This window comes from Haliotis cracherodii, unplaced genomic scaffold (assembly GCF_022045235.1).
Source record: "Haliotis cracherodii isolate W230 unplaced genomic scaffold, xgHalCrac1.p SCAF_3, whole genome shotgun sequence".
In the NCBI taxonomy this organism is placed as follows: domain Eukaryota; kingdom Metazoa; phylum Mollusca; class Gastropoda; order Lepetellida; family Haliotidae; genus Haliotis; species Haliotis cracherodii.
In genome coordinates this window covers 54,345,653-54,627,150 of record NW_027266286.1, presented here as the reverse complement: position 1 = coordinate 54,627,150, position 281,498 = coordinate 54,345,653, and the positions used below count along the sequence as shown (strand labels likewise).

General features: G+C 40.2%; 7 protein-coding genes and 2 pseudogenes across 8 annotated transcripts in view; 5 read left to right on the top strand and 4 right to left on the bottom strand.

The window, feature by feature from the left end:
* The first annotated feature begins 76,695 nt into the window (after positions 1–76,695).
* Positions 76,696–78,719, top strand: LOC139476106 (uncharacterized). Its single transcript, XM_071259364.1, has 2 exons — positions 76,696–77,338; positions 78,172–78,719. Exons 1-2 carry the CDS (start codon positions 76,696–76,698, stop codon positions 78,717–78,719), a joined length of 1,191 nt encoding a protein of 396 aa, XP_071115465.1.
* Positions 78,720–104,281: 25,562 nt separating this feature from the next.
* LOC139476012 (glycerol-3-phosphate phosphatase-like) lies at positions 104,282–105,417 on the bottom strand (annotated as a pseudogene).
* Positions 105,418–117,525: 12,108 nt separating this feature from the next.
* On the top strand, positions 117,526–120,478 carry LOC139475053 (uncharacterized). Its single transcript, XM_071258281.1, has 2 exons — positions 117,526–118,632; positions 119,506–120,478. Exons 1-2 carry the CDS (start codon positions 117,990–117,992, stop codon positions 120,051–120,053), a joined length of 1,191 nt encoding a protein of 396 aa, XP_071114382.1. The 5' UTR covers positions 117,526–117,989; the 3' UTR covers positions 120,054–120,478.
* A 7,481-nt stretch (positions 120,479–127,959) lies between these two features.
* On the bottom strand, positions 127,960–129,533 carry LOC139475015 (glycerol-3-phosphate phosphatase-like). Its single transcript, XM_071258231.1, has one exon. The coding sequence runs from the start codon at positions 129,381–129,383 to the stop codon at positions 128,307–128,309; it is 1,077 nt and encodes a 358-aa protein (XP_071114332.1). The 5' UTR covers positions 129,384–129,533; the 3' UTR covers positions 127,960–128,306.
* Positions 129,534–129,828: 295 nt separating this feature from the next.
* On the top strand, positions 129,829–144,459 carry LOC139474398 (nucleolar protein dao-5-like). 2 transcript variants are annotated; one of them, XM_071257390.1, is made up of 9 exons: positions 129,829–129,907; positions 132,959–133,071; positions 136,220–136,324; positions 137,785–137,849; positions 138,443–138,535; positions 138,969–139,202; positions 139,896–139,949; positions 141,066–141,133; positions 141,570–144,459. In XM_071257390.1, exons 1-9 carry the CDS (start codon positions 129,900–129,902, stop codon positions 144,007–144,009), a joined length of 3,180 nt encoding a protein of 1,059 aa, XP_071113491.1. In that variant the 5' UTR covers positions 129,829–129,899; the 3' UTR covers positions 144,010–144,459. The 2 variants fall into 2 exon arrangements, with proteins under 2 accessions (XP_071113491.1, XP_071113490.1); XM_071257389.1 differs by having other exon boundaries at positions 139,893–139,949.
* Positions 144,460–148,870: 4,411 nt separating this feature from the next.
* On the bottom strand, positions 148,871–188,317 carry LOC139474764 (WD repeat-containing protein 3-like). Its single transcript, XM_071257886.1, has 26 exons — positions 188,240–188,317; positions 187,580–187,761; positions 186,159–186,368; positions 185,478–185,596; positions 184,803–184,881; positions 183,839–183,934; positions 182,887–182,976; positions 181,247–181,348; positions 180,247–180,344; positions 178,551–178,686; positions 177,282–177,472; positions 176,648–176,741; positions 175,834–175,935; positions 175,031–175,116; positions 172,802–172,870; positions 171,183–171,255; positions 170,363–170,520; positions 157,964–158,075; positions 157,619–157,753; positions 157,349–157,399; positions 154,346–154,411; positions 154,110–154,202; positions 152,728–152,822; positions 150,823–150,951; positions 150,233–150,326; positions 148,871–149,052 (listed from the first exon to the last, which is right to left on the bottom strand). The coding sequence occupies exons 2-26, from the start codon at positions 187,748–187,750 to the stop codon at positions 148,900–148,902; spliced, it is 2,802 nt and encodes a 933-aa protein (XP_071113987.1). The 5' UTR covers positions 187,751–187,761; positions 188,240–188,317; the 3' UTR covers positions 148,871–148,899.
* On the bottom strand, positions 162,071–162,994 carry LOC139474029 (tigger transposable element derived 5-like; annotated as a pseudogene).
* A 10,173-nt stretch (positions 188,318–198,490) lies between the features above and the next one.
* Positions 198,491–258,465, top strand: LOC139475093 (protein DOP1A-like). The gene is made up of 27 exons (XM_071258340.1): positions 198,491–198,824; positions 210,702–210,874; positions 211,527–211,879; positions 212,983–213,172; positions 214,883–215,695; positions 217,081–218,044; positions 218,753–219,021; positions 219,125–219,277; positions 220,295–220,398; positions 221,668–221,820; positions 222,665–224,428; positions 225,981–226,194; positions 226,847–227,032; positions 228,906–229,031; positions 229,504–229,644; positions 230,347–230,507; positions 231,083–231,300; positions 233,660–233,760; positions 234,490–234,599; positions 235,226–235,437; positions 235,933–236,085; positions 238,190–238,326; positions 239,167–239,222; positions 241,173–241,229; positions 249,301–249,465; positions 250,969–251,092; positions 252,302–258,465. Exons 2-27 carry the CDS (start codon positions 210,728–210,730, stop codon positions 252,617–252,619), a joined length of 7,389 nt encoding a protein of 2,462 aa, XP_071114441.1. The 5' UTR covers positions 198,491–198,824; positions 210,702–210,727; the 3' UTR covers positions 252,620–258,465.
* An 18,001-nt stretch (positions 258,466–276,466) lies between these two features.
* The window catches only part of LOC139475530 (glycine N-acyltransferase-like), a 6,646-nt gene continuing 1,614 nt past the window's right edge, over positions 276,467–281,498 (top strand). The window contains exons 1-4 of the mRNA XM_071258720.1: positions 276,467–276,535; positions 277,440–277,556; positions 278,842–278,956; positions 280,705–280,792. Of these exons, the coding sequence (XP_071114821.1) occupies positions 276,467–276,535; positions 277,440–277,556; positions 278,842–278,956; positions 280,705–280,792 (389 nt within the window). The remainder of the gene's footprint in view (positions 276,536–277,439; positions 277,557–278,841; positions 278,957–280,704; positions 280,793–281,498) is intronic.

Sequence of the window (281,498 nt, the reverse complement as noted above, 5' to 3'; positions counted from 1 at the left end):
TTCTGCATCCAAGGTGTCTTCGTGAAAGTGAAGTGTCACTGAATGTTTTCTTAGCAATCGATGAATCGAAATGTCCTGATGGACTTCTTCTGCCTCCAGGGTGTCTACGTGACAGTCAAATGTCACTAAACGTATCCTCAGCAATGAATGAATAGAAATATCCTCTTCAAACTCTTCTGTCTCAAATGTCTCTTCGTGGCAATGAAGTGCCACTCAATATAATCATGGCAATTAATGACTCGAGATGTCATAGAATACCTTTGCCTCTAGTGTGTCTTCGTGACAGTGAAACGTCACTTGTTATATTCTGAGCAATACATGCCTAGAAATATCCTCTTCAAACTCTTCTGTCTCAAGGGTGTCTTCGTGACAGTGAAGTGCCACTCAATATAAACTTGGCAATCAATGCCTCGAAATATCATGGAACTCTTCTGCATCCAAGGTGTCTTCGTGACAGTGAAGTGTCACTAAATGTTTTCTTAGCAATCGATGAATCGAAATGTCCTGATGGACTTCTTCTGCCTCCAGGGTGTCTACGTGACAGTCAAATGTCACTAAACGTATCCTCAGCAATGAATGAATAGAAATATTCTCTTCAAACTCTTCTGTCTCAAATGTCTCTTCGTGGCAATGAAGTGTCACTCAATATAATCATGGCAATTAATGACTCGAGATGTCATAGAATTCTTCTGCCTCCAGGGTGTCTTCGTGACATTGAAACGTTACTGATAATATTCTGGGCAATACATGACTAGAAATATCCTCTTCAAACTCTTCTGTCTCAAGGGTGACTTCGTGACAGTGAAGTGCCACTCAATATAAACTTGGCAATCAATGCCTCGAAATATCAAGGAACTCTTCTGCATCCAAGGTGTCTTCGTGACAGTGAAGTGTCACTGAATGTTTTCTTAGCAATCGATGAATCGAAATGTCCTCATGGAATTCTTCTGCCTCCAGGGTGTCGTGTGACTTTGAAATGTGACTAAACGTATCCTCAGCAATGAATGAATAGAAATATCCTCTTCAAACTCTTCTGTCTCAAATGTCTCTTCGTGGCAATGAAGTGCCACTCAATAATATCATGGCAATTAATGACTCGAGATGTCATAGAATTCTTCTGCATCAGAGGTGTCTTCGTGACAGTGAAGTGTCACTGAATGTATTCTCAGCAATCAATGCCTCGAAATGTCCTCATCGAATTCTTCTGCCTCTAGTGGGTCTTCGTGACAGTGAAACGTCACTGATTATATTCTGAGCAATACATGCCTAGAAATATCCTCTTCAAACTCTTCTGTCTCAAGGGTGTCTTCGTGACAGTGAAGTGCCACTCAATATAAACTTGGCAATCAATGCCTCGAAATATCATGGAACTCTTCTGCATCCAAGGTGTCTTCGTGACAATGAAGTGTCACTAAATGTTTTCTTAGCAATCGATGAATCGAAATGTCCTCATGGAATTCTTCTGCCTCCAGGGTGTCTTGTGACGTTGAAATGTGACTAAACGTATCCTCAGCAATGAATGAATAGAAATATCCTCTTCAAACTCTTCTGTCTCAAATGTCTCTTCGTGGCAATGAAGTGCCACTCAATATAATCATGGCAATTAATGACTCGAGATGTTATAGAATTCTTCTGCCTCCAGGGTGTCTTCGTGACAGTTAAACGTCACTGATTATATTCTGAGCAATACATGCCTAGAAATATCCTCTTCAAACTCTTCTGTCTCAAGGGTGTCTTCGTGACAGTGAAGTGCCACTCAATATAATCGTGGCAATCAATGCCTCGAAATATCATGGAACTCTTCTGCATCCAAGGTGTCTTCGTGACAGTGAAGTGTCACAAAATGTATTCTTAGCAATCGATGAATCGAAATGTCCTCATGGACTTCTTCTGCCTCCAGGGTGTCTACGTGACAGTGAAATGTCACTAAACGTATCCTCAACAATGAATGAATAGAAATATCCTCTTCAAACTTTTCTGTCTCTAATGTCTCTTCGTGGCAATGAAGTGCCACTCAATATAAACATGGCAATTAATGACCGAGATGTTATAGAATCCTTCTGCCTCTAGTGAGTCTTCGTGACAGTGAAACGTCACTGATTATATTCTGGGCAATACATGCCTAGAAATATCCTCTTCAAACTCTTCTGTCTCAAGGGTGTCTTCGTGACAGTGAAGTGCCACTCAATATAATCTTGGCAATCAATGCCTCGAAATATCATGGAACTCCTCTGCATCCAAGGTGTCTTCGTGACAGTGAAGTATCACTGAATGTTTTCTTAGCAATCAATAAAGCGAAATGTCCTCATGGAATTCTTCTACCTCCAAGGTGTCTTGTGACGGTGAAATCTCACTGAACGTATCCTTAGCATTGAATGAATAGAAATATCCTCTTCAAACTCTTCTTTCTCAACGGTGTCTTCGTCACAGTGAAGAGCCACTCAATCTTGACAGTCAATGCCTCGAGATTACCTCCTGCAGCTCTTTGTCATCCAAGGTGTCTTCGAGAAATGTCGTTGAATATATTCTTGACATTCATTGCCTCAAGATGCTTCATGTCACTGTTTTCCCTCCAGGGTATGTTCGTGCGAGAGAAGTGCCACTTAATAATTCTTGGCAATCAATGCCTCGAAATGTGCACTTTGATCTCTTCTGCCTCCATAGTGCCTTCGTGACAGTCAATTTCCACTGAATATCTTATTTGCAGCATCACTGCATTCATAAGTCTTCTTGACCCCCTTTTGCCTCCAGTGTGTGACCGTCGTTATCCAGTGGTCAGGTATGCTTCAGGCGGATACAAAGAGGCTGACACTGCCTCTGACAACCAAACAATCCCAGATTTTGAACCTAAATCTAAAGAATTTGGAAGTGTCTTTCTATAAAGTAACGCGCCTACGTGCAGGTTGTTAGTGCGTGTTAGTGCGAGTTTGTGCAGTGTTAAGTCTCTGAACCTAACTTGCCTCAGAAGCATACCCGACCCTTAGATCGAGGTCTCCAGAGGTCTTATTTGGGTACCAGTGACCATGGAAGGTGGGAAACCTGGTCCTGGCGAGAGTCTCCTGGTGATGCCTTTTGCCTAAGGGATGTCTTATTGGCAGACATATTCCTATAGGTCTTCTTGGTCATTTTCTGCCCCCAGAAGTCTTGTTTGGCACTCTGATGCTTCCAGTGTTTCTTCGTGACAGTCAATTGCCACTGAACAGCTTCTTGGCAAACATTACCTCCAGACGTCTCCTTGCAACTCGACTGTGTTTCTTCTGTCTCAAGGGTGTCTTCGGGACAATGAAGTGACACTCAATATATCCTTGGCAATAAATGCCTCGAGATGTCATGGAACTCTTCTGCATCCAAGGTGTCTTCCTGAAAGTGAAGTGTCACTGAATGTATTCATAGCAATCAATGCCTCGAAATATCCTCCTCAAACGCTTCTGTATCAAGGATGTCTTCGTGACAGTGAAGTGCCAATCAATATAATCTTGGCAATCAATGCCTCGAAATATCATGGAACTCTTCTGCATCCAAAGTGTCACTGAATGTTTTCTTAGCAGTCGATGAATCGAAATGTCCTTTTCAAATTCTTCTGCCTTCATGGTGTCTTCGTGACAGTGAAGTGTCACTGAATGTTTTCTTAGCAATCAATGAATCGAAATGTCATCATCGCATTCTTCTACCACTGGGGTGTCTTCGTAATGGTGAAGTGTAACTAAATGTATTCTTAAAAATCAATGAATAAAAATACCCTCTTCAAACTCTTCTATCTCAAAGGTGTCTTCTTGACAATGAAGTGTCACTCAAGATAATCTTGGCAATCAATACCTCGAGATGTCATAGAATTCGTCTGCCTCTAGGGTGTCTTCGTGACAGTGAAATGTCAAGGAATATATTCTTAACAATCCATGCCACGTAATCTCCTCTTTAATCTAATCTTTTGCAAAGATGTCTTCGTGATAGTGAAGTGCTACTCAATAAGCTCTTGTCAATCAATGCATCGAGATGTCATAGTACCCTTCTGCATCCAAGGAGTCTTCGTGACAGTGAAGTGTCACTGAATGTATTCTTAGCAATCAATGCATCGAAATGTCCTCAATGAATGAATAGAAATATCCTCTTCAAACTCTTCTGTCTCAAATGTCTCTTTGTGGCAATGAAGTGCCACTCAATATAATCTTGGCAATTAATGACTCGAGATGTCATAGAATTCTTCTGCCTCCAGGGTGTTTTCGTGACAGTGAAACGTCACTGATTATATTCTGAGCAATACATGCCTAGAAATATCCTCTTCAAAACTCTTCTGTCTCAAGGGTGTCTTCGTGACAGTGAAGTGCCACTCAATATAAACTTGGCAATCAATGCCTCGAAATATCATGGAACTCTTCTGCATCCAAGGTGTCTTCGTGACAGTGAAGTGTCACTGAATGTTTTCTTAGCAATCGATGAATCGAAATGTCCTCATGGAATTCTTCTGCCTTCAGGGTGTCTACGTGACAGTGAAATGTCACTAAACGTATCCTCAGCAATGAATGAATAGAAATATCCTCTTCAAACTCCTCTGTCTCAAATGTCTCTTCGTGGCAATGAAGTGCCACTCAATATAATCTTGGCAATTAATGACTCGAGATGTCATAGAATTCTTCTGCCTCCAGGGTGTCTTCGTGACAGTGAAACGTCACTGATTATATTCTGAGCAATACATGCCTAGAAATATCCTCTTCAAACTCTTCTGTCTCAAATGTTTCTTCGTGACAGTGAAGTGCCACTCAATATAATCTTGGCAATCAATGCCTCGAGATGTCAGAGAACTCTTCTGCATCCAATGTGTCTTCGTGACAGTGAAGTGTCACTGAATGTATTCTTAGCAATCAATGCCTCATAATGTCCTTTTAGACCTCTTCTGCCTCCGAAGTGTCTCCTTGACCTTGAAGTATCACTGAATGTATTTTTAGCAATAAATGAATCGAAATGTCCTCTCCGAAACCTTCTGCCTCCAGGCTTTCTTGTGACAGTGAAGTGCCACTCAATATAATCTTGGCAATCAGTGCTTTGAGACATCATGGAACCCTTCTGCATCCAAGGTGTTTCGTGACAGTGAAGTGTCACTGAATGTTTTCTTAGCAATCGATGCCTCAAAATATCCTCATGGAATTCTTCTGCCTCAAGGGTGTCTTTGTGACAGTGAAGTGTTCTTGGGAATCAATGCCTCGAAATATCCTCTTCAAACTCTTCTATCTCAAGGGTGTCTAAGTGACAGTGAAGTGCCACTCAATGTAATCTTGGCAATCAGTGACTCGAGATGTCATCGAACTCTTCTGCATCCAAGGTGTCTTCGTGACAGTGAAGTGTCTCTGAATGTATTCATAGCAATCAATGCCTCGAAAGGTCCTCCTCAAATTCTTTTGTGTCAAGGGTGTCTTTGTGACAGTGAAGTGCCACTTAATATAATCTTGGCAATCAATGACACGAGATGTCATGGAACTCTTCTGCATCCAAGGTGTCTTCATGACAGTGAAGTGCCACTGAATATTTTTCTTAGCAACCAATGCCTTGAAATGTCCCCTTGGAACCTTTCTGCCTCCAGGGTGTTTTTTGTGACAGTGAAGTGTCACTGAATAGATTCTCAACAATCAATGCCACGAAATGTCCTCTTAGAAATCGAATGCCTCCAGGATGCCTTCGTGACAGTGACGAGTCACTGAATATCATTTTAGCAATCAATACCTCGAAATGTCCTCTAAGATCTCTTCTGGGGTGTATTCGTGCCACTGAAGTGCCACGTGTCACTGAATATCATCTCAGATGTCAATGCCTCGAAATGTTATGTGAGAAATCGTCTGCCGGTGTCTTCGTGACAGTCCTATTGGAGCTCTACAATCCCCAGGGTGTCTTCGTGACAGAGAAGTGCCACTTAATACATTCTTTGCAATCATTGCATCGAAATGTCCTTTTAGATCTCTTCTGGGCATTCTTCCTCCCAGTGAGGTTTCACTGAATATCTTCTCAGCAGTCAATGCCTCGAAATGTTCTCTTAGAAATCTTCTGCCTTCAGGATGTCTTCGTTACAGTCCTAATGGAACTCTTCTGCCTCTAGGGTGTCTTCGTGACAGTGAAATGTCATTCAATATATTCTTAGTAATCATTGCCTCGAAATCCCTTTTGAACGGTGTCTTCGTGGCAGAGAAGTGTCACTTAGTATACTCTTGGCAATCAATGCTTCTAAATGTCCTCTTAGAATTCTTAAGTCTCCAGGTTGTCTTCGTGACTGTGAAGTGCCACTCAAGATATTTTTCAGAAGCAATGCCTCGAGATGTCCTCACAGAACTCTTCTGCCTCCAGGGTGTCTTCGTGCCAGAGAAGTGCCACTAAATATATTCTTGGCAATCAATGCCTCGAGTTGTCCTCTTGAAACTTTTCTGCAGCTTTCTAAGTATCAAAACTGTAATAAGTTTATTTATAATCTGAACTTAACAAAACGATAGCAGCATAATGCAGATTATGTAAAATAATCCTTCCTGAAATCGGCAGCACATACAGCATCGTACATATCGAAGTCTACGTTTTGAAGCCGAAACCGGAAATAGTTATGGATTCTACGCTCGATGGTTTTCGAATTATTTTCTGAAACAGGGCGGCAGGGAGAGATATATAGCATATTGATGTGACACAATTGTGGCCATATAATGGTGTTATTGGTCTATCATTGCAAGAAGGAAAATTTTGAATGTCTTTGCAATTTTTTTCTGAGAATCTCCCGTTCTCAGAACGGATGGGTGGGTGAGTGAGTATGGTTTTACACCGCTTTATTCAATATTCAATCAATATCACGGTGGAGAACACCAGAAATTGGCTTCACACATTTGTCAGGAATCTACCCCGGGTATTTGGCGTGACGAGAGAACGCTTTAACCACTATGCTATCCGTCAGCCCCTCTCAGAACGGATGAAACAAGATACACGTGATGTTTGTGATGTACCGTAAAAATATTTTCTACCCAAAATGCTACGTGATTTTGTACCCATGAATATATAACAATCGATCTATATAATTATATTTCTTTTTACATGTATATTGCAAACAATAGTAAATGGCCAGAACATGTAAAAGAACATATTATCAATTTCATGATGACTGACTGTGATACTTGAGTGAGGGCAGTCCAATTGGCAAAACTCAAACTGAGTGTTTGGTTCTGATAGGACAGTGAAATTGATTAAACCTTAGTTGATTGTAATGTTTTAATAGGAAAATGATTGTAAATAAACAAGTATAATACATATATTTTCGTATATCTTTGAAACTAATGCAAACCTATTCTGGGTATACAATCAACAGAAATTATGGGTACAAAATCCCTACATTTCAACTGGATTTCGTGGAGTGATGGGATAGTAAAAAGGAGATATATCGCCTGTAGGTTTCCTTTTCACATTTTAAAGCAAGAATGTTTATTTATTCCATGTTTGTGCTACCTTTTACTTGAGAGCTGCAACATGGATTCTTTCCAAATGTAGGAAACTTATTCTATTCTAATAAAAAGAGGTGCAGTCCAAATGTTGATTTTGATATGTGTATTTTATGAAACTATATAATTTTTACAAGTTTTGAATGTTTTTTTTTAATTCAACATTGTGCGACTTTAACGTGAGAACTGCTGCATGGGTTCTCTTCAAATTTAAGGAAAACTTTTTTATATTAATTGGAGAGTTGCAGTGCAAAGGTTGATTTAGATATATGTATTTTATGAAACTATTGTGCGACCTTTAAGTTAAGAACTACTTCTTTCCAAATTTGAGGAACACTTTCTATACAAAAAGAAGAGGAGCAGTGCAAATGTTGATTTTGATATGTGTATTTTATGAAACAATATGATTTTTTATATGTTTTGAACTTAGAATGTGTTTTTTAATTCAACATTGTGCGACCTTTAACTTGAGATATTAATTGGAAAGATGTAGTGCAAAGGTGGATTTTGATATGTTTATTTTATGAAACAATATGAAATTTGTCCATGTTTTGAACATAGAATGTTTTTCTATTATTACAAAAAGAAGAGGTGCAGTGCAAATGTTGATTTTGATATGTGTATTTTATGAAACAATATGATTTTGTACATGTTTTGAACTTTGAAAATGTATGGGTCGAGGTTACCCTTGCTCATTTTAGTGTTAAAAGCTTTTCTACCAATGTATGATCCAAGAGCATCATAGTATTACTGTCCATGCCACCTTCCCAGTTTTAGCAGTTTTTAACAGTTTAATGACTTGGACGGGTGGAGGTAGCACTTCTGAGACTTTTTTTCAGACATCAAATTATTATTTGGGGGAAGGCAACATTTTTTATGTCAAAATATGTCCCTTACCTTGAAATTTTATAATATTTGTGTCATTGTTTTATTCAGTTACTAAGGCAAAAGGAGTGACCATGAATAAGGTTGAAGATCATCCCTGTGATAAGTTCGTCTGATTCCTCAATTGAGGACTGAAAAGGCTCCTCAGCCAATCAGCCTAAGTTCTGACTTTTAACAAATGAATTAAGGTCACCTAAACCAGAATTCGATTGTCATTTTGTTTCTGTCATCATATTTTTTAATGGATCAAGGCAATCAATCATAGGACATCCAATGCATGGACTATTTTGCCTGTCTCAGTGTTGCTCTCAATGCTGAATGAATGGGGTAAGGCCAAGGAAAATTAAATGTTTCATTTGTGCCAGGCTTATTGCCTGATGGTTTTTAATTTGCAAACTTGTGGGAATATCATATATCTTTTAAAAGTGTTGAAACATTTGTGTTATATATCACGAAATTGTGCATATAATTAAATACATTTTGAATTTTGTCTTGGCCGCATTTGTATGCCGAGGTACCCTGCCAGAAGAGAGCACATTTAATTTACATGCTCTTCCTCGTATAGAGTTCAGACTGAATTCAGCTTGCAGAATGTAGTGCTTGTTAGCTGATATTTTAACCAGATTGGTACAAACATTTCAAGCTGCCTAGGAGGTAATGTGTCATGTATCCTGTGATCTGCGTCGTGTAATATGTTTTGTGGTATATGTTGTGATTAATTGCATATTTGTATATGCGTGATGTGCCATGTGACATATGTGTCATGTATCCTGTGATCTGTGTCATGGAATGTTGTTGTTTTTCTTTATGCGATGTAATTATTTGTATATGTGTGATGTATGATGTGTCATGTACCATATGTGTCATGTATCCAGTGATCTGTGTCATGTAATGTTTTTGTTGGGTGATATGTGATGTGTACATGCGTGATGTGCCATGTGACCTATGTGGCATGTATCCTGTGATATGTGTCATATAATGTTTTTTGCGATATGTGATGTGATTAATGTGCGATGTACCCTGCAGTAATACGTACAAACATCTTCAATAAATAGAAAATTAGATGTTTCTTCTTTAATTATACCCCCAATCTAAAAGGGCGGGTTTATAAAGTCATACCAAGGATATCCGTCTGTCCTTCCTTCAAAAGTCATTTTTTTACTGTGAGTGCAGTGCAAAGTTTGATTATGATGTGTATATTTTCGGAAAAATATGATTCTTTACATGTTTTTAACTTCGAATATTTCTTTTTATTTCAACTCTTTCATGGATAGAGTTCAAAGTGAATTCAACTTGCAAAATGAAGAGCTTGTTACCTGATGTGTTAACTAGATTGGTATAAACATTTCAGGCTGACTGGGCGGTATTGAGAAATAAAACAGGCATAATCTAACGTTGAGCTATCGTTGGCTATTTACGTTGGGCCAACGTTGGCTATCAACGTTGGACCAACGTTATTTTGATCGGCGGTCCTACGTTGGGCCAATGTTGGTGCAAAGTTTGATTATGATATGTATATTTTCGGAAATAAATATGATTCTTTACATGTTTTTAACTTCGAATATTTCTTTTTATTTCAACTCTTTCACGGATATAGTTCAAAGTTAATTCAGCTTGCAAAATGTAGTGCTTGTCATATCATGTCTCAAATAGATTGGTACAAACATTTCAGGCTGACTGGGCGGTATTGAGAAATAAAACAGGAGTAATCTAACGTTGGCTGTCAACGTTGGGCCAACGTTATTTTGATCGGCGGTCCTACGTTGGACCAACGTTGGTGCAATGGTTGATTTTGACCTGTATATTTTCGGAAAAAATATGATTCTTTACATTTTTTTAACTTCGATTATTTCTCTTTATTTCAACTCTGTCATGGTCAGAGTTCAAAGGGAATTCACCTTGCAGAATTAAGTGCTTGTTACGTCATGTCTCAAATAGATTGTACAAACATTTCAGGCTGACTGGGTGGTATTGAGGAATAGAACAGGCGTAATCTAACATTGGGCCAACGTTGGCTATCAACGTTGGGCCAACGTTATTTTGATCGGCGGTCCTACGTTTGGCCCACTTTGGTGCAATGTTTGATTATGATGTGTATATTTTCTGAAAAAATATAATTCTTTACATGTTTTAAACTTCGAATATTTCTTTTTATTTCAACTCTTTCATGGTCAGAGTTCAAAGTGAATTCAACTTGCAAAATGAAGAGCTTGTTACCTGATGTGTTAACTAGATTGGTACAAACATTTCAGGCTGACTGGGCGGTATTGAGGAATAAAACAGGCATAATCTAACATTGGGCCAACGTTGGCTATTTACTTTTGGCCAACGTTATATTGATCAGCGGTCCTACGTTGGGCCAACGTTGGTGCAAAGTTTGATTATGATGTGTATTTATTCGAAAAAAATATGATTCTTTACATGTTTTAAACTTCAAATATTTCTTTTATTTCAACTCTTTCATGATTAGAGTTCAAAGTGAATTCAACTAGCAAAATGAAGTGCTTGTTACCTGATGTGTTAACTAGATTGGTACAAACATTTCAGGCTGACTGGGCGGTATTGAGGAATAAAACAGGCGTAATCTAACATTGGGCCAGCGTTGGCTATCAACATGATTTTTTTTTCAATATGATTTTTTACATGCTTCTGCCTGAAGCTGTCTTCGTGAACGTGAAGTGTCACTGAACGTATCATTAGCAATCATTGTCCCGAAATGTCCTCATGGAATTCTTCTGCCTCCATGGTGTCTCCGTGACAGTGAAGTGTCACTGAATATCTTCTTAGCCATCAAGGTCTCGAAATGTCCTCTTAGAACTCTTCTGCCTAAAAGATGTCTTCGTAACCGTGAAGTGTCAATGAATGTATTCTTGGCAATCAGTGCATCGAAATGTCCTCTCAGAAATCTACTCTTGGCAATCAATGCCTCGACTCTTCCTTAAGGAATTATTTTGCTTCAAGTGTGTGTCAATCGCCACCCAATATAATCTTGGCAATCAATGCCTCGAGATGTCCTCCTGGAACTCTTCTGTCTCCAGGGTGTCTTCGTGACAGTGAAGAGTCACTGAATCTATTCTTGGCAGTCAATGCCACGAAAAATAGATCGATGCCTCGAGTTGCCCCCATGGAATTATTCTGCCTCCATATTAAAATGCTACTGAATATATTCTTGGCAGTAGTTGCCTCGAGGTGTACTCTTGGCACTTTTCCGCCTCCAGGGTGTCTTTGTTACAGAGATGTGCCACTTAATAAATTCTTGGCTATCAATGCCTCGAGATGTACTCTTTGATCTCTCCTGCCTCCAGGATGTCTTCGCAGTCGTTCTTGGTAGTCGTTGCCTCGAGGTGTACTCTTGGCACTATTCCGCCTCCAGGGTGTCTTTGTTACAGAAAAGTGTCACTTGATATATTCTTGACAATCAGTGCCTCGAGATGTATTCTTGTAACTCTTCTGCCTCCAGAGTGTCTATGTGACAGTGAAGTGTCACTTGATATTTTCTTGGCAATCAATGCCTCGGGATGTCTTCTTGGAACTTTCGTGCCCCCAGAGGGTCTTCGTGACAGTGAAGTGTCTTTAAATATATTTTTAGCAATCGATGCCTCGAAATATCCTCTTAGATCTCTTCTTCGGTGTCTTCGTGACAGAGAAGTGTCACTTGATATTTTCTTGGCAATCAATGCCTCGAGACGTCTTCTTGAAACAATTGTGCCTCCAGAGTGTCTTCGTGGGAGGGAAGTGTCACTGAATATATTTTTAGCAATCGATGCCTCGAAAAATCCTCTTAGATCTCTTCTTCGGTGTCTTCGTGACAGAGAAGTGTCACTTGATATATTCTTGGCAATCAATGCCTTATGTCTCGAAATGTCCTCTTGGATCTTTCTGCCTCCAGGGTGTCTTCGTGACAGTGAGGTGTCACTAAATATATTATTCATTCCCTCAAGATGCGTTATGTCACTGTTTCTCTCCAGGATGTCTCCGTGACAGTGAGGTGTTACTGAATAACTTTTCAGCAATCAATGTTTCGAAATGACCTCTTAGAAATATTCTGCCTCCAGGTTGTCTTCGTGAAGAAGAAATACGACTTAATACATTCTTGGCAATCAATTCCTCGAAATATGCACTTTGATCTTTTCTTCCCCCAGAAAGTCCCTGTGACAGTGAAGTGTCACTTAATACATTCTTCGCAACCAATGCCTCGAAATGTCCTCTTGGAACTTCCCTTTCTCCAGGTTGTCTTCGTGACAGCAAAGCGTCACTTGATATATTCTTGGCAATCAATGCCTTGGGATGTCTTCTCAGAAATCCTCTGCCTCCACGGTGTCTTCGTGACAGAGAAGTGCCACTAAATACAGTCCTCCAAATCAATGACTTGAAATGTGCACTTTCATTTCTTCCGCCTCCAGGATGTCTTCGTGACAGTGAAATGTCACTTGAAATGTTCTTGGCAATCAATGCCTCAACATGTCCTCTTGTCTTCGTTACAGTGAAGTGTCAATGAATATCTTCTTAGCAATTAACGCCTCGAAATGTTCTCTAAGAAATCTTCTGCCTTCAGGATGTCTTCGTGACAATCCTAATGGAACTTTTCTGCCTCTAGGGTGTCTTTGTGACAGTGAAGTGTCCTTGAATATATTCTTAGCAATCAATGCCTCGAAATGTCCTCTTGGAACTCTTTTGCCTCCAGGGAGTCTTCGTGACAGAGAAGTTCCACTCAATATATTCTTGGCAATCATTGCCTCGAAATGTCCTTATGGAATTCTTCTGCATCTAGGGTGTCTTCGTGACTGTGATGTGTCACTGAACATCTTCTTGGCATTCATTGCCTCGAGATGCTTCATGTCACTGTTTTCCGTCCAGGGTGTGTTCGTGCCAGAGAAGTGCCACTTAATACTTATTGGCAATCAATGCCTCGAAATGTGCACTTTGGTCTCTTCTGCCTCCATAGTGCTTCCGTGACAGTCAATTTCCACTGAATATCTTATTTGCAGCATCACTGCATTCATAAGTCTTCTTGACCCCCATTTGCCTCCAGTGTGTGACCGTCGTTATCCAGTGGTCAGGTATGCTTCAGGCGGATACAAAGAGGCTGACACTGCCTCTGACAACCAAACAATCCCAGATTTTGAACCTAAAAACTAAAGAATTTGGAAGTGTCTTTCTATAAAGTAACGCGCCTACGTGCAGGTTGTTAGTGCGGGTTAGTGCAGTGTTAAGTCTCTGAACCTAACTTGCCTCAGAAGCATACCCGACCCTTAGATCGAGGTCTCCAGAGGTCTTATTTGGGTATCAGTGACCATGGAAGGTGGGAAACCTGGTCCTGGCGAGAGTCTCCTGGTGATACCTTGTGCTTCAAGGATGTCTTATTGGCAGACATATTCCTATAGGTCTTCTTGGTCATTTTCTGCCCCCAGAAGTCTTGTTTGGCACTCTGATGCTTCCAGTGTTTCTTCGTGACAGTCAATTGCCACTGAACAGCTTCTTGGCAAACATTGCCTCCAGACGTCTCCTTGCAACTCGTCTGTGTCTCTTCTGGGATTTGTTACAGACTATCCTCTTGGACATCCATGTTTCCAGAAGAAACCAAGGCACCTTGCAGCCTCAATGGTGTCGTCGTGACAGTGAAGTGCCAGTGAATATCTTCTTGGCAATCATTGGTTCAAGAGTTCTAGGATGCCTTCTTGACAATGAATTGTCACCGAATATCTTCTAGGAAATAATTGCTTCATGAGCTGCAGGACGTCGTCGTGAAAGTGAATTTTCAATGAAAATCTTTTTGGCAATCATAACTCATAAATGACTTATTGGCCCTGTCCTGCCTCCAGGGTGTCTTCGTGACAGTGAAGTGTCACTGAATATCTTTTCAGCAACCAATGCCTCGAAATGTCCTCTTAGCACACTTCTGCCTTCACTTTGTCTTCGTGAAAGTGAATTATCACTGAATTTCTTCTTAGCAATCAACCCCTCGACATGTCCTCTTGAAACGTTTGTGCTTCCAGGGTGTCTTCGTGACAGTGAAGTGTAAACTAAATGTATTCTCAGCAATCAATGCCTCGAAATGTTCTCAACCGATTCTTCTGCTTCCAGGGTGTCTTCGTGACAGTGAAGTGTCAGTGAATATATTCTTAGCAATAAATGCCTCAAAATGTCCTCTTAAAACTCTTCTGCATCCAAGGAGTCTTCGTGACAGAGAAGTGGCACTTGATACATTCTTGGCGATCAATGCCTCTTCTGTCTCAAGTCTTCTGCCTCAAGTGTGTCTTCGTGACGGTGAAGTGTCATTGAATATATTCATGGCAATCAATGCCTCGAAATGTCTTCTTGGATCTCTTGTGCCTCCAGGGCGTCTTCGTGTCAATGAAATGTCACTGACTATCTTCTTAGCAATCAATGCCTCAACAGTGCCTTAAAGTGTCTTCATGACAGTGAGGTGTCATTGAATATATTCTTAGGAATCATTGCCTCGAAATGGCCTATTAGATCTTTTCTGTTGTCTCTTCATGACAGAGAAGTGTCAATGAATATCTTCTTAGCTATCAATGCCTCGAAATGTCCTCTTAGAAATCTTCTACCTCCAGGATGTCTTCATGACCGTCCTAAGGGAATTCTTCTGCCCCTAGGGTGTCTTTGTGACAGTGGTTGGTTGGTTGGTTTTTTAACGCCGCACTGAGCAATATTCCAGCTATATGACGGCTATCTGTAAATAATCGAGTCTGGACCAGACCAGACCAGTGATTAATATCATGAGCATCGATCCACGCCATTGGGATCGATGACATGCATCAACCAAGTCAGCGAACCTGACCACTCGATCTCGTTAGTCGCCTTTTACGACAAGCAGAGTCACCTTTTACGGCTAGCGTGGGTTGCTGAAGACCTATTCTACCCCGGAATCTTCACGGGTCTTTTGTGACAGTGAAGTACCATTGAATATATTCTTAGCAATCATTGCCTCGAAATGTCCTATTAGATCTCTTCTACAGTGTCTTCGTGACAGAGAAGTGTCACTTGGTATATTCTTGTCAATCAATGCCTCGAGATGTCTTCCTGGATCTCTTGTGCCTCCAGAGTGTCTCAGTGGCAGTGACATATCACTGACTATCTTCTTAGCAATCAATGCCTCGTAATGTCTTCTCAGAAACCTACTGCCTGTAGGGTGTCTTCGTGACAGTGAAGTGTCATTGGAACATATTCTTAGCAATCATTGCCTCGAAATGCCTCTTGTACGGTGTCTTCGTGGCAGAGAAGTGTCACTTAGTATACTCTTGGCAATCAATGCTTATAAATGTCCTCTTAGAATTATTCAGTCTCCAGGTTGTCTTCGTGATTTCGAAGTGCCACTCAAATTATTTTTCAGAATCAATGCCTCGAAATGTCCTCTCAGAAATCTTCTGCCTCCAGGGCGTCTTCGTGACAGTGTCATTGGAACATATTCATAGCAATCATTGCCTCGAAATGCCTCTTGTACGGTGTCTTCGTGGCAGAGAAGTGTCACTTGGTATACCCTTGGCAATCAATGCCTCGAGATGTCCTCATAGACTTCTTCTGCCTCCAGGGTGTCTTCGTGCCGGAGAAGTGCCACTAAATATATTCTTGGCAATCAATGCCTCGAGTTGTCCTCTTGAAACTTTTCTGCAGCTTTCTAAGTATCAAAACTGTAATAAGTTTATTTATAATCTGAACTTAACAAAACGATAGCAGCATAATGCAGATTATGTAAAATAATCTTTCCTGAAATCGGCAGCACATACAGCATCGCACATATCGAAGTCTACGTTTTGAAGCCGAAACCGGAAATAGTTATGGATTCTACGCTCGATGATTTTCGAATTATTTTCCGAAACAGGTCGGCGGGGAGAGATATATAACATATTGATGTGACATAATTGTGGCCATATAATGGTGTTATTAGTCTATCATTGCAAGAAGGAAAATTTTGAATGTCTTTACAAACCTTTTCTGAGAATCTCCCGTTCTCAGAACGGATGGGTGGGTGAGTGAGTATGGTTTTACACCGCTTTATTCAATATTCAATCAATATCACGGTGGAGAACACCAGAAATTGGCTTCACACATTTGTACTCATGTCAGGAATATACCCCGGGTATTCAGCGTGACGAGGGAATGCTTTAACCACTATGCTATCCGTCAGCCCCTCTCAGAACGGATGAAACAAGATATACGTGATGTTTGTGATGTACCGTAAAAATATTTTCTACCCAAAATGCTACGTGATTTTATACCCATGAATATATAACAATCGATCTATATAATTATATTTCTTTTTACATGTAAAGTGCAAACAATAGTAAATGAGCAGAACATGTAAAAAAAATTATCATCAATTTCATGATATGACTCTATGATTATGACTGACTGTGATCCTTGAGTGAGGGCAGTCCAATTGGCAAAACTCGAACTGAGTGTTTGGTTCTGATAGGACAGTGAAATTGATTAACCCTTAGTTGATTATAATGTTTTAATAGGAAAATGATTGTAAATAAACAAGTATAATACATATATTTTCGTATATCTTTGAAACTAATGCAAACCTATTCTGGATATACAATCAACAGAAATTATGGGTACAAAATCCCTACATTTCAACTGGATTTCTTGGAGTGATGGGATAGTAAAAAGGAGATATATCGCCTGTGGGTTTCCTTTTCACATTTTAAAGCAAGAATGTTTTTTTATTCCATGTTTGTGGGACCTTTTACTTGAGAGCTGCAACATGGATTCTTTCCAAATGTAAGAAACACATTTTAATAAATAAAGGTGCAGTCCAAATGCTGATTTTGATATGTGTATTTTATGAAACAATATTATTTTTTCACAAGTTTTGAATGTTGTTTTTTTTAATTCAACATTGTGCGACTTTAACGTGAGAACTGCTGCATGGGTTCTCTTCAAATTTAAGGAACACTTTTTTATATTAATTGGCGAGTTGCAGTGCAAAGTTTGATTTAGATATATGTATTTTATGAAACAATATGAAATTTTGCATGTTTTGAACTGAGAATGTTTTTGATTTTTTAATTTAACATTGTGCGACCTTTAAGTTAAGAAATACTTCTTTACAAATTTGAGGAACACCTTCTATACAAAAAGAAGAGGTGCAGTGCAAATGTTGATTTTGATATGTGTATTTTATGAAACAATATGATTTTGTACATGTTTTGAACAAAGAATGTTTTGAACTTTTAAAATGTATGGTTTGAGGTTACCCTTGCATATTTTAGTGTTAAAAGCATTTCTGCCAATGTATGATCCGAGAGCATCATAGTATCACTGTCCATGCCACCTTCATGTAATGTTTTTTTGTGATATGCGATGTGATTGATTTTATATGTGTGATGTGCCATGTACCACATGTGTCATGTACCCTTTGGTCTGTGTCAAGAATCTTTTTTTTTTATGCGATATGTGATGTGATTAAGTGTTAATGTGTGATGAACCCTGCAATGATATATAGAAACATCTTTAATAATGAATATTTAGATTTTTCTTATTTAATGATATCCCAAATCTAAAGGGGGGTGGGGGGGGGGGGGGGGGGGGGTCATAAAGCCATACCAAGGATATCCGTCTGTCCGTCCTTCCAAAGACATTTTTTTGTGAGTGCAGTGGAAAGGTTGATTTTGATATGTATATCTTATGAAACAATATGATTTATTACATGTTTTGAACATAGGATGTTGTTTTTTTCATTCAACATTGTGCGACCTTTAAGTTAAGAGCTACTACATGGATTCTTTCCAAATTTGAGGAACACTTTTTATACAAATAGGAGAGATGCAGTGCAAAGATTGATTTTGTTATGTGTATTTTATGAAACAATATGATTTTTTATATGTTTTGAACTTAGAATGTGTTTTTTAATTCAACATTGTGCGACCTTTAACTTGAGATATTAATTGGAGAGATGTAGTGCAAAGGTGGTTTTTGATATGTTTATTTTATGAAACAATATGAAATTTGTCAATGTTTTGACCATAGAATGTTTTCTTTAATTATTCTTCTATGTTTGTGCTACCTTTTACTTGAGAGCTGCCACATGGTTTCTTTCCAAAAGTAAGAAACACTTTCTATACATTTGATTTTGATATGTGTATTTTATGAAACAATATGATTTTTTAAATGTTTTGAACTGAGAATGTTTTTGTTTTTTTAATTTAACATTGTGCGACCTCTAAGTTAAAACTACTTCTTTCCAAATTCGAGGAACACTTTCTATACAAATAGGAGTGGTTTAGTGTAAAGGTTGATTTTGATATGTGTATTTTATGAAACAATATGATTTTGTACATGTTTTGAAACAGAATGTTTTGAATTTTGAAAATGTATGGGTCGAGGTTACCCTTGCTCTTTTTAGTGTTAAAAACTTTTCTACCAATGTATGATCCAAGAGCATCATAGTATTACTGTTTATGCCACCTTACCAGTTTTAGCAGTTTTTAACAGTTTAATGACTTGGACGGGTGGAGGTAGCGCTTCTGAGACTTTTTTCAGACATCAAATTATTATTTGGGGGAAGGCAACATTTTTTATGTCAAAATATGTCCCTTACCTTGGAATTTTATAATATGTGTGTCATTGTTTTATTCAGTTACCAAGGCAAAAGAAGTGACCATAAATAAGGTTGAATATCATCCCTGTGATAAGTTCGTCTGATTCCTCATTTGAGGACTGAAAAGGCTCCTCAGCCACTCAGCCCAAGTTCTGACTTTAACTTTCTCATTTAACAAATAAATAAAGGTCACCTAAACCAGAATTCGATTGTCATTTTATTGCTGTCATCATATTTTTTAATGGATCAAGGCAATCAATCATAGGACATCCAATGCATGGACTATTTTGCCTGTCTCAGTGTTGCTCTCAATGCTGAATGAATGGTTAAGGCCAAGGAAAATTAAATGTTTCAATTTGTGCCAGGCTTATTGTCTGATGGTTTTTAATTTGCAAACTCTTGGGAATATCATATATATTTTAATAGTGTTGAAACATTTGTGAACAATTTGTGCATAGTTTTGAAAGTTGTTTTGGAAAGTAAATATTATATCACGAAATTGTGCAAGTAATTAAATACATTTTGAATTTTGTCTTGGCCGTATTTGAAACTATGTATGCAGAGGTACCCTGCCAGAAGACAGTACATTTCATGTATCCTGTCATATGTGTCATGGAATGTTGTTTTTTTTCTTTATGCGATGTGATTATTTGTATATGTGTGATGTACATGTGTCATGTACCATATGTGTCATGTATCCGGTGATCTGTGTCATGTAATGTTTTTGTTGTGTGATATGTGATGTGACTATTTGTACATGCGTGATGTGCCATGTGACCTATGTGGCATGTATCCTGTGATCTGTGTCATATAATGTATTTTGCAATATGTGATGTGATTAATGTGCGATGTGCCCTGCATTAATACGTACAAACATCTTCAATAAATAGAAAATTAGATGTTTCTTATTTAATTATACCCCCAGTCTAAAAGGGCGGGTTTATAAAGTCATCCCAAGGATATCCTTCTGTCCTTCCTTCAAAAGACATTTTTTACTGTGAGTGCAGTGCAAAGTTTGATTATGATGTGTATATTTTCGGAAACATGTGATTCTTTACATGTTTTTGACTTCGATTATTTCTTCTTTTTTTTCAACTCTTTCATGGTCAGAGTTCAAAGTGAATTAATTCAACTTGCAAAATGTAGTGCTTGTTATATCATGTCTCAAATAGATTGGTACAAACATTTCAGGCTGACTGGGCGGTATTGAGGAATAAAACAGGCATAATCTTACATTGGGCCAACGTTGGGTCAACGTAATTTTGATCAGCGGTCCTACGTTGGTCCAACGTTGGTGCAAAGTTTGATTATGATGTGTATTTTTTCGGAAAAAAATTGATTCTTTACATGTTTTTAACTTCGATTATTTCTTTTTATTTTAACTCTGTCATGGTCAGAGTTCAAAGGGAATTCAGCTTGCAGAATTAAGTGCTTGTTACGTCATGTCTCAAATAGATTGGTACAAACATTTCAGGCTGACTGGGCGGTATTGAGGAATAAAACAGGAGTAATCTAACATCGCCGGTCCTGCGTTTGGCCAACGTTGGTGCAAAGTTTTATTATGATGTGTATTTTTTCGGAAAAAATATGATTTTTACATGTTTTAAACTTCGAATATTTCTTTTTATTTCAACTCTTTCATGGTCAGAGTTCAAAGTTAATTCAACTTGCAAAATGAAGTGCTTGTTACCTGATGTGTTAACTAGATTGGTACAAACATTTCAGGCTGTCTGGGCGGTATTGAGGAATAAAACAGGCCTAATCTAACATTGGGCCAACGTTGGCTATCAACGTGAAGTGCCACTCACGGTGTCTTCGTGACAGAGAAGTGCCACTCAATATATTCTTGGCAATCAATGTCTCGAGATGTCCTCATGGAACTCTTCTGTCTCAAGGTTTTCTTCGTTAGCAGTCAATGCCTCGTGAAGGAGATCAATGCCTCGAGATGTCTTCAAGGAATTTTTCTGCCTCCCGGGTCTTTTTGACAGTGAAGTGTCACTGATTCTATTCCTGGTAATTAATGCCTTCAAAAAACCTCTTCCATCTCTTCTGCCTCTGGAGTGTTTTCGTGACAAAAAAGTGCCACTTAATACATTCTTAGCAATCAATGCCTCGAGATGTCATGGATCTCTTCTGCCTCCAATGTGTCTTCGTGACAGTGATGTGTCACTGAATGTAATCATATCAATCAATGCATCGAAATGTCCTCTTAAAACCCTTCTGCCTCCAGGGTTTCTTTAGGTCAGAGAAGTGTCATTGAATATATTCTTAGCAATCAATGCCTCGAAATGGCCTCTTAGAACTCTTCTCCCTCCAGGGTGTCTTCGTCACAGTGAAGTGCAACTCAGTATAATCTTGGCAGTCTTAAACGTAATAAATTCTTGGCTATCAATACCTCCAGTTATCCTCTTAAAACTCGTGATATTAAAGTGCTACTCAATATATTCTTGGCAGTCGTTGCCTCGAGGTGTACTCTTGGCACTTTTCCGCCTCCAGGGTGTCTTTGTTACAGAGATGTGCCACTTAATAAATTCTTGTCTATCAATGCCCCGAGATGTACTTTTTGATCTCTCCTGCCTCCAGGGTGTCTTCGCAGTCGTTCTTGGTAGTAAATGCCTCCAGGTGTACTCAATATATTCTTGGCAGTCGTTGCCTCGAGGTGTACTCTTGGCACTTTTCCGCCTCCAGGGTGTCTTTGTTACAGAGATGTGCCACTTAATAAATTCTTGTCTATCAATGCCCCGAGATGTACTTTTTGATCTCTCCTGCCTCCAGGGTGTCTTCGCAGTCGTTCTTGGTAGTAAATGCCTCCAGGTGTACTCAATATATTCTTGGCAGTCGTTGCCTCGAGGTGTACTCTTGGCACTTTTCCGCCTCCAGGGTGTCTTTGTTACAGAGATGTGCCACTTAATAAATTCTTGTCTATCAATGCCCCGAGATGTACTTTTTGATCTCTCCTGCCTCCATGGTGTCTTCGCAGTCGTTCTTGGTAGTAAATGCCTCCAGGTGTACTCTTGGCACTTTTCTGATATATTCTTGACAATCAGTGCCTCGAGATGTATTCTTGTAACTCTTCTGTCTCCAGAGTGTCTATGTGACAGTGAAGTGTCACTTGATATTTTCTTGGCAATCAATGACTCGGGATGTCTTCTTGGAACTTTCGTGCCCCCAGAGTGTCTTCGTGACAGTGAAGTCTCTTTAAATATATTTTTAGCAATCGATGCCTCGAAATATCCTCTTAGATCTCTTCTTCGGTGTCTTCGTGACAGAGAAGTGTCACTTGATATTTTCTTGGCAATCAATGCCTCGGGATGTCTTCTTGGAACAATTGTGCCTCCAGAGTGTCTTCGTGGGAGGGAAGTGTCACTGAATATCTTTTTAGCAATCAATGCATCGAAATGTCCTACTGGAAGCTTTCTGCCTCAAGTGTCACTAAATGTATTATTCATTCCCTCAAGATGCGTTATGTCACCGTTTCTCTCCAGGATGTCTTCGTGACAGTGAGGTGTTACTGAATATCTTAGCAAACAATGCTTCGAAATGACCTCTTAGAAATATTTTGCCTCCAGGTTGTCTTCGTGAAGGAGAAATGCGACTTAATACATTCTTGGCAATCAATTCCTCGAAATATGCACTTGGATCCTTTCATCCCCCAGAAAGTCCTTGTGACAGTGAAGTGTCACTTAATACATTCTTCGCAACCAATGCCTCGAAATGTCCTCTTGGAACTTCCCTTTCTCCAGGTTGTCTTCGTGACAGCAAAGCGTCACTTGATATATTCTTGGCAATCAATGCCTTGGGATGTCTTCTCGGAAATCCTCTGCCTCCACGGTGTCTTCGTGACTGTGATGTGTCACTGAATATCTTCTTGGCATTCATTGCCTCGAGATCCTTCATGTCACTGTTTTCCCTCCAGGGTGTGTTCGTGCCAGAGTAGTGCGACTTAATACTTATTGGCAATCAATGCCTCGAAATGTGCACTTTGGTGTCTTCTGCCTCCATAGTGCCTTCGTGACAGTCAATTTCCACTGAATATCTTATTAGCAGCATCACTGCCTTCATAAGTCTTCTTGACCCCATTTTGCCTCCAGTGTGTGACCGTCGTTATCCAGTGGTCAGGTATGCTTCAGGCGGATACAAAGAGGCAGACACTGCCTCTGACAACCAAACAATCCCAGATTTTGAACCTAAATCTAAAGAATTTGGAAGTGTCTTTCTATAAAGTAACGCGCCTACGTGCAGGTTGTTAGTGCGGGTTAGTGCAGGTTAGTGCAGTGTTAAGTCTCTGTACCTAACGTGCCTCAGAAGCATACCCGACCCTTAGGTCGAGGTCTCCAGAGGTCTTATTTGGGTACCAGTGACCATGGAAGGTGGGAAACCTGGTCCTGGCGAGAGTCTCCTGGTGATGCCTTTTGCCTAAGGGGTGTCTTATTGTCAGACATATTCCTATAGAGGTCTTCTTGCTCATGATCTGCCCCAAGAAGTCTTGTTGGCACTCTAATGCTTCCAGTGACAGTCAATTGCCACTGAACAGCTTCTTGGCAAACATTGCCTCCAACGTCTCCTTGCAACTTGTCTGTGTCTCTTCTGTGATTTGTTATAGACTATCCTCTTGGACATCAATTTCTGCTTCCAGGGTGTCTTCGTGACAGTGAAGTGTCAGTGAATATATTCTTAGCAGTCAATGCCTCGAAATGTCCTCTTAAAACTCTTCTGCATCCAAGGAGTCTTTGTGACAGAGAAGTGCCACTTGATACATTCTTGGCAATCAATGCATCGAGATGTGAAGTTTGATCTCTTCTGCCTCCAGTGTGTCTTCGTGACTGCGAAGTGTCATTGAATATATTCATGACAATCAATACCTCGAAATGACTTCTTGGATCTCCTGTGCCTCCAGAGCGTCTTCGTGTTAGTAAAATGTCACTTACTATCTACTTAGTAATGCCTCAACATGTCCTCCAGTGCCTGTAAAGTGTCTTCATGACAGTGAGGTGTCATTGAATATAATCTTAGCAATCATTGCCTCGAAATGTCCTATTAGATCTCTTCTGTTGTCTCTTCATGACAGAGAAGTGTCACTTTGTTAATTCTTGGCAATCAATGCATCGAAATATGCACTTTGATCTCTTCTGCCCCCAGGGTGTCTTCGTGACAGTGAAGCGTCATTGAATACATTCTTAGCAATCAATGCCTCGAAATGTTCTCTTAGAAAACTTCTACCTTCAGGATGTCTTCGTGACCGTCCTAATGGAAATCTTCTGCCCCTAGGGTGTCTTTGTGACAGTGGTTGGTTGGTTGGTTTTTTAACGCCGCACTGAGCAATATTCCAGCTATATGACGGCTGTCTGTAAATAATCGAGTCTGGACCAGACCAGACCAGTGATTAATATCATGAGCATCGATACAAGCAATTGGGATCGATGACATGTATCAACCAAGTCAGCGAGCCTGACCACTCGATCCCGTTAGTCGCCTTTTACGACAAGCAGATAGAGTCACCTTTTACGGCAAGCATGGGTTGCTGAGGACCTATTCTACCCCGGAATCTTCACGTGTCTTTTGTGACAGTGAAGTATCATTGAATATATTCTTAGCAATCATTGCCTCGGGATGTCCTATTAGATCTCTTCTACAGTGTCTTCGTGACAGAGAAGTGTCACTTGGTATATTCTTGTCAATCAATGCCTCGAGATGTCTTCCTGGATCTCTTGTGCCTCCAGAGTGTCTTCTTGGCAGTGAAATATCACTGACTATCTTCTCAGCAACCTATGCCTCGAAATGTCTTCTCAGAAACCTACTGCCTGTAGGGTGTCTTCGTGACAGTGAAGTATCATTGAATATATTCTTAGCAATCATTGCCTCTAAATGTCCACTTAGAAATCTTATGCTTCCAGGGTGTATTCGTGTCAGAAAAGTGCCACTTAATACATTCTTTGCAATCAATGCCTCGAGATGTGCAGTTTCATCTCTTCTGCCTCTCGTGTGTCTTCGTGACATTGAAGTGTCATTGAATATCTTTTTAGCAATCAATGCATCGACATGTCCTCTTGGAAACTTTCTGCCTCTAAAGTGTCTTCGTGGCAGTGAAGTGACAATGAATATTTTCTTAGCAACCAATGCCTTGAAATGTTCTCTTGGAAGCTTTCTGCCTCCAGCGTGTCTTCGTGACAATGAAGTGTCACTGAATAGCTTCTTAACAATCAATGCCTCGAAATGTCCTCTTAGAAATCGAATGCCTCCAGGATGCCTTCGTGACAGTGACGAGTCACTGAATATCTTTTTAGCAATCAATACCTCGAAATGTCCTCTTAGATCTCTTCTGGGGTGCATCCGTGCCAGTGAGGTGTCACGTGTCACTAAATATCATCTCAGCTGTCAGCTGAGAAATCGTCTGCCTTCAGGGTGTCTTCGTGACAGTCAGATTGGAACTCTTCAACCCCCCAGGGTGTCTTCGTGACAGAGAAGTGCCACTTAATACATTCTTTGCAATCATTGCTTCGAAATGTCCTCTTAGATCTCTTCTGGGCATTCTTCCTCCCAGTGAGGTTTCACTGACTATCATTGTCATTCAATATATTCTTAGCAATCAATGCCTCGAAATGTCCTCTCAGAAATCTTCTGCCTCCAGGGCGTCTTCGTGACAGTGAAGTGTCATTGGAACATATTCTTAGCAATTATCGCCTCGAAATGTCTCTTGTTCGGTGTCTTCGTGGCAGAGAAGTGTCACTTGGTATACCCTTGGCAATAAATGCCTCGAGATGTCCTCAAAGACTTCTTCTGCCTCCAGGGTGTCTTCGTGCCAGAGAAGTGCCACTAAATATATTCTTGGCAATCAATGCCTCGAGTTGTCCTCTTGAAACTTTTCTGCAGCTTTCTAAGTATCAAAACTTTAATAAGTATTTATAATCTGAACTTAGCAAAACGATATCAGCATAATGCAGATTATGTAAACTAATCAAACTATTTTAATTTTATGACTCCTTGCTGAAATCGGAAGCACATACAGCATCGTACATATCGAAGTCTACGTTTTGAGTGAGTGAGTATGGTTTTACGCCGCTTTTAGCAATATTCCAGCAATAACACGGCGGGGGGACACCAGAAATGGGCTTCACACATTGTACCCATGTCAGTAATCGAACCCGGGTCTTCGGCGTGAAGAGCGAACGCTTTAACCACTAGGCTACCCGATCGCCCCTATACGTTTTGAAGCCGAAACCGGAAATAGTTATGGATTCTACGCTCGATGATTTTCGAATTATTTTCTGAAACAGGTCGGCGGGGAGAGATATATAACATAATGATGTGATATAAATGTGGCCAAATAATGGTGTTATTGGTCTATCATTGCAATAGTCAATCAATATCACGGTGGAGAACACCAGAAATTGGCTTCACACATTTGTACTCATGTCGGGAATCTACCCCTAGTCTTCGGCGTGACGAGAGAACGCTTTAACCACTATGCTATCCGTCAGCCCCTCTCTGAACGGATGAAACAAGATACACGTGATGTTTGTGATGTACCGTAAAAATATTTTCTACCCAAAATGCTACGTGATTTTGTACCCATGAATATATAACAATCGATCTATATAATTATATTTCTTTTTACATGTATATTGCAAACAATAGTAAATGAGCAGAACATGTAAAAAACCATATTATCAATTTCATGATATGACTCTATGATTATGACTGACTGTGATCCTTGAGTGAGGGCAGTCAAATTGGCAATTTTGTTTATTCTATGTTTGTGCTACCTTTTACTTGAGAGCTGCAACATGGATTCTTTCCAAATGTAAGAAACACATTCTATTCTTATAAAAAAGAGGTGCAGTCCAAATGTTGATTTTGATATGTGTATTTTATGAAACAATATTATTTGTTACAAGTTTTGAATGGGGTTTTTTTTAATTCAACATTGTGCGACTTTAACGTGAGAACTGCTACATGGGTTCTTTTCAAATTTAAGGAACACTTTTTTATATTAATTGGAGAGATGCAGTGCAAAGGTTGATTTAGATATATGTATTTTATGAAACAATATGAATTTTTGCATGTTTTGAACTGAGAATGTTTTTGTTTTTTTTAATTTAACATTGTGCGACCTTTAAGTTAAGAACTACTTCTTTCCAAATTTGAGGAACACTTTCTATACAAAAAGAAGACGAGCAGTGCAAATGTTGATTTTGATATGTGTATTTTATGAAACAATATAATTATTACATGTTTTGAACTGAGAATGTTTTGGGGGTTTTTAATTTAACATTGTGCGACCTTTAAGTTAAGAACTACTTCTTTCCAAATTTGAGGAACACTTCTATACAATAGGATTGGTGTGGTGCACATTGTGATGTGTGATGTGTCATGTACCATATGATTCATGTATCCTGTGATCCGTGTCATGTTATGGGTTTTATTTGGTGATGTCTGATGTGATTATTTGTATATCCGTGATGTGCCATGTGACATATGTGTCATGTATGCTGTGATATGTGTCATGGAATGTTTTTGTTTTTTTAATTTTTTATATGCAATGTGATTAATTTCATGTGTTACGCGTGACGTGTGATGTCTGATGTGCCACGTACCATATGTGTCATGTATCCTGTGATCTGTGTCATGTACTGTTTTTGTTTGGTGATTTGTGATGTGATATTTGTATATCCGTGATGTGCCATATGACATATGTGCCATTGTATCCTGTGATATGTGTCATGGAATGTTTTTGTTGTTTGGGTTTTTATTATATGCAAAGTGATAATTTTATTATGTGAGATGTGTCATGTGTGATCTGTCATGTGTCATATGTGTCATGTATCCAGTGATCCAGTGATCTGTGACATGTAATGTTTCTGTTTGTGATATGTGATGTGATTATACGCATATGCGTGATTTGACATCTGACATATGTGTCATGTATCCTGTGATATGTGTCATGGAATGTTTTTAACTTCTTTATATGCAATGTGATTAATTTTATATCTGTGATGTGTGATGTGTGATGTGTGATGTGCCATGTACCATATGTGTCATGTATCCTGTGATCTGTGTCATGTAATGTTTTTCTTTGTGATATGCTATGTGATTGAGTTTATATGGGTGATGTGCCATGTACCATATGTGTCATGTATCCAGTGATCTGTGTCATGAAATGTTTTTTTCGTGATATGTGATGAATTGTGCATTTATAATATGCCATGTGCTATATGTGTCGTGCATCCTGTGATCTCTGTCATGTAATATTTTGGACGTTCAGTTCATGCGTAGAGTTCAGAGTGAATTAAGCTTGCAGAATGTAGTGCTTGTTAGCTGATATTTTAACCAGATTGGTACAAACATGTCAAGCTGCCTGGGAGGTATTGAGGAATAAAACAGGGGTAATCTAACGTTGGACCAACGTTGTCTATCACATATGTGTGACGTGTCATGTGCCCTGTGATATGTGTCATGGAATGTTTTTGTTGGGTGATATGTGATGTGATTATTTGTACATGCGTGATGTGCCATGTGACCTATGTGGCATGTATCCTGGTATGTAATGTTTTTTTGCGATATGTGATGTGATTAATGTGTGATGTGCCCTGCAGTAATATTTACAAACATCTTCAATAATAGAAAATTAGATGTTTCTTATTTAATTATACCTAAAAGGGCGGGTTTATAAAGTCATACCAAGGATATCCGTCTGTCCTTCCTTCCAAAATCATTTTTCTGTGAGTGCAGTGCAAAGTTTGATTGTTGATATGTATATTTTCTTTAAAATATTATACTTTACGTGTTTTAAACTTCGAATATTTATTTTTATTTCGTTGGGCCAACATTGGTGCAAAGTTTGATTATGATGTGTATATTTTCGGAAAAAATATGATTCTTTACATGTTTTTAACTTCGAATATTTCTTTTTATTTCAACTCTTTCATGGTCAAAGTTCAAAATGAATTCAACTTTCAAAATGAAGAGCTTGTTACCTGATGTGTTAACTAGATTGGTACAAACATTTCAGGCTGACTGGGCGGTATTGAGAATTAAAACAGGCGTAATCTAACATTGGGCCAACGTTGGCTATCAACGTTGGGCCAACGTTATTTTGATCGGCGGTCCTAAGTTGGTCCAACGTTGGTAAAAAGTTTGATTTTGATATGAATATTTTCTGAAAAATTATATTTCTTTACATGTTTTTATTTTCGATTATTTCTTTTTATTTCAACTCTTCCAAGATTAGAGTTCAAAGTGAATTCAACTTGCAGAATGAAGTGCTTGTAACCTGATGTGTTAACTAGATTGGTACAAACATTTCAGGCTGACTGGGCGGTATTGAGAAATAAAACAGGCGTAATCTAACATTGGGCCAACGTTGGGTCAACGTAATTTTGATCAGCGGTCCTACGTTGGGCCAACGTTGGTGTAATGGTTGATTATGATGTGTATTTTTTCGGAAAAAATATGATTTTTTACATGTTTTAAACTTCGAATATTTCTTTGTATTTCAACTCTTTCATGGTCAGAGTTCAAAGTGAATTCAGCTTACAGAATTTAGTGCATTTTACATCACGTCTCAAATAGATTGGTACAAACATTTCAAGCTGACTGGGCGATATTGAGGAATAAAACAGGCGTAATCTTACATTGGGCCAACGTTGGCTATCAACGTTAGGCCAACGTTATTTTGATCGGCGGTCCTACGTTTGGCCCACGTTGGTGCAAAGTTTGATTATGATGTGTATTTTTTCGGAAAAAATATGATTCTTTACATGTTTCAAACTTCGAATATTTATTTTATTTCAACTCTTTCATGATTAGAGTTCAAAGTGAATTCAACTTGCAGAATGAAGTGCTTGTTACCTGATGTGTTAACTAGATTGGTACAAACATTTCAGGCTGACTGGGCGGTATTGAGGAATAAAACAGGCGTAATCTAACATTGGGCCAGCGTTGGCTATCAACGTTGGGCCAACGTTATTTTGATCGTCGATACTACGTTTGGCCAACGTTGGTACAATGGTTGATAATGATGTGTATTGTTTCGGAAAAAATATGATTCTTTACATGTTTTTAACTTGGAATATTTCTTTGTATTTCAACTCTTTCATGGTCAGAGGTCAAAGTGAATTCAACTTGCAAAATGAAGTGCTTGTTACCTGATGTGTTAACTAGATTGGTACAAACATTTCAGGATGACTGGGCGGTATTGAGGAATAAAACAGGCGTAATCTCTTTTTATTTCAACTCTTTCATGGTCAGAGTTCAAAGTGAATTCAGCTTACAGAATTTAGTGCATGTTACATCATGTCTCAAATAGATTGGTTCAAACATTTCAGGCTGACTGGGCGGTATTGAGGAATAAAACAGGCGCAATCTAACATTGGGCCAACGTTGGATATTTTGATCGGCGGTCCTATGTTGGTCCAACGTTGGTAAAAAGTTTGATTATGATGTGTATTTTTTCGGAAAAAATATGATTCTTTACATGTTTTTAACTTGGAATATTTCTTTTTATTTCAACTCTTTCATGGTCAGAGTTCAAAGTGAATTCAACTTGCAAAATGAAGAGCTTGTTACCTGATGTGTTAACTAGATTGGTATAAACATTTCAGGATGACTGGGCGGTATTGAGGAATTAAACAGGCGTAATCTAACGTTGGGCCAACGTTATTTTGATCGTCGATCCTGATTTTGATATCCATATTTTCTGAAAAATGTGATTCTTTACATGTTTTTAACTTTGAATGTTTCTTTTCATTTCAATATTTTCACAGCTAGAGTTCAAAGTGAATTCAGCTTGCAGAAAGTAGGACGTGTTACCTGATGTGTTAACTAGATTGGTACAAACATTTCAGGCTGACTGGGCGGTATTGAGGAATAAAACATGTGTAATCTAACATTGGGCCAACGTTGGCTATCAACTTTGGGCCAACGTTATTTTGATCGTCGATACTACGTTGGGCCAACGTTGGTGCAAAGTTTAAAACATGTAAAGAATCATATTTTTTCCGAAAAAATACACATCATAATCAATGTTTTAAACTTCGAATATTTCTTTTTTTTCAACTCTTCGTCGGTCCTAAGTTGGGCCAACGTTGGTGCAATGTTTGATTTTGATATGAATATTTTCTGAAAAATTATATTTCTTTACATGTTTTTATTTTCGATTATTTCTTTTTATTTCAACTCTTCCAAGATTAGAGTTCAAAGTGAATTCAACTTGCAGAATGAAGTGCTTGTAACCTGATGTGTTAACTAGATTGGTACAAACATTTCAGGCTGACTGGGCGGTATTGAGAAATAAAACAGGCGTAATCTAACATTGGGCCAACGTTGGGTCAACGTAATTTTGATCAGCGGTCCTACGTTGGGCCAACGTTGGTGTAATGGTTGATTATGATGTGTATTTTTTCGGAAAAAATATGATTTTTTACATGTTTTAAACTTTGAATATTTCTTTTTATTTCAACTCTTTCATGGTCAGAGTTCAAAGAGAATTCAGCTTACAGAATTAAGTGCATGTTACATCATCTCTCAAATAGATTGGTACAAACATTTCAGGCTGACTGGGCGTTATTGAGGAATAAAACAGGCGCAATCTAACATTGGGCCAACGTTGATTCTTTACATGTTTTTAACTTTGAATGTTTCTTTTCATTTCAATTTTTCACGGCTAGAGTTCAAAGTGAATTCAGCTTGCAGAAAGTAGGGCGTGTTACCTGATATTTTAACCAGATTGGTACAAACATTTCTGGCTGCCAGGGAGGTATTGAGGAATAAAACAGGCGTAATCTAACATTGGGCCCAGTGATCTGTGTCATGGAATGTTGTTTGTGATATGTGATAGGAGTAATTTTATATGTGTGATATGCCATATGCGTCATGTATCCTGTGCTATATGGTTTTTGTGACAAGTAATGTGTGTAACTGTATATATGTGATGTGTAATATATGTAATGCATCATGTGATCTGTCATGCAATGTTGTTTGTGATATGTCATGTGAGTCATTGTATATGTGTGATGTGGCATGTGTCATATCTTTCATGTATCCTGTGATATGTATAATGTATTTTTTGTGTTATGTGAGTAATTGTATATGTGCGATGTGCCATGTGCCATATGTGTCATGTGTCCTGTGATCTGTAGCATGCAATGTTTTTTTGTTGTAATATGTGATGTGATCAATTGATATTTGTGATGTGCCATATTTGTCATGTATGCACTCCATATGCGTCATATCATATGTGCTATATTTCATTTCATATATCATTTGTCATTGTATATGTGAGGTGAGATATATGTAATACGATTTTATATGCAATGTGCCCCGTGTCTTGCGATATAGATCAGGAGATATGTTTCATGTGACATTTGTCATGAGTTCGTGTATATGTGTCCTGTGCCGTGCGTCATGTATTAAGTAATGTGCCATATATATCATGTATCCTGTGATATGTGTTCTGTAATGTATTGTGTGATATGTGATCAATTGTATATGCGTGATGTGTCTTGTTTCATGTGATTAGTGATATGTTTATGATACGTATCATTTTACCTCTGATATGTTTCATGTATTCTGTTTTGACCCAGGAAAAGTTTTTTCGTAATATGTGGCGTCCGGTATCTGTCATGTGGCATATGATGTGTGCAGTGTCATTCCTGTTTTGTCATGTGTCATGTCATAGGTGATATATGTCGTATCATGTGAAATGTTATTTGTGTGATATATCATGTGTTGTGTCACGCGAAATATGTCATGGTATACATTGAATGTTATGTAATATGTTATAGTGAGTGAGAGAATATTGTTTTACGCAGCTTTTAGCATTATTCTAGCAATATCACGGCAGGGACACCAGAAATTGGCTTCACACATTGTGTCCATGTGGGGAATCGAACCCGGGTCTGAAGCGTGTCGAGCGAACGCTTTGACCACAAGGCTACTCCATTGCCCCTTATGTTATATGTGTCATGTGATATTTGATATTTGTCATTCCTCGTGGATACATGTGATATGCGTTATGTGTCATCTCATGTGTGTCATGCGATAGATAACGGGTAGTGTGTATGAAATGTAATATGTGATGCGTGATGTGTGACGTGTAATTTGATATTTGATATTTGATATTTGATATTAAATATTTTTCATACCCCACTTCATCATGGATAATGTGATATCATGTCATGTATCACGTCATGTGTGATAGATGATGGGTAATTGGCGAATATAGATGTGCCAGGTGTTAAGTGATATATGACATGTGTCATGTGATATGTGTCATGAGAAGTTTGATGTGTCAAGTTGAATGTGGCACGTGTCATGTGTCATGTGATATATCATATATGTGATATGTCATACGATATGTGATATGGCATATGACATTTGATATGTGTCATGCGCCATGTGATATGCGTTATATTTGACATGTATTATGTGGTATATGTCATGGGACATGTGATATGTCATAAATGTGATATGTGTCAGGTGATATGTGTAGTGCGTCACGTGTCATGTGATGTGGGAAATGTGTCATGCACCCTGTGATATGTGTCATCTAAAATCTAATATGTGTGAAGTGATATGTGATATGCGTTGCGTGATGTGTCTGATGATATGTGTCATTTGATATGTGATATGTGTCATCTAATATGTACGATGTGATCTATGATTTGTGTTGTGTTTTGTTGTGTGATGTGTCATTTGATGGTATTTGGCAAGTGGTATATGATGTGTGATGTGTTATTTTGCCATATATCATGCGATATTTGATATTTGGAATTCATGTGTGTGTGTGTGTGTGTGTGTGTGTGTGTGTGTGTGTGTGTGTGTGTGTGTGTGTGTGTGTGTGTGTGTGTGTGTGTGTGTGTGTGTGTGTGTGTGTGTGTGTGTGTGTGTGTGTGTGTGTGTGTGTGTGTGTGTGGTGGTATGTGACATGTGTCATGGTACGTTTAATCCGTCAAGTTAAATGTGGTATATATCGTGCATGTTGTGATATGTCATACATGTGATATGTTTTATGATATATGTGTCGTGCATCATGTGATATGTCATACATGTGATATGTGTTATGATATGTCACACATGTGATATGTGTTTTGAGATATGTTTCGTGCACCATGTGATATGTCATATATGTGATATGTGTTATGAGATTTGTGTCGTGCATGATGTGATACGTCATAAATGTGATAAGTGTTATGAGAGATGTGCCGTGCATCATGTGATATGTCATACATGTCATATGTGTTATGAGATTTGTGTCGTGCATCATGTGATATGTCATAAATGTGATATGTGTTATGAGGTTTGTGTCGTGCATCATGTGGTGTGTCAGTTGATATGTTATATGTGATGTGTGATGTGATATGTGATATGTGTGATATGCGGCATGTGGCAAGAGAGTAGAGTAAAGTAACATGTTTTTTAAAGTATCATCTTAACATCTAATAAAAAGTACATAAGATGAAATGCATTAAACCATTTAGCCGTTCCATACGGAACTACGAAACAGTATTTTGTATAAAATTTTAATCAAAGTAAAATTACGCTTAAGTAAAAATACATAACCAATGTTACTCAGTAGGCTTACTCAATATTCGCATGATAGAGTAACCCTGAAACATCGCTACAAACATTAAAGTTGCTATCCATAACCGTTTTATGTCCCCATGTTCCTACACCTTCTAAATGGCTAACAAAGAGTACTTGACAATTAAATGAGCATTAGACCGCTGTATACAAAGTAGTATCTTGATGTTTAAAAGAGGAATACTGGCTTGACAGTGAACTCATCTCAGTCCAATGTTATGCAACAAACGGACACCGAGTTATGTTCGGGGTGGTGAGTGAAATGTGTCGACCATATCCGACACTAGTCGGGAAAACACCAGAGATTATGTCATAGAGTTCACAGAGTAATAGTTCATTACTTCCTGTTCAAAAGGTCACGGCAAGACCTTTTTGTCTCCAGCATTAAGACTTGAAATAACGTATAAATTACTCTGGCATTAAAACTTTAAATTACGTACATACTTTGTTAATAAAGATTTTTAATAGGCGCTCGTGACCATCTGTTTCGCTATGTTATTTTGTCAGCGTTGTATGCTAATCGGTAAACACACGGAAGTAACAGCTGTAAATACGAAAACTATGCCATTTCATTTCAAAACGATGTTTAATGCAATTTAATTAGGTTTACACGTTTGAAGTAGTCGAACTTGAGAATGTAAAGCTTTTGGAAGCACGTGAGTAAAGATGAATATCGTCAAAGAAACATCTATGTGCTATACTAGTCAGTAACAATGAATGTTGACAAACTGCAGCAATTACTTGAAAATGAATTTACAGGGTTTCTGTCGCGAAATCGTAATATGACAGCTTTTTTTATTAGTAAACATTCAATATTTGTAGAGACATCGTATTTAGAAACTGCAGACATGTTACATTGCGGCGCATGTGCATGTTGTAAAGTGAATCTGGTGTTGCGGTAATGTCATAGCCTTATTCTGTTAAAGTGACACACCAAGCTATCACTAACAGGTCAGGTGACCCTCCTAACACAAGTATCCCACCCCTACGCTCATTGTTTTTACCAATCACCACACCTGACTGATCATAAATATCCAACGGTAGGTGTTGACAAGTGCGCAGGTTTTATCACACGGTTGTTTTACAAGATGTATTTTTTGTGAAATCACAGTGTCTATTTTATTATATTTAATAAAAGCATAACTTACGTTTGGTGATATTTGTATTTACACGGTTGTGTTTCTTCAAAACAAAGAATGATTTTTGAGTGAAGGAACACGTGCTGGTTCATGGGACAAACGTTTTCATGACGCTAAACATTGAATTATATTAGACCTCGGTTGCGTTATATGTCTTTACTGCAAAAGTATCAATCTTGTGCAAAGGAAAATTGGTTTGTCGACAGCATATTGCTGCGCTTTTCATACCTTAGGTTGTCTCCGTGGAAACAACACGACCAACTGTGTAAAACCGGCCACAATGCTTTGAGTTTCTGAACAACAGATTTTTAAAGAATGAAAATTGGACGTGTATAGATAAGGGTAGAAAAATCTTTACCTCGTTGTTTGTCCATTGAACTGTCTCCATGTGGGTCGGGCTGGGGTCGGGCTTGCAATTGCTGAGTGCTTGTTTTTTTTCCAGTGTGTGGGAGGGGGTTGTGTTTGTGAAAAAAAGTCTATATAGACGCACATTTCTCAATCACCGACTTCCTGGAATGCTCTCTGTGAACACGTTTTGGCGGACGTCCATTTTAGGGGATCACGTCGACTATTCTTATCTACTCTTCCTCTCTTCGTTCCGTTTTCTTTATTATCAGTGTATGTTTCAAACAGTTCATTTTCAAAATATATTCCATCACGTTGTCCAAGCCGTCTGTGTATTGCTTTGAAAATGTCAATGCGTGTATCCCCCACACTAACGTAGGCCATCTTCCTTGCTGTGAGAACTGGTCAGTGCTTCAATGACCCTGCTCGGGCTGCCCATTGTTTGTTGATTGGCTGGACGCTGGGTCAGTCAGCAGTGACAATGCTTGTGTAAATTCGCCTTCACATTTGTTTACATTTAGGACACTTGAAGCAAAACGCTCAATAATGTTGATGATTCACTCACATATACCCATTCCGGGTTGCTTCAAGGTCACATTACATTATTTTTGCACAACATCATCTCATAATTAACGCGTTTGTGACGGGGCATTCTTTTCAGCGACATGCTATTCAGGCGCATGCGCATCCTGCTATGATCTACACTAACACCCAATGTGAATACAAACCAATATACATGTTGCACTCAATGTGTTTAATCTGATTCATTTAGGCAATTTCTAAAATGTCTAAATATTTTAGTCAGTTTACAAATTAAGTGAAAAATCTGTTCATTGTCCATTGACACGCTGACTGATTATACACATTGTCTGAAGCATAATGTTCTGTGTTGACAACCGGGCTGTGCACATGTAGCACTTTATGTAGCTACGATGCATACTCGCATCCAGGGTGTACATGTGCCACCGTATAAAGCTCCGTTGTATACTGATATCCTGGACGTACATGTAACTCTTTATATAGCTAAGATGTATACTGACATCCAGGGTGTACATGTGTCACTATATATAGCTACGTTGTATACTAACATCCTGGGTGTACATGTGTCACTACATATAGCTACTTTGTATACTGACACCCAGGGTGTACATGTGTCACTATATGTAGCTACGTTGTATACTGACATCCAGGGTGTACATGTGTCACTATATATAGCTACTTTCCAAACTGACATCCTGGGTGTTCATGTACCACTATATATAGATACGTTATATACTAACAACCTGGGTGTGCATGTGTCACTATATGTAGCTACGTTGTATACTGACATCCAGGGTGTACATGTGTCACTATATATAGCTACTTTCCAAACTGACATCCTGGGTGTTCATGTACCACTATATATAGATACGTTATATACTAACAACCTGGGTGTGCATGTGTCACTATATGTAGCTACGTTGTATACTGATATCCAGGGTGTACATGTATCACTATATATAGCTACTTTTCAAACTGACATCCTGGGTGTTCATGTACCACTATATATAGATACGTTATATACTAACAACCTGGGTGTGCATGTGTCACTATATGTAGCTACGTTGTATACTGACATCCTGGGTGTACATGTATCACTATATATAGCTACTTTCCAAACTGATATCCTGGGTGTTCATGTACCACTATATATAGATACGTTATATACTAACAACCTGGGTCTGCATGTGTCACTATATGTAGCTACGTTGTATACTGACACCCAGAGTGTGCATGTGTCACTATATAGAGCTAGGTTGTATACTGACATCTTCGGTGTGCATGTGTCACTATATGTAGCTACGTTGTATACTGACATCCAGGGTGTACATGTGTCACTATATATAGCTACTTTCCAAACTGACATCCTGGGTGTTCATGTACCACAATATATAGATACGTTATATACTAACAACCTGGGTGTGCATGTGTCACTATATGTAGCTACGTTGTATACTGACACCCAGGGTGTGCATGTGTCACTATATAGAACTAGGTTGTATACTGACATCTTCGGTGTGCATGTGTCACTACATAGAGCTAGGTTGTATACTGACATCTTCGGTGTGCATGTGTCACTATATATAGCTACGTTGTGTACTGACATCCTGGGTGTGCATGTGTCACTATATATAGCTACGTTGTATACTGACACCCAGGGTGTGCATGTGTCACTATATAGAGCTAGGTTGTATACTGACATCTTCGGTGTGCATGTGTCACTATATGTAGCTACGTTGTATACTTACATCCTGGGTGTTCATGTACCACTAAATATAGCTAGGTCGTACACTGACATCCTGGGTGTGCATTTGTCATTATATATAGCTACGTTGTATACCGACATCCTGGGTGTGCATGTGACACTATATATAGCTACGTTGTATACTGACTTCCTGGGTGTGCACCTTTCACTATATATAGCTACGTTGTATACTGACATCCTGGGTGTACATGTGTCACTATATATAGCTACGTTGTATAATGACATCCTGGGTATGCACCTTTCACTATATATAGCTACGTTGTATACTGACATCCAGGGTGTGCATGTGTCACTATATATACCTACGTTGTATACTAACAACCTGGGTGTTCATTTGTCACTATATATAGCTACGTTGTGTACTGACATCCTGGGTGTGCATGTGTCACTATATATAGCTACGTTGTATACTCACATCTTGGGTGTACATGTGTCACTATATAGAGCTACGTTGTGTACTGACATTTTCGGTGTGCATGTGTCACTATATGTAGCTACGTTGTATACTGACATCCAGGGTGTTCATGTACCACTATATATAGCTACGTTGTACACTGACATCTTGGGTGTGCATGCATCACTATATATAGCTACGTTGTACACTGACATCCTGGGTGTATATGTGTCACTATATGTAGCTACGTTGTATACTGACATCCAGGGTGTTCATGTACCACTATATATAGCTACGTTGTACACTGACATCTTGGGTGTACATGTGTCACTATATATAGCTACGTTGTATACTGACATCTTCGTTGTTCATGTACCACTATATATAGCTACGTTGTACACTGACATCCTGGGTGTTCATGTGTCACAATTAACAACAATTAATGAACAATTAACCCTAAATTTCTGGGCGGCGTCTCAATCCAACCCCCTAATCTAAAACCTAATAAACAAAAATATCAGCCCCAAAAAACAAGCCCTAGCTCGAAAACACCCTCTACTTACTCCAATATCCCAAAGAATAACCAATTACTTAAATGAACACCAAATAAACGATCTTAAACAAAAGTGTAAAAAATCAAATATCTTCACCCCAAAACTTATAACGCCCTAAATAGACATAACACTAGCTAGCACAATAAATCAACAAACCGACCCAAACATAGCTAAAACCACCACACTAGCATACATACATGAAAATTGGCCAAATTGGTGTCACATTTACACAGACAGATCCTCAGATCCGATCTCCAAACACACAGGTTTCAGAGTCCACATCACACAACCAACTAAAGCCACACAATCCTACCGACTCCCAAACAATCAATCAACATTCACGGCAGAACTAATGGGCATGGCCTCAGCCCTTCCTAATCAACAATCTAAAAAACAACGAAAAATCCTAATACTTACCGACTCGCTCAGTGGACTACAAGCCCTCCAAAATAAAAACACCAAAAACAGCCCTGAACTAATAAATCAAATACTAAAAAGCTCAAACCATTTAACTAAGGCAGGCAAACAAATGGTATTCATTTGGATCCCCGCCTACGTAGGAATATACGGCAATGAAAACGCCGATAAAGCAGCTAAACTATCCCTCAAAAACCCAGAAATAAGCTTAAACCTACCCATCTTCAAATCAGAAATTAAAAGTGTCACAAAAAAATGGCATTACCTATATCTAAACTCAAATAGCCAAAATCAAAAAGGTTCTAAAACAAACCTAACCAAACCAAAAATTCTACATCCGTCCAAAAAAATTGACAGAGTAATCACTAAACTCCAAACAGGACATACCAACCTAAATAACCACCTCAAAATAATTTAAAAAAACACGCAACAGGAACCTGCACACATTGCAAACAACAAGAAACCCCAGAACACGCACTCATACACTGCACCCACTACCTAACACACCGAACTACACTACAAACCACCCTAAATCTAAATAAGGCTCTTACTCTAGAAGCAATCCTAAACCCACAAAATAAAATAGAAAAATTCAAAGCCTTAGGCGTATACTTAATCAAAACAGGACTAATAAATCGCATTTAAAACCCCAATAAACTAGCAAAACCAAACCACATAATCAAACTAACAAACTGCCATACTCAGCCCCCTTAGTTCGCCCCCCAAACCCTCTTGGCATTTTTTCCAAATCTCAAAATTTCCAAAATTCTATATAAGCAACCACTAAAACACCCCTACTGGATTGCCAAACAACTTTTTCCCCTTTTCGGAAACACATTAAATGGCCTGGCCGGGCCCGTATGCGAAATACGCTGCAGTCGGAAAGCGCACGTAAAATCTCCAATATAAGTAAGTAAGCAAGTCAGTCAGTCAGGAGACAAACAGAAGGTGAGTGACAGAACGGTTCTCCCACCCGGGAAGATTGGCCACTCGGTCCCGGTGTGCGTTCTGTCGCGTTATTATTAACATGTACCTTTTCGATTTATTCCAAACCAGTAACAATAATCATGGCTGCTGTCGTCTTAAACTTCACCCCTGAGTTTTGTCTTCCGTCATCACCCTGAGCTACCATCCGAGGGCCGAAACTTACGCCCTTGGACAATACCATAGCCGCGGCTAATTTTTGTATTGCTCCTATACCTTTCCAATATCCTCGTGGGCGAAAGAAACATTTATCCATTATTAATTAATGTTAATGTTTCTTTTAATACGAATCATGACGATCGTTGAATCGCATTGTCATTTTTGCACAAAAAATTCCCTCTGTAGTAGCAGTATAGGTATATAAATCTGGCTCCAGTGGAAGTGGTCCAGAACTGTCATTGTCTATGCTACTCCCTTGGAACAAAGAATTAACAAATAAAGTTGTTTGTTTGTTGTTTAACGCAATAGTCCAGCTATATGACGGCGGTCTGTAAATAATTGAGTCTGGGCCAGACAATCCAGTGATTAATATCATGATCATCGATCCACGCAATAGAGATCGATGACATGCATCAACCAAGTCAGCAAGCCTGACCACCCGATCCCGTTAGTCGCCTTTTACGACAAGCATAGTCGCCTTTTACGGCAAGCATGGGTTGCTGAAGACCTATTCTACCCCGTATCTTCACGGGTCGTAACAAATAAAGACAAACACAAGAAGTACACAGCATGTCCAAATTCTCCAACATACTACAATACAATTCTATATTCTCCAACATTCTGCAATATCATTCCATAATTCTCCTTCACCAGCTGTGCAGATATATGTCAGATATAAAATTGTGTCGGGTTTTTCCAAACTGGGAACCACCTCCGTGGTCTAGTGGAGAGAGGAAGGTCCGGGGTTCGATCCCCGACCGCGTCATACCAAAAGACGTTAAAAGATGGTACTTGTTGTTACCCTGTCTGGCGCTCGGAGTATATTGTGTCTGAGTGGGGTATTCATGTTAAACTGCGGCATGGTATCTACGTGAGCTAGCACTATAAATCGGCATCAGTCCGGACTAGTACAAGCAGCCACACAAACACACACACGTACATGCATGTCGCTATATAAGTGCAATAAACTTTGACGCGACGTTAAACCCCATTTCACCCCATTTCACCTCACCTCAGTGGGAAACTTTATAGATGAGTGCTCTAAATACAATGTGTGTAGGTGAAGTGAAGTGAGTATTGTTTTACGCCGCTTTTAGCAATATTCCAGCAATATCACGGCGGGGGACACCAGAAATTGGCTTCACACATTGTACCCATGTCGGGAATTGAACCCAGGTCTTCGGCCTGACGAGCGAACGCTTCAACCACTAGGCTACCCGACCGCCCCTTGTGTAGGTAGTGTTGTTGACTTAAATGTGAGAAAAAACTGTCTTTTCGGTCGTCCTGCCGGGATGGGTGTGCGGTTGTTTATGTTTTTTTTAAATTTATGATTTAAGGTTGGGATGGAATTTTGTTGGCTATGTGTATGTACTCTGCCATGTCGTCCTGTGTGTCCCTGTGCTCTGTGTGTATAACCCCCCTGTATTTGTGTGAACCATTTGGGCACCAGCCATGTAATGTTTAGTCCGTCTATTATTGGTTGTCTGCTTGCTTGGCTGAGTGTTTTTTGTTGGGGGAATGTGATTTGAAACCCTCTGCCGCATTTGTTTACGAATTTGTGTATAATGTTTGCTTTTTGCAAGCAGAGAGCAGATTTGCTGATGGGGTATGTGTCGTTAAGTCGGGTGGCTATTGTGGAGAAAGCTAGCAGAATATGTTTTGTAGTTGGTGTTGTTTTTTTGTTTTTGTTTTGTTTGGGGTTTTTTGGGGGGGTGGGGGTTTCTTTTTTTTCTTTCTTTTTTTTCTTTCTATTTTTTTAGGGGGGGGGGGGGGGGGGAGTGAGAATGTTATTTTGCTTGTTCTGCCTCTAGTGGTATTGGTCTCTATGTATTGGGCGTTTAGTTTCCTTGGGGGAGGTTTTTTGGTGGTTTGGGGTTGTTGTTTGGTGCTTGGTTGTGGGGGTTGTTGGATGATGATCTGAGGTTCGATATGTTGGGATGTGTGGTTTGTTGAGTGTGTGTGTCGGGGGTGGGGGGGGGGGGGCATGTTGATGCGGTGGTGGGGGAGGATGAGGTCTTCCAGGTCTATTCCGAAGTCATTTGGGACAGGGTTTATGAGCAAACAAAAAAACAACAATAAATGTAGAATGGGGAAGGGGGGGGGGGGGGATACTATACATGCAGCTTAGGGTGAGGGGTGAAGGGTAGGAGTAATTAACTGAAAGAGTAGAAGAGCCGCTAGCCGGAAGCCACGCGAGAATCTGTGAGGGGTAGCGCTTAGGGGAGGGAGGGGGGGGAGCAAGCCTCAAGGCTATGGAGGTAGGGCATTCGGATAATCTGATAGTTCGATCCCACTTATATCTTTCTTCTGGTTGAGATGTTGTTTGATTTCATATGGTTCGTTAGATAGGATTGTGCTCTGTGGCAAGATGGCGTTCTTCCATTGCAGAAGTAAACAAAAAGGGGACTGAATGAGCTCGAGGTTACTTACTTACACTGGAGATTTAACGTGCGCTTTCCGACTGCAATACGTATGTCGCACACGGAGAATGAGGTACATAGTACAGAATATATATAGTAGGAAAAGGATTAACAGTAACTAACAATTGCATACATGAGTAGGATAACATGACTAAATAATGACAACAGAATGATAATACTGTCACAACATGACGGACGTTCACATGTATTTACGACAGAAATGAATACAATTTGTAAGGAGATTTAGAAAATTTTACACCGTTAAGTTGTGAGCAATCATCAGTCTAACTGAGGCAACACTGAAACTGTCTCACAATCGTGTGCATATTTTACCTCGACATCATACAATAAAATCATCTGCAAATAATGACCCATCAACATTCTCTTCAAACTTTAGATAGACTAAGTTTTGATACTAGACAACGTGCCTGATTATATGCTACCTCTCGGGTCATTTTGATCGACAAAATGAGACAAACATCCCACACGTACCTGGAAATGCATATCTGTTTAAAAAGTGCGATATAAAATGAGTCAAGTGACCTCTCAATCCTGTGACATGAAGGTCCTTCAAAATTCTGCTTCCAGGTCGTATGGTACGCTTTTTCTATATAGAAATATACACACACTGTGTTAATTATTGACAAATGTTTCCAATCTAACAAACTAGTCAATAGTACGTCTATTTTACTGAAACCACTCAATAGTACTATTATAGTGCATATATTTCATTATACTTTTTATATTTTTCACAAATTCAACTTAAACTAGGAAATTCTAAAATTTGAAAGTCGCTAGACCAGTATTTCTCGTTTTTATCGCCACTGGTCGACCATGACGGCTGCTCCTTGGCAAGCTCATTCACGCGATCAGTAAATTAGTAATCACAGATAAAGTCCGCGCGTTCGTCTCTTGATAAATGTTTTGTTACCAGGTGGCGCAGGTTTTGACCATCATCTTAAACTGTAATAAAAATGAACTCTTGTTAGGCAATACTGATACTATTCTATAACCACCTGCTTTTGAGTAGTCAACTTTGACAGCCTAGGGCAAATAACAGAGACCGACATTACAACTTCCAAGTAATTGTGAATGTGATACGAGTAGATCAGTAGTATAGGTAATGATGGTTCTGGACCCCTTCTACTGGAGCTGGATTTATATACCTATACTGCTACTACTTTTATGCCAAAATAATGATGCGATTCAATGATAGTAATGAGATTAAGTTAAATTGGCTCTAGCTCACCAATACCTTGGGCCAGTCATTGCTTTAGATAAGCCTAAATGGTAATAAAAATATTCTTTATTATTTTTATCAATAAAGCGATATTGAACATTTTTATTAAGTTCTTCGTTCATTTTACTAGGAGACCAGACTATTTAACTACACTCCTCTTGTAAATTGATAAGAAACAATTGATAACCGTATTTGGTTGGTTTGACATCACTGATATAATAAAAACCTTGTGGTAATTCTCTCCATTTAATAGCTTTTTCGATCTCCATTATTATATATATTTATGTAAGCATTTGTCTAAATGAGATCAAACGATAGTAAGCAATCTATTTTTAATCTCCAACCAGTTCTTTGGTTTTGGCACGGAATAATTGACGTGCTTGTTGCCTCCCCTGTTCTATGAACTTTTTTTTCTTGTCTTCGCTAATACCACTGGTCTTACGAGATTTTGATCGAATCTCCTGCTTCATTGCATTGTATTTGGTGAGTTCTGACAGCACTAAACGAAACTCATCCTCAGATATCTTACAATCGACCATTGCTGTCGAAATATGATCCTCAATGCTGTTCAACTTTGCTTCGGCGAGTATCCGAATACTACGTGTTTTCATGCCTTCTTTTGTAACCTGGGGCGGTCGGGTAGCCCAGTGGTTAAAGCGTTTGCTCGTCACGCCGAAGACCCGGGTTCGATTCCCGACATGGGTACAATGTGTGAAGCCCATTTCTGGTGTCCCCCGCCGTGATATTGCTGGAATATTGCTAAAAGCGGCGTAAAACCATACTCACTCACTCACTCACTCTTTTGTAACCTACGAGAAATGAATTTTATCACTATTCCTGCCAGTCCCGAGACTCCAGCGGCTATTTCCATGCCGAGCACGATAGGCGCGGCGATTATAGTTGATAGTAAACCGACACCAGCTACACCGAGTCCCATGCCAGCTGCTACAAGCGCGGTGTCAACTCCGTCCAGAGCATTCACGGCTCTGTGATACTTTTTATACAATCCAAGTCTCAACTCCCTATCCTTCTCTATTTGATGTTTTATGTCGCTTATTTGATGTAATCGAAATCCATCAACAGTTTCCATCTTTTCAATTGCTTCATCGAGTGCTGGATATAAACTCATAGTGTATATTACGAATATATAATAGTCTTTAATTGGTCTTGCTTAAATGTTTTGAGAGTATACATCAACCTGATCAAATGTATATTATATGGCAAGAATATCTTAGTAAGAGAAATACTACCACTTTTAATAATTTGGACCCCCTTGAGGGTTGCAATGGGCGATGCTCCGATATGAATAATACTGCAACGTTGACGCTCGTGTTTCTTGAGCCATTTAATCGATAGACCTGGTAATATTTTGAAGGCATCTACCGGTACATCTCCGAACAAGACTTCAATAATAAGAGTAGAAATATTAGGTTTTGCACTCAAGTTAACTTTGATATCATCGAATTCAGTAACCAAATTTAAACTAACATTTTGTAAGGCCGGACGACTATATAACATATGACCTGGGTTTTCTGGCAGGGGAGTGACTAACACACTTTTTCGTTTTGATGGGATATAAGTCGCGAGTACGATGCCACTATTTATTATCTTAGTTAAATTATGTCCCTTACCCATCATCACATAGGGTGGGGTAATGACGATATTCACTAGCCACTCGATGTTTGCTTCGACCATAGTCCATTTATTCTCGCCGTTGCGAGTAATATTGTACGAAGTGTTTTAAGGAGTCTACTAACGTCGACATCGCTTAAATCTTCTAGATTACACGTGAATGTAACTTCTTTCCACTTGTATACATTATCATGTAAGTGTAAAGCGTATAACTTACCATCGGTACCGGGTTTATCGAATCCTTCTGTGTCTCCGAGATCGGAAAGCGCAATTGTATTACATTTTCTGAGCGTTCCAGGGCCTGTTGCATATGTTAATATGGAGTGTTACACTTAAGTATCCTATATGTACAGGTTGGTGTTTTACATCTAACACAGAAATTTTAAGTTCTGAAATAATACCCCGCTTTAATTTTTTATATTGTAATGTTGAGAAAGATTCCGTTCTACCGCTATTATATTTTTCATTTTTCACTGGAACAGATCTGAGCAGAGTTGAAGGACTTTCTAGTTGAACATTATCCGTCATGCTTATTTGATCAAGATGGATGCACAACTCTTTATAGGGAACTAAATCAGGCAATGTCTCTCCATCAAATGTTGACCTGAATATTGATAAAATTCCGCGTGTAAATCCAAGCATAGCTGATAAGTTCCCTAAAATCTGTACACCTTTTTCTCCAGTGTTGATTTTCACTGTCCCATTCGACTCATCTTGTGTTAGACTAATTCCATTAGGCTTAAAAATTTCATCATTGAGTGAGCATATGCTGTAATACCCATCAGGTATAATAATGAATTTTTCAATTAGATTTTTTTCATCTAATATCCATATCTTATTACCTCTCACAGCACTTATATTGGTCCACAGCGGGTAATACGTTACGTCACAGATAGCGACTTGTCCAGCCGAGTTATCGATAGTACGAAGCAGTTGAATAGACTGACCATTTGTAATTCCCGGTAGTGTAACATACATATTAAATATACAATGATACTATATCATAACTTAAATATGGAATCAACCATTATTTATAATATGGAGTGTTACACTTAAGTATCCTATATGTACAGGTTGGTGTTTTACATCTAATATAGAAATTTTAAGGTCTGAAATAATACCCCGCTTTAATTTGTTATATTGTAATGATGCAAAAGATTCCGTTCTACAGCTACTATATTTTTCATCTTTCACTGGAACAGATCTGAGCAGAGTTGAAGGACTTTCGAGTTGAATATTAACCGTCGTGCTTATTTGATCAAGATGGATGCACAACTCTTTATAGGGAACTAAATCGGGTAATTTAACCCCCTGATCTGATGACTTGTATATTGTGTTAATTACGCCTGCAAATCCAAGTGTAGCTGATAAGTTAATTAAAATCTGTACACCTTTTTCTCCAGAGTCGAATTTCAACATCCCGTTCGACTCATTTTGTGTGACACTAGCTCCATTAGGCTTAAAATCTTCATCATTGAGTGAGCATACGCTGTAATACCCATCAGGTATAATAATGGATTTGTCAATAACATATTTTTCATTTTTTTAAAATACTGTGAAAATCTCATGATTTCTTTTTGCAGCAATTATATTGATCCACCGTGGGTAATACGTTACATCGCATAGGGCGACTTGGAGTTGACCATCCGAGTTATCGATAGTATGAAGCAGTTGAATAGACTGACCATTTGTTATTTCCGGGAGTGTTACATACATATTAAATATACAATGATACTATATCATAACTTAAATATGAAATCAACTTACATTACTAATCAATAGATTATAGTAACTGCCTCTGGTGCTGCCTCTGGCAATTCTCGGTGCACAACCGCAAACACGAACGTCCATTATCGGTACTGGGACGGCGTTCGATGCGCAAAAACAGTTTGTCGCAAACGTGGAGGACGCCATTAATTCACCAGTTGACATACCATCATCTATAAAGCGTTTTCAAGATGTATTACAGTACGCTCAATCCAAAGTGGACTTCGTTTATGCGCCAGGATTATACATGTCTCCGAGTAATATGGAACTTAAGATCAGTCAAGTGATAGGCTATAATAATAAAATTGCTATTGCTACCGATCAACAAAAACCAGGTATAAATTCAGATATTAACGTCGAATTAATAACGCAAACAATTCACAGGTGAAAAGGGAATAGTCAAGCCACAAACACCAACTGTCGCTCAACCATCTACTAACGCACAACCATCTACTGACGCACAACCAAAAGTACCACCGCATATTGCGGCTAAAAATCACCAACATATCGATGAAAAAACAGCGTTTGTATTAGGTGGAGTCGCGGCTGGTTTACTCATGATTTGGTTAGCGAACTGATTTGGTTAAATAGTTCTTAGTGGAAACGTACAACAGCCCTGCAATTGCTACGATCAATGCCCACAAGTTTTGACTAAGCCAAGTGGTGGTCTTAGCTAATAAATTCAAGAGCCAGGAAACAATACTCCCTATTATACCGGGAAGTGCGGCCGCGGCTTTCTCAGCGAGCTTTCCCAGTGCTGAACCTAATGCTTTTAAATGCTTTTTTATCCATTCTTTTATACCATCCGACCTAGGCAGTGATCCGCTACCACCTGTACCACCTGTGCCACCGGTTAACGCGAGAGTCAAAGTCGATATAATCAATCCCAACGCGGTTAAAATACTGGCAATTGTTATTCCCTGTTCTCTGAACAATGTTTTAATTTTATCGGCTAGTGTAGTGTCATCGTTGAGGACTTGATCAATAGTTTCTCGAATTCGACTGATTTGCGAACGAAGTGCCTTTCTATTACTGGAAGCTGCTTCTTTCGTCTTCTAAGTTACGCAATCTTTCCGCTATGCGGCGTCTACTGAACTCATCGCCCGCCTGTTCAAGTTTTGTTTTCTCGTAAGCTATATGCTTGTCGATTTCGGATATCTTGGCTGTATTATTCATGAGTTCTCCCCGCATTGTTCGCATTGCCTTGTCAAGACCTCGTAATTCCCTAATACTAAACTCCGAGGATGGTACCTGTAATGTGGAATTATCGTAATAGGTATCTAAGATTTCTCCGAGTCCGTCCGAGGCCACCATCGAGGAAGCTTCCAAATTATCTGTGTTGTTAACGAGTTTATCACGCACAGTCCTAAGAACCTTAGTTGTCTTCGCGGAAAGCCGCGAGTAGTCCACAAAACCTAATTTATCATGAACAGTTCCGACACCGTGTTTTTCGGCTATCGTAGACAAGGCTAGGGGCTTATGAGTACGATAATGCAGAACGTTCAGAAAATCGCCATTAAAATAAGCGGTAATGAGGTTTTGAGTATCGATGATAGCGATGTATACTATTGTTACATGGATCTCTGGAGAACGGATAAAGAGCGTGAAAACTTACAGTACCAAGGTATTTGTAATCGGAACACATTGAGACTGCGTGTAGGTGCTGAAAATGGTGATGGTACCTCCGTAAAAGATGAGACCGTTGCCGACGCATTGGGTAACCGATTCTATATTCCCGTAGACTTTGAATTACTAGATTCCCACATGCCCTTTTATCACGCATCCCTAGGCGATAGGTTAGAATACGAACTCACTTTTAATGACTACGGTAGAGTAATCAGAGCTGGTGAAGATGCTAGCTATTCCATTGACAATATCTCGCTGGAACACGATATGATAACAGATCCCAAATTAGCCAGACAAATTCGTAACCATTATACCGGAAGTTTAGCCATTTTGTACGATCGCGTGCTGCGACATCGAAAGATCACGAGGGACAAAAAAGATACGATGTGGAATATCAATCTAAACGTCCCCACGAGGTCGTTGAAGGGTATTTTAATGTTGTTCGAGGACCCCTCCAATGAAATACCGAGAAGTTCTATAATCCCAAGATTACAAAAGTAGAATTGACTATCGAGGGCGTTCCTAATCAACTACATAGCCAAGGAATGCTAGCGTATCACCAGTGGGATGAGATTAAAAAACCTCCTTCTATAAAACGTTCCCCGGAAGTTATCGCGGTCGTGAAAGATCTGTCTCTCGGGAGTGTATCGATGGGTGAATACTTCACCACGAAGTACAAGCTATGGCTCGACATGCGAACAACGGACGATGACCAACTACACGGCAGTGGGAGGAGAATAGAAAATGCTAGCGAGGGTGTCACTATACAGATAACGAAGCTCCAGGAAACGGCTGGTAAATTAAACATATATTTGACGTGATTATGGATGCGCAACTTAATATACAGAATGGCAGATTCGTGTAAGCAGTCTATTAATAATCTTTTACCTAAAGATCCGCACTGTGCTATCATATGTAAAGAACTCACAAAAAAGAAAGATATGCTTTCGCCAGACGGCATACTCAACATAGCGTTTGGGTACTTACTAAAAAATACAACTCTGTCCTGAAAGATCTCAGAGAGCAAACCAAATGGGTAACACTGTTTCATTGCAAAGATCGAGATTCATTCAAGAAATGTTTCCGCGAAAATGATGTTTTTTATACCAAGCTCGAACGAGATAAAATCAGAAAACTGTTATTGGAAACGAAGCACTGTAAACTCGTATTAAAAACCGATCAACCAGCTGCTTATGCAATTGATTAGCAAAATGTAGCAAAAATGTGGCCAAATTATAGCAAAATGTAGCAAATATAGCAAAATTATAGCAAATATAGCAAATTGAACATCAGCGGTTAATATGACATAATGTGGTTCGAAATCATCATTCTTTCACAACAGTTCATTATTACGGGATGTATTGGATATGCCATATTATATTATGTTAGACTTAAATATCTCCTTAGGTATTACATTATGGAATGCGACGAACTCATCGAACAAATGCTCAAAGAATCTGATGCAGATCAACAAGTTACAGATAAATCTTTAGATAAACATAGAGAAAGACTCGCGGCTTTGGTAGCCGGTGGAAAATGTTCCCAATATTTGGGAGAAAATTATACCATCGTAAAAATTGATAACATGATCGACGAAGAGATTAAAAAACGGTACGCGCGTTACGAGTCTAGACTGCGAGCTACCATGACTAAAACGATAGGGTCGGCTATATTACAACTATACACAGTCGTAGCTAATACGTTTCTCCCTATCACAGCAGAACATTGCATGTATTTATGCGAATCTCTCGAGAAAGACCCATTCATCGAACACGCTCTAAGCTCAGTGAGCTGTGAGTTATATCATAGATACGGAATGTTCTTAGCTCCGTTCACCACAGCTTTAATAACGGCTAGGTATTGTCAATTTAAACATACGTGCCCACTTAATGATATAAAGAATGAAGTTCAAATAAATAATGGAGACTCAAGTGACACCACAACAGATTGTGAACGAAACTGCACAACAGATTGCGGAAACGCAACAACAAGTGACACCACAACAGATTGAGGAACCACCACCACATGTGAATGAGAAAATACTAAAAGCCAGAGTTACTAAGAACCCCCCAAAAATAGCTGCAGGAAGAAAGGGAGGACTCGCGAGGAAAGCGAAATTAATAAATAATTCAAATATTAATCCAATTAAAACATGGGCACTAGTAGGAGTTGCTGGTATAGCCGCAGTATATGGTTCTTTTATAAGACCGGAGAAGAGAAAACGTCACCCCCAATGCAACAACAAGTTCAATTAGAGGTTAGCCCACATATAATGCTATAAGAAGCATGACTACTCCAGTTACAGACGGTAAAATGTTGGTAAACACAACGTATCATTCATCAGTGGTCACCGGCTTGGTATAGCTAAAATGATTACTAAAGCCACACCTCCCAAGCTAGATTTTAATGGATTTGATATAGGTATGATGGTTCTGGATACTGGATTGGCTATGGCAACGAAGGATATGCTCATCAAACAAGGGCTTATCCTGGAAGACATAATGAAGTAATTAAACATTTGGATATTTTATATTCATATACTATGGCAACAATTGCGATGATGGTCAGTGGAGCTATTGTTAATGCTCTAGCTTTTTCGGGGAGTAATTATTTATTTTCTACTTTGAGGGAATTAAACGCTTAAGAAGTTGAAGAGGAACGTAAACGACATAACAATGCTTTAGAACAACTTGAAGCAGCTCAGTCACAATATATGCGGCAGAGAATGAAGAGATTAGATTTTATTCATGAAGAAATGCTTAAGGAAGGACATTCAATTCAAACGTTTAAGGATGTCAAATCTGCCATGCACGAATACTTCCTCGTTTATGGGAAAAAACTTGACCCAATACCGAGACCCACAATGAGTCGGTTTTATACACCGTCAGAGGCTCAGAAAAACCGCGAGGTCACATTTGTGACAATGGGGTTATCTGCTGTATTGATTTTCAGCTATACCATGACCTAGTTAGGGGAGTCAGAGTGACAGCTAATCTATAAATTGCGTTGGCTGACTGCCTAATCAATATCTCACCAGTGTAGATGGGATTTGCATTTAGACAAATGATATGATAGATGTATAAACCATGAATCATTGCAGATTTACATTCATGGGTAAAAAAACTCTATGTAACTGACGCTGTGTTGAAATTTACTGAATTGATGTATCTAATGATGCGTTTATAGTATCGGAATTACACAATTATTACATCAGGCGCGGAAACATAAACTATACGTGTTCTGTATGCGGGATAGGGGTCAAAGGTCGTTATTATTTATGTAAGGAACACGGTGCTGATAGGGTCAGGAACCAGATTATTTATGCTAGGAAGAGAGATTACATCACTGAGAGGAATAGGTTGGGGAGAATACGTATTTAGATATATGAAAAACAACCAATTAGACATTTGTCTCATTTTGCATATACCATGGTCACAATGGTCGAATGAGAAAAGCTGAATTGATTACCTTACTCGGTTTGGAATACAACAAACCCCAGACTGTTAGAGAACTCAAAGCTCAAGCAAGAAACAGTGGGCTGAGAGGTTATTCTCGAATGAAAAGAGCTGAATTGATCGCTTTACTAGATAATAATCAACCTAATGATGTTGATAATGATGTTGAGAATAAACAACAAGAATTAATATTTGTATCCACATCCGCCGGCGTTGGTAAATATCTAAGAGTTCCAACATGGATGTTAACGATATTAAGCCCATCATATCGAGTAAAATTAATGAGGAGTTAGATGATTTACATAGTATAAAATACCAGCTGACGATTAAAATGTTATTGAGTAAAAGTAGCGCAGACGATAGCAACGAATATACCAAACCATATTTCCGTAGCAATCAAGAAGTTATAACCGAATCCGATACTATAAACGCATCATTAGATACATCAATTCAGAGGATACAGGAAACTTTAGAACGTTGGACTAATAGAAGTTCGGGTTGGGGTGTGGATAAAATCAATAGTTTATATTTAGATATAGCAAATTATATGCCTTTCAAAGGTGGATCTTATATAGATTTACCCCCGTATTATAAGAAGAAGAAAGCCATAATTGATGTAAAAAATAAATCCGATGACTGTTTAAGAATGATGATAAGATCTACATTGTTCCCCGTAGACAAGCATCCGGATAGACCTTCTAGTTATCCCCAAAATGATGGACTCAACTTCGATGGTATAGACGAACCTACACCAATATCACAAACTGATAAGGTGGAAAAGCAAAATAATTTAGCTATAAATGTTTTCGGACATTCTAAAGGAATTGTTGTACACAGGATAAGCTCCACTCCAGAACATATACCCAGAATCAATTCATTTCTGATCGAAAAAGATGGAAAATATCATTATACGTGGATAAAGAGTTTAAACAGGTTATTATACGATCAAACAAAACATGCTAGAAAGAAATATTTCTGCGAAGGATGCCTACATGGGTACAGCAGACAAGATCTATTAGAAGTGCATAAAGAAGACTGCAGAGGTGTTAGACAGACCGCTATCAGGATCGATATGCCTTAAGAGGGAAAAAATACATTAACATTTGAACATTATTGTAATCAAATGCCAGTACCGCACGTAATTTACGCCGACTTCGAAGCACTTATCAAACCCATAGAAAATAATCAAGATAATAATCAAGATAGTTGTTTTACGTACAAAACTCAAGAACATATTCCTTGTGGGTTTGGATATATAGTTGTAAGGTATGATGGGAAAACAAACACTCCCGTGATGTACAGAGGTCCCGATACAGCAGTAAAGTTCCTAGAATATCTACAAAATGAAGAGAGAATAATCAGGGAAAAATTATTGTGTAAGAAACCCATGTGTATGACGAGGGATGATTGGAGGGCCCATAAGAAGTCAACGAGTTGTCATGTTTGTAATAAACCCCTCGATGGGGATTCCGTAAGAGATCATTGTCACGTCACGGGTAATTATCGGGCGGCCACACATAACGAGTGTAACTTGTAACTAAAAATGAATTCTCAAACAATACCCATCCCCGTTGTGTTTCATAACCTTAGGGGAAACGATTCACATCTCATTATGCAAGCTATCTCAAAGACCGACGGCGGTTTAACCTGCATTCCTAACAATATGGAAAAATACATATCGTTCTCGTTGACTAAACCTATACATTATAGGGACAAGGATGGGAAATCTAGAATAAAGCAAAGTAATGGGCTTAGATTCATAGACTCCGTACAGTTTCTGTTATCTTCCCTGGACAATTTATCTAATGCGAACAATCCCGATGACTTCACGATAACAAATCAATATACCGATAAGATAACATGTCATTTGTTGCTGAGAAAAGGTGTATATCCTTACGAATATATGGATGATTGGTCTAGATTCGAAGAAACTGAATTACCACCCCTTGAATCATTCTATAGTAACTTAACAGAATCTAAAATAACAGATGCCGATTATGAACACGCTCTGACGGTGTGGGATAAATTAGGTTTTAAGAATTTAGGTGATTATCACGATCTGTACTTAAAAACCGATGTACTGTTACTCGCCGATATATTCGAGATATTTAGAAAGACATGTTTAAAACAGTACGGCTTGGACCCGGCATGGTACTATTCCAGTCCCGGACTATCGTGGGATGCATTGTTGAAGAAGACCGGCGTAGAACTAAAACTACTCACAGATTACAATATGCACTTGTTTATTGAGAAAGGATTAAGAGGTGGTATATCGATGGCAGCGAAAAGGTATTCTAAAGCTAATAATAAATTCGTGGAAGGATACGATCCGAATAAACCCAACACGTATATATTATATCTCGACGCTAACAATTTGTACGGATAGGCTATGAGTCAACCTTTACCCACGGGTGGTTTTGAGTGGGTCGATGAGAATGATATCGAAGTGAATGATATACATAATAATGATGTGAATAAAGGGTACATACTAGAAGTTGACTTGGAATATCCAAGTTTGTTACTTAAAGACCATAACAGTTATCCTCTAGCTCCCGAAAGATTAATGGTTAATAAAGGTTGGATGTCGGAATATCAACACTCCTTGATGGGTATTAGTAGGTTAGCTAACATAGAAAAACTCGTACCAAATTTGATGGATAAGACCAAATATATAGTTCACTACAGAAATCTCCAGTTGTATCTATCGTTAGGTATGAAACTTAAGAAAATACGCAGAGTTCTAAAGTTTGATCAAAGCCCTTGGATGGAGCCCTATATAAGGTTGAACACAGATTTAAAAAAGATAGCTACCAGCAATTTCGAAAAGAACATATATAAGCTCATGAATAACTCAGTATTTGGTAAAACTATGGAGAATCTAAGGAAGCATGTTGATGTTAAATTAGTCAGATCTCATGAGGAAGAAAGACTCAGGAAATTTATAGCCAGTATGAGTATTCTCGACTTGTCAAAACACTTAATGTATGACTTTTATTACAACGAACTTAAGAATCAATACAGCGATAGATGCGAGGTGTTATATACCAACACAGATTCTTTGTTGATGGAAATACAAACCGAGGATGTGTATAAAGATATGTCAGAAAAAATAGATATGTACGACACGAGCGATTACCCTAAAGATAATCCACTGCACAGAGTAGTAAATAAAAAGGAGTTGGGTAAGATGAAGGATGAATGTGCTGGGACCCCTATAGCGGAGTATGTCGGATTAAGACCTAAGATGTATTCTATAAAAAAGTCTGATAATAGAGAGATAAGAAAAGCTAAGGGCGTTAAGAAGTATGTTGTAAAAAAGCATATCAAACACGAACAGTATAAAGAATCATTATTCAACGGTAGAACGTTCAAACACGAGATGAACTCTTTAAGAAGTTACAATCATAGGATATATGGATTAAGAATGAACAAGACATCATTATCCCCCTTAGATACAAAGAGATGGATTGATAATGATGGTGTAACTACCTATGCTTATGGTTATGGCGGTAATACCGTACCGTTGGGAACTATGAACAACTCTTCTCGTACAAATGCCCTGCCCGGTCCATCTTGAAGATAATAAAGAATAGGCTCTCCTTCTCTTGTAACCAATCGACTAATGTTATACGTCTTAAGGGACCATATGGGATCAGTAGCGCGACGTAGGCCTCCTTCGAGTTCACCGGGCTGGTATAAATATCTTACCCTTACTCTATCCATAAGTTTTTGTTCTTTGCCTCTCCTCGGTGCTGAAGATTCAGAAGTCATGGATTTCTTTTAATCGCATCGGATGGTTTCTTCCCTATTAATCTCGTCACTTCATTATTCAGCGCTGATACAACAGCTGATAATCGTGTCACCCATTTGGTTGATCTCAATCGCTCGGATTTCATTTCAATCCCATACTGATAGCCAAACAAACGTTCCACTAATGTCCTGTTAAATCTTTCGACAATAGATTGACTACGGTGGGACTCTTTTTCACCACGCCTGATTTCAACATCGTGCTTTGTTAACAGTTTAGTTATCGATCCCATAAACTCGCGACCGGGATCTACTTGAAATAGCTTAGGCCATTTTAGTGGTCCGCGTTTATATATGCGACTCAGTGCATTAGCTACTTCTGTTGAATCTTTCGAGGCTAATGGCTCTGCCTCTTTGTAGCGACTAGCCACATCCACTACTGTTAAAGCGTATTTATACGTTTTGTGTTTTACCTTATCGTGGGGAAGAAACAAGAGGTCAGCCTGATGAACTTCATTCGTTGTAAAAATATCAAACTTCTTCCTCGGTATATAACGCGGTGTCGGTAAATATATTTGCCACATCGCTTGTTTCTTTAACCAATCCTTGGCCACATCTTTAGATACCTTAGCCGCGGTGGCTAATTTTTTTATTGTTCCTATACCTTTCCAATATCCTCGTGGGCTATAGCAAATTTTATTCATTATTAATTAATATTGATGTTTCATTTAATACAACTCATGACTATCATTGAATCGCATAATCATTTTGACATAAAAAATGCCACCTGTAGTAGCAGTATAGGTATATAAATCCAGCTACTGTGGAAGTGGTCCAGAACCATCATTACCTATACTACTAGAGCTGTGGGGGTATATAACTCCTTTGGTGTTGGTCCTCAGCACACTTGCTTGAATAAACCCTAAGGACCTCACAACTCTCTTCTCTCTTGTTTCAAGGTAAGAAACATTTAAATATTCCTATTTAATGACTAAACTTCTTATTTCATTGTTATTATTGTCTAGAAAATGTTATAGTTAAGTTGAATCAGTACTGCCATATTGTAACGCTCAATCTACTGTGTACAAGTTCTAAATGACTGCTCATTATATATTATTTACCGTTTAATACTCAGGCACATTCCAGTGTTGTTTGAAGTGTAATTCGTCGTGGGCTCCTCCAGTTTATGTGTCATTAATATGCAGCACCAATAGTTCTCTCCTATATTTCGACATCCATGATTATTTTCCCCTTCTATGTCTAACATCATCTGTTCAAAATGCCAGATGCATATACAGTCTATATTTCCGTGCAGTAGCGAAGCGTACATGTAGCTTAGTCACAAAACGGTTCCTAGTGTGGGCATATACCTTGCCGAAAATCAACACTTTTGCTTCTTGTATCTATCACATTGAAGATGAATCAGCGAGTGTACAAGTGCAGGTAAATGTTGGCACCATGGAAACAGTACTACCAGATGAAGTTGATGTGAAGATGTCAAAGTTTTACTTGAGGCTAAGCCCAAAGATTCGGAAAGAAAAAAAAACAAGTTCGAAGACTACCACAAATTGGAAGAAAAAAAAAGTTCGAAGTCTACCACAAACTGTCATCTATATGACAGCGGTAAACCGATTGACACTGTTCATGACAAAAAGTCTTTTCAGGCCAACTCAAGGAGGCTACTGAAATGACAGGTCTATATGAACTAGTTGACATTGAGTGTGTGCTTCTCCCATCACACTGCACACAGCTGCCTGGGACAACATGTTACAGTTCGTTCAAGATATCAACTCGACACATGACAAATGATAGTTTCTAAAACAACTATTTCCAGTGATGGGAATACAAATTAGAAACAGCGGATGCTGTTGGGTACAGAGTATTTATTGCCGTATACCGTATTGGCATTTGATAGGCTCTTCCCGATTTTGAGTTATTTTCCAATTCAGCCTTCTCATTTGAAGCCAAACGGACTGTAATTCATTCAGTGTCAAGGTGTGTGTGTGAGTGGCGTTGGGGGGGGGGGGGGGGGGGGGGACCTTGAAGTTCCGGAGTAGAATAGGTCTTCAGCGACCCATGCTTGCCGTAAGAGGCGACTAACGGGATCGGGTGGTCAGGCTAGCCGACTTGGTTGATGCATGTCATCATATCCCGAATTGCGTGGATCGATGCTGATGATGTCGATCACTGGATTGTCTGGTGCACACCCGATTATGTACAGACCGCCGTCATATAGCTGGAATATTGCTGAGTGTGACGTTAAACAATAAACAAACATGTTTAATGTCATGTCCGCATCAAGGGGCTAGAAACAAGGTCTTGTCGGTTCAGAGTCACTGTTCTGTGTCAAAGTGGGTTATTCATGTTAAACTGCGGTATGGTATTTCAAGGGACTAGCACCATAAAATCGGCTTTAGTCCGAACTATAACAAGTAGCCACGCACGCAAGCACGCACGCCCGTTGAACTTCTCCACCTCACACTGAGAGCATCTGACCCAAACGTCATAACGTCACGAAAACAACTTCAATTCCAAACAAGCAACTCTCCCATCGCGCCTGTGATCGATGTGATGCGATCACATCCTGGCACCGTTGTCTGATGCTCCCGATTAGTGGCTTGGTTGTTGCCTAGGGACGATTGTTCAACTCTCCAGTAAGATCACTGCCGAATTCCTGTTGAGTTGCCGGAAGGACAGAGCGTCGTGAGTGGGAATATATCCATTCATCAGTACTTGAGCCCTGTCCTGCTTTGTCAATTGACGTGATCTTCAGCTCAATACAAATGTACCTGTGTTGTCGGGTCAGTGGGATGCGAATGCATGCCCTACGCAGGTCATTTCTGAGTGTGGTGGCAGTCACGAAGTGATGACGTCTTTCTGCCACCAGGAGAAACCTCTCTTCCCACTGTGTGGAGGAACTCTCGATCTGTCAACCATCCGCATGGCGCTGGGTAGCTGATCAAAACGTCTGGTATCGATCTCATGCCATGTTGATGACACTTAAGCTGATACCAAAGACTTTTGCGGCTTAACGCTGAGTTGGCCCAGTTTCTAGCATGCCTATGCATCTGCCTTAACGTCAGTCGTCAGTCGACGAATTTGAGGATGAGGGGACATTAATGCATTCAGATGTTACAATGCTTAGTAGCAAATGTGGTTGTGCTCTCTAATAATGATATACAATTATTCTGTTACAATACTTCTTAACACAGGTTTTCAAGCACCTCGTGCACATGGCGTCATGCCCCTGTCCGTTGATCATAAAATTGAGGTCCTATATGGGTTACACAATCATTGTGTACCGGGATATTTCAATATATGTTTTTTGGATGAATTTTTATATCATCAAAACTTGATCCTTAGCTAGCTTTGAGTTGTCTTATTTCTTAAGTATGGCCATGAATGAATGCATATTTCCCCCACCTTGTTTCAACATGGTTTGAGTCGATTGGGCTTATATAGTCCGATATCTACTTTCCCTACACCCTACACCCTACTCCCTACACCCGCCGATGCTGATATATATATATCCGTAGAACGACCTGCCCCCAATCAGACACACCCGAACACATGGGAAACCAGTCCTAACCAGCTCAAAACGAAGTAGGCGAGGTTGAAACTCGTTAGCCAGCACCCGTCACGTTAAGGCTACAGCCGTCATAACTCAGAAGGCGGGAGGGGGTGGGGGTACAAATAATCTCCTCCCGAGGCTGACGCGAACGCAACGGCACATGTTTATGTACACTGTTATAATGAAGCACTGTATTACCCAACGATCAATATGACACATCCAACATTAATTGAATATGACCCCCAAGTAGCTGATCTTTGTCGTAAAGACCGACTGCAATGGGATCGGGTGTCCAGGTTCTCTGTTTTGGTTGATAATGGGTCATCGTATGCCTTTCTTGCTGTTAACCACTGTTAGCTTGGTGCCGATCCAACCAGCCTTCATATAACAGGAATATTGCTAACAGTGTCGTTCTCAACCACACATGATGCCTGATATCCTCTATGTATTACTTCACTCAGTGCATCTCAGCTGCATGGTTAATAATAATAATAATAATAATAATAATAATAGTTCTCCGAAAAATTCTGGGCGGGTTTGACTAGGCAGCGCTTCCTGGGAAAAGTCCCATTCGCTGACTGGGCTGCATTTTATATTTTAATCTGTAAATAATAATGAATAGAAAGTCACACAGACATTCCCCTCTGCAAATTTATTATTGCACCAGGCGAGATCGCCAATTTGTTGCGTCATGTTATCTCCTTGGTAACTGTGTAAATGTTTGAATGTTCTTCTTCTTACGCCTATCTAAGCATTAATCTCAACCGACATACATGTACTCAGAACACGCCCTGTCCTTACTGGCGCATGGAACCCTGTTGTATCTCACCTGGACAGAAAAGATAGCCATAGCAATACAATTGCTCTGTATACCTGCTGTCGAACTTGTCACGCGTCGCTTTTCGTCGCGATCGATAACCTCCCAAGACACTGAATGCCCGTATATGCTCGTACAGAAACAGTAAACGATTTTAGAGCCTATCACAACAAACTAATCAACGGTTGCTAGGTGAATACTAGTATTAATGGTACTGAACCGTTTAGTTTGTTCGGATGTCTGCCGAGGTCAATATCGGTGGAGTTGATCGAAACAATGCAGCGTTAGGAGACATGATTTTATAATTAGATATAAGATTTTTATAAGCAGTCAAATATGGATGATAAAGGACCCCTCACTGATTGGGTTCTTGTTTACTTAAGAGTAGAGTTGGCCCATTTAGATGATATAACGGTGTCCTCCCAGATCGCCTAATTTCTCCCCACAAGGTACCAAAATACAATTAAGTGAAGTAGGTATGCCATGCCTGGATGAGATTTATAAGGTAATGTGGGTAGTTGGAACCGTCCACTTTACTGAGTGAAGGGATGACAAGACAGCCAGAGATACATACATATTTTGATCAACAACATATTATAACAAGTAGTCTCTATCAACAACTATGTGTCTCTGTGTCTCTTGTTGAATTAGTATTAGATAAGGTTGAGAATTAATTGTGTTTTTTCAATACATCTTAGACTGGTGAGTCATCTGTTAGCCCAGCTAGAGTTCGAGGATAACCAGCCTATTTCGGAAAAAACATATGGATCAGGCACAAGTGACACACTTACGAGGCCTTCTCATATATACATTTCATTACATTGTGTATGTGAATTCTGTGGTGCAGAATGTACAGTGCATAGGAATTACAAGTAATGAGAAATATAATAACACACACATATTCATATATATACAGTATTACAGACAAACACATATACCTACATACACTCACACATACATCTACATATGTACATACGATGAATTTACATTTTTGGTATACAATGGTACATGATATATTTATAAAATAACAAAGTAGTAAATAAACTACATGTAATAGACATTTTAAATTTATGTGAAGGGCGGGAAATCTAGAATGTAACTAAGCTGTGATAGTTACAGGGAATGCAATAGTTTTACATCAAAATCAGAGTGTTGAAACAACCATGTACCAATCACTTGTAAAATCCAGATAGTTTGAAAGTAGCTCGTGAAATATAATTCTTGTTATAGTTCTTGTTGTATTAGGATAAATTTAAAATCTGTTTGTTTCTACAATGGACATATTTAAAAATTAAGTTATTTTGTTCTTCAGATAGATTTTTGTTACCACAAAGAATTGTTTCTAAATTTGGCTGAGTCCCTATATTCCTAAAGTTGTCTTATTAAAGATTTTTTTTTACATTCAAGAAAATAGTGAAAAGCATTTTCGCATGGGGAACCGCAAAGGCCAGAAATAGTGTCTGACAAATTAACCCTAAATAAATCATCATTTAGATTGCTACATCTATGTCTAAGTCTTGTGTGGATAATATTATTTTGACGCTTTCCATAATTGAAATAATTTGGAGGTTTGATAACAATTGGATAAATTTTAGTTTTTAGCTACAGAGATACTATTTTTAATATTTTCATTTTGTGAATTCCGTTGTTTTAAAGAGTGTATTATAAATGATTTCTGAAATGTGCTTGTTCTGGCAAAAGGTACAGTCATGTTCTGTTTGTTACGTAGGTTATAATTTGAAGCAGCTGATCTATTGTGGGGTAACAAATCCTTTAGTATTATTTTGTGCACTGTCGTAAGTTTTTTAATTTTTCCTCTCTCTTTTAGTGGTAGCCAGTCGGTTTCGAAATATATACTTTCTCTCGAGGCAAATTTGGTCAAGCCAGTCACAATTCTGGCAGCGTCAAGTTGTATTATTTCAAGTTTATTTTCGTTATAAGCAGAACAGTTGTCCCATACTTCCGACGAGTATTCAAGAATAGGTCTTATAAATGTCAGATAGATTTTTGACAGATTATATCTATTTCATTTATATTTAAGTTTACGCATAGCTGAAACAATTTTCGCTGTTGACCTAGCAATAATTGAAACATGTGCAGTCCATTTCGTATCTTGAGATAACGTGCCCCACAGATGTTTGTGGGTTTCAACATGTTCAATGGCGCTGTTAGCATAGCAAATAGTTGGATAATCCTGTTCCTGTTTGTGACTAAAAAGCATGTATTTTGTCTTGTTTGGATTAAAGTTTACAAGCCATGTGCTTGCCCACTGGTGGAGAGAGAGAAGGTCTTGATTTAGTCTGTCTTCAATTACCATATCAGTAGTTACCTATACATGTATCGTCGGCGAATAACCTAGTAATATTTTGAAGCTGATCAGTAATGTCATTTATGTAAACTAGAAATAGGAACGGCCCCAGTACAGAGCCCTGTGGGACACCTGCTTTAGTGAATGTTTTACTTGATAAACTACCATTAATAAATACTCTTTGGCAACAGGCTGACAGATAACTACGACACCAAGCTGATAATTTACCAGTTATACCATATTGTTGAAGTTTAAGCAATATACCTTTGTGCCATACCCTGAGGAATGCCTTAGAAATATCACAGAATATCATACAAAAATATTTATGATCATCAAGTGAATTACAAATGTGATGGTAAATTTCAATTAATTGATATGTAGTACAATTGTTTGGCATGAATCTCGATTGATATTTGGAAAGTAGCTTATTCTCCAGAAAGTAATTATACATTCTTTTAAAAATGAGTCTTTCAAATAATTTCCCAAGACAAGATAACAGTGAAATATACATGTAGTTGGAAGGGTTGGATTTATCTCCCTTTTTGTACAAAGGCATTACATTAGCAAGTTTCGACTGTGATGGGAATGTGCTATGTTCAAGAGACAAATTGAATAACAAGCGTAAAGGATTGGCTATGGACCCTAACCTTTTTTAACCGAGGTTGAATTTGTCATGAAAATTGTAAAAAAAGAGAAGAGTTTGGAACCTAAGTCCATCTTGTTGCCATGGAAACGTACAGTACGGGACCTGTGACACAACTGGTGGAACAACAGGGCGAGGCATTTTCCTTTTATATCTGTGTATATCCTTCTCTTCATTTGAGAAAGGTAAAATGTACTGATCTCTCTATCTCAGTGGTTTAAGATTCTTTACTCATGTGCAAGCTATACACCGCTAATATTCCCACTAAAGAGCAGTGTTGGTTTAAGGCTTAATCAGCTATGACTTCCCCGTTGCTCAACGTTGCCCTACTCCGGGAGAGCGCATGGACTAATGATCACACAGATTAGGCAATCTGGGCTCACCAGTAATTAGACAATGTGGGTATTAATTGGTTTAGGAAATTAGGCGAAATTAGGCGATCTGGGTATACTTCGATATAACCATAATCTAGGAGCTCCGGTGCGGGGCAAACTGGTCTCGTTATTGTGTGGTATGAGCTGTGACGTAGACCCAAGAGAATAAAGTAAAAAATGAGACCAACGCAGGGCTACAATGATTGGGAAAGTCTAGACTTCCACAGCTCTAGCCTGAAATTAAGAATTGTTTCTGATTGGTCAAAGTTCGCGCAAGGTCGGTCTGACGTGACCCGTAATGGGATGTCCTCAGATCTTTGTTTAGCGGTAGTGAGAACTAAGATCTGATTTTAATGAGATCGTCCAAGTAGTGTTACGAACTACCAGAAACCGTTTCATAGATCATGCTTTCTGTCTAGGAAACTATTCATTACTGCTGTACAGTATCAAATATATTAGAACAGTAAAAGAAAATAACAACACTAATTCTCAAACTGTTTAAAATTATATTCCCAGGATATATATATATATATATATATATATATATATATATATATATATATATATATATATATATACACAACCGGGCAAAAGAAAATGCCTGCCATTTTAATATCACGCCTGTGTACAGGGAAATTGCGACCCCAGTGTTCCTTAAGACGTCATGTGCACGTCACCTGTTGTGAGACACTCATTGATATGATGCATGTAGTATGGCCTAAGATACCCGAAGCAAATATATCTCCATCGAATAACCATTTCGTGTTTGTTTCATTTTTAACCCGCATCAAACATGGGTGTATACTTACTTTTGCCCGGCAGTTTACACAAGTTACAATTACTTCCCAATCGTTCGATCACTGAGACGATTGGAACATGGTGGTCGCAATTACAAAAAGGTGACTGTGCTTGTAGTAAGAGGCGACTAACGGGATCGGGAGGTCAGGCTCGCTGACTTGGTTGATGCATGTCATCGATCCCAATTGCGCGGATCGATGCTCATGATATTAATCACTTGATTGTCTGGCCCAGACAGCTCAGCTGTGTGTATATGTGTGTGTGTGTGTGTGTGTGTGTGTGTGTGTGTGTGTGTGTGTGTGTGTGTGTGTGTGTGTGTGTGTGTGTAAATGTGGGTCTGTTGGATGTTACATAAAACATTTATCTTGAGCGGGATGGTAGTTCGAGTTGGATAAGCATGTTAACTATGATTTTCTTAATGCCGCGCATGAATGTATTAATGTGAATCCCGAGTACATGTTACATGGGGGCTTTTCGGCAGGAATATCCACACAGAGGAAACTTAAATTGGGATCGGGTGAACATAATGTGGTACCTGGTAGATTGTGTGTCATCAAACCGGACAACTTTTGTCTTTGACTGATTGTGGCGTAAAACACACTTATTCATTTACTTGTATCGGCAATTGAATGTTCATCTTAATTGTTTTTGATGAACACCATATATTTTTAAAGAAATAAAACATTGACATAATAACTACAACTTTATGTGAGTACGAGTAGCTCTATTGGAGATGGAGATGAATAAGCGTCATAAAGTTGTAAGCTTCTTCACAACCGTGTAACCATGAATTTGATTTTATTGGGTAATCCAAAAAGACATATCGACCTAAAATAGCGTGGGGGTTAGAGTGAGGGGATAGATGATGGATTTAACAACACGTAAGGTCATCTTGAGCGGGACGGTTTTCGTAGATGGATTAGCATATGAACTATGATTCTCCTTAAGTAGAAAATAAAGATCCACGATGTTCGACCAGGTAAAAGTGTGTAATCAAACCGCACAGCATTGGTCTTTGATTGACTGTGGCGTCAAAACAAACTCATTCATGTTCTTGATCTGAATGTTCATCTTAATTAGTCACAGAGCCGTGATCCAGAGAACAAGGTGTCATTAGATAAAAATGAAGCAATAATTACCAGATTACCAGAAAAAACGGGGTATAACACCCAACCCAATAAGCTTCGCTCAGGAACACCAGAGTGAGTCAGTACAAGATTGAAAACTGACCAGTAAGTAAGTATGACAGGCTAGTCGGGTATTGCTATTTGTATATGTGAAAACAAAGTTATTAAAATGAATAGCAAAACTGATGAAGTCACCAATAAACGTGTATAAGTTTTATATCGTCACTGCAAAAAAATGAGTTTTTGTCCTAAGTATTAACATTCAAGTACGTGATATCTCTATTATTGTCTACGTTCCACCGGTGAGTAAGCGTTAGGCTTACTATCTCGTAGTATAAATGTCCAGTTTGGAATTTGAAACTAATCTGTTTACAGTAACAGGACACTGCTTAAGTGTCATGTACAAATGAGAAAGTGGAATCCCGTCAATTGGGCGGACGAACCTTAAAACTATTAATAAACATTGAAATAAGCAATATCGGAAAAATGTATATGCCTATAATATCTGGCAATATACACCAAGATCACCTTCTACAAAAATAAGTTTTAAAAGCCGGTTGATATTCGTTTGCGTATTTGACGATTATATAACTTTCGAAAGTAAAAATCCTTTTCCTATACTCCGACGTTCCTGAGCCTTGCGTTTTCCTAATTATTTTGACTAAAATTATTAACGTTAAATTATACACAATTGAGGGATATATTTATACCCGTTCAAGGATCTAGGTACTTTTATGATAGACTAATTACAATAACAAAACCACCCTTAGTAAATGGAAAATGGCAATCTCTTTTTGATGATGATATTCAATGGGAAGAAGTTTATTCAAAGTTCAGAAAATGTACTAAAGATACTAAATTGATTGACTTTCAGTTTAAGTTTATCCATAGAATAATTTACACCAAAAAGGAATGATTAAAAATGAAACTAGTTGATAATGATATTTGCTCCTTTTGTGACTTAAATGGCGAAAACCTTATACATGTATATTGGGAATGTGAATATGTTAAACACTTTTGGAGCAAACTGGAAACCTTTTTAAACCTTGACGCAAATACTAGGATCTCACTTACCAAATACTCAGTTATTTTTGGATTCGACAAAATAAACTTTTACTTAATCATATAATAATGTCCAGTAAAAGATATATATATATATATATCAAGTATTAAGGGTGAGAATCCAATCTTTGATAATTTTAGGAAAATACTAAAAGAGTCAGCGATGATTGAAAAATTCATTGCCACAAAAAACAATGGTCTATTACAATTTGAACGAAAATGGGGAAAAATCCTACACAAATTAAAGGGGCACTGATCTAACAATTCCCCGGACTGGTTGTTGCCTTTGTTATTGTTTTTTCCCCGTGGGTACCCGGATGATGCGCAACGCAACTGAGCGTGACCAGAGACTGGGCTACCGTCTGCAAGGACAGCTAAATAAACTTGGAGGCTGGAGGCAATATTTGTTTTACGCATTTTTGCATAAACACTGATTGGTTAACTGTGTGTTAACTTAACAAAGGGTGTTAACTTAACAAAGGGCGCATGTTAATTAATTTCTTAAGCGTTAACAAACAGACAGAAATAACGGCGGAGCTCATCGGAAGCGTCATTTGGAAATACCCAAGATGGTTATAGTTTAATACTAAAAAAGTATCCATGCAGTGAAAGCATTTTCGGATTTCGGATTGCGTCGGTAATACGATTACTACTCCCTTGTTGTCATTCACGTTTTCTCGTATAACCCTACACTTGTGTATTTGTCGCCATTCACTTGATGCTCAGTTAATGAATTTATTACAGGTACAATTAGTGGTAGCACCACTTAAATTATCTGACAAAGGTTCCCATTTGGCATTTATTGTGTCTGTGGTAATTATTCAATCTAAATCCAGGTTTGAAGTGAGGTGAAGTGAGGTGAAATGTGTGTTATGTAAGATGCACGTGACAGCCCAGCAAGAGATGATTGATCAGTTGATTTACTTTTTTGTGTAAATCAACGGATCGTTCCTAGTCATCAAAGGATTAACAGAAATCCTTTGTTGCAACGTTGATTGATTAATCACTGTTATATTGCACAGTGGATATGTCAAAAGTGAGTGTTTACATGTCTAGGTTTACTAAAACAAAGGGAATACACTCATATCATGGCGTGAAGTGCCGATGTAAAAACAACATACTTTGTTCAAAGGGTTAACTGATCAATCACTCAATGGATTTTTTTAGGAACCTTGGACGTTATGAAAATAGTTGTCACGTTGGCTTTCTCAGCCGACCCTTGAGACTTGACACCTATGTGAAACACCTGAAACAATCCAAGTGATCAGTTGAGAAACGAACACAGGTTATAATATCCCGAAACGATATATATCTTTTAAAATATTTGATTGTTACAGAGACACGTGACATCGACTAAGTTTTTTTGTACAGCTGCAGACGAGTGGGATATTGTTCCTTTGTGTGGATATTCACGGATACATTCCTCGAACAAGGAAGCTGCCTAAAATTTATACACATAAATTTGGTAGGTTGTAATTATGGTATTTGAATTTTGTTTTCCTTCATTTGAACCGATTCGTTCTTGTTTCTCTACGTCTTGGTTTGGAAATTCTTCAATGCGCGATAGACGTTGTTTTCCTTTGTAAGCGTGTATATATCACCGTCAATTTGTAAAATGTGATTCTCTCAGGCAATTTATAAAATGTGTAAATATTTCAGTCATTTTGACTAAATAATCTGTCCAGATTGATTAAGACGATCAAAAGGGCCTAAAAACATCACAACAGATTATTATGTAGTATTAGAAGCCAAACAACATAGAAATGTACTTTTCAACGTAACATTTTCAGTCTCTTGGTGATGACATTAAACCTCAAACTGTTTGGAATTCGTTACCATAATAATACAGATGGAAATGTTTTTCAGTCAATTTGTATCATAACTGAATATTTAGACGTTTAATAAATTTGTTACACATTTTGACAGTAAAAAAATATACACACTATATAAAAAGCAATGCTCAGGTGAAATATTTACTTTGTGTTGGAAGTCGAAATAGTGTAAACGAAAATCGCAAAATTACCAAGCAAGTGACTTATCAAAACTTCGTCACCATTACCGATGCTACCCACAAATATACCTACATTTCCTTATTATCTCGAAAATTGTATTTCATTTTGTTGATCAATGTGACGCCCTTATTACTACCCATAAAAGTGACTATTGCGCTTACGAATGGCGCAGCAGAGGTCGCGAACTAGTCTAGATTTCTGCTATACATCCGGGTACTCACTGGGAAAAAACAATAACAAAGGCAACAACCAGTCCTGGGGAATTGCGTTAGATCGGTGCCCCTTTAATATAATCATCATGCCCTGTACAATAAGGCTATAGATCAGTTACGCCTCAAATAGCAATACCATCATAATTGTTTTAGTTATATCTGACTATCGATAAAACTTTTCATGCTCTTCTTGAGGCATATCATGTGTGTGTGTGTGTGTGTGTGTGTGTGCATGTGTGTGCATGTGTGTGCATGTGTGTGCATGTGTGTGCGCGTGTGTGTGTGTGTATATGTTTCAATTGTGCATGCTATATTTATATCACAAGAAATGTACATCCATGTAACGTATTTTCACTACAATTGACTAAACCTACTGTGTAACCTCTGAACCTGATGTACAACCCTTTGAAAGGAATAAAAAAAGTTAAACAAAATAAAAATTATTAACGTTATCATTGTATTAGTTAATGGGAAATTCGTGCCGATCAAGTACGTGCCATAAATTAAAGCGACATTGTACGATTCCGAACTTATCACGAGACTGTGTTTATGAATCATTGTCAAAAAGTTGTGACATAGTTGAAACAATACGCGAAATCGCGCATGCACAGAATAGAACATTTGTGCAAGGCATTAAGCAATGCGCATGCGCAGAACGATTGATTTCAGTACTTCCGCTTAAGCGCTTCGAGTATATGGTCAAACTCGGGCCTGTAATCTAACATGCGAGAACTGGCCAATGAAATCTGAGAAGTAGGAATACCGGTAGACGCTGTTGCTTGATAGACAATGTCAATCAAGAAAGGGAGGAGCTTGATGATATTGTTCTCCGCCAGTAAATTCCTGTCAAATAACGACGTTATTTGGACGGAAAAACGATGGTTTGAAAGCGTCCAAATAACGTCGTTTTCCCGTCCAATGACCATATTCGGAAAAAACGACGTTTTCGTGTTTGCAGTGTCTCATGAACCACGGTGACGGGAGTCCAAGAAGGGACATTTCGCGTTGTCACATTGTTGCCCTCACGAGCAAAAAGTGTCAAAGTTAACCAAAATGAGACAATGCGACAACGCGACATTTTAGCCATTTGTCGCATTGTGGTGCTTTGAATACAAAATTATATTTTCCCAAATGGCGACAATGCTACATTTTTCAAAGTTAAAATATGTCGCATTGTCGCCCGATCAACAATGTGTAAGAAAGGCGTTAAAATGCGCGACAATGCGACATATGGATAAAATGCACCTTCGAGACACCAGTTTAACATGACACAGTATACTGACTCCGAGCCGGCGAGTTCGTTGGCTTGTTCACATTAATGCCGAGCACAGGGCAGGGCAGCACCAGATACTATCATTTAACGTTTCGTGGTATGAAGCGGCCGGGAATCGAACCACCGTTCTATCGCTCTCCGGGCAGATCCTCTATCCACTAGACCACAGAGGCTGTCTCGCATTATGAATGCGCAAACCACATTTAGATTCACCACAATCATATCAAATTATGCTCAGCATCTCGTTGTGTATATTTAATTTTTGTTACGTTTCATATATCTGCACTTTCTTATTAAACTTATAAATAAGAAAGTCACTACGTCACTGTGTCAGTGACCATGCTGTTTGCTACTGGTCTGGAATCTACCTCATGTTTCATGGTAATAGAACAGAACAGAACAGAACAGAAGTTTATTGCTAGTAAGAAAATCACGCAGAGTGATAACAGAGCATACATGAGGTTGAATATATACACAACCACACCAACAATAATATCTACTTATATATACATACATGAATACATACATGCACCCAATCACGCATAATGCATTTCTATAATACATGTATGATCTGCATAACTACACACGTGAACACATAAAATATACACATATATTATATTGTAGAGTGAAATTCACAAATTTTAACGTCGCAAGGGCAATTTTCCAGCCATAGATCGACGATCCTATGATATTTAATTATGTAAATAATGTTAAACCTTTTTTACAGAACGGGTTTGTATGAACATTTCATTAATTGATTGTGTTTTAGAGTGGAGGGATATTTAGTATAGTATGCCGGAAGGTATTGTTTTCGAAGGTCATTTAGTCTTGGACATACTAATAGAAAGTGAAATTCATCTCCTTTTTGGTCGTTACATAAAGTGCAAGTTCTCTCAGTACGCTGTGTGTTAAACCATCTGCCTTTCTCAATTGGTAGTCTATGATTTGATGTTCTCGGTTTAAGAATCCAGATTGCTTGTTTCAATGGGAGAGATAATAGATACTCATCAAACTGTGGTTTGTCTTTTAGCATTGTATGATATTTGCCTTTAGATGAAGAACAAGCCTTGACATTCCAGCTTTGATAGAAGTAGTCTATTAGGGTTTGTTTAACGTTTGTTTTAAGCCAAGAGAGATTTGGAAAAGAGTTAGTATCAAAGACAAAATTCAAACCAGTTTCATATCAAATATTTTTAACTGAGGTGAGCCATGGAAATGCAGTATTGCTAGTCATTGGGATTTTATGAATTAGCAGATAGATGCGGCTAGATAGTTTATTAGGCGATACAATTAGTTTGCTCCAAAAAGATATCATTCTTATTTTTTTCTGAATCGTTAATGGATGTCTACCTAATTCACCATATACTAGAAAATCGGGTGTTGACTGTTTTAATCTGAGGATAGATTTACAGAACTTTAGGTGAATTCTTTCAATTGTCCTTACATTTTCATACCCCCATACTTCTGAAGAATATGAAAGTATCGGTTGAACCAAATTGTTGAACAGTTTAAGTTGGCAATCTAAAGGAATGTCTAGTGTTCTTATTCTTCTAAATATGCTGTACATTGCTTTTGAAGCTTGCTCACTTAACTTTTTTATAGCTTTGTGGAAACGACCAGTGCTTGTAAATAAGATTCCTAAATATGAAAACTCTTTAACAATTTCCAAGGGTGTGTTACGAAATATAAAGTTTCGATTTTTAGAGCGGGAGCGTTTCTCAAATATGAGAATTTTAGTTTTGCTGATGTTAACCTCCAATTTCCATTGATGGCAGTATTTTTCAAAAATATTCAGAGCTTTTTGTAAGTCATCTGGTGATTCAGCTAATAATACTGTGTCATCAGCATATAGTAAGATTAGTAGTTTAACGTAAGTATTTAACTGATTGCTGAACTCGTTACTTACTAGCTGCAGTCCTTGGAATTTATTTTCTGCTAGAAATGCTTCTAAGTCATTTAGGTAAATAGAAAATAAGAATGGGGATAAATTTTCACCTTGTCTGACTCCTATCATGCTTGGGAAAAACGATGAAATTTTTCCATCAAGAGAAACACACGACTTAATTCCTTTATACATATTATGAATTACACGAAAACATTTTCCTCCAAGATTAGATTTTAACATTTTAAGCCACAAACTGCATCTGTCTATAGTATCAAGCGCCTTACTGAAGTCTACAAATGCACAGAACAGTTTTTATGTTTTGAGCTATTATATATGTCTATTATCGATTTTAAAATAAATATGTTATCCATTGCTGAATGATTGTTTCTGAAGCCTGACTGGTTGTCATTAAGCAGATTAATTGAATCAGAGAACGTTTGTAAGCGACACGAAATAATTGAGGTGAAAAGCTTGCCAAGACAGCTTACAAGACTAATACCCCTATAATTTGAAGGTTCGCTTGGGTCGCCTTTGTTTTTGAACAGGGGTTTTATAATACCAACAAGCCAGCTTTCTGCTACAAGACCCGTGTCGAGAATTACATTGAACAGCTTGGTGTATAATTGTAACATTTTGCACGCAGATGCTTTTATATACTCATTGAAGATACAATCAATTCCGCTCGATTTAATATTTCTTAAATTATTAATTGCCTTTGTAACTTCAGCTTCGGTTATTGGGTTATCTAGTCGCTCGTGTACAAAGTTGGAATCAATGTTGAGCTCAAATTCATTGTGTTGGTTTTCATTTAGAGTCTTAAAATGCTTGAACAAACAGTCTAGTTGAATGTCATTGTTGCGCTCGTTTCTCTTATCAAATGATTTTAATAGTGACCAAAAAGTTTTATGATCATTAGTTTTTGTTTCACGAAGTTTGATTTTACATTGAACCTTGAACCGTTTATATGACGATTTGAGGGTTTTGTTATATCTTTTACTTGCACATCTAAGATTGTTTTTACTATCCGCAGTTTTCTTCTTCCTGTGTAAACGTTTACTTCTGTGATACTCTTTCCGGTCCATTTTACAGTCTTTATTACACCAAGATTTATTTCTAAAGTTAACATTATGATTTACACGAGTTGTGCCAAAGGTGACTTCTGCTGCCTTTATAAGATTTTGTGCAATACTATCTACAATATCGTTTATGTCACTATCTGAATAGTGTTGAGAGTTTACGTTCAAACTTTGGTGTAGATTATCTATACCTTTGATATCGATATTATCTATGAAGTTTTGTTTCTTTTCGTCCAGCCATTTCTTTACTTTTGTTTTTTAGTGGTCTCAGTAGGTTTTGTGGAGTCACTAGGTGTGACAACGATATTGCAATTATAACAGGACACAATTCCACAATGTATATCTGACATAATACAATCAAAATCTAATACTTCGAAGTCAGACATTATGGAGAATGTTTCAGGTGATACAATACAATAGTCAACAACGCTTGACTCCTTGCATGTGAATTTACCAACATCTTTATCATCACCGAATCGTCCATTTACAATAAAGACATTATGATTTTTCCCAAAATGGCGAAAATGGAAAAACGATGGTTTGAAAGCGTCCAAATAACGTTGTTTTCCCGTCCAATGACCATATTCGGAAAAAACGACGTTTTCGTGTTTGCAGTGTCTCATGAACCACGGTGACGGGAGTCCAAGAAGGGACATTTCGCGTTGTCACATTGTTGCCCTCACGAGCAAAAAGTGTCAAAGTTAACCAAAATGAGACAATGCGACAACGCGACATTTTAGCCATTTGTCGCATTGTGGTGCTTTGAATACAAAATTATATTTTCCCAAATGGCGACAATGCTACATTTTTCAAAGTTAAAATATGTCAAATTGTCGCCCGATCAACAATGTGTAAGAAAGGCGTTAAAATGCGCGACAATGCGACATATGGATAAAATGCACCTTCGAGACACCAGTTTAACATGACACAGTATACTGACTCCGAGCCGGCGAGTTCGTTGGCTTGTTCACATTAATGCCGAGCACAGGGCAGGGCAGCACCAGATACTATCATTTAACGTTTCGTGGTATGAAGCGGCCGGGAATCGAACCACCGTTCTATCGCTCTCCGGGCAGATCCTCTATCCACTAGACCACAGAGGCTGTCTCGCATAATGAATGCGCAAACCACATTTAGATTCACCACAATCATATCAAATTATGCTCAGCATCTCGTTGTGTATATTTAATTTTTGTTACGTTTCATATATCTGCACTTTCGTATTAAACTTATAAATAAGAAAGTCACTACGTCACTGTCAGTGTCAGTGACCATGCTGTTTGCTACTGGTCTGGAATCTACCTCATGTTTCATGGTAATCACATGCCTGTGTGACAGGCTAGCATGCAAATCCTCAATAACAAGAGTTTGAAGTGTCGATTTGCATAGTTTCACGGCAATTAAGATATCCATTTGTGGTTGATGGTGTGAATGAATGGAGCTCACGCTGTGTAGGTAGATACCTGGATCTCTGTTAAGGGTTGACTCCACTGTGCTTTTATCACATCAACAACCACAATTGGACATCTTGATTGCCTTTACTGCTAGTCTTGCCAAACATAACATAACATAACATAACATAACATAACATAACATAACATAACATAACATAACATAACATAACATAACATAACATAACATAACATAACATAACATAACATGTGTGTGTGTGCAATCAAGATAAAGGCGATCAAGATGTCCAATTGTGGTAGATCATGTACACATATATAACATATATATGTACACACACACACACACACACACACACACACACACACACACACACACACACACACAGACGATCGTGGGTTCGAATCCCGAAGAACCGTAAAGATCCGGGGTAGAATAGGTCTTCAGCAACTCATGCTTGCTATAAAAGGTGACTGTGCTTGTAGTAAGAGGCGACTAACGGGATCGGGAGGTCAGGCTCGCTGACTTGGTTGATGCATGTCATCGATCCCAATTGCGCGGATCGATGCTCATGATATTAATCACTTGATTGTCTGGCCCAGACAGCTCAGCTGTGTGTGTGTGTGTGTGTGTGTGTGTGTGTGTGTGTGTGTGTGTGTGTGTGTGTGTGTGTGTGTTAAGGGGAAAAACGTTGCTCTGAAACGTGACAAAGACTTAAAGAATTTATCCACAAATGATGTCCATAATGTTTTCAGACATTTGTAGGTAACCCCTGACGCAGAAACGTTTGATTCAGTTATATTCCGAAACAAAAATATATTTTCAGAAATCAAATGCTGGGACCATTAGGTAATCCATGTTTGAGAAAAGTGTATATGACCCCAGGCTGTATTTTGATATGTTTATATCTCTCGTTTTGATATTCTCAACGTTTTATTTCCACACAGGTACAAGGCGTGGCATGCATATTCAGACAGGTGCGCGCGAAGTCACGAAAAACATACACCTACAGGAAACATACGGTGGGACGTGTTATGTGTCATCGCCAGACATTCCAGAAGACGTGCTGAGTGGAACCTCTAGTAACCTTCAATCACTGCCTTTCCATACAGATATATACGCATACGGAAGACGTACAAGAAGACGCGCCAAGTGAAATTACCAGTAACCTACAATCACTGCCTTTCCATACAGATATATACGCATACGGAAGACGTACAAGAAGACGCGCCAAGTGAAATCTGCAGTAACCCACAAACACTGCTTTTCCACAGAGACACATACAAATCAGAAAGACGTGCTCAGTGAAATCCCTGAACCCTAAAAGCACTGCCTTGACATACAAGAACATACACACACGCACAAATGATGTACAGGGGGACGTGTTAAGTGAAGTCTTCAGTACCTGCAAGCACTGCCTGCAGCCGTGGCATCCTACATCAATAGCCTCTGAGTATGGTCTACCAATCTACACATTTATCAAAGCGAGTTGTTCTTTTTATTCCAGTCATTCTAATATTTATTGTCTGTGTATACTATGCTCCATCTTCAACGATTCTACCACCTCCGGCCCCTGCAGCAGTAGTCAAAAACATGTGCCCGAGTGTATTAGATCAGATGACACAGGGGCAGTGGATTACCCGACCTCTGTCTCTGGCAGAGAAACGGAAGTCAGAAGACTTCTATGCCTTTGCTCTCCAGATGCATGGCGTCCCAGCAAGCCTACAGAGACCAGATGGTCAGTGTGGCAACCAGGGATATTCGCAGGTCAGTCCTTTCATTCGCGCCATGTGTAGCCCTACGGGCACGACCCCTTGTTGTTTCAACTTTAGATGTAAGAATGTCACTGAGGACCTGTGTCGCTGCCCTAACTGCTGGGACCTTCGTCAGTCCATTCATGCCGAGTACTCCACGTGGAGGACAGGTGACCCCAGATGCTCCCCACAAGAGACGTCTGAGAAGGAGATCTGCAGGCTGTTGGATGGGGCCCATCTCTATTTTATAGGGGATTCACTGATCAGGCATATGTACACAGGCTTGCTGATGGCCATCAGACACAACTTCGAGGACGGCGGTCTGAGATCCACTGAAGATGCAGGTACACCGTTTGACATCACTAGAAAGTATCTTGTTGCAATACGCGCTGTGCTATGTTTTGTACTGCACTGTCATACCCTGAAACCCTTCCGAATAAGTTAGGTACACCATCTCTGATGTTAAGATATTAAATAGGATAGTATTCCGACTGGTGTTCTTCAAGGCTAAGGTATCCAGACGCCCCACTCTGTCAGATGTCGGATGCACAGACGGCCTACTGGTATAAGACATCGCAACTTGCTGTTCAGAGTTACTTCCCTTAAGTGTCAGAATCACCCATGCGCTCCTTGGGTTCTACCCCGTGTTTGTGGGTTCTACGCATGGTGTAAATTGTGAAAAAGAAACAAATGTTGGTAAGGAATATGACCTCATTCTTTCAAGTCGTCGTTTCACTAATGGCCCTACGTAAAACAGACACGGAACGACCTTGTGAATGAAGCAGTACGTTATTATATGGCTTAACACACACGCGTACGCACCGACCAGCCGCTTAACACCAGTAACACAATTAGTAAGAACACGTGTTTAGAATAACACCATATGAATATCTAAGTGCATAGAGGTTCATTTAAGCAGATCCTACCAGTCGGGTGCCTATCCGTCTAATAACAACACTGGCTTGTCTTACGTTTGGTTTACAACCTCAAAATACGGGACAAGACGCCGCCGTTGAACTCACTCACTCTGTAAGCAATATACTTTTACTCGGGGAGTGGTGGGGTTTGGGGGTAATCAAAGAACAATTTAGGCTTTTCTGATTCAGTAAGCTTCTGCACTGTGAGCGATCTGATAAACTGTTCTTATATGTCTAAGTTATTGTTGGCGCTGTTTCAGATATCAAGAAACGCTGTTCTGGCATGAACATGTATGAGGGGAAACTATGCAGACCAAAACTTCCTCGGAATGTGACGCAATTGTGTGGGGGTCGGGTTCGACTCCTGTTTACGGCATACGACAATTTTCAATTTTCAAAGCAGTTCCAACAAGCTTTCTTTGACGCCCCTCGAACAAAGGGATCTTATTTTGTTGTTGGGATAGGATTGCACGTTGGACTCGACTCGAATTCAATATACAATCATTACCTGAAACCGGTTCTTGATTTTATGACGAAACACCCGTGGCCAAAACTGATGTGGGTGCATCTTCATGCACCTGGCAGTATGAAAAGATCCAATACTCAAAACGAGCCACAAGTAATAGCTTTTAACGAAAGAATGTCGAAGCTGTTGAAGCCGCATGGGATCCCTATTATGCCCACCTATAATATGACCATCGGAGTGAGAAGTTTTGACGGGACGCATTATGGTATGGGCATTAATGTATTAAAAGCCAAAATATTTATCAATTATTTGAAAGAGTTACAAACAAAAGGCATTTGGTGAGTCAGGGTTCATGATGGAGTATGAGTGAGTTGGGTTAAACGCCGCTTTTAACAGTATTCCAGTTATATCACGGCGTGTCAGCTTAATGTGGGAGGAAAGCTCGAAGTGATGCAGGTCTCAGACGTTTAGCACTTCGGTGAAATCCACGAGCACGGGTATGGTGCTGACAAACCTAGAAACATAATCAGGGCGAATCGGGATTCAAACTATAGGTTTCTGGCGTGCCCAAGGGACGCAACTCTGCACAGCAAATCGCGGCGCCTTAGACGACTGTCCCACCCATGCGCCCGGTTCAAGATGGAATTTGGGAATGTTCATGGGGGGAAACATTTTGAACATTCAAGACTCCCACATACATGTAACTGTTCCTTAAACGTGCTAGGGAAGGAGAGTTTCACTATTCTAAAGGGTTGCGTACCTTAGAGGTGCCAGAAACATAGATCGTGGGTTCGAATCCCAAATTCGTCGGACCCGTAAAGATCCGGGGTTGAATAGGTCTTCAGCAACCAATGCTTGCCGTAAAAAGGGACTATGCTTGTCGTAAGAGGCGACTAACGGGATCGGGAGGTCAGGCTCGCTTGACTTGGTCGATGCATGTCATCGATCCCAATTGCCTGGATCGATGCTTATGATATTATTCACTGGATTGTCTGGACTCGATTATTATACAGACCGCTGTCATATAGCTGGAATATTGCTGAGTGCGGGGTTAAACAACAAGCCAACCAACTAACAACCTCCTTCCACGCACCCCTTCCGCTAACTACCCAATGGGTCCCAGGATTAATATAAAATTCGCGATATAGATCTTCTTAACTGTCTTTCAAAGTTGAATCTGATCTGTCTTTACTTACCGTATGAATTGTCCCCAAATTGGATGCTGCTTAAATTCCTAACGTCTCCGACATCTTATCACCCTGCACGTGTCAGGGTCGTCACTACTTGTCCCAGACACGTGCAGGGTGACACGTGCAGAGTTCCAAATCCACATTCGTTCAGATTACAATCAGTGGTCTGTCAGCACCATGCTCCGTATTTGTCCCCAGCAACCTATACTGTTCGTAAAGGTCAAAGAAATGTATTGGGTAATGTGAAAAAATGTGAAATGTGAAAAAAATTACATTTAGCGTAGCAACCCGCAACCCTTAATGTAAAAGTTTTTGCTATTTTCACGGGTTTTTGTATTGTTTTTGCTCGGTTTCTTGCAATTATTCGTAATAAGCGACAGCGTGAGAAACTGACTTTGCTCAGACCTGAGAACAAGAGGGGCTATAATTAGAATGGCAGTGTTACAACTCTTAATGTAAAAATTACTCTTTATGTAAAAAAAATTACATTAAGGGTTTCGTGTTAACTCTTAATGTAAAAGCAATTACATTAAGAGTAACAACCCGCAACCCTAATGTAAAATTATATTTTTTACATTAAGGGTTAATATCATACATATTGCCCCTTAATGTAAAATATTCTTATAAACAAAGTTTGATTGGAAAGACATTGCTATTTTCAAGGGTTTTTTTTATTGTTTTTGCTCGGTTTCTTGCAATTATTCGTAATAAGCGACAGCGTGAGAAACTGACTTTGCTCAGACCTAAGAACAAGAGGGGCTATAATAAGAATGGCAAGCTCGTTATTGAAGACGCGCCAGCTTCTTCTCTGGAAGATAATGAGCATCAGTTGTCGGCTCCGGTCGCAGATCGTGACTCAAGTGGAACATCGTCAACTGTGGATCAGGAGTGGGTACTGCAGACAAGGTCGAAGGTTATGCAAAAGCATATCTTACATTGCAAGGAATATAGAAGATTTAACCATCAAACTGTCCGATAACATGACATTGTTGTTTTATATGAAACATAGTCAAGAGAAAATTACCAGCCACAAAAAGGTTCAAGTTCGGGAGGCATACTTTTGATCAAGTATTCACTGGTAAGATATGTTATTGATGTTCGATACAGAGAACATGCTATTACTATTCTGTTGGATAAAAGTATGTTTGGTTTCAGTAGAGATACATTATGCGTGTTTACATATATGCAGCAGGAGAAATCGACCTGGTGTGACAACGAAGATAGACAAAATGGGGTAGAGCTTTTGCTGTATTTTGTTATTGAGTACACTGGAAGAGTACCCAGCTGGTTCTATCATTGTATTTGGATTTGTTTGTTTATTTGTTTGTTGTTTAACACCGCACTCAACAATATTCCAGCTATATGAATAAATCCAGATGTAAATAATCGAGTCTGGACAAGACAATCCAGTGGTCGACATCATGAGCGAGTCTGACCACCCGATCCCGTTAGTCGCCTCTTACGACAAGCATCTAGTCGCCTTTTAACGGCAAGAATGCAATAATCGGTCGCTGAAGACCCCGGATTTTAGCGGGTCCATTGTACATGAACAGTAGAACCGGTGTGACGCGGGACTATGTTGAAAACGATGTTTTTCACAATGTTGAAAGTAATATTTACTTAGCAAAATTTTTTTACGAAATTTGAGATGGAAAGATATTACTAAATAGCTTTGGAAAAATTCTTGGAAATGTGTTCAAATTTGAACATACATATTCGGTGACTGTACATTTATTGGGCATTTAGTGAGTGAGTGAGTGAGTGTGTTGGGTTTAACGCCGCTTTTAACAGTATTCCAGTTATATCACGGCGTGTCAGCTTAATGTGGGAGGAAAGCCCGAAGTGATGCAGGCCTCAGACGTTTATCAATTCGATGAAACCCACGAGCACGGGTATGGTGCTGACAAACCTAGCAACATAATCGGGCCCAAGGGACGCAACTCTGCACAGAGAATCGCGGCGCCTTAGACGACTGAGCCACCCGTGCCCCCTATTGGACATTTTGGGTGTAGTGTAATAGATTATTGTTTAGCATCGAGTTTGCAAGAATACAGATAACTTTGTGGAATCAAGAAGGACTAGTTTACACAATGTAAAAGGAGTGACCTAGAAAATACAGCAGCGGTAGACTGTAAATGTTTCTGGGACATCATAAAGCGTGTGTCTGGACGACTGCAACGACCAAACCCTATTGATATACAAGACTGGGTAAAATGTTACAATCCATGTACAGTAATGTAAAGACTTACCACAGAGTATCTGGTATATTTGTTGCTTCATGGGTGTGAGGCAAGGTGTATGCTTTGTCACTTTTTGTTACTGTTTTTTTAATAAACGAATTGGTTACTGAAATGGAACACAATTGTCGTTTTGGTGTTAAGTTACATTCGGAATGTATTTATATTTATTAACTTATATTTGCGGAAGACCTTATTGTGCTTGGCAATACTGTCAACAACAATTGTAGCAATAGATTACTGAGGTCGAGTACTTAAATAATACTGCAATTCGGGCAATTAAGTTGTTCATAGTCCTGTTAATTAGTATAAATTCCTTGAAACCATACGCGCCTCACTTTTACTTTAAATGTTTTGATACAAAGATAACACCAATACTTCTATACCGGGCTGAAATTTGGGGTTCAGTGACATAGAACCGAGTCTGGCAGATGTGCTATTCAGTCGCTCGCTGTTTTGAAATGTGTCAGATATTAGCTGTCTCTTTATAATATGCTCGTTTACCCCCCAACATGTTATGATATGTTGCGGTTGTATATGGAATACTTCAAGGGACATTGTCGCGTTGTCACATTGTCGCCCTTGCAAAAACAAGCAAAAACTGTCAAAATTAGCCAACATTGCGACATTGCGACATGGCGACATTTTGGCCATTTGTCGCATTGTCGCATTGTCGCATTGTAAGATGTGCGAAAGGCTTATGTGACGTATTGCCATCCGTCTTTGTACGGTGTGCGTCATCCGTCATGCGAAATCTATTCACACTACGGTTCCCGTGGTCCGAAGTTCCGTGGTGAGCTTATGTCAGCTCCCACAGAAGATCGAATGGTCGGTTCCTAATCATGACATGAACTACACAACAGGCCGTATGCCTAATGTTCTTTTTCGGTATTTTCAATCAACAATGGTCTTACTACAGCACAAGCTTGTATATGCTTTGGAATGATGATATTTCCAAAGCATATACAAGATTGGAATGATGATATATACAAAAATATACAAGTTTGTATATACGACATATACAAAAATATACAATTTTGTATATATGGTGTATCCAAATTTGTTTTCTTTGTATATATTGGTAAAGGGAGATAATTGTTATGTATTCGTGTATAATTATTATATATGTGCAAATTGAAGTGTTTTAAGTTGAGCACTGTGTTTCTTTGTATATGTTGGTAAAGGAGGATAATTACTATGTATTGTTCTATTATTGTTTTGTATGTGCAAAATAGTATCAGCAAGTTACAAAAAAACTGATATAGTGGCGTGTAACATTACTGGAATGTTTAATTAGTACTCCACACTGTTAGCGGGAATACATACTCTCCTTGCAATGATGTTGACGGGTAAGCGATTGAGGCGTCTGGTACTTTTCCTGGCACGGTGCTTGGTATGTAAGTAGACGATATGGTCAAATGCACAGAGAGGATTAGCTGTCGGGGGTGATTGAATTGGCGGTGACTTCTGTATTGAAAGTGTTTAAATCGATTTGTGCTGAGCTTCGATTCGTTTGTACGGGGAGGCCGCGATGTGATTTGTAACATGCTCTCGTGCACATAGCAGATTAGCCAACAGAGTGGATTGCACAGAGGATGAAAACTATTTTATCATTACTTAAAAGTGTTGAATTTGGTTTGTTCTGAGCTGTCGGTTTAACTGTAGGGTATACATTGTTATAATGTCAAATCTCGGCGGAACGCGGAAAATAGCGTTTTTTAAAACGGCAGTCCTTGGAAAAATCCTCTTCAAAATAAAATCAAAGATTTTATTTTTTTAAATACTCAGAAAATATCGTGTTGCCGGACAACCGTGGCGGACTGTCCTATTTTCGATCAGAGCCTTCAGCATCAAACATGCCTTTATTATTATTCATAACACAATCATGGGATCTTCAGACATCATACGTTTTCTATCATGAATACTTGCACTAAAACGGGGTGTGTGGCGTCACACAGAAATTGTTAATACTCCAATGATGACTTTTTTTTATGATAAAGTTGTCTTTTATAAGTGTTTGAGATGTTTCACAGTTGTTCATGTGAAGAAAACTATGAATGTTTATTCAGTGTCGGAAAACCCATAACACGGGGATATATGTTGTATTAATGTCTTATGTTTTACAGAAGAAGAAGAAGAAGAATATTTTATTATAGTGTCACCCGCTGTACATATAAAATGACAAGGCAAGAATGTAAAAATTCAGCGGCCGGCCAAAATGGCCTACGAGACACTAAAAGACTCATAAAAACACTATTTTATATATGTACACACCACATTTAATAGCAATTATGAAAATAACATTCATAATATTATCCCCCATACAAACATCCTATATACACACAACCACATCCATTCCCACATCCAGGTCTTCACTCACAGCAGCTTACGCAAACCACGCAAACACACCTGCACATTCAGACACACCCAAACCCTCATTGACATCACTTCAATCACATCCGAACCCTCACCGTCACACATCACTCTCACACATCACTCTCACACACACCCTATTTCTTAAACACACCCTCACCTGTATCCGTTCCCGCATCCACACCAACTCCCTCATCCGCACCCATCAACCACGTCCTCACTCGCATCCACATCCTTCCCCGTCTCCACAAAAAAGAAGCACCAACCACGCACAAACAACCTAACACCTTTATCAAGCAATAGATTGCTTGATAAAGGTGTTAGGATCTACACCGAAACTTCTTTATTACAATTAGTGCGACGTTTCGGTGTAGATCCTAACACCTTTATCAAGCAATAGATTGCTTGATAAAGGTGTTAGGATCTACACCGAAACGTCGCACTAATTGTAATAAAGAAGTTGTTCATCCATAGAACTCGTCTTACTTCATCACTCCAACTTCTAAATGCCACTGAAAGAAGTGAGTGTACACTGCATATTGCGCAAAGAATCCAGACCCAATGAAAGTGAACAGCATGACGATGTTATACAAAGCAATCATATATCATATATCGCAACTGATAGTTCTTAACAATCAGGCCATCAACATAATGACGGTATCAGTGGGCACATCGTGGTATTTGAGGATAAAAAATGAAAACACATGTCAGCAGTCTAGGAAGTTATACACGGTATCTTGACAATGAACAAAAAGAAAAAGAAGAAAAGTTTATTAAAGTGTCACTATTTAAACAACCAACCAGTTTGGCTTACGAGACAAAATACACATCACACCCCAAATAGAAGTACCACGAACACACACATCCGCAAATTGAGTCACTAACCCACCCACATATATTACGTTACACCACACCACACCACACCACACCACACCACACCACACCACACCACACCACACCACACCACACCACACCACACCACACCACACCACACCACACCACACCACACCACACCACACCACACCACACCACACCACACCACACCACACCACACCACACCACACCACACCACACCACACCACACCACACCACACCACACCACACCACACCTAAGGGATTCCATACTCGGTAGTGACCCATCACAGAACCTTGTTCATCTCAGGGAATGGGTTTTTGGATGGTGGTCAACTTATCTTTAATGCGCCCTGGTACCTCTGTTTCTTCTGGACGGGAAGGTCGCGAGGACTCGGTTACGACTCTTCCGAGTAAAAACAACTTTATGTACAATTGCATTTCAAATTTATAATGCATTTGCATGTATATCCATGTATATGCTCATGAGCAAAGGAGGAAAATATGTGAAAATCAAATACAAATTTATTCCGATAACCCTTAAGCAACGCGTCAGTATTATACCTTGATGTATTAGAACAACACTATTTGTGAATGCCAGGTGCTACCGTAGTGTTGGGTATGCTTACCCTTTTTGAAGATTCACTCTTTGTAATTCGACATCAAACGGATTACATCACACTCTAAGTAAACAATCTCATTTAACCTCAATTAGTTAATTAATCTAGTTACCCTGCAGTATACTGTATCACTTAGCACTGCCTTAACGAGGAGTAATCCCTTGTCAGTTGTTGGTGAGTGATCAATTAATGTCTGGAGAAAGGGTTTAGCCTTAGTCACAATAAATTCACATTCCACACTGCAACACAAGAGTTTATCGATCATTATGCCTTTATAAGAAAGTGAGAAAGATAAAGACTGAATGATACATAATGGGCCGTGCCTGCATTATATAGCCTGCAAGAATCGTCACTGTAAACTAATAGAGGATATATTTCAAATATACAGAATATTCAACTGCTAAGTATATGATAAAATGTTGAAATAGCATTAGACATGTTTGAGATTACAGTTTTCAATAGACTGTATAATGTACCTTGCTGTCTTTGAGAGAGTCAGTGTCTGTAGAGCCGGCTTGGTCTAATTGGTATTCACTCCCTGGGACACAAATATTGGTTACTAGCATTGTATTGTGAGCAGTAAATAGCTGTAAATAATATATAATATATTTCCGCATTATATTTTATAGTACTTGTTGTTTTAATATTGTAAACAACTGAGAGAACGAAGATTTTTTTTAAAACCACAACAGTATGCATATGTTCTAGCAAAAGGAAATTTGATAAATATTCATTTTGCTTAATTTCTACTTTAGAAAACTTAATTGGCGCTCTGAAAGCTTGACGCTGTATTATTTGGCACGCGCATGGTTGGATTCAAACCAAATGTTTAATTCTCGCAAATTAAGACACCAGCGGCGGTATAGGAGCATATATCTAATGTCATTCAATACAGAATAATACCTCAAGATGGCAGTTTCAATGTAAAGATTAAGTATTTCTAAAGATATGGAAAATAAATCTTGATAACTGTTTTTAATCTTTGATCTTTTGGGAAAGTAATAGTGGAACTGGTCGAGTGACTGACGTATTCTACATCAAAAGTGACAGGTACGTGATTTACATCATTGAAATATAAAATAATCTACACAGTGATACAATTATAAGTGAGGGTTGTGATTTATTTAAGAACGGAGTCAGTATTTAGGAATTTAACTATGCGTATTTCGCAGACGATTAAGAAAAATTACCAATGTAATTCATTTATGTATACGAAGTACGATTGCATCAATCCTACATCACCGGACTAAGAACATAGTTTGTTGAATGCTATTTCGGGAATACACAAATTGCATAACACATTCCCTGAGGACAAACCCAAATGGCCCGTCCCTTTGTGACAGATGTTAATTAGAGAATGTATTGCCACCACATTATGTCCCGGCACTTTTATGGCATGTAATGAACCTGGTCAGTCTCTGGGTCTGTAACAACAACATTGGTCTTATACAATCAAAGTAACATAAATGTTGCGTGATTCGTATTCAAAAATTGACTGAAAAATTATAACATGAATATAAGAGGCCTTTTGGGGATAATACAACATTGGGAAAATATACCTAAAAGTACATGATTAAAGAATTTCAGAATCAACTGTTTCTTGTATTTAGGGCCGACTTCACACAAACCTAAAAATTAAACATATGTTTATAAAGCTATAATTACATGAATGACACCTAAATTAACATGAAATAATAATGTTGGTCATGTTTGTTAATTTGTACATTTCGTTGTTCTTGGTATCCTGAGGATGTTGTAATTATACTCGTGTTCTGATCTTATTTGACGTAGAATACATGAACTGGTTGAGTGACTTTCTTCAATTAGTGTGAAAGGATTGCCCACACATAAACCCTAAATCCTTTGTCAAACAGAAGGAAGTCATATAGATATCATATCTAGCTGGTACTAAAAGTTCGCTATCAATCACCTCTGATAACAAACTGTTACATTTAATATCCCCAAGCACCAATACCCAGTATGCTCATGGAGGAATTATCAGAAACCCGAATAATATCCTGTCTACATGGTCACACCCGGTGATTGTTAAGACATTCAGCCAATATGGCAGTCTGTATTCATTTCTTATATCCCAAAAGTCCCCACCAAGTTTCCTATATACAAAATACATATATACATTAATACAGAACAAAAACGATTGGTCAACAGTTTGGTGTGGTCGATGGAAAGGTGTTCAATTACTGAGTAAAACCAATTTAACTGTTTGATACTTAATACGTGTCTTAAAATATGAATTAATTCTTAAGTTATTACATTAGTGCAAATCTACCCGAACGTAGGATGTACATGGACTGATTTCAAAATAGCAATTGACATATTGTTTCCCATAAACCACTGAATATAAACTCACTTAACCTTTAGCATAGAAATCGTTTCTTAATATATTGTCTTTTAAGCCGATGGAAGTTTAAATCACTACAACCGAGTCCGGGGCGATATTGTGACTGGATTATGTGACAAAATCTGGTATCATGGCTTAACTGTATATAGGTAACACTGTCCAAGTTTAATAATCCTCTATATCAGATGACTATTCCAATTATTAATGGTATCAGGTAGGAATGACTTGGCATAGCATTCTATTCTACAACATATAGCCTGTATATTGGTTCGATTTCTATAAATGTAATCACTAACAGCAAAGATGTTTTCCTTCTTGTAAAAAGGTGTAATGGCTTTCTCTATAAAGTTTTTCGTGGCCTGTACCCCTTATCGCCCCACAAATAGTCCGTATAGTCCGTAAAAAAAGTTAAAATTCAAGGTCTCATTGGCATTATTTCAGCGTCCGAAATGAATCTTAATGTAAACATTCTAGGATTAATTCTTGTTCTTTGTACAATTATCCAAAATATGGGCATGATATGTTTGAACATAACTTCTAACGTGAAAGGAGTTATTTAACTGAGTGAGTGAGTATGGTTCACGGCGGTGGACACCAGAAAGATATCTAAGACTTCTTAGGCAATTAATCATAGGGCTTTCCTTTTTAACTCTATCGTCAATATCAGAATCTGACTGAAATATTATTTCCCAAAGTCATAAATATTAATTCCTTTCATTTTAAGATTAGGTTTTGCACTTTGGAAGAACGTGAAATAGAAAAGTTTCTGTTTTCTCTGGATTCAATTTTACTTGCTTTCTTCCATTTGGTAATTTTCTCCAAATCGGCATTAATATTTTACGCAGTAGTATTTGGAATTGTCCATTTTGGGAATTGTCTGGACCCCACCGTAAACACAGTAAACAAAAATTCCAAAGTGAATAAAATGTACAATAGTTTGTTGGCTCGACATGCAAGACTCCATAATTTTAGTTATAATGTAAAAGTCATTGTAGTATTAAATTATATTTTTTTTTAATCATTAATGTATTTGACATGGAAGACGAAGCGACACACACTGCAAACACGAAAACGTCGTCTTTTTCCGAATATGGTCATTGGACGGGAAAACGACGTTATTTGGACGCTTTCAAACCATCGTTTTTCCGTCCAAATAACGTCGTTATTTGACAGGAATTTACTGGGAGAGAGCGATATCATCAAGCTCCTCCCTTTCTTGATTGACATTGTCTATCAAGCAACAGCGTCTACCGGTATTCCTACTTCTCAGATTTCATTGGCCAGTTCTCGCATGTTAGATTACAGGCCCAAGTTTGACCACATACTCGAAGCGCTTAAGCGGAAGTACTGAAATCAATCGTTCTGCGCATGCGGATTGCTTAATGCCTTGCACAAATGTTCTGTTCTGTGCATGCGCGATTTCGCGTATTGTTTCAACTATGTCACAACTTTTTGACAATGATTCATAAACACAGTCTCGTGATAAGTTCGGAATCGTACAATGTCGCTTTAATATATGGCACGTACTTGATCGGCACGAATTTCCAATTAACTAATACAATGATAACGTTAATAATTTTAGTCAAAATAATTAGGAAAGCGCAAGGCTCGGGAACGTCTGAGTATAGGAAAAGGATTTATACTCTCGAAAGTTATATAATCGTCAAATACGCAAACGAATATCAACCGGCTTTTAAAACTTATTTTTGTAGAAGGTGATCTTGGTGTATATTGCCAGATATTATAGGCATATACATTTTTCCGATATTGCTTATTTCAATGTTTATTAATAGTTTTAAGGTTCGTCCGCCCAATTGACGGGATTCCACTTTCTCATTTGTACATGACACTTAAGCAGTGTCCTGTTACTGTAAACAGATTAGTTTCAAATTCCAAACTGGACATTTATACTACGAGATAGTAAGCCTAACGCTTACTCACCGGTGGAACGTAGACAATAATAGAGATATCACGTACTTGAATGTTAATACTTAGGACAAAAACTCATTATTTTTGCAGTGACGATATAACACTTATACACGTTTATTGGTGACTTCATCAGTTTTGCTATTCATTTTAATAACTTTGTTTTCACATATACAAATAGCAATACCCGACTAGCCTGTCATACTTACTTACAGGTCAGTTTTCAATCTTGTACTGACTCACTCTGGTGTTCCTGAGCGAAGCTTATTGGGTTGGGTGTTATACCCCGTTTTTTCTGGTAATCTGGTAATTATTGCTTCATTTTTATCCAAAGACACCCTGTTCTCTGGATCACGGCTCTGTGACTAATTAAGATGAACATTCAGATCAAGAACATGAATGAGTTTGTTTTGACGCCACAGTCAATCAAAGACCAATGCTGTGCGGTTTGATTACACACTTTTACCTGGTCGAACATCGTGGATCTTTATTTTCTACTTAAGGAGAATCATAGTTCATATGCTAATCCATCTACGAAAACCGTCCCGCTCAAGATGACCTTACGTGTTGTTAAATCCATCATCTATCCCCTCACTCTCACCCCCACGCTATTTTAGGTCGATATGTCTTTTTGGATTACCCAATAGAGTCAATTCATGATTACACGGTTGTGAAGAAGCTTACAACTTTATAACGCTTATTCATCTCCATCTCCAATAGGGCTACTCGTACTCACATAAAGTTGTAGTTATTATGTCAATGTTTTATTTCTTTAAAAATATATGGTGTTCATCAATAACAATTAAGATGAACATTCAATTGCCGATACAAGTAAATGAATAAGTGTGTTTTACGCCACAATCAGTCAAAGACAAAAGTTGTCCGGTTTGATGACACACAATCTACCAGGTACCACATTATGTTCACCCGATCCCAATTTAAGTTTCCTCTGTGTGGATATTCCTGCCGGAAAGCCCCCATGTAACATGTACTCGGGATTCACATTAATACATTCATGCGCGGCATTAAGAAAATCATAGTTAACATGCTTATCCAACTCGAACTACCATCCCGCTCAAGATAAATGTTTTATGTAATATCCAACAGACCCACATTTACACACACACACACACACACACACACACACACACACACACACACACACACACAATTTGTAATTGCGACCACCATGTTCCAATCGTCTCAGTGATCGAACGATTGGTAAGTATTGTAACTTGTGTAAACTGCCGGGCAAAAGTAAGTATACACCCATGTTTGATGCGGGTTAAAAATGAAACAAACACGAAATGGTTATTCGATGGAGATATATTTGCTTCGGGTCTCTTAGGCGATACTACATGCATCCCATTACGGGTCACGTCAGACCGACCTTGCGCGAACTTTGACCGACAAAAGGAATTACCAATCAGAAACAATTCTTAATTTCAGGCTAGAGCTGTGGAAATCTAGACTTTCCCAATCATTGTAGCCTTGCGTTGGTCTCATTTTCTACTTTATTCTCTTGGGTCTACGTCACAGCTCATGCCACACAATAACGAGACCAGTTTGCCCCGCACCGGAGCTCCTAGATTATGGTTATATCGGAGTATACCCAGATCGCCTAATTTCGCCTAATTTCCTAAACCAATTAATACCCACATTGTCTAATTACTGGTGAGCCCAGATTGCCTAATCTGTGTGATCACTAGTCCATGCGCTCTCCCGGAGTAGGGCAACGTTGAGCAACGGGGAAGTCATAGCTGATTAAGCCTTAAACCAACACTGCTCTTTAGTGGGAATATTAGCGGTGTATAGCTTGCACATGAGTAAAGAATCTTAAACCACTGAGATAGAGAGATCAGTACATTTTACCTTTCTCAAATGAAGAGAAGGATATACACAGATATAAAAGTGAAATGTCTCGCCCTGTTGTTCCACCAGTTGTGTCACAGGTCCCGTACTGTACGTTTCCATGGCAACAAGATGGACTTAGGTTCCAAACTCCAAACTTCTCTTTTTTACAATTTCCATGACAAATTCAACCTCGGTTAAAAAAAGGTTAGGGTTTGTTTAGATGTCATAAATTCTGGGGCAGGGGATATAGCCACGTTAGTGGCAAACTCTTGTTCTGTATTGTACGACATTGGATATATGCTCCTGTACCGCCACTGATCGACTGAGAAAAAAAGCTTGAAGAACATGCAATTAACGCGATTCATCTAAATATAGAAAACAAAGAAATAAAGTAACATTTTGAAGAAAGCTGCCAAGGAAAACTTTTATCTTAACTTCTCTAATTAATGGAAACTTTTACATCACTTGATTAAAGAGTCTGGAGCCAGCACCGTGATCCCACCTCTGGTCACTAATAACAACACCGTACCTGAAGCATTTTCTGATTTTTTACGATTATTTTACGTCAGTTTCCAATGTTGATGATGAAGGCGCCTCACTACCACCATTTGTTAAACTATGTGAACATGAATTGGATTATACCGTTATTTAAAGTCAAGAAATAACAGATCTCATAAAGTCCCTATCGGTAAACAAAGCAAGCGGTCCCGACAACCTGAATCACAGATTACTTAAATATATATCACTATCCATAGCCAAGCCTTTACGCTTGTTATTTAATTTGTCTCTTGAACATAGCACATTCCCATCACAGTGGAAACTTGCTAATATAATGCCTTTGTACAAAAAGGGAGATAAATCCAACCCTTCCAACTACATGTATATTTCACTGTTATCTTGTCTTGGGAAATTATTTGAAAGACTCATTTTTAAAAGAATGTATAATTACTTTCTGGAGAATAAGCTACTTTCCAAATATCAATCGGGATTCATGCCAAACAATTGTACTACATATCAATTAATTGAAATTTGCCATCACATTTGTAATTCACTTGATGATCATAAATATTTTTGTATGATATTCTGTGATATTTCTAAGGCATTCCTCAGGGTATGGCACAAAGGTATATTCCTCTTTAACTTCAACAATATGGTATAACTGGTAAATTATCAGCTTGGTGTCGTAGTTATCTGTCAGCCTGTTGCCAAAGAGTATTTATTAATGGTAGTTTATCAAGTGAAACATTCACTGAAGCAGGTGTCCCACAGGGCTCTGTACTGGGGCCGTTCCTATTTCTAGTTTACATAAATGATATTACTGATCAGCTTCAAAATATTACTAGGTTATTCGCCGACGATACATGTATAGGTAACTACTGATATGGTAATTGAAGACAGACTAAATCAAGACCTTCTCTCTCTCCACCAGTGGGCAAGCAAGCACATGGCTTGTAAACTTTAATCCAAACAAGACACAATACATGCTTTTTAGACACAAACAGGTACAGGATTATCCAACTATTTGCTATGCTAACAGTGCCATTGAACATGTTGAAACCCACAAACATCTGTGGGGCACGTTATCTCAAGATACGAAATGGACTGCACATGTTTCAATTATTGCTAGGTCAACAGCGAAAATTGTTTCAGCTATGCGTAAACTTAAATATAAATGAAATAGATATAATCTGTCAAAAATCTATCTGACATTTATAAGACCTATTCTTGAATACTCGTCGGAAGTATGGGACAACTGTTCTGCTTATAACGAAAATAAACTTGAAATAATACAACTTGACGCTGCCAGAATTGTGACTGGCTTGACCAAATTTGCCTCGAGAGAAAGTATATATTTCGAAACCGACTGGCTACCACTAAAAGAGAGAGGAAAAATTAAAAAACTTACGACAGTGCACAAAATAATAATAAACGAATGACCCTCATATCTAAAGGATTTGTTACCCTACAATAGATCAGCTGCTTCAAATTATAACCTACGTAACAAACAGAACATGACTGTACCTTTTGCCAGAACAAGCACATTTCAGAAATCATTTATAATACACTCTTTAAAACAATGGAATTCACAAAATGAAAATATTAAAAATAGTATCTCTGTAGCTGAATTAAAAACTAAAATTTATCCAATTGTTATTAAACCTCCAAATTATTTCAATTATGGAAAGCGTCAAAATAATATTATCCACATAAGACTTAGACATAGATGTAGCAATCTAAATGATGATTTATTTAGGGTTAATTTGTCAGACACTATTTCTTGCCTTTGCGGTTCCCCATGCGAAAATGCTTTTCACTATTTTCTTGAATGTAAAAAAAAATTCTTTAATAAGACAACTTTAGGAATATAGGGACTCAGCCAAATTTAGAAACAATTCTTTGTGGTAACAAAAATCTATCTGAAGAACAAAATAACTTAATTTTTAAATATGTCCATAGATTTATTGTAGAAACAAACAGATTTTAAATTGTATCCAAATACAACAAGAACTATAACAAGAATTTTATTTCACGAGCTACTTTCAAACTATCTGGATTTTACAAGTGATTGGTACATGGTTGTTTCAACACTCTGATTTTGATGTAAAACAATAACATTCCGTGTAACTATCACAGCTTAGTTACATTCTAGATTTCCCGCCCTTCACATAAATTTAAAATGTCTATTACATGTAGTTTATTAACTACTGTGTTATTTTATAAATATATCATGTACCATTGTATACCAAAAATGTAAATTCATCGTATGTATATATGTAGATGTATGTGTGAGTGTATGTAGGTATATGTGTTTGTCTGTAATACTGTATATATATATGAATATGTGTGTGTTATTAAATTTCTCATTACTTGTAATTCCTATGCACTGTACATTTATTCTGCACCACATAATTCACATACACAATGTAATGAAATGTATATAGGAGAAGGTCTCGTAAGTGTGTCACTTGTGCCTGATCCATATGTTTTTTCCGAAATAAAATACCGCCGCTGGTGGTTTAATTTATGAAAAATAGCAGGACATTCAGCTGTCGGGGTTTTGGGACAGTGGGTGATTGACGGTTTTTGATTGATTGTTACCAGATGGCGCCACCTGGGGTAGGAGACGACACACTTTCCAACTATGCTAAATATGAGCAGGCTGGTTATCCTCGAACTCGAGCTGGGCTAACAGATGACTCACCAGTCTAAGATGTATTGAAAAAACACAATTAATTCTCAACCTTATCTAATACTAATTCAACAAGAGACACAGAGACACATAGTTGTTGATAGAGGCTACTTGTTATAATATGTTGTTGATTAAAATATGTATGTATCTCTGGCTGTCTTGTCATCCCTTCACTCAGTAAAGTGGACGGTTCCAACTACCCACATTACCTTATAAATCTCATCCAGGCATGGCATACCCACTTAATTGTATTTTGGTACCTTGTGGGGAGAAATTAGGCGATCTGGGAGGACACCGTTATATCATCTAAATGGGCCAACTCTGCTCTTAAGTAAACAAGAACCTAATCAGTGAGGGGTCCTTCTTATATCTCTCCTCACAGCTGGTTATTATATATTTTTGCTGCTGAATATTTGAAACAGAGTGATTGAGTTGGTACTACACATGTATACGGTTCCATTTTAAATGACTGCAGCGCTCCATTATGAAAACAAATTGTTTTAACGCCGATCTCAGCAGCATTACAGTGATATGACGGCGGTCTGTTGTATATGAAATAAATGCAAATTGAATCTTGAATCTTGAAAGTTGCAGCTTTTCCGCAAATCAGTATCACATGCAGTATACAGTTTATCAACTGCAATATACTGTATACAACATGCAGTATACAGTGTGTCGCGAGCTCCGCGCTGGGCTGGAGCACACATTTCCTGCCCCTCTCCCTTCTGCAAACACCTCATGGGGGGTGTAACGAGGTCACAGGTCAGGCGTGAACTCGTCATTTGTCTAATACAGTCAAGAGTAAGATCTTCCGGACGATCACAACACTAGAGGAATGTGGATTGTTGGTGAGGTACAACGTGTTTGGAAGTGGGAGTTGAACACTAAGCACTTATAGAGAAGAGCCCACCATAAAACGTTATGGACTCGCGGACGGACTTGTGTTTTCAATTCAAGACGTACATGTATCAAGTTGAACTTCTACGACAGATATAACTTGGTTACCGCTTCCTAACATTAACTGAACTTTTTATACATATTTGTGATGGGGCGACAATGCGTCAACGAGACATATTTTGACATTGAAAAATGTCGCGTTACGACACTGTCGCCCCTTGTAAAATATAGAAAAAAGATTAATCAAAGAGAGCCAATGCGACAACGCGACAATGCGACAAATGGCCAAAATATCACGTTGTCGAATTGTCGCGCTTTGGTTAATTTTGACACGTTTTGCTTGTTTTTGTAAGGGCGTCAATGCGGCAATACGACAACGCGACAATGTCCAATGTCCCTTCATAGATTCCATAGTGATCCGTGCAAATAAAACTGAGTTATGAAATAGAAGTTTAACATGCCAGTTAAAAGATATAGTGTAAAAATGCGCTGATGAGTTCATCTGCATGCCAAGTCTATACGCTGTGATCAACAATAATGCTCTGAGCCAATACATGTTCTCAAATGTATGACATGTATTACCTCTAGGAACATATTGCTTATACTCGTCCATGTTTTTGACGGACAATATAATTTACATGCTAGGTAATAGTGAGGACGGGCATCATTGTGTGTTTCCGTGCTTTGTTCAGGTGAACAATTGACTTGTCCTTGCATGTGTTTGTGACGGGTGCCACCTGTATGGCAGAATACGCTCACCTTTCGCGAACACCCGTTGGATGGCCTGAACCACGGATTTCTATCCCACATCAGTCTGATACACCGTGATATAACTAAAATACTGTTCAAAGTGGTGTTTAATGCGATCATCGTAGTGTGTTACTGCAACTGTCCAAATTATGTGTAGTGATGTTATGTAATATGTAAAATAAAGCATATTCAATTGCGTCAGTGTATTTTTTTAACGCCCAAAACCGTATTTGTTAAACACATATAATAACAGTTCATATACACGCATGGTGTCTTGACTTACTATTAGCTTTAATATACCATTCCGGAATAAAATAGTTCCCCCCAAAGGGAGGAACATCTGTTTTAGTTTGTTTACAAGAAATGTATTCCAAAAAATATCCTCATTTAGATGAGAAGGTCTGTTAAGAACTACCTCAGTAAGTCAATCACAATGACAGAGCGTCGTAATACATTTACATCAAGTACAAAATGGCCGACACGATAAACGAGATTTTTCCGTAGTTGTTAATTAACCTGTTGCGATTTCAAGCCTTTGTCATGACTGATCAATTGGCCGATCATTGAAAGGTGATTGTAAAGATGTGTCAAATAGATACTAAGGTAAATTTATAGATTGCTGTACATTGTCACTATGATAGTTTGGATTTTGGGGTTTTTTTCTCTCTAGGATAGGTATCCTTGAACGGGCATGCAACCAAACTCTATGACTTATCCCAGAGTATGCTAAGACGCTACGTTCAAAATTAAAGGGTCTAAATGATGATAAAACAAAGCTTCTGTATCAATTCGTACTTGGGAATTCCCAGGGTTTTCCCCAGGAATGTGGAAGTAGTCAGTGTTTACGTAATTTCAAGAATACAGTCACGTGATAAACGTCATGTGACCAACCTCTTGTCCTATGGAAAAGCCGTATATCGTGTAAACTTCACGTTACAAAATTAGTTACTGTTATAACCAAATGAAACAAAACCCATTATCCGATAGAGGTAACTGTGCATAGCGGAGGGATATGCTACCTCAATAAACTTGGTAACATGGTTTGGTTTGACTTCTTGGCGCGTGTCTGAATTCCATTAACATGTTACATATCCTAAAACTGACTAATCAGCAAATATCGCTGCACTGCGCGCGACAGATACTAGAGCAAGGCATGCCAGAAATACGAAACCTAATGCTTCACGTGCGTCGGGGACCAGCGCCATCTGATTGGCCGTTAACAGTTGTGCAAGGCGGAGCAAAAAGCATCGTTTTTCCGTCCATTTTACGCTTGAAAAACTCGACGCTTTTCCGGACACTTTCTAGACGCTTACCAATTAATCAATTTGAATGAATTTTTAGTCGTTTTTCCGTCCAATGACCATATACGGAAAAAAAACCCGACGTTTTCGTGTTTGCAGTGACACATTGTATTTTATAATTATGTACAATTTTGAATGCTTCAAACCTGTTGCATTTAACAAATACAGGATTTGATGTTGTCATATAGTGAATCAATATGTGTCTAGTCTTCCAAATGTTCTATTGCCAACACATATAGTGTCAGCGCTCATGATTGCCATATCTATGAATGAATGAAAATATCATCATTAATAAACTCACCTGAGCTCACTGTGGGTTCTGAAGACCAATCGCTGTAAGGCATCCTGCACGGCTTCGTTCACGTTCACCCTCAAATGTACGATAGAAATATCTGCGATTGGGCGTGTTCAATGTTCGAATGCATTTTGGCGACAGGCGTCCGTTTATTTATCAATATTCCACTAATTCATAAATCACATTACGTTGCTCGCCTCTTCTCCAGTTGCTCACACTCTCAACTGATGTAGCTGCCTTGATTAACTGGAGTCCGGATGTAACTAATTACAAACTCTGTTCTAATTATGCTAATCGAGGAAGTGCAATGGAAACAAGTTAAGAACTTATAGATTATTTCAACAAGAAATTAAAACATGCCTTTATTTTATAATGTATTGTATAATTTTAGGTGTCTTTTAGGCCAGTAATGGCCAGGTGTATTATGTACACGTGACACATAAATAAACTATATTATTATTATTATTATTATTATTATTATTATTATTATTATTATTATTATTATTATCATACTGGATGACAAACTTAGTAATCTTTTCACACTAATGATCCTTGATTACAATGAACGCATGTCAATTGACTAAACAAACATCCTTAAGTAGAAGTATCACAATGGACGGCGTATACAACTGTTTGTCAAACAATATCAACCAATATTTTATATTTAGAATCACCATTACATGAAATCACAGAAACAATTATTAAAACTCCAGAACTAATGTCGTGAACGTAATATAATAGGAATTTATTCCAACAAAGTGTTTCCCATATATATGTTTCCTTGTACAATTTTAAATTAATGGACTTTTTATCTATTATTTTGCAATGATCGTGACAATCGCGAAAAGGCTACTCATTTGCTATTCCGTTTATTGGTTATTCTAGTTTAGGCAGCGACAGCCTCTCGTTATTACAAACAGTGCTTTTCTAAACCCGATTTAGTTAAGACAGCGTCAGTCTTTCGCTATACAAACAGTGTTTTTTCTAACCCTGATTTAGTTAAGACAGCGGCAGCCTTTCGCTATACAAACAGTGCTTTTCTAACCCCGATCTAATTAAACCAGCGGCAGCCCTTCGTTATACAAACAGTGCTTTTCTATCCCCATTATTAAGTTAAGACAGCGGCAGCCTTTCGTTATACAAACAGTGCTTTTCTAACCCCGACCTAGTTAAAACAGCGGCAGCCTTTCGTTATAGGAACAGTGCTTTTTCTAACCGCGATCTAGTTAAGACAGCGGTATTATTTATATTATTGATCTGTTACTAAAATCTGCACAAATGTTCATGTAAAATGCTGTCAACATAAAGAAATACAAATTATTTATTAACACTCCAAATATAGTTGCCATAATTAAAAAAGTATTAACGTATTATTGTCACGTGCAATAATACTGTTCGGCAACATTACTAATATTTTCAAACCCCCCGATTTACAGATGAAGAAAATCAATGAAGCAGTGGTAAAATCTATCCATATATACAAAATTGTATATTTTTGGATATTCCAACTATACAAAATTGTATATTTTGGAAATACCAATTATACAAAATTGTATATTTTGTATATATTGGAATTTTCCCTTGTGCAGGATATGCTAAACTGCTATAGAAAAGGTATATACTTCATATCCGAAAACTGTAAACTTTAAGTGGTTATATTTGACTCGGCACGGTACTTGGGAAACCTACGGGGTTTTTTAAACCAATTATTGCATTGGAATTCCTTTCGTTTGTAATAGCATATGATTCTGGTGTATGCTTAACTGTCATATCCGTAATACTGCAACAAACTGCCCATTATTTTATGCCTAAAACTCTGTTAATGGACCATTCCTACAACCGAACATCATCTACAACTTGGTCTGATCTGCTTGGGCTGAGTCCTCCTTTCCGTCTTACGGTTTTAGGATAGTAACGAGGTTACCTTTCAGAGTATCGAAACATAACCTTTGTAAAACAGTAAGTTTGATAAAAATTGGTTAAAGGGGTTAGGGGTCATAAACTCTTTTTGTGAATATAACAACCAGGTGGTTGTTGTAGAGAGGGAATCTAAAAATGATTAGTCATTTGCACATCTAGACAAAGTAACGATCAATTAAATCTGCGAAGTTTCATGAAAGTTCGATAAGTATTATTTCATAGTGATAACTCTTAATGTAAAAAAAATATTATCTATCACTTCAACTCTTTATATAAAAATGTTTACATTAAGAGTATTTTTTACATTAAGAGTTGTAACAAGGGTGGACCCGCAACTCTTAATGAAAAATATTTTTACATGAAGAGTAATTTTTACATTAAGGGTTGTAACACAGCATCTATCACCTTTAAGAACAGGTGGGGCAGGGCATTATGTAACCTATTTGTATGTGCTTTAGCCTACAGTTGATTACAATAAACTGAAATGCGCATACATTGTTTTTAATATTTCAAATGTTTAGTTTTTTTACGTGGATCCCCGAGTTTTTTCAAGAGTATATTTTAGAAAAAGAAATACCTGGTATTCGTAACATTAACTAATAACATTATATTTTTACCTCGGAAAAACTGTAATGTTCTTAATATATATGATTATATCACTGAAGTCGGAAATCCTGCCCCGCCGATGGCACCCATTACAAGCACATGCAAAGGCAAGTCAATTGTTCACATGAAAAAAACCCAGGAACATATGGTACAAGTCAAAATAAGGATTTGCATCGGACATCATTTTCGTCACTGATGCGTCAAATAAGGAAATGTCCTCCGCATGTGTACCAGAAAACCCTTTGAAAGCTTTACTGAAACCTTAATCAAACAACTTCTGAGCAAGAGTCATTTGACTCTCTTTGAAATCTTGGTGCAAAGAGCATACTCGATTGTACCTCAAAAGTTATGAAATGTAAACACCAAGGGCTGGAGCTGCTGGAATATTGCGCAACATAAAGGGAAAGTTAGTGATTAATGGAACGCTGAAGCCATCTCCCGCATACAGTCTGGTGGAGAGACTTTATGCATAAATCTAAATATGAGGCGGGCTCAATGGTCGCTCCTTTTTTTTAGTTCCGGTGGGTAAATCAGCGGAAATTAATTGCCTATTTGACGGTTATTGTAGAATATCAGATGATCGATATACCTGAAGCTTAAGCTTCTTGGCTAACTTACCTTATTTTGACTTTGCCAATCCGAGCAGAAGTTTCTATTCATATGCATGAGGATCAGCAAGAAGGGGAGCACAATTTGTGCCCATGAGGATGTCTGCTTTTTTACACCCTGGCACATCTTAATGTCAATATTTGAAACCAAAAGAATTTTGTACCTAATATATTGATTCCTTATGAATTATCGATGGTCACATATGTATTCGTCATGAATGCATGTTGTTTGCCACACACCAAAGGCTCTTAGTTGGTGAAAGAAGTAATTTCAAAAGAGAGATGAACCTCTCGGTTTAATGTTAAGTACTGGTGATGAATATCGAACAAAACGTCAGTTGACGTACCTTTTTTTGTTGAAATGTTAATATTTATGAATTACAATGCACATGTATGAACTATGGCGAAACACCTATAATTCTTCTAAATACCCAAACTCTAGTGCATCATTGCCATAATACCCGTATTTTAGCTGTCATCGCACCATAAAATCTTTAACAGAAGTCGTCTTCATTGTATGTAATATACGCTAATACAATAAATCTACCACCAATATTCCTCTGCTGGACATTAAAGGGAAATGATAAGTTGTACTATTTCAGCCATTCAACAAACATTTTGCATTCAAAAAAATTAAAAAATTAAAAATGTGCGTGTGAGATTATAGCTTCTATCCTTTCAATTGTGTTCTTGTGTCAACAAAAGTTTTTTTCAGAGTGGACAATAAGTGTGCAAGTTGTCACGCTAAGTTAAATCTTTATTTTAACGAAGATCACCTTCCTATTATCCTGAGATCCTGCTGAAATATTTGTATTTATATATTTTGGTAAAGTTTCGTTACCAAGGTAGAAGTGTTTGGGATTGACATGGCGCAGACGACTCCAAGTACATTGCCTTCCTGGTAGCGGAGTCTTGAATGAAGGCCAAGAAGAAGCAGGTGACGACAAAGGCATTGATGCTTTATCAACCATGTCTGGGGTATCTGTTGAGTGAGTGAGTGAGCTTGGTTTAACGCCGCTTTTAACAATCTTCCAGTTATATCACGGCGTGTCAGCTTAATGTGGGAGGAAAGCCCGAAGCGATGCAGGTCTCAGACGTTCACCACTTCGGTGAAACCTACGAGCACGAGTATGGTGCTGACAAACCTAGAAACATAATTGTGGCGAACCGGGATTCGAACCCACAATCATAGGTTTCTGGCGTGCTCAAGGGACGCAACTCTGCACAGCGAATCGCGGCACACACACAACCCCCCCCCCCCCCCCCCCCCCCCCCCCCCCTGCCCCCCACCCTAAATATTCAAAACCCAATTACTTTCAATTAACTTGCATACAGAAAAGCATGCATTAAATGAAAAACTCAAATTATCAAAACAGCACACGTAAATACCCAATGAAGCTTTTCCAGCATGCGTACAAAGGAGCTAATTTCTGAAACACAATTATGAGCTAATTTACTTTTCCGGTCAAGCCTATTTATTTAGAACAGTTATATACATCTAAAACCTAATTTCATTTTTTTAAATCTTAAAATGTCCACTAATTTTGGGAAAACCCAATAGAGTGATGATTAAATCAGTGAAGAAATATTGGTTACCCAATGGCAAATGTCATAACCCAATTCAAATAGAAACCAAGCAAAAAAAACCCAATAAAAAATGTAATAACCCAATTAAAATAGAAACCCTGGAATAAAAACTCAATTGCTCAAAAAGTTATCTGGAGCTCTGCCGTATTCTTTACTTGTTTGATAAACATTTCTTAGAAGTCGACAGATTGCAAAGTTGACACAATCTCTATAGCAACGTTTGGCATAAATATTTACACTGTTGTCAAGCATGACTGCCCTGTTTCACAAAGGCACAGGGATCTATACTAAATCATCTCTATAATAGAATATGAAAGAAGTTGTTATCCTTTAAGAAACGCGTCCACTTTGTATTCCTAGTTCATGAGTATGACAAGTCCAAATGTGTTTTGTACGAATAGGATCCAATTTCCTATCAGTAAGGCAACAGCTTGGTATAAGTTTACTTTTAGTGTCCACTAAATAATAACTGGAAACCATTTTATTGCTGATTGAAAATGCAAGTAAATATGACATTCAACATATTAATATCATATAAAATACTTGGTACTAAAAATATCACTAAATGTGGAATAAAAAATGGAAGTTTGGAGAATTTTAGTCTTAAACTAAAACCATGACTGAACCATAAATTAAATACAAACTAAACTGGTTCATATTTTCATCCAACTATACACTTTGTCTTGATATGATGTATACAAACTCAACACTTTCCATGCCAGGAGACATTCCATCATCATTAGAATGAATGGAAGTCCTGCCTAAGCATATTTAGTAGCTTTTAGTCTGTTAGGAAATACTGGCTCGAGATTAGAACTCTTGTATAAGGGCTGGCAAAAAAAGATTGACTATCTGAATTATTGTCGATGGGAAAATGATCATCCATAAGAAAATTGTGTCATTGATAATATCTTACATAACTATTGTGATGAAATGAAGAGTTTAGATTGACCAAAACAGTCTTGCTATTGTCAATGTCAATTGCTGAAGATGGAAAGTAACTGGTTTTGTTTTTCTCAAATGTCCACAAAATAATCAATCTGCATAGAAATTGTTTGTTGCCTGATGCCACACAGCCGTACTTCTGCCATACACAGGGTCAACTCCTGTAAAGTACATTTCATAAAATTTGTAGAGGTAGTGTAGTTTTGATAAAAGATGCTAAATATACTTGAATCACAGCACCCTGAATATTCTGATCAGTAAATTGTCAATCCTACACCAACATGCATAAAAAGAGACACAAATGATATTGCCTGAGGTAGATCAGAGGCGACTTTTTATCCCTGCCTTAATACGTCTTTGGTGACAAAGGTTTAAGGCCTGCGGTCCAAGATTAACTGGAACCAAGAACAGCCAGTGATTGGAGAACATACTCAGGCTCCAGACCTGGGTTGTCCTCAATTGTCGCCAAGCTGGCTGCTCCAGACAAAACAAGAGCTGAGTCCACACCAATCTCCTTGGCAAACCCAATATCGGCCTTCACACTGTCGCCAACCATCAGGGTCCTTGATCTATCAATGCTAGGATACATGGCCTGTATGCACTGGTACATATGACGATCAGGTTTGCCAACAAGTGTTGGCTCTCTCTTGGCAGCAACAGATACTGCTTGAACCATCGCTGCTGTGATTGGTTGTCTCCTGTTGGGGCCAATCATAACACCACCTTCAAGCTTGTTAGTCGCAAGATAAAGACAGGATGCTTTTGTGAGGTAGCTTGCAGCCTTGTACATCTTGATATAGTCTTAGTACTCATCAAATCCAACCAGCACTGCATCGACATCATCGTGCAACTTCATGGCGAGAAGCTTATCATTGTCTCTTGTTGGTTCCTCGGTCTCTGGTCCAAAGCCGAAATACTTTAAACCTAACTCCTTCAACTCAAATTCCATGCCAGGTGTGCCAATAGCATAGATAGATCCCTGAATGTTTGCAACATTTTTCAAGTACACTGCAGCTGCATAGGACACCGTGAAGATTTCTTCAAAAGAACCCTTGAAACCATATTGCTGAAATTTGTCAACAAGTGCATTTCTCCCAGGAATACTGTTGTTTGTGACGAACAGAATCTGCTTTCCTGCTGTTCGTAAGCCGCCCATTGCTTGTGGAATTCCTGGAATCTGGGTAACATGGTCAGTTTCCCACAAAACACCATCACAGTCGAGCATGATGGTGTCATACTTGATCAATATGTCGCGGGTGTCGTCTGCTTTCACTTCTTGTATGTTCTTATTGTTGATGGTTAAAGTGGAAAATGCTCTTCCATTTAAAACAACGGATCCTCCAAAAACACTTTTCTTTGGTGCTTGACTGAGCTATAACTGGTATTCCACTTCTGTGCAATGCGTTATATAACGATCGGCTTCGTACAAACCATTGTCTGCTAGCAAGGTTGATAGTGTTAAAAGCCATTTCAAAACCAGTATTATACTTCTATAGTTCAGATAACCTAGATTATCTAGTTCATCATCGCGTGTTCATCTTAATATGAGGTGTCAACTTCGAAGAGCATTAATCAGCGTCGAAAGAAGAAGTCTTATCCTTCGTTTTCTGTGAAAAATATTGTAAAGTCAGGTGCTTGTGAACTACGTACAACGCAAAACGGCTTAAACACAACACATTTCAAAAACATACATAACATAGCTGAGAATGTTTCTTATCCATGTATAAACATCATGTGTATATGAATTTTTTGTAAACTAATAAACATCTTATTTTTACTGATTGATACATGATCACACAAAACATCAACAATTGTAAAACTAATTACAAAAAAAAAATCGAACTGTAAGTAGTCGTACGGAGATAGTACAATTTAAAGGCGTGCCTACCTCGTCATCAGTTACTGCGTTGGCCGCGAAACTCAAAGTTTTGAACACAAGAAATACTCAGTCGATGATACAGAAAGGAATTACATGTATTATTGAACAAGATGTTCAGGTAAAGCAAGTAAAAACCAACCCGTGCCTACAGCGACGTTTTTGAGTGCGATCATGGGTAGGATAACATGACGAAATAATGACAACAGAAGGATAATACTGTCACAACATGACGGACAGAGAACATACAGGTGGAAGCCAATGGGACATGAAATCGATTAAACATGATACGTTCACATGTATTTACGACAGAAATGATTACAATTTGTAGGAGATTTAGAAAATGTTACACCGTTATGTTGTGAGCAATCATCAGTCTAACTGAGGCAACGCTGAAACTGTCTCACAATCGTGTACATATTTTACCTCGACATCATACAATAAAATCATCTGCAAATAATGACCCATCAACATTCTCTTCAAACTTTAGATAGACTAAGTTTTGATACTAGACAACGTGCCTGATTATATGCTACCTCGCGGGTCATTTTGATCGAAAAAATGAGACAAACATCCCACACGTACCTGAAAATGCATATCTGTTTAAAAAGTGCGATATAAAATGAGTCAAGTGACCTCTCAATCCTGTGTCATGAAGGTCCTTCAAAATTCTGCTTCCGGGTCGTATGGTACGCTTTTTCTAAATAGACAAATATAGAGACTGTGTTAATTATTGACAAATGTTTCCAATCTAACAAACTAGTCAATAGTACGTCTATTTTACTGAAACCACTCAATAGTACTATTACAGTGCATATATTTCATTATACTTTTTTATATTTTTCACAAATTAAACTTAAACTAGGAAATTCTAAAATTTGGAAGTCGCTAGACCAGTATTTCTCGTTTTTATCGCCACTGGTCGACCATGACGGCTGCTCCTTGGCAAGCTCATTCACGCGATCAGTAAATTACGTAATCACAGATAAAGTCCGCGCGTTCGTCTCTTGATAAATGTTTTGTTACCAGGTGGCGCAGGTTTTGACCATCATCTAAAAGTGTAATAAAAATGAACTCTTGTTAGGCAATACTGATACTATTCTATAACCACCTGCTTTTGAGTAGTCAACTTTGACAGTCTAGGGCAGATAACAGAGACAGACATTACAACTTCAAAGTAATTGTTAATGTGATACGAGTAGAGCTGTGGGGTATATAACTCCTTGGGCGTTGGTCCTCAGCACACTTGCTTGAATAAACCCTAAGGACCTCACAGCTCTCTTCTCTCTTGTTTCAAGGTAAGAAACATTTAAATATTCCTATTTTATGACTAAACTTCTTATTTCATTGTTATTATTGTCTAGAAAATGTTATAGTTAAGTTGAATCAATACTGCCATATTGTAACGCTCAATCTACTGTGTACAAGTTCTAAATGACTGCTCATTATATATTATTTACCGTTTAATACTCAGGCACTTTCCAGTGTTGTTTGAAGTGTAATTCGTAGTGGGCTCCTCCGGTTTATGTGTCATTAATATGCGGCACCAATAGTTCTCTCCTATATTTCGACATCCATGATTATTTTCCCCTTCTATGTCTAACATCATCTGTTCAAAATGCCAGATGCATATACAGTTTATATTTCCGTGCAGTAGCGTAGCGAACATGTAGCTTAGTCACAAAACGGTTCCTAGTGTTGGCATATACCTTGCCGAAAATCAACACTTTTGCTTCTTGTATCTATCACATTGAAGATGAATCAGCGAGTGTACAAGTGCAGGTAAATGTTGGCACCATGGAAACAGTACTACCAGAGGAAGTTGATGTGAAGATGTCAAAGTTTTACTTGAGGCTAAGCCTAAAGATTCGGAAAGAAAAAAAAACAAGTTCGAAGACTACAACAAATTGGAAGAAAAAAAAAAGTTCGAAGTCTACCACAAACTGTCATCTATCTGACAGCGGTATTGATACTGTTCATGACAAAAAGTCTTTTCAGGCCAACTCAAGGAGGCTACTGAAATGACAGGTCTATATGAACTAGTTGACATTGAGTGTGTGCTTCTCCCATCACACTGCACACAGCTGCCTGGGACAACATGTTACAGTTCGTTCAAGATATCAACTCGACACATGACAAATGATAGTTTCTAAAACAACTATTTCCAGTGATGGGAATACAGATGCTGTTGGGTACAGGGTATTTATTGCCGTATACCGTATTGGCATTTGATAGGCTCTTCCCGATTTTGAGTTATTTTCCAATTCATCGTTCTCATTTGAAGCCAAACGGACTGTAATTCATTCAGTGTCAAGGTGTGTGTGTGTGTGAAGTTCCGGGGTAGAATAGATCTTCAGCGACCCATGCTTGCCGTAAGAGGCGACTAACGGGATCGGGTGGTCAGGCTAGCCGACTTGGTTGATGCATGTCATCATATCCCGAATTGCGTGGATCGATGCTGATGATGTCGATCACTGGATTGTGGACACCCGATTATGTACAGACCGCCGTCATATAGCAGGAATATTGCTGAGTGTGACGTTAAACAAGAAACAAACATGTTTAATGTCATGTCCGCATCAAGGGGCTAGAAACAAGGTCTTGTCGTTTCAGAGTCACTGTTCTGTGTCAAAGTGGGTTATTCATGTTAAACTGCGGTATGGTATTTCAAAGGGCTAGCACCATAAAATCGGCTTTAGTCCGAACTATAACAAGTAGCCACGCACGCACGCAAGCACGCACACACGCCCGTTGAACTTTTCCACCTCACAATGAGAGCATCTGACCCAAACGTCATAACGTCACGAAAACAACTTCAATTCCAAACAAGCAACTCTCCCAGCGCGCCTGTGATCAATGTGATGCGATCACATCCTGGCACCGTCGTCTGATGCTCCCGATTAGTGGCTTGGTTGTTGCCTAGGGACGATTGTTCAACTCTCCAGTAAGATCACTGCAGAATTCCTGTTGAGTTGCCGGAAGGACAGAGCATCGTGAGTGGGAATATATCCATTCATCAGTACTTGAGCCCTGTCCTGCTTTGTCAATTGACGTGATCTTCAGCTCAATACAAATGTACCTGTGTTGTCGGGTCAGTGGGATGCGAATGCATGCCCTACGCAGGTCATTTCTGAGTGTGGTGGCAGTCACGAAGTGATGACGTCTTTCTGCCACCAGGAGAAACCTGTCTTCCCGCTGTGTGGAGGAACTCTCGATCTGTCAACCACCCGCATGGCGCTGGGTAGCTGATCAAAACGTCTGGTATCGATCTCATGCCATGTTGATGACACTTTAGCTGATACCAAAGACTTTTGCGGCTGAACGCTGAGTTGGCCCAGTTTCTAGCATGCCTATGCATCTGCCTTAACTTCAGTCGTCAGTCGACGAATTTGAGGATGAGGGGACATTAATGCATTCATATGTTACAATTCTTGGTAGCAAATGTGGTTGTGCTCTCTAATAATGATATACAATTATTCTGTTTCAATACTCCTTAACACAGGTTTTCAAGCACCTCGTGCACATGGCGTCATGCCCCTGTCCGTTGATCATAAAATTGAGGTCCTATATGGGTTACACAATCATTGTGTACCGGGATATTTCAATCTATGTTTTTTGGATGAATTTTTATATCATCAAAACTTGATCCTAAGCAAGCTTTGAGTTGTGTAATTTCTTAAGTATGGCCATGAATGAATGCATCTTTCTCCCACCTGGTTTCAATATGGTTTGAGGCGATTGGGCGTATATAGTCCGATATCTATTTCCCTACACCCTACACCCGCCGATGCGCGATAAATAGCTTATCACTTGCACGACATATTTATATAGAAGAAAAAGAAAAATATTTTATTTATTCGTCACATGTTGTATGTGTACACATTAGACACAACAAACTTGCATAAAATACATACAACATAAAAGGCCATAAAAGACCGATGAGATACAATGGACAAAGAAAATGAAAAACATTATTTATATAAAAGAATTATAAGTTATAGGATTGCAAAACACGATAAAAATGGATTACAATTTTAAGTAAGGAAATGTTGCCTACGTGCAAAAATGTTTTTAAACATGTGCCACAAGAGGTTTTAAATACGTGTTACAGTTCATTAAGAACACTGTCTTGTCCACAGGAGAGAATGAAATAAATATAGGATCAGACTTTGTAATTCTCAACCATAAATCATATCTTAAGTCAGAATAAAATGGACAGTTAATGAGAAAAGGTATCTCATCTTCTACAGCTTTATCATTACATAATTTACAAATTCCTTCTCGTAAAGACGTGATAGGTTTAGCAAATCTACCAATTTCAACTTGTAAGGGTAATCTGCCGCAGCGTAACTTGCTTAAGATACATGTAACATAGGGTTCAGCAGACAACGAGTGTTTGAACAATCTATAAGTACAAAGCTATTTCTAAATTGTGAACCTCTATCATTCCACAATTCTGTATACCAATTATGCTCATCTAACACTAATAACTTATATTTTAGAAGGGTAAAATCGGATTAGAGACCGTCAGAGACAGTTAGATCTATTAAGCAAATCCAAAACATTGTTTACCCAGGATTTACGGAATTTTGTAGACCATTTACTAATCCAACAAAGAAGTCTATTGGGATCGACCGCGTGAATTCTCCGCCAAAAACGAAATATTTCAATATGCTGTTTTGTAAGGGAGCTTGTCCACCCTAATTGGCCACGGACTGATAAATTTGAAGTTTTGTTATTAACTGCAAGGAAGAAACGAGCAGCTCTGTTTTGAACAGAATTAATACAGCTGAATTGCATGAGGCCCCAGATAGCCGAACCGTGCGAAAGTATAGGCTCAACAAGATTATCATACAGTTTATTAAAAACTGAAAATGACATACCACCCGCTAATTTAAATTTACAGATAAGTACACCAAGAGCTCTATTTGCTGATTTTGCCAATTCCTTAACATACTTTGTTACACAGTGGTTTTGGTTGGTAATATGATCTGCGTTATCTGTCTTAAGATATACCACCCCTAAGCCCCTCTGCATAAGGACCAGCACTGAGTCTGTTAATGGAATGTCATTTTGTAACTTGAAACTCCACAATCTCTGCTCAGATCCGAGCACATTCTGACCACTGGAGGATATAGTGAACAGAATAATTAATATCAAAATGCACATGAAGTCAAAATTCTAAATATATATATAGGCATTAATAATGACAATGTGAGAAGAGCCAATAGTAAAGAAAAATTCCGATCTTCTAACACTAAAGTTTTTTTCACATTTACAGTAAACTACGGTTATAACGAACACGCTTATAACGAACTGACGGATAAAACGAACTTAATTTTTTGGTCCCGACCATTTGCTGTAGTTATGCTGTATATATGCTTATAACGAACTATGGTTATAACGAACTAAAATTAGTAGTACCTTTGAGTTCGTTATAACCGTACTTTACTGTAATTTTAAACGCAATTGTGCTGACCAGCGAGAGACACAGTCGAACAAATCTAATCAAAGCAACGTCGTCCGCGTACAGTAAAATACTTAACATATTATCGTCTACCTGAATACCACATTTAAGTTTATTAATGTCCTCTGCGTGATCGTTAATACATACCGAAACAATGTCGTAGATAACACGCGTACGCATCCTTGTCTAACTCCGGAAGTTACTGGAAACAGATCTGTTAAGCAAATATTTATCCTTACACGCACCTCGTGTTTTCAAGCACCTCGTGCACATGGCGTCATGCCCCTGTCCGTTGATCATAAAATTGAGGTCCTATATGGGTTACACAATCATTGTGTACCGGGATAATTCAATCATTTTTTGTCGGATGAATTTTTATATATCATCAAAACTTGATCCTTAGCTAGCTTTGAGTTGTCTAATTTCTTAAGTATGGCCATGAATGAATGAATATTTCCCCCACCCGGTTTCAACATGGTTTGGGTCGATTGGGCTTATATAGTCCGATATCTACTTTCCCTACACCCTACACCCTACTCCCTACACCCGCCGATGCGCGAGAGATAGCTTATCACTTGCACGACATATATATATATCCGTAGAACGACCTGCCCCCAATCAGAGACACCCGAACACATGGGGAACCAGTCCTAACCAGCTGAAAACGAAGTAGGCGACGTTGAAACTCGTTGGCAAGCACCCGTCATGATAAGGCTACAGCCGTCAATACTCAGAAGGCGGGAGGGAGGCCGGCGGGGGGTGGGGGGGGGGGGTGTACAAATAATCTCCTCCCTAGGTTGACGCGAACGCAACGGCACATGTTTATGTATGACCAGAATAGCACATTCCACTAACGACAGTAGTGCTTCAAGTATAGGTATTGTGATACTGCCATTTTTTATCGATTGAAGCCTTTGTCTTGCTTGTGTGAGACCCGAGATGGTTGTATCGGGACCGGTTGGTTGGATGGGGTCTTACCAACAACCGGAACATACCGAGACACGCAAACCGCTCGAGCAGGTTGTGGATATACCGACCTCAGTCAGGTGAGACATTCCTTCGTGATAAACTGTTCAGTTTTCATAATTTCACTGCTAAAAGCAGTGGATTATTAGGCGCCCGTACACTGTTATAATGAAGCACTGTATTACCGGAATCAGAATCAGTTTATTCTCAGAAACCACAAAAGGTGGTACAAGAGCATATTACAATAAATAATTATGCATATGTACAAAAAGCAGACAAGATGGCAATTAATAACAACATGTGATTACCTAGCATTTTTAATTCTAATGGAAATTTGTACAATAAAACTCGATAATTATTTTAGATCCTGTGTGCTTGTTGTTGATAAGAGTTTTACAAATTTTATAATATTTGGCAATTCAGTATAATATGATGAGAGAAATGTTCGCCTCTCTCTTTTAAAATAATTACATCTTAATAAGTAGTGAAATTCATCAGCAATAGATGGGGAATTACATAATTTACAAGTTCTATTTTCCTTTGGAATATTTTTCCATCGGCCAGTCTCATTAGGTGAATTATGATTACAGGTTCGAAATCGTAGTATTGGAATTGCTATACGTTTTGGCAATAGAAGATATTTATCGAGAACCGGAGTGTCCTTTAAATGTTTATAGTATAAGCCTTCAGGACTAGAATTAACGTCACTTCTCCATTCCTGGAAAAAGTGATCTTTAAGTATTTGCTCTACTTCTGACACTAGCCACTTTGTTGTGCAAATTGACGGGTTGTTAAATACATATGATAATACTGTCTAATATATCCATAACACATCTAACCCAGGGATTTGTTGATGCAATAGTCTTGTTCCCATTAATTGACAGATATTGATATAACAGCTGTGGAAGTTTATACACACCAGTTTGATATGTTAATTTGTGCCAGAAAGATATCATTCGTTTACAAATTATTATTCTTAATGGTAGCCTACCTAATTCGCCATATATCATATAACAAGGAGTTGAAGTTCTTAATCCTGTGATAAGTCTGAGGAATTTGAGGTGTCTTCTTTCTATAATTTCTAAATTTTCAAAGCCCCAGATTTCTGAACCATAAATTAATATTGGTAATACCATCGTATCAAAAGCTGATAATACACAGTCCAAAGGTAAATTTAGGTTTCTTGATTTTTTTTATCAGGCAAAACATTGCTTTCAAAGCATTATCACTCGGGGACTTAAGACTTGATACTAGTTTTCTATTCCTGTGAAGTACAATTCCTAAATACGTATAAGTGTCGACAATATCTAGAGTTTTATCAGAATAGTGAAATTCATGTTTCGAATTTTTCGATGGGCCACCACCGAAAATCACAATTTTTGTTTTATTCATATTTACATGTAATTTCCACTCTTCACAGTATTCATTAAAAGTGTCCAAGGCTTTCTGTAAACCTTCTGGTGATTCATCAAATAATACAGCATCATCTGCGTACAATAGAATTATTAATTGGAGCCATACAATTAAGTCTTTATCTTCATCATAGTTGAGATTAACTCCTCCACACCCAGACGAAAGCAAAAAGGTTTCCACGTCATTTATGAAAATTGAGAATAATAGAGGGGATAGGTTTTCTCCCTGTCTGACACCTATATTACAAGGAAAGTAACCTGACATTTTATCATCACACTGTATCAACGATTTAATATCTTTATACATATTTTGAACTAACGTAAGAAATCTACCTTTGATGCCAATAGTCTTCATTTTCCTCCACAATCCCACTCGCCAAACAGTGTCAAAAGCTTTAGTAAAGTCTATGAAGGCGCAGTATAATTTTTGTTTATTATTTCTTAAAATTTGCATAAGCATATAAATTACAAATATATTGTCAGCAGTTGAGAAAGATTTCCCGAATCCTGCTTGAACAGGTGTTAGAATATTATTTTTATCTAGGAATTTAGTTAAACGGTTGTTTAAAATTCTGGTGAATAGTTTTCCAAAGCAACTAAGGATAGTGATTGGCCTATACGAGTTAGGGTCAAGTGGGTCACCTTTTTTCTTGTAAATCGGTTTAATTATACCCACTAACCAAGATTCTGGAAGTATGCCCTTTTCAAATATCAGGTTAAATAGTTCAACTAACAAAGGGGTTAATAAATCAATACTATCAATAAAATAATCATTTTCTATAAAATCAATACCGGATGCTTTATTTCTCTTTAGTTCTCTTGCTGCTATCATAACTTCATCAGGTGTGATATCTCCATTTAAAGTTTCACAGTCATATTGAGTATCCATAGTACATTCCTTCATTTCCGGGTCTTCTAAAGTTGTCTCATTGAATGACTTAAAAAACTGGAAAAATTCTTCAATTTCAGGACAAATATTGTCATCTTTTTTATCTCCTTTTAACATTTTCCAAAACTCTTTTGGAGAGTGTTTGTGTTTTTCTCTTAACATTTTACCTAAGTTATCTTTATATTGTTTTATATGCTTATCCATACATTTCTTATATGCCTTAGATTCATATTTTAACAGGCGTTTGTTATAAATAGAATTAAATCTTTTCAAGCGGCGTTTTGCTTTGTGAAATCTTTTTCTAGCATTTATACATTCCTTTCCAATCCATGGTTTGTTCATCTTATATTTCTTACCGACACCCTGCTTCCGGGTCCCGAGGGCAGCGCGTGCAGCGTCTATCAGCACGTCCCCGGCCTCTTCAGTTATGTCTTGTCAAGCCACATGTGCTTTCCGAGTGAGAATGTTTACCTTTTCAGCATTTAAATGTTGTAGAAACCTGTTAGTTCTATCTATATTACAACGTTTTGGTCTGGGATGAGTATTGTGTACTGTATTTACTTCGGACTGGATACCTACAGTTTGTTCTTGGAGTACAGTGGTGGCTAAAGAAAAAGATACTGGGCAGTGCACATCTGAATACAGGGGTGAGAAGTCTAAACTGGCTAAGTCAGTAAACAGAGGTAAGCACAAGGGGGGGGGGGGGCTATAACATAGTCAACTACACTAACATCATTACATGTTGTTTTATCTACATTTTTATCCTGTCCCAGTCTACCATTACAGATGAATAAGTTAAGATTTTTACATATCTCTATTATTTTATTACCTGAATTATTAACCCTTGCATTATCTTGATTAGCCTTGAACTGTGGTATATTAAGTTTATCTAATAATTCATCAGGCTCAAGTTCATTACCCATATCATTTATATCAATATCAAATTCTTTGAGTACTTGCTTATTGAATATGGTATAGTCACATAGCTGTTTAGTTCTTGCATTGAAGTCACCCATCAAGATAACATACTCACTCAAAGAGAGAAAATAAAGTAAATTCTTTTCAAATTCATTGAATGTCTCACTTGTAAAGTAATTTGAATTTTCCGGAGGTATATATATTGTTCCTAAAAACAGATCTTGTTTGGTGTTCCATAGTGTCTTTGATATTTTTATCCACATTACATATTCACATTCGTCTTCTGTTATAACTGATATGTAATTTTCTAAATCACATCTTATTGCTAACCCCAAGCCACCTGAACGTCTAATTGCACCCAACGATCAATATGACACATCCAACATTAATTGAATATGACCGCGGTAATTCTTAAACGGACCCCCAAGCATGGGCGGATAACCCCAATAATAATAATAATAATAATAATAATAATTCTCCGAAAAACTCTGGGTGGGTTTGACTAGGCAGCGCTTCCTGGGAAAAGTCCCATTCGCCGACTGGGCTGCGTGTAGAGGGGGCAAGGGCCCTGAGCTGATGATGAGCCTAACCAGCCTGACTGTGCCAGAATCACCCAAACCCTCTTTGCTGCATTTTATATTTTAATCTGTAAATATTAATGGATAGAAAGTCACACAGACATTCCCCTCAGAAAATTAACATTGCACCAGGCGACATCGCCAATTTGTTGTGTCATGTTATCGCCTTGGTAACTGTGTAAATGCCAGGTCACATCCTATTCATATCCATTGTGTAAATAGTATATAATGGCGGGTCGGTAGACATTACGCCTGTCTAAGCATTAATCTCAACCGACATATATGTACTCAGAACACGCCTTGTCCTCACTGGCGCTCTGTATACCTGCAGTCGAACTTGTCACGCGTCGCTTTCGTCGCGATCGATAATCTCCCAAGACACTGAATGCCCGTATATGCTCGTATAGAAACAGTAAAGGATGTTAGAGCCTATCACAACAAACTCATCAACGGTTGCTAGGTGAATACTAGTATTAATGGCACTGAACCGTATAGTGTGTTCGGATGTCTGCCGAGGTCAATATCGGTGGAGTTGATCGAAACAATAGGGACAACGTTTAATAATCACATGCCTGTGTGACAGGCTAGCATGCAGATCCTCAATAACAAGAATTTAAAGTGTCGATTTGCATAGTTTCACGACAATCAAGATATCCCTTTGTGGTTGATGGTGTGAATGAGTGGAGTACACGCTGGGTAGGTCTTGCTAGTCTGCTAGTCTTGCCAAATATGATATGATATGATATGATATGAGTGAGTGAGTATTGGTTTACGCCGCTTTTACTAATATTCCAGCAACATCACAACGTGGGACACCAGAAATGGGCTTCACACATTGTACCCATGTCGGGAATCGAACCCGGGTCTTCGGCGTGACGAGCAAACGCTTTAACCACTAGGCTACCCGAACGCCCCCTGATATGGCCAATTGTGGTAGATGATGTACACATATATAACATTTATATTTACACACACACACACACACACACACACACGATAGAATAGGTCTTCAGCAACCCATAAAAGGTGCCATAAAAGGTGACTCTGCTTGTCGTAAGAGGCGACTAATGGGATCGGTAGGTCAGGCTCGCTCACATGGTTGATGAATATCATCGATCCCAATTGCGCGGATCGATGCTCATGATTTTAATCACTGGATTGTCTGGTCCAGACTGCTGTATGGATGCGTGTGCGTGTGCGTGTGCGTGTGTGTGTGAAGGGGCAAAACGTTGCTCTGAAACGTGACAAAGATTTAAAGAATTTATCCACAAATGATGTCCATAATGTTTTCAGACATTTGTAGGTAACCCCTGACGCAGAAACGTTTGATTCAGTTATATTCCGAAACAAAAATATATTTTCAGAAATCAAATGCTGGGACCATTAGGTAATCCATGTTTGAGAAAAGTGTATATGACCCCAGGCTGTATTTTGATATGTTTATATCTCTCGTTTTGATATTCTCAACGTCTTATTTCCACACAGGTACAAGGCGTGGCATGCATATTCAGACAGGTGCGCGCGAAGTCACGAAAAACATACACCTACAGGAAACATGCGGTGGGACGTGTTATGTGTAATCGCCAGACATTCTAGAAGACGTGCTGAGTGGAACCTCTAGTAACCTTCAATCACTGCCTTTCCATACAGATATATACGCATACGGAAGACGTACAAGAAGACGCGCCAAGTGAAATTACCAGTAACCTACAATCACTGCCTTTCCATACAGATATTTACGCATACGGAAGACGTACAAGAAGACGCGCCAAGTGAAATCTGCAGTAACCCACAAACACTGCTTTTCCACAGAGACACATACAAATCAGAAAGACGTGCTCAGTGAAATCCCCGAACCCTAAAAGCACTGCCTTGACATACAAGAACATACACACACGCACAAATGATGTACAGGGTGACGTGTTAAGTGAAGTCTTCAGTACCTGCAAGCACTGCCGGCAGCCGTGGCATCCTACATCACTAGCCTCTGAGTATGGTCTACCAATCTACACATTTATCAAAGCGAGTTGTTCTTTTTATTCCAGTCATTCTAATATTTATTGTCTGTGTATACCATGCTCCATCTTCAACGATTCTACCACCTCCGGCACCTGCAGCAGTAGTCAACAACACGTGCCCGAGTGTATTAGATCAGATGACACAGGGGCAGTGGATTACCCGACCTCTGTCTCTGGCAGAAAAACGGAAGTCAGAAGACTTCTATGCCTTGGCTCTCCAAATGCATGGCGTCCCAGCAAGCCTACAGAGACCAGATGGTCAGTGTGGTAACCAGGGATATTCGCAGGTCAGTCCTTTCATTCGCGCCATGTGTAGCCCTACGGGCACGACCCCTTGTTGTTTCAACTTTAGATGTAAGAATGTCACAGAGGACCTGTGTCGCTGCCCTAACTGCTGGGACCTTCGTCAGTCCATTCATGCCGAGTACTCCACGTGGAGGACAGGTGACCCCAGATGCTCCCCACAAGAGACGTCTGAGAAGGAGATCTGCAGGCTGTTGGATGGGGCCCATCTCTATTTTATAGGGGATTCACTGATCAGGCATATGTACACAGGCTTGCTGATGGCCATCAGACACAACTTCGAGGACGGCGGTCTGAGATCCACTGAAGATGCAGGTACACCGTTTGACATCACTAGAAAGTATCTTGTTGCAATACGCGCTGTGCTATGTTTTGTACTGCACTGTCATACCCTCAAACCCTTCCGAATAAGTTAGGTACACCATCTCTGATGTTAAGATATTTAATAGGATAGTATTCCGACTGGTGTTCTTCAAGTCTAAGGTATCCAGACGCCCCACTCTGTCAGATGTCGGATGCACCGACGGCCTACTGGTCTAAGACATCACAATTTGCTGTTCAGAGTTACTTCCCTTAAGTGTCAGAATCACCAATGCGCTCCTCGGGTTCTACCCCGTGTTTGTTAGTTCTACCCCGTGTTTGTGGGTTCTACCCCGTGTTTGTGGGTTCTACGAAGGTTGTAAATTGTGAAAAAGAAACAAATGTTGGTAAGGAATATGACCTCATTATTTCAAGTCGTCGTTTAACTAATGGCCCTACGTAAAGCAGACACGGAACGACCTTGTGAATGAAGCAGTACGTTATTATATAGCTTAACACACACGCGTACGCACCGACCAGCCGCTATTACTGACTTAACACGAGTAACACATTTAGTAAGAACACCTTTTTAGAATAACGCCGTTTGAATATCTAAGTGCATAGAGGTCCATTTAACAGATCCTACCAGTCGGGTGCCTATCCGTCTAATAACAACACTGGCTTGTCTTACGTTTGGTTTACAACCTCAAAATACGGGACAAGACGCCGCCGTTGAACTCACTCACTCTGTAAGCAATATACTTTTACTCGGGGAGTGGTGGGGTTTGGGGGAACAATTTAGGCTTTTCTGATTCAGTAAGCTTCTGCACTGTGAGCGATCTGATAAACTGTTCTTATATGTCTAAGTTATTGTTGACGCTGTTTCAGATATCAAGAAACGCTGTTCTGGCATGAACATGTATGAGGAGAAACTATGCAGAGCAAAACTTCCTCAGAATGTGACGGAATTGTGTGGGGGTCGGGTTCGACTCCGGTTTACGCCATATTACAATTTTCAATTTTCCAAGGAGTTCCAGCAAGCTTTCTTTGACGCCCCTCGAACAAAGGGATCTTATTTTGTTGTTGGGATAGGATTTCACGTTGGACTCGACTCGAATTCAATATACAATCATTACCTGAAACCGGTTCTTGATTTTATGACGAAACACCCGTGGCCAAAACTGATGTGGATGCATCTTCATGCACCTGGCAGTATGAAAAGATCCAATACTCAAAACGAGCCACAAGTAATAGCTTTTAACGAAAGAATGTCGAAGCTGTTGAAGCCGCATGGGATCCCTATCATGCCCACCTATAATATGACCATCGGAGTGAGAAGTTTTGACGGGACGCATTATGGCATAGGCATCAATGTATTGAAAGCCAAAATATTTATCAATTATTTGAAAGAGTTACAAACAAAAGGCATTTGGTGAGTCAGGGTTCAAGATGGAGTGTGAGTGAGTTGGATTTAACGCCGCTTTTAACAGTATTCCAGTCATATCACGGCGTGTCAGCTTAATGTGGGAGGAAAGCCCGCAGTGATACCAATACTGTCAACAACAATTGTAGCAATAGATTACTGAGGTCGAGTACTTAAATGATATTGCAATTCAGGCAATTAAGTTGTTCATGGTCCTGTTAATTAGTATAAATTCCTTGAAACCATACGCGCCTCACTTTTACTTCAAATGTTTTGATACAAAGATAACACCAATACTTTTATACGGGGCTGAAATTTGGGGTTCAGTGACATAGAACCGAGTCTGGCAGATGTTCTATTAAGTCGCTCGCTGTTTTGAAATGCGACATTTTGGCCATTTGTCGCATTGTCGCCCTTGCAAAAACAAGCAAAACTGTCAAAATTAGCCAACATTGCGACAATGCGACATTTTGGCCATTTGTCACATTGTTGCGTTGTCGCATTGTAAGATGTGCGAAAGGCTTATGTGACGTATTGCCATCCGTCTTTGTACGGCGTGCGTCATCCGTACCGGCACGGTACTTTGGAAACCTACGGGTGTTTTTTTAACCAAACATTGCATTGGAATTCCTTTCGTTTGTAATAGCATTTGATTCTGGTGTATGCTTAACTGTCATATCCGTAATACTGCAACAAACTGCCCATTATTTTATGCCTAAAACTCTGTTAATGGATCATTCTTACAACCCAACATCATCTACAACTTGGTCTGATCTGCTTGGGCTGAGTCCTCCTTTCCGTCTTACGGTATTAGGATAGTAACGAGGTTACCTTTCAGAGTATCGAAACATAACCTTTGTAAAACAGTAAGTTTGATAAAAATTGGTAAAAGGGGTCAGGGGTTATAAACTCTTTTGTGAAGCCCGAATATAACAACAAGGTGGTCGTTGTAGAGAGGGAATCTAAAAATGATTAGTCATTTGCACATCTAGACAAAGTAACGATCAATTAAATCTGCGAAGTTTCATGAAAGTTCGATAAGTATTATTTCATAGTGATAACTCTTAATGTAAAAAAAATATTATCCATCACTTCAACCTTAATATATTTTTTTTTTACATTAAGAGTATTTTTTAGATTAAGAGTTGTAACAAGGGTGGACCTGCAACTCTTAATGTAAAATATTTTTACATGAAGAGTAATTTTTACATTAAGGGTTGTAACACAACATCTATCACCTTTAAGAACAGGTGGGGCAGGGCAATATGTAACCTATTTGTATGTGCTTTAGCCTACAGTAGATTACAATAAACTGAAATGCGCATACATTGTTTTTAATATTGCAAATGTTTAGTTTTTTTACGTGGATCCCCGAGTTTTTTCAAGAGTATATATACCTGGTATTCGTAACGTTAACTAATGACATTACATTTTCACCTCGGAAAATCTGTAATGTTCTTAATATATATGATTATATCACTGAAGTCGGAAATTTGTAAAGAGGGTGATTTAGCACAACCAGACCACAACATCTGGTAACATCTAATGGACACCGCCCTTAAAATCAAATCTTTACGAATCAGTTTCAAATACAGATGACACCAGGTGTTCGAAAAGGTGAGTGTATCCTGTCCCACCGGTGGCACCCGTCACAAGCACATGCAAAGGCAAGTCAGCTATTCACATGAAAATAACAGGAACATATGGTACAAGTCAAAATAAGGATTTGCATCGAACATCATCTTTGTCACTGATTCGTCAAAAAAGGAAATGTCCTCCGCGTTTGTACCAGAAAACCCTTTGAAAGCTTTACTGAGACCTTGATCATTTGACTCTCTTTGAAATCTTGGTGCAAAGAGCATACTCGATTGTACCTCAAAAGTTATGAAATGTAAACACAAAGGGCTGGAGCTCCTGGAAAATTGCGCAACATAAAGGGAAAGTTGGTGAGTTATGGAACTCTGAAGCCATCCCTCGCATACAGTCTGGTGGAGAGACTTTATGCATAAATCTAAATATGAGGCGGTCTCAATGGTCTATCTCTTTTTTTTAGTTCCGGTGGGTAAATCAGTGGAAATTAATTGCCTATTTGACGGTTATTGTACAATATCAGATGATCGATATACCTGAAGCTTAAGCTTCTTGGCTAACTTACCTTATTTTGACTTTCCCAATCCGAGCAGAAATTCCTATGCATATGCATGAAGAATCAGATTAGCAAGAAGGGGACGTCTGCTTTTTTACACCCTGTCACATCTTAATGTCAATATTTGAAACCAAAAGAATTTTGTACCTAATATATTGGGTCCTTATGAATAAATGGTCACATATGTATTCGTCATGAATGCATGTTGTTTGCCACACACCAAAGGCTTGGTGAAAGAAGTAATTTCAAAAGAGAGATGAACCTCTCGATTTAATGTTGAGTACTGGTGATGAATATCGAACAAAACGTCAGTTGACGTACCTTTTTTTGTTGTAATGTTAATATTTATGAATTACAATGCACATGTATGAACTATAGCGAAACACCTATAATTCTTCTAAATACCCAAACTCTATTGCATCATTGCCATAATATCCGTATTTTAGCTGTCATGGCACCATAAAATCTTTAACAGAAGTCGTCTTCATTGTATGTAATGTACGCTAATGCAATAAATCTACCACCAATTTTCTTCTGCTGGACATTAAAGGGAAATGATAAGTTGTACTATTTCAGCCATTCATCAAACATTTTGCATTCATGAAATAAAAAAAATTTAAAAAATGTGCGTGTGAGATTATAGCTTCTATCCTTTCCATTGTGTTCTTGTGTCAACAGAAGTTTTTTTCAGAGTGGACAATAAGTGTGCACGTTGTCACGCTAAGTTAAATCTTTATTTTAACGAAGATCACCTTCCTATTATCCTGAGATCCTGCTGAAATATTTGTATTTGTATATTTTGGTAAAGTTTTGTTACCAAGGTAGAAGTGTTTGGGATCGACATGGCGCAGACGACTCCAAGTACATTGCCTTCCTGGTAGCGGAGTCTTGAATGAAGGCCAAGAAGAAGCAGGTGACGACAAAGGCATTGATGCTTTATCAACCATGTCTGGGGTATCTGTTGAGTGAGTGAGTGAGTTTGGTTGAACGCCGCTTTTAACAAACAATCTTCCAGTTATATCACGGCGTGTCAGCTTAATGTGGGAAGAAAGCCCGAAGTGATGCAGGTCTCAGACGTTTAACACTTCGGTGAAACCCACGAGCACGGGTATGGTGCTGACAAACCTAGAAACATAATCGGGCCCAAGGGACGCAACTCTGCACAGAGAATCGCGGCGCCTTAGACGACTGAGCCACCCGTGCCCCCTATTGGACATTTTGGGTGTAGTGTGATAGATTATTGTTTAGCATCGAGTTTAGCATCGAGTTTGCAAGAATACAGATAACTATGTGGAATCAAGGAAAAATGTCACAATGTAAAAGGAGTGACCTAGAAAATACAGCAGCGGTAGACTCTAAATGTTTCTGGGACATCATAAAGCGTATGTCTGGACGACTGCAACGACCAAACCCTATTGATATACAAGACTGGGTAAAATGTTACAATCCATGTACAGTAATGTAAAGACTTACCACAGAGTATCTGGTATATTTGTTGCTTCATGGGTGTGAGGCAAGGTGTATGCTTTGTCACTTTTTGTTACTGTTTTTTAATAAACGAATTCGTTACTGAAATGGAACACAATTGTCGTTTTGGTGTTAAGTTACATTCGGAATGTATTTATATTTGTTTACTTCTATTTGCGGAAGACCTTATTGTGCTTGGGAATACTGTCAACAACAATTGTAGCAATAGATTACTGAGGTCGAGTACTTAAATGGTGTATGGGTATGGTGCTGACAAACCTAGAAACATAATTGTGGCGAACCGGGATTCGAATCCACAATCATAGGTTTCTGGCGTGCCCAAGGGACGCAACTCTGCACAGCGAATCGCGGCGCCTTAGTCGACTGGGCCACCCGTGCCCCCGTATCTGTTGAAATCTGTGCTCAGACATCCCCCGGCCTAAAGGCCACGAGGGGATCAGGCAGAATGTCCTAGATACACTAGTGCCTGGAGGTTCATTCCCCTTACATGCATGGCCAATGGGCAATGTGTGACGCGACCTGTGTGCACCCCGCTGGTCACTCGTGTGGAACCCGCGTGAGAAACCCGTGACACACGTATTTCGAAGGGAACAAACGTTTGGTTGGTTGGTTGGTTGATTTGTTGTTTAACGCCGCACTCAGCAATATTCCAGCTATATGACGGCGGTCTGTAAATAATCGAGTCTGGACCAGACAATCCAGTGATTGACATCATGAGCATTGATCCACGAAATTGGGATACGATGACATGCATCAACCAAGACAGCGAGCCTGACCACCCGATCCCGTTGGCCGCCTCTTACGACAAGCATAGTCGCCTTTTACGGCATGGGTTGTTATTCTACCCAGGATCTTCACGGGCCCGGCTGCCTGGAGAGAGCCGTTAGGCAAGTCTTAGGATAGCGACTTAAAAGAGGAACTTCCACGACCAATTCACAATAAGGGTCATCAGGAGGGCTCATCGTCATCAACCAGCCGTCTGGAGACAGCCGTCAGGCAACTCTTCGGATAGCGAACTTAGAAGAGGTACGTCCACAGCTGATTCAGAGGAGATATCAATCAGTTATTGACAAACCAGCAGCTCCACTGCCACGGATGTTATCCTGCGATGGTCCTCTTATTATATGACAAGTTGTGTTCCTGCCTTGCCGGGAAACACGCCGACTTTTTCGCCTTGTTACTAGAGATGTATGAATTCATCTCCTTCCAAGGAATGGTTAAGAAACTCGAAAGATGGTTTAGGAAATGGTCTCCTGCTGAGACTGCAGTTTCCAAATCTTCGTCAGGACTCAGTCAGTCATTGGAAGAGTGCAGCGATGGCTGCCTTTACAGGTCTACCAGAGGGCTTCGTTGAACAAGTGGTGCGGAGATTCTGCCAAGGATGCGCTAACAGAAAAGCTGCCCACTATGTTTCCAACCTGGGACTAAGAACACTGAAAGCAGCTATGGATGCAGTCCAAAAGTACTACCAGAAGAGCCAGGCAGTCTATGGTAGACCAGTCATTCGACGTGATGTGCGGCAATCGCAATTCGGCAATGATTCTGAGGAAGAACACTTGGTTGCCCAAATAAACCTTAGTCAAAATATACCTCTTGACAGGATATACGGCAAACTCCATCACAACCTGTAAGGTCGAGTGTGGTTGAACATTTGACCAAACTGGACGCTCGGGTTGAGATGTCAGAAAATGTAACAATGTTGACAGCTATCGAGCCGAAGATTTAGAAGCCCCTCACCAACTAGATCAGGGGTGGGTGCTTCAAGTGTGGGAAACCACGTCATTTCTAGAGGGATTGTCCAAACAACTACAATGAAGGTGGATGTGGAGGAAGAAAGTCATGTTCAGTGCTCAAGAAAAGCAGGGGAGAGATAGCAAAGCCAGGCAAGATCCAAAGGAGGCTTTAAAAACTTCCATATCGAGCACAGAGGCCTAACCTCGATCCAAACTGAAGAAGGCCATCTTTCATCACATCACCTTTGTCACCATCCCCTCCATTATCGCCGCCCACTGTACATCATCCATCTCTACCGACAACCCACACGTATCCTACAGCTCTTGGGTCAACAAGTACCTCGGATGACAACAATCTGTCACTTCCAGAAATCACAATTAGGCAATTAAAAAGTGCATCCAGTTCTGGTACCAACTCCAAGACCAGCATACAACTGCAGTGGTTATTTCTGACACTTTTCATAATAAACTCTCACAGAAGCCAGAGAAGAAGCAGAATAACTGCGGGAAGGAACCGAGTATCGAACCTTCTGCACTCCAGGCAGACACTCTACCACTCAGCCACGGAGGCGGTCGGGCACATCTTGACCTTACTCAACAGCTACTACAGATTGGATCAGATACCATTGAAATGACTCTGTGCCATTCTCAAATGGTATCGCAAGTATCAAGAATCTCGATATTAAAGAAAACAATCATTCCACCTAACTCGGTACAGCGATTTGAATGTCTCATATCCAAGTAACTCTCAGATTTCATATTAGGCCTACCTCTAAATTTAAGGGGAAAAAAGAATTTTTAGAAATCCCAATTTTGAACAATATAATGACTTTTCCCCAATTTGCCTTCCAGGGCCACTTGGTTCTGAATCCTTGATTGTCTTCCACCAAGTGCCAACTAAAGTGTGGAAAAGCTGAGAATGTGTGATTCATCGACAATCAATCTATGCAAATTTAAATCATGAAGGCCCCGACCATGTATGATGTATCAAGCATTCGCATCTTTTCCTTTCATCAAAAGATGTTTGATCCCTGATATATTAAAGATGCTACATAGATGCAAAGATTTTTTAAAAATAGGATTATTGTGTGAGTATAATAACTACAGTAAGCTATGGTTATAACAAACTCAAAGGGAGCACTAATTTTAGTTTGTTATTATCGTAGGTTGTTACATGCATTTCGACTGTTTTTTTTATAAAAAATATATACTAAAAGTGTTGGGGACCAAAAAACAGTTCGTTGTATCTGTCAGTTCATTATTAGTGTGTTCGTCATAAATGTAGTTTACCGTATTCAGAGCTACAGATCATCATCGTATTTGCGTAAAATACCACACACACACCCACCCCACCCTAAATATTCAAAACCCAATTACATTCAATTAACTTGCATACAGAAAAGCATGCATTAAATGAAAAACTCAAATTATCAAAACAGCACACGTAAATACCCAATGAAGCTTTTCCAGCATGCGTACAAAGGAGCTAATTTCTGAAACACAATTATGAGCTTATTTACTTTTCCGGTCAAGCCTATTTATTTAGAACAGTTATATACATCTAAAACCTAATTTCATTTTTTTTAATCTTAAAATGTCCACTAATTTTGGGAAAACCCAATAGAGTGATGATTAAATCAGTGAAGAAATATTGGTTACCCAATGGCAAATGTCATAACCCAATTAAAATAGAAACCCTGGAATAAAAACTCAATTGCTCAAAAAGTTATCTGGAGCTCTGCCGTATTCTTTACTTGTTTGATAAACATTTCTTAGAAGTCGACAGATTGCAAAGTTGACACAATCTCTATAGCAACATTTGGCATAAATATTTAAACTGTTGTCAAGCATGACTGCCCTGTTTCACAAAGGCACAGGGATCTATACTAAATCATCTCTATAATAGAATATGAAAGAAGTTGTTATCCTTTAAGAAACGCGTCCACTTTGTATTCCTAGTTCATGAGTATGACAAGTCCAAATGTGTTTTGTACGAATAGGATCCAATTTCCTATCAGTAAGGCAACAGTGTCCACTAAATAATAACTGGAAACCATTTTATTGCTGATTGAAAATGCAAGTAAATATGACATTCAACATATTAATACTATTTAAAATACTTGGTACTAAAAATATCACTAAATGTGGAATAAAAAAATGGAAGTTTGGAGAATTTTAGTCTTAAACTAAAACCATGACTGAACCATGAATTAAATACAAACTAAACTGGTTCATATTTTCATCCAACTATACACTTTGTCTTGATATGATGTATACAAACTCAACACTTTCCATGCCAGGAGACATTCCATCATCATTAGAATGAATGGAAGTCCTGCCTAAGCATATTTAGTAGCTTTGAGTCTGTTAGGAAATACTGGCTCGAGATTAGAACTCTTGTATAAGGGTTGGCAAAAAAAGATTGATTATCTGAATTATTGTCGATGGGAAAATGATCATCCATAAGAAAATTGTGTCATTGATAATATCTTACATAACTATTGTGATGAAATGAAGAGTTTAGATTGACCATGTCAATGTCAATTGCTGAAGATGGAAAGTAACTGGTTTTGTTTTTCTCAAATGTCCACAAAATAATCAATCTGCATAGAAATTGTTTGTTGCCTGATGCCACACAGCCGTACTTCTGCCATACACAGGGTCAACTCCTGTAAAGTACATTTCATAAAATTTGTAGAGGTAGTGTAGTTTTGATAAAAGATGGTAAATACACTTGAATCACAGCACCCTGAATATTCTGATCAGTAAATTGTCAATCCTACACCAACATGCATAAAAAGAGACACAAATGATATTGCCTGAGGTAGATCAGAGGCGACTTTTTATCCCTGCCTTAATACGTCTTTGGTAACAAAGGTTTACAGCCTGCGGTCCAAGATTAACTGGAACCAAGAACAGCCAGTGATTGGAGAACATAGTCAGGCTCCAGACCTGGGTTGTCCTCAATTGTCGCCAAGCTGGCTGCTCCAGACAAAACAAGAGCTGAGTCCACACCAATCTCCTTGGCAAACCCAATATCGGCCTTCACACTGTCGCCAACCATCAGGGTCCTTGATCTATCAATGCTAGGATACATGGCCTGTATGCACTGGTACATATGACGATCAGGTTTGCCAACAAGTGTTGGCTCTCTCTTGGCAGCAACAGATACTGCTTGAACCATCGCTGCTGTGATTGGTTGTCTCCTGTTGGGGCCAATCATAACACCACCTTCAAGCTTGTTAGTCGCAAGATAAAGACAGGATGCTTTTGTGAGGTAGCTTGCAGCCTTGTACATCTTGATATAGTCAAAGTACTCATCAAATCCAACCAGCACTGCATCAACATCATCGTGCAACTTCATGGCGAGAAGCTTATCATTGTCTCTTGTTGGTTCCTCGGTCTCTGGTCCAAAGCCAAAATACTTTAAACCTAATTCCTTCAACTCAAATTCCATGCCAGGTGTGCCAATAGCATAGATAGATCCCTGAATGTTTGCAACATTTTTCAAGTACACTGCAGCTGCATAGGACACCGTGAAGATTTCTTCAAAAGAACCCTTGAAACCATATTGCTGAAATTTGTCAACAAGTGCATTTCTCCCAGGAATACTGTTGTTTGTGACGAACAGAATCTGCTTTCCTGCTGTTCGTAAGCCGCTCATTGCTTGTGGAATTCCTGGAATCTGGGTAACATGGTCAGTTTCCCACAAAACACCATCACAGTCGAGCATGATGGTGTCATACTTGAACAATATGTCGCGGGTGTCGTTTGCTTTCACTTCTTGTATGTTCTTATTGTTGATAGTTAAAGTAGAAAATGCTCTTCCGTTTAAAACAACGGATCCTCCTAAACATTTTTCTTTGGTGCTTGACTGAGCTATAACTGGTATTCCACATCTGTGCAATACGTTATACAGCGATCGGCTTCGTACAAACCATCGTCTGCTAGCATAGTTGATAGTGTTAAAAGCCATTTCAACACCGGTATTATACTTCTGTAGTTTAGATAAGCTAGATAACCTAGTTCATCATCGCGTATTCATCTTAATATGAGGTGTCAATTTCGAAAAGCATTAATCATCGTCGAAAGGAGGAGTCTTATCCTTCGTTTTCTGTTAAAAATATTGTAAAGTCAGGTGCTTGTGAACTACGTACAACGCAAAACGGCTTAAACACAACACATTACAAATACATACATAACATAGCTGAGAATGTTTCTTAACGATGTATAAACATCATGTGCATATGGATTTTTTGTACACTAATAAACATCTTATTTTTATTGATTGATACATGATCACACAAAACATCAACAATTGTAAAACTAATATAAAAAAATCGAACTGTAAGTAGTCGTATGGAGATAGTACAATTTAAAGGCGTGCCTACCTCGTCATCAGTTACTGCGTTGGCCGCGAAACTCAAAGTTTTGAACACAAGAAATACTCAATCGATGATACAGAAAGGGATTACATGTATTATTGAACAAGATGTTCAGGTAAAGCAAGTATAAACCTAACCGTGCCTACAGCGACGTTTTTGAGTGCGATCAATAATGCAGAGAGCAGATCTCACGGTGTTTGCAGTATTGTCCGTTATACCACAGCAACTGGAGCGAAGGATGTTTACAAACGTTGTTTCACATAATCGCACAATGTAATGATCATATGTTGTCGCAGTATGACATTACAGACTGAAACAATCCACGGATACAATGTCACTGCCAGTGTAAACAATGTTAACATGTCTCATTCAAAACGGAAATTGGAATCACATGATCAATGATATCAATCCGCGTATTTAAATGAGTAAACTCAACACACATGAACAAGTTTCAGACTGCGTTTAAAAGGTGTCACTAATAATATACAAGACATTTAACTGAATGATGATATCACATATGATTACGTTATGTATGTAGTGTAATTAAAATGTTAGAAAAATGGACCATTGTCTGATTTTAGGCTTGGCACAGTCTCTTCGAACCATATTATTATTTCACCTTTAGCCCAGCCCTTTCTTTGATGCAAAAGCCCTAAATGAAGCAAGACTAGATTTTCCTCTGAATCTCCCACCTCACAGGGCTCCTTTTTAATTTGAATTGAGTTTTTTGTTTCTATCAATAATATATGTTAGTCTACACTCACCAGTACATCATGGCCATTAGACCAAGGTCTTGTTATATATTGTCATAAAGATTTCCTTCTCATATGATGTATTTATGAAACATTGCCTAGATTTTTGTATGTGATGCTGATAATTCATGCTGATGCTATGTATTTTTACAATATATCTTGACCCGCCTTTAGAATACAGTACCACAAATGTTTCAAACACATCTCTATACCCTGTGACATAATTTTTTTAATTGTGTTGCCAGACACACTGGCAAAACAATGCTCTGTGACTGTCAGGGTTCATCGAGAGAGTATTTATGCTCCTCTCAGTGATCTATAATCTCTACATGCGATGTCACTGAACAAGACCAGCAATGTTGAGAGCTTTCATTAATGGTTCACTAAACATTTCCGGCAGTGGCGCATTTTATAGCAGGCGCCAGTTTTTGAAAACATTTGTATTTTTAATATAATTTCTTTTCAGTGTCAACATAAATCATCTGGATGAATGGATTGTAAATAGAAACAAATATGTTGTTTTTTCTCCTCAGTAGTTTTCATTATTATGCACAGGAATGCTGTTTATTAGGCATTTATTTATTGACGCTGCACACATCTAAATGTCGCTGGTCCAACACTATCTACCGGTATCTACTGTGGGACTTCTTTGGAAATCTTGGGCGGTCGGGTAGCCTAGTGGTTAAAGCGTTCGCTCGTCACGCCGAAGACCTGGGTTAGATTCCCGACATGGGTACAATGTGTGAAGCCCATTTCTGGTGTCCCCCGCCGTGATATTGCTGGAATATTGTTAAAAGCAGCGTAAAACCATACTCACTCACTCACTCTTTGGAAATCTATCAATTAGAATTGTGACAAGGATGGTTGCGGGGCTTTACAAGCTTTCTATGCCAGGAGACATTCCATCATTATTAGAATGAACAGAAGTCATGCCTAAGCATATTTAGTAGCTTTGAGTTTGTTAGGGAATATTGACCTCTTGTACTAGGGCTGGCAAAAAAAATCAATAATCAGAATTATAGTCTGTGGGAGGAAAAATAAACGATTATCAATATGAAAATTGTGTCCCCGATAATAACTTACATAAACTGTTATATCTCAAATGTCCACAAAGTAATCCCTGCATAAATGTGCCACCACCTACCCAGTGGAGTAAAATATGTTGATTTCTTTTGGAATTATTTTTGTTTATTTGCTCAAAGTAATTTCTCCGATATTTATCGATAACCAGACCTATCTTGTACATATACGAGAAGAAAGTATTTTATGATTAATTTTATGCAATTAACATATCACCCTAATACGTGTATCTTCTTGTATCCATACATCACTCCATGCTACAATATGTTACATTACTCGCGGAGATGCACTGAATATTCAGTGAATCATTACATCCCAACTACTCACTAAGGTCCGGGTTAGTATTGATCTTCAGCATGTTCAGCAACCCAGGCTTGTCAGAAGAAGCGTCTTACGGAATCAGGCCCGCTGACATGGTTGATGCATTTCATTGTATCCAAATTGAGTAGATGGATGCTCACTGGGTCAATCATTGGATTGTCTGGTCCAGACTCAATTATTTACAGAGCGCCGTCAAATAGCTGTAATATTGCTCTGACTGCGGCCTTAAACAAAAAACAAACACTAACTGTGCTGAACTGAAACTACCCGTCACACAACATGGGTGAGTGAGTCAGATGGATTGAACGCTGTTTCTAACAGTATTCCAGTTACATCACAGTGAGTCAGTTTAATGTGGGAAGAAAGCCTAGAGAGATGCAGGTCTGTCATTTACCAATTTGAAACCCACGAGCATGTGTGATGCTGACAATTGGCAAACCAGGTTTTGAACCCATAATCACAGGTTCTGGCATGTCCGAGGGACGCAACTTGTCCCAACATTACCCGGAACCCATGAGGATTGAGTTTGCTGTATGTGGAGGATATTATATTCATGTTCATGTCATACTTTGTTGACGATACGAGTATCTAAATTCCAGTATTTCCTGATCGAGGCCCAACAAAATACCGAAATTTAGGCATGAGTGTCGTAAACATAGAAAGACATGAACACGAATATAATGTTCTATTTATTACCGAAGAATATGTCTACATACAGAGACAAATTTTAGTGTTCACAGCAAGTCGCAACATCTGAACCACAATTTGTCGAATGATGTCAAAAATCTTCAGCCATGTCGTTTCTCGTGTCACGACATTCCGACCTCATTTCGCAATAAGGTTCGGATGGCACCAATAATGCCGTCCTTATGATAGACACAATACACTGTTGTCTCGTGACATGATATGACCCTAGGGCACACTTGACTGTTATGAACCCTGATATGTTTTCCCTCGTAGGTAATAAAATGTTTTATGTGTGTGAATGTGATTGTATGAGATGACTGTTGCAGGTTCCTGCGTCGTGAAAACCTGGTGAAGCAGTCCCACCAGAGTATCTCCTGCCCCGCCATCAACTCTCCACAGAAGGATGGGGCCACACCATCCGAGTCCAGCTCGGAGTCAGGTAGGGGGCGGTCCGATAGCTTAGTGGTTAAAGCGTTCGCTCGTCACGCCAAAGAACCGGGTTCGATTCCCGATATGGGTACAATGTGTGAAGCCCATTTCTGGTGTCCCCCGCCGTGATATTGCTGGAATATTGCTAAAAGCGGCGTATAGCCATACTCACTCACTCACTCGGAGTCAGGTATACTTCTCACAGTTAGAAAATTAAAGACTAATGAGTTTTTGCAATCCTATGACCTATAGCATGCATGGTAAAACCTTGTGTTTTCGCCATTCTGCTCTGTTTGCAGACAAAAATCCAGAAAAAAATCCAGTTATTTCTCAACCATTTCTGCTTTTTCTATCCTAATCGAAAAACATAAATATCTTTGAAAGGCATTTAGAAGTGATACAAGTAAGTAGGAGATTTTGTAGGTGTCAGCTTCCACCCGACCATGCTGACGTTTCACGTGATGAAGGGGTAAGCATATACTCCAAAACGTTGTGTTCGTCATAATAAAGAGGGACGGTTGGGTAGCCTAGTTGTTAAAGCGGTCGGAAGACCCTTTCGATTCCTGACCTGGGTACAATGTGTGAAGCCCATTTCTGGTGTCTTCCGTCATGATATTGCTGGAATATTGCTAAAAGCACGTCTCAAAGTTAAAAATTTTACCAATTAGCCATAAGGCTACAAGTATTTTTTTCCAGGTAGCCAGAGGTAAAATTAAGAAGTCAAGTCAATAGTGTAGGTAGCCAAAAGCATTTGAAATAATCTTTTATCAAATAACTATTAGATGTACAAGTCATAGCACTAGTCTTGGAATTGTATATTAGTGGAAACTGTACTTGATTTATATTGCTTGTGACGAGAACAGTGATGCAATTTATGTTACTAGATTATATAGGTATATCCTTGCTTATCCAATGAGCATTGTCAAATGAAATAAAATGTTCTTTACATTAATATTTATGTATTTCGGTTCATTGTTAACTTGAGTAGGAATTATCTGCCAGTACAAATAGTAGCAGACCGTTTTAGTCGCAACTTTGAGGCCTGAAAAGTGGCGTAAAACCATACTCACTCACAATAATAAAGAAGTTGACATCCATAAGAATGCTTCCTTATAATTTCTTTTTGCAATTTTCCAGCAAGTTGAACAAGTCTCCTATATTGCTGTCATTGTAATGTTTTGAAAAATGATTTATACAATTTCTGAAAAAGTTAATTTCCTTAACACCTTTTATCCACAATAGATAAAAATTATTTGCTTTAACATTTAGACTAACATCTAGTCTCTGAAATAAACATATTTTACAGAAAAAAACAGTTGTTAAATTACAGTTATAAAATATAATAAAAAGGAGCCCAGAGACTTTCTTCATTTTCAGATTTCCTGATACTGCAGTAATCTAGACTTGCCAAACATTATAGACTTGCATGGGCTGTATTGGATATATTTGTTTCAGGGTCTGTATGACAGACTATTTAACATTGTCATGTGAGGGAAAAAGTATCAGTAGCTACCTCAAAAACAGAATTGTTCTTTCTGACAACACTTCTTTAATTGCTTTTAAGAGGTCACCTTCTGCCTTTGTAATTTCGGCTGGCCTGCCCTTTTTTGGACTGTCCAGACTGTAGCCACTAAACAGCTGTTATTGCACATCCCAATTATAGGTTATAAGGATGGTAAGCACATAATTTCATCAAGCAGGAAAGTAGTAACCCAATTTAATTACCCAAGCGCAATTAAGTTTGTTGTTATATTGCCCCAGATTAGCTTGTTGACATCCCTTTAACAGCACACAGTCTCAGCTTATGCAGATCCCTTTGTTAAAACAATGGGCTTATGTAATTAACAAGCTTTGATGTGGATGCCCTGGGTGACCGATGAGTTGAGCAGGTGTCAAGTGGGAGTGGCATATTGTCTCGGGGTGGCATATATACCACACCCAACAGTTGGCCGTACATACTGACTGCGACATAGCCAGAAGCTGAAGCAGTCGTTAAACACCATACTACTGTACTATAAGGCTGTATATTAGTCTGTGGTAGGTGCATGGTGTGCACATTGTACACTTTCAGTGCTTTTATAGACACATGTACTGCAAACTGGTGAAGTAAGGTTGAAGCTGGTGGGGAGATTACATAGGCCTGTGCATTTTTCTGATTTTACTGTTACCGTATTTCCTCTATTAGACGCCGGGGCTTCTATTTATTTCGGACAAGCCTTTGACCCGGCATAAATTAGAGGTCTGAACAATTGCACTGAACAATTGACCCAGCTTCTATTAGATGTCCGGCGTCTAATAGAGGAAATATGGTATACTGTCAAGTCAACATAGCAGCTTGGTCAGGGATTTCTCTGAGAGTCTAAACAAGTACTCATGGCAGGCAAATTGAGAAAATATTCTTTTGTTGAAAACTGGGATTTTGAAAAGTTCTTATTTTTTCTAAATTCTGATATTTATTTTAACACTAGATTCATTGCAATAATGTTAAACAAAGCTTTAGAGCCTCTTCATCTATACTGGTCCTGTTATCAGTGATATACAAATTACCTGTACAAAGCCATAACATTAGATAAAGCTTTATTAACATGAATTGGGAGATTTTTAATTCAAGTTTGGGAATTTTGATGTACATTTGCTGCAGACTTGTGAGCCGAATATCAGCCACTGAACAGGTCTCGTTAAATCCATACTAGATACTGTGCATGTTATCATGGTTGTATGGAGATACAGTAAACTATGGTTATCACAAACTCAAAGGGGCCTCTAATTTTTGTTTTAATCGTAGTTCGTTATAAGAATATATACAACAAAGGGACTGGACAGAAAACAGTTTGTTATATCCTTATAAGTTCCTTATAAGCGTGTTCGTTATAAACGTAGTTTAATGTATTTATAATGGGAAAGTAATAATAATGTTTGTTCAAAATTAAAACATTTATACTTGGTGAAGCCATGGCCTAGTTGTGGGCATCATTCTGCATGTTCATCAGAGGTGTATTAAATTTAACTAAAATTACCTTCATAGAAAATTACTCAGCAATGTCATACAATGAAAATTTTGTGAAGATTTGAGCGAATCAGAAACTAGATTTGTGTTAAACATGGACCATTGTGATGAATGTAAACGTGACCACTGACTGTCCTTGTATTGTTGCCAGATGGTGAGATTGCTGAGGTGAGTCGCAAACAGAGAATGTTCGCCCGCAAGTCAATCAGGCGAGACCGCAAAAAACAGAAGGAACAGCAGAAGAAGATAGAGAACAGTAAGTTCCGATGGCTAGTTGCCATTGCAACAATACTTGTGTCTCTGACACAACTGTCTTAATAAGCGCCATGTCTTATTCATTATTATTATTCAGTTTATTCTATACTGTAAGTGGGGGCACGGGGGGCCCAGTCGTCTAAGGCGCCGCGATTCGCTGTGCAGAGTCGCGTCCCTTGGGCACGCCAGAAACCTATGATTGTGGGTTCGAATCCCGGTTCGCCCGGATTATGTTTCTAGGTTTGTCAGCACCATACCCGTGCTCGTGGGTTTCACCGAAGTGGTAAACGTCTGAGACCTGCATCAGTTCGGGCTTTCCTCCCACATTCAGCTGACACGCCGTGATATAACTGGAATACTGTTAAAAGCGGCGTTAAACCCAACTCACTCACTCACTATACTGTAAGTGGTGGGGTAGCCTACTGGTTAAAGAACGCGTCAGTGGTCAGTGGTAGAGCATCCGCCTGGAGAGAGGAAGGTCAAGGGTTAGATCCCTGGCCGTGTCATCCCAAAAGACGTTAAAAGATGGTACTTGTTGTTGCCCTGTCTGGTGCTCGGCATTAAGGGGCTAAAACAAGGACTGGTCGGCTTGGAGTCAGTATACTGTGTCTGAGTGCGGCTGGTACCTCAGTGAGCTAGCACTATAAATCGGCATCAGTCAGGACTAGTACAAGCAGCCACACAAAACACACACGTACATGCACGTCGCTATATAAGTGCAATAATCTTTCACGCGACGTTAAATCCCATTTCACCTCACCTCACCTCCTAACAGGGAAACTTTATAGATGAGTGCTCTAAATACAATGTGTGTAGTATTCAGTATACTGTGGTTTGGTATCTCAGTGACTTGTGCAAGCAGCCACACACACACTATGATGCGGACAAGGATCAAACGCTGGACCTTCCACTCTCCGAGCAGGCACTCTACCACTAGACCACTGAGGCGGTCTCCTGGCTAAGGATCTTCTGCAACAATAGTGTGATGTCATCATGATGTTTGAATAATAGTGGCTGTAGGTGGAGTTATAGATGTGTTACCATATTTGACGTAATAAGCGCCCACAGTGATATTTACTAATATATTGGCTAGTGAACAATCCCAATTAGCACCCCTTCCGATTAATCAATGTACACAAGACTTATTTATTCGTGTATAATATGCACTCGTGTGTTATATGCACCCTTAATTATGGGCAATTAAATTCTGGAAAAATTTATCTGTCATGTATAATATGCACAGACTTTTCTTTTGTATCATTTCAGGCTATCAGCATAAACCCTGAAATTCACAATCTCTTAACTGTTTGGGTTTTTTTTCACAAAAATTTCATTCTAATAAGAGCCCCCTATTTCTAAATTTGAAAGAACCCTGGGCACTTGTTACGACGAAAACGGTATATAGAGTATGGAGGTATTATATTACTTGTGTGAGAGTACATGTGACCTGTTGTGTTTCAGACATGATATCCATGGAGGACTATCTGAGCAAGCAAGCAGAGTTCAAAATGTGGCTGAAAGAAGAGGTAAGGGAATTCACTCAACACAACCTTCATCTGTGTCACAATAAATGGAATGGTTATATGATGTTTGTTGGTTTGTTGTTTAACGCCGCACTCAGCAATATTCCAGCTATATGACAGCAGTCTGTAAATAATAGAGTCTGGACCAGACAATCCAGTGATTTACATCGTGAGCATTGATCCACGCAATGGGGATACAACGACATGCATCAACCAAGTCAACGGGCCTGACCACCCAATCCCACTAGTCGCCTCTTTTGACAAGCAGAGTCGCCTTTTACAGCAAGCATGGGTTGCTGAAGACCTATTCCACCCCAGGTCGAATTATTTATCAAGCATGCAAAGATTTAACAAATTTCCCTCTTGGAAATATGTTATCTTATGTTATATGTTTCGTATGAACTAGTTTCTTAATTTTGCGGGCATATTTCTGAAATAGAATACATATATATACATATGTAATTCATTCAAAATACACCATAAACTGTATTGATGTGAATGAATCCTATGTTTAATTGACAGTCAAAACTTGAATAAAGGATTATGGTTTTGCATGTTTAGTATTTTCAGTATTTTCAAATTTTCCTTTTCATCAGAAGCAAAAGACAGCTGCTGACCTGAAGTCCCCAAAGTTGAAGACGTACTTCAAAGATTTCATGAAACTATGGAACAAGAAAAAGCTGCCACAGGTATGGAAGAATCCATTGTCTCCTCACTTCGAGCTGACAACAGGAAGTAGTAACCAGCGATGGCAATATAAACATGTAATGTAACATTGTTTTATCATAGTCAACCAGATATGTCATTGGTTAAAAATGTTTTGGGGTCAATTTGACACAACCAGTAAAATGAGATTTAAAAAAATCTTAAGCTTGTTTTCAATCGAACATATCATTTCTCATTTTAATTGTGAATTGTTATTTGGTAATTATTTCTTATTTCTCTGGAAAATTAATGCTCACTCACTAAGTGAAACAAATATTCAAACATCAACTCATGGTAAAAAAAATAGGATGCTGGGTGCTTCTATAGGTGTTATCACTTTGACGAATGTATGACTACCAGCTTGACATATTTCTATTTCCTGCCATATCTCATTCAAAATCATTTTGTCGTTCACAGAAATACTACCGTGGCTCCACTGGCACAGACACACCGCCGCCATCTCGCAACCAGCAGAGGTTCAATTTTGCGGAGGGGTCTCCCTTCTCCGACATCCCCGGCTTCCATCACCCCATCGACCTGAGCCTAGAGGGCGCTGTGCTGCTTGACTCTCCGTTCTCCACGTTCGGCAAGTCTCCAGGGGACCCCCTCACACCTCAATCAACACCACGGATCATCAAACTGCCAGACATCGTGAGTACACATGTTAACCATCGTATCCCAAATGCGTGGATCGATGTTCATGATGTAAATCACTGGATTGACTGGTCCAGACTTGATTATTTACAGACCGCTGTCATATGGCTGGAATATTGCTCAGTGCGGCGTAAACAACAAACCAAACCAAAACATATGTTAACCCTCTTTATGTCTACTTGAACTAGCTCTGTGGAGAGAGTGTCTGAGGGTGAAGGTCAGTGGTTCAATCACCTGGATGTGTCATGCCTAACGTAAAAGATGGTACTTGTTGCCCTACCTGACACTTGACATAAAGCAGATCATCCATGTTAATCTATAGCATGGTAATCAGTGGGGTAGCACTAAAAATAGCTACACTCATGTGGCTGTATGTGTGAAATAATCTTGGACATGACATTAAACCCCATACTCACCTCATGTCATCTTGATTAATATGTCTGGATGTGGCAAAGAGTGTCATAGTGTATAGAGATGTGCTTTTAACTTTCCTTAGTGAGGCGCTACATAGCATCCATGGTCTTTGAGATGAAAAATGCATGTTCTGCAGACAACTAATCAGGAAGATTTTAGAGGCACTGTTTGAAGTTTGGATTGGCAAAGTCATCAATTTTTCTAACTGTAAACTGATATGATGTGATAGTGTGATCAGTAACACTAAGATGCATTATTGTTGGTATTTCCCAGAAGGACTCGGGTGCCGTGGACAAAGAGAACAGTTCTACAGATGGCAACATACAAAAGGTAATGGCTGCCCACATCTAGCTGACAAATACACACTGCAACTCAGAATATATGATCGGTGAAAACAGAGTACATATATGGCTGCCGACATACTTGTCTTTCACGCATTTCAAAAGCACATAACGTAATGGTTTACTTTGTTGGGCATGCAGACTGTTCTGCAAGTAAGGGTGACTAAAAGGTCCCTCAAAGCAATTGTAAAGCCACTGAGACAATCGTGATTCCTATACTTTAACATACAATCACTTTGGGGAAGGGGTCTTGGTCAGGTAATGTATCCTGGCCACTACCATATAATTTAGGAGACTCAGGAGGCCGGACACAAGCTGCCCCCATACTTACAATCTATATGTGGCGGAAACATACTTCATGCATTTCAAAAGTAATCAGCCTATATACAATAACTAGAAAAGCATGCAGACTTTTCTTCAAGTTCATAGTTCTGCGATCGCGTGTGTGAAATGGGGGCTTTGGTTTGTTTGACCCAAGTACAGGCACTATGATATTGCTGTAAAGATGCTGATCACAGCTTAAAACAACCAAACGGACCTCCATTGTTACACTGGTCAGTGGTTCAGTGTGCACTCCAGCTGCTTTCTCATCTCCCTGGGGGGTATACCACAAGATGCCTATATGGTGCCAGAAAAATTTCACGTTACCATCTCACCCAACAGGGTACCCATTGATTGCTGGGGGAACAGAGGCGTAATTGAAACCAAGTCACTTGCCTTAGTAGCCAACACATTGCTTACAACCTGGGTTTGGTCCAGACAGCTGACCCTGTGCAGATCCCATGACAGGATACCTCCCCTGAAACTGATGCTTTTCGCAAGAGCTGTTTAAATGGGTATCACATGATCTGACTCTGCCTGGTTATCATCGTATCCGGATGTTGTCGATTGTGGCTCATGCTTTCAGTCACTTGTTTGCTTAGCCCTAATAAATATTGCAGCCATATTGCAGGAATATGTTTTCAAGTAGCTTTCTGCTGACTGGAGTATTTCTGTGATTAGAGGACTTTACAGGCCTCAGTATTAGATGTGAAATCACTCTAAGTAAGATATGAAGTATCCAATAGGATGACATTTTATTAATGTGTAATTCTCTGACTTGCAGAACAATCCTGAACCTGTGTCTGAGAAAAAGAAGAAGAAGAGTAAGGGTACAACTCCCAAAAAATCAAAGTAGGTTGCTGGAATATTTTATTATATAAATGTGACTAGTTTTTCGAAAATATGTGTATATGTGTTTTACCTTAGGGGCGGTCGGGTAGCCTAGTGGTTAAAGCGTTCGCTCGTCACGCCGAAGACCCGGGTTCGATTCCCGACATGGGTACAATGTGTGAAGCCCATTTCTGGTGTCCCCCGCCGTGATATAGCTGGAATATTGCTAAAAGCGGCGTAAAACCATACTCACTCACTCACTCAGTTTTACCTTACGTATTGTATGAATATTTTATGAATACCAAATAGCTGGTTGATGTATATTCTGTTAAAAGTGATGTTAAGTACAAATTTCCTTGTTTCAACAGTACAATGTGTCCCCCGCCATGATATTCCTGGAATATTGCTAAAAGTGGTGTAAAACCATAGTCACTAACTCCTTGTTTCAATCTTACAGACTGAAGAACGACAATCCCTACAAGGTTACGGTGTTGTCATGGACATCTAAAGGAGAACTCAATGTATCCCCGGCCAGCCCAGCATCAGAGGAAAAACAAGGCAAGAAGAAATCCTCCAAACCTAAGCCCCCTAAGCGGACCAGCCAGTCTACCAAGGTGAGGCTGGACACCTCCGTTCCCTACGAGGAGGTGAAGGATGCCAACCCTTTAGAGATCTCCGACTACGATCCTCTGTATGCAGACCCAGACCCGTTCTTCAGTGGGAGTCTATCAGTATCAAGGTCAAAGAGTCTGGACTCCGGCCTTCATGTCGACAGTCCTCGTCCAGTCCCTGATGGCTGTAAGAGTGTGGAAGAGATATATGCTGTGCCGGTCAAGAAGAAGCGGATGTCTGCTGAGAAGGGAAAGGTAGTTGAGGAGGTAACATCGCCACCTCCTCCTCTGCCCCCAAAACGGAAGTCACCTCTGGAGTCCTGGCCGTACCAGGTGATTAATAATGCTGAAGAAGCTCCCGTGTTCTCGATCAAGAAAAATGGCCATGAGTTCGCATCTCCAGCAAAAATAAGCAATGGATCTAAATCTGTGTTCAGTCCTCAAAAGATGGAAAGTCCCATGAGGATGGCAGTGTCCATGCCTGATCTGTGTGATCCTAAACTAGATGAAAAAGAAGATGTAGACTCTTCCTCCTCCTCATCTGATGAAGAATCTGAGCCAGAGACTTTCAAGATAAAGGTGAAGATTCTGGATCCAGAAGTCCAAGCATTTCTTGATGAAGATCTGTCTACCCTACCCCCACCTCCTGACCTGGTGTCAGACATCTATCCCCCAGTCAGACTCTCCCTCCTGCCACCCCCACCCCCAGAACTCTTAATGGACACACCGCCAATGGAGAATGAATACCGACCATCTATTGAAGCTTATGGTTCTCAGTCATCATTGATTGCTGAATGTGGCACTCCAAGGTCATCTAAGGTCTTGGAGGCCATGCCCTCATACTGTTGTACTACACCTAAATCCCTACTGTCTCTGGACTGTTCATCTACCGAGACTCCTCCTCCAACCCTTGTTCCCATCACACCATTAGCACTCCCCAGCCTGGAAGCAGTTGACGAATCAGAGGAGACACCACAAGACATGGAACCAAATCATCAGTCAAAAGCTCCTGAAAACTCAGTATTAGCAGTTCCAGTTCAGGTTACACAAGTCAAAGAAATGTCCACAAGTTCTCGAAGAGTCTCCGTAGGGCCTGTGCTGGTCCCACCTCCAATGAAGTCCAAATTGCACAAACCTGACCTGTGCCAGTTATCCAGTGAGAGTGAAACTAGCATGGATCAGAAACCCCCATCTACTGGTGACACACCCAATCATAACTACTTGACAGATGCCCTCACAGACCTGGACACAAGTACAGAGAAGGATGATGTGTTCACCTACCGCCAAGCACTGTCTGGTGCGATGAAGTCACTGAAGACTGCCTATGCCTCTTCCATCGAAGACATCACAGCAGATGTCCCTAGACGACATCGGGACCTTGGTAAAGGCCTGAACACAAACTTGTATACCGAAGATGTTATTGACCAGAGGACCACACCAAAGCACGACACTAGGAACAGACATCATTCTGAAAACAGTGCTGAACATCTGAAGAGGACTATCCAAGAAATGAAGCAGTCTGAAGGTAGTTCCAGTTCTACATCCAGCAGTGTATCAGAGAACTCAGAAGGGCATGAAGTAAAGAAGGTAATTAAAAAGCCACCAGTGCTGAAACCAAAGCCAAACAAAAGCAAAGTTGCTGAGGCAGTTGAAAAGGCGCGACAGAGACAGTCGTCCAGTGACCGTAGCTCAGTGTCCAGTTCGGCCAGTGACCGGGGCTCGGTGTCCAGTTTAGCCAGTGACAGATCATCCAGGTCCAGTAGTGAGGTGTCCAGTGAGGAGAACATGCAGAGAAAGCCTTCAAACTCATCAGGATCTGTATCACGAGTGCTTGGATCATTGAACCAGAACTGTGTCAATCGTTCAACACCATCGCCAAAGAAACCTGCCAGAACATTCAGTGCTAAGAAAACCAGTGGTGATAAACCACAGAGCCCCAGAACCCCCTTGACACCAACTGGGCAGGTGAGAAGCATCTTGAAGACAACTCCAGTTTCTGGGACGTGTGACAGAGAAGGTCAAGGTCAAAACTTTGACAGGAAGGCATCCTGTTCAAGGTCACTCACAGAGAAGGTCGTGGAGCAGACAAGGCCCTCTTTGGGTTGGGATGTGTTTGAGACAGACATTGACAGTGTGCTTGATGATGACTGTGAAAACAAAGACCCTAATTGTGCCTCACGGGGAGTCCGGGAAACAGATCTAGATAGGATTCTGGAGGAGATGCAGTCCAATTATCCACTGTCTCCCCTCCTCAGTGTTGATACAGCCTCAGAGATGAACATATAGACTACAGGGTATAACTATCAGCAGTAGGACAATCCTGCTGGATCTTTCCAGTAAACCCGTAGTACTGCTGATTCAGATTATACACATAGACAACTATATTTTCAACCAACTGATCCAAATTTGCAGATGTTTTGCAAATGCATCAAAATAGGGTATAGAGTATGTGTGTTGTGGGATTGATCCATTTTTATTTGAAAGTGGGTGGGCTGAGGGAAAAAAACCCTAACATGATTGCTGTGCTACGAGTATTTCAAATCTTTATTTCTGCAGTCATTGCTTTGAGGGTGTCTGTCACAGTGTAATGCCAATACTAGACAATGCTAGCGGTAGCAATGTTGTATATTCTGTATGATACTTGTAAATTACCTTTCTGCAAGAACTAGAAGTCACTCTCTGCTTACCATTTACAAAATGTCTTTCATGAAACTGTATTTGAAAAGTAGTAAGAAATAATAAAATGGTTGCATCAAACGGAATGAAAACAATATTGTTTTAGTTCAGGATTTATTGAATAACACTTGAAAATTATCTTGAAGTACAGATAATTTACAGGTGCATCTTTGATCTACATCATATGCATGTGCATGTTTTCATAATGTCCTGCTAATAATGTATTGTCAGCCACTCTTTGTCATACCATGATAAGTGTAAAGTAATATTTCTGTGATCTTTCTTTTCTATCAGATAAATTCATATTTTGTTCTTATTTCAAATATTCAGGTTGTATCTTTCAGTGTAAAAGTGCTAAGTTTTGTTATTGGTAAAGCTTCAAATAAAAAAAGTGACAGTTTAAATTTGAATTCCTTTCCAAAACAGGTAAAAAGCATGGCTGTTAAAATAAGTGCGTATGTACATTTGAGAATTGTTAAGTAGGTTTTGAGCCTCAAATATGAACAGTTGTCATCACAAGACCAAGATTTGCATCCTTGAATAATCACTGTACTATTACTCCATTCTAGAATGATTAATACCATAGACCAATTCACCACCATAGCTTCATTTAGAGTCTCGTATGGGGAACACGTCCCTATGCTTGTCGTAAGGGGTGACCCAATGGATCAGGAGATCAGGCTTGGTGACTTGGTTGATGGCATATGTCATCATTCCAAAATACCAATCACTGGATTGTCTGGTCCAGACGCGAGCATTTACAGGCTGCTGTCATATAGCTGGAACAATGCTGAGTATGGCATTTAACTAACAAACAATCAAAGGACACAATGCTAAATATAGTTGTCCAAACAAATTCAACACATCTTTCATCATTGGAACAATCAGCATTTCCAGCTGCACCCAACTTGACCTGGATCAACCTGTTCAGAGGTGAGGTGAGGTGAATCATCGCATCCAAGATCATTGCACTTATATAGCGACGTGCATGCACGTGTATGTGTTTGTGTGTGGCTGCTTGTACTTTAGTCAGGACTGATGCCGATTTATAGTGCTAGCTCACTGAGATACAATGCCGCAGTTTTACATGAATACCCCACTCAGACACAGTATACTGACTCCGAGCCGACCAGTCCTTGTTTTAGCCCCTTAATGCCGAGCACCAGACAGGGTAACAACAAGTACCATCTCTTAACGTCTTTAGGTATGACGTGGTCGGGGATCGAACCCCGGACCTTCCTCTTCCTCTGCGGGCGGACGCTCTACCACTAGACCACGGAGGCGGTCTCTTGTTGTCAGAAGAGGCATTTGATTGGTTGTTGATTTCAAGCTAATGAGCAAGAGATTGTGATTGACATTCAAGGGCTGCTGATATCACTTCCAAAATGAAAGTATGGAGGCGAATAGGTCTAAGGTATTTGTCAATACTAGGGCTGCAACGCATACACTATGAGGCGAATATGATTCGTATCATGAATATAGGGTAACGAATTCGAATATTAATTCATGAATACAATAACAAGTCAGCAGTTGATGTATTATTTGTCACATTCAGCATGTTCAGTGAGGCAACAACATGAAATATTTGTTATTTTTTACATTTATATACTGCTCTTATCCAGGTACTAGTATCTGCTCAATGCAACAATGACCAGTGACCACAATACTGTCAAATTAAATGGTATAAGTGTTGTCTTTTGAAGAAGTCTATGCATAAAATTTGTTCCTATGGGTATTTCTTTTATGTAAATTCATATGCTTGCATATTCATAAATATTCGATTCTAGTGGCCACGAATAACGAATTCAATTCATAAATGGATACGGTTCGATTCACCGAATACGCGAGTGAATCGTAACAGCCCTAGTCAATACTAAACCCTGGATAATAGAGGATGGATTTGAACAACATTATTATATCATTATTACATCAATTCCTCTGAATGCCAACGGAATAGGCACCATAATCACTGTTTATAGGGTGCACCTTAGTTGAATAAATGTTAATATTTTTTTTCGTAATCACAAGGACCCCATAATCAAAACAGAAATTGCATGCCTCGTAATGTGTATTTGTGCAATACAAGTATCTTCCATTCCTTTGAGGGCAGCTAAAGGCTCCGATGCAATGAGCATTAATCATTTGGGTCACATGATCTTGTCCCGATAAATGTACTTCAACTAACACTTTATACAACAATGAATTACCTGAACATTTACCAACACTGTGGGTTTGCATGACCTGTTCACTTAAACGGATATGCTTTTCATGGAACTAACTATTTGGTTGTGCACCAAGCCTTGTTCTTGCAACTGTACCTGTCACTCATCTGAATATATTTTTCTTGGTACGACTGAACAATGTCATCCTCATGCTGTCAATTCTTTGGAAATCTGTCTCCCGTAGCTGTATTCCATGTACATAAATGTGCTATTAAATGCGTGATATACCTTTACGTTTTGTCTTTTCTTCCACCAAACGAATCTAGGAGTGAGTATGGTTTTACACGCTTTTAGCAATATTCCAGCAATATTACGGCGGGGGACACCAGAAATGGGCTTCACACATTGTGCCCTCGTGGGGAATCGAACCTGGATCTTCATCGTGACTAGCAAACGCTTTAACCACAAGGCTACCCCACCGCCCCGAATCTAGGAGAGAAAGTATACAATATATTATAGGTTGGCATGATGGGGATACGCGCCAACCTGTGGACTAAATGCTGGTCCATACCAGACAAATCAGTACTTGATATTATTATACCTCTATTAAGAATCTTGTTCCATTGGTTAATCTGTAACACGCGTCGAAACAATACAATGTGTGACGATTTCAATGTAGACCCTAGATTATTGACTCGTCACATGATCAGTAGTTACCTGATACTTTGGGGGATGGGGAACATGTATCTACCTCGACAAAATAAACCATGAACAAATAACTACTGTTGTATCTAGTGAGTGAGTGAGTATGGTTTTACGCCGCTTTTAGCAATATTCCAGCAATATCACGGCGGGGGACACTAGCGATGGGCTTCACATTGTACCCATGTCGGGAATCGAACCCGGGTCTTCTGCATGACGAGCGAACGCGTTAACCACTAGGCTACCCGACCGCCCCTGTTGTATCTAGAGGTGGACTGAATTATAAATGTACCCTAGTTGTCCTGTACCCCCAACAATGTCAAGCTACACAATTGACAGACGTAATAATATGGAAGAGGAGGATATGGAAGTCATTAACTTAGCACAACTTATTCCAGGTACATGAGGGCTGTCTGAAGAATCAAGTGAGGACCAGACAATCCAGTGAGTGATATTTTGAGCAACAATCCACACTGTCAAATGTAACAACTGTTATACACTTTGTTACTAAAGCACAGATTCTTGTACTTTTTGGGGTTGAGTACCGGCATTCGAACCAACACTCTCAGAGTAAGGCATCTAATCGCCAGCACACAAAGTCAGCAATCTAACCACTCGGCCACCAAGGCTTCATAAACATGAAAGTCAGAACTGGTAGTCCAGATCACATACTTTGTGTACCCCTCTGACAAGTGTAAAGTGGCATGGCTCCAATGGCCGAAAGTGATGAATACACAATGCCATTTAGAAAGTGGTCAGATGTAACAAATGTTATATTTGGGATAAGAGTTTCTTAATAAAGTACAGTTTCTAGTACTTTTTGGGGTTGAGTCCCATCCAGGATTTGAACCCTAACTCCCAGAGTAAGGCACCTAATCGCCAGCACACAAAGTCAGCAATCTAACACACTCAAAGTCCACTAAAATTTGACCACTTTCTAAATGGCATTGTGTATTCTCATACATGAAGGCAGTCTGTCAAATATCAAGTGTGGACCAGACAATCCATCGAGTGATATATTATACAGAAGCAATCGACACCATCACGATTTGATAATATGCACACCGAGTCTGACCACCTGATCCCCACTTATGCCTCACATCCAGAATCTTCACAGTGAGATGGGGGGCACGGGTGGCCCAGTCGTCTAAGGCTCCGCGATTCTCTGTGCAGAGTTGCGGCCCTTGGGCACGCCAGAAACCTATGATTGTGGGTTCGAATCCCAGTTCGCCCCGAGTATGTTTCTAGGTTTGTCAGCACCATACCCGTGCTCGTGGGTTTCACCGAAGTGGTAAACGTCTGAGACCTGCATCACTTCGGGCTTTCCTCCCACATTAAGCTGACACGCCGTGATATAACTGGAATACTGTTAAACCCAACTCACTCACTCACTCACAGTGAGACGATATCTATGAGGATACAATGTTACACAAACTGCTCCAAACTGTATAACCCCCTAGCATCATTTCCATTGCAGTCACTCAAGGACACACATGTAATAGAGCCTTGTGTGTCTGTACCTAGGATTCATACAGGCGAGAACACACCTTGCACTGGAATCATCTTTTCTAACCTTCCCAACAAAGAACCTTCCATTCTTCATAATAAAACAATTTATTTCAGTAAATATACAATGTCATGTTTTGATCGCAAGTATGACTTTCTTTTTCCTCCTCCTCTTCTTCTCTCGGAGTCGGTCTGTGGCGTCCTTGAAGAACATGACCTCGTCTGTCCTCTCGATCTGACCCTGCAGGAACTGCAGCCCGGCCAAGTTGAACCCGATCTGGTCCTGAAACATTGAACAAGTACAGTTGACAAACAGCGGACTAGGTCATGGAAAACAAATCGAGGGACTACTCAGCATTCAAAGAGTCTGCGGGCAGGAAATCTGAACAGTAAATTTATTATATACTCTGTAAGTGAACATGTCATGAGAGTAATAAGTTAGTGTTAAATACTAACATAAACAGTCCCATGAGCCTAGATAGTTTATATCCATGAACATAGCTAAGTTGCCAGAATTTGCTTGACGATGAAATTTGAACCTAGCAGAATATCTGCAACGACATGAGTCATGAGAAGTCTCCTGGTGTTTAGGGCAGGGTTAATTGCTGTGACAATGTTAGACTATTGACTGATGTTTGTTTGTTGTTTAATGACGCACTCAGCAATATTCCAGCTATATAACGTCGGTCTGTAAATAATCGAGTCTGGACCAGACATTCCAGTGATTGACAACATGAGCATCGATCCACACAATCGGGATCGATGACATGCATCAACCAAGTCAGCGAGTCTGACCACCCGATCCCATTAGTCGTCTCTTATGGCAAGCATGGGTTGCTGAAGACCTATTCAATCCCGGATCTTCAAGGGTCTGATGTGACTTGTGAGTTAGTGCTTCCCTAGGGTTGTGTGACCTGTGAATGTGCCTACCCTGTGCTGCATGACCTGTAAGCAAGTGCTTATTGTGTGTAACTGCAAGTTGTTGACCTGTGAGTGCTTACCCTGAGCTGTGCGAGTGCTTACCCTGAGCTGTGCGAGTGCTTAGCCTGAGCTGTGTGGCCTGTGTGACTGCTTACCCTGAGCTGTGTGACCTATGTGACTGCTTACCCTGAGCTGTGTGACCTGTGTATTTGCTTATCCTGAGCTGTGTGGCCTGTGTGACTGCTTACCCTGAGCTGTGTGACCTATGTGACTGCTTACCCTGAGCTGTGTGGCCTGTGTATTTGCTTACCCTGAGCTGTGTGGCCTGTGTGACTGCTTACCCTGAGCTGTGTGACCTGTGTATTTGCTTACCCTGAGCTGTGTGACTGCTTACCCTGAGCTGTGTGGCCTGTGTGACTGCTTACCCTGAGCTGTGTGGCCTGTGTGACTGCTTACCCTGAGTTGTGTGGCCTGTGTGACTGCTTACCCTGAGCTGTGTGACTGCTTACCCTGAGCTGTGTGACCTGTGTGTGAGTGCTTACCCTGAGCTGTGTGACCTGTGTGAGAGTGCATGTCCTGAGTCTGTCTATGACAGGCAGCAGCGCCTGGCTTGAGGTAATCTGACCATGGTGTACTCTGAAATCAGAAACATGACATAAATCACCATTACATTTACATGTAAAATATCCTTATTTCACCACAGGAAACATCTCTGGTTGGTTGGTTTGTTGGTTGGTTGGTTGTTTAACGCCACACTCAGAAATATTCCAGCCATAATGACGGCGGTCTGTAAATAATCGAATCTGGACCAAACATCATTGACATCATGAGCATCGATCCACGCAATTGGGCTCGATGACATGCATCAACCAAGTCAGCGAGCCTGACCACCCGATCCCGTTAGTCGCCTCTTACGACAAGTATAGTCGACTTTTACGGCCTATTCTACCCCGGAATCTTCACGGGTCGGCAACATTTCTGGATTCTCTAGATAGAAGACATTTGTGTGAGTGAGTGAGTGAAATTTAACGTCACATCGGCAATATTTCAGCCATATCGTGACGAAGAAGACATTTGTGAATCTCTCCACAGCGAGTTTACTGCCTGTTCTTGACACCTAACTTGTCCCTACCTGAGGAGGAAGAGGAGGCATCGGCAGGAGAGCTCTGGCTCCCATCCGGCCTGGAGGAAGATGTCCAGCACCTTCAGCAGGTCCATCACGTAGCCGAACGGCAGCACCAACAGCGCCTCCTCCAGCTCACTGCAACACCGACAACAACATACACAACACATTCCCAAGTGAATACAGCACCAACAGCGCCTCCTCCAGCTCACTGCAACACCGACAACAACATACACAACACATTCCTCAGCGAATGCAGCACCAACAGCGCCTCCTCCAGCTCACTGCAACACCGACAACAACATACACAACACATTCCTCAGTGAATGCAGCACCAACAGCGCCTCCTCCAGCTCACTGCAACACCGACAACAACATACACAACACATTCCTCAGTGAATGCAGCACCAACAGCGCCTCCTCCAGCTCACTACAACACCGACAACAACATACACAACACATTCCTCAGTGAATGCAGCACCAACAGCGCCTCCTCCAGCTCACTGCAACACCGACAACAACATACACAACACATTCCTCAGTGAATGCAGCACCAACAGCGCCTCCTCCAGCTCACTGCAACACCGACAACAACATACACAACACATTCCTCAGTGAATGCAGCACCAACAGCGCCTCCTCCAGCTCACTACAACACCGACAACAACATACACAACACATTCCTCAGTGAATGCAGCACCAACAGCGCCTCCTCCAGCTCACTGCAACACCGACAACAACATACACAACACATTCCTCAGTGAATGCAGCACCAACAGCGCCTCCTCCAGCTCACTACAACACCGACAACAACATACACAACACATTCCTCAGTGAATGCAGCACCAACAGCGCCTCCTCCAGCTCACTACAACACCAACAACAACATACACAACACATTCCTCGGTGAATGCAGCACCAACAGCGCCTCCTCCAGCTCATTGCAACACCGACAACATTTTCACATAACATTCCTCATTGAATGCAGCACCAACAGCACATAATTCCTGCCCACGGCAACACCAACAATAACACACACAACATATACCTGTTTCACTCCTACAGTACACTGAGAACAATGACATTTTGTGAACGTTTCACATGACAGCCTGAAATATTACGACCATATTATAGTAGCCTGTTAATTATCAAGTCCAGGCGATGCCATGTAAATTTCAGGTACTATCTATAACATTTGGTCTTTAGATGTGCAAATTCGACAAGTGACAGATTAAGTAAGGATAAGAATTGTAATAAAGAAGTTGTTCATCCATAAATTCTTATCCTTACTTAGTACTCCAACTTCTAAATGCCTATCAAAGAAGTGACAGATTGTTAGATTTCCCTTGATGGGTCTGTATAGGTGAGTATTAAATGTTGATGCCTGATCAGGTATGTAGCTACAAAAAGAAACTACTTGATATTTCTAATGTCTCCAGCCCTATGGTAACAGTAGGCCAGGTCGGCCTACGTCACGAAGCAAAAGCTGCAGTTTTTCTCCCAGGTTGTTTAATGCAGCCATGATGACACACAACAAGACCGCTAGTCCATGGACCTGGTTTCTTATGTATCCTGTACATTATATCGACACAAGGCTTTCTAACTTACAATATTACCACCAGTGACCTGATCCTGAAACATGCATGATTCACACCATTGGGATTAAATGACATACATTAACCAAGTCAGGGAGTCTGACCACCCAATCCCGTTATTCGCCTCTTACGACAAGCATAGTTGCCTTTTACGGCAAGAATGGGTTGCTGAAGACCTATTCTAACCTGGATCTTCACAGGTCACATCCTTGAGGATACCTCACCTTCATGAAAACTGCAGGTATGATAGTTCTAAATGTTTGTGTAACAAATGGGGTTCAGATTATGTAATCCTTTCTTATAATAAGATCATGCTGACCTTGATTTTACCCTCTTGATGACCTCCAGCAGGTAGCGTGTAGGGGAGGTAACTCCATATGCCAGGATGAGTGGGTTCAGTTGGGGAGGAGCCAGCTACAAGTGAAACGCGATATATACCACTCCACTTGTGATAGGGACATTTTCAACTTTCCATGATACACATAACTGATTCCAAATGTATATTTAAATATTTCTGACATAACTGATTATCTATCAAAAGAGGATGAGCATATCATGCAAGGCAATTTTTATCAATACCATCTCTCAGTTATGAAAAAAATATACTTTTACAATAATATGTTAAACACATTGTACAAAGAGTGAGTAAATTTGGTTTTACGCCGCTTTTAGCAATATTCCAGCAATATCACGGCCGGGTGCACCAGAAATGGACTTCACACATTGTACCCATGTCAGGATTCGAACCCGGATCTTCGGCGTGACGAGCGAACGCTTTAACCACAAGGCTACCCGACCACCCCCTTGTACAAAGAAAGAGCTTATCAAAAATGTGATTTTTTCCACGAAGGATCCATGCACGATGCATTTTCCTTGATTTAAAAATACAAGAATTAATCCCTATTGTTTTTTAGAAAACGTTCACAAATAATAGTTCCATTACCAGTTGTTAATCTGCTGCTTATCACAACATATCATGTGCATATACCTCATTACCTGGTTGTCATCAATCAAGACAGATAGCGGTGTAAGAATCTCCATCAAAAGAATGCTATATGCAATACACCAGAAGTTGTTCTTCATAAATTGGTATGTTATTAATAGTTTAGCTATCTTTTGAAAAAACAAGAAGTAAACAGTGAGCAGGGCTCACAAAAGCTAAAAACATTAATAGTCTTGGTTCTCAGGCACTGGCCACATCATAAAGTTAACTGCACGTTTCTTTTTTGTTTCCATTTTCCTTTCTCTTTTTTGTGCTTAAGTTTTAGGATTTGTTTTGGGTTTTTTAAATGGAAATAAAAACAAAACGTGCAGCAGACTTTATGATGATGCGGGTGGTGCCTGAGAACCAAGACTATTATTTTTTTTAGCCTAATACCCCTGACCTCGACCCCAACATATTTTTAAGTTCAAAACATGAAAAAAGCAATATTTTCTCAGAAAATACACTTATTAAAATCAAACTTTGCATTGTACCTCTCCTATTGGTGTAGAAAGTGTTCACTAAGTTTGAAAAGAATCTATGCAGCAGTTCTCAAGTTACAGGTCGCACAGGAAATGTCCTCGGAAGAACGGATGGATGGAATTCCTTGGTTTAACTATATACCTCCATCCTTTTAGGTTGTGGTATAATAAGAGTTGAACACTAAATGACGATTCTGTCCATATGACACTACACACAGAAAACCCTCAATGTCATACCTCCTTGCCCGTCTTCTGACACTCGGCCTTGTGCAGTTGGATGTTGGCGCTCTCCTCCTTGTACACCTCGATGGCCTCCATCAGCCGCTCAGCCTGCAAAACACACACACAAACTGTAGCCACACAGTGCCACGAGGATTATGGAATCATAATATCTTCTACAATTCCCTTCTATGATGGTAATAGCTAGGTGTTTGCAAGTACATGTACACACGTAAGAGGTCAGTGTCACTCACCGCCTTAACAGTTTCCACCGTTTTCTTCCCAGCCAGAGCAACCTCAGTAGTTGTCTCCCCTGGTACCTGAAACACATCACATGTTTAATTGATTGACAGCTGTTTAACACTAAACTAAAAATATTCCAACTATTAGATGGCAGTTGGGATAAAATGACATGCATCAACCAAGTCAGAGAGCCTGACCACCTGACCTGTTAGTCGCCTCTTATGACATGCATAGGCAAATTGTAATGGTAAATGCTAACCCAGACCACAGCTTGTGACTGAGCACCTGTACAAGACGTCGTCCTCTTTCATGGACTATCCCGAGCCTACTTAGATCACTAAGGAGGGAATGTTGCTTACCATCTTGCTGATCAAGTTGTACCGATTGCACCGATCAAGTTGTACCGATTGCACCGATCAAGTTGTACCGATTGCATCGATCAAGTTGTACCGATTGCATCGATCAAGTTGTACCGATTGCATCGATCAAGTTGTACCGATTGCACCGATCAAGTTGTACCGATTGCATCGATCAAGTTGTACCAATTGCATCGATCAAGTTGTACCAATTGCACCGATCAAGTTGTACCAATTGCACCAACCAAGTTGTACCGATTGCACCAACCAAGTTGTACCGATTGCACCGATCAAGTTGTACGGATTGCATCGATCAATTTGTACTGATTGCATCGATCAAGTTGTACCGACTGCATCGATCAAGTTGTACCGATTGCACCGATCAAGTTGTACCGATTGCATCGATCAAGTTGTACCGATTGTACCAATCAAGTTGTACCGATTGCACCAATCAAGTTGTACCGATTGCACTGATCAAGTTGTACTGATCAAGTTGTACCGATTGCACTGATCAAGTTGTACCGATTGCACCGACCAAGTTGTACCGATTGCACCGATCAAGTTGTACCGATTGCACCGATCAAGTTGTACCGATTGCACCGATCAAGTTGTACCGATTGTACCAACCAAGTTGTACCGATTGTACCGATCAAGTTGTACCAATTGCACCAACCAAGTTGTACCAATTGTACCAATCAAGTTGTACCGATTGCACCAACCAAGTTGTACTGATCAAGTTGTACCGATTGCATCGATCAAGTTGTACCGATTGCACCAATCAAGTTGTACCGATTGCATCGATCAAGTTGTACCGATTGCACCGATCAAGTTGTACCGATTGCACCGATCAAGTTGTACCGATTGCACCGACCAAGTTGTACTGATTGCACCGACCAAGTTGTACCGATTGCACCGATCAAGTTGTACTGATTGCACCGACCAAGTTGTACCAATTGTACCAATCAAGTTGTACCAATTGTACCAATCAAGTTGTACCGATTGCACCAACCAAGTTGTACTGATCAAGTTGTACCGATTGCACTGATCAAGTTGTACCGATTGCATCGATCAAGTTGTACCGATTGCACCGATCAAGTTGTACCGATTGCACCGATCAAGTTGTACCGATTGTACCAACCAAGTTGTACCGATTGTACCCATCAAGTTGTACCAATTGCACCAACCAAGTTGTACCAATTGTACCAATCAAGTTGTACCGATTGCACCAACCAAGTTGTACTGATCAAGTTGTACCGATTGCACTGATCAAGTTGTACCGATTGCATCGATCAAGTTGTACTGATTGCACCAATCAAGTTGTACCGATTGCATCGATCAAGTTGTACCGATTGCACCGATCAAGTTGTACCGATTGCACCGATCAAGTTGTACTGATTGCACCGACCAAGTTGTACCGATTGCACCGATCAAGTTGTACTGATTGCACCGACCAAGTTGTACCAATTGTACCAATCAAGTTGTACCAATTGTACCAATCAAGTTGTACCGATTGCACCAACCAAGTTGTACTGATCAAGTTGTACCGATTGCACTGATCAAGTTGTACCGATTGCATCGATCAAGTTGTACTGATTGCACCAATCAAGTTGTACCGATTGCATCGATCAAGTTGTACCGATTGCACCGATCAAGTTGTACCGATTGCACCGATCAAGTTGTACTGATTGCACCGACCAAGTTGTACTGATTGCACCAATCAAGTTGTACCGATTGCACCAATCAAGTTGTACTGATTGCACCAATCAAGTTGTACCGATTGCACTGATCAAGTTGTACCGATTGCATCGATCAAGTTGTACCGATTGCACCGATCAAGTTGTACCGATTGCACCGATCAAGTTGTACCGATTGTACCAACCAAGTTGTACCGATTGTACCGATCAAGTTGTACCAATTGCACCAACCAAGTTGTACCAATTGTACCAATCAAGTTGTACCGATTGCACCAACCAAGTTGTACTGATCAAGTTGTACCGATTGCACTGATCAAGTTGTACCGATTGCATCGATCAAGTTGTACTGATTGCACCAATCAAGTTGTACCGATTGCATCGATCAAGTTGTACCGATTGCACCGATCAAGTTGTACCGATTGCACCGATCAAGTTGTACTGATTGCACCGACCAAGTTGTACCGATTGCACCGATCAAGTTGTACTGATTGCACCGACCAAGTTGTACCAATTGTACCAATCAAGTTGTACCAATTGTACCAATCAAGTTGTACCGATTGCACCAACCAAGTTGTACTGATCAAGTTGTACCGATTGCACTGATCAAGTTGTACCGATTGCATCGATCAAGTTGTACTGATTGCACCAATCAAGTTGTACCGATTGCATCGATCAAGTTGTACCGATTGCACCGATCAAGTTGTACCGATTGCACCGATCAAGTTGTACTGATTGCACCGACCAAGTTGTACTGATTGCACCAATCAAGTTGTACCGATTGCACCAATCAAGTTGTACTGATTGCACCAACCAAGTTGTACCGATTGCACTGATCAAGTTGTACTGATTGCATCGATCAAGTTGTACCGATTGCACTGATCAAGTTGTACTGATTGCACCGACTAAGTTGTACTGATTGCACCGATCAAGTTGTACTGATGAAGTTGTATCTGTTTGTACTCACCACTACCTCCATTTCATTAGAGATCGCCTCTTCAAACTCCTGCTCACGTTCCTGGAACACACACAAGTGTAATGAGACAATGATAGTGAGTACATTGTGGTTATACATTGAAAGAAGCTTGTTTAAAACCCCATAGATGTAAGATACTTAATTCCTCAAGTTTGACACATCTCCATTCCAGAAAAGATAACAGTGAAAATGTTGACATCCTAAAAGAGATTCTTGTGATTCATGACAGTATTTCAGTTCAATCCTCTGGTGACTACTTACCATCTCCCTCTCGTCCTCCAGCACCAGCACCTCCTGTGTCTTCTCCCACAGACGCAGGGACCGGTCCTGGGAGCCTGACACCACAAAGTTGGCACTGGAGCTGACAGTCAGACTGAACACCTCTCCATGGTGACCCTGCAAACATGGACACATCCAGCATCAGTTACCCATCCCATCAGTTAGCCATCCCATCACCTGCATCAATACTAGTGTTTCTACATTGTTATCATTGTTGCTCACCCTCATGTTGATAGTCACCCAATGAAGGGGCAATAACTAGCCCTGAGATGTTGTGGACATATAATAAAGAAGTTTTTGACCAATACTCCTTGACCAATTTCCTACCTGGAGAGTTGAGACGAGCTCGAAGTTGTCTGCGTCCCACTGTTTGAGCTTCCTGTCCTTGCCGCCACTGAAGAACAGGTGAGTCCGGGGCACGAACTGTATACACATGATGCTGAAACATGGAGCTGTGGTTACATTGTGGTTACATTTCGTGTCCGGGCACAATGCTGAAACATGGAGCTGTGGTTACATTTCGAGTCCGGGCACAATGCTGAAACATGGAGCTGTGGTTACATTTCGAGTCCGGGCACAATGCTGAAACATGGAGCTGTGGTTACATTGTGGTTACATTTCGAGTCCGGGCACAATGCTGAAACATGGAGCTGTGGTTACATTGTGGTTGTGATTACATTATGGTTACATTGTGGTTACATTTTAAGTCTAGGCACGAACTGTATACGCATCATGTTGAAACATGGTGATGTGTGGCTGCATTGAGGTTACATTGTAGTTATGTTGTGGTTACATTCACATTTCCGGGCACACAACTGTCAGTCATATTGTTCAGAACACCAGTTTGTTACTTGGTTTACCAATCCAGCGACAAAAATGTTCATGTCAAATATACATAAACATAGATTTTTCTTTCTGCCCAAACTTAACTACTGTACTCTGCAATTACAGAAATGAAAAATACAAAACAAAGAAAAAAACAACAGTGATCCGTCATTTTTCACCCAACAGTTACTGTCCGAAATCAAAAAAAAAAAAAAAAATGTTTAAAAAATATTACTTTTATTTGTGAATTGGGCCAACAGCCATGTGCAGGGCATGATAGTGAAACAGGGCTCCATGTCCTTGCATCTTGTTCAAGCTGCTTCCAGTGCCGAGGCTAGCATGTGACAAGAGGCAGTTGTTGATATCCCAGGCGTTTATTACACCCAGGTCACCTGGACCACAGATGTCAGTACTGATACCTGGGGGTGATGTCACAATAGTTTTCATTTAAAAGACTTAACCATAAGTTCCTAATTATATATAATTGATGCAGTCCTTACATCCCTAAGTCTGACTGAAGGCTGTCTCCTGTCTCCAGCCCTATGGTAACAGTAAGCCAGGTCAGCCTACGTCACGAAGCAAAAGCTGCAGTTTTTCTCCCAGGTTGTTTAATGCAGCCATGATGACACACAACAAGACCGCTAGTCCATGGACCTGGTTTCTTATGTATCCTGTAAATTATATCTACACAAGGCTTTCTAACTTACAATATTACCACCAGTGACCTGATCCTGAAACATGCATGGGGCTCGGATCCTTCTTACGTTACTAAGAGCAAGCCATGCCACAATGACAAAGATAATCAACTCATGCCATATTCACAGCATTGCAATCTTGTGTATTAATGTAGCCTAGCAACACATCACATTTATGTCTCCAGCCCTATGGTAACAGTAAGCCAGGGCGGCCTACGTCACGACGCAAAAGCTGCAGTTCCTATCCCAGGTAGTTTAATGCAGCCATGTCGACACACAACAAGACCGCTAGTCCATGGACCTGGGTTTTTTTATAATATCTTGTACATTTCTATTTGTATTAACATTTATTTGAGGTTGAACACCTTTCTAAAGATTGGATCATTGTATTGTGGGGAATTGAGTTAGTGAGCGAGCGAGTATGGTTTTACGTTGCTTTTAGCAATATTCCAGCAATATCACGGCGGGGGACACCAGAAAAGGGCTTCATACATTGTACCCAGGTCAGGAATCGAACCCTGGTCTTCGTCATGACGAGCGAACGCTTTAACCATTAGGCTACCAGACTGCCCGTGTGGAATTGAATTCGGGTCTTCGATGTGATGAGCGAATGCTACCCCACCATCCCTCCTGTTCCACAGCATCACAATAGTGCTTACAACTCAAAGTGTCCAAGAAATCTACTGGGACCCTTCTTACATTACTAAGAGCAAGCAATGTCACAATAACAAATATAATCAACTCATGCCATATTCACAGCATTGCAATCTTGTGTATTATGGTAGCCTAGCAACACATCACATTTATGTCTCCAGCCCTATGGTAACAGTAAGCCAGGGCGGCCTACGTCACGAAGCAAAAGCTGCAGTTCCTCTCCCAGGTTGTTAAATGCAGCCATGTCGACACACAACAAGACCGCTAGTCCATGGACCTGGTTTTTTTTATAATATCTTGTACATTTCTATTTGTATTAACATTTATTTGAGGTTGAACACCTTTCTAAAGATTGGATCAAGTAAAACATATTCTACTTGGGATAAAAACTTTAACGGAAAGAGGAAGCTTGTTTAATATCCTATAAATGCAAGATATAATACTTAATTCTTCAACTGTTGGGATATCTCCATCCCAGAAAAGCTAACCGTGAAAATGTTGACATCCTCAAAGAGATTCTTATGATTCATGAATGTCACTGGATGTCAAGTTGACTATTTTTTCACTTAACACTTATTATACCTACGAGTGAGTGAGTGAGTTTGGTTTAACGCCCTTTTAACAGTATTCCAGTTATATCGCGGTGTGTCAGCTTAATGTGGGTGGGAAGCCCAAAGTGATGCAGGTGTCAGACGTTTACCACTTCGGTGAAACCCACGAGCATGGGTATGGTGCTGACAAACCTAGAAACATAATTGGGGTGAACAGGGATTCGAACCCACAATCATAGGTTTCTGGCGTGTCCAAGGGACGCAACTCTGCACAGCGAATCACGGCGCCTTAGACGACTGGGCCACCCCTGCCCCCCCCCTATTATACCTACGAAGGCGATGTCATTCATTTTCAGATTTAATGCATGACATGAAACTGAGGTAGATCTTGTTGAACGGACAACTTGCAGACCGGTTCCAGTGTTAGTTCCAACTCCCAACCTGACATTGAACTGTTCAACTGACAAAAGTATCCCTCAAACACTTGTAAATAAAGTCTTTGTATCTTGGCAAACTAAGGCCAAATAATCTCCAAGCTGTCTTGAACAAGCAGGGACATCTTCCCCCACTTCTACACGACTCTCTTCCTTCCTGCCGCTCTGCACACTGTGGAGCAGCCAATGCCACAAATCCATACAACTCTAAAACTTGTGAAGCTTGATCAGTTACCACAATGATCCACTATCGATATACCCCACACCTTGTATTACTGTCTCTGGCCTCACAGGCAAGGAAGCTATCAAAGCTCCCACACAGCTTCTAAGGCCATATTTTCTGTTCCAGGGTTTTATTGCACCCATGTCACTATCGACACAGATGTCAGTACAGATGCCTGGTCTTTTGACAGGAACATGTTCTAGCAAGCTCCAGTATATATCCATTTGACATGTTTCACCCTATGTATCTGTTTGACCCAAAATATCAGTTTTACAAGTTTGACCCTTTACCTTTTGACACGTTTGACCCTATATATCCATTTGACCCTATATATCAGTTTACACATTTGAACCTTCATATCCGTTTGACAGTATACAGTGGTTCCTCGCTACAACGCTACCAATGGGGTCCAAATAATTGGTGGGCGTTATAGACGATGAGCCATTTAACCGAGGCGGAGTTGTAGGGGAGTGCGCTCGGCCAATCTCACGATCTTCACCTTGTCTCGCACATTGCAATGATTCGAGTTGTTTACGGTTCATAAAAATAAATATATATATCCATTATGTTTTCGCCGTTTGTTCTTATTTACAAGCCTTAACTTTACAAGCATTAACAGACGCTATGAGTAAAGAGCCAATCACAATTCACTACACATGTAGAGTGTTTCAGTGGCATTGATTGGTCATGTTGCTTAAAATAATGAGAGTTTTGAACAGCACTAGAATTTATTACATGTACGTTGAATGTGCGCATTCATACACATTCATGCAAATATAGATACACATTCACACAGAAATATATACATTTATGAAGAATTAGATACACATTCATACAGAAATATATACATTTATATAGAATTAGATACACATTCATACAAGGAAAAACAACATTTAACAGATAAGATAAATAAATGTAGATGTATTGTTTGTACATTATAAATTGTCAATACACTGTATTGTCAGATTGATTGAATTCATTCAATTAGTTAGCTCATTTAAAATAATTTGTAACGCACTGCTGCTTCTCGGATTTGACAACATCCCTCCTCATCATGTCCAAGAGGAGTTTTGCTTGCAGCAGAGTCTATCAGGGTTCTGTTGAATATACTGTACAGAAACCTCCAAACCGGCTACCGCTTCTTCAGCAGTGTGGGCTTGGCAGTTATCCAAAAGCAGGATTGCTTTTTCCTCAAGTTTTTGTTGTCTGAGGTAATCTCTTACAGCAGGGATGAAATTCTTTAAAAAACAGTCTTTGAAGATGTATGCCGTCATCCACACATTCTTGGAACTTTTGCAGACCACTGGCAACGTAGAGCGGTTCACGTGTTGGTGGTTGCGGGGGTTCTTCGATGTTCCTATAACATGTTGGCTTATGATTCCCAGTCTTGTTCCAAGCAAGGAGCACTGTGACACATTGCTTGGCCTTCTTGAAACCTGTCTTCTGTTTGGGGTCATTTTTCTCGGCGAGTCTTGTCAGGGAGCATCCAACAGTACAGGCCGGTCTCATCAGCGTTGTATATCTGCTCATCAAGCAGGCCTTCCGTGTCAATGATGTCTCGGAGTATCGATGGATATGCTGCAGCAGCTTCAACATCGGCTGACAGTGATGGACTTGATCCCGTGACGTCACTGGAACCTCCACAACCAGCCATCACTTGCCTTGAAGGTGTCGTTGTCCCCGTTTATCTTCCTCGACATCTCCTGAGCCTGGACCTTAAGTATTTCACCCAAAAGGGAAATGCCATTGTGTCTGGATTGCGTGAACCACTCGAACAAGACCTTGTCACTGTCAGCTCCACGGCTCCTGCCGTGGCATTCGGTGGCGGCTGACTGAAGTTTTTCCTCGTTCTTAATCCAACCCCTGAGGGTCCCCGCTCGAACGCCGGCCTAGTGGCTCACACTGGCCTGGGAAGCGCCATCTCTAACTTTCTTCACAACGTCTAACTTTTCTTGCACTGTGTACGCTTTCCTCATGTTGAAATTGGAATGCCCTTGATCTTACTTACTTATATTGGAGATTTAACGTGCGCTTTTCCAACTGCAAGCGTATGTCCCACACGGCCCTTGATCTGATAAATTCACTTTATATACTGTAACGTATGTCAAGCCAGATGAATTGGTTTGATGCAGTTACTTGATCCGAATCAAAAGGAATGACCGCCGTGTTGTGACAACTACATGTGAGTTGACAGTGTCGCCTCAAATTGGATTGCCCACTAATTGATTTGCTTGTGGTTCTCTTTTATTGCATGCATGCGCTTCTAAGATCAAAGGATGTATAGTGTGAAAAGTTAACTGGTAGAACAATCGTATTACCGGGACTTGCCGCGGATGTTTTGAAACAGATTATTAGAACTCCATTCAGCGATAATTGGTTGATTATGCCATGAGAAGCGTTATGTGCCCTGACTAGCAATGGATCACATGAACATGGAAAGTTAACTGTGTAATGATTAATTGAACAATCATAGCTAGAGGTCAATGGGAACACTAATAACTACTGCAATAGCTTAAATGCCCCAGATAGTCGCCCCTACCCAGGACCCAACCCCACAGGCCCTTGTGTCATTACTTGAATATTTCAAGATCAATCACGAGTGTCAGATATGCAAGATCCTAATAGCATAGTGCTCTTCTGACACTCATGATATTAATTGGTCTAGAAATATTTACGCACTGACCCAAGGGCCGGTGCCCAACGCTAGGGTGTTGTCTCCAGCCCTATGGTAACAGTAAGCCATGGCTGCCTACGTCACGAAGCAAAAGCTGCAGTTCTTCTCCCAGGTTGTTAAATGCAGCCATGTCGACACACAACAAGACCGCTAGTCCATGGACCTGGTCACTCATGCACCCTGTACATCTTGACTGTAATTCAGTCAATTCAAAAGGTTTCCTAACTTAGAATATTGTCACCACTGGTACATGGACCTGGTTTGACAACATCATGCAGATCTAGTACCAATCATTTATGAGAAATTTACATCACCAACAATTCAAACAATTGGCAGCATTAGAAATTGGCACTAGTCCTGTAGTCCTTACCAAACTCCCCAATAGTAAAGGTATCCTAAGGACTAGTAGAAGTTGGCCCATTTTAAGGATCTTGCTATATGTTATCATTATACAGACTAGTGGACAAAAACTGTTAGTTTCTAACCCTGAATTGGCATAAGGCACTTCAATGTGATGTGTTCACAATCAAACAGCTGGCATGTGACAAGACGAGGAATATACAAAACACCTACAAGTATCACAATTTCAAATTCACACCGTCTCACACTGTCTTACAGAAGATTTGATGATTATCTAAAAGGCCAAAAGTTAAGAGACCCATGCCTGGCACATTTGCCAGTGGTGTTTGCGATGTGTTGAGTAGTTTCCACATGACGACTGCAATGTGCTCTACACTGTATACACCTGTACCCATGTCACATTTCAAATGTATATAAACCTGATTGATTATCCAAATCCAACAAACATATCATGACTACCCTGTCATTGTGTCTCTGCCCCGAGAGGTACAGTGGCTACTGAAGCCCCCACACAGCATCTCAGGTCACATTTTCTGTTCCAGGTTTTTATTGCACCCGTGTCACTATCGAACACAGATGTCAGTACAGATGCCTGGGTACTATGACAATAATGGAATTATCATCCAGTATTTGTCTCGGTAATATTACTTCCATAACATATCACCGGCAATGCCATGTAATGTGTATAAGGCTTAATGATTCATACATTAGGATCAGCTCAAAGTAAACGAAAATGAACATACAGGTTGCTCAACGTGATGGAGGGGTCCTAATATTTTGCTGCATACCATGTTCAAGAGGTGGGTATCACTTGACACTGAAGAATGCTTGATTCTGACTGGCTACCTTAAAATTATACCTTTTCACACAAGAACTTGTGTGTGAATACATCAATCTCTCTATAGTATACATATCGCTGCATAAAACAATGGCTACTGATAAACCATAAAAGTCTGGGGTGGAGAAAGTCATTCTGAATACGTATTACTGTTACTCGGATTCCGGGAGTCAGGCTCGCTGACTTGGTTGATGCATGTCATCGTACCTCAATTTGTATGGATCGATGCTCATGATTTCAATCACTGAATTGTCTGGTCCAGACTTGATTATTTACAGACCACTGTTATATACACAAACTATGGTTATAACAAACTCAAAGGGACCACTAATGTTAGTTCGTAATAACCGCAATTCGTTTAAGCATATACAGAATATAAACAAATGGCTAGGACTAAAAAATAAGTTTGTTATATCGGTCAGTTCGTTTTAGCCTGTTCATTAAAGTCTTAGTTTACTGTAGCTTGAATATTGCTTAAAGCGCATTAAACAACAAACAAACTTCAAATGAACATCTCTCAGGAAAAGGCTGAAAGCATTAGGTTCAAAAGTGTATTATTCATTTCCACAATTATTTTCTCAATATGTCCAAATTCACGCCCATATTCCGTCAGGACTTGGGAGTATGACAGAAGGCTGTCCCCTGTCTCCAGCCCAATGGTAACAGTAAGTCAGGACGGCCTACATCACGAAGCAAAAGCTGGAATTTCTCTCCCAGGTGTTTAATGCAGCCATGTTCACACACAACAAGACCGCTGGTACAACCTGGTCTGTTCTGTGGGCCATGTAGAGTGGAATATTTCAAATGGACCATGTCTAGGATTTTCACGTTTCACCACTCTAAAAGTTGGTCTGAATCGGCATCTAGCAACAACCCCGTAACTCATTGGTCAAAACCAAGGCAATAACCATGATAACTGCATAATCGCGGCTTCCACAAACTGATTTCAATATGGCACACTCGGTATGTTTACTATAGAAAATTGCAAGCATAAGTGGTTTCCTAACTTAGAACATTGTCACCACTGGTACATGGACCTGGTTTGACAAACATCATGCAGATCTAGTATCAATCATTTATGAGAAATTTACATCACCAACAATTTAAACACAATTGGCACAAGGCACTTCAAAGTGATGTGTTCACAATCAAACAGCTGGCATGTGACAAGACGAGGAATATACCAAACACCAACAAGTATCACAATTTCAAATTCACACCGTCTTACTGAAAATGCTGATTTGATGATTATCTAAAAGGCCAAAAGTTCAGAGACCCATGCCTGGCTGTGGCTGCTGGACATATCTAAACTGACACATCTGTCACCTGCAAAACAATTCTAGCCGGCACAGACAGGAGAGGTCACAGCCAACCTCTTCACATTTGCCAGTGGTGTTTGCTATGTGTGGAGTAGTTTCCACATGACAACTGCAATGTGCTCTACACTGTATACACCATCTTCCCGAGACAAAGGAGTTAACGGACTATAAAAGTCCAGTTTCCACCCTTGCCAAACTAGGCTGGTATTATGGAGTTACATTTTGGCTGGACTAACGAGTCTATGCATAGTCCAATCAAAATCACACACCAAAATCGAAATCCGGTTCGTAAACTGTCAGGCAGATTTTGGTCAATTGCAGGATTTGCAAAGCATGTGCACCGCCAACTCGTCAGCAGATATTTTCCAAATCTTTTCATGTTTTTAATCAAGGTGCTCATGTGATTTGATGCATTTCATGATGTAAGACCCGTTTTATCACAATATAGACTTTGATTATCAATCAGATCCTCCTGACTCGGCACCACCATTTTGTGTGAAACAAACGCAAGTGATGCGAGAGGTGGAATCTGATTGGTCCATAGGAAAGGCTTAGAAGGGACATAACTGGTATATGCCACTGGTGGCGCTACGATCGAGCCCAGTAATTCCAGCCTAGTTCGGCAAGGGTGGAAACTGGACTTTTAAAGTCAGTTAACTCTCTTGCCTCGGGAATATGTGTATACACCTGTACCCATGTCACATTTCAAATGTATATAAACCTGATTGATTATCCAAATCCAACAAACATATCATGACTACCCTGTCATTGTGTCTCTGACCTGAGAGGTACAGTGGCTACTGAAGCTCCCACACAGCATCTCAGGTCACATTTTCTGTTCCAGGTTTTTATTGCACCCCTGTCACTATCTGACACAGATGTCAGTACAGATGCCTGGGTATTATGACAATAATGGATTTATCATCCAGTATTTGCCTCGGTAATATTACTTCCATAACATATCACCGGCAATGCCATGTAATGTGTATAAGGCTTAATGATTCATACATTAGGATCAGCTCAAAGTAAACGAAAATGAACATACAGGTTGCTCAACGTGATGGAGGGGTCCTAATATTTTGCTGCATACCATGTTCAAGAGGTGGGTATCACTTGACACTGAAGAAAGCTTGATTCTGTTTGGTTACCTTAAAATTATACCTTTTCACACAAGAACTTGTGTGTGAATATATCAATCTCTCTTTAGTATACACATCGCTGCATAAAACAATGGCTACTGATAAACCATAAAAATTTGTGTGGAGAAAGTCCTTCTGAATACGTATTACTGTTACTAGGGTTCGGTGAGTCAGGCTCGCTGACTTGGTTGATGCATGTCATCGGACCCCAATTTGCATGGATCGATGCTCATGATTTCAATCACTGGATTGTCTGGTCCAGACTTGATTATTTACAGACCACTGTTATATACACAAACTATGGTTATAACGAACTCAAAGGGACCACTAATTTTAGTTCGTAATAACCGCAATTCGTTTAAGCATATATACAGCATATAAACAAATGGTTGGGACTAAAAAATAAGTTTGTTATATCGGTCAATCCGTTTTAAGCCTGGGCCCCGTTCCTCAAAGCGATCTTAGCACTAAGATGACCGTAAGACCCATACTTTAACATAGGCTTACGATACTTGTAGCTCTAAGATCGCTTTGTGGAACGGGGCCCTGTTCGTTAAAGTTGTAGTTTACTGTAGCTTGAATATTGCTTAATGCGCATTAAACAAAAACAAACAGGAAAAGACTGACAGCATTAAGTTCAAAAGTGTATTATTAATTTCCACAATTATTTTCTCAATATGTCCAAATTCACGCCCATATTCCATATTGTTTAACGCCGCACTCAGCAATATTCCAGCTATATGACGGCGGTGTCACGTCTTGGGAGTATGGCAGAAGGCTGTCCCCTGTCTCCAGCCCAATGGTAACAGTAAGTCAGGACTGCCTACGTCACGAAGCAAAAGCTGGAATTTCTCTCCCAGGTGTTTAATGCAGCCATGTTCACACACAACAAGACCGCTGGTACAACCTGGTCTGTTCTGTGGGCCATGTAGAGTGGAATATTTCAAATGGACCATGTCTAGGATTTTCACGTTTCACCACTCTAAAAGTTGGTCTGAATCGGCATCTAGCAACAACCCCGTAACTCATTGGTCAAAACCAAGGCGATAACTGCATAATCGCGGCTTCCACAAACTGATTTCAATATGGCACACTCGGTATGTTTACTATAGAAAATTGCAAGCATAAGTGGTTTCCTAACTTAGAACATTGTCACCACTGGTACACGGAGCTGGTTTGACATACATCGTGCAGATTTAGTATCATTTATTTCTGAAAAATGCTGGCATCCACTGTGAAGAAGCTTACTAATGAGAAAGCCATAACAATCAATACCACTATATCTGACAGTACTGAGAGAAACTAATACAGAATTACAAAGATTGCTACATTACCTTTGCTTTCAGATGTGTCCCCCAAAATTGAAAAAATGTGAGTTAATCATCCAAATGTTACTCATAAACATCGTAAATGTCAACATTTTTCTTAACTTCCAGTTACTCGTCCACATTTTCTGGCTGCTGCACATGGCAAACACCCCGCCCTCTGCGGGAAATAAATGACGGAATTTTTTATAACAAAACAAAAGAACCTGGAACAATATTCATTGTATATTGAACATATGATGACCTGCCACCTACTAATAAAATGAAATTTCACCAACATTTCCTTCGATACAATACATTATACACTCTACAGACGGAAATAGCCAGTGGAATTGATGACAGCACAGTGTTCATAAAATATCATTTATTTAATGTACATATCTTTTTTAGCCAGAAGACTTAACACCATTTATAACCGTCATTATTTCACGTCTTTTCACTTTGAAAATACTCAATTACGATCTAAACACACATTGTCAAAGATCTAGGAATCTGATAACTGCAAATCGTTGTCTCCCTCATGTCAAGAAAATGAACAGTTGATCATCGAAAACATGTCTGATAAACAATCTATAATCACAAATAATCCCTCCTATGGTCAACTATGAACAGAAAAACAAACATTACCATAAATTGCATTACCTTTCAGCTGCCAATTATCAGTTAATATACACATATTTTTCAATTATTCACAGCGGAATTGAATGTATACAGTATCAGGAATCCTGTTGAGGGTTCCCATATTTCAGTTCCATGGGGTACTGATCTCAATCAAGTTATTTCCATTTTTAGTTACCAATAAAAGTTTTAAATTAAAAAGAAAAGAAGGTTTCCCTGTTTTGTTACTGACATCTGATGTTATTACGATGCAGGGATCAATCAAAATTCATGTGACCCAACGGTTTGTTTACGTTTTGCAACCAACTCAAAGTTCTAAAAATGGCAAAGTGATGAGCAGGTTGTCCTATTAGTTATTCGAGGAGTACGCTGTTGTTAATTAATAAAATCTTGTAAAAAATTGTAAGCAGATTCATCGATCAATTCTGAAGGAACCAACATACTTTATATTTCTGTCAACTTTGCAGTGATGTTTACTTGACTGTATGTGTCAATTTGCAGATGGAGCGTAGCCAATTCTTTGAATGCAAATTCCTGCTCTAAATATAAGGTTAACATTTAACGACAAATTCTCTCCAAATGCAGGTTTTGGCTCAATATATGCAAACTTCAGTACATTGTCGTGGTTGATCATATTTTTAATATGTTCTGGTAAGGCCAAATCACAAGTATTATATGTTTTAAGCATGTGATTCTGTCAACTGGAATAAGTCATTCGTTCTGACTTCCAAAATCATGGTAATTGAGAGCCTCTGCCGAATATGGTCATGAAAGTCTTGTGCGACAATGGTCGCGACATGCACTGCTGTCATCACAGTCTAAGGGTTAACCAGTCATTGTCTGGGTCTCAGGTTTGACCAATGACCCAAGGTACCCAGTTGTCCAGCAGAACTCATTGTCATCTGGACAGCCCAATTCATGGTGGTCAGATGTCATCAAAAGTTTGAACCATCTACGATAATACTGTGAAAACACTTGATTGGGATTGTTTACTTGCTGCATTATTTGTTGGGGTTTCATCACATCACATATACATCTCAGATGTGGAACTGTCAGACAGGATGTACTCACCTGTCGTCATGGGCAAATATAGACTTGTGGCAGTCTCCAAAGTCCATTCCCCAGATCTTGACATTCCTGTCGGCAGACCCAGTGACCAGCAGCGTGCTGTCAGATGATATGTCCATACACAACACTGGGAGCTTGTGGCCGTACATCGACAGGAAGAACTGAAACATTACAGTGAGTGAGTGAGTGAGTGAGTGAGTGAGTGAGTGAGTGAGTGAGAGTGAGTGAGTGAGCAAGCACATTTTTACGCTGCTTTTAGTAATATTCCTGCAATATTGCGGTGGGGTACACCAGAAATGGTGTCACACATTGTACCCATGTGGGTAACCGCACCCGGTTCTTCGGTGTGACAAGCAAACCCTTAAATCACTAGGCTACCCCACCACCAACACATTACAGATATTAGATATCATAATCCCTGTATTAAGAGCCCCCTGACAAAACTTCTTGACCAATCTGTAAGTGAGTGAGTGAGTTGGGTTTAACACCACTTTTAACAGTATTCCAGTTATATCGCAGTGTGTCATTAATGTGGGAGGAAAGGTCTCAGACGTTTACCACTTCAGTAAAACCAATGAGCACAGGTATGGTGCCGACAAACCTAGAAACATAATCGGGGCGAACCGGGATTTGAACCCACAATCATAGGTTTCTGGCGTGCCCAAGGGACACAACTCTGCACAACGAATCGCGGCCCCTTACGACGACTGGGCCACCCGTGCACCCCCCCAATCTGTAAGTAATCTTTAAAAGCGCCCCATCTGAAGATTGACATGACAGTCCATGTAGGAGTCTGCAATCACAGACATCACGCTTAACCCACCTTCAGTGTGTCGGAAAAGAACACCTTGACTGTGTTGTCCATCAACGAGGCTGCCACAAACTTCTGGTCAGGACTGAAACAAACAGTGAGTGTGCATTGTTTTACACCGCTTTAAGCAACATCACGGCTTGGGGCAAGTCCTGCCAGGGAAAGTATAGCAACACTGTCCCAGCACCGAGAACACCCCACTGCAACACTGTCCCAGCACCGAGAACACCCCACTGCAACACTGTCCCAGCACCGAGAACACCCCACTGCAACACTGTCCCAGCACCGAGAACACCCCACTGCAACACTGTCCCAGCACCGAGAACACCCCACTGCAACCCTGTCCCAGCACCGAGAACACCCCACTGCAACCCTGTCCCAGCACCGAGAACACCCCACTGCAACACTGTCCCAGCACCGAGAACACCCCACTGCAACCCTGTCCCAGCACCGAGAACACCCCACTGCAACACTGTCCCAGCACCGAGAACACCCCACTGCAACACTGTCCCAGCACCGAGAACACCCCACTGCAACACTGTCCCAGCACCGAGAACACCCCACTGCCACAGTGGGCAGCCAGGCAGGCTCTCAGTCCTCATGTTTCTATTCCAGACTTTCATTTCATCAGCAGCATGGAGTGGCTGCCTCTGTACTCAACAGTCTGGATCAACCTGACAACTATCAACAGTCAATTCTTATTCTCTCAAAGGCAGAGAGCCCAGAAAAACGTGGAGAATGTGTTCAAGTGAAAGAACTAGGAACTATGCTGTTTTAGAAAGTTTGTTTGTTTGTTTGTTGTTTAACGCCGCACTCAGCAATATTCCAGCTACATGACGGCGGTCTGTAAATAATCGAGTCTGGGCCAGTCAATCCAGTGATTGACATCATGAGCATCGATCCATGCAATTGGGATCGATGACATGTATCAACCGAGTCAGCGAGCCTGACCACCCGATCCCGTTAGTCGCCTTTTGCGACAAGCATAGTCGCCTTTTACGGCAAGTATGACCTATTCTACCCCAGAATCTTCACGGGTTGTTTTAGAAAGTATTTTAGTTGTTCCATCATGGTGGATCAGCTTAAAGGCAGCAAACTAAAAGTCATACAGGCTGTACCACTTACAACCAATGAGTAAATGGATCGTTGCGCATAAGACCCGTGAAGATCTGGGGTAGAATAGGTATTCAGCAATCCATGCTTGCCGTGAAAGGCGACTATGCTTGTTGTAAGAGGCGACTAACAGGATTGAGTGGTTAGGCTCGCTGACTTTGTTGATGCATGTCATCGTGTCCCAATTGTGTGGATTGATGCTCATGATATCGATCACTGGATTGTCTGGTCAACACTCAATTATTTACAGACAGAGTGCGGCATTAAACAACAAACCAACCAACATCCCTGCAGCTACGGTCTCAACACAAGTTACTATGGTGGAAAGTTGGAAGTATGTGGTTATTTATTTATTTGTTTGTTTAACACTGCACCCCACAATATTAGAGCAGCCTGTAAATTACTGAATCTGGATGAGATACTCTGGAGATTGATACCACTTTCAATGATCCATGTCATTAAGGCATAATGGCAAGCAAGAGCCAATGCATCCAACCCATGAATGGGAGACAACTCACCTGTACTTGACACACAGCACATCTTCGTCCATCTTCAGCGTCTTCTTGTGCTCCAGGGTGAGACGTTTGCTGAAGAAAGAACATACTTGTGGAGAAAGCCAGAAAGATATATCTCAACCAGAGTTCGAAGAAAATGCCTGCCTGTGGGCCCCCGACAGGTAGAGCTCGAGTCGGGGTCGTAGTTTCAAATTTGTATGGATCCTTGTGGCCTGCAGTCAATGTTCATGTCGATTTATCTGTCATAATAAGCTGCAGTTTTTTTAATAATGGCCTGAAGAGTTTAGTCAGGGCCTGCAGCTTCTGAAGTCTGTGGGTCCTGATGGCAGCCTGGAGTTTTTTTTTATTTCAAACACTGATCTCAACATGTATATTTCATTTATTTACAAAATAACTTTATACCAAGCTATAAACAGTCACCATCTAAGGTTTCCCATAACCTTGCTATTTAAATCTTTACAGCTGTATTTCGGAGGGGGGGGGGGGGGGGGGGGGGAAGTGTACACAATAAACAGGGAAAAAAGTTGGAACATTCGGAAAAGCATACTGCTGCACTGTGAGTGAGTGAATGAGTGATTGAGTTGGGTTTAACGCCGCTTTTAACAGTATTCCAGTTATATCACAGCGTGTCAGCTTAATGTGGGAGGAAAACCCGAAGTGATGCAGGTCACAGACGTTTACCACTTCGGTGAAACTCACCAGCACGGGTATGGTGCTGACAAACCTAGAAACATAATCAGGGCGAACCGGGATTCGAACCCACAATCATAGATTTCTGGCGTGCCCAAGGGACGCATCTCTGCACAGCGAATCGCGGCGCATTAGACGCCTTAGCAATATTCAGTATATATTATTCAGGCAATATCATGGTAGGGAACACCAGAAAGGGGCGTCACGTTGTATTGGGGGAATGGAGTTAGTGAGCGAGCGAGTATGGTTTTACGTCGCTTTTAGCAATATTCCAGCAATATCACGGCGGGGAAAACAAAAAGGGCTTCATACATGTCGGGAATTGAACCCTGGTCTTTGGCAAGACGAGCGAACGCTTTAACCTCTAGGCTACCCGGCCGTCCCTATGGGGAATTGAACCCTGGTCTTCGGCGTGACGAGCGAACGCTTTAACCACTAGGCTACCAGACTGCCCCTGTGGGAAATTGAACTCGGGTCTTCGGTGTGACGAGCGAATGCTAACCCACCACCCCTCCTGTTCCACAGCATCACAATAGTGCTTATAACTCAAGTGTCCAAGACATCTACTGGGACCCTTCTTACGTTACTAAGAGCAAGCCATGCCACAATGACAAAGATAATCAACTTATGCCATATTCACAGCATTGCAATCTTGTGTTTTATTGTAGCCTAGCAACACATCACATTTATGTCTCCAGCCCTATGGTAACAGTAAGCCAGGGCGGCCTATGTCACGAAGCAAAAGCTGCAGTTTCTCTCCCAGGTAGTTTAATGCAGCCATGATGACACACAACATGACCGCTAGTCCATGGACCTGGTTGTATCGGAGTAGGACGGTATCCTATACTCGTGTTTTACAGAGCTTGACATTTATATAAATATACCCAAGTCACTATGTCTAATAAACAATACAATATACCTATGAATACAGCTAGCCCAATTAGGTGCTTCAGCCCCTGTAAGCAATAAGTTTGTGACGGTATTTTTCAGGTCAGTCAGTGTGTGGTCCTTATTTACTGCACTGGCCTTCTGAGCCTGTAGAAATATAGTGATAGACAGGATCAGGTTTCACTACCATTTGTCTAACAGGACAGCTTATTTGTCGAACATTGGTACCATATATGACCATATATTAAGACGGATTTTGAAAGTCACACAATTTCGCCAAAATTTATGTGAACATTATAGAATGAAATATTGAGTAATTTATTAATAGATTACTAACATAAGTATAAGTACAGATATGCAATGAAGACTTTTCTTTATTACAAGATAGTGTAACAACAGATTAACTTGCATAGTTCAATAGAGTTGGAAAAAACCCCATCCAAACTGCAAATTTCGCCATTGAGGTGAAATGCACTGTTTTGTGCTAGCTGATACATTATCAACACTATTGTTCCACACAAGACCTTGACTATGGTTTCAATAACCCAAATCTTTAGCTACCTTACAGTGGTGACCATTCTTGAATTACAGGTTTACTATTACCCACACACAACCACAATTGCAGTCAAATGTCTTTGACTATTGATTTGTTACCTGGTTGAGGAATGTTCTTCATCTTTAATGAGCTCAAAGTTCCAGAACTTGATGTTGTGATCAGCGCTGCCAGTCATTATGCCTCTCTGTTGTTGGGAATAGAAGTGAGTGAGTGAGTGAGTGTTCGTTAATTGGTTAAAGAGTGAGTGAGTGAGATGGGTTTAACGCCGCTTTTAACAGTATTCCAGTTATATCACGGCATGTCAGCTTAATGTGGGAGGAAAGCAAGAAGTGATGCAGGTCTCAGACGTTTACCACTTTGGTGAAACCCACGAGCACAGGTATGGTGCTGACAAACCTAGAAACATAATCGGGTCGAACCGGGATTTGAACCCACAATCATAGGTTTCTGCCATGCCGAAGGGATGCAACTCTGCACAGCGAATCGCGGCGCCTTAGACGACTGGGCCACCCGGGCCACCCGTGCCCCTCTAGTTGGTTAATGCTGCAGTCAGACATATCCCAGATATATAATGGCTGCCTGTAAATTACCAGAGTCACCAAGATGACCACCCGATCCATCCAGCCTCTAATGATAAGCAGAAATTGCTTGGGACCAACTCTATCCCAAAATCACCATGGCAGAGTCCAGTGTGTCAACTTTCATTTCTGTATATAAACTTAAATTGTTTTTGAGAAAAACTGTCCCCATTGAGAAGCGGACTGAGAAGCGGACCGACAGACGGAAGGACGAACAGACTAACTCCATTCCTATATTCCCCCGCCCCACTTCATGGTGGGGGATAATATAGAAGTTGTCATCCATAAATTATATTGTGACAGCCGTACAGTGGAGGTCTCACCTTGTCTGGGGCCATGGAGACTGACCACAGGGGACCGGAGTGGGCCTCAATGTCTTCCAGCAGGGATCCCGAAGCCACATCAAATATCTGCAGCTTCCCACTCTGTAGTGAAGGAGACTTATACATTCACTAGATGTCTTTCTAAAAACAATCTTGTTACATTCTTAAATTTAATCTATAGTTTTGTTACAAATTCATCTTATATGCTACATGGGTGGGAAATAAATAAAATATCTAATCCTCCCAAATGTCAAACTTTAATGTTTAAACTTTTTCCAACACTGAAAAATCTCTATTCATTATTTTCAAGAGCAAAACAACTATCACATTTGTATGACTCTCCACAAGCCAGAAAACAAAAGATCTTCAGTGTGAGTGATTGAGAGTGACGGAGTCAGTGACTGAGCCAGTGAATGTTTGTTCTTTAATGTCGAACTCAGCAATTATTCCAGCTTCATGATGGTAGTCTGTAAATACCCGATTCTGGACCAGACCACACAGTGATTTGACACCATGATCATCAATCTACATAATTGAGATACAATGACATGTGTCAACCAAGTCAGCAAGCCTCACCACAAAATCCTGTTAACTTGCCCATAACACATCTTCCCACGGCAAGGGCGTTTACCAACTATAACAGCCCAGTTTCCATCCTTGACTGAACAAGGCTGGAATTATAGAGTTAGATTTTTTCTATTTTTAGTCCAATCAAAATCACTCCATCACACAAAGTGACCCAAGAGCTACAACAGGGTTCCATCACACAAAGTAACCTTACGACCATCTCTGAGTTAAGCTAGCAGGGACTCACCTTGGTGCCGATGATGACGTGTCTGTCCCCCGGGGCAAACATGGAGGTGAGGGCGTACTCACACGGCATGGTGCGGATAGGCTGCAGCGAGTCCCTGGACATGAAGAGACATGACACAGTGAGTGAGGTGAAATGGGGTTTAACGTTGCGTCCAAGATTATTGCACTTAAATAGCAACATGTGTGTGGCTGCTTGTACTAAACCAGACTGATGCCACCTTCATAGTGCTAGCCCACTAAGATGCAATGCAATGTTTTAACATGAATACCCTACTCAGGAACAGTATACTGACACCAAGCCGACCAGTCCTTGTTTTAGACCCTTAATGCTGAGTGCCAGGCAGCACCATCTTTCAACATCCTTCGGTATGACGCAGCCAGGGATCAAACCCTAGACCCTCTGCTCTCAAGGATGGACGCTCTACGCTCTTTGATCAGTATTTTAGTTGTATCATGGCTTTTCAGCTTAGTTAGGAAAAAAGCCCAAAGTGATGAAATTCTCAAACATTTACCACTTAAGCATGTCTAGAGAAACATAACCAGGGTGAATGACCCGCAATGTTATTCGGTTTTTCAAACACCTTCCCTGCCTACTACTCAACATCAACCACCTGAGTGAAGGCAGGTATGCTGACCTGTTCCAGATCTTGATGGACTCGCTGCTGGCAGAGAGTATGGCCAGGTTGTCGGAGCTGAAGCACGTGGTCCGTGGTGTGGTCCGGTGAGCCGGGAGGCCAAGGGTTTTCACATCAGATAACTCCGCCTTCTTGTTCTCAACGTGTATGGCCGACTTCTGGATGGAGTTGTTGTTGAGCAGGCACACACACTGCAGACACAAAAGTCAGAAAATCATGAAACTGAGTTGAAGACAAAGAGGTCACTTTGAGTCTTAACGCGTAAGCTAAAAATTACATTTTGAATGGAAACGTCTGGATGTATTAAACGAGAAATGGTCAGGAACAAGGTGAAACACAAATGTCACAATATTCTGCAATCTGCACTCTGGCAGAGCTTGATGGCTGGTGCAGAGAGAGCAAGAGAGTGTGTGCGTGTGTGAGTGAGGTTTAACTTCACATTGATAGTGAGGGATCAGCATCAGAGTTTAGTGGAGTGAGTGAGTATGGTTAACGTCGCTTTTAGCAAAGTTCCAGTAATATCACGGCAGAAATGGGCTTTACACATTGTATCTATGTCAGGAATCGAACCGGGGTCTTCAGTTTGATGAGCGAACGCTTTAACCACTAGGCTACCCGACCGCCCCAGAGTTAAGTGGACCATTTTGAAGGTGAATCACAAGGAGATAAGCAAATTGGTTATAGCTGTTATTTCACAGCTAGTTAAAACTGCCAGCTGATCAAGTCTAGTCTCCATCTAATCCTGGAGAAATGATGAAGATGTCTTCCAATTCTCATCATTTTGTTTGTTTGTTGTTTAAAGCCGCACTGAGCAATATTTCAGCTATATGACAGCGGTCTGTAAATATTCGAGACTGAACCAGACAATCCAGCAATTGCAATACGATGACATGCATTAACCAAATCAGCGAGCCTGACCATTCGATCACCTCTTTCGACAAGCATAGTCACCCTTTTACGGCAAGCATGGGTTGATGAAGACCTATTCTACCCCATATCTTCACGGGTCCATTTCTCATCATTATCATGTTTATAGGGGGTCCCTATTTCCATTCTATTTTAGACACTGCAATAAATGAATTGTGTCCAACACGAACATCGTCAGTGTAATTAGGCTCTTCATGACCTGGTAGATTCATATGTACATTAAATTGATGTTTAGGGATAAAGAAGGATTTAAATGTGAATTAAACTTTCTTGGACTTCCTGAGGGCCTAGTCCCCCCAGTAATGAGAGGTCAATGAGTTGGACTACTGATCCGTTCCTCACCTTCACAGACTCCCCTTCCTGCTCCTCCAGGAGGTCAAGCGCCCTCACTTTGGCGGCCATCTTGACTGCAGTCATTCTCTTGATCTCATCCATCAGCTTGATCTCCACAGTGACCTCTCCCTCTCCCTCCTCCTCCCTGTAGCAGCAGACATAGTCCTGAGACATGAAACCTACTGCCCCCTCCACTGATGACACACTGGAAGTCATCACAGCTTTGTACCGCAATCATAGCTGCCGACTTTCCCAAATTACAATCCCTATTTTGTACGATCTTCTGTCAGGGACACAACAGCCTGACAATATCTTGTTGCTTAGTTTCTGTTTCGAGTACGGCAACTTCTGATAATACGAGTGGAGTGACTCAATTGGCAATCATCTTATCATATTTTAGTTGCAAATTAATAACCAACAAAAGAAATCGGGACAGTTGGCAGGTTTGCTCAAAATAATTGGACAAGTGTTCATACTCATCAAATTCAGCTAAATGTTTTCATATAACCTCCTTCACTAAATGTTGGTGATATTCTATTTTTTCAAAATTCCCCCAAAATCAAGAAAGATAATGCAAAATGACTGGGCTCCCATTGTACAACAGCTGTTGAACTGGCTTGTTACATAACAACAGCACAGTGTACAAAGTTAGCGTCTGATGTCAGCATCTCATTTTGTCAGTCTCATGCCATCAGCTTATGTCATTAATGTGTCATCTCGAACAGCAAATCATGTCGTTATATGTCATCGTATTACTAAACAGTCATACAAACTGATAGTAATATTTTAATCGCATGTACCAGTACTTCACATGCGATTATCTTCCCAGAAGTTAATTACTGAACATTTGGGTCTTTCTTTGGGTCGAGGCATTATTAAAGTTATTAATGGAGATCAGTTTGTTTTGACGGTATATTAGACACTGTAGTCATACAAACTGATAGTCATATTGAACTCGCATGTTCTCTATGTGCGATAATCAACATCCAGGTCCTTGTCTTTGGGTTGAGTGATAACTCGTACTTTTTCTATTCAGTCTTACATGCAATGTTGTATGCCTAGATACATTATTTTACATGTGGTTAATGGTATAATGGGGACTAGTTGATAGACTGGTGTACTGCACTTGTAGCAAAGTATAGGCATTATTAAAGTTATTTTATCAGAAACCTCATTACTATGAATCATTTACAGTATGTGTTAGCAATGTTGCAGACCATAACAGGTGCAACTGTGACACTGTATCAGCAGCAGTGTCGTGAACACTCCACACAGAGAGACACAAGAAGCTGCATACTGAATCTCTTTCCCAGGACTTTATTTCAGGATCAGCACGTTGGCCGAGCCCGTACTCAACGTCCTGGCACTATCTGTCATGGCCCCCATAACGCATTGTTTAATGTTTGTTGGATTGGTTGCTTTGTTGTTTAACGCCGCACTCAGCAATATTCCAGCTATATGACGACGGTCTGTAAATAATCGAGTCTGGGCCAGACAATCCAGTGATTAATATCATGAGCATCAATCCACGCAATTGGGATCTATGACATGAATCAACCAAGTCAGCAAGCCTGACCACCCGATCCCGTTAGTTGCCTTTTACGACAAGCATAGTCACCTTTTACGGCAAGCATGGGTTGCTGAAGACCTATTCCACTCCAGAATCTTCACGGGTCCAATGTGTAATGAATGACAGATGACTCACTTTAGTTTTCTTTTGGCTTTCTTTTCCCTCTTGGCGAGGTGTTTCTTGAGCTTCTCCTCAGATGGCAGGGCAAACACATCCACATTTGCAGCATTGCCCTACAACACAACAGAGACACCGTCTATACTCCAACCAATACCCTACAGGTATCACATTAAGTACCTGTGTAAACTTATCTTTGTCTTACTATAAATGAATATGGTTTTATGCCTCTTTTACAAATATTCCAGCAGTATCACATCAAGGGAAATGGGAAATGGGCTTCACACATGGTACCCATGTCGGGAACAAACTCGGTTCCTCACGTGATCAGCAAACACTTCAACCACAAGGCCACCCCACCACCTCTGCCTGAATATGAAATGCAAGCAACTGCTACATCTTGCACCACTTGTAAATTGGGGGACTTGGATTTCATACGCGTTTTGACCAGTATTTCAGTAATATCCCAGCTGAAGAACAACTGAATGTGACACCCATGAAACAGAAAAGTTTGTTTTGTTTGTTTCTTTGTTTGTTGTTCAATGCCACACTCCAGCTATATGACGGCGGTCTGTAAATAATTGAGCCTGGACCAGACAATCCAGTGATTGACATTATGTGCATCGATCCACACAATTGGGATACAATGACATAACCAACCAAGTAAGCGAGCCTGACCACCCGATCCCGTTAGTCCCCTCTTTATGGCAAGCATGGGTTGCTAAAGACCTATTCTGACCCGGATCTTCACGGGAGGAAGCCTACATGTACGGGTATGTCATCGACAACATACTTCTGGGAATATCTGAAAATCAAAACCATTTTCAGCAAACCATGGCACTCTCAGGGACACAGAGAATCATGGCACCTCAGACAACTGAACCAGCCTTGCCACCCCAAAAGACAACTTTATTTCGGTAAGTCACAATGCATTTGGAAAGTGGTTCACGCTACATGTTTTATGTGTGCATTAGATTTTCATGAATAAATGAAAAACCGGAAATTGTCAGTTACTTACATGACAGACGAGTATACTTTCTAATTCATCTGTTACCATGGATACCACTCTGTCTCGGCCCAATCTCATGACAGATCCAACTTTGGTGCACTTGAGGATGCTCTGTCAAATGAAAAGTATTCAACCTCAATGTCATAATACACTCAGACATTCTGCTCCTTCTGTATTTCAGGTTTGTTGTTTAAAACTGTACAAAGCAATGTTCTAGCTCTATGAAGGCAGCCTGTAAATAATCAAGTTTGGACCGGGCAATCCAGTGATTGACATCATGAGCATCAATCTACGCAATTGGGATACAATGACATGCATCAACTAAGTCAGCTAGCCTGACCACCCGATCCTGTTAGTCGCCTCTTACAACAAGGATAGAAGCCACATTCCCATGTGGGGAGAAACAGGTAAAATAAGAGGTTTAAACAGGTGGAAACATGCATTCTTCCTCAAGACACACACAGGGACCAATTCCTCAAGCATCCAGGGAATATCATGACCCTGGACCCATTAGCAGACATGGCTTCATCTTGTAAAGGACGTCACTACCTCCTATTGCTCCTATATCTGTTGGCTTGTTTGTTTGTTGTTTAACGCCACGCTCAGCAATATTACAGCTATATGATGGCGGTCTGTAATTAATCAAGTCTGGACCAGGCAATCCAGTTATTGACATCATGAGCATCGATCCATGCAATTGGGATACAATGACATGCATCAACCAAGTCAGCGAGCCTGTTGGTGGTCTCGTAAAAATTGCCTCTTAGAACAAGCATGGGTTGCTGAAGACCAATTCTAATCCAGATCTTCTTTGGAGAGTATTTGGATTGATTTTAGCATTGTGCCATTCCAATTGGGCACAAAATGAAGCCAAGGTGGTGAATGGGTCCTGGGAATTTGGATGGGCCATAGCTGTAGTTAGTATTACATAGTTGGAGAACTAGGTTTCGGATATATATTCAAGATATCCAAAACCTATTTTGTCTGCTGAATCATTTTTCATGCAATTTATCAGCTCCTAATGACCCTAATGACACAAAAACGATGTCTCAGTTTCACAAAAAACAATGCTTAGTTAGCTCTGAACTGAAAATGGGCTCCAATCGTGGAGCATGGTCCTCACTGGACACACACAGAGGCCATTGTGACTGCACAATCCCCATCCTCTCTGTCCTTGTTCCCATACACTGTCGTGAAGCAACAGTTGAACATTAGGACCCATGACACGAGGTGAGGTGAGGTGAAAAGGGGTTTAACGTCGTGTCCAAGATTATTGCACTTATATAGCGACGTGTGTGGCTGCTTGTACTAGTCCGGACTGATGCCGATTTATAGTGCTAGCCCACTGAGATACCAGCCGCAGTTTAACATGAATACCCCACTCAGACACAATATACTGACTCCGAGCCGACCAGTCCTTGTTTAAGCCCCTTAATGCCGAGCGCCAGACAGGGTAACAACAAGTACCATATTTTTAACTTCTTTTGGTATGACGCGGCCGGGGATCGAACCCCGGACCTTCCGCGCTACCACCAGTCCACGGAGGCGGCCTATGACACATGAACACTGGAGCCAACAAACACTCACACCTGGGACACCACTCAATACACACCTTACTGCCTTACCTTATCACTGAATAAAGTGCTTACCAGTTCACTTTCTTCTTCTTCTTTTTCCTCTTCATCTTCACTTGTATTTAGCTTCAGCTTCTTCTCCGGACTCTCAGCATCTGCAACTTCCTGTCACATAAATATATAGACCTTCTGAACATCAAATTTCTCATGATCCTTAAACTGGCATATAAAATGAAGGTGAGTGGGTTGTTGTTGGGTTGTTGTTTAATTACGCACTCAGCAATATTCCAGGTATACGACAGCCGTCTGTAAATAATTGAAGTGAGTGAGTGAGTGAGTGAGAGTAATGTCACATCAGCATTAGTTCGGTCATATAGTGATGAGAAAAATAAGCTGTGGTTCTGATAACACTTCATTTAAAACACAACCAGAAATTGTTGTTAGCAGTCTTTAGGATATATTTTATACCATTTGTTTTGTCACAAACATCACCTTAGGGTTGGTGGGGTAATTAGATTTTCTTCTTTTGGCTTGACACATTTGCCAAAGATCACAAAACCTCAAAAGTAAACTTTACTTTCTCAGACCAAAGAATCCTATTCCTGAATTGTAAACAGTAAAATCTTCATTTAATTGACAATATAATCATAACCTTGCAGAATACAGACTTTTTCATCATTATTTCCACATTAAGGGATTTCTCTGAATAAGTTTTGGAAATTGATGACAAAGTTGGTTTCTTTGTTTAACGGAACTCAGCTATACTCAGCTGTATGATGACGGTCAGTAGATAATTGAATCCAGTGATTGACATCATGAGCATCAATCTATCCAATTGGGAATCAATGACATGCATCAGCAAGGCTGACCACCTGATTACGTTAGTCGTCTCTTAATATAAGCATGGGTACCTGTGGACTTATCCTAACCAAGATCTTCATGGGTTGATGACAAAGTAATTGCAACTGATAAAGATTTAACCAATTGTTTAAACCCATTATTCCTTCCTGCAGGAGTCACCACTCACCTGTCCTTTGTAAGTGATGTCCCAGACCCTCAGCTCGCTGTCGGAGGATCCTGTCACCAGACGATGGTCATTTTTCAACAGAATAAAGTCGTACACCTGGAGACCATACAAACAGATCAAATAAAGTATCCACGAAAGTCCAACATTTAATATAAAATGTCACATCTAATACTGGATGAAGAAAGAAAATATGGATGGAGCAACGATCCATGCTGTCCGGTTAAAAGGACACACTACGAACCAGGCCACCGAGTCTGACCAGCCCAGCCACTTGGTCGCCTCTTACAGTTTGTTTGTTGTTTAACGCCACACTCAGCAATATTTCAGCTATATGACAGTGATCTGTGAACAATCGAGCGATAGACATCATGAGCATTGATCCGCACAATTGAGATACGATGACATGCATCTACCAAGACAGCGAGTCTGACCACCCGATCCCGCTAGTCGCCTTTTACGACAAGCATGGGTTTCTGAAGACGTATCCTACCCTGTATCGTCATGGTTTTGTCGCTCTTACAACCACCATTGGTTGCTGGGGACCTATCCTAACCCAGAATACACCCAGGGACACCAAGAATGACATGAGGCAAGTGATTTAGGATTTGGGCTTTATCAGCATTTTCAACAGTAATTAAGTCATAACACAACATATCAGCTTATTGTGGGAGAAAAGCCCAACACACCACAATCCTTAGATGTGCAAAGAAACCTACATGCTTGACTCAGCTAGGCACGCAACTCTTCACAGCTGCACCTTAGGGACCGACTATTTGATATTCTGGGTTTGGTTGGGTAGGGGGTCTGTGATTTCAATTGGAGATTAGATATTTTTAGAGCAGCAGATGCAAAACCAGATAGTTTTTAAATAAAACAATCAGCCTAAATAATTTTTGGAGCAGAATCAGGAAGATTGATCTGACAAAGTCATGAATACAATCGGCCTGCCCTTACCATTGCTTACCTCACTGCGATGTCCAACTAATGTCTTGAAGCAATGCTGGGTGTCAAGATCCCAAAACTTGATAAATGTGTCCTTGGAACTGGATGATGGAAATGTTCACAAATTATGAAGTATACGTGCAGATCATATACTAAACCATAAACATTGGAACATCACTTATTAGACGATTCATTAAGGCCAAAACAAAAGGGGGTACAAAGAAGGGACAGAGCTTCAGATAATTTTTGGGCAATTTAGTTTTTACTCAAGGGTTTCTGTTTTAAGTGGGTTATTACATTTTTCATTGGGTAATCAAATTTTTTTCTCTCATCTATTCATCACTCTATTGGGTTTTTCCCAAAATTAGTGAACATTTTAAGATTTAAAAAATATGAAATACTGCTTTAGGCTTTACTCAGAAAGTAAATTAGCTCGTAATTGTGTTTCAGAATTAGCTCGTTTGTACGCATGCTGAAAAAGCTTCATTGGGTATTTACGCGTGCTGTTTTTATAATTTGACTTTTATCATTTAATGCATGAATTTCTGTATGCAAGTTATTGAAAGTAATTGGGTTTTAAATATTGGGAGGGGGGGGGTATTTTACACAAATACGTTGCTTATCTGCGGCTCTGAGGGATGTTGTTAGGGAACATTGAACACTTATACTGAATCTACAAAAGGTACACCAGGCCTACCTTGTTACCAGCACATTATTTTCTTTCAGGAAGCAAACTTGGGTTATCTGCCCTTTGTGACCTCTCAATCTGAACAAGCCAGACTCATTGACGATGTCCCATACAATTACATCAGTATCCTGAAATCATTTACTGATCTTCAATAATAGTATTATTTGCAACATGTCAGTGCAGAAATAAACATTTAGTTTTTAACACGCTTAAATTTCAATATATCAGAAACAAAGCTAAAAGTGATTAAGATCAGTGGAGAGTTTTGTTTGTTTTGTTGCGGTGCTGACAAACCTAAATCATTATCACAGGAAGAAATCTGGGATACCAACCCAGGATCAACAGATCCTGACACACCAAAGTGACAACTCAGCACAGTGATTCCTAGAACTCCTGCTACTGACCTTGTAGTCTTCTAGTTGGTTGGTGTGTTGTTTAACGCCGCACTCAGCAATATTCCAGCTATAATCGAGTCTAGACCAGACAATAATATCATGAGCATCGATCCACGCAATTGGGGTCGATGACATGTATCAACCAAGTCAGCGAGCATGACCACTCGATCCCGTTAGTCGCATTTTACGGCAAGTATGGGTTGCTGAAGACCTATTCTACCCTGGCGTCTTCACGGGCCCAGGTGTTATCTTATACATACAGTACACAACTGAGACAGGCATGTATGACACTCACCCTGGCCCCTGACACAAGTCGCAGACCCTGTCGGTCATATCGCAGCGCTGTAACGGCAGACTTATGGCCACTGAATGTGATGAGGAGGTCACCAGACGTCAGGTCAAACACACGAACAGTTCCATCATCGTACCCCACAGCCAGATGGCGCTTGTCCGGACAGCGGCATATAACAGTTACTTCATGTTTGTCTCCTTTAAGGTCGTTGAACTGGAACCAGAAGTAAGATTCTTATATCTGTGCTAAACGCTTCAGTTCCAGCCAAAACTTTCAAGCAGCTTAATTTGTATTATATCATAATCTTAATGTATTTACTAACAGCACATGTGGAAGCTAAGCCAAAAAGGCATAATTGTGCAACACTGCACAAGCTGCACCCTGATATCCATCAAAGATGACCATCTTGAACACGACGAACAAGTGTTTTTCTCTACAAATTTGTTGTAGTTTAACACTGCACTCAGTAATTCTAGCTACATACATCATTGAGTTTTTTAATCACAGGTAGGAAACTGACAGCTGACTGCAAGGATATATTTATGTGTATCTAATATGCTCTTGATCATGTTGATGAAGTTCACTGCTAAATATACTCACTCGCAGCTGACTGCCGATTCTTATCCACATTGTAATGCCATCAAAACTCAGTGATGATGTTTATTGCTAGAAAATGGACAACTCACATTTCTTGAAAAGCATACTTTGCAACTTATGTCATTACCCCATGGCAAAGCTTGTTTTCACTATGTAGTATTGAAACAAATGCAGAGCTATCTTCGTTAACCAATCATCACAATATTTTGTGATTCTATTACAAGCTGGTTGGTTGGTGTGGTGTTTAACACGGCACTCAGCAATATTCCAGCTATACGGCGGTCTGTAAATAATCGAGTCTGGACCAGACAATCCAGTGATTGATATCACGAGCATCGATCCACGCAATTGGGATCGATGATTCTATTACAAGTGGTGAGGACAATAGTACATCATTCATGTTGTAAGAGAGAACTAAATGGGGATCAGGTGATCAGGCTCTGCAACTTGGTTGATGTGTATCATTGTACCCTGAAGAAGTGGATTGATGCTGATATTTTCACTCTTCGGCTTTCCCAATCCAGGTTTGATAATTTACACTCACCCACAAATACAGGTCACTATGGCAGAGAACTGCCATGTTTAGTGTTTGTCTCTCCTGCTCATCGCCCCACCCATTCCATTCGTACAGCCGCCATGTGTCTATATGTGACCATGTGATCCCTGATATAGTCAACTTAAGCATGTTGAAGAATGCATTCTAATTTCTACAAGTCTAGTGTTCAAAGTATCAAAGATTGTCTACTCCAGCATGTTAAGAAAACAGATGACAGATTATTCCTGTTTGCAAAGTAGTACTCTTTGAACCATGTTGAATAATAGGTTACCTTCTCTCCTGTGCGTAGATCCCAAATAAGGACATTCTCACAGGCTCCCACTGCACAATACTTTCCTCTAGTTCCTCGGATGTCAAGAAAGACAATGTTAGACTTCTGACTTCCCACAATACCAAACACAGCACTATGTTGATATCTTAGATACTGCTTGGTCAAACCCATTATGGACTTATCTGAAAAGTATAAACATTGATTTAATGTCAATATGTAACATCTATTTTGGCATGACAATTGGCTGACCATTGCTGTCAGTAGTTTCAGCATGATTAAAACTGAAAATAGGTGGGTTTGTTGTCTTACAAGGTTACATGCTTCATGCGCCTGCATGATTTGGGCCTGCAGTAAGGTATTTAAACAAGGGGCATATAAAAAGCATTTTGATTATTACTATAGTCTGAAAAGTGCAAAGTGTTACTGGTGCATCAATAAGTTAAGCGCAAAAAGAACGTGGGCTGGAGTTCTATTCAGCTGTCTTCCAATCTCTGTGGCTTACGATGCTGTGATAACTGCTGTCTCTTTCATGTCCCATTTTCATGCCAACACACATGGCTTAGAAATATGGCTATTCTAACAAATAGCTACCCTGGCGTCAAATGTCAGTCTAGTGTGTATGTAGCTGGGATGTTTGTGCAATGAAGAGATAATATTCACCTTGTCACAACGTTGTCTTCTCCCATGTTGTCTTGACTGAAAATGGGAATGAATATTCCGGAAGCACGTGTTCTCTTGCGCATGGATTGTTGAGCTCCTTGCTACGTTGTAAGGCAATGACCCTGTGTAGAGTTACTTCAGGGGCATATTATTTTGTCGTTTTGGTGTTCGAACAAGCAGTAGATTGAACCAGAGTGGAATTAAATGTCTTCACTATATATTTTGTCCTATTAAATAAGAACTTCAATTTGACTCTAGCGTTTTAAATTTATGTATTAATAAATGTAAAATATAAAGAAAGGCCAAATTTGTTCATATTTCTTTTTTTCATTCTGTTTGCTTTCGAATATTACCTACTGTCGGTAGCATTTAAACATTTGCAATACTGATTTCTCCCGAGATAAACGAGACTCGGGACATTTGAACTAAATCATTCAAAATCTTCTCTTACATATATTCTATTATGTACTAATTAATCATAATTTAACAGATAACGATTATTCCTCACTGCATACAACGTGCTGTATAAACACAAATAAGACAAGTAACAATTTGCTTTTGGAAGTCTTGTTGCTGTGTTTGAAAACATACCGTCGTCGTCGTCGTCGTCGTCGTCGTCGTCATCGTCATCATCATCATCATCATCATCACGGACAATAAAGTATCGTTTTGCATTTATATCAGTGCACGGGTGGTTATTTGTAAATGATTTTTTTACCGTGCAGTTACACTTATCTGTATACTTATGCTTTAGTGTTGCTTTGATTGGTTACGACAAACCTGTCATGAAACTTATATAACGCATTTTGTGTTACCACGTGTTGATAAACCTCTGCTCTGGGGGCTGTCCTATCGATGGCCTGGGTTTTTTAATCTACCCGGATCACGGGTGGCCCAGTCGTCTTAGGCGCAGCGATTGCTGTGCAGAGTTGCGTCCCTTGGGCACGCCAGAAACCTATGATTGTGGGTTCGAATCCCGGTTCGCCCCGATTATGTTTCTAGGTTTGTCAGCACCATACCCGTGCTCGTGGGTTTCACCGAAGTGCTATATACGTCTAAGACCTACATCACTTCTGGCTTTCCTCCCAGATTAAGCTGACACGCCGTGATATATCTGGAATACTGTTAAAAGTGGCGGTAAACACAACTCACTCACTCACTTAATCTACCTCCGAGAGGGTCCGGGTTAGAACTAGTCTTCGCAACCCATGCATGTTTGAGTAAATACTAAAGGGATCGGGCGGTGAGCCTCGATGACTACTCCGAGTTGGGAGATTACATTAATATGCTTAGGTTGGTTTGTTATTTAACGCCGCACTCAGCAATATTCCAGCTATATGACCGGGGTCTGTTGATAATCGAGTCTGGACCAGACAACCCAGTGATTAATATGAGCATCGATCCACGCAATTGGGATCGATGACATGCATCAACCAAGTCAGCGAGCCAGACCACCCGATCCCATTAGTCGCCTTTTACGACAAGCATAGTCACCTGTTACGGCAAGCATGGGTTGCTGAAGACCTATTCTACCTCGGAATCTTCACGGGTCTAATATGCTTAGGAGATTATAAAGTTATGTAGTTATGTACATCATATGTAATTGGATGTGACATATCAGATAATAAATGTATGGCTTCACTGAACATCCATAGGAGTCCCAGTGTCAATGCTTTTGTATCAGTGCAGCGAGTTCCGCTACACAGTATAGATGTATATAATTGGCACACACGAACAACCCAATGCCCACAGTAGTCAACTCCTCTGATAAACATTAGCTGCTTATGAACCCTGACACCCAGAAGGGGAAACATATTTGGGTAGAGTACCAGGTAAGTGGTTATTTACAGATGCTGTTGCGAATTCAAGGAGATGAGGTGAGGTGAGGTGAGGTGAGGTGAGGTGAGGTGAGGTGAAATTGGGTTTAACGTCGCGTCCAAGATTATTGCACTTGTATAGCGACGTGCACGTGTGTGTGTGTGGCTGCTTGTGCTAGTCCGGGCTGATGCCGATTTATAGTGCTAGCACACTGAGATACCATGCAGCAGTTAACATGAAAACTCCACTCAGACACAGTATACTGACTCCGAGCCAACCAGTCCTTGTTTGAGCCCTTTAGTGTCGAGCGCCAGACAGGGTAACAACAAGTACCATCTTTTAACGTATTTTGGTATGACGCAGCCGGGGATCGAACCCCGGACCTTCCGCTCTCCCACACGGAGATAAATTGTCCCGACTCGTCTTCGTTCAGTTCGTAGTCAGGCCTATAGAACAGAAGGCATAGCACAAGCTGAATATCAGATAGGCTGTGGAGATATACACTGAAGCTTATTGGTCCAATGTTGATCAGTTCACACCATAGTTGAGCCCGTATATAATAAATTTCATCACAGTGAACAACAGTTCTGCATGGACGCATTGGTCTGTGTAAGTCTACCATATTTCTCACAAAGGAATGTCACGTCGTTAAGATCTCTAAAGGAAGCACAAATATGGATTAGAAACTTTGCAGGAGCTCTGCACAAAGGATTTGCCTGAGCTAACTGCCATGCTGGAGAACCCCAAGTTGATAGTGCAGCAATGAAAACCAAAAGAGTTCTTCGTCATTTACAATTCGTTCACACCTCGCTGACTCATGGAACGTCTTTACAGCAGCTCTTACGGTTTGTTCCCACCTCTTTTGACTGACAAAGGTGCCTGTTAACAGCTACCCATCTACCACATTACTCAGCTTGTTCTTCTGCATCAGCCTCATCACATCAGGTATAAATCCGGGTGGTCCTTTTTGCATAGGCCATGCACATAACAGAGGTCTCTTCATGAATACCCGATGAGGAAAATATCTGGTTCTTATTGATGAGGTTTCCTGCAAAAAGAAGTTTGCATTATCAATCTCGACCTCTAAGGGTAGTAGTCCCAACAGGCCAAGGTATACATTCGTCCTTACTCTCTTTTGCAACCCTTGGATGACTTTGGTCATATGTGGACAGGATCTCCAAAGTATAAGGAGCTCAGTAGAACTGGTATAGAGTTCCACAACTGACATCCAAATAGGCACTTTGGTAGAGCAACAGCCTGAAACATGTTAAATGACTGACACATATAGAACCTAGTCCTTTGTGTTACATGGAATACACATAAGGCCACAGCTTATTGCTTGTCTCCAGAGTCATCTCGATAGAGTTAAGTCATCAGTCTGTATAACACCAACATGCTTCACGGACATGGCTGTAGGTATAGGGTGCCCGCAGAGCATTGTATGCAGATGGTACTTGAGGAGACCTTTCTCTGCTTATGATGGTCATTTTCTTAATTTTAAAGGGAGAGAGTATGCAACGCCCCTGTTAGCTGTTATCACCTGCGATTTTCAGAAGTGTCGACAGATTTGCTGAACTTGAGCTGACCAAGGCGACATCATCAGCTTGTGTTGTAAGTCCATGAACGGGATCGGGTTGATGCATTTCATCGTTTCCCGATTGCTTGGATCGATGCTCATCACATCAATCACTGGATTGTCGGGTCCAGACACGATTATTTACAGACCGCCGTCATATAGCTGGAATACTGCTGAGTGTGGCGTTAAACAACAAACAAACAAAAAACAAAACAAAATGTAAGTCCATGATCATACACCCTCGTTTGGAGTCCACAGTCTTGTTTAAGAGCTGGTTTATGTAAAGCAGATATAGACTGCTGATAGAACACACCCTTGGCGTACTCCCTGTTGCAGTGTAAAGCGGCCAGGCTCCCTATCTCCTATTTGAATGGACTTCTCCATGTCCTGATACAGTTTTTCAATAAAAGTCCCCAATTTCCCCCTCATGCCGCCATCATACAAGTTCTTTCTTAGACCATCATGCCAGACACTATCAAAAGATTTTTGCACTGTCTTGGAAAAGTACATGAACTATGCTATCTCGTCCAGTATAATTGTGTACCTTTTCTTGTAGATTAAAAGAAACATGTGTGGAACATAAGCCTTTTTGGTATGCTATCTGTGTTGTCAGATGTGGAAGTATTACCATTTCAAATACTTTCGCTATTACAGGGCTCAAAGATATTCCTCTGTATGCATTCGGATCTGTTCTATATTTCCGGCCTCCTTTGTGAATAGGCAGAATAACACTTCGTTTCAATTTGTGCGGAATTATTCCAGTCTCTGTGACTGTGTTGAACGGACAGCAGAGGTGATACACCAAAGTCTTTCTGCCAAATTTCAGATGTTCGTACACAAACCCATCTACACAGCAGCCTTTCCATTCCTCAGTGCCTTGCAGACTCGCACAACCTCCTACGTGGTGATACGAGGTATTAAATCACATGTAACACAACGTCCTAATCTCCGTGATCTGTTTCTCATCTTCAAATCTGTGTCCTTCGTCAAAGTGAGCCACACTGGTTACACGGAACACACATTTTTCAAAATATGTGGCCCACTTTTCCATGACATCACCAGAGCTACTGGATATAGTGCCATCTACTCCTAATGGTGTGATAGTGTTTTTAAAGCATTTCTTTATCGTCTTGTTTACCAAAGACCAGAGGTTAATTATGTTGGTATCGGAAAACAGTTACATTTTTCAACTAGTCCAGTGTTTATAAAAGTACGACATTAGATTGCCATTAAACACCACATGGCAATGACGGATCTTCTTTTCTCCCCTGTCATAAAACTTGATGATAGAACAATTTCCACGAAAAACTTTTGTCGCCAGCGGGATTCGAACCCTAGAAGTACACATCGAAGGCTAAAAATTGTAGTCTTCTGCCAAGTCAACATGGATGTAACTTTGTGAAATGAACAACTAAATATTTGCTTACTAATAGCTTATCCGTTTATTCATCCTGAAAATTGTGTTTTATACAGTACGTTTTATGCTATTATACATTGTACGAACGTGTGATTTGGTAGCAGTTCGTTCAAAGAAACGAAACGATAGACAAGAAATTCCTCTTATCTTGATCAGGGATATGTTTGGTCGTAATAAGCCCATTAAAATTGGCAATTAATATTTAGGTGATTGATAAATGAGCTAAAAATTGGCCCTGTATGAATTGAACATTTGTCACGGGACCTCCGAGTCTCCAAAACGCGAGGTGAACGTGGGAAAGGCTTAGAGAAGACATTTCACGTGCATCACGCAATGCTTAAAACACACCGTTCGCGAGAGTTCGTGAGGAGCTACCCAACAAGCACGCCCACATCGGGGTCCAATGATGTATGTTCCATCGGGCCGCTTACGGCAAACCTCATCGGGCCGATGACAACTTTGCTCATCTGATCTACATCGGCCTTCTTTATCGGCCCTTCGTCTGTTCAGCATCGGCCAGCAGTCGGCATGATGACAATTTTACTCATCAATTATGCATCGGACATCATACTCGGCCTATCCTCGGTCCATGGTCAGGCCATCGAGAAGCCGTCTTTCAATTGGCCAACCAATCGCTATAAATGGTCACTGTTGGACTTTAAAGAACTCTCTAGTCTACTCGTATGTATATAAAACATCAACATCCCTCCGCTCCCATGCATCCACACAATTCCACAGCTTTTTACAAACTGGCATCTTGCTAGGACGAAGTGTTCCTTTCACTTGTTGTGTCGGGAAGAAAGGGCAATGTACTTATCAAAACATTATGGTTTACTCAAAGACGTATATACGTCCGTGGTTTACGTTATTGGGAGAGCTGATAAAAAGGTAAAAAAGTTGGTCTTTGATTTGACAGAGCCATTTCTTCTTGACAAACTAGTGAACACCGCACAACAATTCAAGAAGAAATGTGAGACAAACATGACAATACACATTTATTTATTTATTTCCTGATTTTAAGAAGGTTATAAACATTTGTTGCAGTCTTTTTGATGATGGAAATATAGGACAGTAGAACATCACAGAAGGGGGCACCAGAAATTGGCTTCACACATTGTCTTTGGCGTGGCGAGCAAATGCTTTAAACCTCTAGGCTGCTCCACTGCCTCATCTGGGTCCGTAGTAGCAGCAGTAATGGCGGATGCCTGAGCAGATGCCCGTCTGAGGCACCTCTCAGCCACTCCTTGATTCATTTCTCAATATTGCTATCGGATTCATTTTCGAAGTCTCTATTCAATCGAAATGCTTCTGCAAAGGAAGATATACATAAAATTAATAAGAGTATTTTTATAATGTGCATTGTGATTTGCCCTTTAGTTCAATCAATGGAAGTATATCTGACAGTGAGCAGTACAAAAATGATTTATTTTAACACTTTCTTGAATATTTAATTATGGCATGCATGCAAACAAAATCCATTGTAATTGAAATGAGGTTTTAGAATATGAGATTTTTTAGATTATATGTTAACTCTTTATGGCAACAAACATTGTGCAGGTTTAGTTTGTTCAATATGAAAAGTAGCATTGAATTTGTAAGATAACAGTACAGATTCCACATTTTTCATATTTTTGAAATCATCACTTTGCAAGTGGCATTTTGTCCCTCATTTAGCAAGTGAAAATCCCCAAAATTTTAGGTTTAGTCACATTAAAAATAGTTTGTTCTACTATCGTTTAATTTGTATGGGAGCAAAGTACAAAGAGGCATTTCTTAAAGAAGGAAGCCTGATTGCCAAAACATCTTCTTGTCAACACGAATAGAGATCATAGTACTCACTGTAGATCACAAGTTTTAAGTTAAGTGTGCCGAAGGCTCGTTTTCCTTGCACCCCTTCGACATAGCTTCTTCCTAACCAGTTGAATTGCAGGTAAAGTTGATCAGACATGGTCTCCTTCAGAGTCCTCCTGACAGCATTCTGAAGGTTTACCCCACCGATGGTTGACAGCTTTCTCACCTAAAAATACAATGTTCACATTTTAACCATAAGGTGGACAATAAAGTTAGCAATAATAAAAAGCCAAAAAGTTCACATCGTACATTTCACAAACATACTTACTTGTGAAACAGGAAGAACGCAAAAAAAGTAACTATAATGATGGAATCTTCCCATGTGTCATTAGTGTGAAATCTGATGATGTCACATATTGGTGACACGATTAGATTCAAGACTTTTGTTGATGTTACATGAGTACCTCTAAGTATGTTTCAAGACACTTACAAGTGATTTCCGATAGGATGGCTCCTCTATGAAATCTTCCAATACATTAAGCTCTTCCATTGTGGACACCGGCAGGACCACACCTTCCGGAACAATACCCCCATCCATTGTCTGTGTCATCTGACATGTCCGGCATTAGACGCTTGGCAAGCGGCCCTTGGTCCTCCTCATCTACTTCAAACCGCAATGGTGGCCTGTTGAAATAAACTGGGTGATTAGAAACATGCATAAATTGTAAAAGTGACTGCAAAATCTATGTAAAGCTAAACACGTCAGTACTAACCTTAAAGTATAAGGCCAGCTTGAGACTTAAAAGAGCTCACCTGATCCAGATGCATACAATTAATATGTTGTTAATTTGACCAAGTTAGTGACATCCATTATTAAAGCCACAAATACATATATTAGACTGAATTTGGGGACAAAGATACCACTGAGCACACCCCTGCCCCACAGAACTGAAGTCAAACTTACGTAATTTTCCGCTTTGACAGCCTGTATTTTGTTATTTCCTTCTCTTCTTCATCCTCCTCAGCAGTCTGAACATCCCTGTTTTCCATTGCTTGGCGTTCTTTTTCCAAGGCCCTTGTGTAACTTTCTGTAGAACAATAAGTGTATATGATATGCAAGTTATTAAATAAAGAAAAAATTAGTACATTCACATTAATGGGTTAAATGCTGTTTAACAGTATTTATTGAATGACCTTGAGTCAACAGACATGATGGACCCAGCGTCATATTGCATGTTAATATTTCACATGTCATATACAATGGGTCAACATTGTTGGCGAAAGGGGCAGAAGATATAGGGGCATGGACTTATGGGGACGAAAAGACTGAACAATATGGTAACAGTTTAATTTGACACTAACTAACCCAACTTTTAAGAATGAAGTTTACGGTAAGTTTTTAGAACTATGAAACTCAATTTAATGTGATAATATATACATACCTGCTTCTCCAAGCTCCCTTATTGGATATGAAATCCATGAGGCTCTTGGTGGCTCATGTCGTTCCACAGCCTTGCATAAATAGGGTTATTTGAAGGAGTGTTAACCATGGTGTAAATTGGTTAAACCTTTTCGGCGTTCCGAGCATAGGGTTTTCAACTGACCATTTCAACGATTAAACACCATATGTTATACTTCGTCTATATTGTTTGTGGAGGCAGGGTTGGCCCAGTCGTCTAAGGCGCCGCGATTCGCTGTGCAGAGTTGTGTCCCTTGGGCATGCCAGAAACCTATGATTGTGGGTTCGAATCCCGGTTTGCCCCGATTATGTTTCTAGGTTTGACAGCACCATACCCGTGCTCGTGGGTGTCACCGAAGTGGTAGACGTCTGAGACCTGCATCACTTCGGGCTTTCCTCCCACATTAAGCTGGCACGCCGTGATATAACTAGAATACTGTTAAAAGCGGCGTTACACCCAACTCACTCACTCACTCACTATATTGTTTGTGTCATTTGTTCTTTACTTGTTCCTTTTTTTTTAGCAAATTGTTTTCAGAAGTTGTCAACAGGGAGTTTAGAGAGACCAAGAATTGTTAAAGTTTGTTTGTTTGTTGTTGTTGGGCATCGATCCACGCAATTGGAATCGATGACATGCATCAACCAAGTCAGCGAGCCTGACCACCCGATCCCGTTAGTCGCCTCTTACGATGATTCTAAGAAATTTAGCTATCTACCATGAAATGAATGTCAGGAAATTATCTGCAAGCTCGACGCAGTGTTATAATGTATGACTGGACTGAGCTGTATACTGTATTCTATGGGCCGATGACCTACATCTGTACCAAATACAGCATTGAATCAACAATGGCATTCACATATTGAATGCCATTGTTGATTCAATTCTGTATTTGGTACAGATGTAGGTCATCGGCCCATAGAATTTGAATGCCATTGTTGATTGGTGGTAATTTATACAAAATTAAAGATTTTTTTCGTAATAATTTCATGGTAGATAGCTAAATTTCTTGAAACTCTTTCATTTGAGGTAGACATGACTATATAAAATCTTCCTAGTGATGGATGGACATAATATTTCTGAAGTAAGTACATTTGGCGGAGATCTTTATACACATTGCAAATAGCAGGAATACCACTCTGCCTCAACACAGCCCGGGGGCACGGGTGGCCCAGTCGTCTAAGGCGCCGCGATTCGCTGTGCAGAGTTGCGTCCCTTGGGCATGCCAGAAACCTATGATTGTGGGTTCGAATCCCGGTTTACCCCGATTATGTTTCTAGGTTTGTCAGCACCATACCCGTGCTCGTGGGTTTCACCGAAGTGGTAAACGTCTGAGACCTGCATCACTTCGGGCTTTCCTCCCACATTAAGCTGACACACCGTGATATAGCTAGAATACTGTTAAAAGCGGCGTTAAACACAACCCACTCACTCACTCACTCTACACAGCCCAGATTACAAACCTTGCTTATATAGTCTTTGTTCTGTGGACATATCTACAGGTCTCAATAGACAACTAATGTGAGCTGCACCGGAGCTGCACAAAAACATACCAGAATTTACTCATTGTTACTGTATTGATATTAGGCTCAACAAAAAATTGATTATTGAACAATGAGTAATGAAACTACATAGACATACCACACATCTCAGCATGCCTGACCTGTTGGGGGGCATTTAATCTACATTACAAATAAATTCTGACATAAAAGATTCCTGACTGGTTTTCCCAAATACATCCAAAACCATATTTTTAAAGAAGGAAAGAAGGGACTTTACCGTGCATACAATTTTATTTTTTGTAAAAAAAAATTTGGATACTGTGAACCTGGCATTTTAACATTTCACACCAATATTTAATGCAACGTTTAAAGTGGGTATCTACCACATTCTCATTGTTTGTGTAGACTATGCTTGTCGTAAAAGGCGACTAACGGGATCGGGTGGTCAGGCTCGCTGACTTGGTTGATTAAACAACAAACCAAACCAAAAAATCATTGTTTGTGTTCCCAGAAAGGAAATTACTTGAATAATGCTAAATGCGGCGTAAAATACGCATTAGACGTAATAATAAGTATTCCGCGTTCGTTTCATGAATTCGCCAATTTGGATATTGCGAATAATTCGTTTCGCTTTATATCTCCCGTCCTAGGTAGAAATATTTCTACACAAAATATCACCAATATGTTTCCTTTTTAATGACATATTTTTCAAAGAGTCATTTCATATATAAGTTTATGGCTGTTGCTATTTAGCTGCAGGTTATCAATAAGTTTTGGCGAACAACTTGTCTTTGAGTGCGAACCTAATGTTTTTGACTGCGTGATTAATGGTTCGATTTTCACTCGTGGCTATGCGTCAAATATGACTTGTTTACGATATTTATATCACGGAAACTAAATCCCTTTGCAAAGATATTTGGTGAAAATGGAACCTCAGAAATGTGATGCTAGCTAGAATAGAACTATTCATTTGATGGAAGAAGAATGAGCAAGACATTCCATTTCAACGGAGCTCTCTAATCAGGTAATGTCACTGAAATAATAAAATATGCAAATCAAAACATATGATTGATACCTGCTACGTGATTTCAACTCGGTCTTGATATTTGCAGGGTTTTGTATCCCTGATACGTCACATATGTGTGTATTTATCATTTAATCGAACTGAAACTGCATGTTTATTTAATTAGTTTAAAGGGACTTGCTCACGGTCCGACTGTACAGGCCTATATTCATGTAAACTCATCAATCTGATAGCCTATTGGACCCCTGAAGATCTTCAGCAACCCGTGCGTTCCGATAAAGGTGACTATGCTTGTCGTAAAAGGTGACTAACAGGATCAGGTGGTCAGGCTCGCTAACTTGATTGATGCATGTTGTCATATCCCAATTTCGTGGATGGTTGCTCATGATGTCAATCACTAGATTGTCTGGTCCAGACTAAATTATTTACATACCGCCGTCATATATACCTGGAATATTGCTGAGTGCGGCGTTAAACAAGCGTGAGTAATTTTTATAAACATGGCTGTCTGAAAACTTATGAACTCTGAAGTCCGAAAACATATGATCTGATGATACTTTAATCTTTTTAGACACCCCCTTATGCCCTATGAAGACTAACCCATAACCTTAGAGAGCTAACCCATACCCTAAAGAGGCTGTGGATGAATTCGTTACAAAACCCTCGTCGCTATATGGATGAAATAATGCTGGTGCGGCATTCAATTTTAACTTACTCGCTCACTCGTTACCACACCAATTTGTAAACCAGTTCTGCCAGTTATCATTTATAGGCCCTCCTATCTATTTGAATATAGAGAGATGAGATTGAGCTGGCGCCACTTCAACTAGATCGCGTTATCACAAGATGAAAATAAGACTAACACCATAGCACTAGAAATCCTGTTATTACACTATTCACAAGTTCATTCAGTTCTTATAGATATACAATAAGTGTGTCGAAATCGTGCATGAAGTGAACAGATTTATTTACAGAAACATGGTCAAATTACCGCCATTGACCTTTTGAAAAAACAGGTAGATGTGAGCGGATTGCCTTTTCTTGGTTAGTATGAGAAAATACATGCCGTAATTTTAATTTCTGTATATAAAACAATGCCAAACAGAACAAGAAATAAGGGATACGAGGTTGTATTTTACTGTGCATAATATAACGATCGTGTACACACTGATAGACAACAAAAACATGTCAATCTGGCTGTTGCTCTTTATTGTTCCTCCGATAGATGTCGCTGGGCGCAGCGAGAATAGCGCTGAACCGCAATAAGGCGCATTAATCATGTTTATGACTAAGCATTTCTTCAGTGCCACAAGGCAAAATTGTATATCACATGATTGGACATTTGGATCGTTTTTTCTTGGTATCGCCAAGGAACAATTATTGCAAACTGTTATAGCGCACATGGTCGCATCACATTTTAGTTTAGAAAAGACACGCTTGCAGTGTCATGTGACTAATTTGTGCGAAAATATCAAACAACACTATGATTCACTCTCAGTTCTGTCATTGCTTTCTCTTTATTCATCAAAATACAATTCTGAAACCTTCAGCTCAAATTTAGGAAAAAATGTAATTTGTATAACTGGAACAGAGTGTGTGATCAAGTGGCACTTAGATAGTTTCCACTGTTTTGATTCCCTATCGTAGTGTTATAACCAAAATCAACTGAATCTTATTGAAAGTTATTAAAGTTATTGGTACAGTCAACTGTGTACACGGAATATGTCAGAAATAACATGAACAAAAATGGCGATAACTGGTCGCTAGCTTGTTCGATGTGAAGATAGGAAGGCGGATACCTCGATGCACACGCGACCCGCCAGTCATGACCTTGGGTGGATTGGGATCTCTCTCGGCAGTGGATGATTTTCCATAGCGCTTTAATTACATTCATGGAGGTCTCGCGTACAAGTTTCGTATGCGACTGATTAATGTGGACTCCTGTAAAAGCAATCCTGCTCCACTCACCACTTACAGAATGATCCACTTGTCCCTCTCAGCTCTGATATACTTATTCTTCTTGTACAAAAAACAACAACTGTTGTTGAGGTAAGCCACGTCTGTATTCAGCTATCATTGTACTGTCTTCCCCAAACGTGGTTTAGGTTCTAGCAGTCATCAGTTTACCGATCCAATACTGAGGCACAGTCTTGTAAAATATCGGACAAAATTGAGATCCAAGATTTATAAGTTTATTACTTCTGCGCACGCCAGTGTGCATGGATGCATTTGGTAAAAGGCTACAACAAAACAAACAAAAGAATTAACCCTTATGCAATAAGGAAAACACACATGTACGTGGGTACTTATACGACCTTGTGGTGGACTTCATATGAGTCCGAATCAGCCTAGCATGGCATTAATATTGAAAGAAGCGCCAGAGCAATCATTAGGCTTCAATAGACATCTATAAAAAACTATCTGGTGATTTTAAGTGCGCATCATAAAATTTACACGTGGATCCTGATGCCACATTACACTAGAATTTCCACATACTGAATACACACAAAATATAACATAAGTTACATCCAAAACATATCTAAAAGGTTCTTAACGATATAATTAATAAACTTACACTATGGATGGCTGAAGTTCGACTTGATATAGCATGCAATGCCAAAAACCATTGTGGGGAACCCACGGACCAATGTCACTGTTGCGACCGACGAACGTTCTAAAACTAGCACTTCCGGTCCTAAGCGAAGCGCGTGATTGAGAACCAGTGGAATAAAAAATCACTGTTACTTGTAACGTCACAATCATTGATAATATTGATTATTAGCTTTCACTTCAAATCTGAAAATACGTGTCTACGAATTCACTCCCAGTTTGTCATTGCGTTTAATTCACAATAAAACATTGTTCTATCATGCGCCAATCTGTATTAGGAAAAAGCAGGAGTAGAAACTAATATTATTAGTCCACTAGTCATCATAATAATATCAAAACCCTTAAAAATGGCAAATTTCTCATACCGGTAGTCATTATGATACTTTAACTATTGGGCAGTTTGGCAAGGACTGCTGGACTAGTGCCAATTTCTAACGCTGAAAAGGTACACATAATCGCCATGAAAATTAAGAGAATATCCTTGAAATACCGAACTTAGTCCACTTGTTCATAAAATGGAATTGTCCAACAGTCTTGAGGTCGGATTGTATTGAGGGAGTCATCGTTATTTAAATACAGATAAATATTTTTAAAGCTTGTACATTTTGTAAACATCCTTAAAAATGCTGTACATAATGACACTGCAGGGAGAATTAACCATGAGTGGCTGGACTATTGTAACTCCCATTCTTTAACAACTACGCATGGTAATGATGACCCTGAAAACACTTTGTGGAACAGGGCTGTTGGTCATCAGGGTTCTCTGAGCCTGACTAAGAAAAAACAATATGGATATAGAGCTACAGATATTTGCGTAAAATACTCCCCAATAATAATCAAAACCCAATAACTTTCAATTAACTTGCCTACAGAAACGCATGCATTAAATGAAAAACTGAAATGTTTAAAAACAGCAAGCGTAAATACCCAATGAAGCTTTTTGAGCATGCATACAATGAAGCTAATTTCTGAAACTCAATTACGGGCTTACCGTATTCGACGTAATAAGCACCCAGGGCGCTCTCAAAATTAGATCATCTCTATATGGCTGAAATAATGCCGAGGTGACGTTGAATTTTAACTCACTCACTCAAAATTAGAAATAGGGGCCTCTTATAAGAATAAAATTTTGGTGAAAAAAAAACAAGAGTTGAAAGATCGTAAATTTCGTGGTTTATGCCTGAAATGATACAAAAGAAACGTCTCTGCGTATTATACACGACAGATATATTTTTTCCAGAAGTTAATTGCCCATAATTAAGGGTGCATATAACACACGAGTGCGTATTATACACGAAGAAATAAGTCTTGTGTACATTGATCAATCGGAAGGGGTGCTAATTGAAATTGTTCACTAGCCAATATGTCCGCAAATATCGCTGTGGGCGCTTATTAGAGTGGGGCGCTTATTACGTCGAATACAGTATTTACTTTCTGAGTCAAACCTAAAGTTATAACTCTTATATATACATCTAAAACACTGTGAACTACAAAACAGCATCATTTTAACAACTTATTTTAAAAATATTAGTTACAAATGTAGTTCACTTCAAAAGTGGGGCGTTCGGGTAGCCTAGTGGTTAAAGCGTTCGCTTGTCACGCCGAAAACCCGGGTTCGATTCCCAACATGGGTACAATGTGTGAAGCCCATTTCTGGTGTCCCCTGCCGTGATATTGCTGGAATATTGCTAAAAGCGGCGTAAAACCATACTCACTCACTCACTCACTCACTCACTTCAAAAGTATCTCACCACAAGATACTATTTATTGATCATGTTGATATGGAAGGCATTTTCTCATGTTTATTCTTTTGTCGCATATGTTGATGTGAATAGACGTGAAAAACAATATCAAGGATGTTTGTCTTTAAGATGTTGTAGCGGTTACAGAATATTTGTCATCTTCATTCATTTCCCTAACCTGGCTGGGCCGGCATTTTGTAATGTGATCAAATGTAAGGGCGTCATGATAAATCGAAATATCGATATATTGCTATTGGTAAGCACCTGAAGTCAATAAATCAATTGTTAAATCAGATTCTGATCAATGGTATCGATTTCAGTTAGGAATATCGATAGTTTCTATTGTATTTACCATATCAGTAAAATACATGCAATGCTGGTCAAATTTGCTTTTCTTTTGATCATGAGTGGTAGTAATTTACACATGGTAATGTGGAAGTTTCTTTTTCTTAAATTATTAGGGTAAAAAAAACCATCTCAAACTTTACTTTTTATTTGTTGTTATGGTCATTGCATTTAAAGGAAACTTCAGCTCCAAGGTTTAATTCAACTCTAAAAGCCATCTAAAATGATACACTGAAAACTATCGATATTTATTGCAATAGTCACCCCGAATCAAATGGCACATGCATATGTCAAGGAACATCAGACTTGACAGTATCAGTTTTACTCCAGCTTACATTCTGTTACCATTGCAATGTTTGCCTGAAACTTTTCCATCATGAAGTTATGTTTTGTGGGAGTTTGTTAGTGAAAAGTTTGCTTCTGTTGTTCGGTTTGTTGTGTGATGCCACACTCAGCAATATATCCAGATGTATGACAGCTGTCTGGATCAGACAATCCAGTGAATGACATCATGAGCGTCGGTCCTCGCATTTGGAACATGATGACATGCAATTAACCAAGTCACTGAGCCTGACCAACCGATCCATATTTTGTCACCTCTTACAACACCAACAAACATAGGTTGCTGGTGACCAAATTTCTTACCTGAAATCCCTACAGGTCTATTTTAGTGTTTCTTCTTCTTCTTCTTCTTGGGGGCACAGGGGGCCTAGTCGTCTCAGGCGCCGTTATTCGCTGTGGGGGCGGTCGGGTAGCCTGGTGGTTAAAGCGTTCGCTCGTCACGCCGAAGACCCGGGGTTCGATTCCCAACATTGGTACAATGTGTGAAGCCCATTTCTGGTTTCCCCCGCCGTGATATTGCTGGAATATTGCTAAAAGCGGCGTAAAACCATACTCACTCACTCACTCACTTATTCGCTGTGCAGTGTTGCGTCCCTTGGGCACTCCAGAAACCTATGATTGTGGGTTCGAAACCCGGTTCGCCCCGATTATGTTTCTAGGTTTGTCAGCACCATACCCGTGCTCGTGGATTTCACCAAAGTGGTAAACTTCTGAGACCTGCATCACTTTGGGCTTCCCACCCACATTAAGCTGACACGCCGTGATGTAACTGGAATACTGTTCAAAGCAGTGTTAAACCCAACTCACTCACTCCTGAAAAAAGTCAAGGATATGTTTAACCTAAATGTAAGAATTAACTACCATCACTGCTCACACTATATGCTTGATATTGTATTGTAATGCAATGGTATTTGTACATGTTGTACATCAAAGGGGAGCTGAAAACCTTATTGAGTTTTCCTTTACAATATGATTAGCATTACAGTTGTTAGAAAACAATCTGTTACCATGGCAACTTTTATCAGATCACAGTAGTCACTATGGTCACCAGATGTCATATTTTTCTCCAGGGTTATGATGATTATGCAGAACTGGTAATGGTTTAAGTTACACGAAACACAGACAGCTAGTCATTAGTTCACTGCTTTCCATAGCATCAGGAAGGCAACAGGTGTCCTTGCTGCTCACCTAGCTCTGCTGCTGGTGTCAGGAATAACACACATGCTCAGCCGACAACATGATGGGTAGGAGACTTATGTTAACTTTACATTCCTCAGGAAATAGCCAGTTTATCGCCAGCGAGTGCGTTTATCGTGGAGAAGAGGTCCTCAGTACCCTTGATCGCTTTTGTAGGTGATAAACATGATAAATGGGTGTTTGATTGTCACAATGGAGGGCTGGTCGTATTTGGATTGGTGACTAAGTAATGGAGAAATCTTGAGAATCTGTTTATTCTGCTTCCGGAATCAAGAGATTCGAGTGAATACTCTGACTTTAACCATGACATCTGGGTGATATTTATTTTATCCATAACTTTGTATATTGACCTATAGTCATGAAAGTTGTTTCAGTTTGACTTTGTAAAATTTTGTTCGGTGGCCAGTGAATTCCTGGCTCCGAATCAACTTCAACAGCAATAGTGTGACATCATCATAATCATCTAATGTTGCTGTGTCTGATTTTGTCGTCATGTTAATTCGATCTGATGATGTTCGATTATGCCCACTCAGCTGCTGATTGGCTTTTACAGGCCCAGTGACACTTTGGGTTTTTGAAAGCAAAATCAGCATTAGCGATTCTGTGTGTGTTTTGGGGTTGGGTCATATAATCTAGTGATTTCAAACACCCACAAAATGTGCGGTTTCTTCACACAAGGATATGACAAGGCCTCCTTTCATCCTAAAGCTGAAACCGTTCATAGAGGGTCGCCCCTGAGAGGGTCAGTGGTTGGATCCCTGGGTGCATCATACAAAAAATGTTAAGAGATGGTACTTGTTGTTACCCTGCCCGGCACTTGGCATTAAGGAACTCTGAGTTAGTACAGAGGTATTCATGTTAAACTGTGGCATGGTATCTCAGTGGGCTAGCTCTAGAAAACTGGCATAAGTCTGGCCTAGGACAAGCGCACCCATGAAAACACGCACACACACACACACATCACTATTTTGACGCGACATTAAACGCCTATTCACCTCACCTATTGTCACCTATTGTATTTTCTTTACCCTAGTCAACTAGCTGAAACGTCTGTTAGTGTTACTGCATGTGTTTGTTTGTGTGCATTTGTTTCACTGAAGAGCAGAAAGTAAACTGGAAAATAAATGACACTTTCAAAGTCCTGCATTCAGCATGTTCAGGGTCACCCATGTTGCAGGAATTCTGCTAGCCTTGCTCCAAGAGTATACTGAAGTAAAAACCAATGTCATTCCACTTAATTGTGTACCTGTGAAGATCCAGGTTAGAACTGATCTTCAGCAACCCATGCTTGCTGTGAGAGGCAACTGTCTTTGTCGTAAGAGGTGACTGACGGGATTGGGTGGTCAGGCTTGCTGACTTGGTTGCATGTCATCGTATCCCAGTTGCGTAGATAGATTCTCATGATATCAATCACTGTATTGTCTGGTTCAGACTTGATAATTTTTGCAGACCGCTGTCATATAGCTGAAATACTGCAGAGTCTGGTGTTAAACAACAAACAAACAACAAACACTTAAATTTGTTTTGTTGATAAGTCAGATAGACTGACAACACAAAAAGGTCTTTTAGAGCAACAATAAAATGTACCTTTTAACTTTTGTGTTGAATATTAATTTGCTTACAGACTTGTTCAAGTCTAGAATGTGTGTAATTAGCATGGTGTGACGTGTAGTCTTTGTGTCTCCTATTGTGTAGCAAATTGTTTCCAGAAATATTCATGGCTTACAAATAGTATGAATTTGGTACTAAATAAAGAGCCAACTCTGGTGATTACTTAACTGTTTTTAGTTTATTTTTGTGTTGCCTGTGTGAAATGCGCGAGAGTGAAGAAAAAGACTTGAAAATGTCTTGAAGCGAGCGCCCCCTGGCGCTAAATAATGAGGTTAAGTAGTGCAGTACCAATTAATACCAGATACACATTTCTTTCTCAATGAACAGGGAACACACACCACATGAAAGGAAAAAGGACAATCTTTATTGTAGTATATTTCATATTTTTATTTCTCCATAAATGAGAAAGTTATGAGCAAGTGAAAACGGGCCATTTTTGAGAATTTCTATGGATTCCACTTAGCCTGTAGGTCGGCTACTGGTACCTATTACAGTGGTTTGGCAGCTCAGTGTCAAAATGTATGCAAGCATCTGTGTATGGTATAAATGAATTATGATATGAAATAACAATCGTCCCTATCATTATAAACCATTGGTTAGTCAAAATAGTCTTGACACCAGTGAGGAAGATCTACCGAGTGAAGACGATCAGTCTGATGTCAACACGGAAAGACTAGGGAACACAATCTGGTGTTAAACGCTATCCTGACATTTCTAAATAAAATGGATGTTTATCAATAGAAAATACTGTAAATCTTGAAATTATGTGTCTCCAAATTAATACGACTGATGACCCCTAGCCAAAAATGCGACTCAAAATCAATGCGACTCCCCCCACCCCCACCCCCACCCACACCCCCACCCCCCAGTAGAATGACACATATGTTTACCTTAATCCAATCAAACACAAATAGCACTGCTTATTAGCACCGAGTATGGCACTTCCGTAATTACAATACCGGTAAACTGTGTTTTCCTGAAAAGAACATACAGTATATATGTTTATTCTGTTGACTAGCAAAGGCAATAGGATAATTGAACCAACCACAGTTCACTAATTGGAGTGGTCAATGACTTATGATGAACAAATAAATGTAATTGCAAAAACTTTTTTTTTTGTTAAAGTAGTTGGTTAGGTAAAAAAAATACATGACCAGTTTAACTGTTAAAGCAAAAACATTCTGGAAACAATAAGCAACAGTATCAGTTTTTATTCTCTACACCAGTGAGGATCCCAGTTGGAATTGGTCTTCAGTGACCCATCAATGCTTGCCGCAAAAGGCTACTATGCTTGTCGTAAGAGGCAACTAAAGGGGTCAGGTGGTCAGGCGTGCTGACTTGGTTGATGCACTTCATCGTATCCCAGTTGTGTAGGTCAATGTCCGTGGTCAATCACTCGATCGCCGTCATATAACTGGAATATTGCAGAGTGCGACATTAATAAACAATATATCTGTTCAGTAACAATGTAATGTAATGGGTCTATGCCTGTGATACTATTATTTCTGTTGAATGTGAAATGTTAAAAGTGAAATCTAGGGTCAGCATAGACCAAGTAATGAGAAATCAAACGTCTTTGTACGTGTAGTTTGTGACTGCTGTGTCTATCAACAGGAAGTGTTGGAGTGATCATGGTGATGTTCAAGTAGTGTGATGAAACAAGCAGTTCCTTAATGGCTGACATGTGACGACAGTCTCACTGAGTGTGTGATTCCTGGTACAGTTAGAGGATTTACAGAACTATGGCAGGATCAAGATGAACAATTTGTTATTGGTGTCACTTATGAAAACATGATGATTTGGAAGTGTGTGAATTGTTTGGAAAGCATTACTTAGAAGTTGATGGATGACAAAGTTGACACAATTTATTGACACTTCTGTATTGACTGTAAACGTGACATTTCGGTATAGATCCCTATACCGTTGTCAAACAAGGCTTGAAGTGTGTGTCTTGGGTGTAGCATATTGCTGCTGTAGTTCAGGATAATCTGGTCTTCTGTCATTTGTAATTAAATGGTGAGTAGATTATTCCACATACTGGCAGTGTTTTATTTCCGAGGTTATTAGATTTTATTATTAGATTTGCTGAATGATACACGATGCTGCTGCTGCTGATGATGATGATCATGTTCGTAATGTGATAGATTCCACACATCGGTGTGTTCAAAGTGCTACACTGTTATTACCCCATCAGTGGATCAGTGTGCTCTTGAAGCCCTAGAAACTCTCAAGGAGTCAAGCATGCACTAAGTCACCCATCCACATGCTTCCTGCAACCTATGCTGATGAAACTCGCCTGTTCTGAGATCTAGAACCACATGCCACCACAGTGTAGGATGCTAAACAGAAACAGTGCACTTATATCATGTACCATATTTCCTCTATTAGATGCCCAGGCATTTATTAATTTTGTGCAAGCTGTTGACACGTTTTTTATTCTGTTTATTGCTGGCACTGGTCCAACTGACTGCCATACAGTATCCCAATTTTTACAGTCATGCACAGGGTACATACATTTAAAATAGGAAACTGTTATCCTGATACATGGCATCTTAGTAGAGGCCCGGCCCATAGTTTTTTGGACAGTGTATGATTTAGAGGCTGGTGTGTACTGGAGACCCAGTGTCTAATAGAGACAATACAGTACCTTTTGTAGTATCTTATACCATGTATATAATGCATATCATGTATATATAGTAATATCTTATACCATGAGCAAGGGCGATACCATGTATATCACACATGTTATGTATGTATAATAATATCCTATTTCAAATATATATTATGCGCCCTTCATGGTTTATTCTCCCTGCAGTGTTTTATTGTACGATAAACAACGACCACGAGTTGTTTATTTTTTATATGGGATATAAACATTATGTACAGCCTATTTTAGGATGTGGAAAAAATGTTTGAAAAATATTTACCTAAATTTTAATAATTGTGACACCCTCAATGGAATCCGACCTTGGAAATGTTGGACAAGCCCATTTTACAAACAGGTGGATTGTTTTGTATTTCTCACATATTTACACAATCCTCATGTCTATTATCTGTACCTTTTCTCCCAATACCGATTGTCATATCTTGCCCACTTTCGAATTGTTTGGCCACTGAGTTTATCTGCGTAGCCCAGATACATCTATGGGGAATAACTCACTAGACACTACCCTCTCAAAAATAACGTCATCCAATAAATGACATCAAGTTGCAAGTGCATATTCATATCTCCAGAAATGATGTCGCGATAGAACAATGTTTTATCGTGAAATAAACCATGCTTCGTTCTTCATTGTTCATTGTTTCTCCTGGATTGTCTGGTCAAGACTAGATTATTTCCAGACTGCTGTCATACTGGAATATTAATGAGTGCAGTGTTAAACAAACACACAAACAAGTTAGGGTTATGACAAGGACCTCTTGACTTTCATGCTTAATTTTGAGCACTGTGAGGTATAGCACAACTTCAGGTGTTGCGGTGCGTTTTACCAAGAAGGGTTGTGCTCCCTAGTGTTTTGTTCATGTTTTTTTTTGTTCATTCTTTTACAAGATGTTGTTATCTGCAGCCTTTCGGTCAAGTTGGGTGAAACTGAAAAATTGTGTATATGGCAAAATTTGTGTCTGGTCAGCAGATAAATAACAGATTTTCAATGATTTGTATTTTTGAAGAATTGTCAGTGGTCAATTTTTTATCTTCACTTGTGGGGAAAGGTTTTATCCACCTTGAACATGATGCACACTTCGTTATAAAGAGGTGGTTCCAGCTGTGGCAAGGTGTCGGCTGACTTTATCTTAGTATTGGTTTATCAAGTTCATTTACAAAGAGTATTGTCTTAATATTTCAACTATTTACCGGAGTAACACAGATTTTACTAAGCTCCAGGGAGGCTCCTGATCATTAACCAAAGTCACAGATTGTGATTTGAATTTGAGTTTGTTTACTGCTGGACTGTTTGTTGAGTTTTGTTTGTTTAATGCCGACTTTTTCCTGAATGCTGACTGTTTGTTGAATGCTGACTGTTTGTTTCAGTGCTAGAGAGAAAAGAGAGCATCAAGATGAGTATGTTGACGATCGAGGAGTGCGACCTCCTGTCGGACTCCAAGTACCGGAACTACATCAGCCAGGTGGAGAAGGCTCTGCGTAGCTTTGAGAACACCAGCGAGTGGGCGGACCTCATCTCTGCTCTCGGAAAACTCAACAAGGTTAGTAGACATGGTACCTTGTCATGCTTGTAAAAAATCAATCGAGGTCTTGAGTTGTCTGTAGCAGATTTTCTCACATAATTGATGGATGTCAGTGCTGGAATTGGTACAATATGTGTAAACACAGAAAATTTCCAATGTTGAATTTTATGAATGAATGTAATGGTGAAACGATACATCGGTGCATCATGAGTTTTCACACAACAATATGATACACAGTGCTTTTTTCTGTATCGACACAAGACTTGGACTTGCTAAAATAAATTACTGCTACTGGTTTGATAACCACCACCCCTGATTCAGCCTTTTTGTCTGTCAAATATTGCAAAATGTGTTCTTAGTAGCCTTTCAAGTTTAGTACTAAAACAATTGTAGAGGAAACAATTACGATACACCAAATGTTCCAAATAAGGTTACACTCCTAACTGTCATATAGCTGGAACACTATTGAAGGGGTGTTCAACAACAAACAAACAAGCACATAATGTGAAGATTATGATCCTTAGTATGTACTCAAGTACAAGCATCTGAAACATCTCTGACATCTGCATCACTTTGGGCCTTCCCAGGATAAGCTGACTCGGCCGTTATAGCCACAATTCTGTTCAAAGTTACATTATTTCTCAACTCAGTTTCTCATTGACATTTTCAGGTCTTGTTGGCACATATGAAGTACCCAGTTGTTCCCAAGAAAGTGACAATAGGCAAGCGCCTCGCTCAGTGCCTACACCCTGCCCTACCCAGTGGTGTCCACCTCAAGGCCCTGGAGACATACGACATCATCTTCAAATGTATTGGGACGCAGCGTTTGGCTGTGGACCTGTTCATCTACAGTGCTGGCATGTTCCCGCTGCTCAGCCATGCTGCCATGAGTGTCAAGCCGGTGTTGCTGACTGTGTACGAGAAACACTTCGTGCCCCTGGGCAAGCACATCAAACCTGGCCTCAATGGCCTTCTACTGGGACTGCTGCCTGGCCTTGAGGAAGGGGCAGAGAACTATGATCGGTAGGTATGGGAGGGACTGGCAAATAGACCTACCTGTGGTCATCTTCCTGAGGCAAGGGCGTTAACTGACTATAAAAGTCCAGTTTCCACCCTTGCCAAACTAGGCTGGTATTATGGATTTAGATTATGGCTGGACTAACGAGTCTATGCATAGTCCAATCAAAATCGTGCAATGAAATCGAAATCCTGTTCGTAAACTGAAATGCAGAGTCTACAGGGTTTGCAAAGCATGTGCACCGCCAGCTCATTGTCAACAGATATTTTCTAAATCTTTTCATGTTTTTAATCAAGGTGCTCACGTGATTTGATGAACTTTGCGATGTAAGACCTGTTTTATCACAATATAGACTTTGATTATCGATCAGATCGTCTTGACTGTAAGCCGCCATTTTGTTTGAAGCAAAAGCAAGTGATACAAGAGAGGGAATCTGATTGGTCCATAGCAGAGGCATGGAAGGGATATAACTGGTAATAGCCACTGGTGGCGCTATGATCGAGCCCAGGAATTCCAGCCTAGTTCGGCAAGGGTGGAAACTAGACTTTTAAAGTCGGTTATTTCTCTTGCCTCAGGAAGATGACCTGTGGTACTCTTTACTACCACTACTGTTGCTACTAGTGTGGGAGGGACTGGCTGGCTTATGATGGAGAATCTTTGAGCGCTTCAAGCTGAACCTTCCATACTACATTTAGGACACACTTTTTAAGTTTACGTTTCACAGATATATTCCAGCTTTTCCACACAAGGTCAAAATAAGAACAACTAGCAATGTCAATCATTTATTTATTTATATGAAACTCTGCCATGGAGTTAAAGCTTCAGATGCCTTCTTGAATCGCTGATAGTGATGTAGATGTGGAATTCATATATAACAGCTCCAGATAAGCTGTGTATCTGCGTGAAATACGCATCAGAAATGCAGAAATATGCAGTAAAATATAATCCAAGCGTATCAAATACGCAACGAACATTACAGATACGCTACAAAAATAAAATTTGTGCGTATCATCAAAATAATTAGGTAGAGAAGTGAAAACAGTTGGGTGGGTGGATCCAAGCATTGCTGTTGTGACTCATCTCATGTAAGGCTGTATGATGTGTTTAGGACCAATGTACTGTTGGAGGACTTCTGTGATGCAGCAGTCCCCAGCTTCTTCTACACCTGCCTGTGGGAGTGCATCCTGTCCTGCCCCAGTGTCAGACTCCCAGCCATCACCTTCCTCGTGTCCCACTTCAACAAGAAGCAGACCATGGAGGATCAGCTGGACATGATGGGGCTGGAGATAGACCTGATGGTGGGTAGATTGGGTAGACCTGATGGTGGGTAGACCTGATGGTGGGTAGACCTGATGGTGGGTAGACTAGATGGTGGGTAGACTTGATGGTGGGTAGACCTGATGGTGGGTACACCTGATGGTGGGTAGACCTGATGGTGGGTAGATTGGGTAGACCTGATGGTGGGTAGACCTGATGGTGGGTAGACCTGATGGTGGGTAGACCTGATGGTGGGAAGACCTGATGGTGACTAGACTTGATGGTGGGTAGACCTGATGGTGGGTAGACTAGATGGTGGGTAGACCTGATGGTGGGTAGACTTGATGGTGGGTAGACCTGATGGTGGGTAGACCTGATGGTGGGTAGACCTGATGGTGGGAAGACCTGATGGTGGGTAGACTTGATGGTGGGTAGACCTGATGGGGGGTAGACCTGATGGTGGGTAGACCTGATGGTGGGTAGACCTGATGGTGGGAAGACCTGATGGTGGGTAGACTTGATGGTGGGTAGACCTGATGGTGGGTAGACCTGATGGTGGGAAGACCTGATGGTGGGTAGATCTGATGGTGGGTAGACCTGATGGTGGGTAGATCTGATGGTGGGTAGACCTGATGGTGGGTAGACCTGATGGTGGGTAGACTAGATGGTGGGTAGACCTGATGGTGGGTAGACCTGATGGTGGGTAGACCTGATGGTGGGTAGATGGGGTAGACTTGATGGTGGGTAGACCTGATGGTGGGTAGATTGGGTAGACCTGATGGTGGGTAGACCTGATGGTGGGTAGACCTGATGGTGGGTAGACTTGATGGTGGGTAGACTTGATGGTGGGTAGACCTGATGGTGGGTAGATCTGATGGTGGGTAGACCTGATGGTGGGTAGATCTGATGGTGGGTAGACCTGATGGTGGGTAGATGGGGTAGACTTGATGGTGGGTAGATCTGATGGTGGGTAGATTGGGTAGACTTGATGGTGGGTAGACCTGATGGTGGGTAGATTGGGTAGACTTGATGGTGGGTAGACCTGATGGTGGGAAGACCTGATGGTGGGTAGACCTGATGGTGGGTAGACTTGATGGTGGGTAGACCTGATGGTGGGTAGACCTGATGGTGGGAAGACCTGATGGTGGGTAGACTTGATGGTGGGTAGACCTTCTGGTGGGTAGACTTGATGGTGGGTAGACTTGATGGTGGATAGACTAGATGGTGGGTAGACCTGATGGTGGGTAGACTAGATGGTGGGTAGACCTGATGGTGGGTAGATGGGGTAGACTTGATGGTGGGTAGACTAGATGGTGGGTAGACCTGATGGTGGGTAGACCTGATGGTGGGTAGATTGGGTAGACTTGGTGGGTAGACCTGATGGTGGGTAGATTGGGTAGACTTGATTGTGGGTAGACCTGATGGTGGGTAGACCTGATGGTAGGTAGACCTTCTGGTGGGTAGACCTTCTGGTGGGTAGATGGGGTGGACCTTCTGGTGGGTAGATGGGGCAAACCTGATAGACGGTATATGATGTAGACCTGATGATGGGTAGATGGGGTGGACCTGATTGATGGTAGATGGGGTGGACCTGAGGTTGGGTGGACCTGATGGTTGGTAGATGGGGCAGACCTGATGAGATGGGGTAGACATGGTGGAGGCTGATGATGACAGCATCTTATGTTGGAAGGTGGATTATATTGATTATATTCTTTTGATGCTAACATTGTGGCCTTCCTCTCTGCTGCTAGGTGAAGGCAATCTGCGGCTCCCTGCAGGACACGAGTGTTCTAGTGCAACGTATCCTTCTGGACTTCTTGCTGCTGGCATTCCCCATGCACAACGCCCAGCTCACCAAGGAAGATATGAGCAAGATAGTCAAGTCGGCCATCAACGTCGTCCTCCGCCGCGACATGTCACTCAACCGACGACTGTACGGCTGGTTGCTAGGGACTTCCACGACCGGAGCCACTGTGGCAGTGACAGAGACAAATCGGCTGCATCGGTCTGACAGCACTTCTACATCAAGTGAAATGGATCTGGGATACTTTCACCAGTACTCTAAGGACCTGTTAGTGAAGGCACTGAAGGGCAAGCTGACCAACACTAATGGGTTTGACTTTCACACCGGCACGAGGACCTCTGTATTGAAGCCGTTCAGGATACTCATCAGCTTGTTGGACAAACCGGAGATAGGCCCAGTCATCCTGGAAAGTGTTCTGTTGTCGGTGTTCAGGTGTTTGCTCCGGGAGTGTAAGGGCGTTCCAGAAGCCTCCGTTCAGAGTGATACGTCAAGACCTCGGAAGAATGGCAAAGTCAGCAGAGAGAGTTCAGACAAAGATGACCAGCTAGGCAGTGAAATGATCAAAACTGCTAACTTGCTGTTCGGGTCATTTGAGCCGTACTTTATATGGGACTTTGTGTCACGGATGTTCACAAGTGCATGTGATACCACAAAGATGGCTCTACGGGCCAGTGTGTCGTCTAGTCACGAAGCAAATGACTCTCCGTCTCTACTAGAACTGTGCAGCATTGTTGAGTTTCTGTTGGATATCGTCTCGCTGGTAAGTCAGGCAGTTGCCGTGGGGACTCCCCAGAAACTTATGCTTGTCATCATAGTCCGTCCCAGGTTTGATTATTTCCATGTTACCATGGTTAGTGTTATAAAGCTGGAATATTGCTGAATGTGGCGATAAGCAAGACATAGTACAAATAGTTATTGACTGTGAATGATAATTGATATAACAGATTTGAATATCTGAGTTCATGAAATGTCAGAAACGTCTTTGGTTATTTACATGCTTAGCTACAATTGCAGGATTCTGTAAGATTCTTCAGTAACAATGGAAACTATTCATCATGTTCCACACCATGATCACATAAACAAATAGAATAGTGTTTTTTTGTCTTATTACAACAGGTTTTTTAACATGCACCTTTACACAGTTTAAACTGAGTCCAGGTGTCCATCAGTATTTAGAGTTGTGTAGGCTTTCAATATGAAAATATTATCCCTGAAATAACAGGGATGGAATGTATTCTTTTGCTTTAGTGTGCCACAGGGATGTTTTAGGTGCGCTCTTTGCAAGTTAGGTTTGCTAGCAATGTTTTATCTATCTTCCACAGTGTTCAAACTCGGAATGTCATTTCATCATAAGCAGTTGTATTTTACAAAGTTTGCCCCTTTCCTCTTCATTGACATTCATAATACCGTCAACAATTTCTGTGTCCCCGGGTTTGGTTTGTTTGTTTGTTGTTTAAAGCTGCATTCAGCAATATTCCAGCTGTATGATGGCGTATGATGGCGGTCTGTAAAAAATCGAATGTCTAGCTCTCAATAATCAAATATGACAGCACTAAAATGGGAACACTGACTATATTTGTTAAGAGATATCTCTTCTCTTCAAGAGAAAAATTGCTCGACATGTCTGATATATGAGTATGGGATCAAGACAAGCCATGCTTATGGAGCATAGCAAAAAGAAATATTGCAATCTATAATGATATATAGCAATACAGGTATCTATGTGGTATAAGTATTGCAATATAGTGAGAGCTAAAGTATTTCACAGTGATTCACACTGATTGTATATGTCGATCATATTTTCTTTATACCAATAGTATATATTACCCAGCATGGTCTGTCGCCGCCATTTTGTAGTCATGGATACAGGGGAGATAACAATGTAAAAGAAAAATCACTTCTGCCTTTCGACAGTTTTGTCAGTCAATTTCTAAGGGAAGCATCAATTGTGATGAATTTCTATGTCGATTTTAGGTTGAATGAAACAATAATGAAATTTGTTATATATTTTTTTACCTAGCAAATCTGAACACAGAAAAATATTGCAATATATATAGTTGGAAAAGAGTATTGCGGTATACCAGTAGGACCATGCAGTCCTAATCATAGTTAAAAATGAGATAGATGAACATTTTCTTCAATCAGGAGATGTACCTAGAGACGCAGACCGAGTACCTCCCTGAGCTGCTGCATCACATCATCGCTTCCGTCATCGGCCACGTGAACCACATCACCGAGGCCGAGGTCACCGCCACCCTCAAACTCTGCACCAAGATTCTGGAAAAGGTACAGCCCTCCATGACAACTGGACTTGAAACTGCAGAAGGTGATGACTCAGAGGTCATGGTCGGGTCAGAGGTCACAAGGGAGGAAATTGACCTCGCTGTGAGGAAGAGAATTGAAGCAAAAGACAGAACAGAAAACAAGAAAAATAACGATAGAAAAGTGTTTGGTGAGGAAGATGGTGTGAAAAAGGAAAGGAATGGTGATAAAAGTGTAAGTCAGGAGAAAATTAATAAATCCGAAGATGAGAAAGAGGATGAGAGTTATTTCAGTGCTCCTAGTGATGTAGATGGTCCAAACAGTCCAATGAAGACGAATGTAGATGAAACTCGCACCAAACCAAAATCAGATGCTGAGGCTGATGGCATGTCTCAAAGAACTGACTTGAGAACAGAAGGAATTGAAACGAAAAGCCAGTGCCAGTCGAAACCCATGATGCCCGAGCTGAAGCGACAAGGAAGTGTGGCAAACCCAGTGACCCTGATGCAAGCCTGTGTTCACGGCTTCCAGGAATTCTTCCATATTTACACAAACAAGCGTGTACTGAAGAACTCGGCTGTGTCATCCAAGTGTATCGACATGATCACCCTGTCCCCGGAGCTCGTCCGGTCCAGTGACAGGGACTCGGTGCTGGATGGGAACTCTACGTGTAGTGGGGATGACCGCCCCTACGCCGACATGTCAGGGTTGAAGGTCTCGGCGGAGGGGTTGAAGGAGAAGAGTTTTGAGGCTTTCGGACAGGCGTGTCGACTCTTGGTTGACTTTTCCAGCTTTCCCATGTTCTGTACGGACTATCACAAGGTCATGGACCAGACTTGTCACGCGGGTAAAGTTTGTTTACATATTCTTTTTTCCAATCTATAACTTATCACATGTATAACCAGGGTTTTACTTGATGCACAAATGTTTGTCCAGTATCCACAAATGGTGACATTGGATGCAGAAAAAGAATATGCTGCATCCCGAGGGACGCACAATAATATTCATTGTCCCTACAACACATCAAGATGATCAAGAGCAGTTATAGGTGTCTGTCATTTCATCCATCAATCATGACCACTGTCTACTGTCATTACTATACAGGACCCTCATATCGCCTGTAAGGACCCTTAAATAAATGATTGGGGTCCCCTGGAAGGTAAAACCCTGACTGAAGGTCTCGGCTTGAAATAGACATACCCGTATGAATAAGTTAACAAAACAGTTGTTTATAAAATGATGTTGTAAACATGGTAAAGGTAGTGTAGGGTAAACATTGTACAAACAGTGTAGGGGAGAAAAACTGAAATCAAGAATATGTTTCTTCTTGGACAAACAGCTTTGAGCATGTTGAGTGAATGACAAGAAACAGAGTTACTTCCCTTACTACTTACTATATTAATCTCCTTTGTTTCTTTTATCATTAAGAATTCTTGACAAATTTATTTTATGTTCAACCATGTCTGCATTAACGGAATTTTGGATGATATTAAACATACCTTTAAAAGAACAACAGCCTTTCTTTGTTTGCTATTTTATTGTACTTTCTTTTCAGAGGACAGCAGTGCTCTACCAGAATGGCTGCAGGACCTGATCACATGTGCTTGCTTTGTGGACTGCTTTGAGATACAGAGTGCTGCCATAGCAACCATTCTGGAGCTCATCACTCTCACCCAGTCCGTCCAGTCAGTGACAGAGAACAAGGGTCAGGAGACTGGTCAGCGAATGTCCACCAGTGAGAGAGGAACAGTGTCTGTGGTGATTCTGCCATCACTCCTACCAAGGCACCTGCAGTACATCAATGACAATATGGTGTTCTACCAGGTAGGTTTATGTGTTCATGTATATGCTTTTGTTGTTGTGTTGTATCTCAGCTTGTGAGGATTGGTGGGATGCCTTGGCTTGAATGATGATGTACTTTTTTCAGACTGTAGCCCGTGAACTGTGGTCCTATCTGAGCTCCAAATTCAGCATGCACCATCTCCAGTGTGTGGAGCTGTTTCATCAGTTGCACCAGGTGACCCCAAGCAGTTGGGTGTGTGAAGATGTGATCGGGACTGCACTTGTCTCGGACAATGAGGTCAGTCGGGATCAAAGTACTTTGTGCATAGAAATAATGGGGAACATTATACATAACTGGCATTTTCATTCCGGGAAATATATAAGAATTTTACTGATTCAGTGAATAGGTATGCTTTTTGTTTCAATTTAGAACTTTGTTGTGTGTTTTTAGAGGGGTAAATAATCTGCTTTATACTCACATTTATGATTTTCTTCACAAAATTTCAGTTATCATTTGTATCATCATACAGCCCTTTAAAAACCAATCTTATTTGCATTTATAGATATCAATATTTGAGATTCAGACAAAGATGAGATTACCATTTCCTTTCGTACTTTGGATGTTACCATGGTACCTTTAACATGTGAGTTGATTATGTAGTCATTCTTTAGACATCTTCCTGAGGCAAGGGAGTTAACTGAGTGTAAAAGTCCAGCTTCCCCACTTGCCGAACTAGGCTGCAATTATGGAGTTTTATGTTGGCTGGACTAACGAGTCTGTGCATAGTCCAATCAAAATCGCATAATGAAATAGATATCTGGTCTGTAAAACAACATTGATTTCAAGTGCAGATTTCGGTTGACAAAGGATGTGTACCATCAACTGGGTGTCGACAGATATTTTAAAATGTTTTCATGTTTTTTATTAAGGTGCTTGAGTGATTTGATGCACTTCGCGAAGTAAGATCGTTTTTATTACAATATGTATCTTGATGATCGATCAGATCGTCTTGACTGGGCACCACCGTTTTGTTTGTTTCAACTTCAAGTGATATGAGAGGTGGAATCTCATTGTCAATGAGAGGGGCATAGAAGGGACACAACTCGTAATAGATCGAACCCAGAAATTCCAGCCTAGTTCGGCAAGGGTGGAAACAGGACTTTTAGAGTCACTTAACTCCTTTGCGTGGGGAAGATGTTCTTTAGAATAATTATACTAGATTAGAACTGAGGAGTTGGTGGTTCCATGGATTCATGATGTTGACTGGTTGTGTTTGTGTGACTTTTGTAACTGGTACGTGTGTTGTGTGTCCAGATCGAGCGTATTGAGGCCTTGAAGAAGTTCACAGTCCTCTGGCATCTCACCCGGGACCTGAAGATTGACCACAACCCGGGACACCCAGTGCGGACATTTGACAGGTGCTCTCATTATGCTCATTGTGTTCATCAGCTGGAGGGCCACAGATGGCCATGTCGGCTACATGATACTCTGTGTGGAGTTGCATCCTCTACCCAGGAACGTGGGTTCAAATCCCGGTCGCCTCGATTATGTTTCTAGGGATGTCGGCACCATACCCCTTGCTCGTGGTTTCCCCAAAGACCTGAACGTCTGATATAGACTCGATTATATACAGATCACCGTCATATAGCTGGAATATTGCTGAGTGCAGTGTTAAACAGCAAACCAACCAACCAACCTAAACGTCTGAGACCTGCATCGCTTCGGGCTTTCCTCCCATATCAAGTAGACAGGACGTTATTCAACTTAAATAGCCAAACTGACTTTTCTCACTCACTCAATCGTTAGTTGGATACCGCTTACTTTTTTATGTCTTTTCTGACCCATAAAGATCTTGGGTAGAATAGGTCTTCAGCAACCCATGCTTGCTGTAAAATGCGACTATGCTTGTTGTAAGAGGAGACTAACGGGATAGGGTTGTCAGGCTCCAGACTCGATTATTTACAGACCGCCATCATATAGCTGGAATATTGCTGATTGCGGCTAAGAGAACAAACAAAAACAACACGTTGCCATTTCTATGGATACATATAGGTCAGTGATATATTTCATTGTTTACCAAATAAAATATAAGAATAATTAGTGCTGGTTAACTTACTGGTACTAGTTTCTGCCAGATATTCATTTCCCATAAGATTAATTACCAAAAATAACACTAGGTCACCAGACCACCATTTAATTAATGCCACTGATCGAACATTGTCTTCTAAGTTTGCTTTGCAGCTATATCAGTCTACAGGTCATGACTTGACCTAATGATGAGAAGTAGAACTTAACTTTATTTTATGGGCTTTTAGCTTGTAAACCAAATTTAAAGTTTGCTTGACATTTGTGCTAGTTTCACCCTGAATATCGCCACATGCAGCTCTTAAACTGAATTTAATCAACTTAAATCATGATAATTGGAGATTTCCTCACGCAACTAAAGAGATCTGCTAATTCTAACATGGAAGACAATCCTACATATGTTACATTACCTGCTTCGTTTGTTTCTGCAAATTGTGAAGCTAATGAGAGATACGAAAATTGCTTTATCAATTAGACATTTGTGCAGTTAATAATTGTTTTCAATATCAAGATTGATTGATGAATCATCGAATCCATCAATCCACCTCTACTACACATGGACTTGGGACTAGGGACTAAAGCCTATGATTGTTTTCCTCCAGATCGATGTTTGTGGTGCTTGACTACCTGAAGGAAGAGTCTAATGCTACAAAGACCCTGGCAGCAACATGGCTGACACATGTGGTGCAGCGCGGCGACATCAACAGGGTGCTGCAGCCGCTGCTGCTGATGTTGCTGCACCCAGACACAGCCAGGTGAGATTAGCCATTACTGCACAGGGGACAGACACGGAAGGAACGGCAGTGTGTCATCCACATTACTTTGTGTTAGGGCTGGGACGGGTAACTCGGGTACTTGGGTCTGGTGGGTACTGAGTAGGACCCGTGGTTAGTCACGTGATATGTTGTTTAATGGCAAAAATGATCTAGAACTCTATGGTTAACCTATAAGTGATAAATGTTGACATTTCTTCCTGACTTTGCACACATTCCTTCTGACTTTATGTGTTTGCATAAGATAAAACTTCAGTGAACTTCGGTATATGCATGACCAGTATTTTTGCGTGACCAGATTGGTTAATACGTGTATTTTGACAAGAGTATGGTCAAACGTTTCCCAATTGGACATTTTGTACCTATCTCTTGAGACCTTTAGTAGGTACCCAGGTAGGGTCAGGTAATAAAGGGCTGGGTACCCAGGTAGTAAATTTGGACTCGTTCCCAGCCCTACTTTGTGGGATTGATTTTCCACAATTGTTTTCCAATTTTGTTTCAGACATGAATTTCTTATTATCTTACGAAAACAAACTCATTTCAGTATACATTAAGTAGAACACAGTTTGAGACTGAAACCGGGAGATTCTAATTGGATTCCCTAAGAAATGAATTTGCAAAGTAAATGAAAACTATGAAAAAAGTGTTCAATATCCTTGAGCTCTGGCCTCTGTTTGAGCCTATTACTACTCTACCAGATTATATTTTATGCCCTCAAGAAATAAATTTGTTTCAAAAAAGCCCCAAACATTTCAATATGCAGGAAATGTCATGCAGTTTCAACCTGAGACTCGGCCAGATCGTGAACTTTTGCCCTTTCTTTCAGAATCTCGATCCAGCATGTGAATGTTCACAAACCAAAGAAAGTTCAGCTGTCAGAATCTGGTGATGAAGATGACTTTAATGCAAAAATTTATGCCATCAGCAGTGAAGGTGGCAATGTCATCTTCCACGTGAGTCAAGAAGGGAACAGATTTTCCCAGAAGACTACAGAAGATTTGAAATCTGTTGCTCTGACCGTGATGAGCGAGAAGGGGTCTGCCACAACAGCACGGAGCAAGAATGTAGATGTAGACAATGCTTTCGATCGAGTCAACCCGGATGACCTCAATTTGAGGATCAATCCGTTTGGTTCCCAGAACTCACTGGACAAGCTGATATTTGACGGGTTCGAGATGCCCCATTCAGCCTCCATGCCTAATCTGACATCAGCCAGAAGGCTGGACAAGGAGACATGTAAGAAGGAAGGAATCTTTTTTGATCCTGCGGAGGAAGCGAATACTGAATCAACTGATGATGACGAGGCATTTGAGCCTGAATTGACAAATGAGGACTTTGTGAGAGAGATGCTTGAAGAAATCCTTCACCAGGCTGTTTCCACTGCTCAGTCGGATGGGTTCTCGAGGCGTGAAGCCGAACGTACCATAAGCTTAACTTCCAAAGATGGTAGTATTTTAGGGGACCATGACTTGTTGAACGCCATTGGTAAAAGAGGTCTTGAGATAGACTCACTGTCCAGCAGTGAAAATGACTTGCGACCAGTTGTGGAAGATGAGGATGAACGATCCACAGACATACACACACTCCATATGCATATTCTGCTCTATACACAGAAATATGACTACAAGCGAGCACTGTATGCTCTCTCCACCATCAAGGCCATGTTGACAATGTGTCCACGACTTGTGGTAACAGCCATGTCCACCACAAGCATCAGTGCAATCCGTGCTCCTCACATGACTAAGATACAGACTTTACTTGCCCGACACAGGAAGTCAGTATTTGGGAAGAACTTCTTTGGGGAGCTTCCTCCTGAGGTGCTATCTGGTTACCGTAGCAACATGTTTATTGAGATTGTTATCTCTCTGTGTCTGTATTATGTGAGGAGTTATTATCCAAATCTGATGATCAGTAAACCATCATCGGAAGAGTTGCTAGGCAACAAAGAGGTGCATATTATGGCGACGGAGATTTTGACCTTGTTGATGTCCGAACTTGTCAGTATTATGAGAGATAGTGGGAAGAGTTTCCGATCCTACATTGGAGACTTGTTGTCCAAGTGCAAGCTTCAGAAAGCTTTGCTTCATTGTTTGCTTGCCAGTGTGTACAACAACAGAAAGAAAAATCCAGAAAACAAGACCAAAATCACTGAGGCGATTATCGCGTTTAACGAAGAAGGACTTGACCCGTGTGCTAACGAAACATTCCAGATTAAATTGCTCAACTTGATTCTCGTTATGATCATGCTAGAGGAACAGATTTATGGGACCTATTCTGACCCTGAAGCGGCCAATCAGAATGGAGTATCTGACTGGGACCGGACTAGAGTGAACTTTCAGGCCTCACTCTTAAAGGTTCATTATTCGGCATCTTTACCCATCGTGCAACAGACAATGTTTTTATCTGGTGTTCTGAGCACACTGAAGCAGCATCACATGTGCCATATGCATCGGCACTGGGTTGCCATGGTAACATCAGCACTTCCATATATGGGGAAAGCGTTGTCGAGAGTGGTCCTGTGTATTGTGTCTCAACTCTGTCGGAACCTGGAAGTCATTGCTGGAGAGTATGTCATGAACAGTAAGAAAAGGTTAGTGATTCTTTAACACATGTTTACACATGGCTGCTTTGGTAAGTGGTAATTGGATTAGAAATTATTAAAAAATGTCTGTTTTAGGATAAATATGTTTTAGCCCAGTCTGGTCCAGTGATGATTTTGTGATACTGGTACACTGGGGACAGCAGTTTTCATCATTTTCAACTGTACTTACAATACTTAGCATGATTAACATAGCAGCCTGTCACTTCAGTCCAAAGCCTGTGTCTAGTAAATGTCTGTTTGGTTTAGAGACCGCCTCCGTGGTCTAGTGGTAGAGCGTCTGCCCAGAGAGCGGAAGGTCCGGGGTTCGATACCCGGGCGTGTCATACCAAAAGACGTTAAAAGATGGTACTTGTTGTTACCCTGTCTGGTGCTCGTCATTAAGGGACTAAAACAAGGACTGGTCGGCTCGGAGTCAAAATACTGTGTCTGAGTGGGGTATTCACGTTAAACTGCAGCATGGTATCTGATTCTCATTGAGCTAGCACTATAAATCAGCATCAGTCCGGACTAGTACAAGCAGCCACACACACACACACATGCATGCACGTCGCTATATAAGTGCAGTAATCTTGGATGTGAAAGTTAAACCCAATTTCACCTCAGATCACCAGTTCGGTTTAGTAAGCTCAGCTGATAATACTCAATATTACATTAGAATTTGAAATGAAATTTTGGGCTTATATACTCAAAAATGTTTTGGCACAGACAGTCATAGTGTTTGTTTGTTTGTTTGTTGTTGAACGCCGCACTCAGCAATATTCCAGCTATATGACAGTGGTCTGTAAATAATCAAGTCTGGACCAGACAATCCAGTGATTGATGTCATGAGCATTGATCCTCACAATTGGGATACATAGTGATTTCATTAGTTTTAGGTAATGCATGGAGTTCGATGTTATTGTTCTCTACTATGGCTACAGTATATGCCTCTATAAGTAAGTAAATTTAAAGGCATATCCTGAGATATATAGGATCAGTGTATCGACTTGGCAAGCACACTGATCATAATACAAGATCTAGTTTCAGTACAGGTCATCTCTACTCCCAGTTGTTTTTAGTCCAGTGATTTCTCTGTCCAGTGATGACATCATCCTTGCGCACTCAGTGCTGGCGATGTTCCTGTGAACGCCGTTAGTGTGCCGACAACCTAGGGACCCGTGTCTGTCATGTAGATGGAGGCGGGGCTGAGGACAGCATTGAAATCACACAAGAATAATTACCAAATAGAAAATTAAAATACCACCTCTAAAAATTGTTAGGAAAAAGATATGCAGTGAAACAGTCTTAACCAAATCGCTCCTGTTAACCAGTGAAATTCAGAAATACGCAGTGAAATAAAATTCAAGCGTATCAAATACGCAACGAACATTACAGATATGCTACAAAAATAAAACTAGTGCGTATCATCAAAATAGTAACCCTGCGTTTTCGATAAGCAAATCAGCTACTTATTTTGAAATTATATTGGGAGATCTTCAGACTAATGGGGCGCAGACTAACTGGACTTCTCTGTACTTGTACCTTGTCGTTCTGACCGCAGCTCGGCCCTGCTGCAGCTAGCCCCTCCTGACCACACGGTGACCATGTTGGAGGGACTGACCACCCTGTGTCACTACTGCCTGCTGGACAACGTTTCCCCGATGTCCATCGGCCAGCCCGCACCCACAGCCTGCCTCATCAGCACAGAGACGGCCAGCGCTGGACATATACTCACAAACCTCATCCACGTTTTCAACCCCATCAATAGCAGCAGGGTAGGCCTGGTAGGCAGATCTGTGATGCATGTCTTGGTATATGGTGCTGTAGTTAGAAATGCTGTGATGGGATCCATGAAACTGGAGTAGCTGCAGTTATGATATCCCCTCCTCCGTTCCTTGTTTAATGTCAGTTTTCTTCTATATGTTACTCACCACCATGACCACTGGGGGCTTCTGATCTTTCTCTAAGAAAATTTAGCAGGTTTGCACTGTAGAATTTACATTGCACTTCTACATTTCTGATTAGCAATAAATGAATAAAAAAAAGGTTAAAGTTTATAAAGTCTCTTTCTTAATCACTTCCATCCAAGTACTGTATTCGATGTAATAAGCGCCCCGCTCTAATAAGCGCCCACAGCGATATTTGCTAATATATAGGCTTGTGAACAATCCCAATTAGCACCCCTTCCGATTGATCAATGTACACAAGACTTATGTATTCGCATATAATACGTACTCATGTGCTCTATGAACCCTTAATTATGGGCAATTAAGTTCTTGAAAAATATATCTGTCGTATATAAACATTTCAGGCTGTAAGCATAAACCAAGAAATTGATCTTTCATCTATTTTTTTTCCACCAAAATAATATTCTAATAAGAGCGTTATTATTAGCCTTATTATGATTTGACTGCCTGGTATGTCCAGGAGACGAGTCCTCAACGAGATGACTCCCCCAACAACCCGGTGCTGGAGGCGCGGAGGACGCTGCTGAGCATCCTGCCCCGCATCATGGCCTGCATGTCCACCCTGTGGAGGGCCATCAACGCCGTCAAGATGCCCGAGGCCAAGGCACTCGTGAAGGAGGGCTTCCTGGCTCTTGGCTCTCCCAAGGTGAGCGAGTGGCTGGTGTATCATGTGGGTGAAGCGTTGTGCCTCCCAAGGTGAGCGAGTGGCTGGTGTGTCAGGTGGCTGCAGTGTTGGGTCTCTCAAGGTGGGTCAGTGGCTGGTGTGTCATGTGGGTGGAGTGTTGGGTCTCTCAAGGTGGGTCAGTGGCTAGTGTGTCATGTGGGTGGAGTGTTGGGTCATCAAGGTGGGTCAGTGGCTGGTGTGTCATGTGGGTGAAGCGTTGTGCTTCCAAGGTGAACGAGTGGCTGGTGTGTCAGGTGGCTGCAGTGTTGGGTCTCTCAAGGTGGGTCAGTGGCTGGTGTGTCATTTGGGTGGAGTGTTGGGTCTCTCAAGGTGGGTCAGTGGCTGGTGTGTCAGGTGGCTGCAGTGTTGGGTCTCTCAAGGTGGGTCAGTGGCTGGTGTGTCAGGTGGCTGCAGTGTTGGGTCTCTCAAGGTGGGTCAGTAGCTGGTGTGTCTTGTGTGTGGAGTGTTGTGCCTCCCAAGGTGAGCGAGTGGCTGGTGTGTCATGTGGCTGCAGTGTTGGGTCTCTTAAGATGGGTCAGTGGCTGGTGTGTCAGGTGGCTGCAGTGTTGGGTCTCTCAAGGTGTGTCAGGTGGCTGCAGTGTTGGGTCTCTCAAGGTGGGTCAGTGGCTGATGTGTCATGTGTGTGGATTGTTGGGTCTCTCAAGGTGGGTCAGTAGCTGATGTGTCAGGTGGCTGCAGTGTTGGGTCTCCCAAGGTGGGAGAGTGGCTGGTATATCTTGCCGAGTATCATGTGGCTAGGTGGATTGAGTGTCCCAAGGGGAGTGAATGGATGGTATGTCAGGCTGGGTATCAGGATTCCTGGCTTGGAGGGTGGTGTGTTGGGTCTGAGCTGACATAAAGTGCAATGTAACACATCAGTATCACCAGAGGAAGTACATGTGTGTGTTTGATAGATATTCCTGGTGACCATGTCAAAAGAATATTTGAGAAAGCGTGAGTTTTCACAATTTACTATAATAAACATTGTGTTACTGGAGTCATGTCATCTTCACGAGGCAAGAGAGTTAACTGACTTTAAAAGTCCAGTTTCCACCCTTGCTGAACTAGGCTGGAATTCCTGGGCTCGATCGTAGCGCCACCATACCTTCCATGCCTCTCCTATTCCACCTCTTGTATCACTTGCATTTGCTTCAAACAAAATGGTGGCACCCAGTCAAGACGATCTGATTGATAATCAAGGTCTATATTGTAATCTTACATCTCAAAGTGCATCAAATCACGTGAGCACCTTGATTAAAAACATGAAAAGATTTGGAAAATATCTGTTTACGAGTTGGCGGTGCACATGCATCACTAATCCTGCAATCCACCGAAATCTGCCTGACAGTTTACGAACCGGATTTCAATTTCGTTGTGCGATTTTGATTGGACTATGCATAGACTTGTATATATCAGCCTTGTTCGGCAAGGGTGGAAACTGGACTTTTGTAGTCAGTTAACTCTCTTGCCTTGGGAAGATGGAGTCATGTATGCTTCTCAACATCCAGACGGTTTTAAAAACTGGGGGATGGAACGATCAGCTTGTCTGTCAGCCATCTGTTTTCCGTTTCCGGAGCAGAACTAGTAGGGAACTGGTGCCTTTTGATGATTTGGGATTTTTGTTCTTTTTATTTCGATTTCGTTTTGTTTTAATGATTTTTCATATCGAAAACAAGTTGTTTTCCGTTACCGGAGCAGACACTTAGAACCATTAAATATTTCTTGTTGAAACTTGCTATACAGATACAGGGTAGGGGGATATGTCCAGCTTAGGAGTAATGGCTAGAGTAGGAGCTTGACATGTACTGTTTCCATGTATTTGGTTTGCTTGTGACGTCTGTATGTTCTGTTACAGGTGATCAGGCAGCAGGTGCTTGAGTTCCTCAGCCCCGTCTCTGTTCCCCACGGCACCAACCTCCTCGGGGCCTTCGCTGTGGCCTGGAATGACAGAAGGAAGAAGCCTATCGGCGTTACAAAGAGGGTGAGAAAAAAGCTTACATGAGGCCTTACTGCTGCAAGAACATGATTACTATTAGTGTGTTATTACTATTTTTCAGACCCGTGAAGACCCGGGGTAGAATAGGTCTTCAGGAACCCATGCTTGCCCGAAAAGTCGACTATACTTGTTGTAAGAGGCGTCTAACAGGATCGGGTGGTTAGGCTCGCTGACTTGGTTGATGCATGTCATCAATTCCAACTGCGTGGATCGATGATGATGATGTCTATCACTGGATTGTCTGGTCCAGACTTGATTATTTACAGACCGCCGTCATATAGTCGGAATATTGCTGAGTGCGGCATTAAACAACAAATAAACAAATCTATTTTCCACATTGTTTACTGTGTGATGAACCACAGCATCATCTGCTGTGTGATAGAATCAAGTTATTGTTTACTATGTGACGGAATCAGGACATTGTGACGGAATCAGGACATTGCTTGCTGTATTGCAGGTGATCCCCCAGCCGTGTGAAGACCAGCTGTTGCTGGTGGAGCTTGTGGCTGCCATCAGAGTCCTTCCCACAGACACACTCATACAGACCGTGAAGCAGGTTCTCAAACAGCCTCCCCCTGCCGAGCTGGGACAGGGCAAGGTGAGTCGCACCTGCAGCTTTCATATCTGTTCATGTGGATATCGATATAAGGATACTGGTTATGGTACAGGACCCCGTTCCACAAAGCGATCTTAGCGCTATGACTGTCATTAGTCAGTGTTATAGAAAGGGAGTTACGATCGATTTAGCGCTAAGATCACTTTGTGGAACAGGGCCCTGGTGCCGATTTGATAATTTCTAAGTTTGGAGGGGTGGATTCCTTGATAAAATTTTTTTTGATTTTTTGACTTCCTGCTAGTTTGATCTTTGGTGGATACTTGTAGATGGGTCTGCCAGATATGTTGATGGAATAAAGAGAAGGAAACACATCAGGATCACAGGAGGAAAGTTCATTAGTTTGGTTGATAAATATACCTGGTTGCCACATCAAAATAGCAAGAGAAATCATGGTCTTTGTTGTCAAAGTTGTGTCAAACATGCTTCCCTTTATTTAGCTTCTTTTTTTCTTTCCACAGTTTTTTCAAAACAAGCTTCTTAACTGAAATAAGCTATTTGGGCACTAATGTCAATAATATGGTTCCGAATTATGAGACTTCCAACATCAGTGGGGAGATATCTTTTATGCTTATAATATTGATATTGGCGATTAATAGACATGGCCGAAGGATGTAATGATGTCCCAGCATCTGTAGTTGTAACTATGTACCATTATCTGTGACCCAAGTAACGTGTGTGTTGCAGAAGGTGGTCCCCCTAGAAGTGAACATGCTGCAGTTCTTCTATGCCTACATCCAGCAGACCGGGTCAGCGGCGTTGTTGGACTCCTGGCCGTCCCTGCTGGGGCTGTTCAGGGAGGGGCTCCAGCTCAATCTGGTTCCCCCGGGCCAGTTCCTGCTGCTCGAGTACGTCATTGCTTTGGACTCCCAACTTCAAAACATTGTTTTCATGACCCGTGATGATACGGGTTAGAATAGATCTTCAGCAATCCATGCTTGTCGAAAGAGGCAACTAATGGGATCGGATGGTCAGGCTCGCTGACTTGATTGATGCATGTCATCGTATTCCAATTGCGTGGATTGATGCTCTTGATATCAATGACCGGGCCAGACTTGATTATTTACCGACTGCCGTCATATAGCTGGAATTTTGCTGAGTATTTATTTACACCAATGATAACTATATCGGGTTAGGTGTTTTCCATCTGAAAACATGTTTGGACATTTGCTTATATGGCCTGTCTGGTGTTAAGTCTCACTTAATGACGTCTTGTGGGTGTGCCAACAAATATCTTAAACACATAGAAACATTCACTCAGTCAATGTGCCTCTATTAGCTTTTGTTTTCACTTTGTAAAAATATTTTAGAAGGAGATTGGGGAATATTCAAACAGTGTATTTTTTTGTTTATTTGTAAAGTCTGGTTGCTACACCAATCCCTGCTTTGGTTTGTGATGCTATTGCCATGTGTTTGTGTGTAGGATCCTGAATGAGTTTGTACAGAAGACCCCAACGATGGATGAGAAGAAGAACCAGAAGGATCTACAGGAGATCACTCAGAAGGTTCTGGAAGCCGTGGGAACAATTGCTGGGTCATCACTGGAGCAGACGACGTGGTTGAGGCGGAATCTGGCTGTGAAGCCGGGACCTCAGGCGGACATCACAGAGGCTGAGGATGGTGAAGTGACAGAGGAGAGTGGTAGGTGTGACAGAGTAGAGTAGTAGGTGTGACAGAGGAGAGTGGTGGGTGTGACAGAGGAGAGTGGAGGGTGTGACAGAGAGAGGTGGGTGTGATAGAGGAGAGAGGTAGGTGTGACAGAGAGAGGTGGGTGTGACAGAGGAGAGTGGAGGGTGTGACAGAGAGAGGTGGGTGTGACAGAAGAGAGTGGAGGGTGTGACAGAGAGAGGTGGGTGTGACAGAGGAGAGTGGTGGGTGTGACAGGAGAGTGGTGGGTGTGATAGAGGAGAGTGGTGGGTGTGACAGAGGAGAGTGGTGGGTGTGACAGAGGAGAGTGGAGGGTGTGACAGAGAGAGGTGGGTGTGACAGAGGAGAGTGGAGGGTGTGACAGAGAGAGGTGGGTGTGACAGAGGAGAGTGGAGGGTGTGACAGAGAGAGGTGGGTGTGACAGAGGAGAGTGGTGGGTGTGACAGAGGAGAGTGGTGGGTGTGATAGAGGAGAGTGGTGGGTGTGACAGAGGAGAGTGGTGGGTGTGATAGAGGAGAGTGGTGGGTGTGATAGAGGAGAGTGGTAGGTGTGACAGAGGAGAGTGGTGGGTGTGATAGAGGAGAGTTGTGGGTGTGATAGAGGAGAGTGGTAGGTGTGACAGAGGAGAGTGGTGGGTGTGATAGAGGAGAGTTGTGGGTGTGACAGGAGAGAAGTGGGTGTGATAGAGGAGAGTTGTGGGTGTGATAGAGGAGAGTGGTAGGTGTGACAGAGGAGAGTGGTGGGTGTGATAGAGGAGAGTTGTGGGTGTGACAGGAGAGAAGTGGGTGTGACAGAGGAGAGTGGTGGGTGTGATAGAGGAGAGTGGTGGGTGTGACAGAGGAGAGTGGTGGGTGTGACAGAGGAGAGTGGTGGGTGTGATAGAGGAGAGTGGTGGGTGTGACAGAGGAGAGTGGTGGGTGTGATAGAGGAGAGTTGTGGGTGTGACAGGAGAGAAGTGGGTGTGACAGAGGAGAGTGGTGGGTGTGATAGAGGAGAGTGGTAGGTGTGACAGAGGAGAGTGGTGGGTGTGATAGAGGAGAGTTGTTGGTGTGACAGGAGAGAAGTGGGTGTGACAGAGGAGAGTGGTGGGTGTGATAGAGGAGAGAGGTTGGTGTGACAGAGGGACCAGAGAGTTGAGCAGCTGGGGCGTTAACAATATAGAAGTGAAGGTTGTAGGTGTGACCAGTTGACCAGTGTGTTGAGGGACTGGGGTGTTGAGGGACCAGAGTGTTGAGGGACTGGGGTGTTGAGGGACCAGAGTGTTGAGGGACTGGGGTGTTGAGGGACCGGGGTGTTGAGGGACCGGGGTGTTGAGGGACTGGGGTGTTGAGGGACCGGGTTGTTGAGGGACTAGGGTGTTGAGGGACCAGAGTGTTGAGGGACCAGAGAGTTGAAGGACCAGAGTGTTGAGGGACTGGGGTGTTGAGTGACCGGGGTGTTGGGGGACTGGGGTGTTGAGTGACCGGGGTGTTGAGGGACCGGGGTGTTGAGGGACCGGGGTGTTGAGTTACTGGGGTGTTGAGGGACTGGAGTGTTGAGGGACTGGAGTGTTGAGGGACTGGGGTGTTGAGTGACCGGGGTGTTGGGGGACTGGGGTGTTGAGTGACCGGGGTGTTGAGGGACCGGGGTGTTGAGGGACTGGGGTGTTGAAGGACTGGGGTGTTGAGTGACCGGGGTGTTGAGGGACCGGGGTGTTGAGGGACCGGGGTGTTGAGGGACCGGGGTGTTGAGTGACGGGGGTGTTGAGGGACTGGGGTGACCGGGGTGTTGAGTGACCGGGGTGTTGAGGGACCGGGGTGTTGAGGGACCGGGGTGTTGAGGGACCGGGGTGTTGAGTGACCGGGGTGTTGAGGGACTGGGGTGACCGGGGTGTTGAGTGACCGGGGTGTTGAGTGACCGGGGTGTTGAGTGACCGGGGTGTTGAGTGACCGGGGTGTTGAGGGACCAGAGTGTTGAGGGACCGGGACCGGGTTGTTGAGGGACCAGAGTGTTGAGGGACTGGGAAGTTGAGGGACCGGGGTGTTGAGGGACCAGAGTGTTGAAGGACCAGAGTGTTGAGGGACTGGGAAGTTGAGGGACCGGGGTGTTGAGGGACCAGAGTGTTGAGGGACCGGGGTGTTGAGGGCCTGGGTTATTGAGGGACCAGAGTGTTGAGGGACTGGGAAGTTGAGGGACCGGGGTGTTGAGGGACCAGAGTGTTGAGGGACAGGGTTGTTGAGGGACAGGGGTGTTGAGGGACCGGGGTGTTGAGGGCCTGGGTTATTGAGGGACCAGAGTGTTGAGGGACCAGAGTGTTGAGGGCCTGGGGTGTTGACAGTGTAGAAGTATAATGGTTGACATTGTCTTGTGCTAGATGTGGAGGTGATTGTTGCGGAGCGGAAGGTGGTGGAGAGTCAGCTGAACCAGGACCGGGATGCCAAGTACAGCGTGCAGGCTCTCTCCATCCTGGCCGAGGTGAGGAGGCAAATACATCACCTAGCTGTGCTCAACTAGGCAACACTGTCGATCTGATTTTGAGAGTGGCTAAAAATAGCTTTAACCTTTGGATGAGATTACCTAAGGCCAAAGTTACTTTTGCAAGTGTTCGTTTAAGATAAGTAGGAAGCAGAGTGATGAAGAGGTAACGCTGTGTCAGTCAGTGTTTTTCAAAATTTAGATTCATGTGGTGTTGTGTTAGACAAGGAAGGTTGGAGTAGCGTGTTTACCTAACAGTAGTGTTATAAGGCAAGCATATCTCTGGACTACTCAGTGTTATGTGAACAACTTGATGGAATGTGTCAGGTCAGGTTTGTGAACTTTTCTGATTAGACTGTTGACACTGAGTGACAGTTAGGAAACAACATGTGCGGGTTTGTTTGTCTGCAAAAAGAACTGCATCATGAAACTATTGCAAGTGTGTGTCACTCACAATTTTCTCAGTACTTTCCTGCTCGCCAAACTTTCCAGATGTACAATGATTACACAATCAGCCCTGTTGCTCTGCCGCTGTCTCACATCACACTGGATGAAATAACACATGGTTACGTATGTTCTCAGGGAGTTCCCAGGAAACTTGTCCATGTCTGCTTATGATGTCCTAGAAGTAGGGAACATTTTGTAAGATGGATACATGTATTTTCTGAATCCGTATGTTTTATATGCTACTGTTTGAATTCAAAACTATGTGAACACTATTTGTTTCAGTTGACTGCAGCTTTGCTGGATGTCGTGTACGGCAGTGATGAGAAGGACAAGGTGGCTCCGTTCCTCATCACCACCTTGACCAACGTGTTCCCCTACCTCCGCAACCACAGGTAACTGGTGATAAGGATGTGTTATAGACTATCTAAACCACCTTGTACTGGAGAATGTATTTTCACTTTCCCTTGATTAGATAACATATTTGCTAGTGATATGAACAATGTGATGTTCACACCATTTACAGCTCCAGTGGTTCCTATGGCATCAAGGGGGCCCCATGGATGGTTTGTTGTTTAACGCCACACTCCGCAATATTCCAGCTATATGACAGCGGCCTGTATATAATCGAGTCTGACTGTTTGATACATGTATCTTATTAGTTTTAGCCAGGGCTGTGGTAAAACAATTACCAATCAAACATTTTGTTCCCTACTCTTGAGACTTGCAGTGGGTATCCTGGGTAGGGTCGGGTAATAGGGGGTCGGGTACCTGGGTAGTAAATTTGATCGTCCGAGCCCTACACCTAGCTAGCTTCAGTATAGCTAGACTATTGATACCACCTTACAGGTTTGATAGCAATAGACTTTGAGAATCATGTTTAGTATATTTTATCACATTTACGTTTCTTCCTCTTTATAAGAGGAGATTCATGTTTAGTTCCCTGCATACTACAGTAAGGGAAATTCGCAGTTTAGTTAATTGTTTATATTCGACTGCGCAACAATCTCTTTATTCGCAGCTGCCACAACCTGCCGAGCTTCAGAGCGTGTTCGCAGATCCTGGCCAACATCAGTGGGTACCAGTACACCCGGAAGGCCTGGAGGAAGGAAGCTCTGGAGCTGTTGCTGGATCTCAGCTTCTTCCAGATGGACGTCAAGTGTATCAGCTTCTGGAGGACCGTCATCGACAACCTCATGACGCACGACAAAACCACGTTTAAAGATCTCATGGGTCAGTAGAAATAGGGTGTGTTTGATCATCGTTTTAAGACACGTTGTTTTGGGCAGGCTCGGGCACCCAAGGCATCGGAATTTGCTGTGCAGAGTTAGCACATCCCAGAGGAGTGCCAGAATCATTAGGATCGTGGGTTTGAATCATGGTTTGCCATGACTATGATTCTAGGTTTGTCAGCACCAACACATGCACGTGTTGATAAATGTCAAAGTCCACTCAAGATCCAATGTTCACAAGACTTATGTTTTAAAACAATATGGATCCTAGTGAATAGTTCTAAATGAATACAGTCTGTTCCAAACCCTTGGGTGTTGGCTCTTAGCATCATTTCTTGTCCATCTTGGTGCTATCATATGGACTATTGTTAGCTGAGCTTACTTTACTTGAATTTTGCTAGACTCGGGCGTCAAACTAGTGGCTACTGTCACTGACTGTGAAAGTCATGGAATGAAATATTATTTTTTTTGTTAATTTTGTAATGATGGACTGCAGGACGTGTGGCAATGACCCAGAGTGGATCTCTGAACCTGTTCAGCAGCAAAGAACAAGAGTACGAGCAGAGAGCTCAGATGTTGAAGCGGCTGTCGTTTGCCATCTTCTGTAGTGAAGCCGACCAGTACCAGAGAAACATGCCCGACATTCAGGGTGAGTTGGGAGCGGAGGGGAGGTGGTGCAGATGTCAATGGGAGAGGGGGATGTTGGGAGAGGTTGACAGGGTTTGGGCAATGTTCAGGGATTGTGGGATATTGGGAGAAGTTGACAGGGTTTGGGCAAAGTTGAGGGAGAGGGGGATGTTGGGAGAAGTTGACAGGGTTTGGGCAATGTTGAGGGAGAGGGGGATGTTGGGAGAAGTTGACAGGGTTCGGGCAATGTTCAGGGATTGTGGGATGTTGGGAGAAGTTGACAGGGTTTGGGCAATGTTCAGGGATTGTGGGATGTTGGGAGTAGTTGACAGGGTTTGGGCAATGTTGAGGGAGAGGGGGGGATGTTGGGAGTAGTTGACAGTCTTTGGGCAATGTTGAGGGAGAGGGGGGATGTTGGGAGAAGTTGACAGGGTTCGGGCAATGTTCAGGGATTGTGGGATGTTGGGAGAAGTTGACAGGGTTTGGGCAATGTTCAGGGATTGTGGGATGTTGGGAGTAGTTGACAGGGTTTGGGCAATGTTGAGGGAGAGGGGGGATGTTGGGAGTAGTTGACAGTCTTTGGGCAATGTTGAGGGAGAGGGGGGATGTTGGGAGAAGTTGACAGGGTTTGGGCAATGTTCAGGGAGAGGGGGGGATGTTGGGAGAAGTTGACAGGGTTTGGGCAATGTTCAGGGATTGTGAGATGTTGGGAGAGGTTGACAGGGTTTGGGCAATGTTCAGGGAGAGGGGGATGATGGGAGAGGTTGACAGGGTTTGGGCAATGTTCAGGGAGAGGTGGATGTTGGGAGAAGTTGACAGGGTTTGGGCAATGTTCCGGGATTGTGGGATGTTGGGAGAAGTTGACAGGGTTTGGGCAATGTTCCGGGATTGTGAGATGTTAGGAGAGGTTGACAGGCTTTGGGCAATGTTCAGGGAGAGGTGGATGTTGGGAGAAGTTGACAGGATTTGGGCAATGTTCCGGGATTGTGAGATGTTGGGAGAAGTTGACAGGATTTGGGCAATGTTCCGGGATTGTGAGATGTTGGGAGAAGTTGACAGGGTTTGGGCAATGTTGAGGGAGAGGTTAATGTCGGGAGAAGTTGACAGGGTTTGGGCAATGTTGAGGGAGAGGTTAATGTTGGGAGAAGTTGACAGGGTTTGGGCAATGTTGAGGGAGAGGTAAATGTTGGGAGAAGTTGACAGGGTTTGGGCAATGTTGAGGTAGAGGAGGGGATGTTGGGAGCAGTTGACAGGGTTTGGGCAATGTTCAGGGATTGTGGGATGTTGGGAGTAGTTGACAGGGTTTAGGCTATGTTCAGGGATTGGGGGATGTTGGGAGAAGTTGACAGGGTTTGGGCAATGTTGAGGGAGAGGGGGGATGTTGGGAGTAGTTGACAGTCTTTGGGCAATGTTGAGGGATTGTGGGATGTTGGGAGTAGTTGACAGTCTTTGGGCAATGTTGAGGGAGAGGGGGGTATGTTGGGAGTAGTTGACAGGGTTTGGGCAATGTTCAGGGAGAGGGGGGGATGTTGGGAGTAGTTGACAGTCTTTGGGCAATGTTCAGGGAGAGGGGGGGATGTTGGGAGTAGTTGACAGGCTTTGGGCAATGTTTAGGGAGAGGAGGGGATGTTGGGAGAAGTTGACAGGCTTTGGTCAATGTTCAGGGAGAGATGGGGATGTTGGGAGTAGTTGACAGGCTTTGGGCAATGTTGAGGGAGAGGGGGGGATGTTGGGAGAGGTTGACAGGCTTTGGGCAATGTTCAGGGGTTGTGGAATGTTGGCATACTAATGTGGGTGGTTGGAGATAGTGTTCACTGTTGAAGGCAAGGAGGACTGGGGGAGAAGGGGTGGTTGAGGTATTTTGGGGGTGATGCGGAACGCATCAATAGGCCACAGTGTTGATAGGATTGGGTGGGGGGAGAGGATGCTCATATGAATGAGGTGGGGAGGGATGTTGAAGAGGGGGTGATTTTAAGGTGAGCATAGTTAAAGAGATGTCTCAGGTAGGTGGACCAGACAGGTTTCACATAGATATGGGTGTTATTGATAAAGGCCCAGTATTAAACTCCTGTCATTCAACTGCTTAAAACTTCGTCAAATCTCTATTCTGCACTGTTGTTCTTCAGAACGTCTAGCAGAGAGTCTGCGACTGACCCAGGTGCCGTCCGTGATGACCCAGGTCTTCCTGTGTTTCCGGGTCCTCATCCTGCGCATGTCTCACCAGCATCTGACGTCTCTCTGGCCGACGATCATCACAGAAATGGTAGGGGAGGTCTCGCTCGATGTGTTGTTGCCATGTCTCAGGTTTAATGTGAAGAGATACAGTGATTCAGATTATCTTACTTGACCTTTTTCCATTAAATATGAAGAAAATTGATTCTATGAAAAATGGAATTTGTCGTTTTCTCTTCTCAAATACCATGTCTACCTTTCATGCATTGCTGCCTTTCTGATGAATATAAACAACAAACAAACAATGCATTAAGCAGGTCATTGGCCTTAAGCATTTCAGTGAACCCTACAAGCCAATGATCATAATCGTTACTAATTATACCCCTGACCTTTTAGGTCGGGGGTATATAGTTATACCAAGGTTCCGTCCGTCCGTCCGAAAACTTTGTCCACATGATTTCTCTTAAACTTTTCAGTGGATTCATCTTAAACTTAGTACATATAATCTGTGTCATATGGAGGGGTACAATCAAAAGAAAAAAATTGTTTTTAATAATTTTCCATTTTTTTATGAATTTTTCAAACCCTAACCCGATCCATTATTTAATTTGAAACTACTGACACACTAGGCGGGTTGGGGGTATTAGTGAGCCACACTCACTTTTGCCCTTGTTTGTGGTGGTACCATATCTGGGAGACTCCAGCAGTTACGGGTGTCACTCATTCAAGCAAGCTGTATTACCTTGGTCAATGTGAGCTTATCCAAGTCCATATATTTTGTATGTATTTTCCAGGATGTTATATGAGATTGAAAGGGGACGTTTACCTTGTGTTGATCAGTACAGGGAAAATGTTAACGTGTGTCGTCTTGTCACTATATCAAAATGAGAGAGATAGCCTTGACTGACAGTGTCCGTTGCTATGATTACAGGTGCACGTCTTCCTCCAGATAGAGCAGGAGTTGTCCACAGATTCGGATGAATTCAAGTAAGTATTCCCCTGGGACGATGCATCGCTACTGGTTGTGGGGTGTGAGTTTGTTGCACTGTTACTGGGTTACAAATATCTCTTGGTAGGCTTGGGCCGAGGAGCAAGATCAGAGGTTTTGGAAGAAATTAATCTCGATGGGTTTGACACTTAAGGATGTGCAAGACTACATGTCAAAGAGGCACATTATCTTGGTGCAGGACCTTGTTTCCTTAATCAGCACTAAAAGGCCTCAAAGTTGCGACTAAAACAGTTGCCAATGCGACCTAAATTTCAGTTTGTCTACTGTCTAAAATTCAGAGGTAGCCAAATGACTACCTTGAAAAATATCTTGTGGCAACTAAATTCTATTGCTACACATCTGTAGACACAAAAATATATAACAGCTGATATTGGAAAACATGTCTGCTGATAATTGTACTCGCAAATAATTCCTTCTAAAGTCGACAATGAACCAAAATACATGAATATTAATGTAATTATTAGCTTTTTTTATTTGACAATGCTCATTGGATAAGCAAGGATATACCTATATAATATAGTGACATAAATTGCATCATTGTTGTCACAAATAACAAAAGTCAAGTACAGTTTCAACTAATATACAATTTCAAGACTAGTGCTGTAACTAGTATATATTATAATAGTAAATTTCAAATGCATTTGACTACCTACAATATTGGCTTGACTTCTTGATTTTACCGCTGCCTACCTGGAAAAAAATACTTGTAGCCATATGTCTACTTGGTAAAAATTTAACCTTTGAGGCCTGACGATCAGGGGATCAGTGAATTCAAATTGAATTCTTGGTTCCCCAGGAGGCATACAAGTATTGATTCTTGAAGACAAATTTGTCAATATGACATGTGTAACACCCTTCCCTGGGAAATCCGGGGCAGTCGGGTAGCCTAGTGGTTAAAGCGTTCGCTCGTCACGCCGAAGACCCGGGTTCGATTCCCAACATGGGTACAATGTGTGAAGCCCATTTCTGGTGTCCCCCGCCGTGATATTGCTGGAATATTGCTAAAAGCGGCGTAAAACCATACTCAGTCAGTCAGTCAGTCCCTGGGAAATCCAAACAGTTATAATAGTTATTTCTTTATAATATTAAATGGCAATCTGTCCACACACATAAAGGTGATGCAGTGCACAGACTGCTTGGAACCAGTCTACATAAGTCTTCACTGGAGCTGGGGACAAATTTGTTATGATCCCAAAAGGAAAAGAAATATTTTGGTCAACTGTGTATACAAAAATGTGAAGTCAAGATTTTCGCGCTTGTCAGTATTTGAATATGGGTGTATTTCATGTTATGGTATCATATTTTCAAAGAGTTTGCAAGTAGGTGAAGCTTTGATAGACAAATAGACAAACAAGTAGAATATTGAAAAAGTAAATTAAGGGCAGATCTGATCTTGTTCCGGTAAAGGTGATGTGATATGAAGTTTATGACATAACTCTAACACATACGACTAAACTGTTGTGTAGTTGTTGAATAATTTACTCTATAACTATACTGAACAAAAAAAGTTAGTGATCATGAATATGTTTGGGGATATTTTTTGGATAAATATCCCCCCCCCAAAAAAAAAAAAAAAAAATATTCATGATCCCTAACTTCCTTTGTTCAGTATAGAACTTGGTCAGGTAGATATTAACTGGATTGTCCTGCTTTGCATACTTAGTACATAGATCAGAATAATATTACTTTTTGAAAGTTTGTTTCAACATCTATATGAAAAATTGTCCAAACGTTTCTGTTCTTTGAGACCAATTTAAGGTCAAATCTATTGCATGAGGGTTTTTTAGTATATTTCTTGTTTATATTTTTCACTAAATATCTCAGTCTCTTTGATTTTCTTTTAATAACATTTATTTTTTATAAGCACAGTTTTGAAAGACATTTTGAGTTGTTATTAAATCTTTTGATTGACATGTTTTGTTACACAGGGGTGTGGAAACTTTGTTTATTACAAACACAAACCAAAAACCTACATCATCATGGAGGTTTGTTTTGAAAGGATGTTTTTTTGTGGGACTTTCAGCAGTGCATTAGTGGATATCAGTGCTTTTAGACTGTCCAGGTGGAATTTGAGTCGAAGTATTTGATTTAAAAAAAATATTACCTGTTCCCATTCCACAAAAACTGAATATCAAAGAGAAAAAAAGGATGTTTTCAGATTGAACTGATAACTTAAGTGAATGTTATATTTTTTTGTTTTGGAGCCTGTTAGAATTAAAATTTGTATAAATATGATAAAAAGAATTATACAATTTTTTAAAGATATTATACAAGTTTTAAAGTATCTAATGATATCAAACCTTAATGCACTGCTAGCTAGTCTTTCTGAGAGTCCCGTTTCCCTAGACACATCCACCTCTGTGCCTAACCCTAGACAAGGCTTGTGGCAATGACACTAGTACTACTACTAACAGCACCCTTCTATAGAAACAGACTTTTAACATGGGATCACCTGCTTGTCTTGTACTGTTATACATACAGTTTTGCAGTATCTCTCTCGGCAGTTTTGAAAACAACTAACCAGGTTTTCTGTTATCCAGGGCTCTTAATAATTTTGGAGAAGTAATATTCTAATCTTCAAAGAATTTTCTTGCAGAGAATCATTCTGTCATATTCACGGCAAACTTTTGAGAATTGTATTATCATTGAATACTTGTCTGGCTTCTTGAAGCTTGAAGGAAGAATTAAATAAATAAGTGGTGCCAGTTTTTACAAATTTACCGTTATGGTGTGTTTGTGTGAGTTTGCATTATAACTGTGTGTGTGGCTAGTTCCGACTTGTTTGTTTGGCATTGAGAAATGGCTTGGCATATTGCTACCAGCTTCATGTACAATATGACGTGGCAATGGGAATGAAGCTCATGGTTTGTCATCATATTTTGTTTCTCTGATCAGACAGCAGTATTTGTCGGTGTGTGGCAGTGAGGAGGAGATGTAGGTGGCTCACAAGATCAGTGTTCTGAGTTGTATGTGACAGATACAAACAGTGTCTGGCTCAGTCTGGATGTATGGCTCATGTGGAATCCTTTTAAGCGGCTGGAGTTTGCGACTAACAATGAGCAAGGATGTAGGCAGGTGGCAGTGGTTGTTCTCAAGTTGATGAAGTGGTTTTGATTCCCACACTGGTTTGTTTGTTTTTTTGTTTGTTGTTTAACGCTGCACTCAGCAATATTCAAGCTATATGATGGCTGTCTGTCAATAATCGAGTATGGACCAGACAATCTAGTGATTGACATTATGAGCATTGATCCATGCAATTGGGATACGATGACATGTATCAACCATGTCAGCAAGTCTGACCACCTGATCCCCTTAGATGCCTCTTACGACAAGCAAAGTCGCTTTTTACGGCAAGCATGGGTTGCCGAATACCTACTCTACCCCGGATCTTCATGGGTCCACAGATCTGGGTGATATTGCTGTACAGACCTGGGTGATATTGCTGTACAGATCTGGGTGATATTGCTGTACGGATCTTGATGATATTGCTGTACAGATCTGGGTGATATTGCTGTACTGATCTGGGTGCTATTGCTGTACAGACCTGGGTGATATTGCTGTACAGATCTGTGTGATATTGCTGTACGGATCTTGATGATATTGCTGTACAGATCTGGGTGATATTGATGTACAGTCCTGGGTGATATTGCTGTACAGACCTGGGTGATATTGCTGTACAGATCTAGGTGATATTGCTGTACAGACCTAGGTGATATTGCTGTACAGCCCTGGGTGATATTGCTGTACAGATCTGGGTGATATTGCTGTACAGACCTAGGTGATATTGCAGTACAGCCCTGGGTGATATTGCTGTACAGATCTGAGTGATATTGCTGTACAGTCCTGGATGATATTGCTGTTCAGGTCTATGTGCTATTGCTGTACAGATCTGGGTGATATTGCTGTACAGTCTGGGTGATATTGCTGTACAGATCTGGGTGATATTGCAGTACAGATCTGGATGATATTGCTGTACAGATCTGAGTGATATTGCTGTACAGATCTGGGTGATATTGCTGTACAGACCTAGGTGATATTGCTGTACAGCCCTGGGTGATATTGCTGTACAGATCTGAGTGATATTGCTGTACAGTCCTGGATGATATTGCTGTTCAGGTCTATGTGCTATTGCTAGCATGTACAGGTCTGGGTGATATGAGTCTGCAAGGAATTATCCATACCTACCTAGATGACATTTGGCCCTAAGTCTGCACCAGATGTCAGTGAATATGCCCAAAATTGTACTTAATAGTTTCCCAAGTCATGTTATTATAGTTATCACACTAATGTTATGGCTTTGCAGAGGTGACTTCTTTTCCACTGATAACAGGACCAATAAAGGGAACAAGCTTTAGTTTTACATTATTTCTTTGTATGCAACATTAAAATACCTCTGGATCTCGGAGAATAGGAACAAATACACCCCAGTTTTGAACGAAATAGCAATTTTCCCAATTTGACTGCCAAAGATACAAATTTGGAATTGGAGATAACTCCCTGGGTGTGGATGATATTGCTGTGTGCCTCTTTTTGATGTTGAAAAAAATGTGTTTACAATGTGCAGAATGTTTGTGCCATGCTCATTATACATGTATTTGATTACATGCTTGTGTGTGTGTTTGTTTGTTGCTTAACAACACATACAGCAATATTCCAGCTATATGGTGGCAGTCTGTAAATAATGAAGTCTGGACCAGACAATCGAGTGATTTACATCATGAACTTTCATCTATGCAATTAGGATGTGATGACATGCATCATAAAGTCAGCAAGCCTGACCACCAATTCCAGTTGTTGCCTCTTACGACAAGTTGATTAAGTTATTTAGAAAATAATAATCCCAATTGTTCTTTTAAAACCATTTTCAATGAATAAGCTATAATGACAATGAATAAGTCTGAATCTATTTCACCATGTTCATTAGCTCCGACAAGACAAGGCAAGTAGACATATATGTAGTGGCATTGGGCCTCATGACACACAGGATTAGTTTTCACACAGTCTCTACCGGACACTGACCTTCTGATCTGGTCAGGACCACAGTCCCTCTATGTGCATGTGTGATGGGTGGAAGCTGGTGACACAGTCTCATTCAAATCCGATCTCTCACTCTGGTGCGATACCTCTATCAATAAACATTTGAGGAATCCTCTGTAGGAGGTTACATAAAGTGAACATTCTAATTAGTTGATATTGCTTCAAAATGTATGAGTGAGTCAAGCATTCGAAGCAAAATATCTGATTTCTGTTCTTCAAAATGGACATTAACAGGCAGTTCCACATGGAGAATACTAATGGCTTGGATACTTTTGTCTTTTGAGTGCCATGACATATGCATCCAAATAGGTGTACTTTTGTCAAATTGACAATGGTGTGAGATGTTCAAATCAGAGTAAAAGATGTGATTTGGATGAGATTGTCTATTTAGAAAAGACCTATGGCGACGGAAGCACCCTTATTTTCCTCAAGGTTACTGTACACAAGAACAGGAACCACCAAACAAATGCTTTTGATGTGAACAGATGTCCCAAGGGATTCCCAATACCTGCTAATGCTTTTGCTACTTTCCTGGGAAATTAAAATTCCATTATATTTCCGAATTTTAGGCCAAACAATTCTATTCTTGTTTTATTGATTTCCGCTGTCAGTGCCCAAAACAGGAGGCAAAACATCTTTAAAAAATCAGTTTCGAAAGGTTGATTCACGTTTCCTTTTATATTTCCCTTGAAACAACATTTGAACAACTACGAGAAAAGATGCCCAAGAAAGTATTTTTTGGCTCAAACACAGCCTTTTATTTCTTGCAAATTTTAGCATAGGTTGTTCAGTAAAACAAGATGATTGGTGTGGCCTTCTCAAGAATATAGTTACACGCTGTGACATGAGTTTGAAATTGTGAACACTTGTGTCTGAATACTCCCCGAGAACTTCAGATTGATGCCTCATTCCTGCTTCGGAAGGTCGGTACATGGTTGCTGGCAAGGTGATGTTTTGCGTCACGGTCTGTGTCTTCATTCTACGGATGTTACTTCGGAGGACTTGTGGATTATGGCAGGCATACGACAAACAATGTTTAGGATGCATGGAACAATTAAGAATTTGAATGTGTATGACATACAATATGTAAGAACCTGCCGATGATGACGTGTATGTTCTCATCTTTCAACAGTAACTATATTCGGGCCTGCTCCAGGTATAGTCTGAGATTCTACAGACCTTTCTTCATCTTAACTCTGTTATTGTCAACATTGCAGTCTAGTGGTAGAAAAAGACATATATTTTCTGTTGTGCATCATTTTTAGTGGTTTCATTATACGTTTTCGGTTCTCTTTTCTTTTCTGTCTTGTGAACTGTTGGATGACCTTTTGAGTGGAAAAATTCATGAATGTTTTTTATGACATGTCTTCATTCATATATCATGTTATAGTCTGGAAGGTAATTTAAGGTACCGACGTTTACTACAATATCCGAAAAACTATTGGACCTACTCCAGTCAAAGATGGTATGAGATTAGTAAACAGTCATACATAACTGGATATTACATTTAAAGATAATCGGTGCATGAATAAAGAATCTGTCTATTTAGCTATCACTATATTTCATCAACAACCAGACCTGTTCGTCACGGCTGGAACGAGCTTTCATTGTAACAGCCATTTGCATAATGCTACCCCTGCGTCACAGGGTCATATGACACATTTGAACCAATCAACTCAACTCGAAAGGGTGCACGGGAATCACGCATGTTGAGACGCCCAACGCTAACACCGTATTCGTACGTGCGTGATTCCCATTTTGACTGGAGTAGGTCCAATAGTTTTTCAGATATTGCAGTAAACGGCGGTACCTTAATTACCTTCAAGACTATAGATATTTATGTTTTAAAAGATTTTGATAATTGAATGCTATATAACAATAATTTTGATGACATCATGTAATGACAAGATTATGTAAGTGTTATCTTAAGATGTGATCACTGAGATTTGATTATAATGAAGGAATAGTAAGACAGCTCGTTGATATATGAAGCTCAACTTTTGATAAGTTTTGATTATCGCTGTTACAACACTGAAGGACAACTTATTGAATTGTGTACTTGAATTAACTTGAAATGAAGGACTGCATGCTTCCATACCTTGGCAGTATCTAATTCTATGACATTATCGCCAAGCCCTCCGTCACATTCAGTCTCGAGATGGACACTCAGAATATCTCAGATATCATATATATATACATATGTGTACCCTTTGGAGTTTACCGTGACATAGTGACGTGTTATAAACTGCATTTCGGGGATAGGGTGGCCCAGTCGCCGAAGGTGCTTCCATTTGCTGTGCAGATTTGCGTCCCTGGGGCACGCCAGAAACCTATGATTGTGGGTTCGAATCCCGGTTCGCCCCGATTATGTTTCTAGGTTTGTCAGCACCATACCCGTGCTCGTGGGTTTCACTGAAGTGATAAACATCTGAGACCTGCATCACTTGGGGCTTTCCTCCCACATTAAGCTGACACGCCACGATATAACTGGAATATTGTTAAAGGCGACGTTAAACCCAACTCACTCAGTCTAAACTGCATTTGAGCAGAGATGTCTGGATAAGTGAGGTGTGTAAAGGTATAATAGATCATGGTGGCCTTTCTAAATCTTGCCTTACAACTGAACCAAATTCATAAAAGACCAAATATCCCCTATATATCCCCTAGAATATTCAGCATTTTGACAAATAAGAGTAAGGTAGATATTGATTAGGTTGAACCACAGATGTTTATGATTAATGCAAAGCTTCCTGCATTGCTCATTTTGAGTGGACTTGTATTAATTTGGTACTTATGTTTGATTTGAAATTATTGTCTGCTTTTTTAAGTTGTTTTTAGATGCTAACTCAGGTCATTCTAAGTAAGGATAAGATATATGGATGAACAACTTCTTTATTGCAATTAGGAGTGACGTTTTAGTAGGTTCTAACACCGTTTTTCAAGCAAGTGATAACGGTGTTAGAACATACCCCGAAACGTCACTCCTAATTGTAATAAAGAAGTTGTTCATCTATATATCTTATCCTTACTTAGAACTCCAACTTCTTAATGCCTCTCAAAGAAGTTAGGTCATTCTGTTTCCGAAAAAAACACTTTTCATGAACTTATATTTCAGGGCATAAAGTTATTTTAAATTTAGAAGTGAGATTTGTTATTTAATTTGTGTGACATTTCCCTCAGTGTAATATTTAATCCATAACAAGTAAAACACATCAACTTTTGCAATTTATGTAATCTAACCTTACGAGTATTTAGCCACTATCATGAAAACCATCAAATAATCACCCTGTTCACATGATCCTGTACATGTTGTTTGGGAATGTTGTTTTGGGAATGTTGTTCGATTTATTTCTTGGGAATGCCATTGATCTGTGAATGCTCTTTGTTGTTTCTCCAGTTTTGTTAAGTCCAGGTATGTTGCAAGCTTCTTCTCATAACCTCGTGAAATGTGTGTTGTCGATATTGCTGTTTTCACTCATCAAGTATGCATGTCATGCCTGTTGAGATTGCGTGATGTGTTTCAATCAATCACTAAGACTTGCCCATGCACCCATCAGACTGATTTATTACGTAGTTAACCGTTATAACCAGTGTAGTTAACCATTATGCTGAATCAGGTAACTAGTTAATGCCTATAATACCAACCCTTCAGCCTTCAATGCATGCAACACCAAGATGTATATTTCAGCACATGCCTTTTTCTACCATTTGTTTATAATTTTGAAATATTTTTATGACACAATTCTGTTCAGACTTTATGAGATGATTGATATGTTGATATATTGAATATAGATGCGTATCATTTAGTATGGTGCAACTTGGTCATGTTTATCATGTTTATTACATGTTTATCATGTTTATCACACATTTGTAATAATTAACGATTTTATATGTATCATTATCATCTGTCATATATCGATCGATATCAGTTTCACATGTTGTCTTGTTTTCTTACTGATGAGGCCCGTGAAGATCCGGGGTAGAATAGGTCTTCAGCAACCCATGTTTGCCGTAAAAGGCGACTATGCTTGTCGTAAGAGGCCACTAACAGGATCCGGTGGTCAGACTCGCTGACTTGATTGATGCATGTCATCGTATCCCAACTGCGTGGATCGATGCTCACAATGTCAATCACTGGATTGTCTGGTCCAGACTCGATTATTTACAGACCGCCGTCATATAGCTGGAATATTGCTGAGTGTGGCGTTAAACAACAAACAAGCAAATCTTACTGATGAGCATTACCCCATAGATGTGTTGTCATAGAAACATAGGATGCAGTAGCAATCATCCTCCACACTGACTGGCTTGTACAGCAGCTTCAATAACTATCCTACACCATCTTCACACTTTGACCTTTGAACTGCAGTGTAGTACTTTTATTTTAACTTGGTATCAAGATTAACCAGTTAACCAGCAATAAGGCAGGAAAAGCTGCCTGTTACTCTTCACCCAAGTCATTTCCTGACTCTTGTGTTTAATCCTGCTTTTCAAATATTCCTTCATAGCAAGGGCAGATAACTCTTAACAGATTTCATTGAAAATATTAATAGTATCAATGAAAGATATATCTTCGTTTACTTTTATTTTTTTACATATATTTGAACAGAACACACAAAAAAGATACTGATTTTGATCAAACTAATTTTTTAACTTTTATTTCACCAAATAATTTTGTTATCCATGATTTGAATAATATTGAGGAAAGGTTGAAAAATGTTACTTTTTAGTTCATTTGTAGTGCTGATATTAGATAGACATATAAAAATGATCAAAATATATAAATATGTTATAAATATGATAAAAATGTGATAAAAATGTTATTGTGTTACAAAAACAACAATTATAAGATGCCAAACCACAATGTTTTCTTCAGTTGCAACTCACAAAAATATAATACTCACACAATTAGAATCTCCTAGTGTATAAGTATTGGTTGAGAGTAAGTACACAGTTAGTTAGAAGGCTAGTGTGTTGACTGTAGATGTTGTGGCTGACTGACAACCCTTGTATCTCTAGGACCCAGCTCCAGCGTATTGCAGCCCTTGACTCCAGCTGGGCACATCTCGGCAACGGCCTGAACGCCCACAACAACCCTGCCTGGTTGCAGCTGTACCTTAGTGTCTGCAAGCTGCTGGACCTGTGTCTGGCCCTGCCTGCAGACACCGTGCCTCAGTTCCAGCTGTGAGTATTGTCATCGAGATACGTGTAAAGACCATCTTTGCCTCAGTTCCAGCTGTGAGTATTGTCATCAAGATACGTGTATAGACCACTGTAGCCTCAGTTCCTCCTGTGAGTGTTGTCATCAAGATATGCGTATAGACCATCTTAGCCTCAGTTCCAGCTGTGAGTATTGTCATCAAGATATGCGTATAAACCATCTTAGCCTCAGTTCCTCCTGTGAGTGTTGTCATCAAGATATGCGTATAGACCATCTTAGCCTCAGTTCCAGCTGTGAGTGTTGTCATCAAGATATGCGTATAGACCATCTTAGCCTCAGTTCCAGCTGTGAGTGTTGTCATCAAGATATGCGTATAGACCATCCCTAGCCTCAGTTCCAGCTGCGAGTGTTGTCATCAAGATATGCGTATAGACCATTGTGGCCCCAGCTCCGTCTGTGAGTAGTGTCATCAAGATAGGTGGAAAGACCATCATCGCCTCAGTTCCGTCTGTGAGGCTTGTCATCAAGATATATGACCATGTGGTGTACTCCCAGAGTTGGGCTGACAATGGGGTTTACCGGGTTTTTTTGAGAATAGTGCGCACCTACTTATAATGCGCACCCCCCCTCTAGCGGATTCAGTATTTTGGAAAAAAAAAATTCGAATGTCAAGCGCAGAAAAAAATTACACCGTAGATCTACCCCTTCAGCAAATTCCGCTAAACGAATGGGTGACGAGAAACTTGGTCAGTACAAATTCAAAATTTGAGATAAAAAATCACCAGACATGTTTATTTTCCGTTTAAATTGTATTTTTTTGTTCTGCTAGGCATTGTTTTACATCCAGGGATTAAGATTACATTGTGTATTTTCTCGTAAACTAAGCCGGAAACAGCAATCGGCTGTACACATGTTTTCATGGAATCTACCGGTGATTTGGTCAAGACACACCCAATGATATAACTTTACAGGATTTTAATTTTAATTAATGGTTGCTGTTGATAACAGTGAGTTGTGGGACCTTCCGATCGCTTCACACACGATTTCGCCGAAATTAATTAAAACAATATTAAAAGGAATTTTAAATAAAATTAATGAAATAAGTTACATACATAAGTCCAGATATACAAAGAACACTTTTTATAGCCAGACAGTGTAATTACATGATTAATTTGCGTACTTCAGTATGGATATGGTATTTCCGGTGTTACATGCTCACGGTAATATCTTTCCATGGGGGAAAAAAACATCAAAACTCATTATTTCGTGTATAATGCACACCCCTTCTACACAGCTGTGTTTTTTGGAAAAAAAGTGTGCACTATACTCAAGAAAATACGGTACTGCTGGAGTTGAGTTGACCATGTGGTGTACTGCCAGAGTTGAGTTGACAATGTGGTGTACTGCCAGAGTTGAGTTGACCATGTGGTGTACTGCCAGAGTTTAATTGACAATGTGGTGTACTGCCAGAGTTGAGTTGACAATGTGGTGTACTGCCAGAGTGAGTTGACCATGTGGTGTTGCAGGTACCGGTGGGCGTTTATTGGAGCAGCTGGAGGTGAAGACAAGGAAGTGATCAAAGACAAGCGTGTCCAACGACCCTGCTTCGTGCCACATGTTGTCAGACTCTCCAAACTACTCAATACCAGGGTAAGCAGCTCTCACACTGTCCTCGAGGAACTCTGACCACTTAGAGCTAGCTATTCCCGTAATAGCTTGAAGCACTCTTAAAATATAAAACCAGTTTGTCAATTTTGGTGGTTTCTTATGCATAGTGTATGGATAAAAAATGCTACTCATATTTTGGGTTTGAATGTATACAGTCAACTGAATTAAATGATAGTTTTCGTTGCCTTTTGGTTATTTAACGCCTCATCCATCAATATTCCACCTATATGATTGTGACGTGTAAATATTCAACCTGTGAAGATCCGGGTTAGAAAAGGTCTTCTGCAACCCATGTTTGTCGCAAGAGACGACTATGCTTGTCGTAAGAGGTAACAGGATCGGGTGGTTGCTGATTTGGTTGATGCATGTCATCGTATCCCAATTACATGGATTGATGCTCATGATGCCAATGACTGGATTGTCTGGTCTAGACTCAATTATTTCCAGGCCACCATCATATAGCTGGAATATAGCTGAGTGCTGCATTAAACAACAAAACACAAACAAACAAATATTCGAGTCGCCTTGTACAACAAGCATTGTTTGCTTGGCCTATTTTCTAACCAGGACGACCGCCTCAATGGTCTAGTGGTAGAACATTCACACTGAGAGCGGAAGGTTGGGGGTTCGATTCCCGGATGTGTCATACCAAAAGACGTATAAAATGGTACTTGTTGTTACTGCTGCATGGAACTGTAAAATCGGCACCAGTCCGGACTAGTATAAGCAGCCACACATGCATGGTCGTTGCTATATAAGTGCAATAATCTTTTATGCAATGTTAAACCCCATTTCACCTCACCTCACCTCACCTCACCTCACCTCACCTCACCTCACCTCCTTGAATTCGCAACAGTATATGTAAATAACCACTTACCTGGTACTCTACCCAAATATGTTTCCCCTTCTGGGTGTCAGGGTCCATAAGCAGCTAATGTTTATCAGAGGAGTTGACTACTGTGGGCATTGGGTTGTTCGTGTCTTTGATTGGCTCATAGTGTTTATGTACTTCCAAGGTGTTGAACATTGTTCATGCTATCAGTCTTAGTTAGCTTGTCCCAGAGTTGATTGTTGACATGTCGTTATGACATAGCTGGAATACTGCTGTGAACAAACATACAAACAAACCAAATCAGTTATATAAATATGTGTTGCATTGACAGATGATATATTTATCTCCCTCTATTTCAGCTTTCTGGAAATAATCCCATACTGAAGCAGGTACCAGGTCGACCTCTCTTGACCTTCACTGTCCTGCGTTCATTGGTTGAACTCCAACCTTTCTTCAACACACTCTGCAGCATCAACCAGTCAGAACCAGATCATTCAAGAAGCAGCCAATCACGAAGCAGGACGCTACCAAAGTCCAAATCTGCTCCAGTCAGTGTGCTGGAGGATTCTACAGGCCTCCCCATCCCAGCACTCCCTTCTAGTGTTCATCCCAAATCAAACAAACAGTTCATTGAAGAGCTAGTCGAAAGAGATTTCTTGGAGTTCCTGTCGCAATGATTAAGTACCAGGACATTTAGACAATCTCCATCTTCCCGAGGCAAGAGAGTTAACTGACTATAAAAGTTCAGTTTCCACCCTTGCCAAACTAGGTTGGTATTATGGAGTTAGATTTTGGCTGGACTAACGAGTCTATGCATAGTCCAATCAAAATCTCGCACCGAAATCGAAATCAAGTTCGTAAACTGTCGTGCAGATTTCGGTTGATTGCGGGATTTGCACAGCATGTGCACCGCCACCTTGTTGTCAACAGATATTTTCCAAATCTTTTCAAGTTTTTAATTAAGGTGCTCACGTGATTTTATGCACTTCGCGATGTAAGCCCCGTTTTATCACAATATTGATCTTGATATTAGATCAGATCGTCTTGACTGGGCGCCGCCATTTTGTTTGAAACAAATGCAAGTGATACGAGAGGTGGAATTTGATTGGTTCATAGGAAAGGCATAGCAGTCAGTTAACTCCCTTGTCTCGGGAAGATGGACAATCTCTGTCTTTGACCAATACCAATGTCATTTACCTTGTCTGTTAGGCTAGGTAACTTTGGTCTTGACCTCTGTACAACACAAAGACAAAGTTTAAGCCGGTATACTAAATGGCTTTGGGTGCTGACTAATTTTCATCTGTTGGTTTTAGAAAAGGATGCATGATCATAATGCGTTACAGCTAAACACCAAATCTGATACGGTTCATACTTAGAAATTATCTATGGGTATTTATGAATTTGATATTTACCATCTTGCCATAAGAAAATGGACTTAGATTATGTCATGTCCATGGTGGTCACTTTCTATATGGACAATCAGTGGTATACAGGACAATGATTTTTAATCAAATAATCTTTAAATTTTCGGGTTTATTTTAATCACAGATTTCAGGAAACTGTGCCAATTTACACTTGTCAGACGGGTACACAAAGTACATGATCTGGACTACCAGTTGTTGGACATTCATTTTTGGAAGCCTCAGTGGTTGAGTGGGTTAGATTGCTGCGTGCTGGCGATTAGGTGCCTCACTCTGTGGGTTTGAATCCTAGATGAGACTCAACTCAAAAAAGTACTAGAATCTGATCCCATATATAACATTTGTACACAGGTTTCAGGTATATTGCCTTGCACTCCTTACCATGCTGACAATAATGAAAGAGTATTAGATCGGTCAATCCTGTCGAATAGAATTCGGAATATTCCAATATTTTTATACACAGCCTGATTGTATGATATAAAGGAGCTATTCAAACACAACTGGCCCCCTGTTCATAATCCCCCTGTTGGTGTGTGATAAGAGTTCCTGCTGTAAAGCTACAGTTTGTCAGGATGTTATACCTCTCTCACCTCTCTCACCTCTCATGCGTTGGTGTGAGACTCATGTACTTTCATTACAGATCATGCTCTCGCGATCACTACTTGAAATCGCAAGCATTTGTTAAAATGTATATTTTTTTCTTCCTGGTAGGTCTACATCGCAAGAAAATACAATGGGAATCTCCCTGTCAGCCTTACTAGCATTGAAAATGACAGGAATCCTAATGGTTCAACTAAGCTTGTGTAAAACAATAAGATGCAACAGCACATGCAGCATCACTGGTCTATCAGCTTTTGTCGTTATTGTCTACATCATGCCGTTCGACAATTTATGATAAACTGAACCACAGGATTCCTAAATAACGGTGCTGCTAAAATGATTAAAACCGTCTTTCATGTAACTTTATTTAATCTCACATGTACCAAGTCAGATTAACTTTAGTTATCATAAAGAATCACGTGCACTTTAACTTTTGAGTTGTATGTCAGCCATTTTGTTTTTGGCTCATGTCTTTCATCGAGCTTTCATATTTTTGAGTGTATATCAACTTTCAAAGTGATGGATGTGTATATAGTTGTTTCTCCGGTTACATGAGTATATTAGTTCACCTGTTTTTAGTTTCTTGTCTTAAAAGTCATGAAATCCTGTTTATACAAATATGTCCATGTATACCATATGTATATGACGTATTCCTACTGGTTGTGTGATATAGATTCAAGTAGACATTTGTATGTAATGTAAATAGCAAATGTTGACACATTTCTCTTCTTGGTCTTCCTCTGACAGATTCACATTGATTGGGATGTGTGATAATAGTTGATGAGAATAATGCACAAATTTTTGAAGTGCATATTAAAATCATTTTTATGAAATCAGTTTCATTTTAATGTAAGTTGCTCTATTGATCTCATACTGAATGGTAGACTGTATGCTTGCTTACCTGTAAGGTATACTAAGATAGGACTTTTTAAGATGCATGGGTTAATTTATTTTTTGTGTGTGTTGTCTGATTAAATGGGGGATAGATTAACATAGAGTGTCTGGTAGGGCTGTTACAATTCACTCATGTATTCGGTGAAGCGAACCGTATCCATTCAGGAATTGAATTTGTTATTCGTGGCCTCTAGAATCGAATATTCATGAATATGCAAGCATGTGCATTTAGATAAAAATACCCAAAAGAACATTCTTCAAAATACAACACTCTTATACTATTTAGTTTGACAGTATTGTGGTCACTTGTCATTGTCGCATTTGAGCAGATACTAGTACCTGGATAAGTGCAGTATAGAAATGTATAATATATTAATAATTAACATAACATGTCAAATAATTTATGTTATTGCTTCACTGAATATAACAAAAGATAAATCAGCTGCTGACTTGTTATTGTATTCATGAATTAATAATCATATTCGTTACCTTAATATATTCGTATTTGGGTTTTACCAAAATTAGTGGACATTCTAAGATTTAAAAAAAAAATGAAATAATGTTTTAGATGTATATAACTGTTCGAAATAAATAGGCTTGTCTCGAAAAGTAAGTTAGCTCGTAATTGTGTTTCGGAAATTAGCTCCTTTGTACGCATGCTGGAAAAACTTCATTGGGTATTTACGTGTGATGTTTTGATACATTTGAGTTTTTCATTTAATGCATACGTTTCTGTTCGCAAGTTAATTAAAATAATTGGGTTTTTAATATTTTAGGGGGATATTTTACGCAAATACGCTGCTTATCTGTAGCTCTGATTCGTGATACAAATCGTATTGACCTCATAGTGTATTCGTTGCAGCCCTAGTGTCTAGGCAGAGTTAGAAAATAATCATGAAGGTTAGAGTGTCCTTGTCATTACCAAGTGTTAAAAGTTAAGAGTTTCGGGGTCCATAGGTTCAAATACTATAGCAGGAAGCCTCAAGGACCCAAAGACCTGAATTTTGATCGCTTCATATTCTTGTTGATTGTTTTTATTGTAGTGCCATAACAATTTGTACATATTTACTGAACAAAGACAGTTTTCAGATGTGTGTGTGTGTTTAAGTTACTGTTCGGTTGCATAGGGAGAACAGCCTTAGAAATTGGCACCAGTCCTGTAGTCCTTGCCAAACTGCCCAATAGTTAAGGTATCATAAGGACTAGTAGAAACTTCGTTATCATTATAATGACTAATAGACTAAAAATGTTAGTTTCTACGGCTGGAGAACATGTGGGACATGTCGGGACCGGTGTCACCATCACTTACCATGTTTTTAGGTATCAAGTATGTGTTTATAGGTCCCCTGCATCCTACTGCTTGTCACAAGAGGCGACTGGGACTTGATTTTGTGAGTGTCATTGTACCCAGGCAGCGGCGGATGTTGATACAATATCAAATACCGGCTTGTCTGGTGTCAAACAACAACCAAAGGAAGCCTGAAATTCTGAAAAAAAATCAAGGTGAAACATAAATATAATTATAAAGAACTCTTGATTTCATATGGAAAAAGGATTTTCATGAAAAGGTTGAAAAAAGACTTTATCTTAAATTTAACTAATTACCTTGAACTGATACATTTTAACATTTTAAAGAAATAAAAAACCAAAATAACTTAACCATCCATATTTAGTATTGTTTAGAAAATGGTCTTGATAATTCTCATTTGATAAGACAGTAAAGCAGTTGATACTAGTAATGCTGTTATTAAATGGTTCATAGTGGTAATGTTGATTATCAGTAGTCAAAGACTTGATTTTGGTTATACTGGCTATTGCCCTGTCGTAAACAAGGATGGCTGGGTGGCCTAGTGGTTAAGGTGTTGGTTTGTTGAGCTGAAGAACCTGGGTTCATTTCCTCACATGGCTTCACATATCGGGTGTCTCCCACCCCAGTTGGATTATTGCTAACAGTGGCATAGAAGTGCACTCTCACTCACTCAGTGTAAACAGTCAAGGAGTATTGCAAGGGAAACCACCAGCCTTTTCGAGAAGCATACCTGTATATATAGCAATACAACCTCAAGTCTTTCAACAGTCACTCCACAGTATTGGTGTTGGACTTCATCTTGTACAGTGTCATGTTTTAGTTTATGGATCATGTTCGGTGTCGTTTCGCCATGAATATAGTTAAGCATGTGAGATAAGACAAAAAGTCATAGTCATACAAAAAGATATTGTCCAAATATGTCTTTTGTCTGTTTTAAGTGTGATTTATAAGAAAAATATTTAACTTGTATCAGTTTATTTATCTTTAATATGGGATGTATATTATTTTTTCTGTGTTAGAATGGCGTGTTAATTGATTTATTCTTTAGTATGGGCTTTTGTTTTATTTCTGTTTCATGTTAAGGGTGTTTGTTCCACAGTACATTTGACTTTATTTGTGTAGTATTTCTTGCTGCCGTGAAATTTCAGATTTTGAGGTGGACAAAAGCTTATTGTCTTGAATATGTTTATGAAAAATTGTTTCTTCCATGTTTGGTAGTTTTAACGTCAGTCAGATAGCACAGAGGTAGTCATGCTGCAGATGTGTGTAGTTTGAATTGGTGATTGATGTACCGGTAGCCATGTGTTCAGCCCTGTGACTTGTGTGTCTTGTTGTCCGTTATTTGTTTTGGTGCAGCTACTGCTTGTCTTCTAGTCTGACCTGGGTCCCATTCCTCAAAGCGATCGAACCGCAAAGACGATTGTAACTCCCATACTTTAACATTGACTTACAGCAGTCTTAGAGCTAAGGGGTAGCCTAGTGGTTAAAGCGTTTGCTCGTCACGCTGAAGACCTTGGTTCAATTCCCCACATGGGCACAATGTGTGAAGCCAATTTCTGGTGTCCCCCGGTGTGATATTGCTAAAAGTGGCATAAAACCATACTCACTCACTCACTTAGCGCTAAGGTCATATTGTGGAATGGGGTCCTGGAGTTATCATCAGCATCCTCAGAAGCCATTGTTTCCATGGAAACTGTCATGATTAGAATATAGAGGCCGAAGTAGCCTTAATCCCTTATATCAGCTGTTTACTTTAGAACAAACGTACCCCCATATACAAACTAAATAGTTTTGTAAATAAATGGAAAAAATGACTTGTTATTAATGAGAATAACATATTTTTACACATCCAGTTTGTAAGTATTAAAATTGTTATTATTCGCAGATTGTATTTTACTCTCATAAGTAAGAAATTTTGTGAAAATGAGTATAAGTAAAATGTCTTCAGGAAAGTAACATTGTATTTTTCTGTGTACAAAAAATAGGAAGCTTTGTCAATATTCTGCGTGTGTTGGTTTGTGATGCGTGCGGTTGTATATTATAAATCTGTTCCCCAATGAGCATGAGGATCCTGCATATTCACATGGTTCCTACAGGAAAGTCTTGGAAAGTCCTTGAATTTGGAGCTCCAAACTTCACAAGCCCTTCAAATTCAATAAAATACCTTAAAAATATTCAACGCTTGGCAACCATGGTTAACTGATGTATGAATTTAAGAATGTCTTAATAAACCTGTTTGAGAACACTTTGTTCCAATCTTATTAAAATCAGATCTTAGTTCTCGCTACCGCTAAACAAAGTTCCGAGGACATCCCATTAGGGGTCACGTCAGACCGACCATGCTTGAACTTTGACCGACAAATGGAATGACTGACAAGAAGTCGACATTAGCTAATCAAAAGGCAGCTTTCTCGTGCTCTACGGCACAAATTTCAAATTGGCGACTACACTTTGAAACATATTTTGATGAAATATTTTATTAAGAATTTGAAACCTGAACAAAAAAACATTCTTGAATGGCTAATAGATGGTCTAGATTGTATGGATTCAGTCGTTAAAACACTAACTATTGTTCGGAATACCCCGTGTTAAAGTTTTCGAGGTTGCATGATTAGAAATCACATTCCGTCTGTCACTGTCATGATCTAGTAAGCGACGCTCTGATTGGTCAGATGAAAGATCGTTCTGACGTGATCCATTAATGGATGCCCTCAGATCTCTGTTTAGCAGTAGCAAGAACTAAGATCTGATTTTAATGAGATTGGGTCACAGTTTGCTCAAGGTCAGTCTGACGAGCCCCCAAATGGGATGTCCTCAGATCTTTATTTAGCGATAGCGAGAACTAAGATTTGATTTTAATGAGATTGCACTTTAATCTTACTTTTACCTTTGAAATGTTTGATCATTGCCAGGAGAAAGGCCTGAAAGTTAGTGGCTCAAATGTGGTGGGATCCATGGTTCACATTGTCTGCATCATTTAGACGGTTTCCCTTCATTTTGTACAGAGGTAGTCTGTGATATCAGGCAGGTAGCAGTATTGTAACGTATACAGCACTCTACATGTGATTGGGATACTTCATTTGACATGAAACACCAAACTCATAACTGTTAATATTTATTAGTATGAAATAGCTAAGCATCTCTATCAAATGTTGAGTATATAGCTTCATATTGCATGATTCAAGTCCCAGGAAGTCACTATTTCAAATACTAGAGAGAGCCTCTGGAAGGGGCTTTCATATTATATGCATCAAATGTGACCAAAATGTTATGCTGTGTTGCCGTGGTGATAGCTTAATGTAATAGTTACATTTGTCCTTAAACATGTGGAATTTCTTCAATTTCATCAATGTTCCAGAATCAGTGTCATCAAGAGTACTATTTCATATTGTTATCTGATTGGCTGATTTACTGACATGATGAGAACTGTTGATTGGCCAGCTGTCAGCCTATGTAATGAGTATGATTTTCATTGGCCACAAACATGCATGGATTGAATGTTGTTACGCCTACTGAATAAGAACAAAATACTTAGTTGATCTATCTAACTGTCTGTTTAATCAAATGTAATATACTACTCAAAAACAGTTGAAGACCGCCTGATTTTTTCCTATGAACTATAGTTAATCTATAGTTAATAAAATCAGGTGATCTTTAACTTTGTTTTGATAGGCATCTCCATGTTGAGTGGTGGTTACGATGTCACCAGTTTTAATTTGGCTGTTTTCCTTAGTTTATATGTTAAATGTCAGTACAGTATGATATGTTTGTTATCTGTTGAGAATGTATTTATTGCGTGAGATTTCATCAAAGGTTGTATTGCTTGTATACCTGTGAATGATTGATTCTGTAAAAATTAAGATTCTATTAAGTGTATGAGGGTTTTGTATTTTACGGGGGATCTGTTCTTCCTTCCAACTCAGAATTCAGTTATAGTGTTGTAAAAATATAATCAGTTTGAAGATTAAACAGAGATGGTATTGTCTGATGTTTTCTCAATGCTCATTTCAAGCTTGGAAGAAAATCCACCAATTTGCAATTTTGAAGTTCTTTAGGGTGTTTCAGTTTTCAACATGTTTTGTTACATGGGTATATTTGGTGTCACTACATTTCAAACATTAACAAATTAATCTACAAAACTGTGAATTAAAAACTATGGCAAGAAAACAGTTACCGAAATATTCACTTTTGAGACTTGAATCCTGACCATGGCCCACTTGCACAAAGCGATCTTAGCGCTAAGATGTTCGTAACTCCCATACTCTAACATAGGCTTACGATAGTCTTAGCGCTATGATCGCTTTATGCAAGTGGGCCCATGTCTGATTATTGTATATATATTGCAATACAATTTGTGTTCATTTTGTTTTGAGTTTAATATATATATATTACAAACTATGCCACTGATAGAAAGTGAGGGAAGTCTGAACATCTGACATATTATGTCTTGCTTAATGTTATTTGTGTTCTAGAACACCATACACACGTGTCTAACACATTATTCTTGTGAGTAAATAATGACAGTAAAATCTTTATCAGCATTTCATATTGGAATTTTACACAGTGAAATGTTTTTGCCAAATGTGAACAAAAGGAAGACATGAAAAGCTGGAAATATTGGAGAGTGGAAATTTCTAAATCTTGTTTTATCAGTTATGTAATTGACCAGCTGATGGATTCATATAGGCAAGCTGAAAGTGTTGGGAAGAGGCAGTAATACCTCAACAAGAATGGTAGCTCATTTCAAGGGCAACATATCATTTAATGGTGTTTCTTTGTTTGTTGTTTAACGCCACACAGCAATATTCCAGATATATGATGGCGGTCTGTAAATAATCGAGTCTGGACCAGACAATCCAGTGATTGACATCATGAGCATCGATCCACGCAATTTGGATCAATGAAATGCATCAGCCACGTCAGCTTGTCTGACCACCCAATCCTGTTAGTCGCCTCTTACGACAAGCATAGTCGCCTTTTACGGCAAGCATAGTCGCCTTTTACGGCAAGCATGGGTTGCTGAAGACCAATTCTACCCTGGATCTTCACGGCCTTTAATGTTGTGCCACATGAGGTCATGTTATGATAAATGTGGTAAACATGGAGGGACAGTCAGCATATGACTGGGGATAGCTGAACTAAACTGAAATACAGGATTACAGTATATTGAATGATTCCCTTACTTTCTGTGAGTAGTATAGATATTGAGTTTACAAAGGTTTATTTTACACAGTAGTTATTTATGCATGCTTGTTTAGCATATGTTTACATGATATAAATTTGTAGTGGTATATGTTAATTTGCTTAATTAGGATATATATTGACATTGATGAACAAGTATTCTTAACATTAACACTAAACCTGAACATTATGTGTAGCTATTTTCCTCAGTTTCTTAAACTGTTGGTTAAGAAGAAATTATATATACCACCCCACTTTTAATAGGAATATATTTATCTTTCCATGTTTCACAAAAATGATCCTCACAATATGCCAAGTGTATATTTAAATAGAATGACATGTCTGATTATCCTTATCCAAAGTTAAGTGGTATAATTCAAAATACATATTTATGAAATAAAACTGACAAGAGGTATGATTTGATTATATATATTTCTGTTGAAGTTGATAAGAAGTAAATTGGGACAATTATGTGAAATAAGAGAATTGTTAAGATAGACACAACTTTATGGATAACAACTTCTTTAATACTGTGAAAAGCGACGTTTCGGTATAGATCCTTATACCCCTTGACAACGGTATAAGGATCTATACCGAAACGTCGCTTTTCACAGTATTAAAGAAGTTGTTATCCATAAAATTGTGTCTATCTTGTCATCCGCCAACTTCTAAGTAATGCCTATCAAACAATTTAAGAGACTTGTTGACATCCTGGGGGTGAGTCAAGGTTAATGGCACCACTGATAACAAGTATTGTGATGTCAACAATATATATTTTTTGAAAATTACCAAATACATTGTCTGTCAATGTTAATAAAACCAGATCGTTGTGCTTTCAACTGTACTTTGGTGCAGCAGTTATGAGCACTAAGATCTAATGTTAATGGGATTGTATTGTCAGTAGTATTGTTATATTTTTCCACATCCCTTGTAAAAGCTTCAAAGATTATAATCAAAGTTACAAAGTATACACCTCCCAATCCAACAAATGACTGGTTGGTGGTCCACTAGTTTTCAGTGCTCTGTGAGAGAAAGATGAGTGTGGCAGCTATGCTGTCATACATCTGCCATGCTTTTGTTTTGTTTGCCTCAATAAACAGTCCTCTGTAATCAATTTTGTTTGTTTTTTGTTCATAGTTCATAGCAATATTTAAACTGTTTAAGCTCCTTGGTGACTTAAATAAAATGAAGACATATTTTATATATTTTTTTTTATGTAAATTACAAAAATAATATAAAGTTTTAGCATGACATTAGATAGTTAATAGGTTATGACACAATGGACAGAATTTATTAATGTAGTCAATTCTGAAACTTAAGATGTCTGAACATTTTGTAAGGAAGGTATTGTTAGTTATTTTTGAATGAAATATTGTTCATAGACAATAAATGATTTCAGTTGTCACTCAGTGGCTGGTTTTAGTGTGGCAGATAAGTAAAAGCAATATATGGATAGAAATGTGGTGCTTATTTTAGTCAGAGCAGGGATAAATATGTATGTAGTAGATTACAGTCATAATTTTGTGCACCAAATTTCAAAGCTTCCTGTACCTGGCGTGTCAATTCTCCATTTTGTATGACCCGGACCCATTCATCCACATAGCTTCCATTTAGAATGACATCCCCCATCTCCATTTCTACTCTGTGCTGAATAATGTTATGTTTTGTTATACTTTGCTTGGCAAAGTTGTTACTCCATTCCGGCTGTGCACCTTCATATTTGTTCAAGGTTTGTTTAGCTTTCAAATCGTGAGAAATATCCCGATGAAACATACCCTCTCAATCCATCAAAGGGGGCACAGGTGGCCCAGTCGCCTAAGGCGCCGCTGTGCAGAGTTGCGTCCCTTGGGCACGCCAGAAACCTATGATTGTGGGTTCGAATCCCGGTTCACCCCGATAATGTTTCTAGGTTTGTTAGCACCATACCCCTGCTTGTGGGTTTCACCAAAGTGGTAAACGTCTGAGACCTGCATCACTTCGGGCTTTCCTCCCACATTAAGTTGACACGCTGCGGTATAACTGGAATACTGTTAAAAGCGGCACCCCAACCAGTGCCCTCTTATGACAAGCATAGACTGCTGGGGACTTATATTCTTACCCGGAATGCATCAAGTGTGCTACTAAAAAGAAACAAGTGGGTGTTATTGTTTTTTGTTTTTTTTACTTATCAAAATTTCTCAAATGTAGCATAAAAACTTCAAATATGTCAATACTGGCTTGTTTCCCTTTGACCTTTTGTTCAAAGCAACACTTTTTCGTTTTGCCTGCAAAGTTTCTTAGAGGTCACATGACGAACATTGTACATTGAACAACCAGTCCATTGGTATTGGAAAACACATCTGTGGACCAAATGTAAGAATAAAGATGGCCTCTTTACCCTAAAATGAACTGGTGTTTAGTTGGTGCTTGGTATCTTGGCCACAAGCCCAGTGTCAGATGGTGGATTTTTTTCCAGCATTGTGTAGCGGTAGCGAGAACTAAGGTCTGATTTTAATGAGATTGCAGAAACCCTGTGTCGTGGATTACAAAAGTTATGAATGTTGATGTATTATGGGCAGATACGAAGTCCAGTTGATAGAAATCAAGTTACAGAGATTCTTACAGCTAAAGACATGTTAAGAGTTATTTCCCTTCTTGACCTTGACCTTCTTACTCGGCACATTTCACTGTCCGACGTGTTTTATAGCTGGAATATGCGTACACTTTCTGGATAATTCCTCAGCGACCTAGTGAGTAGCATGATTCACTATCTACCGTAAATCGTTTTCGAACGTGATTGGGGTAAACTTGGCTATTGGCATAGAACTCTGGTCAGGAGAGTGCTGACCTGGGGGGAGGGGGGCAACATAACTAATATACTGTATATATTTCTTGTAGATTTCATACAATACACTAGGTGCTGTGGACATGGTGCCGGCGGGACAGCCCATTAATAACCAAATAACGCTGGGTTCTTGGCTGCTGCTTCTGCAGCTGCAGTCGAAATCTTCCTGCCTGCTGTTTCCGCGGGAGGTAGTACAAAGATCATATTCCTACACTTGTCTGCCATGCCACGGCGGAGGGCCACAACTCATACTGTTCCGTCGGCTGCATCCACACTGCGCCCTATTTTCACCCACAATCCGCTTTGTCTCATTTATTACTCTACCTTTCTGCTAAACTTTGTAGCATAAATACATACAATATCGCAATAAAGGTCTGCTAATTTATAATTGTATTGGCGTGTTGTTTACCAGTTTGAACAAACACATTTGTATTAGAAATAAAATGAAACTATGTAACCAGGGAATGTGTGTACAATGTGTGAAGCCCATAATTCCTACGAATATCCTACCTCTATTACACCATAGCCATAAATTCCCATTTTGGCTATTATCACACTATAAAATCTTCGCTGCCAATTATCCCAATAGTTTTGAGGTAGACCATAGAAGAATGATCGTTGACGTTAGTAGGTAGATTTAGTTTACGTGTTGTGGGGTATGGATGCCTCCCCACTACCGTCATCGGGAGTCTGCTCCGGGTGTGGAATTGATCGAGCGATCGGAGACCCTCACCCTAGATGTTGGTTGGTTAGTTAGTTACGCCGCACTCAGCAATATTCCAGCTATATGGCGGTCTGTAAATAATCGGGTCTGGACAGAACAATCCAGTGATTGATATCATGTGCATTGATCCACACAATTGGGATCGATGGCATGCATCAACCAAGTCAGCGAGCTTGACCACCCGATCCCGTTAGTCGCCTCTTTCGGCAAGCATCACGGGGCTCATTCTGGATGTAGTACATGTCGAAAGAGCACGTGCACTCCAAGATCGAGATGCACATATTGCAAGGTTTTATTTAAATAGAAATTTGACAAGCTCTATAAAGCTCTAAATTGTCCTAAGCCTAAAGTCAAGAGGAAGACCAGATCATCGGACAAAAATCATTCTACATAATTTTCTCCCCAAACCAAAACTAAATCTTAATCAAATGGAGAAAGGTGTTATCTCTCAGGTAAACTGAACTCCTCAGAGAAACACACGGGCACTAAAGGGGTGATGTATTAAGAGAACCCGTTTTTTCTGTTGAGGAAAATCACGTTACTCAACCCACCTGCCCATAACTGAGGAGCAGGCATCCAGCTCTGTTATGGGTAGTTTGGTCACTCATGGTTTTAAAGAAACATCTGAGCCCAAACTTATTCCGTTCTCCCCCTTGAGTATGAGTGAATGGTCTACTCCGAAATGTTTGACAAAAGTTTGAAGTACACTAGTTTCAAACTGGCTTCGAAACATATTCTGACGTATTCTCGATTAAAAAAAATAAAACTGATAAGAAGAGCATCCTGGAATGGCTTATAGATGGCCTAGATTGTATGGATATAATCATAAAACCCGTAATTGTCGTTCGGAATACCCCGTGTTAATATATTGTGGTTGCATGATTACAAAACACATTCCGACTGTCACATTCATGATCTGGTAAGCGACGCTCTGATTGGTTGGATGAAAGGTCGTTCTGACGTGACCCGTAATGGGATGATGTTGAATATTTTGAACTGGCCAGACACCCAACTACGAGGATGAATGTTGAGATGAACATATTCAAAGAATTTGACAATGTTAATAAGCAGATTATAAACATTAGCACATATATGATCTGGTTTGCAGCAGGCATCAGACATGTACTCCCCCTGTCAGCAGTGAGGAATTTATTGGCCAACCTTGTGACACTAAAGTTGAAATGAACTTGGAACAAGTTGGATTCATTCATAGTGCGCTGGATAGCATTCTGAAGATGCACGAAGATCTTCAAGCTGCACAGGGTGGATGTCTAAACAATTCCTGCTATGTAATCATCTTATTCAACAAGTCAGTCACAATATCTCAGATCCAGGGATGATGATAATTCTTGAGATAAAGATGAATCCTTATCACCAGGGTCTGTGACTGACTGCTTGTTTGTGAACTGGAGTTCTCTTGTGGAGGCCTCGTCTAGACTGCAGCAGATAACAAGGTGACCTACAGAGTGGCACGAAACAGTCTTGGGAATAACAGGAGCTGGCCTTGAAACAGAAACAGCAGCAGCGTAAGTTGGACCTGTTTTTTTCCTGAGCAAGAACTCATTTCTTCGCACCCAGAAAAAAAGATGTTTCGCTCATACTTCATACACTGTAGTGAAATTTTAGATTGTAGCTTCCACGTAGGGCAGTTTCTCGAAGATGAGGGATAACTGCCAGAGCAGTTTATACAGGCACATATCTGTTGCCTTCACATTTTCCAGCACATCGATGACAGGCAGCTGGGTCATGGCGTGATTTTGAGCCATGGCCATACCTTTGGCAACAATAACACCTCAGGGGATTGTTGATGTAAGAATTCACAGTGACAGTATCCAGCCTTTGGTGAGGTGAGGTGAGGTGAAATGGGGTTTAACGTCGCGTCCAAGATTATTGCACTTATATAGCGACGTGCATGCACGTGTGTGTGTGTGTGTGTGTGTGTGTGTGTGTGTGTGTGTGTGGCTGCTTGTAATAGTCCGGACTGATGCCGATTTATAGTGCTAGCAAACTGAGATACCGCAGTTTAACATGAATACCTCACTCAGACACAGTATACTGACTCCGAGCCGACCAGTCCTTGTTTTAGCCCCTTTAGCCGAGCGTCAGACAGGGTAACAACAAGTACCATATTTTAACGTCTTTTGGTATGACGCGGCTGGGGATCGCCAGCCTTTGGTGATTCTGTTGGTGATGGAAGGTAGAAAAAGGTAAATAAGTATGTGTCTGTCTGTATAATTTGATGGTCTCTCTAAGAAGTGAAACGTTTAGCTTCAGTACCTCCTTGTGAGTGTAATTCTGACAAGGGATATTTTCAATATATCCAAATATACAATTTTGAATCAATTTATGTTGACAGCATTTTACATAATAAAGAAATAGAACATTTGAGCAGACCTTTGTAACAGAAAGATCAATAATAATATAAATGATATGTACACCAGCTTTCCTTTTACAAATGAGAAGATCTATACATATAATTAGTTCAAAGTAGTTTTGACGATAAAATAAATATAATACCATGAATACCGGCTTTTTACAAATATGAATATATACAATCTATGAATATATTACATTTTTTAATTAAGCAATATATAATTTACAATCAAACAGGCAATTTCATTTAAACCATCACATATCTGTCCCTTAGCAACACAAACATCACATCTTTCTTTTCACATTTTCCGAGTATCTTTATGAATTTACACTTGATAGTTGATGGCAAGACGATGCGGGACCATTGTCAATATACACTCTCTCAAAAAAGAAACGCAACCCCTATATTTTCAAGATGTTTATCTCAATATTCAAGTTATTATAACATATTTATTACTGAAGACAACAATATGAAATTTGGCATGGTGGCACTACAGGTATGTAAGTCCAGACTTCGACAGTTCTCTCACTAAGTTTGACTTGACGCAATGGGGCGTCTTTCTCAGTACCTCGTATGAGCGCCACGAGCCGCGATCACAGCATTACACCTCCTAGGAACAGAACGGATTAGACGCCGGATTCTTTCCTGAGGGATTGCTCTCCACTCCTCCTGCAGTGCAACGGCTAGTGCATCCAACGTCTGCGGCGGCGGTGTACGTGCACGTACTCGGGGGTCAAGATAATCCCAAAGATTGGGTTGATGTCTGGTGATCGGGAGGGCCATGGTAACACGTTGACGTTAGAATTCTGGAGAAAATTCACTGTTGCATGAGCAGTGTGCGGCCGGGCGTTGTCGTGTTGATAGAGCTCCCTCTGTTGGTCGATAATCAGCAGAAGATGAGGCTGTAAGACATCATTGATATAGCGCTGGGCTGTCAAACTGCCACGAATGATCACCAAGTCTGATCTTTGGTTGTAAGACACACCATGACGCTCCCCCCTCCAAATCTGGCACCTGTGTTGCAGTGACGGTAGGTGTGGCTAGCCGATTACGTAGGTGGGTGACCCGGATGAATCGATCCTGGGGTGGTGTGGTAACCCTTGGCCTACCACTTCTCGGGCGATCTTCAGTTGCATGAAACTTGGTGTATCGGCTCCAAAGTCGGGAAATCGTTGTTTTATGAACATTGAGGTGCCGGGCAACGTTTCCAAAGCTTTGTCCGGCCTCAATACGACCAATGGCGATATTTCGATCTGCAGCTCTCAACCGTGGCATATTCGACCTTGTCCTTCGGTGAAAATGATAGAGTGAATCGCTAACTTACTTACTTACTTACTTACTTACTTACTTTGGAGATTTAACGTGCGCTTTCCGACTGATGCGTATTTCGCACACGGGCCCGGCCAGGCCATTTAATGTGTTTCCGAAAGGGGCGAAAGTGGTCTATGCAACTCAAGAGGGGGCTTTAGGGGTTGCTTATATAGAATTTGGGAATTTTGAGATTTGGAATAGATGCCGATGGGGTTGGGGAGGAGAACTAAGGGAGCTGTGTATGGTGGATGTTTGTTTGTTTATTTGATTTTGATTTGGTAGGTTATTGTGTTTTTAGATGCATTTTATTAGTTCCGTTTTTATTAAGAAAACGCCTAAGGCCTTGAAGTTTTCTAGTTTATTTTGTGGGTTTAGTATTGCTCCTAGAGTGAGAGCCTTGTTTAGATTGAGGGTGGTTTGTAATGCGGTTCGATGTGTTAGGTAGTGTGTGCAGTGGATGAGTGCGTGTTCTGGGGTTTCTGGTTGTTTGCAGTGTGGGCAGTTACCTGTAGTGAGTTTTTTAATTTTTTTAGGTGGTTATTTAGGTTGGTGTGTCCTGTTTGGAGTTTAGTGATTACTCTGTCGAATGTTTTTGATGGATGGAGCATTTTTGGTTTGGTTAGTGGTTTGCTGAGCACTTTTTTGATTTGGCTATTTGAGTTTAGATATAGGTTATGCCATTTTTTGCGATTTTTTGCTTGTTTACACTTTTAATTTCTGATTTTGAGATGGGTAAGTTTAAGCTTATTTCTGGGATTTTGAGGGATAGTTTAGCTGCTTTATCGGCGTTTTCATTATCGTATATTCCTACGTGAGCGGGTATCCACAAGAAGGTTATTTGTTTGCCTGCCTTAGTTAGGTCGTTGGAGCTAATCAACACGTGCTTTTATAAACCCATACTTCTACTGCTCTTTTCACGAATTGCACGTGCATGAGGCTTTTAGCATGGGCCACGTGAAAATTGTGCTCACTATGATGAAAAAAACAATAAAATGCCCTTGTGCACGAAAATTGGTGTGTTTGGACCCTTACGTTAATCAACAGTGTACATGGTATAAGTGCATATCAGAAAAATTGTATTTACAATCAATATTTTTCTTCTGGGGATTTTCTCACATTTTCAGACAGGGGTTGCGTTTCTTTTTTGAGAGAGTGTACTTCGTCGGATGCTTCAACTGGTTTTCCACAGTGGTACTTCAATTAATAGTAAATGACCGCATCCACAACAACCGTGCGCGGCTGCAAAGAAAGAAACAATTTAAAACCCCTTTCTTATATTCTACCTTTCTGTATATTTTTATTTGTCTTTTCTGTCACCTAATTATCATCTATCAAGTTATCTTACTCCCATATTACACATGCAAAGTGAATACCAACATTTTGAATAAACTTTGGCTGTGTTAAGAACCCATGTGTATTATTCTTTATGTGGTGTTTAATGTTACTTCAAAATTATTCTTTCTTTTATATACCTTTTCACAATCAGCTTGTTTCATAAGTAACCCTGGGCCTCGTTGGCAGACGCTTACCTCCAAAAACATCTTCATCAGTACGGAAAAACAAGAGAATAGCCTTTTTAGAGTTATGTCACGATGATTGCAAAAATACAATAAAGAAATTCATTAATATAAAATTATACAAGGACACATATATGGGAAACACTTTGTTTGATTAAATTCCTATTTTATCATAAATTGTGATGTTCTTTTCCAACTTAAAGAAAGTTTCTTCTTTGATAAGCATTTAGAAGTTGGAGTACTAAGTGAGGATAAGAACTTATGGATGAACAACTTCTTTATTACAATTAAGAGCGACGTTTCGGTGTCGGTTCTAACACCGTTATCAAGCAAGTGATTTATAGAGTGTGGTTGAGCGGGAGGAAATGTTTATACAGTAGAGTAGATATTGTCATACTGGAGTAGAGAAGCCTGTTATGTATACACAAGGGTAGTGATGACAATCATCGATGAAGTCAGTGACATAAGAAAAGGATGAAGCCAGAATTATAAACAATAGGATTATGGCTGATTGGGGTCTTTGATGAGTTGATGGTATGCCGGGGGTGTGTAATAGCCTTGGTCACGGTTGATTGACGGCTGGAGTCTTGATGACTTCTTGTAGTTTCCTGATCTTGAAGTCTTTGAGGTTGGTGGTGAGGGCTGTGACTCTCTCCCACTGAATGCTGTGGCTTGGGTTGTCACGGATGTGGTCTGATAGAGCTGATTTAGAGTCATCTTTGGAGACTGAGCTTTGATGTTCTTTTATTCGGGTTTGTCCACAATTGCACGGAATGTGGTACACTGCTCCCGATGGTTCTAGCTTGTGGCTGGAAGGTGGTTTTCCTGTGGCTTTAATTGTGTTTGACTTCTCTTGAAAACTACATCTTTAAGAGTCTCTGGATGTTGTGTCTAACTGTTCCAAAGTAGGGGAGGCTGATCACAAAGGGTGCAGACTGTTCACGTGGGGATTTCTGAGATTTCTTGGTGATGTTCTGTATCGTCTGTTGTACCAGTTGCTCAGGATAGAGGTTATGCTGTGTAAATACTTGTTAGAGGTGGCTTAGTTCAGTAGTTAGATGTTGCTTCGTGGAACAGATGTGAGCTCGTCTTGCAAGGGTTGAAACAATTCCTTTCTTGACTTGAGGTGGATGGTTGGAGGCATAGTGTATGTATTGATCTGTGTGGGTAGGTTTCCGATAAACAGTAGTCTGGAGTTTGTCGTTATTATCTTTCTGTATGAGAACATCAAGGAAGGGGAGCAGTCGGTTGGTTTCTTCCTCCATGGTGAACTGCATTCGTGGGGTTTTGGAATTTAGGTGGTCCCATAGAGTTCTGGGGTCATTGTTGGGATGTAGGATGACAAAGGTGTCATCAACTTTGCGGAACCAGCAGGGCTTTTTCTTCAAGGTGGGTCATAAATATCTCGGTGATCAAGGGTGATAGTGGGGATCCCATTGGGAGGCAGTGGGTTTGTTGATTAGCATAATTAGAACAGAGTTTGTAATTAGCTATAGCCGGACTCCATTTAACGAAGGCAGCTAACATCAGTGGAGAGTTTGAGCAACTAAAGAAGAGACGAACAACACAATGGGATTGTATGAACTTGTGGAATTTGAATAAATGAAAGAACGCCCGTCACAAATATACCGTCATACATTGAACACACAGAATCGCAGATGTTTTCTATTGTATGTTTGAGGGTGAGTGAGTGGGTGAGTGAGTTGGGTTTAACGCCGTTTTTAACAGTATTCCAGTCATATCACGGCGTGTCAGCTTAATGTGGGAGGAAAGCCCGAAGTGATGCAGGTCTCGGGCGTTTACCACTTCGGTGAAACCCACGAGCACGGGCATGGTGCTGACAAACCTAGAAACATAATCGGGGCGAACCGTGATTCGAACCCACAATCATAGGTTTCTGGCGTGCCCAAGGGACGAAACTCTGCACAGTGAATCGCGGCGCCTTAGACGACTGCGCCACCCGTGCCCCCTTTTGAGGGTGAACATGAACGAAGCCGTGCATGATGCCTTACAGCGATATGTCTTCAGAACACGCAGTGAGCTCAGGTAAGTGTATTAATGATGATACTTGCACAATTCAATGATTATTAAATAAATTGATTCACAATATGGCAACATCAAATCCTATATGTTTTTAAATGCAACAGGTTTAAAACATATCCAAATTGTTCAATCATTATTATTAAATACAGCGTGTTTATATATGTGTTTTGCTGCTTGTTCATGTGAGGAGGACCCCTCTTATGTCAAATACAATGTAACTGACATTATGGGCCTAGCATGTCAAGCCAACAAACTGTTGTATATATTATTCACCTTGGAATTTCTGTTTTGGCGGCGGGGTGCAGACAATGCCACAACTGGACAATTCCAAATACTACTGCGTATAATACTAATGCCGTTTTAGAGAAAATTACCAAATGCTTGCATGCAAATAAAATTTAATCCAGAGAAAACAGAAACTACGTGAATTCAATTTTACGTTAATGTCTGCCCAAGTGCAAAACCTAATCTTAAAATGAAAGGAATTGATATTAATGATTTGGGAAATAGTATTTCAGTCAGATTGTTTATGGCATTCTCATATTGACAATGTAGTTTAAAAGGTAAGCCCTATGATTAATTGCCTCAGTAGTCTTAAATACCTTTCTGGTATCCCAGGGGGCACGGGTGGCCCAGTCGTCTATGTCCCTTGGGCACGCCAGAAACCTATGATTGTGGGTTCGAATCCCGGTTCGCCCTAATTATGTTTTTGTAGGTTTGTCAGCACCATACCCGTGCTCGTGGGTTTCACCGAAGTGGTAAACGTCCGAGACTTGCATCACTTCGGGCTTTCCTCCCATATTAAGCTGACACGCCGTGATATAACTGGAATAATGTTAAAAGCGGCGTTAAACCTAACTCACTCACTCACTCTGGTGTCCCACACCGAGACCCATACTCACTCACTCATTTAAATAACTCTTTTAACGGAAATCGTTAGAAGTTATGTACAAGTCTTCATAGTGCCCATATTTGATTAATGCTCCTATATTTGGGATAATTGTACCAAGAACAAGAATCAATCCCAGAAAGTTGACATATAGATTCATTACGGACTATGTGTGGGGCTACAAGGGGAACAAGCCATGTGGAACTTTAAAGAGAAACTAACTTAGCAAAAAGAAGATTATACACTATAATACAAGATGGTAAATCGATTGACGCGTGATTATCTTTCTGGCCTTATTCCACAAAACGTGTCTGCTGTTAGTGATTACATTTTTTAGAAATCGAACCAAGTTACTGGCTTTAAGTTGTCGAAAAGAATGCTATGCCAAGTCTTTACTACCGGGTACCATTAATAATTGGAATAGCTACCTGATTGGGAACTCAAAGGATGTTTAAACTTGGACAATGTTACAAATATACAGTTGATCAAACCCACCCTTTTTGTTTTAGCAATTTAATGATAAGTATACTGCTTCGTGTGGCGCTGAACGCTGCAGGTGTAGCCTTCCATCGTCTCACTTCATGTTGGAGATACAGACTGAAGGCAGCAGGTGTATCTTTTCATCGCTTCACTTCCAGTTGGAGATACAGACTGAAGGCTGCAGGTGTATCTTTTCATCGCTTCACTTCAAGTTGGAGATACAGACTGAAGGCTGCAGGTGTATGGTTTCATCGTCTCACTTCATGTTGGAGATACAGACTGAAGGCAGCAGGTGTATCTTTTCATCGTCTCACTTCATGTTGGAGATACAGACTGAAGGCTGCAGGTGTATCTTTTCATCGCTTCACTTCATATTGGAGATACAGACTGAAGGCAGCAGGTGTATCTTTTCATCGCTTCACTTCATATTGGAGATACAGACTGAAGGCAGCAGGTGTATCTTTTCATCGTCTCACTTCATGTTGGAGATACAGACTGAAGGCTGCAGGTGTATCTTTTCATCGCTTCACTTCATATTGGAGATACAGACTGAAGGCAGCAGGTGTATCTTTTCATCGCTTCACTTCATATTGGAGATACAGACTGAAGGCTGCAGGTGTATCTTTTCATCGTCTCACTTCATATTGGAGATACAGACTGAAGGCAGCAGGTGTATCTTTTCATCGCTTCACTTCATATTGGAGATACAGACTGAAGGCAGCAGGTGTATCTTTTCATCGCTTCACTTCATATTGGAGATACAGACTGAAGGCTGCAGGTGTATCTTTTCATCGTCTCACTTCATATTGGAGATACAGACTGAAGGCAGCAGGTGTATCTTTTCATCGCTTCACTTCATATTGGAGATACAGACTGAAGGCAGCAGGTGTATCTTTTCATCGTCTCACTTCATATTGGAGATACAGACTGAAGGCAGCAGGTGTATCTTTTCATCGCTTCACTTCATATTGGAGATACAGACTGAAGGCAGCAGGTGTATCTTTTCATCGCTTCACTTCATATTGGAGATACAGACTGAAGGCAGCAGGTGTATCTTTTCATCGTCTCACTTCATATTGGAGATACAGACTGAAGGCTGCAGGTGTATCTTTTCATCGCTTCACTTCATATTGGAGATACAGACTGAAGGCAGCAGGTGTATCTTTTCATCGCTTCACTTCATATTGGAGATACAGACTTAATGCAGCAGGTGTATCTTTTCATCGTCTCACTTCATGTTGGAGATACAGACTGAAGGCTGCAGGTGTATCTTTTCATCGCTTCACTTCATATTGGAGATACAGACTGAAGGCAGCAGGTGTATCTTTTCATCGCTTCACTTCATATTGGAGATACAGACTGAAGGCAGCAGGTGTATCTTTTCATCGTCTCACTTCATGTTGGAGATACAGACTGAAGGCTGCAGGTGTATCTTTTCATCGCTTCACTTCAAGTTGGAGATACAGACTGAAGGCAGCAGGTGTATCTTTTCATCGCTTCAATTCATATTGGAGATACAGACTGAAGGTTGCAGGTGTATCTTTTCATCGTCTCACTTCATATTGGAGATACAGACTGAAGGCAGCAGGTGCATCTTTTCATCGTCTCACTTCAAGTTGGAGATACAGACTGAAGACAGCAGGTGTATCTTTTCATCGCTTCACTTCATATTGGAGATACAGACTGAAGGCAGCAGGTGTATCTTTTCATCGTCTCACTTCAAGTTGGAGATACAGACTGAAGACAGCAGGTGTATCTTTTCATCGTCTCACTTCATATTGGAGATACAGACTGAAGGCTGCAGGTGTATCTTTTCATCGCTTCACTTCATATTGGAGATACAGACTGAAGGCAGCAGGTGTATCTTTTCATCGCTTCACTTCATATTGGAGATACAGACTGAAGGCAGCAGGTGTATCTTTTCATCGTCTCACTTCATGTTGGAGATACAGACTGAAGGCTGCAGGTGTATCTTTTCATCGCTTCACTTCAAGTTGGAGATACAGACTGAAGGCAGCAGGTGTATCTTTTCATCGCTTCACTTCATATTGGAGATACAGACTGAAGGTTGCAGGTGTATCTTTTCATCGTCTCACTTCATATTGGAGATACAGACTGAAGGCAGCAGGTGTATCTTTTCATCGTCTCACTTCAAGTTGGAGATACAGACTGAAGACAGCAGGTGTATCTTTTCATCGCTTCACTTCAAGTTAGAGATACAGACTGAAGGCAGCAGGTGTATCTTTTCATCGCTTCACTTCAAGTTGGAGATACAGACTGAAGGCAGCAGGTGTATCTTTTCATCGCTTCACTTCAAGTTGGAGATACAGACTGAAGGCAGCAGGTGTATCTTTTCATCGCTTCACTTCAAGTTGGAGATACAGACTGAAGGCTGCAGGTGTATCTTTTCATCGTCTCACTTCATATTGGAGATACAGACTGAAGGTTGCAGGTGTATCTTTTCATCGCTTCACTTCAAGTTGGAGATACAGACTGAAGGCTGCAGGTGTATCTTTTCATCGCTTCACTTCAAGTTGGAGGTACAGACTGAAGGCTGCAGGTGTATCTTTTCATCGTCTCACTTCATGTTGGAGATACAGACTGAAGGCTGCAGGTGCAGCCTTCCATAATGTTTTAGATGCAGACTGACCGTTACGTCATATGGCAAGGACTGTGTGAAGAATCAGATTTTGGATCAGACCTGTACTCCTCTCGAAGCATCACCCTTACGCCACATGCCCATATGGCCAACTCCATCGTGAATCCCGCGGTTGTGTGTGCATAGTTGCCGCTTATAGTATGCCACGACAGTTAATATTAATTGTGTCGGCATGAATTGTATTCACCTCCAATAAGCTGAGAATAATACTGAAAAATCGATAAACATGCTACTTACATATAACAGAATACACAGCCTGCATACTCTCACTGTGACATTTGGATCCTGAAAGACCATCATGGTTATTGTCCTCGATAATCTGCAACTCCCCAAGCTTTTTGCAACTCTAGAACGCAGCCGGAGCTGGGTAAGGTAGACTATACGTTGTGACGAATTTTTACCCCATATCTGTTTAAAACTAGCTTGAACCTTGCATAAACATGGGTAATGTATTGTGGACATTGTTCCATGTATCCAGCCACAGTATGGGACACTTGATACTAGCCTACCAGGTGCACACATTGAATTCTTAGCTGCTTCCACAAAATAACTCATGATACCAGCCACACATAGTTACCACTCGATCAACTGCTCTATTCGTATTACTGGACATTACTGGTCCATAATTGATTGTCTGGTCAATAGTGGATTTGCTGGCGTCGTATGGAAGGACTACTCCTGTGCGGCGTCAGGCAACAGAACTATGTTTAGAATTATGGAATTAGGTTTTGTCGCTATTGTTTTTAGGGATAATGTTAAAATGTTGGAATTGGTTATGAAGCATTGTAAATATGAATGTTTATGTGAAGCAGCAGTAATATATTGGTTACTGGATAGTAGATTTACATGCTGGTATATATTGATCAGTGAGGACATGTTCTTTCATTTGAAGCTTTGTGTACATGTGTTTCTTTTAAGCTGTGCTACTGTATTGTTTCATGTGATTCTTTGTTGTTTAAAGCCGTTCACAGGAATATCCCAGTTATATGACGGCGGTGTTAATTGATGGGGAAATTTAATGTAATGTTAATTTTATGTGAAACAGTATTATCATATCAGTTTAATTTGATTTATGTGAAAAGTTTTAACGTGCTGATTGTAGTAAAAACAGGCTGTAATGTTGTTTCACGTGAAACAGTTGTAACGCGTTACGTGAATACGTTAATATGATCTACATGTGATGCAGGTTTTAACTGTTGGTTCATGATGGGTGGTGAAAAACACAATAAAATGAATATTTAGATTACATCTGTGTTCTTTCTTCCAAATAGATTCGAGGGGAAATAATTTCCAAACTCCATTCTTTGATAACTGACTATGACTTCATAGTGGACCGCTGGCCAGATTACAGAGCCCTGGTTGTGCGTGTCAATCCTGCTACTGCCAAGGTAATAATAGATGTCACAATAGCTTGTTTTGAAAGGAAAACATTAAAGTGTTTCACTAATTTTTTCCATTTCCATTAAGTATTCCTAGGCCTAGGATGTGCGTTAGAGACAAAATGTTTTTGGCCACTGATTCAAGACGTACAGTATTCTCAGAAAGAAGGAGCCCAACAATCATTATTCTACTTTTCAAAACATTTTCATGACATCAAGTATGTTTGTTGTAATCCTAATGCAAAGGTTTTTTTTGTAGTCTTTTCGTCGGTGAATGTTGTTTTTTTATCATATCATGTTCCATACGTAACAGAGTGTGTTCTGTTATGTGCCGCTTCCCAAATTTCAAACAATTAACCCAGCAGTCTGTACGTACAAGAACTTAAAGTGAAACCATCAAACAAACAACAAATAGTATACTTTTAACAATAGTATAACGAAACTAGGCTTACAAATCAACGCAAATTACAAACAGTAATTACAATGGCAGTACACAAAAGGGTGATAGTACAATATTTAATGGCAAAATATAATATGTTTGCAGTGGTCAGAATCAAATAGAAAAATACGGTGGTTATAGCAAGGATCAGACTTCCGAGATGGGCTAGGCAGGGAACCTCACATGAAACCTGGTCTTGATGTGATGAAAAGATGAGAGATACGTGAACACGCTCCTGCTCCAAATGCACACACACACACACACACACACACACACACACACACACACACACACACACACACACACACACACACACACACACACATACACTTCTTACATATAACTGTGATCGCCTTCCGCGGCAATCCATCTATCCGCCTGCTTGAGTTATTGCCCTTTATCTAGTCTGCTCTGGACTGTCATTACGTTCAGCCAAATATCCAACACAACGACAAATTAAACAAAGTATAAAGTCGGACATATTTAGATCGAACCCAACTGAATTTACTCTGGAAAAAGACCCTAACCCGCAACGGTATACAATCATCGGCATGGGAACTGATATCCCGACCGTCCTCGCTGAATGTATTCACAATTTATGTCTCTAAAGTTGCCTACAAGCCTCAGTAACGTCCATTTTACACACTCATTTTCGGTATCTAGATTATTATTTTGATAATGATAGCAATTATCCTTGGCATGTTTTTGTTATCATTGAATGTAGTAACTACCTGACCTTTTATATTAATTTTGCATATTTATCCATAAATGACCCCTACCGATATCGTTTCCATCCGTTGGCTTCATCCTACTGAGAAACATACCCATTATATGATATATTCTGCTATGTTTTAGTTCCCGGTGCACCTGAGCATGTGCACCAGTGTGTATGCTTCAGACCAGGGCATTCTGGAGAATCTACTTCAACAACCTGGCGTCATAGACTGGTCATCAAGGATTGGGTTTATATGTGAGATCAGAAACCTGAACTTGTAGGTGTATTGAGCTGTAAACACGAAATAACAAAACAACTCGAAAAGTACTAGTCTGGATTTGCTAGTTTGATCTCGGTGAACAATACAAAATGTACTTTACAGGAGGTAATTTGTCGGCACTTTCAACATTCAAAAATAAAACTAAGTCCAAATTGACATAGCAGAAACAGACTATAGGCATTATGCACCTGTTCTCACCTGTCGTCAAGGTGTCATAAGTCTACTCACATCTGGTTATGCCCTGTTTCACAATAGTCTGTTTTATTCACATTTTTACACACTTTTACGTGTAAAAAGGCATAAAAACATTTGATACGCTGTATTTGTGCCACGGCCCAATTAGTACTAATTTAGTTGTTTGAATATTTACATATTTTGTATATTAACTGCATTTATTAAAGATCTGAGGTCGAAAAAAACATTTTTTTTCATTTCCGTGAATACTTTAGAAATAACACTTTTGTTTCAATGGGCGATATTGATAAAGTAGTTATTCCACAAAACTTTCAAATGATGTGAATTAAACTGTTTCATGAGTACTAGCATGGCCTTTTGCTCATAGTCTTGTCCCAATAGAGTGGTTTTATACAAGAAAAGAATTTCATGTTATGGTCCGTTTCGTGAAGGTCGCTTGCATATATCAGTATATGAACGTCTGAGGTCCGAGTGACATGGTTATTTTTTGATAACACTATAACAATATATTATAACATAACCGTTATTATTTTAGTCCTTTGGGGCCCAGTCGTTAAGTGTCTAAGGCGCAGACCTATAATCGTTGGTTCGAATCCCGGTTTGTCCCGAGTATGTTCTAGGTGTGTCAGCACCATACCCCTGCTCGTGGATTTCACCGAAATAGTAGTAAACGTCTAAGACCTGCAACCTGTTTGTGGTGGACGTGTTACCTCTCGTACATATGCATATCGATAATTAAGATGAAAACAATCAAATATTGCTACAAATGTAACCGGGTGAGTGCGTTAGAGAAACAAAAATCCATGACACTAGTTACTGAGTGAAAACATTTAATCTAGCAATATGCGTAACACACCCTGAAACAATATATTACATCATATATAAAGGGATCAGCAATACTCCAAATTAAAACATGTCATTGAGTCGTAATTTATCCCAGCCAGATATTGTGATTGTACTTAAGAAGAAAACAAAAGACATTTTAGAAAAGTCAGTTACGGAATATTTAGTAATGTTCTTTTGTCGCTGGATAGTATTTTAACGGCCTTATTATGCGTGACTTCAAATCATAGTACCTGCACCGAAGGACACTTTCTGCATTGACCCCTTTGACTTTGAACTTCAAACGGCCACTCACATCTTTTTCACCACTATCAACAATCAGCGACACCAACCAAAGAATTTTCTTAAATAAATAAAATATTGTCAAAGACCACCAATGTATTTTCTTTTGTGTCAATATAATATATGTTATTTTATCGCAAGCCATTCGTCGATATTTTCGTAGACTAAGACTATGACAATGATATGGTCATCCATGAATTACTATTTCATGGTGATTCATGGACCCATGACTCATGATATGTTCGGAGTTGTACAAATGACTCTGCTTTCGGCGCAATTTCCGTTGAATTTGGAAAGGGTTTTTATCGCTTTTGTTCATATCGTATTTATGAATCGTAGTTAATGTTTATGAGGACAAGAAAAACATATTTTCAAGGTGTGCATCCTGAATCTATGCCAACAGTTGACAAGATACTTTGTCAGCATCAGAAAACATTTGAAGCAGAAGCACTCATTGGCATGAAAATCACAAGGAGGACCCTGAGGCTCAGGTAAGATATGATTGTTTGTGGTAAATATAGGTGTTTATGCATAGTCACTCAGATTTGGGGTTCAACAGAAACAACAGTACATCATTACAATGTAGAGAGTGAGTGTATGACGGTTGATATCCTCCATTATACTGGGTATAATATACCCATGATATCATTACACCAATTCGCTAACATAGCTTGTTTTGAACAGCAAAGTCATCTTCTCTCATAACAGTTACATTTACTTCTAACTTCTGTGGTAAATATAGGTGTTTGTGCTTAGTCAAGCATCACCTACTTGCCCAACACGCTTGAAGGCTAACATCGTCATCAGCTGCAGTCGAAATTTTAGATTTGTCGGGACTAATCATACATTGCTTAGACCATTGTAACCTCTGATCATACTTGACCAAATGGGGGGCACGGGTGGCCCAGTCGTCTAAGGCGCCGCGATTCGCTGTGCAGAGTTGCGTCCCTTGGGAACGCCAGAAACCTATGATTGTGGGTTCGAATCCCGGTTCGCCCTAATTATGTTTCTAGATTTGTCAGCACCATACCCGTGCTCGTGGGTTTCACCGAAGTGGTAAACGTCTTAGACCTGCATCACTTCGGGCTTTCCTCCCACATTAAGCTGACACGCCGTGACTGGAATAATGTTATAAGCGGCGTTAAACCCAACTCAATTACTTACTTACTTGTCCCCCGCCGTGATATTACTGGAATA

Excerpts from the sequence above, each read along its gene's own strand:
- LOC139476106 (XM_071259364.1), top strand. The coding sequence starts at position 76,696 with ATGGTCTACCAATCTACACATTTATCAAAGCGAGTTGTTCTTTTTATT. Across the intron at positions 77,339-78,171 it reads GAGATCCACTGAAGATGCAG|ATATCAAGAAACGCTGTTCT; the intron begins GTACACCGTTTG and ends GCGCTGTTTCAG.
- LOC139475053 (XM_071258281.1), top strand. The coding sequence starts at position 117,990 with ATGGTCTACCAATCTACACATTTATCAAAGCGAGTTGTTCTTTTTATT. Across the intron at positions 118,633-119,505 it reads GAGATCCACTGAAGATGCAG|ATATCAAGAAACGCTGTTCT; the intron begins GTACACCGTTTG and ends ACGCTGTTTCAG.
- LOC139475015 (XM_071258231.1), bottom strand. The coding sequence starts at position 129,383 with ATGGCTTTTAACACTATCAACTATGCTAGCAGACGATGGTTTGTACGA.
- LOC139474398 (XM_071257389.1), top strand. Across the intron at positions 136,325-137,784 it reads GCAGAAGAAGATAGAGAACA|ACATGATATCCATGGAGGAC; the intron begins GTAAGTTCCGAT and ends GTTGTGTTTCAG. Across the intron at positions 141,134-141,569 it reads ACAACTCCCAAAAAATCAAA|ACTGAAGAACGACAATCCCT; the intron begins GTAGGTTGCTGG and ends TCAATCTTACAG.
- LOC139474764 (XM_071257886.1), bottom strand. The coding sequence starts at position 187,750 with ATGGGTTTGACCAAGCAGTATCTAAGATATCAACATAGTGCTGTGTTT. Across the intron at positions 185,597-186,158 it reads GACTTGTGTCAGGGGCCAGG|GATACTGATGTAATTGTATG; the intron begins GTGAGTGTCATA and ends AAATGATTTCAG. Across the intron at positions 175,117-175,833 it reads TCTCCATGGCCCCAGACAAG|AGAGGCATAATGACTGGCAG; the intron begins GTGAGACCTCCA and ends TCCCAACAACAG.
- LOC139475093 (XM_071258340.1), top strand. The coding sequence starts at position 210,728 with ATGAGTATGTTGACGATCGAGGAGTGCGACCTCCTGTCGGACTCCAAG. Across the intron at positions 218,045-218,752 it reads GGACCAGACTTGTCACGCGG|AGGACAGCAGTGCTCTACCA; the intron begins GTAAAGTTTGTT and ends CTTTCTTTTCAG. Across the intron at positions 229,645-230,346 it reads CCGAGCTGGGACAGGGCAAG|AAGGTGGTCCCCCTAGAAGT; the intron begins GTGAGTCGCACC and ends TGTGTGTTGCAG.